Below are 288,358 nucleotides of genomic sequence, written 5' to 3' on the forward strand. Positions count from 1 at the left end.
GGATTCTAATGAAGCTATCAGCCATCTGTTAAATAAAGACACTAAGAAATTTGAGGACAAAAACATCAACCAAAAGGAACATTCTGTATTTGTGTGTAGTTGATGAGCACTGGCCAATTCCAGAATCATGAAGAACTTTACTAAAAGTTTGCTCTTCTTTCCCCTAGAAATGAAAACATTGCATTTCAAAGTACACACAAACAGTATCCAAAAGTAAGACAATTTTCAGCAAACGTTAATTTTGTGTTTCCTTTCAAAGTATTTATTCATTATAAGCAGAGGCATCTTATTCTAAACTTCAAACATGTGTCTGTGAATGTTCATAAGAATTTTTGTTGTATAAAATAGATGTGTTTTAATAATTATGAAAATCTAACCAAAATCATTTCATTCACACTGCTAAAATGCACCCACTCTGTTATATTCCGATATTGTCTTGTAGGCTGCATAAACCCTGAGATAAACATCTTTATCAGGGGCCTCTGACTCCAGGAACAAGCTCGGCCAAAATGAGGTGGGTGGGTGGGGGCTCACCCAAAGGGTGCTCTCTTCTTACAATAAAAGCCTTTTACAAACAGGATTTCGTGTGTTGAGAGAGGAGAAAAGAATCATTGTTCCTTTGTCAAGTCATCTTTCTCTGGGAGACCCTTTTGTCACCTACATGAAGAGCTTGTGCACGTTACAGTAAACACTCAAGCCACAAAAATACACTGAAACCACCAGAAATGAAGTCATCTGATCTGCTGAAATGTTTTCACCATCTGGGAAAATAACACCCAAGGGCCAAGACAGTTACTGAAGAAAATTTCTAAGTACGTTACCCAGGCCTGAGAGGCAACAGGTAGGTGGATTCTGTGCCAGTGAGAAAGTGTTATGATTGGCAAACCACGATGAAACTCTAAAATTGCAGTTTAATGGAAATGCTGGCTGTCATCCCCAAAGTACATTTCAAGGAATCACAAAACTTGAGAATTAAAGGCAGCTGCGTGGAAGTTTTCATCCATATTGAACCCAGAAGATTAGGTGGTAACACAAGAACTTTTGCAGGTGTCCCAGATCTTAATCCGGTGCCTCTGCCCCACAGAGCCCTTCATTCTTCAGGTCCTGATGGAACAGGGGTCATGTGACCAGCTCTTGGCCCAACTCGGAGATGGGGCAAAGCTGACAAGGGACAGGCATAGAATGGCCAGAAACCTCAGGGTCCAAGGGAACAGCCAGCCCCAGCATACTCCAGCGGAGGCGACACAAGGCTGAGATGCAAAGAGCAGGCTTATCCCCAGTCTCGTGAAAATGATAACACCCGGCCATTCCCAAGGAGAAGCCGAAGCCAACAGTTTTTCAGGTCCTGGGAGCCTCTGTAACTGTCTCCCGAATGTCTGGGGTTTGGCCTCACGGTACGAACACACTTTGCCCCAGGGCATTTTTCCCTTAATTTTTAGGCCCCAGTGTATTTTAAGGTAGATTGATCCCACATTGCTTCTGATTCATTTACACTGAATTCATCAGACTGTGTTTGGAAAGAGCAATCCGAGGTCCAAGAAGCCCTTTGAGGCTGCTTTTATGAGTCTCTCTGTGCCTTTTTTCTTAGAAGCAAGAAGCCACGTCTTGACATGGACCAATAAAACGTGAGCCCCAGAGACTCGGGTCTGCTTCCAAATGTGGCACCTCTGAAACCCACAGGCCCTCAAATCACCAAAACAAGGCTGTCCCTCCTCCTTTTTCAGAAGTCAAAGGAAACCTTACCCTTGTGCTGTGTGGAGCCTGAGTCAGTCCGTTGGAGCTGCTCGGCGCAGAGCTCCCATGAGCCTTCAGCGTTCCTAACTCCACACCCAGGTGTGACACCAGCCTCCCCACGCTGGGAAGCGGCCGGCTCAGGGCCAATTCTGCTCTTTGCTCTGCAGAGCTGGGCCTGCGCAATGCTGGCAAGTCTGGAGGAAATGTCCTTTCTCTTCTGAGCTCTGAAACTGGGGTATTCTGTTGTTGATTTGTTGCCAACAATAGTTATTGTCAACATCCCTTGAACCTGACCGAAGGGGCACAATGGAAAGTGGTTTGGAAGTGCTTTGTTTCAGAGAGAAAAAGCACAGCCAACAACAAAGTTAGGTGTGCAGCGTGGATGTGAGAGATGCTTCCTGAGTGGTGGAGCTGAACACGCTGTTTCCTCCACTGGGGAACTTGCCATTAACCCTAAGAATCCAGGGCACAGCTCCAAGCACGGGCAGAGCAGGTCTAATAATTATGTGCCCCGTGGTTGAATGGGAGCATCTGCAGCTTGTCCCATGGACTCAGCCTCAGACAAGTGTACACTCTGAAGCCTCCGGTCAATTCCTGGAATGGGACCCAGAGGCAGCCACTCGGCCTGTTCTCTCACCTGTGACTTGCACTGTTGACTCTCTTTGTCCCTGGGCTTCCAAGATTGAAGGGAAACCAGGCCCCTGATCAGGAAAAGGACAATGAACCTTGCAAGTAACTGAAGAGATGCATAGGGCGGGGTGGCCAGGGCTTGGGCCACAATTGTCTCTTTTTCTTTATACAGTGTGACCTCACTCCGGCTATTCAGTAGGGTTTTTCAAACCCCCCATGCCTGGGCCCTACCAAAGACCAGTCAGAATCTCTGGAGGGGAGGCCCAGAAAATCAAGTTCTTTTCCTTGAAAGCTCCACTAGTCATCCTACTATGCAGTCAGGGTTAAGGGCTATTGATTTAAAGTAACTTGAATACGTTCCTATTCTGGAAAAGTATATGGAAATAGTCCACATAACAGAGGGATAGCTCACTGTGTTCTAATGGATTAGGATTCAGGGGAGATGCTCCCCCTCCCTTCTCCCCTGCCATCTCTCTGTGTCCCCACCCACCCACACGCCCGCTGCCACCACTCACTGTCCCGTGCCTGAGTTTTCAATGATGATCTCGCTCTCCAGAGAGCTTTTGAAGCCAGGATACAACAAACTAAAGAGAACTAGAACCAATCCCAAATGCCGAATCATCTACCATGTCAAAATGAACCAAACACAAGATCTCTTCAAATATTTAATCAGTTTGGAGACCTCTGCCTTCCAACCCAGTTGGGTGAAAATTCTAAAGAAAGCATGATTAAGGGGTCCTCAAAGAAAACGTTGGGCTAAAATGGACAGGAGACTGGGTTTGGGAAGACAGAACATAACATGTGCCTTTTGAAGGAATTATTCTACCACTGATTAAAAAAATACTCAAAATGAACAAGAAAGGATTAAACAGTTATACAAATTTAAGGACAACTAAAACTTCTTTTATGGCTGAAAATACCAGACATGGCTTTGAAATAGACTTAGAAAACCCTTAGATCCTGCTGTGGTTTCATTCCTTAGCCTTCTCTGTACATGCAAGAAGCCAACTAGCTACACCCAGCATCCCCATGAGCTCTCTGGGCCTTGGCAAAGAAGCGATCAGCGAGAGATAGAAAGAAGGCATGGAGGAGGTGAGAGGAAGCTGTTCACAGTCTTTGGACGTGGACCCAGACCCCAGCAATCCTAATCTATTTTCTTTGAAAAATATGGAGATAAACCGAAGGCCTTGAAAAAACACCATCGATCTCAGGTCAGGGTGCCGATGATAATGCATTGCGATAGCTGCGCCGTAGGAACCGGGAGAAGCATGTCCTTCAGGGTGACGGGTCTACAATGATACAGGCGTGCTCGGGACTCAGGGCTGACTCCTCAGGAGACGTTCAGCAGGAAAGGCGTAACGTCTGTCTCGCTCTCGTTCTCCCTCTGGTTTCTTCTCTTCCCCTGTCCCTTGGTGCTGTAGAGAGGCAGTGTCGGAGGCTCCAGCCCGGGGCTCAGAACGGGTACTGAGACACGTATATCCGCAGTCGGATCACAGAGCTGCCTCTGAAGTTGATGACCGTGTTGACAGTGATCATTTCCAAGTCCAGCTGTATTTCCCGGGGCCCTTTGATGGGGCGTGTCATCACCAGGGTGGCACTGATGGGGCCCGTTTGCTGTGGACGGAACCGGAGATACTAGTTAGAGAAGGTCTGCCCCGCTTACGGAGCCAGGGTGAGTTTGACCTCAGAAGCTGTTGAATGATGGCAGGGAGGGTGGGGAAAGCTGTCCATCGGGAGATGGGGCCTCTCAGACAGTCACCAAAGCAGAAGGCCTGGTGGTCTGGCCACAGTCGGCCTCGGCAGCCCCAGTCGGGGCACTCCCCCTTGCCTGCTGCCAGCAAACTGGCATCCACCAGTCGGAAAGCCACACTCATGCTCCACCTGGCTTGTTCCTGCTGCCCCTTCAGGTCTCACCTGAAATACCCCCTCCTCAGAGGCGCTCCTCTGCTTTCCCCAGTCTAACTCAGGTCCCTGTGACCCTCTGCCAGGCACGCTCTACCTTGCCTGGGAAGGAAAAAACTCATTACCACGTGTCACTGTCCACTCTGTTTTCTTGGTCCACGTCTGACGTCTAGGTCCACACTAGATAATGAGCATGTAACAGCGAGGACCGGGGCCACCCCTGGACCCCCCAGGACCCAGCATGGTGCCTGGCATGCAGTAAGTGTTGGTGAATGTGCCCTGTATGAGAGGACGAATAACTGATGGAACCAACCACGTGACTCAGGGCTGTCACTTCGCTGCCCTGGGCCTCCTCTCTAAAGTAAAGGTTTGTACCAGATCAGTAGTTCCCAAGTGAACAGCTCTAAAGCATCTAGGACACTTTTTTTAAACTAACAATTCCAGGGGCCCAGTGCAGAGTCTTCTGCTTCAGTGGACTTTTAGTTGATGCCTGGGGAATGGGACTTTTTTACCAGCCTCCAGGTGGGTCCGAGTGCAGCCCCTGCTGGAACTCCAGGCTGGAATCTTGTCCTCACCTCCAGCTTCACTGCTCTGTGACCCTATCACTGTGGTCTTAATAACTTCATGTGAGCTTTTTTCTTCCACTGAATCTTTTTCTAAAACTTCCAAGGAGGTAAGGAGAGAGGACCAACTTCAGCTGAACTTCCACCATGTGGGAGATGCTCTTCTGGCCACTTTTATATCTATGTGCTTTTTTAGTCCCTGTAAAAACTCTGAAAGGCCTGACTACTCAATGTGTGGTCCCTGGACCAACAGCATCATCCTCACCAGGGAGCTTGTGAGAAATGCAGGATCTCAGCGCCGCCCCGCCCCCCACTGAGACCAACTGAGCCAGAATCTGTAGCTTAACACAATCCCCAGGTGATTTATGGGCACATTAACAATTGAGAAGCTCTCATCTAAAAGCACAGGACCCAGCCTGGGGACCCTAGCTGCCATTCTGCAGGTATGTCTCATTACATCCCCATTTTATAAACAAGTGAACTGAGGCTCAATGAAGTTAAGTCATTGCTTAGGGTCACTAGACCAGTCAGGGACAGAGACAAGATACTGCATTCCAGTGCTTCTGTCTGACTTCAAGCCCCAGGATTTTTTCACCACACAGCAACTATCAGAAAAAAACTGCTGTGAGTTTTACTTCTCCCTAGCACGCCCCTGAAGAAGAGATGCTCAGTGCAATGGCCAGATAATGGGCCCCTGGAAAGGAAATAGCATAAGGGAACAGGACATGCTGGACGATTGCTTCCTACAAGCTGCTGAGGCCAACATTGTACCCAGAAACTGAAAGCAACAAGCTCTGCAAGACCAAGAGGCGTGGCTCATTTAAAGCTACACCAGCGTCTTATCTGTCTCCACGAAGGGAGGTCTCCCCCAAGAGCTGCCACAGGCATGGCAAGGGTAGGGCAGGCAGATAGGTGCTGTCCAGGTACTGGGACCTCCCTGTCCTCTGGGCTATCGGCAGCCCAACAGCCACGTAATTTCCTCCTGGCACCGGCTCCCTCCATTCCTGTCAGCATCCACGCAATAGGTACCTTCTCACGCAGAGGCTCGCTCGGACTTCCTTGTCAACTCTTGGCAAAATCTCAGAGCCCTGGGCCAGGACTCCAGAGGGTATGGCCAAACAAGGAAATGCCCAGGGCATTTACACATACAAATATCTCACCAGCTTTCGCTGTTTGCATGAACAAAGGCCAAGGGTTGAGGACCCTGAGCTGTGGGTAGGCCTCTGGAGGGTGAGCTGCAGAGCCTGGGATGGGGACGGAACAGCTGGAAATGTCCCAGTTGTTCCTTTGGCCTGTCCCTATAAAAAGTCTCCAGAATGTGAGAGGATCGTTGCCTCTCCTGTTTGGAAGTAAGCTTAGAGGTTCAGCCAGTCCCATCTCCACGAGGGTCAGATCTGCAGCAGCCTGAGAAAGGCCTGCCCACGAGCACATGGAGGACTCAAGTGTCTGCCCAGAGAGCTGAGGACAGCCATCTTCAGTCCTCACTGGGCTTTTAGGGAAGAGCCAAGGTATTAATGAAATAGCCAACCCCCCTGCCCCCAAGAGGCCCTGGCCATTGATGGGCTTGCTGGTCATTGGTACAAAATGATGTTGGTGGCGATGGCAGTAGTGGTGGTGGTAGATATTGGCATTTGGCTATGATCCTACATACATCTCCCATTTAATCCTCATAATCCTACAAGTTAAGGAGGTTGAGTACACTACAGAAGGTCACGAAACTGGCACATGTCACTGTGAATGAAAAATATTGCCAGCCGTGTCAGTAAACTCAGGACCCAGACAAGCAGGCAGCCCGGGCTCTGCTGCCACCTCCAATGGTGCCGCCTGAGGGAACTCAGGATGGGAGAGAACAGGATTCTGGCCCTGAATAGCTAAGGTGCACATCAAAGGAATGGTTCTAATAAGCCCAGACCTTTGCACCTTCCCCTGCATAGGAAAGTCCTCAATTTCCTAATTTGAGGTATTTGGTTTTCTTTAATTAACTATAATCTTCTGATGTTCCTTCTACCTGGTCTTTGTGGCAAAACTCCTATATATCCCGGCTCCTCCCCTGCCACTTTGGAACGGTTTCTTAGAGTGATCTGAGAGGCTGCCTCCTGGGTTCAGGTCCTCAAAAAGCCCACCAAATAAAATCATAACTCTCAGCATTCAGGTTGTGCCTTTTTTAGTTGACAGTACTAGGAATGTCTGACTCCAAAAATCAAGCTTCTAGTCCCTAAGCTCAATGATAAGGTCTCAGCACCTCCGTTGCCTGACACTTGGGCTACTTGAGAATCACTACTTTGCACCGTCAGTGTTTGCCTGGTTGTTTGTCCCCACCTCTGTAGTGGGGGATCCTCAGAGGCAGAGGCTACATCCTGTTTGTTCCTAAACTCTCAGGGCCTGGCTCAGAGCCGCACATGTAGTGGTGCTGAATTAATGTCAGCAGAAGAGGGAACCAGTGCCTGAAGGCCTGCGGATGTGCCTGCGGAGGAGTAGGCTGCACATAGCTCAGCTGATGTGTGTCTTCTTGGCTCGGCTCCCACACACGCTCCAGTTTGTTTTGAGTCAGTCTGCGGGATGGTTTTGTGCGACACAGGGCAGGCAGGCAGGTCGCAGCAAATCAGCTTCCCTTGGCCCCACCACCTGATCCCTGTGTGTCACGGGGTGAACGCCCTTTGGCACAGTCTGAGCCCCGTGACGGTGCTCCTTCTTCCGGCCCTAATTGTGTCCCTAAGTCACCTGGCCAAAGCCAGTCACCAGGCCTCCATCCAGGGCTCAGTGTAAGACAGATTATCAATGGGGCTTGTCAAGGGGGTACATGCATGCGTATGTACCTGTGCGTTTGTGTGCACATGAGTGTGTGCCCACATGTCTGTGCCTGTGCCTGTGCATACGAGTGAGTGAATGTGCACTTGGTGGAAGTGGATGTGCACCCGTGTATACATACGGGGGTGTGTGTGTGTGGCTTGCCCCCCAAGTGCTTGTAATAAACGGTGAATTTCAGGGTGGGAGAGCCTGAGCGGCTATCAAGCCCCACCACCCACATGATGCTCCAGTTCCTTGGGCATCTCCAACTTCTCCAGCGCCCAGCAGTTTACAACCTCCTAACAGCAGTAGCAGCAGAAACGACACTATCCATACAATCATAACTGACACTGATTAAACACGTTCTATTATGACTAGATGTTCAGGTAGAATTTTCTTGCTATCTCAATTTCTGCTGAGACCCCAAAGCTAGAAGAGTAGGTGAAAATACCCTACATCCTAAAGAGAAATTCAAGAGTATACACAGATATCCGTGGCCGACTGCTTGGGTTCAAACCCTGCTCTGGTGCTTCCCAGCTGTGAGGTCTTGGGCAAGCCACTCAGCCTCTCTGTGCCTCAGTGCTCTCGTCTACAAAATCAGAACGGTCAAGCAGGCCCTAGAGCATGGGATCGTTGTGAAGATGAAAGGAGGGATATAAGGAAAACACTCGGCACACGCCCAGCACTGTATGGGGTTTGCTGCCGGAGCTGTCTGTGTAGTTCCTCTTGCTGTGACACAGAACTTCCACAGCCATTGTCCAAAGCCAGGTCTATTTGCTCTCACTCTGTCACCATCTCCAGCCTATATAAATATATTAAACACACTTACCAGCCCCCACATCAAGCAATGTGGTTCCCCTGACTTTAAGGATGCAGACAGCAGCACTGGACTCCCCCTGGAGAAATCTAGAGAAGAGAGCCCCAGAGATGCCTGCACCAAGGTGAGTAGAGGGAGCTGCTGGGGAGCTGACTGTCAGTGTGCTCAAGGCCCTAGGTAAGGTCTGCCTGCCAGGGTGAGGCAACGCCCCCCACACACAGACTTTCTTAGACAGAGTTTAGGGGTGGCAAGTAGCCAACTAGAGACCCTATCACCCACTCCGGAATGGTCAGGACAAAGTCCTCAGGGGAATCTCCAAAGAACCCACAAAGCATCCCATGAAAACGAGAGCACGTGGGTCTCTGCCCCAGAGAGAGCACTAAGGCCTGCTTACAATGGGGTATGACCCCGGCCCCCCTAACCAGTCCCCTTCCACCATCTGTACCCCAAAACCCGGCAGGAGGAGCCAGGGCAGCACTGTCAGTGGTGGAGGGCAGTACCGAGGCCAAGCATTCTTCCACCCTCCACCTCAGCTCCGAGCTGAGGCAGGGAGAAACTCTACACTGAGAGAGAAACAGAGAGGTTGAAGTTTCCATGTAAACCAGCACGGACTTGTGATATGGGAGAAGGAGACAATTCAATAATAACTGAAAGTACCTGCGAATCTGATGGGATGCACCTGAGATGTCACCCAGGTGTGTGCGGGTTCAAGACAGCAGGGTGAGAAAAAGAAAGTTATTGAATGTTTCATCCTGGCCAAATCCTGCCTGTTTGATCAAAACAGCCATTCTGTGCTCCAAGCACTGCACTATGTAGATGATCTCATCCAATCTTAATTACTATCATTATCCCCTCTTTACTGATGAGGAAACTGAGGCTCAGGGAGGTTAGGTAATGTGCCCGAGGTCAAACGGTTGGTAAGTTGCAGAGCGCAATTGAGGTAGGTCAGCCTGGCTCCCGCGTACACGTCAGAACGACTGTGCATGGCCTCTTGGGGTGGGTGCTGCAGCTTCGGACAGCTCAGAGTAGGAGCGCTCTGCCTCCTCCGGCAGGTTTCTATCTTCCTGGCCCCCCTGTCTGGTGGCTTCACAGGGCCCCTACACCCAGCCTGTGTTCTCTTCCCAGGCGCAGCCCTCGGGACCTATCAACAGGAACCACCTCCCCATCTGTGGTTTCGTTCAGCCATTCCCAAGGCATCCCCTCATCCCCTTGGTGTCCTGACACATCTGAATAAATACTGAAGAATCACAGCCCTTCTCAGTGTTCTCAGACAGAGTGCAAACCACAAACAGCTCGGTGTTGTGAGTTTCAGGGGTCCCCTAGTTGCAGTGACAATTCAGGCACTAGAGGAATCTCCCGGGAAGGGACCCTCCCTCCTATCCACTCCGCCTGTAGGAGAAAATCACCCTCCCCCACCACCTCGGGGTAGCTCTTCCAAGTCAGCCGCTGGGGGGAACATTTGGGTCTAGGAGATTTTAGTAGGTGGTGACCTGGGGAGTGCAATCTTGCCGAAACAAGGCCACTTCCTGCAGATCTTCTGTTCTGCTGGGGAAAAAACCTGAGGCAGGTGATATGTGTGATGGCATTTTAAAGCCCCAAGAGAGGCATCTTTGTGCTCTGGGACTGGAAGCAGCTGTGAGAGGCCAGATTAGAGGCTGCTGATGGGCGAGGCTTCCGCTCACAGGGGCAGCCAGCCCACAGAGGCTCACAGAAGTGGGTTCTGCTGGACGGCCACGGCTTATGGGTTTGGAGGAAGGACTAACAGAGAGGCAGCTCCATCTTTTCAACTTGCAGAAGTTCCTCCATCCTCCACTCATTCCACCTCCTTCCAAAGCCCTTGACCCTGCTACACTGCTGTGCAGACGTTGGGTTCACAGCTGTGTTATCACACATGACCCTGCTCGGTTGGGGTCTGGCTGAAAACATATTTATGAGGAAATAGGCATGATACCAGCCTAATCTTTTCTATTCCTGCTTCTGAGCCCTCTCTGTTTTCACAGTCCCAACCCCAGAGGCAAAGACTGGAAGATTCTGCCAGCGGCAGGGGAGAGGGCAGTCAGATGTGTGGTTCTTTCACAGGCCTGAGGGCAGTCTCCCAGAAAAGTGGGCAAACTTCTGAGTCTAGTGCCCCACAGTGACCCTGGAGGACCACAGGCTGTATTTGTGAGAAATGCAGGTTCCTAGGCTGAACCATGGCCCCCAGATGTATCAGGTCCTAATCCCTGGAACCTGTAAACACTATCTTATATGGAAAAGGATCTTGGCAGATGTGATTAAGTTAAGGATCATGACGTGGGGAGATTATCCTGGATTATCTGAGTGGGCCCTAAATCCAATCACAAGTGTCATTATAAGAGGTAGAGGGAGATTTGATACACACAGAAGAGGAAGAGGTAACGTGAAGCAGCGATCGGAGCGATGTGGTCACAAGTCAAGAAACGCTCACAGCCACCAGAAGCTGGGAGAGACAAGGAATGGATTCTCCCCTAGAGCCTCCAGAGGGAGCACAGCCCTCTGACACCTTGATTTCAGCTCAGTGAAAATCATTCCAGACTTCTGGCTTCCAGAATAAATTTCTGTTGTCTTAAGCCACTAGTTGATGGCAATTCGTTAGAGTAGCCACAGGAAACTGATACGCTATGCCTTAGCCACCATCTCCTGAAATAAATTCTCTAGAGAGGAAGCTCAGGGATTCCTTTTTTTGACTAGTGCCCAAATTCACACTGAAATGTAAAAAACATAGCTCTAAGTCAGTGGGCTCTAAAAACATGTGATCAAAGTTTGCAGGAAACGAAGTTCAGCGATAGAAATGGTCCGGAACTGCATGTATATAATTTATAAATAAGCAGGTATATTTTTCCTATATTTCCTATATATTTTTTCTATATTTTTTCCTAATATAGATAAGCCAGTGCTGTCTAATCAAACTTTCCACGATGATAGAAACACTCCATATCTAAGCTAACTCAACAGCCACATGTGGCTTCTGAGCACTTGAAATGTGGCTAGTGCAATGGAAGAACCTAAGTTTTTATTTTATTTTATTTTATTTTAATTAGTTTAGGTTTAAAGAGCCACATGACTCCTGCGTTGGCCAATGTAGGTGGAACCTGTTTCTGGGAAGAATGCCTTTAGGTTCACTGCCATGTAAGTGTCATGAGGGCAGGGGTTCGGGACTGTTCTTCACTGCTGTATTCAGTTTCTAGAAGTCCATAGTAGGCACTTGTAAAATACTTGTCAAATGAATGGACAGATCAATGGTTATGTGAATGCCTCTCCCACAGAACTGCAGAAAGAAAGAGATCAAAGACTGCATCTTGACCTAATTTCTCAGTGCACAGCTGAGGATCCAGGGGCTTACAGAGGAGCAGCAACTTTAGCAAGGCCACACAGCAAGTGAGAGGAAACAGGACACTGGAGTCCTGCCTCCCATCCATGCCCCTCTCCTCTTCACACCCACCCCCCAGAGCTGCACTCTGGCCCATTTCTAGAAGCATGTGCCAGGCTAGAAAGCAGAATGTGCTGTGAAAGACAGAGACCATCACACCCCACCCCCTCTTACCCGCATATAGAACTCTCTGCCCTCATTCCCAGACTTGATCTGGAAAATGTAATAAGCCCCAGGGTAGCGGGTCGTTGCTTGCATTTGGAAGATGTCAGCAGGAACAGAGCGTCCCGACACCACGTCCATATCCCGGTACAGGATCGTGAAAGGCTGGTCTCGGCAGCCAGGGTTCTCAGTGGGACACATACAGCGGCTGCGGGGAAGGGAAACTGGGTGAGAACGCGGTACACCCCTTCCAGAGGCTGCTTGTACCTACTTCCTCACTTCAGACACTGGAAAGGAGGCCACCCCATTTTTATTATCCAAATGCTGTAACTGTAGAGGCTCTCCCCTCCTGGCCCCTGTCTAAAAACTCTCCAGCTTGTGGGTGAGCTCTCTGTTTCCTACAGAGTGGCCTGTTCTGGCCAATCAGATATTCTTGCTACTAAACATAAACCTTAGATGTCTGGGTTCCAGAACACTGGGACATTCTCTAATGCATTTTACATCTTGTCACATGTGGACACGGCAAAATGTGCCCCATAGCCCCTCACTTCCCCAGCCATACGTACTCAGTAAGAAATTTAAAAAGTGAGAGATTACATTACATTGACAGGTCTTGAGTGGTCCTTTTACCTTTTCTAGATTGTACTTACCCCAGTCTGAGTCGAATATAATTTCACATTTTCTTTCTCTAAACAAGTACTCAGAACTCACAATGAGTAAAATATGACTTTAGGAAATGACATTAAGATGTTAAGACATTAATTGCAATGATAAGTAAGAATCTGATCTTAAATACTTCACCCTCTAATTGGAGAAATAAATCATTGATACAAATCTCTCTAATACAAAGCAGCTAATTTGAAACGCTAGTCTATATCATAATATAAAATTATTGACTCATTACTAAGGAGTGCGTGTTAGAGACACCGCTTGATTTACCCCTAACCTCCCTCCATCCCTCTAGGAGTCAGGGTGCACACCTAGTTGAGGATGAGGATAGTTGATCCATGTTTTGGTGCCCAGAACAGGAGGTAAGCCTTGCTGTGTTTCTGTCAGTCTCCCCTAACTTCCAATCTGTCTTCAGACTCTTATCATCCTACTTCTAAAATGTAGCCCAGTAGAAAACAAACTATGGTTACCAAAGGGGAAAGGGATGGAGGGGAGGGATACATCAGGAGCTTGAGGTTAACAGATACACACCACTTTATATGTAGCAGATAAACAGCAAGGACCTACTGTACAGCACAGGGAACTATATTCAATATCTCATAATAATCTATAATGGAAAAGAGTCTGAAAAAGAATATCTGTATATATGTATATGTATAATTGAATCACTTTACTGCACACCTGAAACTAATGCATTGTAAGTCAACTATATTTCAATCTAAAAAAAATTTTTTAAGTGAATAAACCTGATTCGCAGCTGAAAAAAAAATTTAATAAACTAAAATGTAGTCCAAATCCACCCACTCCTCACCATCTCCACTGTCACTGCACTGTCTCCCGGTCTCACCTGGACCTCTGTGATGGCCTGCTGTGAAGGAGTGGAGGGCTCTCCCACTCTAATCTATTACATTGCAGGCACGGTGCCCTTTGTCAAACATAAATCAGATTATATCTCTATCCTGTTTCAAGGTTCTACAGTGGCACCCATTGCAACTTGAATAAAATTTAAACACCCACTTTATCCTCTAAAACCTCACAGTCTGGTCTCTGTCAGTTTCTCTAACCTCGTCTCAGGTCACTGAAAACATCATTCACTAGGCTGCAGCTTCTTCCAGTCCCTGAAGACATCAAGGTCACTCCTGTCTCATAGTCTTTGCACATGCTGTTCCCTCTGCTCTTCCACCCTCTATTAACATTGACTCACCTTCCCATTCCAACCCAAATGTCATTTCCTCAGAGGGGCTTCTGGACCAGGTCCAGCCTACTCTTTCATTTGATAAATTTCTGTTCTTCCTCTTCCAAGCACCTATCACAATCTATGATCGTATATTCATTTGCGTGACAATTTGTTTAATGTCTCTCTCTTTCATTAGCATAAGAGCAAAAACCACAGCCCTTAGCACCGAGTCTGATATGTTAACAGGAGCTTGACTAACACTTAATAAATGAATGTATAAAAATATTTTTAACTTTTGTTTTTTAAGACTACATCAAAATAGCCAAATCAAAATGTCCCTGGTGCCCAAATGTCTACATTAAAATGTCACATGTCATGCAGAAAATAAGTGTTTCCTAAAAGAAGTTTGGAGGCAGGAGAAATGGCTCCCAGCTGAAAAGGATGACAAACAGCTGGGAGAGGTGACATCGGAGCTAAGATCGGAAAGAGGGGGCAGATCTGTCTATGTGGCAATGGCAGGAATACCTTCCACGTGGCCGAAAACATGTGCACGGAAACCTGGAGACTGGACATTTCGGGGCAGGGGTGACAGTGAGAGTAGGTCCTGTTCAGGCTGACAGGACTAAGGGGGCAGCTGAAGTGAGACTGGAATGGAGCCTGGAGGCAGGAGGTCTCCCAGGGTTTTCAGTTGCACAACAAGGACCTCACCGGTCACACCAGCTCAGTGCTGTGAGCTGAACCAGCTCAGGTGCCCGCACAGCCAAGGGCAGCCTGGAGAAACCCAGAGAGAACCAGGAATGGGAGCCAGTGAGAGCAGCCCGAAGCTCTGATTTGCCACAAAGGACCCTAGAACCAGAATTCAAAGAGCGCTGTTCTAAAGGGTTCCTAAAGGACCCGCCTGTCCTGGCTTCGTCCTCTTTTGCCAGTTTTTGATCAAAGCAGGAAGCACACTGGTAAGCCGTGAATTCTTGGACGCTGCATCCCTAGAGGACATGATGGATGTGCCCACTCATCCCTTTACCTCCAGCAAGAGGCTGGGCGCTGCTCAGGGCAGTAAACTGTGACTGGAAGAGGGCAGAAGACATACGTGCATGTGTGCAAGTGAGTGTGTGTGTCTATGCACACGTGTGTAGTAGGCAGTCCATCAGGTCTCTGATTACTGGCAGCAGGTTCTGTCCTCTTTACACCTCACTGGCAGCAGCCAGAGCCAGTCCCCTCACCCATGTTCCCAAGAAGACGCCATGACTTACTTATCACTGATGCGCAGATAAGGCTCCTCGCAGCGGATGGGGTCAATGCATTTGAAGCCCCCTTGCAAGTTGTAGCAAGTCTGCTGCAGGATGCACGTGTGGTTTCTGTGCTCACACTCGTTGATGTCTGAAATGCATGGTAGACAAGAGGCTGAAGCCAGGCAGCACTTCCAAGGTCATGACTCCAGGTAGATGGGTGAGGGTGGGGGTGGGGGCTGCCCGGATCTGTCTAGAGAGCTACTCTATCCAACATAGCAGCCACTAGGCACACATGGCCACTGAACACTTGAAACATGGCTAGTCTGAATTGGGATGTGCTGTCAGTGGAAAATACATACCAGTTTTAACAACTCATTACCAGAGAACGTAAAATTATCTCATCAATAATTTTTATATTGAGTACATATTGGAATGGTAATATTTGGGATATATTGAATTAAATAAAACATATTCTTAATTTTACCTGTTTCTTTTTACTATTTTAATGTGACCATTCGAAAATTTAAAATTATATATATGGCTCAAATTTTAGCTCACATTATATTTCGACTGCCAGGAGAATTCTTGCTTGGTGTTGGGGTGAGGCAGTTTCAAAGAACTGAAAATGGGTCTGTTACTCAGCTACCTGCCTCCTTCAGTTGCCCCAGTGGGTGCAGCATGGGCTGGAAATCATCTCCGGCAGCCAATCTGGAGAAGACCCACTCTTTCCAGCCAGGGGTCCCGACCCTCTGAGGCACACGGCAGTCAGAGGTGTGTGGTGTCCCCAGCACTCGCTCTCTGGGAGGTCACTAGAGAAAAGCATCCCAGGCTGCCCTCCAGGGGCCACGAGAAGATGCTCACGGACCAGGGTCAAGCCATAAGAAGTCCAGGTTGGTACTGGAGCAGTCCCCAGAGTGGCCGCACAGATCTGCCTGGGGAGACAGGACCGGCCACCTCTATCTGCAGAGTTCATTCCAGAAGGAGAGTAGCCTTGTCCTTTCTGAGGCCACAGGATGGACTGCAGGGCAGAAAGGCACCAGCCCAGGCATGGGAGTCATCAGTACCCACTCACGCCCTCCACTCTGCCTCCTTCCCCAGGTGAAGACATTCAGGAGCCCCCCTGAGACAGCCCCACCACACACCTCCCCCAACCAGGCTTCTCTGAGCAGCCTTACCCTGGCAGCTTCGGTTGTCATCCAGCAGGATGTAGCCAGCTGGGCAGGAACAGAAGTACGTGCCGGGCTGGTTCACACACTCATGTTGGCAGAGGAACTCGGAGAAGCTGCACTCGTCCATATCTGGGAGTGACAAGTTACACCTGCTGTTTATAGTCACAGATGACCTGGGGATGGGCACTTAGGGGCTCATCTATTACAGAGTCCAGGCTCTCCTGACACATGTGATAGCTTTACTGTCAAGAAGTTGCCAATTCATTTCTTGAACACTTCTGGTGACAGAGAGCTCACTGTCTACTGAGGAAGCCCATTGGCATTTGGACAGCTCTAATTGTTAGAAAAATTCTCTCCTCCATGGAGCTGAAATCTGTCTCCATCAAGCCTTCAATACCCTTTGCCTCTGGCTCAGCTACATTATCCACTCATCACTGGCTCATTCTGCCCTGTAGGTGAATCTACCCTCCACTTCTGGGAGTCAGATTTGATTGCCTGCTGGAGTTTTCTGGGGGCCAAGCTCTTCCCCTAGACCTAAAAAGCATTCACTGGCCTCGGTCTTCTGAAAGGACAACTTTCCCGGTGCTAACTTCCCTGTAATCTCCCCCAAGTTGAGAAACACTATTATTCCTAAAATCACAACTAAAAGGGACATATCCCAAAGGCCAGGGGGTATCAATTATATTAAAACTTCATTGTGAACCTCCTTGAAAGAGGAAACTCTGGAGTGGCATGGGGTGGCCTGCCTGCCTGCCTCTGGTGGTCCGTGGGACACAGGGACCTGGAGCTGGGCCCCTGCCAGTTGCAGAGGTGGGGACCTGAAGGGGGCGCCATTGAACAAGTAGGCTGTGGCTGTAGATGCAGAAGCAGGCGTTCCAGAACCGCCAACCTTTCATCACACACAGCGTTTGGCAACAGAGCCCCCATTTGAGCCTCATTCGATGAGCATGCCAAAGAAAACATGTTTTTCTTTCATTTGTTGTTTCCCGAAAACTTGCTTTCCATGGTTTTCCCATGTGACACGTTCTCGGAATGCTCTCTGGAATCACCAGAGAGCGTGTCAGCACAAACGAGGTTGCTTCTCTACCGTCTGATAATTCCGGGTCTTACGTGCCTGTGTTACGTGTCTCTCACATCCGAGAAAGAAAAATTCCTTCCCTTCTCTCCTAAGGGCTTTCAGGCGACAGGTTAGGAGCTAGCAGAACTGGGATGCGGATTAGAAAAGTTAAAGCATGCTCAGTGCGTCAGATCTGCCTCTGCCATACCCCCCTCCTGCTCCCCTGGGGGCCCCATAGAGTCTGGTCTCTGGCCCCAGCCATCCTAACAGAGGCAGAGTGTCCTGCTTATTTCTGTTATGCTTGTAGATTCCATTCATACCCTTAGTAGAGGCAGTGGTAAAACCTGTCATTTCCGGAAAGCTCATTACGTACCAAGCCCCGGGTGAAATGCTTTACACACCTCATCACATTTATTCCTCACCTCAGGCCATGAGGGAGGTGCTATTACTAGCCACACTTTCCGGAGGGAAAACTGAGGCTCACAGAGGTTAGGTAGCTCAGCCAAACCTACAGATAACGAGCAAGCATTAAAGCAGGGATTTGAACTCAGCCAACTGGCCTCTGGATCCTACACTCACCAACACAATGCCATAACATCTCCCTGAGTAAATCATGCTCAGGACTTAAAATTGATGGATCTGGGGAGTCCTGGGGTTGAGAAGCCCCCTGAGCAGGGCTGGCCCCAGTGCAGATGGAGAGGGTAGCACCCAGCTCCACCTAACAAACCCACTCAGTTTATCTTAGGGCCACAACCCCCAGACTTTACCAATGGCTGTGGCTCCATCCTTCACCTGAAATACACAGTCTGAGATATCAGCCCGGTTTCCAGCAGGGAACACACACGAGGCCCTTTTCACTCATCCATGTGAGAACCCACTACGGTTTACAGGATCAGCTCTCTTAGCAAATCTGTAAAAGACACGGCTAGGAAGGGTCTAGGGCTGCATGGAGGAGCCACACCAGCTGTAATAACACAGAGAAGGTAAAAGTTCCCAGGATAAGTGAGCAGCAGAGAAAGAGAGTAAGCAGGACAGGACAGACAACAAACTCCCCGCATTACACCGCTAGCGGCGCCAGCCCTCCAGCCCGCAGTGGACAGGGGTCACCCCGCGTCTTAGGATGGAGGGTGTCATGGTGAATGTGGACAAGAAGATAGCCATTTTGGTTAAAGTGAGTAAGCTGAAAATCCCTGCCAAACCACCAAGGATGTAAAATTCTTGAAAAGCCAAAAATTCCTTACACCGACGCTTAGAGAAAGTCAGTCAACACATAGAGACCCCCAAATCGTTCAATCCTTAGACCAATCTAGGAGGATGTTTGTTCACAAATGAGGAAACTGAGGCTCAGCAAGTGACCTGGACAGAGACAGGACAATACAGGAGACACAGATTTGAACTCAGCTCCGTCTGACTACAGAGTCACTCTCCCATGCCTCCTCCACAGACAGCCAATAACCATCTGTGGATGTGCAAACGATTCTCCAAAGACGAATAACCCCACCTCTTAATGATAAACTTTCCACCTCTTAGTTCCTTGGCCCAGATTCCCCAGGGAGTGCCATGGAGGGGAGGGGACTGAAATCTAGGAAGAAAGTAGCTTTTCATGCCTGAGGGTGTTTTGCGGCTATTTCTGGGACTGAGATTTAATTGGTCTGAGGTTCTCTGTAACTGTGCCTACTTGGGCTCTAGCTTTCCTGCCCCAAGGCAGAAGTGCTCATTTGTTTCAGAGAATTCTGTCCCTAGAACACTCCAGTCCTCAGCGAAGCTATCACACAAGTCCCATTCATGACCTGGGTCCGTTCCCGTTACAGTGAAGCCCGGGATTAGGAAACTTTCCATTCTGCAGGACAGGAAGATTTTCATGCCCTCGGGTATAGCCCACTTATTTTGAAAAATATGGCAAGGCATCATTAATTTGGACGGTGCTCCTTTACAATTGCTGATGATGCTAAAAGTGGATGGAATGGAGTTTACTCTAATTCAACAGTTACAAAAAACAGGGAAAGAAAGAAAAGGAAAAAATGAAGCAAAGAATGAGCTGTACATGGCTCTGAGCAGGGCGCTACAGGAATGAGTATGAGTAAGACGCTGTCTCTAGTCTCAAGGCGTTTACAAGAGTTTGCATGTTTCTAAGAAAATGATAATAGTGTCCACCAGCTAGCATGGGCAGAGAATCACAGATTCGTGGGCTTGGAATAAATTTATAAAAGGTCAACGGAGCCGTCTCTCTTCTCACAATAAGCTAATTCAGCATCCACTCATTCATTAGTTGATTTGAGAACTAATCAGTGCATGCGCACCGTGTGCAGGCCTCGAGCTAGGCACCGATGGCAGGGATTTTAGTAATTCACAGTGTTCTCACTTACATACCTGATCTCCTTCATTCAGTGCTCCCCATCCCAAACCTACCCCATGACATTTGCTTTTATTCCCGCCACGATTCCATTAGTACTATCTGCTCTACCCCCAGGACTTGAGTCAGTGCTGAGTGATGACAGACAACTCATACCAACAGGCCATGTCCTCGTCAACTCCATGTCAGACCCTAAAAGGCAGCTCCACTGGTTTTTGCATTAGGGGTCAAATGACAAGGGACGTGGGGCTACACTCCACCTTTTGGGAAGTGACTCATCTCTGTTTTGTGTGGCTGTGACCCCCACTGCACTGGAAAAAGTCCCAAACTGGAGATGTGTCTGGGACGTGAGAGGAAACACCTGCTAGGAAGGCCCCCACCCCGGTGCTCTGAGTACAGGGAGTGGTCTCCGACGCCAAGCCCATTACCGCTGCAGTGAACACCGTCATCCTCGAGCTCATATCCTGGGTCACAGCGGCAGATGAAAGAGCCATAGGTGTTGACGCAGGTTTGCACGCAGGGGTTCTCGGTTGCACATTCGTTCACATCTGTGGAAAACCAAAGCACGTCACTGTCCATTCCCGTGACGGGTCATGCGCACTAACTAGGCAGAAAAGTGCACCGGCAAAAAAATCTACCGCCCCTAGGGGACCAGGTGCACGGGTACCAGGGACCTCCATCTAGGACCCATCAGATCGAATTCAGATCCCACAGTGTTCACTGAAGAACCAGGGGCTCCAGCCATACGTCCCTTCAGGGGTTGCAAGTTGGGGAAGGTAGAAACAACATGTACACACATAAATATACGTGTACATGTACACATACACATGCACACATACACACCTCCCAGTAACTGCCCTCCAAGGCTCACCAACAGGAGTTTCTAGGCACATCTGCCCTTTCGCACCACCTACTGCATTCATCCCCAATGAGCTCTTCCCTCATCCCCACTGACTCTGAAGTTTCAGGTAAACAGATAAATCATCATGATAATTCTAATAACAACTCAAGTCATCATTGCCGTGGACTGAATTGTGTCTCCCTCCAAAAATACATATGTTGAAACCCTGACCCCAAAGTGTGATATTTGGAGATGGGGCTTTTAGGAGGTAATGAAGGCCAAATGAACTCATCTGGGTGGGGCCCCCATGATGGATAAGTGCCCTTATTAAAAAGAGACACCAGAGAGCTTACTCTTGCTCTTCCTGCCACGGGAGGACACAGGGAGAAGGCACCGTCTACAAGCCAGGAAGAGAGGCCTCACATGCACCCAACCCTGCGGCACCTTCACCTTGGACTTCTAGCCTCCAGAACCGTGAGAAAATGAAACTCTGCTGCTTAGCCACCCAGTCTATGATACTTTGGCATGGTGGCCGGAATAGACTAAGACAATTACACGTGAGTAATGTTACTGATTATTACAAAAGGAGTTCACACTCACTGAATCCTTACAACTCTCCTTAAGGACCATCAGCCCATGTTATAATAGTTCAGTAGGTTAAGGAGAGGACCACAAAGGGGCACAAGGAAACTTTAAGGAGTGATGGGATATTCACTATTTTGAGTTGGCAATGGTTTCATGGAGGTATACACATGCCAAAGTATATGAAATCATGTACCTTTAATTGTGCGGTTCATTTTACAACAATTATACATCCACAAAGATATTTCCCTTGGTTTTCAGGTTGAGAGATGTGCCCAAGTCCCCCAGCTAATAGGGGCACAGTTAAAACTGGGACATGAGTCAGGGGTCTTTCTAGGATACCCACAATTCTACACAGCTCATTAGAGGCAGGAAGGAAGGGAGGGAGCCCCTTTGGACAATGGCCCTGGCTGACCCATTTTACGCACCCCTTCTCCCACACTTCATACGGCAATGACCAAATTTCCAGCTGAGAGGATTTCTCTCACCTTCAAAAGTCCGGGTAAACCTCTTATGACTCTTAACAGAGATCTGAGTGTTTTCGGAGTTAACAGGTGAGCAGCCTGAGAAGTTTTTCTTAAACAAGAGGGCATTCCCATGCCCACACCGCTGCCGCTCCCTGGCACCTTTATAACCTCCAGAGGGAAAAAAACAGACAGCCAGGCAGGGAGGCTCCAGCGAGATGCCAGTCTCTCCTGGTGCCTAGTGGAAGTCTGGAGGCTATCCACCTAGGAGGCCAGGGAGGCCAGGAGAATGTCGTGGTGCAGGCCATGGAGAGCTGGTTCAAGCAGGACGGCCTGGATGAGTCTTAGGGCTGGAGCCTCGGCTTCCAGCCAGACGCTGGCCACTCCAAGATGAATGAGGTCAGATTGTGCTCTCTCGCAGCTTCCGCCCCCTGGGGCCCTGGCTGTCCTTTCCTGCCCCTCTGCGATCCACACGTGATCAGACACCCTCCTGAATCCCGTGGGAGCAGACCCCACCCCATCTTGACTTGCTGGACAGGAAGGCTGGACCCTTGGTTCTACACTCAACTCTGCCACCACTGAGCTGTGTGCCTTTGGCCAAGTTGCTTCACAGTCTTCCTCATCCGCCCTGCCTACCTCATGAGGCTAAGATTCGGGGCTCAGAGAATTCAAAGCGTGACAATGCTTTGAAGAGTGCAAAACACTCTCCCCCGCTTGAGATGTTAGGGTTACAAAAGCTCGCCGGAGCTCATCACATCCTGTGTTGCCGTGGGCCCTGCTGATGCAATATCCCAGTGACCGAGTGCCTGTGTCCAGGCTTGGGAGCTGGGCCTGCTGCTTTTTATCACACTGCTGGACCTGGCATTGCCAGGTGTGTTAACTGCTCCTTGTCAAAGGCCTGACCCTGAAGGACGATACATGGGCCTTTTGGCTCTGCTGTTCATGGCTGTGCCCCAGGAGGTGCTGGGAACACCAAGCCAGCCGCTGGGGGAAAACCTGGGCTGGCATCTCGAACCCGCAGGCCTGGCACAGAGAAGCCTGTATCTGCCTTAAGTCGCTTGTCCCAGCAGCAAGGGAGCCAGGCGCCCGCTCCCAGCTCCGTCAGCTCCCTCAGCCTCCCAGCCCAGCCTCTGCTCTCAGAAGAAAATGACCCCTCCTGGCCAGAGGAACACAGCCGAGACTTCTTGGCACAATCAGCAGAACCGGCTTTGGAAGAGAGACTTACAAAGAATCCAGGATCAAACTCTTTAACGCTGATGCCTTCCTGTTTACCCAATGATTTAGATACGATTAAACGAATGGAGACATAATATCCTCCAACCAGCTGGCCGGGAGCCTGCCCGCCAGACCCCGAGCAGGGTGACAAGGAAATGGATCCTGCAAAACCTGGTGGCAGGCTCCAAACAAAGACCTCATTCTGAGTCTCCGGCGCTGCCTCCACCCTGGATGAGGCAGCTGCCAGGGACTGGAGGCCCGGGCGACGGGCTCGGGGCGGGGAGTCGGGGGCCAGGCAGGACTTGCACTAATTCCTTGAGTCTTAAGTCCCCCCCATTCACTTCCTGAGCAGAAGAAACCTTCAGGTGGAAAGGGCAATAGGAGGCTTGTTTTTCTTACTGATCAGTCTGGGAGGCGATCACATGAACATCAGAAAACGCCTTTGTTTCCCTCTGTTACGGTGGGTGATGTCAGACTGGAGAGGGAATTACCACCACCCCCCCGGACTTTCTGCTAAGTAACAGGCCCTCCTAGCCCAGGCTGGAGGGAAACCTGTAACGAGAGGCATCAAAACTGCCCATGAAACCCCTGCACAGAGTGTTGGGGAATATTTTGCAATTCACCAAGAACCAGGAGACCTCTCGGATCTTCCCTCTTTGGGCCTCAGGAACTGGACTCAGGTTACGGGACATGCGAGAACATTTCTGATTAGCCAAGAAAGCTGACGGGGCTACTTCTGGACAGCAGAGGCACGGAGGGAACCATAAAATGGTAAGCTCCCAGCTGGTGGGTGACTGTGGCTCTAATGTCAGCAAACCCAGAGCACATTTTGATGGGTTTCACATAACCTCAGTTGGGATCTCAGGTTTCTGTAAGCAGTGGGAAGGGTGGGCAGTGACAATGAGGGAGAATACACTTTAACAACAGCATTTCCCACCCACATAAACTATCAGACTCTGAAGAAGACAGTATCTAGGGTTTCACATTGTGCTCAAGCTATCATTCACATTACATACCTTGGCAAGACCTTCCATCTTCATTGAGGGTAAAACCAGGGTTGCATGTACAGGAATAGGATCCAGGAACATTCGCACACAGCTGCTGGCAGTAGCCATAACGACATTCATCAATGTCTGGAAACAAGAGTTGCAAGCAAGGTGAGATATTTCTTCTCCATCACCGATGCCACCCCAGCATCATTATTACCCAGCTCTTCTGGAGCAGGATCTCAAAGGGAAGCAAAGAGGAACTAACACAAAGATAGTGCCTATAAAGTGTCAGGGATGGTGATACCCTCTGGATTCCAAGGCTCAATTTCCCTACGACCCTCCATGACCCATTTCCGTCCCACGAGAACTTGAACCTATCTGGAAAGTGGTAGAAGAAATTTCCGCTTAGAGGGAGATGTTGGTTAAGATGGCCTCTAAGATTTTATACAGTTCCAAGATTCAGCACTAAGATTTATCCAACATTAAGAGTCACTCTAAGATTCTACAGAAACGTTTCACTGCTTTGGGAAAAGACGAGTTAACATGCAGTGTAAGAGGAATCCATATCCTGGCTTAGATAGGCTGCTTGCAGTTCCATTAACAGTGAATATATCTGTGGTGTTGAGAAAACTACACAACTGCATGTAAATCAAGGAAGTTAGAAAGCTCCCTCACATCATATACAAAAATAAACTCAAAACGGCTTCAAGACTTAAACATATAGACAAGTTTGCTTAGAAGAAAACATAGGCAAAACATCCTCTGACATAAATCTTAGCAATGTTCTCCTGGGCAGTCTACCCAGGCAATAGAAATAAAAGCAAAAAAAGCAGATGGGACCTAATTAAACTTGTAAGCTTTTGCACAGGAAAGGAAACCCTAATCAAAACAAAAAGACAACCTACGGAATGGGAGAAAATATTTACAAAAGATGAGACTGACAAGGGCTTAATTTCCAGAATACAACTTAATAATTAAAAAAAAAACCAATCCAAAAATGGGCAGAAGACCTAAACAAGAAATTCTCCAGTGAAAACATACGTATGGCAATAGGTACATGAAGAAATGCTCAATATCACTAATAATCAGAGAAATGCAAATCAAAACTATAATGAGGTATTGTCTCACACTGGTCAGAATGGTCATTATTAAAAAATTCACAAACGTTAATACTGGAGAGGGTGTGGAGAAAAGGGAACCCTCCTACACTGTTGATGAGAATGTAGTTTGGTGCAGCTGTTATGGAAAACAGTATGGAAATTCCTCAAAAGACTAAAAATAGACTTACCATATGATCTGGCAATCCCACTCCTTGGCATATATCCAGAGGGAACTTTATACATGCACCTCAATGTTCATAGCAGCACTATTTACAATAGCCAAGACTTGGAAAAAACCTAAATGTCCATCGACAGATAACTGGATAAAGAAGTTGTGGTGTATTTATACAATGGAATGCTACTCAGCCATTAAAAATAATAAATTAATGCCATTTGCAGCAACCTGGATGGACCTGAAGACTGTCAGTACTAGGTAAAGAAAGCCAGAAAGAGAAAGAAAAATGCCATATGATATCACTTATATGTGGAATCTAGAAAAAGACAAATGACCTTATTTACAAAACAGAAAAAGATTCACAGAAAACATAGACTCACATAGAAAACAAACTTATGGTTACTGGGGGGAAGGGGGTGGGAAGGGATAAATTGGAAGTTTGAGATTTGCAAATATTAAGAGTCTCATGCTCTACTGACTGAGCTAGCTGGGCAACTGCCTGAGATTTGCAAATATTAACTACTATATATAAAATAAACAACAAGTTTCTACTGTATAGCACAGGGAACTATATTCAATATCTTGTAGTAACCTATAATGAAAAAGAGTATGAAAACAAATATATGTATGTATATGTATGACTGAACTATTACGCTGCACACCAGAAACTGATGTAACATTGCAAACTGACTATACTTCAATTAAAAAAAATGAACACGTCCAGCTGTCAGGAACGAGAGAGAGTGTAGGCTGGGACAAACTGGGTAGCACTACAGTCCGGAGACTGTGAATCCAGTAACACAAGGACACTGGAGTTCACCTTGGATCTCCTCCTTGGACAGAGTGGACATAAAACCCTGGATAAACACACCTCTTCCAAGCCATGGCTGGCCTTTCCTGAGCAAGCAGCTCTGTGGGTGAATGGTTCCTTTTAGCAGAGCCAGGCTGACATATACTAGTCAATGGGGAGTCTGATGTCACTGAGAAAGCATTTCCCCATACCCCAAGTTGATGGGCTGATGGGCTGGATAATTCACTCCTGCAGGTAGGATGTCTTGAATGAAGCCTCCAGGTGGGGGACCTGACTGTAGTTGTAACTGGTCCTTGTTTCATCCTCACCTCCCCTCAAATGTTCCCCACCCTAGTACCCCTTCCTTTGGAATCAGAGTCAACCCAGGGCTCCAGGGGTCAGCTCAGAACTTGCCTCTGTGCCTAGTTTCTACCACCTACTGCCAGAAGGGACACCACCTTCACCTCACCCATTGCCCCATTCTTCTGATGAGGGCTGTGTCCCATTTTATCTCTGAGTCATAGCTACTTCTAACTTGGCTCAGTCCACTGCCCGCTGAGTGCCATGCAGCTCCTGCTCAGAAAGCACATTGACTTGTGCAGCTCTGGTCCTGACCTCTTACGAGGGCACAGCTGGGCACATCACCAAGCCCAGGGAGGCAACAGCGGGGAAAGAGGGCAAGCTCTGCCTAGAAGCAGCTCGGGGGAAAGGCAGCCCCCACCCCCCGCCCCTGGTTTTCCTACAAATGCAATGCCTCAAAAAGTGCATAGGAGGGGTGATGGACAGCTGTGGAACTTACATTTTGAAAGAGAAAAAAAGAGTTTGGCCAGGGGACAGCATGAATTTAGCTAGAATTAGGAAAGGTCTTCACTTTGAATGTGAAGTGTAAGCGGGCTGTGCGTGCGGCATCCTGTGACGCAGCATCATGTGACGCCTTCGGGAGCACCCCTCCCACAGCCTCATGCTCTGCGGAAGAGAACAGTCCTCCCAGGTACAGGAATGTCCCAGTTACTGCCCCTGCTCAGGTGGTGAAGGGTCTCCTGGCCCTAAGGTCTCTGTTACCCCTTCTGTTTGTCCCGACCACCTGGTCTTCTCTAGCACCCCCTTGTGGTAGGAAAAAACTGGCCTGAGAAATAGACTGATTTTAGACCCAACTCACTCTAACTTTGTCCAACATGTTCTTCCTCTTTGAGTCTCAGTTTCCAACTCTATAAAAGTTGGATGACATAATACCTAACATCCCTTCCAGCTCTGAAATTCTACATATTGAGTTCCCATACAAATAACTCACTCACACTGATCTGCTTATGTTCAAGTCAGTGGCATCAAATTTTCCAGAATAGCTAAGGTTGGTTAAAATGCAAAGCAGTCGTCATATTCACAAATGTCCATGTGCAGCCAGCTCTTCGGTGCCTGGAAAGGAGAACCAAGCCAAGGCTGGCTTGTCAGACCCCAAGGATGCTTTGGACAGGGCTCTAGAGGACTCAGTCTCAATCAGGAAAGACTTGGAAAGAAGACCCTTTTTGTTTGTTTGTTTCCAGGATGTTGTTTGGATTTGTTTCTCAGTTCCTCCTGGACTGACTTCCAGGCCACAGAATAGTGTCTTAGAGAATTTAAACCAGTAGGGCTTTTCCAAGAAAACGGCATAGAAATCACACCCTAGAAAGAGAAATTGAAGTGACAGCTGGAGAGTGCTACGAATTCATGCACTTGGCTAAATCAAAAACTAGAGGGGAAGAAAGGAAAACAGCCTTCCAGTAAAAATAAACAGAGAGACCATATAGCATATGCCAACTACCAGGGACAAAATTCTCAATTGGTGATGACTGACTCCTTGAAAAAGACTACAGCTAGTGGGGAGGGCGTGCTGGTGTGGGCTAGGGTAGGGGTATTGGGAGCAGATGATGTCAGATCAGAATCCAGTGGTCCACGTTTGAGACTTCAGACATCTCTGTGACTAAGCAAATATTCCCTTCTCTTCGTGTGATTTCTAAGTAGGACAGAATAACCCTCATCCCTTATCATTTCTTGCCTTTGTTATAGACTGTCAGAAGGAAGAAAGAAGATTGAGGTAAAATTAAATGTGAATCCTTAAAAAATATATTCAAAAACTCTGATGATGACATGGCAGTGATGGTGAGGGCTGATTTTAAGGGGTGATGTTACCTGTAAATGCAATAGCCTTCTGCCTCCCCCACCACCAGAGAAAAGCCCGCTGCCCTTACGTCACCCAGCTCTGCCCGCACTTCACAATACTCAATGCAACCATTCACTTTCAAGAGTCTCTGTGCGCCGCAAAGAGCTGTTACCTAAGCACTGGCCTTCGAGAAGCCAGTAGCCATCGGTGCAGGAGCAGGTATACCCTCCTTCGGTGTTGATGCAAATCTGGGTAGGGTTGCACTGGTGGGAATCCGTTGCACATTCGTCCACATCTGTAACATAAACATATTCCAGAGAAAGTCACCTATATGTATTTAGAGCCCTGGAGCCACCAGAGATGCCAGCTGCTTGCTCACCTGGCTGGGTAGCCACTGATAATGTCCCTGGATTATATCCAAAGAGATGGAAGCACCTCCCTAACAGGTACCACCCAGAGATCCTGGCCTTTTTGAAGAGGGCAGAGCTAAGCTGCTCCCCAGAAATCCACAAAGGAAATGGCCAAAAAGAACATACAACCTTAAGCACTTTTCTGCCCTCTTACCTCATCCTTCTCTGAAAGCAGGTCTCCTTGATAAACAACCAACCTAATCTAGAAATGCATTTGGTATTAGGCTTATCCACTCGCATATTAAACACATCTGTTGTGTACCTACTGTGTACACAGAGCTGTGATAAACACCAAGGAGAGCATAACAGAAGAAAAAAATGTCCCTTACCAACGGAATCTTGTAGTCAAGTGACCTGATTGCATCCATGCACGAAAATCTTTCAGCTTAGGGCTCCTGCCCCTTCACGAAGCTTCCCCGAGCCCTCCGGCCACCCCTCCACTCCAGAGCTCCGGGGGCTGATCTCTGCTCACGTTGGGCTTCTCCACGCTGCTACATGCCCGTAACTGTCCGCCTGCTGGTGTGCAGGTCCTTGTGTCCCAGATGGTCCCTTCTTAACTGAGCTCTTCAGAGCAGAGCTGGACCCATTCTGCATTCGTGGCCACATTTCTCAAGACATCTGGTGTTCACAGCTCTCAAAATTGTTTCGGCTGAGACGAATCCCTCGTCCCTCTCTCCCCACACTGCACTTTAGGAAGGGCACGCAGATCTATAACAAGCTCTCACTTTTACCTCAAGGATGAGACTCTCTAAACCTTCAGCTATTCATTCACTCCGCAGGAGCTGACCCGGCCGGGCTCCACCTTCCCTGCTCATCACTCCCGCCCGCGCCGGTCTGCATCTCCACAGGGCTCCCTCATTTTGCCCCCTCGTTGCTGCAGTCAGGGTTTGCTCATCTACACCTTCTCCCTCCTCCCCAAAACAGACCATCAGGCCCTTGAAATAATATTAAAAGCTGTACTTCACTGAGCTTGAGCAGTGTGTCTGGCTCCTTTCATACGTTATCTCGTTTTTTTTTTCTCCCCGTGCAGTGGGTTCATGATCCCCACTTTACAGACGAGAAGACTGTGCAGAAGGAGCTAAGTGAAGAGCCAGGCCAGGGCCCTCTGGCTGCCTGCCGCCCAGCCCTCTCTGGGCAGGAGTGGCAGCCGTCACACTGCCTGGGCCCAGGCAGGTTGGAGAAGGAACCAGCAGACCAGGAAGAGGAGAGAGGCTGAGCTTTGGCTGCCTTTTCCTGCCCCACCTGGAAAACCGTCTGCCTCTTGACATCATAGATGGCAGACTGTGGTGGGACTGGGAGGCGGCCAGGGCCCCAGAGCATCTGCTCTGGCACAGGTGTGCACTCGGGAAGTGAGCACAGCTGACCCAGTGAAACATTCAGCCAGGTGAGCGATGGTCTCCTGAGTTCAATCCACCACCACTGCGTCCAGAGTCAACATCAACATCATTGGTCAGTTCCCACCCCAGCTCCAAAGGACCAGGTGTCTGGGCATCGCGCAGAAACCAGGCTCCAGCCCTCTAAACACAGACAGCCTCCAAGAACCTGCTTCCATGAGGGCGGCAGCCTCCTCTCCGCCCCAATGCCTTGACGATGGGCAGCCTTGGTTGCAAAGACCCAGCCCCGTTCTCAGCTGCAAGAGCTCCTGCCTTTGCTCTGGGCCTCCCTTCCAGCCCAGTTCTGTCCACCCAACAAAGCCTCCCAGGGGATCCAGTGAATAATACTTGGCCAGCATCCCGTCCTGCTCAAATCCATATCAAAGCCTATGATAATAAATAATGCCACTATTGGCCAGCACATTTACGGTTTTTTACATTTTTCCGGTGGGAAATGATGGATGGCAACTGTATCCTGGGAACGACGTTGCCTTAGGAATTTGTGCTCTTTTCCCTGCTTTGAGGGGAATGGAGGATGAGGGAGACTTCAGAGGAGCAGAGCTGTTAGAGACCCTTGGTGACAGCAAGTCCCCAAGTCTCTGTGTTTGTGTAACTGATGGTGTGCCCGCCGTGCCTGCGAAGCCCTAAAGAGAGGATCCAAATGTTGGCCAGTAGACAGGACTGGGCTCAGGAGGGCGAGAGGGGCCTCTGGGTGTATGCAGGTACACACACACGGGCACGTGCCAAATGTTCAAGTTCAGAAACAAAATCTCTAAAGTTTATTTTTTTGAAAAACACCACTTTCACTGAGTTAAAGAATTAACTCATTTGTACCACATTTCTGTTAATGTATGTTCAAAAAACTACTTGAATTGATGGATTGAATGATTGAATGGATTGAATGCATTGTCAGTTGATTGACATTGAATGGATGGATTGTCAATACAAACATATTTTGAGAACTCAGTAAGTCTGGAGTCTTGGAGGGGGATGTGTGTCCCATCCTTATACCCTCAAAGCACACTTGGTATAAGGCTGTGTCCATAGAAAATGTTCACTATTTGGTGAATGAGTGAATGAACACGGGGGCAACGAACATTAAGGCCTTTCAGGCCCCAGACGAGTTTTTTCCAGCCAACCTGTTGACAAGACCATTCTGGTGGATGGACTTTAAAACCCACCACCCCCACCGAAAACCCCCAACAGCTGACACACCTGGTGGAGCTGTAGCTGAAAGTGTTCACGCTGTGAGTTCCGCCCGGGGCTCAAAGACTCATCACACATTCCAGCTCACAGCTGAATTGCTTACATTAAATACCTTTGACTTAAATAACAGAAGGAAAAATACATTGAACCACTCCAAGGACATTCTCTGGCAAAGGGTCCTTTTCTGCATCAGTGGAAAAGTACAGGCTATGGCAACCTAAGTAAGTGTCATTATCCTCGTACGCAAACCATGCCTGGGACTCCTTTCCTTTTCTGTGTGATATTTAGGACGAGTCCCTTAAGAGAAAAGAATGCTGGGTTCACTCAATCATTTATGCACTCATTCACTTATTAATTTTTTGCATTCTACTGTGGCTCTGTGTATGTGTGTGTGCGTGCGCGCGCGCGCGCACACACATGTGTGGCCTCCCAGATCTCCAGCTCACTGGGAGAGCCTGCGTCAAGTGCAGCCCCTCCAGTTGTGTGTTTCCCAGAAGCAGACTTTCCCAAGAGTCCTTCTGCCGGCTCCCTGCATCCCGCCTGGGTAGCTGCCGGGGCCCCTAGAGGATCCCACCACAGCAGCCCTGGCTCCACCTGCCCAGCTGGAGGAACATCTACCCGCCGTCCAGACAACCAGCACCCCAGAAACTGGAGGAAAGCGCTCGCTGACTTCTCCAGATCCCAGCCCAACATGGCCCCTGCCCAGGATGAAATCATCTGTGTTGTGTTGAGCAACACAGCTCAGCTGCCTCATGCAGCTTTGTCTGAGCTGAAACCCCTCCCTTCAGACAACCCCAGCGTGGTCTCCAATGATGCCATTCTCAATCTGAAACAACCCCTCACTCAGGAAAAGTCCTCAGAGCAGGCCACCGCATCTCCTTGACACCCTCCCAGGAGGCAGAAGTAAGCTCCCAGCCTCGGGACAGTGACCCACACATCAGGGACACTCACGTAGGACATCATACTGATGGCTGGGTCCCACGTCCTCCGCAGCTGCGCTAAGGCAATAGGTGTGAAGAACAGCCTTCAAGTCCAGTCAAGACCTCACAGGAAGGCACCAGATGAAGGGCCTGGCCTTAAGGTATCAGAATACACCCACCCAGCAAACCAGGACAACAAAACCAACAGAATCTTCCAGGCCGATTCAAGGGACAGCATGGGAAAAAGTCACAGCCTACAAAGCTGCTGGAAATTTTAGCCTTTGGAGCAGGCGTCAGTGATGGAAGCACATGGTGATAGGCAGGGAGCCCCTCTCTCTTGTCAGATGGAGTTCTCACAGCATGTCCTGGGGACCATGCTGTCTGTTTATGCCATAATATGTCCTTCCTTGGGAGCGAGTTAGTTCTTAGAAAATAGCAAACAGCCCACTTTTCTGTCCCACGTAAAACTAATGTTTCCAGGTATAATTATAGTGTTAACTCACAGGTTATGCTATAAAAATCTCTACAGGCAGGTAGAATGGACAACTTACTGCTATAAATATGCATCAATATATTTGGATACAAATCATACGCACAGGTGTACGAGCTACTTATTGTATGTGAACGTACACATTACACACCCACATGCATTTACAGTTCTGCGCTTATTCCTAAAGGTTAAAGGGAAAATAGCTAAACTGTTTTCATAACACAAATCCTCACTGAAATACAATGTCCTTTAAAAACTGTAAAGCGAAGCAAAACAAAACAAAACCTAATGGTTTCCCCAGGCCCACAGGGAGAGCATTTCCTAGGTCACTTGGCCAGCTCCAAAGCTAAAGAGGAAAGAAGATCAAAGGGCTGAGATCTCCCCAGAAAAGGCTACTGGGTAAAAAAAAAAAAAAAAATGAAAACTTTGGGTGCAGGCAGAGCCGGGTGTGAATCCAGGCTCCTGCACTTAATAACTGAATATTACCAAGCAAGCTGATTAACCTCTTGGGTCATCAGGTGGCCTGCCAAACAGAGCTGCGGCAGCCTGCCTCCCCAGTCGCCATGAGAGTTCACACATCAGTGTGTTCACAGGCCCCATCGCCACTGCCTGGCACGTAGTAGGTGCCCGAGAAATTTTTGTTCCCTTCCCCGGTGAGATGCTGTTTCTAACAGCAAAGAAAGATCAGGACGCTTGGCTTCTGCCTGCTGCAGGCTTTGCTCTGGAATTCAGAAGACATCAAGTTGACACACCATGGGGGCTCAGTGGACTGGGAAACGTGGTTAGTTCTACAGTTCAGCCAGAGCCAGAGCTGGAGATTTCTCCCCTCAAAGCCCCAGACATGTGGCAGGAGACTGAGACAAGAGGTGAGAAAAGGCAGAGTCTGTTCCTTTGTGGGATCCCAGGCTCCACCTCTGCACTTCGGCACCTGGGGATGGATCTAGGATTCTGTCACTGTGGACGTCCGAAAGCTTCAGGCCGTGTGCGTCTGACTGAATCCCACAGTCAAGTACGATCAACCTTAACCCAGGGTACGATTCTTCCCTCTTGCTGTGTCTTCTCTTCTCCCAGACTGAGAAGGAGCAAGGGCTGCCTTGGTGAGCCTGTGTACACACCCTCAGCTGACTGTCTCGGTTCTTGTGTGAGAACAGCCATCAGCCAAAGGGAAACATTCTCACTGGGTGACACTGGGAGAAACTGGCCAAAAGTATTTGGAAGACTGCACCTTTCCAAAGGCCTCCACGAGTCCTTTTTTGGACACGGCCAAATCATTTCCTTGGTAGTAAATTTTTACCCAGTGAAACAACATGTTTTCCCAGCCCGACTTCGTTCCTTCCTCGCTCAAGCTAATGGGGCTTGATAAGGAAGAAGAAAATAACAATGGCGCATTCCAACGCCTCCAATTGAAGCCAGTTTCAGGCCTGCTGCTGGGCTGGATCCCTGCCATTTTTTCAGCGAGACAAGCTCCGCCAAGGCTGGAAGCTACACAGGACCGACTTCTCAAACACCTGCTTAATTAAAGATCTCAGCCTTGGAGAACTCGCTTGTTGAATTCCCGGGACATCTGCATTCCATGTGTCTTCTGGGTCCTGGGCACTCATGAGGAGCCAGACCTTTTTGTGTTTACAGCACTTTTCCCAGTGCCTGGTATCAAGCTTAGACTACAAAGCTCGCTCCTTTCTGTGCCTCTAATTAGGCACCAAATATGTGGTGCCTTTTCCAAACAACAAAAAGTCCTTTCCTCTTGCACGAAACCCACTGGAAGGCGGGTTCCCACCTCTCTATGGATTCTATTTTTCTAGCCATGAAGTGAGGGCTCAGAGGAGAGCTCTGAAGGCCCTTGCAGCTATGACCTTCTACAGAAAGAAACTATGCAGCTAATGGAGATCACATTGTTGGGTTCTTGGGTAATTATTTTCATCCAGAGGACTTGGTAAACATCAGCTGACTTCAGTTGCTTTCAAACTGGGCAGTGAATCGGCCAAGCCCATTTAACTTTTGACAATGTATGAATGGTCACTGCAGTTTTAGGGGTGGGGTGGGAGCGAGGCAGTTAAGATACGTATGTTCCTTCTTGAGCTTCATGCATCAAACTGTCCTGAGAGTAAGGGGACGAGGCTGCTTCTTGCCAGTCCAGACATGGTACTTTTTTTTTTTAAGGGCATGAAGCTTTAGCCATTATTGTGATTATAAACCAAACAAATGTAGAGCTCAAACTAGATTTCCATTTGCTAAAATTCTTACCATTTGTCCATCAACAGAGAAGGATTTTTGAAACTATACAGGTCAGTTGTTCCCAAACCTAGCTACGCAAAAGGATCACCAGACTAGAGCAGAAATCCTGGGGTGGAGGCTTGAAAAGCTGTTTAAAGTTACCTAAATGATTCCAGTCCAAACTCTAACTGGAACTGCTGTGCTGGACTAACAATTCTCAAATTTTAACGTGCATATGAATCAGTAGGGATCTTGCTGAAATGCAGGCTCTAATTTGGTCAGTTCTGCATTTCTAATAAGCTCCCAGGTGATGCCAGCGCTGCTGGCCCACGGACCACACTTTGGGAGGCGAGGTGCTAGATTATTGTGAGTGATGTTTGGTTCTGTATCCATGCAACCTGCTCAGAGTTTAAGAAGCTGTTCAAGAGAGTCTAGGAGAGAATTAAGTGTTCAAAAATCAAGCCAGCAACTCCTAACCAGACTCTTCTCTAAGATCAAATCTGTTGGTTACAATAGTATTGTGATTTTTAGAGTCTTATTCAAGAAGATCTCAGCATAGTCTAAACCAAACTGCTTGCTTTCCTGGCGTACAGACACAGCCATGACTGACTTCCACCTGCAGCGGTCCTGCCCAGGGCACTGGGTGCCTTCAGAAGCTTGTCTCCGCTTCAGTTTGCTGGTGGTGTTTTGATTTCCTGTGAGTTAACATAGTTCCCTAAATCTTAACTAAGTCCTTGGAAATACTGCCCCCCAAATGATGACAAAAAGTGCAGAAGATTCCAACTAGGAGAAAAGACAATGTCTTTCCTTTAATACAGACCATCCCCTTTTCATGAACACTGTCTATAAATACTGCGGCTCTTCAGTCCTGTGCTGGCCACCGCATCTCTCCACAGGCTCCGTCTCCTAGATCCCTCTGAGCCCGCTCCTCCCCCACATCCTCAACTCCACGCAACCCTCAGTGCCAAGGTCTGTGAGCTCCTTGTCCCCGACCCCCACACCCTCCTACGCCGATGCTGTCCCAGTTCACGGCATCACTGTTTTCCTTCCTCCAACACCCTACTCTCACACAATTCTACTGAAAGTCTTGCAGATTCTTTCTCTACATCCCTTATCCCCCACCCCACGCCACATGCCAAGGCCTCTTTGTCCTTTCTCTAAATGATTGTAATAATTCTGTACTAGTCTGCTGGCTTCCAGTCTCACCCCCGATAGCAAGCCAAACACAACCTCCAGAACCATCCAAGACACGAAAACAGTCGTGTGGGTCTGCTACTCAACACTGTGTAGCCCCTCCTGAGAAACCTCATAGCTTGCTTCTGACACCTCGGCCACAGAGATGTCACACCTACTTTTCTGCTCAGGCATGTGCTCAGCACATCGGGGTTTCTAGCATTTCAGGCCGTTTTACATCACTAGCCAGGAAGGGCTCTATCTCCTTCCACTACACGAGTTTCTTGAAAGCAAGAAGTGGGTCTTATTGACCTTTGTGTCCTAGGCACCTAACACAGGGCCTGGCAGGACGGACAGCACAGAAGTGAAGGCTTTTGGAAAAGAAGATACTTTGTTCTTGGACTTCTCTGAGGGCAAGGGGGAAAGTCAAGTATACCACAAGACAGGGGAGGAAGCGAGTTCAGCCATCCACCTCTTCGGCGGCCCGCATCTCATTCCATGGGGTGGAGGAGACCTGGCGGACAGTGCCAGCCCCCGCCGAGCCTCAGGTCCCAGCCTGTGGAGCCCGGGGCCTCCTCCCCACCCCAGTCTTCACCCAGGACTGATTTAAGAGTGTCCCCAACTTCCAGAGGCTTCGACACACCATGTGCTTGGCCTGATGGAGTGAGTTACGTTTCCTCTTTCCTACTAAAGTGCAGGACATCCCAGACGAAGAAGTTCACTCTCAACAGTCACAGAAGGGAGGGACATCAGAGGAGAGAAAAGATATACCCTTAACTGACCTGAAAACGGGCACCCACAGGACCTCTTTGGGCACAACCAGGAAATCCAATCCATTTTTCAGGCTCAGGACATAACCCTCAGCCTGGGGCCAGCTGTGAGAACACCCAGGTGTGCAAATTCATCCCGTCGTCAGCCCCAAACATTCCCTGCCAGGTCACAGGAGCAAGATGATGGATCTGCATGTGTTCTCTTCCCCATGCCTGGGCTCAGAACCTCCACTGCCCCTTCTGATTCCATCACTTGCTAACCAGGGGGCCCCTGGGTGTGGCATTGACCTGCATTTGCTTCCTTGTCTCTGAAGTGGGGCCACCAATGCCTGTCCTCCAAGAACTAGCCGGCATTGAACAGAAACAAGTGTGTGGAGGCAGTGCCGAGGGCTACAAGGACACATAACTGCCGGTGTCCCACGTCTGGGCGGTATGGGCAGGTCTTGACACTGGACAGTGACGCTGCCTTCACATACACCCGTTCCTGGAACCTTAGGACAAGGGACGGAAGTAACAGATGGCTCTTTCAACATAACAAGTTACAAGCACCAGGCCAGCAGGTGACTAAGGATATAGATATTTCATGCTGAGACCAACCCACTCTGCCTTCCTCCTCTCTGCTCCCCCACCCTCGGCCCTGCTCTGGTGCAAAGCCCCCTGCTCCCCAGTCTAGCAGACGACCCCAGCATATCAGAGAATAACTGCTGAGGCTACAACCAGGAGGAGGTGAAACCTCAGGGGATGCGGGAAGAAGGGAGGAGCATGTAGGGACCATGGGGGTAGCGAGAGGGTGTTGGAGAGAGAGAGAGCGAGTCTTAGGGATACTATCTCCCAGCTACAGGTCCTGAGAGTCTGGAAGTGAAGGCCCCACCCCAAATGGCACAGGGACTGAAACAGCCACACCTGCTCCCCATCACCCTTTGGACTTGGTTAGAGTTGGATTGTATCACTCAAACTTAAAATAAATATTTGAACTGATTAAACATTTTTCAGGATTGCATGTTTACCTAGCTGTTGGAGTAAGGGCTGTCCTCTTCCATCCACCCCTCTGTGGGCACCAGTGGACTCCTGGATTTCCATAGCTCAGAAGGCAGGGAGATGAAGGAGCAACATGTGGGGCCAACCAGCTAGCTGACCTACCAGACCCATCCAGCCCTCCCTCCTGCCATAAGGAGCACAGTGCCCAAGTCCCAGAGCCCACAACACAGCCAGTCAGGATTGCTTTATGCCTCACACTCCCTATGATCAGCACTGCTACAGGTTCTAGGGATTCAGAGATCAATCACACTTGATCACTTCCCTCTTCCCTCTGGCTAGGAAGCAGATGTGATGGTGAGAGCTGGAGCAGCTATCTTGGATCCAGAGGAGAGAGCCACACAGTGAGTTTGGCCAAGCCACTGTGCTAGCCCTGAACCACCTGCCTCTGAACTGTACCATGGGAGAGAATTTTAATTCTCTCCTATTTAAACTAGTATGTTGAAGGTCTCTTTGTTATAGGAGCTTAGCTTGCACCCTAATACGAATGAGTAGGAATTAGCCAAATGAAGTAGATTGGGAATGGCACATGCAAAGGCACTGAGGCATGAGAGGCACAGCATATTCAGTGAGCCAAGAGCAGTTAATACAAGCTTACATATGAGGGTGAGCATGATGAGTGCAGGGGAAGTGTAGGGGGTATGGGAGCCCATTTGTAAAACGGTCATGTGCCAAGCCAAAGATGCTGGAGGAGAAGGAGGAGAGTGGGAGTAGAAAGAACTGGAAAGGGGAAAAGAAAAGAAAAAAAATGAAGAGACAATGAGGAGGGGACAAGAGGAGAGAGCAGAAGAGTGAAAACACAGCCATTCTCTCCTGCATGTGGGAACTTGTATCAGTTCTCAGTTAAGCCCCATGAAAGTCTGAACCCCTTGCAGCTCTGCAAAAATTAGCATTAAGTTTCATGTTTCAATGAGCTCTCTGAGTTAGCTTCAATCAGAAAATTTTGACTTATATATTTTTTAAAGCCACAATAAGGCGAGACTTGAAAAAAATGTAGTCCCTGATTCTAAACGGTTGGGTCAAGAGTCTGCTCAATCGGGTTCTCAATAAATGCTGGGGTTTTTTAAAAATATCACATTTGATCTTTTTTTAATTGAAGTATAGTCAGTTTACAATGTTGTGTTAATTTCTAGTGTACAGCATAGTGATTCAGTTATACGTATATACATAATTCCTTTTCATATTCTTTTTCATCATAGGTTATTATAAGATATTGAATACAGTTTCCTGTGCTATACAGTAGGACCTTGTTGTTTATCTATTCTATATATAGTAGTTAGTATCTGCAAATCCCAAACTCCCAATTTATCCCCCTACCCTCCCCGTTCCCCCCTGGTAACCATAAGTTTATTTTCTATGTCTGTGAGTCTGTTTTTATTTTGTAAATAAATTCATTTGTCTTATTTGTTTAGATTCCACATATAAGTGATATCATATGGTTTTCTTATATCATATCACTTTTCTTTCTCTTTCTGGCTTACTTTACTTAGTACTGACAATCTCCAGGTCCATACATGTTGCTGCAATTAATAGATGCTTTTTTGATAAAAGTTAGTGGCAGTAGTGGAAGAAATGCTAATAAGAAACAATGAAAAACAAATGACCCATAAGCAAGAAGTTTATACTGTATAGCACAGGGAACTATATTTAATCTCTTGTAGTAACTTATGATGAGAAAAAATATAAAAATGAATATATGTATGTTCATGTATGACTGAAGCATTATGCTGTACATCAGAAACTGACACATTATAAACTGACTATACTTCAATAAAAATATATATATACAAAAAAATGGCCCAATGTAACTCACTGGGACCCCCATATCTCTCTGTGTCCCTCTGCCACACAGTTCCTAGAAGGAGTGTCTACAGTTGCTGCTCTGCCTCCTCACTGCCCACTCGCTCTTTGACCTGCCCCAATCAGACTTCCATTCCTCTGATTTGACTACAGCCTCTCTCATCAAGGTCATCACTGACTTCCACCATGTCAAATCCAATGGTTTGGTCTTTATCCTTCACTACTTCTCTGCAGCATTTGGCACAGTCAACCTCTCCCTTCTTATTTAAAGCCTTTCTTCACTAGACTTCTGCCATCCTACTCTCCCCTGGTTTGGGGTTTCCCCGAAGGTTGTCCTGGTAGTCAGTCTAGGTGGGTCAGGACACAACCCAAGCCTTTTTAAGTGAGCCCAGTCTGGTCTCATCCCTCACACCCTAGCTGACCCAGAGCCCTGCACAGAGGACACAAATCAATAAGCACTTGCTGAACTAAGAAGTATTGCCAATGGCAGAACTTCACAACCAGAAAGAATTTAGAAATCATCTTGTCTAATGTTTTTCTACCCTTGGCTCTTCATCTGTATCACCTGGGAAGCTCTAAAATATACTATACATGCCCACTCCAGACCAGTTAAGTCACAGCCCCTGGGAAGGGATGAGACAGATTTCAATGTGCAGCTTGATTAAGTACAGATCTAACCCAATGGTGTGCATTAGAATCTCCTTGGAGACTTGGTTTTTTTTATAATAATAAATATATATAATATTTTTTGATAATAATAAATATATATATATATAATATAATAATAAATGTAGCTCTTGATCAGGAGGTCTAGAGCGAGTCCAGGGATCAGCATTTTTATCAGGAATCCCAGCTGATGCCAGTACAGGTATTCCTACTCACAAAAACACTGGTCTATCCAACCGCAAGACCAAGTGACTCAAGGGCAAGAATCACATTGTATTTATCTTCAGAGTCCCCTTCTCCAAGCACAGTGCCTGGCACGGAATAGTCATTGAGAAACTAGTTGCTCACCTCAGTCCAGTTAGGATGGCTGCTGTAGGAAGGAAGGAAGGAAGGAAGGAGAAGAAAGAGAAAGAAAGAAAAAGAAAGAAAGAAAGGGAGAGAAAAAAGAAGGAAGGAAACAGGGGAAGGAAGGAAGAGAGGGAGGGGGGAGGAAGATGGGAAGAAAAGAAGAAGAAAATAACAAGTGTTGGCGAGACTGTGGAGACACTGGAACCCTTGTGCGCTGCGGGTGGGAATGTAAAATGGTGCGGCCTTTGGGGAAAGCAGTACAGCAGCTCCTCAAAAAAGTAAACATACAATTACCATATGAACCAGCAATTCCACTCCTGGGTGTGTATCGAAAAGAAAAAAAAAATCACTGTCTCTATGAGAGATCTGCACTTCCATGTTCGGTACAGCATTATTCACAATAGCCAAGAGGTGGAAGCAACCCTAACGTCCATCCATGGATGAATGAAAAAACAAAATGTGGTCTGTACATACAATGGCACATTATTCAGCATTAAAAAGGGAGGAACTTCTGAAGTGTGCCACAACATGAATGAACTTTGAGGACATTATGCTAAGTGAAATAAGTCAGCCAAAAAAAAACCAAAACCAAAAACAAAACAAATATTGATGATTTCGTTTATATGAAGTATCTAAAAGTAGTCAAATTCATGCACAACAGAAGGTAGAATGGTGGTTACCAGGGGCCGAGCGGGGGAAGCAAAAAGGGAGTTGCTGTTTAATCGTATAGAGTTTTAGATTTGCAAGATGAAAAAGTTCTGGAGATCTATTTCACAACAATGTGAATATACTTTACACTATTCGACTATACACTTAAAGATGGTTAAGATGATAAATTTCATGTAATGTGTTTTTACCACAATAAAGTTAATATCTGTAAATCAAAGCGTATTTCTTCATTGAATTCCATTCTCAGTTTTATAAATCACCGCAACCCAAATACATAATTGACCTATGATCTGAAATAAAATCCCAGAGAAGAAACATATGGCAGTGTCCTGTTCTCCTGAGGAGCTTAACTCTGCCCAAACTGCCCACATCTCCTCGGCAGCCCCCTTCTCCACGAAGGAATGAAGGCTTGAGTATCCCTAGGTGAGCGCAGAGAATCAGGAGGAAAAGAATGGAGAGGGAGAAAGATGAAGGCAGGGAGGGGTGGGGAGGGAAGCAGGAATGAGGAGGTCTGGACTATGCCATGGGGCATCTCAAACGTCTAGTGACTTGGTTCAAAGGGCAACACAGGTTGGTGGGAGACAGGCTTTGGAGTCAGACCTCTTTCAAATCCTGCCGCCCCCATTTTTTTAGCCGTGTGATTTTAAACAAATCCTGTTCTAGTTCTTTTGTTTGTTTGTTTGTAGCCCCTAAAAGCCTTGGCTTCCTCATTTGCAAAAGAGTTAGTGATAGTACAAAACTCAGGGGTGGAGTGAGGATCCCGCACAGCCTGAGGCAGAGATGCCCCTAGTCAAAGTTGATGGTTCCAGCTTCATGTCAGAAAAGGAGGAGGGGGAAGAAGGGGAAGAGAGGGATGGGAGAAGGAGGGGAGCCCACTTCTTAAAAGAACAGAAAAAAGAAGGGAGTGAAAGCCAGGTTCTAGTCCAGAACTTTCCACTAGCTCAATGGTGGCCCCAGGCAAGTCTTTCTCTGCCTGTTTCCTCCTCTGAAAAAACAAGATCTGAGATCTCCTCCATTTGGAAAGATTGGGTAATCTGAATCCTCTATGCTCCAGATGAGTTCCCCACTCTCATCACTCACTGTCTACACCTCTTACCTATGCAGGGCTAAGGAGGCCCTCTGGAGGACACAGGAGGGAAAGACACAGGCATGGCTGAAAGAAGTTCACAGTTTGCCTCTGCATACAAAATGAGGACTTGCTCTTGCAGAACAAACTATTACAATGTAGGGAGAAAACTTAGGGTAAGAGAGTGACCCGAATAGGGAAGGGCTTCTTACCTGATGCTCTTAGGAAACACAACTAAGCTATTGTTTACTTTCTGATCTGTCCCCTGTCAAGTGTCTATCACAAAATATAAACATTCTTACAATGTATGATCATTGTTACAGTATGTGAGCATTATTATATGTAAATGTTATAATATATGAATGTTGTTATAAGGTATAAACATTGCCATCTCTCTTGAGATTTACTCTGAAATAAAAATGTTCTCATATTTCCATCTGAACCTCTTTCAAGACCTGTTTAATATGCATCTTCAAAAGGCCCTTCTCAAGGGTTTACGGAAAGACAAAGAAGCTGATGATTAATTATTTTCTCCTTTGTATGCCAGTTTCACGACTTACTAGGTTCATATCAACTTTCCTATTTTTTAAATGGTGGTGTCATGCCTCATTACTTTCAAAGATTCAATGAGATGGGTTTCCTTTGGAGGAAATGCCACATTACGCATATTTTAGACACTACTACCATTGTAGAAAAATGTTTTTCTCCAGAGATAAGTTCAAAGCACTTATCTAACTTTATTACATTTAAGACTGGGTCTGGTGGTCTCACACTATCAGTTTTGCAAGCAACCTCTCACCCACTCACTCAGTGTCTGCTTCCCAGGCCAACAGAGGAAGGGTGTGAGCAGGATAGAAGACAATTTTGGCGGGCCATTATATTTCTAGTGCGCGTCTGTAAGGGTATTTTGGAATAAGATGTAGCTGGCAAGATTGGACAACTTGGCTGAGCAAAAAGAGATAATTCCTCTAACGCCTGGTCACTAGACATTCGTTCATCTGTCATTCATTAGATTGGCAAATATTTACCAAACAGCTTCCACATTCTTGGCATTATGCTAGGCATTGTGGATTCAAAGTGAATAAATCATGTTCGAAACAAATTTCACAGAATCAGTATCACACGAATCATATTCTGTGATGACAAAGCAATTAAGCAAAAATCAATAACCAAAAAGATAAACCCCGATAAATGTGTAAAAATTTTAAACTCATCACTAAATAAATCATGGACCATAAGAAGTAGTCACAATAAATCAGAAAGTTCTTAGAACTTAAAGGCAATGAAAATACCACATATCCAAATCTGTAAAACACAGAGGAAAATACATAGTCTTAAATATCAGGAAAGAAAAGTGGCTTAAAATTAATGAGCTAAGCATCCAGGTTAAGAAATTAGAAAAGGAACAAAGAAATCGAATTAAAAATTAGAAAGAATTTGAGGGAAGACAATAGAAAATAAAAGCAGCAATTAACGAAATAAAAAGCAAAAACTAAAAATAGAAAAAGATCAACAGAGCCAAAAATTGGTTCTTTGAAAATGATTAATAAAATAGATATGAATTTAGCCCATTTTTGAAAGAGCACAAAAACATTAGGGATGAGAAAACAGCAACAGAACCACAAATTCAGCAGAGATTTGAAAGATGGTACCAAGAATGCAATGAACAGGTTCTTGCAAATTAATCTGAAAATGCAAATGGACAAATTCTCAGGAAAACATAACTTCGCAAAACTGACTTTAGGAGTAAAAAGCCAGTCTCATAACTGCTCAAGAAATTATATCAATAGCTAAAAATCTACACACACACACACACACACACACACACCCCTAGATCCTAATGACCTTACAGATAAATACCAATAGACTTTCCATGTGTAGATCATTCTAGCCTTCCAGAGCATACCTCACTCTATCAAGCTAATACGTTGATACCAAACTCAGTAACACTAATTTTAAAGAAAAAATGTGACAGGTCATTTTAATGTGTAGACATTGATGAAAAAATCTGAAACAAAGTATGAGCCAAACAAACCCAGCAGTTTATTTTGAACAAATTATACTATATCATGATTAAGTCGGTTATTCTAGAAATGAATGAAAGGTGGTCTAATAAGAAAATCTATCATTGTAATTCCCTGATTTTCTTCCTTAGTCACGGCGTGGGGGTGTGTCCCTGGGCCATCATTCCAGTTCAAAGGCTTAGAAGCTATCTGCATATTGTAAGTGACAAATGGGACTTTTCTTCAATGGTAAAAGTTAATGACTCTAATGAAACATGTCTTAGGGAACATATGGCTATATATAGCTATGTATCTTATTTATTGAACACTTTTTAATATCACATGCTTTGTATACATTCTTCTAATTCTCGCAGGAAAAAACTTATGAGATAGGCATTACCCTCACTGTATAGACAAGAAAACCAAGGCCATTCCCAAGATTTATGATAAGGGGCCAGCAGATAAAGGATCAACAGCTCTGCATCTGTGAGTGGAGGCAATTGGAGAGCACAACCAGAGGTATCACCACATTAAAATAAAATGGGACCCGAACATATAGATGCTTCTACATACAGTATCCAAGACCTAAATGTCCATTGACAGTTGACTGGATAAAGAAGATGTGGTGTATATATACAATGGACTACTACTCAGTGATAAAAAAAAAGAATAAAATAATGCCATTTACAGCAATCTCTAGGTGAGCCTGGAGATCACCATTCTAAGTGAAGTAAACCAGAAAGAGAAAAATACCATATGATATCACTCGTATGTGGAATCTATAAAAAAGAAAGAAAGAAAAACAAAAGAAGACACTAATGAACTCATCTACAAAAGAAACAGACTCAAAGACATAGTAAACAATCTTACGGTTCCTGGGGAAAGGAGATGGGAAGGGATAAATTTGGGAGTTTGAGATTTGCAAATGTTGACCACTACATGTAAAAGTAAATAAAAAATAAATTTCGTGTGACTGGAACATTATGCTGTACACCAGAAATTGACACATTATAACTGACTGTACTTCAATTAAAAATAAACAAATCAAAACAAAAACAACAAAAAAGAAACATATAAGTGCTTGATGTGAGATGATGATGATGATGATGATGGTTATACATGGCACTAAATCTTCCATTCTTTGTTTTTTTATTTTTTGTTTTTCCCAAGGGCAGGATGAGAAAGACAGTAGCACAAATGACTCAAGCAAGACACTAAGCATTTCTTCAGGACTCAAAGCATTATAACAGCCTTATATTTCCTTAAAGAGGATTCATGGTGGTATCTTCCTGACAATTTTTAATGAAAGGGAGAGTTACTTGTCTTTGAGTGACAGTGTGGGCATCTACCTCCCTGAGGACAGATGGGCAGCATAAACTGTCAGTTCCGAGCCCCTTCCTTCTTTACTGGTGACCATCCCCCATCATCACGGAAGGATGAATGTATGATGCACACTGAGTCCGCTGGTGAACACACTCTCCATTATCTGTACTATTGGCTCAGAATAAAACATGGTCCTTCTGTTTCTTCTGTTTCTATGTGGACACCAGGATCCCAGGTATAGCTCTTGCCCACTCAAACTCCAGATGCCCTTCAAATGGTAACAGCAATCCAATTTCCCTTTGAGAAACCATCTTTCCTCACTTCCACCCACTATGGCTCCGCCTTGGACTTGTGGTGCGGGCTTGGCAGATCAAAGCCCCACGTGCTGCTGCTCACAGTGATAAGCTCAGGAATGGGCATGTGACCCAAACTAACAGAGCCCGACCACATCTTCTTGCCGGAGTTCTAAACTGGTAAGAGGAAAGCCTACGGCTGCCAGAGCCTACATCTTGAAAATGAAGAAGACTTCGTACTGGAGACAGAGATGGAGAGAGAAAAGAATGAAGCCCACATGACACCATCTGAATCCTTGAAGTCAGCCATGTCTGCAGCTAATTCCATTGATGGGATTTTCAGCCATGAGAAAATAAATTACGTGGGCACACACTTGTGTTTGTGTGCATGTACGTGTCTTGTTGTTATTGGATGTTTGGAGGTGTTTTAGGGGAGGGGTTGTTTTTTCGGGCTTTTTGTTTTGTTTCATTTTGCTTAAGCCACTCTGAGCTGGGTCTCTGTTACTTGCAACCACAAGAGTCCTGATAATTGACACACCAAATGTCATCAAACTGCCCTACAGCTTTATTGAACCACAGCGTCCTAATGTTGGCATTCACTTTATCCAAAGCTAGAGCACTGAGAGTAACAAGTGTTTCATTTTAAAAGCTAAATATTGAGACACCTCCTCTGTGAGCCTAGAAATCTCTGCAGAACACCTCAATGTAAAGTACCTTTTTTGTTTGGGGGCACACACACACAGAAAACTCGAGAAATGTGTAAGACACAATGGAGAGGGCAAAGGCCAAGGACTCAGGCATCCAAGCCCCTGCCAACCATCCCAAGAGCTGAATGACCGATCCCCAGGCACACCCACTTCCCAGGGAGCAGATGGGAAGCTTTGCTAGAAGAAAGTAAAGGTAGAAGAGGAGGGAACATGTTTCACAGCAAATCCTTAAACTGAGCCTTCTCTTGACAAGATGGGTGACCTGCCTTATCTGAGAGTACATTCTTCATCCTGCACACACTATTCTGGGACAAAATGATTTCAAGTTATTAGTACAGTTTTTCAAAATCTGCCGGCCAAAATTCAGCTGCTTCTGCACAGTCAGGCTTTCTGGGGTGTGTGGCTCTGGGTTTGTGGGAAGGACCCTCACTCTGCTGAAAGCACTCCTTCTGTCTCCAGCAGACCCAGACGTTCAGCCAAGAAACAAGAGGACAGAAGGTCACTGGACTGAGCGGGGAAGGGGGGCGTCTCCACAGAGCCGGGCCACAAGAATGTCATTATTCAAGAAATGATTGAAGAGTTCCTTCCAGACTGGCCAAAGGAGTCATTCTCTTTGAACTCGGGGGGTTTAAGAATGCTGAACACCCAGTTGGCAGATCCTTCCATTGACCCTTTGTGGTCAGACAAGGATAGAAGGGTGGAAGGAGCTTCTTTTTTTTATAAATCCAGGAGCTTGACATTGTCCACGAGTGCAAAGATGCTACGGAAAGGCATGTTGCTGTTTTATTAATAGCTGCATCTTCCTGTTTATCCAGCACTTATTACTCAATTTTCTTGGACAGCCAATCCATCAATGAGCCAACAAACATTATTGATCCTGCCCCAAATGCAAGACAGGAGTAGGGGATATGAGAGAGCTACAAAGATGCCTGACAGGAAGCGTCAATCAGTAGGGAGCATGGACGCATTTCTAATTCAGTCCCTAGCAGAGGTAGGAGCCAAATGTTTGGGGAGCACAAGGGGAGGTGGGGAGCAGAATCCAATGGGCTTGGGATGGGGCAGTAAAGATCTATGAAGGTCCCCTAGAGGAAATCACATGTGGGCTGGGTCACCAAGGATAAGAGCAAAGAACGGTGTTCCCAAGGGTCTGTGACATCACAAGGGTCCCCACTGGAGGAAAAGGACTGTGTCCCTTGTTGTGGGCTGAACTGTGCCCCCCCCCAAATTCACAGGTTGAAGTCAAATTGTGTCCCTCAAAATGTATATGTTGATGTTCTAACCCGCACTACCTCAGAATGCGACTGTATTCAGAGACAGGGTCTTTAAAGAAGTGATGAAGTGAAAATAATGTCATTCCGGTGGATCTAAATCCAGTGTGACTAGTGTCCTCATAAGACGGGGTATCTGGACACAGAGATACACACAGAAAGAAGATGACGTGAAGATGGCTTTCTGCAAGCCAAGGAGAGGAGCCTGGAGCAGACCCCTCCCTTGCGGCCCTCAGGAGGATCCAACTCTGCCAACACCGTGATCTTGGACTTCCAGCCTCCAGAACTGGGAGAAGATAAATGTCTGTTGTCCAAGAAGCCGCCTAGTCTGTGGTCCTTGTTACGGCCCACGCACACTGGCACTTCCTGTGTGCCTCCCCTGGCCTGAACACCGCCCACACTGGGGACTGTGCCCCAGCCTTGCCCTCCTCCCCCCTTGCCTGTCTGGCCTCAGGGTTCTCCCTCCATGTGCGTGGGGCTCGCTGGGCTGGGCTCTGGAACCCCCACGCTCTTGCTCATGGTCACTAGGCCGCGCTGGAATGCGACCCTGGCAGGCCTGCCCTCCTCGTGAGAGTGAAAAGCCAAGTCACTCTTTCTCCTGCTGTCATAATCACTTTCTATTTTATTAACTCTTTTCTGGCTTGTCTGTTACCGAAGTACCAGGATCTCCTGCCTCGTGTTTTTTGTGTGTGTTTGTTTGTTTCATCTTCAGAGGGAGATCATGCTAGCGGCCAAATTTATTCCATTTACAACACTTCATGAAGCTTGAGTGTGGAAAGAACAGAGTGCTATGACTTACGAAGAAGATGACGTTTGCCCCATCCCTGTAGCTGCGTTGGGGCGGAACTCCTGTGAACCCAGACTCTCGTTAAAGGAACTGAGGCCTGTGCAGTGAAAAGTGCTCGTGCACTTCAGAAAGACAGTTCCCTTTAAGGCCTTAACTCACCTGATCCTGCAAACACCAGCCTGACCAGGCCACTGTGGATATAAACATTAACATGGCCGCAGAATCAGAGATCCCCAATTTGTCAAGCTGCAATCCTGGACTGTTCATTCGTGAGCCCCACAGTGAGGGAGGGCCTAAACCAGTCCTCCCGCTTAGCCTCCTCCGTGAGGCCCACGGAGGGGAAGGGACTTGTTCAAGGTCACTTGGCTTCTGGTCTGGTGGTCACAGCACGACGTGGTTTCCGGGGATTAGGAATCCAGGGACTTCGGGCTTCATCCCACAATACTTATTCTAGGGCAGCCGTGCGGTGCTCTCCGCAAGAGCTGGCAACCCCTTTCCCTGGCACACACACAAACACACACACTCCATTTGCGTGGGTCCTCGAAGGAGCCCTGTCCCCAGCTGGAGGATGAAGTGTGGGCCGGCTTGGCCCCAGCCCACCCTCAGTACATCTCCCCACCCCCGGCCACGACACTATCCTGGAAGGATCTGTAATCACCTCAGGCCTCATCTTCAACTCCCCTTTGCCAGGGAAGATCAAATTAGACAGCTGAAACCCAATTCCAGTCTGGCAAAATCTCAACTTTGTTCTTCTGAAACCAAAGAGTAGGAGAGGCCTCAGACACTGGCGGGGGCTGAAAGTACCACTCTGGGACTCGGGGGACGTGTTCCACGCAAGCCCGGCATAAAATTCTAATTCACTTACCCAGACAGTTGCTGAGAGCTTTACAGCTGCGGCCCTGGGGCCGGGTTGCACAGTTCATTTGAACACAGTGCTCATGAGCCCAAGATCAAGGTTTCTTCCCTTTGTGCCAATCTGCTGGTCACAGAGCAGAACTCTGAGCCGTGGTCACAGCCCACACTCCCCCCTCTCCCGCCACCGTCGTTTGTCCCAAGGCCGAGGAGTGAGGCTGTGCGTGTGGGTTCTCCCCAACCTGCTGACAGGTGAGGTGAGTGTCAATGTGTAAGCAGAGCATGGAGACGGGGCAGACAGGGATCCGCGCTTGGCTGGATGCCCCATGGCTTGGTTGGATTTCTGACGACACCCCTTTAACCTAGACAACCCAATTCATTCCTCTAGGATCTTACAAAAATCATCTGTGAAATCTATATGCAATTTTAATAGTGACCCTCAGAACAACAAACTGGTGAAAGTAACATAAAAGGAAACACTGGTTCCCGGTGGGGAGAGGGAAGTGGGGAGGGGCAAGACAGGGCTAGAGGATTAAGAGGTACCAACTATTCTGTGTAAAATAAGCTACAAGGACATACTGTACAACACAGGGAATAGAGCCAATGATTTATAATAACTATAAATGACGTATAACTTTAAAAATTGTGTCGCTATGTTGTACACCTGTAACATACATATTATTGCATATCAACTATACTTCAATAAATATAAAAACAATAATGGGCCTTAGAAAAAGCTCAACTGTGAAAGTCAAAGAAAAAGGTAGAAAGGTAGCAGGCGAGAAGAAATTAGACCAACCACCAGGGTTTCTGTCAATGTTTGACCATCCTTCTTGGGTGCGGGGTGATTATAAAGCAAGGAGTCTCGACTCAGCCTTCAGGCAACACTTACTTGACAAATATTTATCAAGCAGCAATGAAGGACCAGGCACTAGGGATACAGCAGAAACAAAATAAGAGATGGGACAAAGAAATCAGTAAATACAGCCGAGATATGGAAGCAAACCAGGTGTCCATCAGTGAATGAATGGATAAAGAAAGTGTGGTATATACATACAAGGGAATATTATCCAGCCATAAGAAAAGGAAATCTTGCTATTTGTTACAACATGGATGGACCTTGGGGGCATTATGCTAAATGAAAAAAAGTCAAAGACAAATTCCTCAGATCTCAGTTATATGTGGAATCTTCTTTAAAAAAAAAAAAAAACAAGGTCATAGATACAGAGAACAGATTGCTGGTGGTCACCAGAGGCAGAATTCTGAGGGCAGACAAAATGGGTGAAGGTCAAAATGTTTTAAAATAAATATCCGGTTATAAAGTATATGTCATAGGGATGTCATATACCTCATGGTGACTATAGTTAATAATACTGTATTGAACGTTTGAAAGTTGTTGAGAGTAGATCTGAAAAGTTCCCATCACTTACCCCCCCAAAAATATCTTGTAACCACATATGGTGACAGTATGGTGACAAATGTTAACTAGACTTGTTGTGGTGATACAATATATACAAACATTGAATCATTATGCTGTATACCCAAAACTCATATAATGTTACATGTCGATTATGCCTTAATAAAAATAAATAACTAATTAATTAAACAGTAGTTATCAATCAGTGGGTCTCAGAGTGGGACTCACTTGAAAGCCCAGGCACCCCCCCCAGACCTACTGAATCAGAAACTCCAGGGGGTGGGACGGGGTGGGAGCCAGCAATCTGTCTTTGAAGTCCTCCCGATGATTTTATGCATGCTAAAGTTTGGGACAGAAAATAATGACAAGGACTGTGATGGAGAGTGACTGTGGGGTGACTCTGGACAGGGTGGTCAGGGATGGGCTCTTCAAGAAGGTGTCATCTACTGAGCTGAAGCCTAAAAGAGGAGAACAAGCCAGGGAGCGTTCCAAACTTGCAGGATTTGCAAGTGCAAAGGCCCTGAGGTAGGCCCTTTTTGAGGAAGACAAAGGAGGGATGTTGGGACAGTCACAGAGCCCTCCAAATATTCTCTAAACTGGGGAAACAACACTGAGCCTGCCTACTGGGCTATTTGAGAATTCAGTGAGCTAGTGGCTGTGAAAGCATTTGGAAAAGTGAGAGGCAGTATTCGAGTGGGAATCATTACAATTAAGGGAGTCACTTAAGGATGTAACCACAGGATCCAGCCTCCCACAGTGAGTAAGCATCAGAACACAGGGCAGCGTCTCCTGGTCCCTGGCCAACTCTGCTCTCTGGAGCTAAATGAGATTGAGATGGTCCTTTAAAAAGGGTCTCTTTGGGAGGTCTGAGGTGGGAGATTTCCCAGAAAGTTCTGATTGTAGAACTCTTACATTCTTACCCCATTGGTCACTAAAAAGATTCTTGGCTTCATAAAGAATTCGTGTTTTACTCCAGCTGCTTGCAAACTCTCCCCAGGTGTTATAAAGACAATGCCAGATTTCTTACAGAATCAGGCCATGTGCTATCAGCACAGTCAGAGCCAATTTCATCACCATCCACTTCTGCCCCTTTCCTGGAGGGACTCAAAAAAGGGCTCGTCTCTGCCTCGAGCTTAAAAGAAGGCTCCAACCAGGACTCTCTGAGAACATGAAGATGATATCAGAGGAGACCCAATAATTAGCCCCCAGAGTTTAGACAGACTGCAAAATCACTTCCTCAAATGAAAAGATACTTTCTCTAGAATCTACCTGCTTCCAGAAGCTACTCTTCTCCTAACTGTCACAAGCATTTTCATATCCTGAGTGGTCAGGGCTGGAGGGAGCTTTAGAGAGCCAGCCCCGCTTGTAGAGATGGGAGAATGGAGCCCAGCAAGAGAAGGGACGGGAACTACAGCCCCCCACCCAGCTTATGCAGTGATGAGATCAGACCAAGGACCCGATCCACTTGGCCCCTAAACCAGGAATCTTCTTCAAACAGATGTCAACACACCAACCCTCCACTTAAAAACTAGTGTTCACAGTACGAAGCCCAAGCTGTTGGCATGGAGTTCAAGGCCCCCACAGTCTAGTTCCTGCCAAGTTTCTTAGCCTCAGCTCTCACTCTGTGCCTGCCCCACCACCCCGATGGCCCTCACCAGTATTCCCCAAGGTGCCATGGAGTTTCTTGCCTCTATGTCTTTGCCCATGCTGTCCCTCCACCCAGAAAGCCCTTTGCCATCTCCCACATGAAAATCCTACTCAGTCTTCTAAAGACTGCTTAAAGGCCATCGTATCTGCTGCTAGAGCAGAATCCTAATTCCTGGTGGGCACTCCTGCAGCACCTGGCAATGTTTCTTTTACCACCTCTTCCCTCTGGTCTGTGTAAAGGCTCAGATGAGGTATGTACATCCACCCCTCCCAACCCCCACTCACATCTGCTCAGCTGTGAGATCCTGAGGGTGGGGACCGGGTCTTAGGCATCTTTAGAGCCCCTCCCAGCACTTGGCAGTGTCTGACACAGAGACATGCTCAGTGAATATCTGTTTAATCAAATAGATGCACAGATGTGTAACACCTGTCCCTGCAGAAGGATTCTGTCACCACTCGAGCCAGGACCAGCAGAGAGCCTCGTACCTGCTCTGGCTGATGTCCCATTCCACTGGGCTATAACAAGGTATGTGTTGGGTTCCAGACATCCTACCAATCTACCCCAACACCTGGCAAGAGAGGGTAAGCTCCCCAGGGCAGTGAGGGTGCCTGATTTATCTCTGGGTGCACAGCACAGACCCCAGCACAGAAATGATAAATGAATGAAGTCCATTCTTGATAATAAATGAACCTATGTGAGTAACTGTACCTGAGACATAATCAGGTTCTCCTGCTTATTTGAGTCTTGTACATACAATTGACCACAGGTAGCTTTTCTGCTTGTTCAACAAATATTTATCAGGCACTAAAAATACAACGGTGAACAAGACGGAAAGTTCCTGCTGGATCAAGAGATGTTAAGTAAACAAGCACAAATGTCTGTGTATCACAGTTGTGGAGCCTGGGCCAGAGGACACAGGACAGGACGCTGTGGTCGCTGCTAGGTTGGCCTGCCCTATCGCCTCCATCCCATAATGCTTCATTTTGGTCACAGTGGCTCCGGCTGAGATGGCCACCCCTCACCCAGCTCAGATGCAGAAAACAGATGACTTGTCTTTCTCCCCCATGGGAATGAAGCAGAGTCCAATTTTTTTGTGTCTTTGCATTATTTAATTTAATCTCCCTTAAATTATTATCCCCTGCTTCCCATGGGAACTGTTGAAGATGCCAATTTCGTACTGATTCCGGATGCAAAGTCTGTTCTCTCTGACCTCATTGATTCCTGGGGGATGTGTTAAGACCTGTGAAATATCTGGGGCTCATAAATCAACTCTGGCTGGGTTTCTGCAAATGTTTTAGTTTGAAGGAAAGTCAGTTCACACTGACAAGTCCCCCACGCCTCACCGCCTCCCAGCCCCGACCCGCCCGCCGTCCCCTGGAGCGTGTGGATGTCGGCTGCCTGGGGCAGGGCCCAGGGTTGGCTGTCCCCGTCTCCCCTCTGGCCTGGCTCTGACAAGCCCGAGGAGAACGAGAGGTCAGTCCTTAACATCCAGTCTGATGTCTGAGGCCCTCTGGAGGGAAGGAATCCTGTGAATGTCCTTTCCCTGCCAGCCCCCAAGGAGATGGCCGGGGGACCCTTCCCCAAGCACGCGTCTCCATTTCCAAGATAAACAGGAGCCTTTGGCTGGTTGTTGGGCTCCAGGGGATGTTAATGGCATGTCATACAATTGAATGGTGCCCCTTGGAGTTGTGCGAGGAGTTGGCCCCAGGGATCCAGTCCTACCGTGGCAGAGAAACAAACCCTGGTTCCAGGTGAAACAGCCTTCCACAGATCTCCTCTGTGGCCCAGCCCAAAGTGGAAAGGAAGCGGGAGGTCAGTCTCTATAAATTAATCTGAGCAAATGGTTCTTCAAGCATCTTTTCCCATCAGCCGCTCAGCTACAGTGTAAATTCAGTTTGATTCAATATCCATGAGTGCTGGTGGTGCAAGGAACCATGCTGGGTGTGGGCACACACACTGACCACGACCCTGGCCCACCAGGCACTCAAGAAACAAGGAGATGTGGTCATCGTGGTCCCCCTTGGCACCCAGCACAGTGAGGGCCAGTCAGGGTGTGCTTTGAGGGTGTGATGAAGGACCGAGTATGGAAGTGAGAGAAGGCCCCCCCTCACTTGCCTAGGTTTAACAGTGCCGGCACGCTCCTTCCATCCATCCATCATCCATCCATCCATCCACTCATTCATTCATTGACTAATGAACCACTTACTGAGAGCTGTCACTGCCAGATGCAGAGGATAAACAGCCGGTGCTGGTGCAGTAGCTGCATCCAAGGAATGCCCCCGACCACTGCCCCAATTCCCAACACTCACACCTGATGAGAGCATGGGCACCTGCGGCCCTCTGTCACACCCCTGGGGGCTGCCGGGAAGCCATGGCCTTTCTGTCTCCAAGCTGGAGACCAACCAGCCTGCTGGGGGAGGTCATCTGACAGGGGAGGTAGGGGTCTCTCTGATGACAGGTCTGCCCAGCCCACCAGCACTTCCCCAGTCACCGCCTGCCGGGGCAGCATGGTCTGGAGTCTGTTTTTCTGTCTATTTGTGTGTCCATGCATCCAGAGAGGCTGGCAGCCGAAGGAAGAGATTGGAGGTACCCACCCAGCTTCTGAGCACACCCAGAGCTAAGAGGGCCCCAGAGAATGGCTCAAAGCAGCCCCTCCAGCTGAGCGGGGGTCAGAGTGGAGCCAAGCAGAAGAGTCAGCATATGGTCACAAACTGTGAGGTGGTCCCTCACCTCTCTCCCCAAACCTCCTCTCCTGGGATAAGCAGCCAGTGAGCACCTGCCTTGTGTCTCACCCTGTGGCTGGGCAGGGTTTGGGAAGACGTGACAAGAAGAGCTGCTGCCCCTCCAGGGAGGGGGTGGCAGGACTGACAGTGGCACTCACTTAGCCGGGGACAGACAGGACGATCAGACACTCAGCATATCCTTTGCTAAAAACAGTTCCACAAGGTAAGTACTATTACCCCGTCTGGTAGATAAGCCACTCAAAGGGCTTAAGGCTCCAGGCCAGGCACCTGTGCAGGGATGGAGTTCAAACCCCAGTATGTCTGAATTCAGAGCCCCACTCATCCCACACATCACACTGCCACCCCCTGCTCCCTGGCCTAGTCACCCACCCCCTCGTGGCCTCCCTAACAGCAGACATGATAACTTGGGCCTATCAGATGATATTTACATGAGACTGTTGTTGGTAACATTAAATATGATTCCTAACTTAGTGTTTCATGGTGTATTCAGGCACTGGCACACATGCCGTTAACACTGTTACTTTGCATTCATATGGTATTTTTACTCCTTTATTTCATTTAGTCCATTTCTAATAGCACAAGGAGTCCCCAGATCACTCTGTTTCTTGCATCCTGCTGGGGTGGGAGCGGGAGACGCAGATGCCCTGCGGATACCATCCACACACGCAGTTAAGAGCTGTACAGAACTCCCACAGAAGCTGCCCGTGCAGGCAGAGAACCCACACGAGCTATTCTGCTCTGAGTTTACCAGTGGTGGACTCACCCTACTTCCATCAAAAGATTTTTGAGAAGAAATCAACAACTAAACTTGAAGACAAAAGAGGAGGTACAATCACCTTCCTACACATTTGGAAACACCGTGCCTCTTGGAGAAGCATTATGACATGCATCTCCCACTAATTTAGACACGTATGTCCAGTTTGCTAAATGGTCTGTTCAGCCCTGGCCCCAGGCAGGTAACTGCAACCTCCTGCCCTCCAGCAGGTGCTCTCTGGAGACCTGGACATCCATCCACCCAGGCCAGAACCATCCAAAGCAAAGCCGCTGCTGAAAGTCCACACTCCTCCATCCTCTTGCAACACGACTTGCTTTTCACACACAACTGACTAATTCCAGAGTGGAACATAATTCATTAAAAGAAACATGACCAGAACAAGGAACGTACGATGAGATCCAAGAAAAAGTTGCAGGTCGTTGCAACAATCGCCGTGCTAAGCAGTGGGGAACTGCCTACTACACACAAGGTCACCAAGGGCCGGGCATGCCCCACAGTGGGTTCCCACCCAGCGCCAAGGCCGGTCAGTGCCTGAGCCAACCCCACGGCCAGCTCTAGCTGTGGGTGGGATGGGCTTCCTCGTCAATGGGGAACTGACGTAGCGTTGGCAGAAGACGTCACTGTGCATGTGGGCTGGTTGAAACATACAAGAAGAGAAGGACCACGTCACGAGCGATCCAGGTGAGAACAAGTTAACAGAAAACCCAGACTGTCTGGACACAAACAGTATCTTCCCTGAGGACTGGGAGCCAAAGAAATCATCTGGTCCAGGAAGCGCATTTTGCAGACTGTTGAAGCCATGGTGGAGCCCTTCTCAGAGTAATGCTTTTAATTGCATAAATTAAATCCACAGGATTATGAAAGACACCAATTATATTGAAAGATGGTTATCAGAATATTTTTCAAATGAATGTGTGATATAGTAACATACATGCTTCTTCATCAGTGACAAGAATTATAAATGACAAGATTAAGCAGCAGGTCTGATATCTCCTACAATTTGAAAGTAATGGTAAGTGAGACTTTCAAAATAATGTTTTTTAAAAATGTCAAAAACTCCAAAATATGTCAGAATAACTGCCATAGCTGTAAGATGATGTATAAACATCTGTGTTCCTCCTGTTAATACTGCCACAGGAAAGAGTCCTATGGTTTATTGCCTATGTAATGGAAGATACTACTCATTTCATTAGAAGTTAGCGGGGAAGAAGATGAAAATCAATCCCCTGAATTGTATCCACAGACCCCATATCAAGATCCCTAATATCCTACCATCCCTTCTTCTTACAGAGAATAAGCCTTAGGCCAGAGAAGCCAAGGGACTTCCTTAACGTCACACAGCTGATCAACAGTCAGTCTGGGTTCAGAGTGCAGTTCTTACCGATGTCCTGTTTTTAAGCACTACAGCATGCTGCTTCAATTTAGGCTACAAAAACATTTCTTTTGGATTTTTTGTTTCTGTTTTTTAAACAAGAGTAATACATTCTTCTAACAAATTCAAACAATATGGGAAGTACATTTAAAAAATAAAGTTTCTACCTTTCTTGAAATGCAGGCCTAAGAGGAGACAGATGGACCAGAGCCTTACTGATCCGAGCGCGGTCCCTGGACCAGGAGCTTCTGCAAAAGGTGGAACCCCAGGCCCCATCCCAGCCCTACGGAGTCAGATCTGCATCTCCCCAGGTGACTCATGGGCGCTCTGTTTGGGAAGACCTGCTCTGGACTGCTTCCTCGAGACCCTTCTCTGCTGAGCTCTCCTTGGAAGCACGAGTAACCCCAACCCCTGCTGCTGAAAGTGCCAAGAATTAACCCTCAAACTTCTAAAGGGCCTGCACTATTAAGTCTAATTCCCAGACGAAAGAATAAACAATAACAGAACAACAGGACTGGAGGCTTGGAGGAGGAGAATTCATCGCGGAATGGTGAGATCTGGCACAACGAAAGCAACATTATCACCACTCACTCTTCTCACCCCTTATCACAGACCAGGCTCCATGCTAGACCAGTCACATGCACCGTCTCACTGAATTCTCACAAATATCCGACACTAATAGTCGATAGCATTATCCCTGTTTACAGACGGAAAAACTGAGGTTCAGAGAGGCCAAGCTGCTTGCTCACCATCCCAGCCAGTGACTGGGAAAGACTTGGATGGAGACGGGGCAACCTGAGTCGGGGGCTGCATGTGAACAGGCTTCCTGAGGCCCAGTGCACAAGGACAAGTGTGCAAACCCAGCGGTGGGGGCCCCGCCTCTGTCCCCGGCCTCCTCTTTCCCCCAGGCCTGCCTGGTCCCAATGCCTTCAGCAGCTAAAGAACTGAGTGATCTCAGCATCCTGTTTTCCCTTCTGGTCTCATCCTGAGGACTTGGTTTCAAACTTACACGAAAAATCAGCAGAAAGGCCTACAGGAGCCTGCCCCATCCTTGCCCTCTTGCCCTTGTCTGGGAACAAACGCCACATTGAGACAACGTCCCGTTGTTTTGTTTCACAATGAAATAAATCCAGGCTTTGCTGGCATCTCGAAACAGAATCTGACTAAAATCTCATAAAGCGCTGAACTCGGCAGAGCCTGGCAAGGTCCACCAGGTGGGTGGGTACCAAGCTTGGGTTTAGGTCATTTTAAAGGTTTTAAAGAATTAAGCCCTTGATACCTATTCAGACTCCGTGATGCTCCACAGGGTATCATCGCAAGACCCCAGAATCTTTCTCAGTTAACATTTACCATGTGATACTCTGTGCAGACACTAGGCAAGATATTTTCACATGTTACCTGTGAGGTAGGTATCATTATAACCATTTTACAGATGAGGAAGCTAAGGCCCGAGTCTTATAGCTAGGAATTTGCCGAACCAAGGCAAGAACCAAGGCCTGGCTGGCTTCCAAGTTCCAGTCCTCTCCACTCCAGGACACACAGCCCTCCCAGCTCTGCCTTCTCTTCGAACATCTCAGGAACCTAGGAGAGGCCAGTATTTCAGCTGCCTGTTCCATGTCTAATCTCCCTTCCTTGACGGTAAGCTCTGGAGAGAGCCTCACTGCTGTGCCGGGACTCCCTGGCCCCTCAGTGCTTAAGCCAGAGCCTGGTACCAAAGAGGTGCTCTATAAACAGTGATTGAATAAATATTGGCTGCCTTTCAGGAAAAATAACTCAAGAGAAAGCCTCAGGCCAACTCCATTCATCTTCCAAAAGGATCCACATGTGTTCCCCTCTGCCCGCTCAGGCGCTTTGATCAATGAGAAAAGCCTGGGCCAGAGGGAGAATGAAGGTAATGCTTGTAAGTCCACAAATGACCAGAGGATTGCTGCAGTCCCTGGGGCAGCGCAGCTCTAGGAAAAGGCTGCTTTCTCGGTTGCGAAACATTTCATGAACATTAGTTATTGGTGGAGTTCCTTGATTTGCCACTGAGCCAAGTTGATCAGCAAAGCCAGAACAAAGACTGTCCACCCAGAGGAGTGACAAGAGTTGAGCCCCAAAGGGGACAAACATGCATAAACAAGTGGCATCAATGTTCAGGGACCTCAGCCAAAGGTCCTGTTCTCAGAGGCAGTGTGATGATAGGAAAGTTCCTGAATGGGGAGGAGGATTGAACCCGGGTGCCCCAACCGCTCAGCTCAGCTCACTCCCTCCCTGAATGTTCAGCACAGACACTGTTAACCCCACACCATCCTGCCTTTCCTGCAGCAGCCTTTCCTCCTTGCCAATTAACCATGTCCATCTGGCTCTCCATCCCCTGAGAGGCTGCCCACCAGTTCTCTCAAGGGGCCAGGATCCGGGAGACACATTCTAAGCAGTCAGAGTCCCACCACTCTCGTGGAGGTTGCCCTGCTGCCGAGCAACCCCAAGGCAAGATTCCAGTCTTCTTGATAACGCAAAACTTTCTTGGCTCTTGGGCTATAATTCTTGGGTCACTACTCACTAAGTCTGCAAGTGTCCTGAGTGTTCCAGACTTAATCTGGGGCCTTGTGGACTCAAACCCGAGGCCAGACTTTGTTCCAGAAGGAGCAGAGTCTAGTCACCTCCCAAGTAGAACCCAAAACAAAGAGGGTAAGAAGGAAGCTGGGAGGCACAGGGGACCTGGCCGCTGTGGCTGGCCCTGCCTAGCTTGCAGGCACAGGGGACAAGGCAGGAATCTGCAGCCTCGAAAGTGAGTCCAAAACCCAGAGAGAGTGAGTAAGCCACAGTGAAATGTCCCCTTGCTTCTTGAAGGCAGACTTTCTTATAGTTTATGTGAAGAAACCAGGGCATGGAGAGGAAGAAGATGAGGGCACCACTATGGAAACAGTTCACCCCCAAATCCAATTGAACTGGATTAAATCTTTAGATCTAACTGTTACCAGTTTACAGAAAAATAGAGGGGATGAAGGAATATGTTAAATACCACCACAAGAACACAAGCAGCGAAATCCCAAATGTAGGAAATTCTACAGGACAAACAACTCAGCCTCTTCAACAAATAAGTGGCAAGAGAGATAAAGATGGAGAGAAAGTTACAAGACCTGTCAACCAAATGCCATTTATAGTCCTTGTTTGGATCCGATTCCAAAAAAACAATCGAACAAAAGGACATTTATGAAAGGATCAAGGAAATTTGAACACTACCTGGATATTTAATGATAAAAAGGAATTATTGTTGAGTTTTGTAGGTTTGATAATTACATTGTGGCTATTATTTTTAAAGATGATTTATCTCTTAGAGATATATTTGGAAGGATTTAGGGATAAAGTGATTTGATGCCTGAGATTTGTTTTAAATTAATCCACTGGGTCAGAGTAAAGAAAAAACAAAGAGTGGGTCTGTATTGACAGTTAAGAAGTTAGGTGATAAGCAGGTAAGTGCTTGTTGTGTTCGCTCTGCTTTTGTCCAAGTTCAAAGTTTCATAACACAAAAATTTTATTTACCACCCCCCCACAAAAAGCAAGAGAAGGCCCTAGTTTTTCACCATGGCTCCAGGACTGTCTCTGAGAGGCCTGAACAAAGCTTTACCTCTCTGAGCCCTAGTTTCCTCATCCAGAGCCTGAATGGCCCTCATTCGCTGTGTGACCTTCGACAAATTCTTAACCTCTCTGTGCTTCAGGTGAACAGGGCCAAGAGGAATAACAGTAGTCCTATTGCTTAGGGCTGTGATGAGGACTGAATGTGTTCATCCCTGTAAAGACTCTGGCACGCAGCACTACGTAAGTGTTGGTTATTATTACTACTGCTGCGGTTGGCACTGTTGTTGACTGTTTTCTAAGCTGAAGAAGAGGAGGAGGAGACCTCCTTGGAGATGTGTCCGCCTCTCCCTGAACTCCCAGTTCTCCCCAATCACACACCCTCTTCCGCTGCCTCTGCGCCTTGCTTTCCGTTGGCCTGTTCCCAGGCCCACCTCTCTCATCTGTGTCCCCATCCCCTCTCATGCCCCCTCCCCAGTGACGTCCCCTCTCACAATGCCCAGAAGGACCCGTGTAAACCAGGAAACGGCAGGGTGGGGTGGAGGGAGGTGAGAAAGAACCCAGGACTTGTGAATGCATAATGCTGAACTTTTTGGAAATGGACGGGCCGGGTGCCAGTCCTCGCTAGGGTTCCTAGATTGTATTCTTCTTACAAAAGGGCCATTATGAAGGCTCCGCATCTCCCGTGTGACAGGTGGGGCCATAACACTGCATGACGTCACAGGGGCAGGAGATGAATAGATTTCCCAGCCATATCCTTATTCTCAGGGGCACTGGGATCCTGAAAAGCGGGCTGTGGGAGGAAGGAGGACATTCAGAGAACCCTTCGGCAGTTCCCAGCCATTCCACCAAAGGGGCTCACGGGCTGCCCAAGACATCGGGTAGAGCATCGGATACCCCATGGCCACCGAGGCCCCCTCCCAAAGTCACGAGTGCCTCAATGTGCCATTACACCCCCTTCTTCACTTCAAGACGTGCACATGGTCACTCGGTTTATCCAGCCCCACAGGACACCCTGGAAGAGCAGCACCACTGCTCCCCCCAACACACACCTCTCTTTCTCTGCATTTCCTCTGCATTTCCTCTGGGATCACTTATTTTTCACCAACAGAGACGTCACATGGGTGAATTAGGAAAACACAGGCTGGTAGTCAGGAGAGCTGAACTCCGAGACTACTTCTGTCATTTCTTAACTTGGTGGAGTCCACATTCCCTTTTTTGTAAAATGAAGAGGCTGAAGTTAGAGCTTGTTGAAGCCCCTTCCAATTACAATGGTCTACTGTTGTGCTGGTGACAAGGAAGGGTGTTACTACCTTCTCCACCAGCGCGCCAGTCCGCGGCTTGCCTGGGCCCCACACTCTGTCCTCTGCACACTCATCTATGTCCAAAGTGACCGTCAACTGGCTCTCCTTGTCCCCCTCCCTCCTGCCCCTTCACACACACACACACCCCTCACCCCTTGAGACCACTAAGTATAAAGAAGTTCAGGTTAAGGTGTATGCAATTTTCCCTTTTAGCTCTGAAACACACTTGTTTGCATATTATTTCCATGTAGTCAGATGGAAGTGTACACGTCTTTGCATAAACCAAATAACCAACAGCCTCTCTCAGAGCTGCTGACAGCTCAAGACTTCAGAGCCCTAAAACAGGACCAACAAAAATCTCACTAAGTAGACTGATGGTCTCCCAAACTTTCAGGGGATAGGAAGGAAATATTAGAATTTCAATTCACATTTATTTTTATCACATCCTTTAAAATATTCTATTTCTTATGTATGCTTTACATTCCCTAAACCATATGAGTGTAACAGGATATATATGTAATTTACTAATATGCATATAATAAGGGTCCAAGTTCTAAACGATTTTACAGATGGGATGTATGATCAAAAATGTTTGGAACCATCATCACCCCCAGACCATCTCCCAGAGCTGGAGACAGTTGCAAGCTTTTGGTCCAACCACAGACAAAGGGACATGGGAGGATCCCAGGTAACCCTCCACCAAGACCACACTGGCCAACAGGGCAGCAGCACTCACTAGGGCACCTGTCACATCACCTGCCAACAGCCTTGGGACTGCATGGCCTATTGCGTCCCCTCTCTCCCTGAGGTCTACCCTTGCTATGAGCTCCCATCGGGGAGGCTCCTTTTGATCAAAAGAACACTGGTCCCCACCAAGGAACCCACTTTCTTTCCAGAATAGTTGACCTTGACCCTCAAGGCTTATTTTATTTCAGAAGCATACATTCCATTCAAGGGTAAGCCATGCTGAAGACCCTAGAAAGCTGGTTCTTTCTAGATCTTCTTTCCGAGATGCACTTACTAAGTTTGGCCAGACATATTTGCTATTGAAGAGAGAAAATATGAACTTCGTCTTTAAATAGATAGATGATACATACCATCCAAAGGTAGGTAGGTAGGTAGGTAGATAGGTAGATTGATTGATTGATTGATGAAAATAAAGAAAAAACAAATTGGCTTTCTAGAGAACTGTCAGTGAAACAGCAAGCTAAACTACTCCCTAGGTGGGAGGGTGCCCAGAGACACAGGCTGCTAAGAGTGAAAGAACCACGTAGAAAGTAAGTTGTTTCTTCACTGACATCCCACTTGGGGTGGACCCAATGGGTTGGGACGATGCCTTCACCAGAGCACAGTGGACAGGAAACCGAGGATGCTGGGCTACTCACCTACACACTGGTTGCTTTCATCCATTTGGTATCCAAAGCGGCATATGAGAGGCCTCGAAATTGTGGGGTAGTTTGGGGCTGACAGCGGTGGGGCAGCTGCTGGGTATGGACCTGAGTAGGGGTTCGAGTAGGGGTTGGAGTAGGGCCCGCGGTACACGGGGTTTGTTCGGGGGATGCACAGGTACCCGCCGTTTTGGTTAACACACATCATGTCTCCTCGGCAGGCCTCAGGGATGGTCCGGCACTCATCGATATCTGGAGGGGCCACAGAAAGGACAAGCGTTAGTGGCCTCCTGGCCACACTGTGCATATTTAAGCAGAGCTCTGTACCAAGAGCGTCCCCCAAAACCAGCATCTGCTCCCGAACACGAAGGGCAGTGCCCGGCTCTTTGAGAGCAGATACTTCCAAATATTGGCTAAATTGACTTAAACTGACAAATGCCACCCAGACATCAGCCATCAAATACTACAATCAATGACGTTTGGGCCGTAGTTATAAAAACCTGTACTGTCATGTGCACAATACTTTTCTCTAAATGAACCCATGTTGAAAACCCAAGTAAACATATTTTTGACATCTTACATGATATCAGCAAAAGAAAACACACTACCAATGATCAAAAATAGAAGGTAAGAGTAAAAATTAATACAGAACTATTACCATAAAGAGCGTTCATGGATGTATCACCTAAAAGCATCTCAGGTACTCTTGTGGGTCCGCACGATGCTCGGGGAGCACTGAGATGGCCCTAACGATTGTACCCACTTCTACTCCAAGTGACAGTGGGACAGGAAGAAAGAGTCCCTTGCAACCAGGAAGACAAGGCTCGGCCAAAAGCTGGTTACTTGTTAGGAAAGTGGAGACTTACTGGAGAGTCAGCTCACACCATGTGGACAAACAGGGAACGTTTCCAGCCAGAATGGTGCTGTGTGCTGTTGGGGGGGGGCGGAGCAGGGGGTAGGTTCTCTAGAAAATCAGCGGTGCAGGGCCAGGAACAGGGGAGGCGCCAGTGTGAGCAGCTGACCTGATCCCACACACTGGGGCCTGTCACCAGTGTTGGGATCTGCTCCCTATGGGACCAGAGGCTGGAGGAGAGAGGCCTGAATCCTGACAGTTCACCCTAGACATCTCGTCTGAGAGACTTGTGTCAACCCCTACCTCGGGAAAGGGAAATTTTGAGCCCCGTTCTCTGGCTGTAAGCCTGAAATCTTCGTTGAAACGGATGGGCCAGAAAAGAGGGCTGCCACCCCTCTCTGTGTCCCTTGGCACATGCTCACCTCCCTTTGCTTTAGGTCAAAGTGCAGGCCCAGAACTTCCAAGGCAAGGTCCTATTCCTCACCACCTATCATTCTTTCCAACCCTAAGCTCAGAGATTACAGATGATTTGGCCTAAATCAAATATAATTAAAAAGCTAAATATATCTCCAAGGTGGGAGCCTTCTTTCTTTATACCCTGTGCTCCATCCACAACCAACTATTCTATATTCTGAATGTGCTTTCAACCCCTGGTCTTTGCTTATGCTGTTTCTCCCACCTGGAATGCCATTTCTCAGGATCCTATTCATCCTTCAATGCCCAATTCAAAAGTGACCTCCGTGAAGGCTATCTTTACTGACCCCAGACATAAGACATCACTCTCTCGCCAACTTTTGCTGGACCGATTGCTCTCCCCTCATCTTGGCAATGACTATTCCACCCTGTACAGAGTTTGCTCCATCCAGGTCCACCTCTTCCACCAGATGGCACACTAGGAGACTAGCCCCTAAATGTCTGTCCTTGGAACCTGGGATCACATGGCAAAGGGGAATTAGGTAGCACTTGGAAAGGAATTAAAGTTGCTAATCAGAAGACCTTGAGATGGGGGGGATATCTGGGTGGGCCCAGTGTAATCACATAAACCCTTAAAAATGGAAGAAGAGGCAAAAGGGTTGGTCAGAGAGATGAGAGAACAGAAAAAGAAGAAAATTGGAAGAAAAAGAAGAGATTGGGAGCAGGTGAGGGACCAATCTGCTGTCTTTGAAGATGGAGGAGGGGCTGTGAGCCACAGAAGAAGGCAGCCTCTAGAAACTGAGAAAGGCCCTCAGCTGACAGCCAGCAAGGGAACAGGGTCCTCGGTCCTACAACCACGAGAAACTGAATTCTGTGGGAGTAGAAATCAGTGCAGCCACTATGGAAAACAGCGTGGAGGTTCTCCCCAAAATTAAAAATAGAACTACCATTATGATCCAGCAATTCCACTTTTGGGTCTCTATCCAAAGGAAATGAAAACAGAATCTTGAAGAGATTTCTGTTTTGCCATGTTAATTGCAGCTTTACTCACAATAGCCGAGATTGGAAAACAACCTAAGCGCCCACCCATGGATAAACATGTGGGAGATACATATATGTATGTATGTATATATATATGACATTATTATCATCATCATATGAATGTTATTCCACCATGAGAAAGAAAACTTGCCATTTGCAACAACATGGATGGACCTTGAGGGCATGACGCTAAATGAAATGTCAGACAGAGAAAGACAAATATTACATGAAATCACTTAAATGTGGAATCCAAAAAAGCCAAACTTATAGAAATAGAAAGTTGAATGGCAGTTACCAGGGGCTGGGGGGTGGGGGAAATGGGGAGATGTAAAGGGTACAAACTTCCAGCTAGAAGATGAAGAAGTTCTAAGGAACAATGCACTGCATGGCGATTATAATTAAGAACACTGTATCGTATAGTGGAAAATTGCTAAGAGAGTAAATCCTGAATGTTCTCACTACAAAACAGAAAAGGTAATTATGTGATGTGATGGAGGTGTTAGCTAAGCTGTGGTGGTAATCACATTGTACTATGTAAGTATATCAAGTCAACACATTGTATACCTTAAACTTATACAATGTTATATGTCAATTATATCTCAGTTAAAAAACAAAGAGACTGAATTCTGCCAACAACATGAATGAGCAAGAAAATGGATTCTTCCCTAGAGCCTCTAGAAAGCAGTGAAGTCCCACCAACACCTCGATGTTAGGCTGGTAGAACCTGTACGTGTGTGAGATCTTCAGTTTGTGTTGTTCAAGCCGCTGAAGTGTGTGCCAAGTTTGTATGGCGGCCCTAGGAAACTGATACGGATGGAGAGACCCCTGAGGATGGGAATCAATTCTCACTCATCTTTGCCCCATCGCAGGGCTTACTCAGTGCTGGGCATAAGGAGGTGATCAATGGAGATGTGTCACTGATTTCAACTACTCCACGCCACTGTTTTCTCCCGTCAGCAAGGCTGACACAGATTTGACAATATTGAACAACGGCTGAGAGAGACATGGCCCTGCAGTCGGGCTGTCACTGCACCCCCACCCAGCAAAGGATCCTCGGGGACCTCCTACCTAAGCACTGTCCTGATGAGCGGTCCAGGTCAAAGCCGTTAGTGCATTGTTGCTGCAGGAGAGGAGAGAGAGACAGAGGAGAGGTCATTTCACTTACTTACTTTTCTTTTTTTTTGAACTATGGAAGTATTGTAACTGCATCACAGAAAGTGCAGGAAATAGAGTAAACAAACAAGGCATCCCTGATACCAACACTTGTGTTACAACCCTTATTTATCCATTTTGGGGGTATTTTCTTACAATGATCTTACACTTAGCATTACTTTTTAAGCTCCTGCATCATTGCTTCAAAACACCCATTTTAAGAGGATGGTTATTTGGGCTTTTTCCTGAGCTAGTTTTTTTGGGGGGGGGGCTGACAATTAGATTTATTTATTCATTGGTATTTTTTATTTAACGGAGGTACAGGGGATCGAACCCAGGACCTCGTGTGTGCTAAGCATACACTCTACCACTGAGCTATACCCTCCCCTGCTCTAGTTTTGAAGAGCAATGATAATCCCATCTGATCTACGAGATGAGGCCTGTCCTATCCTCATCCCTTATCTGGGAGAGGATATGAGTAATGTGAAGAACAACCACTCTTTCTTTGGAGGCTACTTAACCTCACCTTCTCAAAGGCCAGCATAAGTTCTTTGTCTCCTGTGAAATCCTCTACCTGATTCTGAGGTCTGTGTATACAATAAATCTACACAGTGATGCACTCAGTTTTCTAAGAAAAGTAGAATTGGGGAAATTCTTCCATTTCACCCTCAGGAAGACAATGCCACAAAGATGCTCCCAGAGATAGCCAGATCACAACGGTCCCTGGGGGTTGTAGGCTTCATGTATGACTTGAGTTACAACTTCCTGCATTTAGAAAAATCCCATAAGGTCGACAATCACCCCTGGAGCTGACATTTTATAGGAATAAGTAAAGAGGAGTATTTTTGCCTGTGGGGGCCCATCCCTGGCTTCCCCTACAGCTTCAGTGGTTCAGCTTCCCTGAGCTATGGCTGGGTTTGTGGAGAAAACAGATTTAGCCTGAAATCCTAGGGGTGGGCTCAGGCATCTTAGGGCCTTGGGGCAAAAGAAATGGAGCAGATGAGCCAGAAGTCTGTGCCACAAAGTTCAGGAGACTCAGGCTGCAGCCCTGGCTCACTGACTAAGTGTAGTTGTGGGTTCAAGTCCACTGCCCGGCTTCAAATTCTCGGTTTAGCCCCTGCTCACTGCACAAATTTTCTCTGCCTCAGTTTCCTCACCTGTAGAATGGGGATAATCGTACTTCCTTCTGACTGGTTGTAAGGACTAAACTGTTAATGCAGGTAAGGTGCCTCTAGTGCAGTAAACACTACAGTGTAACCCTGGCCCTCTCTGGGCCTAGATGTCTTCAGTTGTCACCACAGAGCTGGACTAGAGGATGCCAAGTTCCCTCCACGTTCCAAAAAAGGCTTTGTTACTCTTTCCAAGATCCTTTCCACTTCCAATAAAATGTATTTCAAAATTCTTAATATGAAAGGAAAAACTTTCCCCTATTTGCCCACGGCCCCTCGGCCCTGCTCAAAGGTGCAGTTTCTTTTCTGAGCTGGAGACGTAGAGAAGCTGCCCTGAGCTTCTCCAGGGGGATCTGCCCACACTTCTCAGGGCAGACACAAAGGTCATGTTATACAGTGGGGGATGCTGCTGGCCTCTCCCACACAGCCCCCTGCAGCCTGAGCTCCCCTTCACATTCCTCCCAGGGGTTCTCATCCCGAGGTGGGTCCTTGTGGGTTGGGAGCTGAATCGCCCCAGACTGCATGTCAGCCTTCCTCTGCCCACCTCTGCCAGCAGGGGTGCGTGTCTGTGGACCACGTGGGCCACAGGCACCATCACCCGGAAACACTAGACCATGTCTGACTTTTTAACACTTACAATAAATCAAGACCGCCTACACAAATAAGGTGGCATGATCTGATTATAAGAGTCTTGGATTGGGAATCAGGACACAGAGGTCCCAGCCCTGCCACTTATAAACTGCATCACCTGGGGCAAGCCTCAACTTCTCTGAGCCCCAGCTCTCATCTCTATGCAATGAAGAGCTCAGTTTAGGTAAACGACACAATTCTAGGGTTCTAAAATGTGTAGCTGGACACCCTCACCCTGGTTTTTAACACTTTTTCTGATACAAATCTTACCTGTGCATCCCCAGGACTCGGAAGACAGAGTGCCAGAATGGTAACGGTGAGTATCCTGTGGAGAGCAAGAAGCCGAGGTAAGTGCCCAGGATGCTTCCAGGATCCAGGTCTGGGGTAGACAAGCACCTCATGCTGTCTGTGTGTTTACAATGGTGACTTCACCTTGTGCTTAAATTGGCAGGGGGTGGGGGCTGGTGCGGGGCGGCGTGCTCCAGAGAGGCTGGGGGGGCGGGGGTGGGAACTTCAGATGCCCCAGTCATCCCAAACAGAACCTCACCTCTTCCACTGGTTTCACATGTTGGGATAATGTGTTAGGTGGCATTTTTTAAATAAAGGGTTTTGTTTCAAAGAGCAAATCTAACACCCACCACCGTGATACAAACAATGCATCCACCAGCTGCTTGGCCCTGACTCCTGACACAGGGTGAATTGCCTGTTTTTTTTCTTTTTTCTTTTTTTTATTTATGGCTTTTTCTTTTTTTTAATTTTTAAAAAAATGTGGGGGACAGCTAATTAGATTTATTTATTTTTGATGGAGGTACGAGGGATTGAATCCAGAACCTTGTGCACGCTAAGCACGCGCTCTACCACTGAGCTCTACCCTCCACCCCTTTGCCTGAGTTTTGAGCGTCTTTACTCTGAAATGATTACAGCAAAGGAGCGGTCACGTCCTCAAATGATGAGAGAAAGGAAAGTAAAAACGTGAGGCACATGAGTTCCACAGAACAGAGGTGTCACGGGACCACGTGGACTCCCAGGCACGCCTCCCACAGGCCCTGCTGGAGAGAAGACACGAGGACCTGGGCAGCCTGGAGAAGAAGGGGCACCGTGGACCCTTGGGAGGAGGCGTCAAGAAACGGCATTTCTTCACAAGCCACCAGCCCCCTGTCCTGCAATTTCTCCCCTTCGTCACTCATGAGCGTCTATCCAACAAAACCGTGGTCACTGATAAGCTTTAAAACTACAAGGTCCACACCACCTCACATCCACCAGGATGGCTGCAACCAAAAAACAGAAAAAAACTGCTGGGGAGGATGTGGAGAGACTGGGACCCTTGTGCGTTGCTGGTGTGAATACAAGTTGGTGCAGCCACTATGGAAAACAGTCTGGAGGATTCCTCAGAAATTTAAAAATAGACCTACCGCATGATCCAGTGATCCCACTGCTGGATATATACACAAGAGAACTGAAAACAGCACAATATTGTAAAATGATTAAAAATCAATAAAAAATGTTAAAAAAAAAGAATTGAAAACAGGGTCTCAAAGAGATATTTGTACACCTATGTTCACAGCAGCATTATTCACAAAAGCCAAAAGATGGAAGCAACAAGTGTCCATCAACAGATGAACAGATAAACAATGTGTTATACACATATGATGGAATATTATTCAGCCTTAAAAAGGAAAGAAATTCTGACAAGTGCTACAACATGGATGAGGACATTATGCTAAATGAAATAAGCCAGGCACAAAAAGACAAATACTATTTAATTTCACTTATATGAGGGATTGAGAGCAATCAAAATTACAGAGACAGAAAGAAGAATGGTGGTTGTCAGGGGCTGGGGGGGAGGAGGAAACAGTTGTTGTTTATGGCTATAGAGTTTCAGTTTTACAAGATGGAAAGAGGTCTGGACGTGGGTGGCACAGCAATGTGAATGCATTTAATATGACTCAACTGTATACTTAAAAATGATTAAGATAGTTTTTAAAAATCTATGTAAACACAGAATGTTAGGTGGTGCTATTATTATTGAATTCAATAGAGATTTATCTGAGCAACTACTATTTGCAGGCATGGACTCTCGACAGGCAGAAAATCTATAAAACTATGAGCCAGTCGCTGCCCTGGAGAGCTGGCTGGATTGTTATATGAACTGATAATGTCTACACACTTTGGTTAGGATGCTAACAGACATGCCCACTGAGTGCCAAGAAAGCCAGGCTGGGGGTAGGGAATGGAAGGTCAAGGAAGGCTTCCTGGAGGAGGTGATCTCAAAGGCTTTGTCAGTAAAGCAGTGGACCTGGGACCTGGTTGGATTCAATGGCCTGTTACTGTCAACTTACACCTTCATTTTATAATCCCTCCCTTCATAAAAAGAGTGTTCAGTAGATTACAGAACCCCATACATGACACAAGGCTCATATGAATCAGTAATGTTGGGTACCTAGAGGGCCCCGGAATTAAGGTGACATCCAGAGGAAACAGGACCCTGATATGGTGTTAGGACATGAAGCCCACTTCCTTCCTCTAGTCCTCAATCCAAATAATAAAGACCCTGAGAGCCCACAAGTTTTCATTTCATCTGAGTGCCTGTGTGAGCCAGGTTCCAGAATGCTGGAGACAGCTCTGACCTTATAAAGTGCAGAGCCAAATCCCAGGGCTTTTTGATATTTGCAACGGCCAGATTTATATCTGGAAGGAATGAAAGAACAATAACAAATTTATTTTCCAGGCTGTATATTATGAATTTCAATGTTTTCCTGTTTCTTCACATGAAGTTTCCTTTCGGTTGGTTATAAAACCCTGTCTCGTTTATGTTGGAGACAGAACATGCTGACTGAATGCAGTGGACTTCAAGAGCTGGGGGAAAAGGCATGCTAACCCCCTGCCTCCCCCTACCCCCGACTCCCCTATTCCCTTTGGCTACAGGGCAGTCCCAGGACAGGTCTCCTCTGAGAGCTCCAGCCTCAAGCCCAGCCTCTTGGAAAAGCCACAGCTGGGTCCCAGGGGCCAAGCAAGCTCCAGACTAATTGAGACAGTTTTCCAAAAATGAAATAATATCCAAGCATTGCTGCTCTCACAGTGTCACAAACAGTTGTACCTTGTGAAAAACTCTAGAAAACTCCAAAATAAATCAACTATTGGAACACTGGGGATCCTTTGATGCTCATAACAGGTCCCCGGAACTTTTGAAGGCAGGTAGGTCCACCTACGTGTGCACCATACTCGGCTGTAAAGACCAACCAAATCTCAGAGAAGTGCTGGTCCCCAATCCAGTATGACAGGATTACAGCTTCGTTTTCAGAACACACACACACACACACACAATCTGTCTAAAGCAGCTACGTTTCCAAGAATTCGTGGATAAAGACTGTGCAGATGTAATCTAGATAAAGTTCAAGATTTAAGGATCACTTGACTAGAATTGCAATTTCCTTAAAGAATAGCAAAATGTTTGCTTACACGCATTTCTGTCTGCAGTCCCCACTTTTCATTGGCTCGAGACTTCTGGGTCGCATGCCCGTTCCGAATCCCACACAGACATAGAGCAAATCTAGCCCCGGGATGTGCAGCTAGCCCGTTCGCTCGTCCAACAGCCGATGCAGCAAAATAACTACTAGTGAACTCGTAACTGAGCTCCTCAATTAAAAAAAATATATACGTTTAAAAAATTTTTAAACGGCGCACAAATTTGGCTGCCCTTTCGGAAAAGAAAGAGGAGCACCACGCTCTGAGAGTTTTGCCGACCTCTCTCGGATGCTGGCTTCCGAAATGGTATTAGAAAATACCCACTCCCAAAAGAAGGCTTCGAGATGGAAATTACAGAGGCGCAGCTTTTTGTAATTAACAATATCATTGCATCACCAGCTAATGCCTTTTCCAATATCCTGACACAGCCTGAAACCCGGCCATAGCCATTTTCCACCCATCAAGTTTTCAGAAAGGTTTCCAGACCCTGGAGGGAAAAAGTCCGGAGCAGAGGACGTACCTTTTGAATCCTGGCATGTCCAAGACGCGGGGACAGGAGAAGCCGGGGAAAGAGGAAAGAGCTCTCAGCGCGGGACCCTCGGAGCAAGCAGTTCCTGAACTTCGGCCTCCTCTGGGCCTGCGGGGCTCGCCGAGATTTTTATTCCACAGGGGATGAGCGAGTCGTGGAGAGGACAAGGGGAGAGCCTGGGTCCTCCGAGCCACTGGAGAGCCTACAGAGAAAGCACCTGGTTTTGCTTAGCCCTCTTCAGTAATTCAGCATTAAACCAATTGGAGGAGGAATGTTAAAAATGAACACTTCATTTTCTAAGTATGTTAAACAATGCAAATGGGGCCTCAGTCTGGACACAGCTGGTTCAGATTACAGCGCTCACCAACTGGCTAGACTCCTCACAACAATCTTGGGGCGTCTGCCAGGACCAAGTGCTCAGCGCTGGGAGGAGAGCCCTTTCCCGGGCGGCGGAGCAGCCGCACTTGGGCTCCCAGCATCTCTACTGGAGGCGATTGGCGGGCAAGTGCAGGAGGGTGGGGTGCGGGGGAGCTGGGAGGGCCAGTTGACCCTTTACTTCCCACCCAGGGAGGACATCCTGGGGCCGGGCCGTCCTGGCTGAGGCGGGGGCGGGGACGCAGCCCCCAGCACTTCGCTGTGGCATTGGGACACCCGTGGATGTTACTCTTCTCTGGAAGAGGAGTAACTTGAACTCATGACAAACAGCGACAGGGACTAGAGTCCTATGATTTATTGGGAAACCAGAACCAAGGAAGCAGAGGCTTGGGGTGGGCCACAGGAGACTTATGATTTTCCAGAAAAAGGGGTGGGGAGCAGGAGTGGGTGGGAGAGAGGAGGATGGAAACTGGCTGACCCTAATTCAAGATAGCGGCTTGTGCAATGCAGACCTTTAAGAGGACACTCTCCCCACACCACCCTCATCCCCTGACTCTTGGGGGCATGTTCTTGATTTAATTAAAAAGTGTCCATGTATCGAATCAACACATTGTGTACACCTGAAACTTATGCAATGTTATATGTCAGGTATAGCTCAATAAAGCTGGAAGAACATTTTTAATTTTAAAGTGTCCCTTGGCTTGAAAAGTGATTTTAACAAGTTGCAAGGTGATTTGAAAAGACAAAAGGGCAGTCAGGGAAAGCAGAATGATGGATGATGATGATGATAATTAATAATAATAGTAATAATAATAATAATACTATGCTATGTCCTTTATATTCATTATATTGGTTGTTTCAAACTATGTCTGTTTCTTTCTTTTTTTCCTTTTTTAGTTTCATTACATCCCTTTTTATCAAATGAAATCTTACCAAAGATACTATTTTTTAAGAGATGAAAAGGGTTGGCAGTAGTCCAAGCCCCTCCTTCCCCACCTGCCTCTTCCCTTGGGCCCCTCAACACAGTCCTACCTACAGCCCGAAAAGCACTGATGGGGTCCTTTCTCCTCATCATAATTCTGTGCAGCAGTAAGAATTATTATCTGCATTGTATTGGAGGGGGTTAAGAGAGGTTAGGTAACTTCCCCTAGGTCACACAGCTATTCATTGATACAGCTGAGACTTCAAGTCCACATATTTAGCCTTCTCAAAGGGCATTTTTTGGGGTAAGTAAATGGAATCCTACTCATAAAAATACACTCAACACGAATGGCAGAATGTTGGTAGTTATTGAAGCTGAATGTCCTTATACTATTCTATTTACTTTGTATGTATTGGACATTTCCCACAATAAAGTATTTAAAAAATACATTATATGTTCCAGGTTGTTCACTGCTCCCATTGCTTGAAATAGCAAAAAAGAGTATAAAGAACCTTATCATCCATCAATCAGGCATCAATAGGGTTAAATAAAGTAAGGGACTTCCAAAAATAGACTATTGGGCAACAAATTTTAAAAACCCAGACACATAAGAGTACATACTGAATGACTCCTTCGCTACAGAATTCAAAATGAGGTAGTGACTGGGAGGGGGTACCAGGGGCCTTCTGCGTGCTGGTAATATTCTAATTATTTATCTGGATGCTGGTTCCACAGGGATGTGTACACTTAGGATTTGTGAAGTCTTACGTACATTACATTTTTTTTAAAGGAGTGAAGCAGCTTCTTATGCACTGATATCGAAAGATTTCCAATCAATTTTGCAGTCAAAATGGTAGGATATTGGTAATTTCATATAGGTCAAACTAATATATTAATAAGTGTAAAAACAGGTTTTAGAACTGTGTGTAAAGCATGCCACCATTTCAGAAAAATGTATATACACAACTTCTTGGTTGTCTATGTATAGAAAAGACCTCTCCTTGTCTCCCTAGGAAGCAAAAGTGGGTAGCTGATGGGGGGAGAGTTATTAGAGGAGAATTAGCTCTTCCCTGCTCACCTTTTGCTATAATTTGAATTGTGGAGCATGTACTATCATTGGAACCAGTCAAAATATGAGGTTAATTTAATTTTATTCAATAATATACTCTATTTACATAGAGCTCTATGGTGGGGTGGGAAGAGTTTTTAATGACTTCATCCATTACCTCACTCATACTATCAACTTTTCTGAAGGATAAGGAAGGAGAGGAAATCAATATGACTGCTCTGTACATGAGCAAATGGTGATTCTTGAAAACAAAACTGTCCAGAGACCCATCTTGAACCAGAGAGTGTTTCCACCTTAACACCATAGGGTTGGAAGAGGGGGAAGAATGAACATGCCCATAAAGGTCTGAGTCCTGATTTTCCTCACCTGTTGGGTGACCTTAGACAAGTCACTTAACTTCTAGGCATCTCGGTTTCCTCATCTGCAAAAGTGGAGATACTGTTTCTCTCTCAGGGTGGTTGTGGACATCAAATAACAGTGAGTTATCCTCATGATTGTCACTGTGTCTAAATTGCCACCTTTTACACACTCTTCTCCAAAATATCTTTAGTAACTAGTAAATCATCCATTTCTGTGGACAAAACAGCCTCATTCAATCCCCGTTGAGTAGCTTGAATTGTTAGAAAGTTCTGTCTTACGTTGAATCCAAATCCACTTCCCTACATGTATGTAGCTATTTTCTGCGAGTTCTAATTCCCTCTCTGTAGCCATGGGCCATTCTTCTTCTACCAAGCCGGCTTCTGTGAGGACAGTTCCACTCTCTGCCCAGGCTGGTATCTTCTTCCCAAGGCTGAAGACACCTCAGTTCTTTCCACAGATCTCCTGTGTCACCTGAGCCTGCCACAGCCCATCTGTCTCCTCCTCCCTGGCTGCAGCACCTCTTGGTTGGCACTGAAATTGCGCCAACAAAGACAACCCTTGGTCCACAGACTACTTAACACCACCTCCTCCATCCTGCATTTTGGTTGCTAATTCTTTTCTTTCTTTCCTTTTTTCTTTTTTTAAGTTTACCTCTGAAATTTATTACGTTCATCATTATAAATGCCTTCATTACAGCATTCTTGTAAACAAAACAATGAATGTGAAAGCATTTTGGTAAACCATAAAACATGATTCTTGTTTTAAAGCTGTAAGATATTATATTGCAAATACGTATAATGTAGTAATTCAGTTGCACCCTTAACAACTGCTTTTTTTTTTTGAGAATCGTATTTATTCCACTCAAGTCAGAAAAACCCTCCAAAACACTATGTTAGAGAAATTATGCAGTCATAGACAGTACAAAAGGAGCTTGATTAGGGAAAAAAAAAAACGAACCTTCATTAGCCTGATTACATCCTTTCACCACTTCCTAAAGTGGCTTTTTAAAGGGAGATCAGGTTTTGGTTGTGTCCCTAGTAAATTTTTGTCCGTTGTTCAAGATCTTTTTCAACGTGAATCCTCCTGTCTAAAGTATTAAGCACCACTCCCAGCTTTGACCACTACAGATGTGTTCACTACAACTTCGGTGACTTTATCAGAGTTCACAATAGAAAATTCACCAGGACAGACGCTGGAGGGAGGCCCTCTGTCCAGGCTGACACTGAGAGGCCTCTTTTATCAACACATTGGGGCCACCGCTGACTCTGATTCGGGGGTGCCATCAGCTCCTCTCTCTCAGCTTGCGTTTCCCCAGGTTGTCCACAAAGACTGGATGGGAGACTTTGCCACAGGTCCTGCTAACATCAAAATGCACGCTTTTATTGCATCTCCTGATCAGCAATTCTGTTTTAAAAAAAGAAAATGAGATGTGTTGAGCATGGGCTGCCAAGTGAGTCTGGCTGGTTTCTCATCACGTCCTTTCCTAAGTGGGGTTTTTTGTTGTTGTTGCAAAATATGGATCCCAGCCTCTGCCCAGCCTCCCATTTTTAGAATCAAATACAATCACAACTACAGAACAACTTCGCAAAATGTAAACAGTAGTGTGAATGTAAGAGGTTATCATCTGCTGAATGGGACTTTCCTGGCTCCGATGAAGCTCAGTTTGGCCATGGGTGAGAAGAGACATGGGCTATGTTTGTTTTGTTTTGTTTTAAGATAATGCTTCAAATGGAGGGGGGTGGATTCACAAAATTATTCATTTGATGATAGGTTTTGGCTATTAATATTAAATTGTTTATTTTTTCACTGTCCAAAATTAATTCCATGGCAATGCCTTTCTAGGAGTGAATGCAGAACAGGGAAAAGGACATTATTAAATGTCTATGGTTGTGCTGGACTCTATGCACACCCTCTCCTTTGACCCCTTGACCGCTACAGTAACTCTGTCAAATAGGAAGCTCTCCATTTTGCAGATAAAGAAACAGACCCAGAGAGATCAGAACCACATGGTCCAAATTCAAGCCCAGATCAAGCCTCCTTGGTTCCAGGGCCCTCATTCCCTCTGGCTGACAGAGCCGTGCTTTCCCTGACTTACTGTTTACACGGCTGGTTCCCTCCTGTCCTGCCAGCTCCCCCGGGAACACTCCAGAACTCTACGGGCCCTTCCATCATTACCTTCTCTTTCTATTTTCTTAGCACTAATAAAGATTTTTGCTTTTTTTTTTTTTTCTTGGTTTTAAATGGAGGTGCTGGGGATTGAACTCAGGATCTCGTGCATGCTAACTAAGCATATGCTCTACCACTGAGATTATACCCTCCCCCTACTTCTTATATTATCCAAACTTGGCCCAAAACAATCTGAAAACTAAAGTGACAGCCAGCGCCTAAGTACAGTATTGGGCAGCGGCTCCACAGGTCTTCCCTCCCTGGAGAGGTGGGGCACTGTTGTCCTGATGGTCCCAGTGGCCTCCGTCCGCTCTCCTCCTCCTTATATCAGGCTTCTCAGTGAGGAGTGTCAGCCACCTTCTCAGCACTGAGTCCTGCCTTAACCCTCTGAAATCTCGCCCTGTCCCCACCATTCACTCAAGATGGTGCGCCCTAAATTTCCTTGTGACCTCATGGCCAGATATAGGACTTTCACTCCACCCTTTCTGTGCCTTTGTCTCTGTGAAGGGTTTGACCATTGAAAGCTCATCTTCTCTCTCATGCCCATGACTCTGAGTTACCCTGGTTTCCCACTGTGACTCTGACTGCATTTTCTCCAGCCCCTCTTTTTTTTGCTTTTCCTTCCTAACCAGAATCCCCCAAACTTAGATCCAGGCTCTCTACTCTTCCTCACTACCGTCTTGTCCTGGAAATAGTCACTGGTCCCAAAGCCATTACGGGACACAGTTCCCAAAAACGTCAGCATTACGCAGATGACACTCAAATAAATACCTCTCACCATCCCTGACTTCTCTCTTGCTCTGCAGACCCAAACATTCAACACCTTACAGGGTATTTCCCCCAACCCATTTCTTCTCCTGCCTTATCAGGCACCAAGGCAAGGTAATTAGTTCTTTCCCAGTCAACTAATACAAATATTAAAATGATTCCACCCCAGTGGGGGTTGTTGGTGTGAGGTTTTGAAGGATGGTGGTTTGTGGTTTCTTTTTTTTAACAGGAATAGCTCAACAGTTATGTTTGATGATGAAATGACACATGTTCTCCCACCACACTCTGTAGGTTGGTGGCCCAGGGCTTGCTAGTGTGGCAGCTCCATCCTTAGGGTACCAGAGCTTCAGGCTCCTGTCATGTTTTTGCTTGGCAGCCTCTAGAGTGTTGACCTTCCTCTACATTGTCCAAAATGGCACACCACAATCACACCCACATTTCAGGAAGCAGGATAGAAATTCACGGCCACATCTAGCTGCAAGGGGCATTGGGAGATGTAGTCTATGTTCTGAGACATTATGAACCTACTTGCCCAAAAATATGGAGTTCTCTTACCATGACAGCAGGAGGCTGGATGTCAGAAAACAAGCAGCAACCTCCGTTAGAAGCCCTTCGAAGCGTCAACTGTTTCTCTACTTTCTTCTCCTATCTCTATTTCCATGGTGAAGATATTTCTCCATTGCCATTTCTGTTGCAATTTTTTTCCTCAGTTTGCCTTTTAATCTTGTTTATTACATTTTTGGAAACACCAACATTTTGCACTTTTATGTATTTAGATGACTTAATCCCACTCTGCATGGTTTCTTGTCCTCGCTGTCATGCTAAGTTAAACCTATAGTGACCTTTAAAAATACTGGTTTCTCTGGAGAAGCCTGACAAAGACAGGACCCTAAGCAAGTTTTTAACCTTGCTGAGCTTCAGGTTTTCAGCTATAAAGTGGGAGCAAAAATCTATCAATAGTAAGTAGGTAGTATTCATAAAGCACCTAGCAGGTGCCAAGGCACAGTAGGCTCTCAACAAAGGTGAGGTCCCTCACTCTCTCTCTCTCTGTACCACAAGGCACTGATGGGTCAATAGTGAAAGTAGGTGCACATAAGCCAAGGGAGGGCGTAGGATGTGCCCCCACCAGCCTTGGGAATGTTAAAAAAGGACATTGCCTGGAGGAGAGCACCGAGTCCTGACTCTTATAAATCATTTACTGTGACCCCTGAATTTTACAAATGTGAAAACTAAGGCCCAGAGAGATGAATTTACTCAAGATCCCAATTAGAGGCAGAGCAAGGATTGGAACCCAGGTTTTTGAACTTCTGCTCCAAGATGTCTTCCTCTACTACGTGTGGTCTCTACCTGTACTGCCATGTAACCCACTGGTTCGAGGATGCCAGGAGTTTTTGCACATACTTGGAATTCTCAGGAAATTCAGCAAATCATGAAAACACCTGGGCTTTTCTTATGAATTGTTTTAACTGACTGAGGTTTTAACATAAAACCAAGCGTGAAATATGGGATCTTGACTATAAACAGATTTTGAGCAAACATACTCTTTGCCATGGAGCCCCAGAGCCCTCAAGAAAACATCTACTAAAATAAAATAAAATAAATAATAATAATTAAAAAAGAAAGCAGCTACTAGCATTCTTCTAATTTACCATCTCTGTTTCTTGTCTGTCTTCTGACACTTAGTGGATTGAGGTTTGGGGCAAACTTAGTATTTTTAATATAACTTTACAATAGTATGATGTTCAAATTTTCTCACTTCCTATTTACAATCCACACGAAACAAGTGGCTCCCAGATTCTTGAATTGAAAATCAACCCCTTCAAACATCGGAGAGACAACAGTATGCTGCCGACTTTTAATTCTGCCAATAACAATGTAAAAATATGTACAGCTATCATATGTCATCCTGCTGCACAAGCGAATGGGCTTCCAACACCAAACAGGAGTAGGAGAGACGGTAAGCTTCTCTAGGTGTCAGGTGGGATGTCAGATTTCAGCAGCACTCCCGGAGAGTTCAAGGACAGGAGAGGCATTCATTATTAGATCATCTCTGTTGTCCTACAAAAAGGAACAGGGTTGGCTCCTCATTTATTACAGTTGTAAGACATGCCGTGTGAAAATGCTTTCAAACTGAAAAAGGGAAGTGAGTGGGCACAAGATGAAACAAGAGTAGAAGATCAGTCCTGAGTTGACAACCGTTGAAGCTGCCAGTGGGTATGTGGGTTCGCTGCGCTGCTCTGTCCTTTGGTGTCTATGTTCGAAATTTTCATTAATAAAAAGTTTAGAAAATTCTTTAGAAAATACGGCATAATGTTTAGATTTGATAAAGCTGGGTACTAAGCATGCAAGTACTTATTCTGTATCCTTTGAACGGACTCTCCTTTAGTTTTTGCATTTGTAATCGCCGCTTCGAAGTTTCGAGGGGCCACATCCAATCCTGAGGACCACGGCGGCTTCTCCTGACCGCTTTTCCCCTGAGTATGGGTCACACTTTCTTCTTTGCTTTACTCATCACTGGGGGTTGAGATCTGGACAAGTTAGATTCTATTTGTAGCAACTATTAATTGTGATACATTTTTCTGATCTTTAAAAACTTGACTGGGTCGGGGAGGGTGTAGCTCAAGCGGTAGAGCACATGCTTAGCATGCACAAGGTTCTGGGTTCAATCCCTGGCATCGCCTCCAAAAATAAATAAGTAAACTTAATTACCTCCCCCTGTGAAAAAAAAAATTAAAAAAATTTTTTTTAAATAAAAGTAAAAATAAATAACAACTTGGCTGGACTTAACCTGAGGCATCCGCCTCCCCACAGGGAAGTTCACGGCTACGATGTTCTTATTTTTATCTGATTTCCTCAAGCTTCCTGGAGCAGAGGCTGTGCTGGTTAAACTCCTCAAGCCATTGCTCCTCCCATCTGCATCAGTGCATCCGTGCGTGGATTGAGAAGCACTCGAAGGCCAGTCTGACATGGCTGTCTCAGTTTCCCATTACCAGGGCCTCTCCGTGGCTGTCTGAGTTCTAAGGTCTCCCCACCCGATCTCTGCGGGTGGGCCCCTTGCCCTGTCTGAGGTGGCGACCTCAGGCTAGTGACCCTGGGTTTTCGCCAGGTTTCCTTCCTGGTCACCACTGATAAGTGACCAAGTCATGGTTTGTTGCAGCCTCCACCCCCTCCATCCTTGAGCCACCCCTCAGGCCACAATGCTACTGGTTTTCGTGATGACTTGGTGCTGGAAAAACTGGGAGGCTCGGGGGTGGAGGAGCCCCAGGCAGGAAGGAAAGGATACAGATGTCCATGGTTCTTACCCAAAGCTCTAGCAGTTTTTCAAAATTCTACGACTTTCAATTTCTTGTCAGCCTCTGGTCAATTACCAGAGCCCCAACGTGGTTGTTTTCGTCTTTTGCAGGGAGGACTGGCTGACCTCTTCACGTCACTATAACCAGATGTCCCTCCTAACATCCCTATTGTCTATTCTTAAATGTTTAAGATATTTCACACACACACACACATTAAAGGATGACAGCAGGGGGACAGTTACTTTTCAGCAAGTAAAACTCATGCCTAAAGGGAAAAAAATCAAGGTGAAAAGACTTTTAAAAAATGGAAGTATTCATTTCTCAAGTAGCAAGTCTGTGGAGAATTGATTTTTTACCATCATCAATATTTTTCAACGCAGCAGCTACAGCTGGCAAGTGCAGTCCTGGAGGGAACAACATGTTTTGAACGCCTTTGTCATAGTAAGTTTGCATGAGGCCTGGCAAATGCCTTGGAGCGATGACTTTGAAATGATTCCAAAAATTTTCAAAGACTCCACATTCCATATAAGTTTTCAAAAATAAAAAAATTACCTCATTAGTCTACAACTTGTAACTTTATCACCACCATCCCCTTTTTATTCAGGGAGCATGACTGAAAATTCCTTCTACAGAGGATTAACGTGCTAACTCCCAGATAACACCATGGTTCTTTAAATACACCTAAATGGAAAGGACTGCGTAGGAAATCTGAGTGAATTTATATGGCTTTCTTTCCATTTCTTTTCTTTAAATGAAATCATGGTTCCCTTGACCATCTGGGGTGGACTTTGCCCTTTGGGCACTTGGATGCATTTTGAATACACACCCACTTTCTATGGGTCCAGAAGGGCTCGGGATTGAGTCACCATTATGGGAGGAAAACTTCTTACAATACAATGTCCTTCAACACCTAAAATATCTTATATTTTATAAAGTACAATAATGTATCCTCCATGTTTAACAGTCCAACTCTATTTAGGAAACAACTTTACCAAACTCTTAGATACATCAAGTTGACAAATATTTTCAATCACTGAGATTTAATTTGTGAGGGTCAAACAGTTCACTGAAGTCTAAGGCTGTTGGAGGTGAAAAGGAGAATATGCTTGCAAAAAAAGTCACAGCTGAAAATTATCAGTCGAAGTATCATTATAGTGCAAATTATTAATTTCTTAACCCAAGAAGAGTTAAGAGACTGATACACAGTAATAGCCGAGGCAGAAAACCAACTAAGGGTTCAAATATTTGCCTTAAGTCATCCTTTTATTAACATTCTTGAATTGTTATCTCCAAAACAAATATTGTTGTAATTATAATGGATTAATAACTTACTGGATATATTAAATTATAATAACAACACTCTATTAAACACTCAGATATATCATCTATTCACATGACCTAAATCCCAAGGACAGGAAAACGAGGTTCAGGTTAATAATTTGTATTCCCCTAGAACTGGTTAGGGCAAGAACTGTTTGACTTTAAGCTGACATTTAATTTGCTAGCTTACTTCCTTCTAGAGTGCTCAAATGTTACTTCCTTTGATGTGCTTAACAACCACTCCCCCTCCTCCCATCTGTCTGCCAGGCCCAAGTCCAGGCCCTCAAGCACTTGGCACGTGCCTACGAGCACTGCTCTGGTAATCTGGACTTGCGTTCTGTCTCTCACATTTGACTGTATCATTCAAGCCTCAGCCCCCCACCTCCCTCATTTGTGGTAGATAAAGCTCCTTGCCAACATCACAGAAGAAACTTCCCAATTTCTCTCCACCAAGATGCACCTGCTCTCTGCAGCGACCCCTCTTCCATCATTGGAAGGGCCCAGTAGGGGTCCTTCCAATCCCTGCATCTGTGTCTGGATTCTATCAGCTCCCCCTTCTCAGGAACTCTTCTCTCTCCGCTCTTCAGCCTCCCCATCTAAACATGTCCTTCCCACAGCATTCACACATGCTTAAGTCTCCCAGCTTAGAACAACTCTCCCTCGACCCCACCTTCCTTTCCTATTAGTATCCTCTTTCTCCTTCACGATTTGATTTCTCAGAAGAGTTGCCTACAAACACTATCAACACTTGCTCAGCACCTACTCAACCTACTTAATGTGGCATTTGCTCCCCTAATGCCACCAACACTATTTTGTTTCATCTTTTTTTGGGAGGGAGCAGGTAATTAGGCTTATTTATCATTATTTTTAGTGGCGGTACTAGGGGTTGAACCCAGGACCTCATGCATGCTAAGCATGCACTCTACTATTAAGCTGTACTCTCCTCACCTCCACCAACACTTCTCTAAGTCAAAGCCAACAATTTGCTGGTCCAGTTCTTAAGCCAATGTTTTCTCCTTAAAACTGATCTCATCAGAGTAGCAGCACTTCAGGCTTTTGACCTCTCCTGACCTTCTTGAAACAAAACTTGGTTTCAGTAACACTCCCACCCCTGCCATTACCCACTTCTTGGCAGTAATTATCGTAACTTCTAACATCTGTATAGAACTACAGACTTTGTAAAGCATTTCCACAAGTAGTACATTTATTCATTTAATAAATGTAATAAATGGGTCTTTTGATCCTTACAGCCCCCGTAAGTTTAGTAGATGGTTGTTATTTCAGAGACAAGAAAAATCAGTCCCAAAGTCAAAGCAGTTTTGTTAAAGATCACACAGAAAGGGTCAAAATCTGTACTCCAATTCATCTCTCAACTTTAAACCCCATGTTCCTTCCAATACAACATGAACAGTTAAAATATTCAAGTTCCTCATTTAAGAAAAATGAGTATGTAACTGATTATTTTGCAGAAAGACCAAGAGTCCAACAATGTATATACTGTCACCTCTGAAAGGGGAAAAAAGGTCTGGCTAAAACCCATCAGATCCTTCCATACACAATCTTGAGCGTCCATTAAATTGTTCATACTTAACATTTCCAAGGCTCACACAGTATACTAACAGCAGACATCCGGTGAACACTTGAAGATATTAGCTTCAGTAGTTCATCAACTGCTGCTATAAACAACATGTGTAAGTCATTTCTCCCCCTTTTAAAGAAAAAGTCAGCAGCTGTTTGCTGAAAAAGTTTTTTTTTATTGTGGATGAAGACATTGCCAACTTACATATATCATTTTTATTTGGAGTATTTTTCTGTCTTGCAGCACTCCTGAGAAACTCAGAAATGCATCGACTTTGCTCTATAAAACACAACTCAATACTAAGGTTGAGTTGTAAATTTCCCACAAGATAATTCTCTAAAAATCAAAAGACAACTTATCAGTTTTAAGTAGAGAAACCTTAATAAGTTAAAAAGTAAAGAATGGCAAATAATCACAAATGCCAGAGCACTAAAAGTACCATTACTTTTTCCATAGGAATATATAAAATGAATGTTATACTTACTTGATATTTACAAAATTAAAGATAAAATTTTGTTGATGGAAGATGTTTTAAATTATTTGATATGTGAAAAATACCATTAGCTTTAAAAATCAAATTCAAATGCTTTAGGTCTGACACAGAACAGCATTTTATCAATAATTGTTATTACTCTCTTTCCCCTGAGGACATGTTCTACCTACTGATTAGAAATGTATTTGGACTTTTTCCCCCTTTCAATTATCCATTAAAAGGTTAAAATAAACTGGAGGCTTTATTTGGGGGGATATTTACTATCTTAATTGGCTGGTTTTAAGAAAGTCACTCCTTTCTCCCCATGTTTTTGTTTTTGAGTTTTGTTTTTGTTTTTTCTCTTAACTCAATAATGGCCGGAACTAAAACTCAAACAACTGTGAGATACAGGATAATACCAAAATCAAATCCAAAGACAATGAATTTTTCTACTACAGCATAACAGTTGAAAGCCATTAGGAATGTTGTGAAAAACTGGCAGCAATGGCAACATTCAACCACAAATTTTAGTAAGTTTATAGAGGAGTAAACAGTAGAATTACTGTAGTGAAAATATTGCAGTAAAATGACTGTTAGCAATGTCCTACTGCTAACGTTAAGAATTATGCTTCATCACTGCATGGTTACCAAGAAGATGCCTTGAGCAGATGGTTCATCTCTGACACACTTAGTTTTAGAAAAGTAGATGAGTTCCGTCTGGTTTAGATCAACAAACACTTAGTATGCAGACCAGTGAGCTATAGTTTCAATGATGATACAATTGAAACATTAGGTACCACAGCGTTAGGACAAGGTCACATACTTTTTAAAAATAGCAGCTGTGGAAGGTCGTGTTGGGATGTTTCGACGTGCAATCTACCCATAACAGCTTTCAAACTTATGTTAAACTATGGGGGGGGGGGACAATTTTGAGCAGGGTGGGAAAAACCTACAATGCCATAAATGGCATTTAAAATATGATGACATGCTACTTAAATACCCACCATGCATCTCCTTTTCAGATTAAAAGAGGACATCTTTTTGCATCTATAGTTCTTCAAAATGAAGGATCATGTGTCTTTTTTTTTAATTAGAAAATTTTATTTCAGATGCTCCACACTGAAATGAATCTTCAATGGCAAGCAGCAAATAATTTAGGATGGTCAGTAAAATTATCTTTGAAAGGACCTTATAAAACCTAAGAGTAGTAACTTCACAGAGAAATAATAATGGGCAAAACAGATGGGAGGCAGTTTGACAGTTCTAATACAGAACTTGTATGATGTCTTCCTTTAAAGTATACGAAGTAAAGGATGGCAATATAAATAAATTAGCTAAGGAGACAGGTGATGTTCTGAAGCAGCAATGTCTCAGTTACTAGATTTTTCGGGAAAACAAGTTTTATCCATCAACACATAAAGACTTTCAATCCTCTAAATACAGTACTAAGTATACAGTTAGTCACAGCAAAATTTACAAATAACGAAATTCAGCTGTGGCCAGAGCCAGGCCTATTTACATATTTGGATTAGTATCATTGTCATCTTTCCTTATTATACAGATGTTTCTATTTTAAAGGCATATCGAAATTTACAAAATTTGCAAGAAATGTCTTGAAATGTACAACTTCAACAACTAATACAAACATGAACATCCTGAAATAAATTCCAAGTTAGGATTTTTCTGAGGGGATTATAAAAATTAAAGAAATATCCCGTGACCATTAAGTTTCAAACACCTGGTGCTGGTGTTGCTGAAGTGATTACTGAAATCACTTCACCAGCCTCAGCGACCATGGGGGTGAAAACGGACAATTCCTGCATGGCTGTACCTCTCATTTCAACACCTTAGAGGCAGGAGGGGTCGTGTCTAGTGTTATGGCTAATTATAGTTACGGAAATGCAGATGTACAATTTAACACTTAGATGAAAGTTGTGTGTAGGTGTGTGGAAACATTTAGTTTTAAGATGGTATCTTTAAAGAGATACCTTAGCTCTTAAAACTAAATCATATATTCACAGTATGTACTGAAGAGTAAAAAGGAACAAGCTACCGATACACTGAGCAACTTGGAAGGATCTCAAAGGAATTATACTGAGAAAAGCCAATCACAAAAGATTACATACTTGTGATTCCATTGAATGGCACTCTTGAATGGTCACAATTATAGAGGAGGCACGTAGTGAGTGGTCGCCAGAGGGAGGTGACCATGACGGTGAAGCACGAGGGCTCCCCGACAAGACTGCTCTGTATCTGTACTATGGTGGCCACACGAATCTACACGTGATGAAACAGCACAGAACCAAATACACACACATCCCATCTCAGGACACCTGTGAACTCCCAGGGACACCCCTGTTCTTGGCCTGTCTATACCAAGTCCTCTAAAGATGACTATACATGCTTTAGATCAATTTTTTGCACTACGCAGGTAAGCCACTGCTACTATTTTCTTCTTTCCTTTTACTTTTTTGTAAATCTGTTGATTATCTCTAAAGGATAAAACACATCTCTAGCTTAAATGAGCTTGAAAAATGAGCTTGAAAAGAAAATAAAGAGCTGATATATATATAGCTACCAGTATTCTCATCTTTTTATTTTTCTTATTTTTGTAAATTAATATTAAAAGATAGAATGTTTCTAGCTTAAATTAGGTCAGATCAGACAGGAAAGAAGAGTAGATAATATAGCACACACTTCCTCCTGTGACACCTGCAATTTCTAAAAGCATTAAGAATATTTTTATTAAAGTGAGAGAAAGTACAACTGCAAACAAATACATGACTTTTCCCAAAAGGCCACTTTGTGATAAAGTACATACACATAGTGTTCAGGGTTCCTTTTTAAAGTGCTATGTAAGTCATCTCTGGCTTGAGAATCATCTATTGCTTTAAAATGTCTTTTAACACAGCTCCAGCGCTGTTGTCAGGTAACACTGGCAAAGGTGTAAATGTGGGCAGTACATCTGAAATGGGCTTCAGAAGAAGATGCCCAGGCCCGCCAGGTCCAAGTCCAGCTGGGTTGATAAGAGGCACGGCCGCAGAGCGGGGAGCCAGGAACGGGTTCACATCTGTTCTTCTACCAGACCTGGATTCCATTGTCTCTACATGACAAAACATGAATTATTTAGTCTCCCGTACGTTATTTAGTCAATGCTATACATGTGTTTTAGGTTCCCAGATTTGGCCCCCAAATAAATTTAATTCACATGTTGCTCGGTTTTGGATCTGGTAAGCAGTGTCTATGAGACACAGAAGGCAAAGAGGACAAGGCAGTAAGAGGAAGGAATGGGAGAGCAAAGGGGGGAGGAGTTTGTGTGTGCAGAGCTAATACTTTATCAAACACACGAGTATTGCTGTTTTACACTCAAATTCCAGTTATACAAGTGACAAACATCACTCAGTGTAACAACAGCTTTTTCAAAGGTGTTTTCTATGTTACCAGGCAAGCTCTATCTAACCACCTGGAAGGTGAGAGGACTTGACCTGTTCTGCCCAAATGATGATAATGGCCATGAAAAAACATGGCACCCATATCACAATAATAACAATCAGATGTGATATGAATTTACCAACAGAAAAACAATTTATGCCTTACATAACCTGATCATCTTTTAGACATTCAAATGTTTGAAAACCATTCTTGATTAGATTATTTCTCTATAAAATCAGGCTGAACAATTAGCTTTTATTGAAACAGGTGTTTGGCTATGCCCTAATGCTTTAATGGATATAACTCTGCTTTATTACGTAAGACCTCTAACAATTTCATTGATAAGAGACAAGCAACACCTCAAAGGCACCCACTTCAAGTGGAAAACTCAAATAAAAGAGATCTGTAAAACAAAGGAAGCACTGAGACAAATTCATCAAATATACTTATCATTGTGCACCCTGGGTGCCCTAGCTGTGCTTTCCTATGAATGACAACTTTCCAAACCCTGAAAGAGCTCCTGGTGCTACTTAGTAAGCTCTGGCTTTTGTCTCTGATCAGCATAAATCAAGCTTGGCACATGATCTGTTAATTGCAGTGGGGGGTGGGTAGGAAAGAAGAGAAGAGGGAAGAAGGCGAAGGGATGGAGACGGAGGAAGGAGGGGAAAAGCGGGGAGACTCTGCGATAATAAATTTCGGAATCTGTTTCAAGATGCTAAAACTCAGTGTAACAAGAAAAAAGTGTTTATAGTATAGTCTACACACGTTAAAGTTCAGATGTTTCTAAGACTAAATTTAGCAGTCAATGTGGAGTAAAGGGAACCCTCCTACACAGCTGGTGGGAATGCAGTTTGGTGCAGCCACTGTGGAAAACAGTATGGAGATTCCTCAAAAGACTAGGAATAGACTTACCATATGACCCAGGAATCCTGCTCCTGGGTATATATATCCAGAAGGAACCCTACTTCAAAAAGACACCTGCACCCCAATGTTCATAGCAGCACTAATTACAACAGCCAAGACATGGAAACAGCCTAAATGTCTATCAACAGATGGCTGATAAAGAAGATGAGGTATATTTATACAATGGAATACTATTCGGTCATAAAAACTGACAACATCATGCCATTTGCAGCAACATGGATGTTCCTGGAGAATGTCATTCTAAGTGAAGTAAGCCAGAAAGAGAAAGAAAAATACCATATGAGATCGCTCATATGTGGAATCTAAAACAAAACAGAAATACAAAGCAGAAACAGACTCACAGACATAGAATACAAACTTGTGGTTACCAAGGGGGCAGGGGGTGGGAAGGGACAGACTAGGATTTCAAAATGTAGAACAGATAAACAAGACTACACTGTATAACACAGGAAAATGTATACAAGATCTTGTGGTAGCTCACAGTGAAAAAAAAATGTGACAATGAATGTATGTTCATGTATAACTGAAAAATTGTGCTCTACACTGGAATTTGACACAACATTATAAAATGACTATAACTCAATAGAAAATTAAAAATAAAGAAATATTACTTGAAATATGTTAAAAATAAATAAATAAATAAACAGATAAACAAACAAATAAATAAATAAATAAATAAATTTAGCAGCTTAAGTCTTTCATCTAAACAGATATTACCACTTTCTCTTTCTATAAAAGTTCAAGAAAACAGAGAAATACTCATCCAAATAAGGACTAAGGAAGTTCTTAAAATTTAGAATATAAATTATTTAATATTTTCCCAAATTTAAGTATTTGGCATGTGACATAAACTTGAGAGTATATAATAGATACCTTTACAGCCCAACTAGCAAGATGTTAGTCTGTACTAAAATGGATTATACTTCAATTTCAACTCAAGAACTTTTACCGCATGCCAATATAAGGGATATGATAGAACAAATAAGACCCTTACAATCTAGCAGGATAGAAAACTACGTCTACATATTATAGAACCACCAAACCATTTGCTTCCAGGCAGACCTTTCAACATATAAGAACACTTCACGATGGCCCTGGATGTCCAAGCCAGTTTACTAAACTGCTCTTACAATTTTTAAAGTAAGTATTATTCTTTTCAATAATTATTATTAACATACCAACCTTGGTAACTGAGTGTAATACTTAGATTTTCACAGGGGAAAAAAACCTTTAACTATAAACTACAATTCTAACTCTGATTAGCAAAAAGCACCATTAGTGAGAAAGGAAAACAGGTGAACAAAAGCAAAGGTTTACCAGTTCACCACCACTTTCAAGAATAATTCAAGGTGGCTTATGCAGAGAGAGAATAATTATTCCAATAAACAAAGGGAAAATATTTCATATTGTTTAAATTAATCTAAGCTAATTAAACATCAGATTGCTACAAGACTATATGGAGCCAAAACCTACTGTCTTAGTGGAATTTTGGAATTAGTCATTCCACATTTTTAAAAACACTCAAAATTTAGTTAATATCACTATAAAACATAATCATAAATTAAGTGATTTTTTAAATTGTGAAAAAAAAATAAGTATCTGAGTTTACCTTTAAAACTTTCTGGTCCACTTGTATCTAGCCTTCTCCTTCCTGGCGAATCTAGAGGCTGCATATCATGAACAGAAAGCTTGGGTGGTGGAATAGATGGATGAGATTCTGTTTCCAGAAATTTAACAAAGAGTTCTGAAAAAGACTAAGAAAAAATATTTTGGATATATTAGCCAGATATTAAAATAATATTCACTACAACCAAGAAAACATACCAGCTATCCTAATTAAATATTAAAAACTAGCCATGCTATGCCATTTGAATTTGTTCTTTATAAATAAGCTTTATGAACAATTAAAAGTGATAACGCTTTTAGTTACTTAAGTATCAATTAGAAACTTTAACAATTTAATAATCTTTGATGACAACACTCATTATAAACCTCATAATCAGAATTAGCCATCTGATAACACTTAGATTTCTCGCCATCAAGACACTTAAGACATCAAGTCTTAAATCATTTCAGTAACTCTTTACACAGACATGAAAAATTATACTGACAGAAAACAAGTATTAAACAGTCATATTTCTCTAAAGTAACACCCAATCAATGAGTAGAGAAAAGCTCACCAGTAATATTATCCGATTAAAATAATGTAGTGTAGACTTTTCCTTTAAATTAAATTTTATGCCATCCAGTTTAAAATAGTTTCACCTATAACAGTTTTATCTTTATCTAAACCTTAAAAATGTTAATAAATCAACTCTTACACTATTAAGCAGAGATTGCTGATTTGGTCTCAAAGGTGTATTGGGGACACTTTTTGATCCTCCTCCAAGCCACCCAGTCATCCACCTGGTAACACCACCCTGATCTTCTTTAAGCAACTGAAAGATTATTTTAAAACAGAAAAATATTATCAATACAAGAAAAGGAAAAAGAACCATTTTTACAAGATTTCAGATGACAGCAAACCATGCTTTTCAAGTTTAGTTCCTAGTGAACACTTCCTACTGACAGAAGCTACAAACATACTGAAATGTCATCCCGAGCACTACCTCCAATAGAGCTGAGGGTTGTCGTGTCTCAAAATTAAGTTCTGCATTCTGATATGAGCACTGGCTTACAAGTTACAAAACATTTAAACTAGTATTATACAAATTGCACAAATCTACCTCTTCTTTGTAGTATAAAATGACTCCACTTCTACACTGTTGACAAAACTGTATTCAGGAAAAGTTATATAGTAAAAGAAAACAATCTTATATGATGCCAGTATTTTAGTTATAAATGTATTCAGAATGACATTCACTGTTTCGTTACCTGCTCCATTTCCTCCTTTTTGATACCTAGGATGCTTCCCATTAACCTTAACACTTCATGACGCTGATTTTTTGGTGTGTGGAAGTGTCCAATGAAGAGGTTTCTCATTAGGACTCTATGAAAAAGAAGGCATAACAGCTCAAAGTAACTCAACAACTATCTCAATATTTAGTGTGCCCAAACAGTAAACACCACATATGCTTAAACAATACTTCATTATTAAAAATAATAAACAATATTTTAAAGTAGCTTTAAAAAATCTTGATAAGTTTAATCAAGAATATTGCAAACAACTCAAAATGTGTACCTTTAAAAATATCACTTATCAGCCACCCACTTTCTTCAACTGAATAATCAAGGCGATATCTCAATCAGTAATTCTCAGTGCCTGTCTGGGTTGATGTCTACACTGCAGATTTTTCCCTCCCCACTTTAAACAGTGATGATGGTTCTTGCACTTAATGGTCATGCTTATATTTCTCCATTCATTCACATTTGTTAAAAATTTGCTAATATCTAAACCTTTAAAATGTTAATGATATTAATACATAGATACCCAGGTTTCAGACCTAATACATCTGAGCAAGAAGATACGTTTATTTAAGGACAGTAAAGAGAGCAAAAAAGAATGGTAAGAATAAACTTTGTATTTTCTAAGTACTTCATATTGTGGTGATGTTTTTTAACTCTTCTACGTGGTTTTTAGAAAGAGAATTTGAGCTGGAAAAATCTATTTAAAAACCAAGAGAAGACAAGTTATTCTACTGACCCCTCAATAAAACCACCTACAGCTCATCATTATATAAGAAAAAGAAAAGGTTTTTTAAAAACTTAATCACATATAAACATGTACATATTACCATAAAAGTAATCCCTATAAAATACATAAAAGCTACAAGGCAGAGCATACTTGTCCACTTTTCCTTCTGTGCTGTTCACTAAGTTCATCAGTTTCTTTTGTACATCATCCAGCATTTCTTGTCGGAGCTCATCTGTTTTAAAATAAGTGAATTAAGATAGTCATTAACTGATTAAGATAGCCTGGATGAATATATAACAATAATGAGATTTATGACATCTTTACTGTGAATTCTGATAAATGCACTTATTCTAATTAGGAATATTCAATTATACCCATCTCTTCTTTGGTTTAGGGAACCAGGCTCTCTGGTATAGAAATTACCTAGAAGTCAGAGTATGCATTAATTCACACTGTTTACCCTGAATAAAATAATCAGTTTTTTAATAGAAAATTTAAAAACCAGAAGTTTTCATTCTCTTCAGTAACTTTATAGCAAATAAGAGATTTTCACCACTGCTTCCTTGCATGAAATGTTTCCAGAGTCATTCTGTAATGGAAAAAAATGGATAGGACAATTTTAGATTTTCCTTTTTCCATTTTCCTGGCTGGACTCTTTTTTGTTGAGCTGACTAAGAAGAGCAGCTAACACAACTGAGACCATGGCTCAGGATGCAGCTGTTAGGGCAAAATATTCTGGGGTAAATAAACTGCAAAAAACAATTCATATCACTGGTTCCAACATACTACACAAGATACTACAGCTTATGACTGATTCAGAAAGATGTTTGGACTATTTTACTTTTAAATTCTTATTTATTTAAAAAGGAAGCAAAATCTGTAAAATCTTGGCAAAATCACTGGAATTTGAACAGTATTAAAATCAAGTCTAGAATTACAACAGGAGAGACTCTGTTCATAAATTCAACCATGCCACGGGGCCATCAATTCCTAGAATAAGGAACTCTCAGCAAATCCATGAAGTTTACACCTGTTACCTCAGAAATGCATAGTATGAGCCCAAGGAGATATTAACATCAACCTAGATTACAAGTTTCATTCTGAAAGAAATGAAGAGGAGAAAGCTGTGCAGCAGAGCTCTACTTTTCAAATCAAGAAACACATCCAAACACTAGACTCTGACCTCTTGCCACAAACCTACTCTTTGAGTTATGCAGTATTTTCCTAGTAGTAGCAGGATACAACTCTCTTTACCCAATAGATGACTTGCAAATATTTTCTCCCACTCTGTGGATTGTCATTTCACCTCCTTGACAGTATCCTTTGAAGCACAGAAGTTTTTAATTTTGATGAAGTCCAATTTACTTTTTCTTTTGTTGCTTGCTTTTATTGTCATATCCGAGAAGTCACTGCTTAACTCAACATCACAAAGACTTATCCCTATGTTTTCTTCTACGAGTTTTACAGTTTTAACTCTAAAATGTAGGTCTATGATCCACTTTGAGTTACTTTTTGTGCATGGTGTGAGGTAGGGGTCCAATTTTGTTCTTGTGTATGTGGATATCCAGTTGTCCCAGAATCATGTGTTGAAAAAACTGTTCTTTTGAAATCCTTGTTGAAAACCAATTGACCATAAATGTATGGTTTGTTTCTGGACTCTCAATTCCCACTGTAAGACTTCTGCAAATGTTTTTCCTTCTGCCTGGAAAGCTCTTTTCCATCGGCACTGCCTATTAACTCCTCTTCACCCTTCACATCTCAGTTCCCAGATACCTTCCTCAAAGTTTTCTCTGAAACCTTACAGATTAGGTCAGGTCCATCTGCTTTATGTTTTCACTCTGTCGTGTACAATGCTTAAAATTCTGATTTACATTACTAAATGCATATACAAAATGTCCAGTTCAACTGTTTGTAATGGCTTGTGGTTCTTCCAAACTGCAAAAACCTAAACTGCAAAATGTAATAGACTAACTTTCACCAAAACAGAGATGGTTGTCATAACCATATTATAAAAAGCAAGGTTTGTGTTTGGAAAATCTACTACAAATGTTTCCTTTCCTGTCTTTCCAGTGAGGAATTTAAGCTTGGACATTAAGAGAGACAGACAGACAAAGAGAGAGAGACAGACAGACAGACAGACAGAGAGAACAAGACTATTATTAAAGTCTGAGTCAGTAAAAGACATTTTAAATTCTTAATGGGCACATATATACTATAAACCATGGTGCCAATCGGAGCTTTTCTAGTACTATATTCTAAATTAAGTAGAAATTATAGAACTCTCAAATATTCAGAGGAAGAACAGCAAGTAAGTTAACTCTTGTTGATGTTCTGATTTAACCAGCCCAAATGAACTAAGGTAAGAGCCAGAGTAAGGATGGGCACAGTCTTCTCTTTCATACTCCTCCACTTCTCCCCAAGGCTACAGAACGGTAGCAGAGGAAGAGGCCAAACTTACCATACCTACACCTTCCTTTTCTCTGAGTTTCCCTTCTCCTATCTACTTTCTTTAAAATTAATGATTTTTATATTGACTACATGTCAAAATAATATTCTAGATATACTGTGTTATATATTATTAAAATTAAATTCACCTGTATCGTTTTACTTTTTAAATGTGGCTACTAAAAATTTTTAAATTATACATGTGGCTTAGATTATATTTTTATTGGACAAGACTGCTCTGGAGCATAACTAGGATATAACCACTACACTATACGGTCTCTTATTAAAAAAAGAAAAGAAAGGTAAAACTGAATGATAAATAGACATCTCAGATAAAATTCATAGAGCTGATTCCGATAAAAATAATTTCAGTAAAATAAATTAGAAAAATTTAAACTTTGCTTTATTAAAAATGATAAAAAAGTCTTAACAAAATTCAAGTAGAAAATATTTTTGATTAAAATTCATTAATATTGGTATAATTTTTATTAAAATCTTTCTGTTCTGAAAGGTATGATCAAAACATTCTTAAGGCCAAAATAACAGGGCAAGAATGTCTGAAACTCATTATCAGAATACAAGTTAGTCCTGAGCTAATGTGAAAGAGAACTGACGATCTGCATATCCTTGCAGGCATGCAGAGGGCTGTTTCAAATTCAAGTAACAGTTTACATAGATTCTGATATCTGAGTCTAGGGGAAAAAAACCCTCAGAATCTGGGGGAAGAGGTTGGAAGGATGGTATTTAGGAAAGACAGGAAAGTAGCAAAAGGTTTGGAAAAGAAAAGAAAGTCAAGTACTGACTTCAAAGGTCCCTATAGACTTCTCTTTTTCCCCAGGCACCTCTGTTCTCCTCCTATCAAAGCTTCTGAATATTTCTCCACAAAAATTGAACACTAATTCAAACCACAATTTGAAATCAGAATTGTATTTATATGGGCAGGCAAAATACAGTTATTCAAAAATGAGTTTTAGCCAAATACAATATCCCTGCGAAATAACTTAAAAACATGCCAAAATAAGTCTTTGGAAGTTGGAGGAGGGGGAAAGGACGGGGGGTACACTCTAAAGTTGAGCAATAAAACAACTGAGACTGGTCTAGTTTAGAAGAGTTACTCTGAATATATGACATCCTAAGACCATATCAGAGTTTCTTCTCTATAATACCTAAAGAGGGTGACATAGTCTTCATCACTTGATTTAAAATCAAAACTAAACATAAAATGAAAGTGACTACAAGAAATCAGCACATCGTAATTTTACATTTTATTTGCGATTAGTAACACTGCACTGTTAACACTGACTTCAGAGCACATCATAAAATTAAGTCACACTCTTTACAAAGTCATTGGCTATTTCATGACTAAGCTCCTTTGGACAAGACTCAAGTTTATTTAACAGTCACCTGACTGAGAAGAGAAAGGTGGTTGGAGCAGGACTAGAGACTCAGAAGACCTACATGTGAATTATGGTCCTGTTGCAAGATCCGGATATGAATCATGGTCCTGTCACCGGCGCCAGACTTCGTTGCCTACTTTGTAAAATGAGCATGCTTATCTCCAAGGATTTTGAGAGAATCTACTAAGTGATTACATGTGACTTTTCTAAACCATAAAGTGCTATATAAAGCATTAGTACTTATTCATTTGATTTCTTAAAATATCATCTTTCAACCTAGCTCTAACCAACATCAATAATATGTATCACTTTGGTTAACATTAACATTGACAATTTTTCCTCCATTTTGCCTTGTCATCTTTACAAACTAAGGCAAAGAAGTCAATAGAAGGAAAAAAAGACTGTTAGAAATATGATTTTATTCATAGATATGTCAGTAAATAAACTGGGTCCAGTGTCTTACTAGGACTGGCTATGTAAAAAATAAATTTAAATCTGATATATTGAATCAAATATAAGGAAATTTAGCCTCATTAAATATAATCAAAGCAAAAGCTAGAAAATAGATGGTCTTTTTATTACAGAATTTCAAAGTATACAAGATCACTTTCACTATAACACCAAATATTTTTAAAGATCCCTTGTATTTATTTAATTTGAAGTTAGAACATATTAGTAGCTGTTTTGTCTTTTATTTCAATTCCTTTCTATCACTTCAACAGAATTTTAAGGTCTAGAGTACATGGTCAATGTTTTATTGTTCTGTAATTATAATTAGTAATTGCTGAGTGGAAAAGTAATGTTTGAAACTCCACTTCCTAGCAATGAACTCACAGAAAAGAATTTTATTAATACAATATAACCTCATTCATTTGAATTTCACTTAGATTAGAATCAGCAATTAAACTGAAATAGCAATGTTGAAGCCTACTGGATTACTTGTACTGTTAAATTAGAGTTACTATGTGCATTTGAATGAGATTTTATGTAAATATTCTTAATGTAACCAGATCAAATTTATTTTCCTTCTCCACCCTTCTCCTTCAATCCTTTAATATGAATTCAGATCATTTTAATGCACCTTCCATATCAAAATATCAAAACAAAGTTTTTTTTAAAAGACTGGACACTGTGAATCAAGTTATATATTTAATTTTTAAAGGTTCACACAGACTTGCCATATCCCAAATGAAAGGACCACATTAGCACTGGTGAACAGTAAGGTCATTATAATGATTTTGCCACTTACTGAATATCATCATCCTTATATATCCGTATGTAGTAATATACAGTAATGACAAATGGTTTTCTAGGCTGCAGACTAAACCTCAACCCATTTCTAAAAGCTTGCTGTTGCAAATCAGCAAGGACTAAATCTGGCCCAAAGAAATGTTTTGTTCAGCCCACACAGGGTTTTTAGAAAAACTTAAATTAGGTGTCACATTTAAAAATCGGAATATTTCACACTTAAGAGTCTACATTTTTGGTGTCTCTTGAAAGATCTGAATGTTTAGCAACACTGGACCCACATTCCGGCATGGCAACAGTTGAGTGAAGCTGAGAATTCACTGCCCCGTATAAGAAGCTCTCCAATTCACTACAGTCTCTACTTAATCCCATTTGCTCTTTTATATTATAATTTGGACTCCAGTTTACAATTCGTGTTTGTGATCCATACTTGTAGTTTCATTTCTTAACAGAGCAGCTCACTTCCACCTCTGCCTTCTCAGCAGTCTTGACAGACACATCAATACCGCACATCTGCGCATGCTTGAGCGCATGCACGCACACACCATTAGTCCACCATATCTTCAGCCAAATTATGGCACATACTTTCATATAAATTCCTCCCTCTGTCTGGAATGTACTTCCCCATCTGCCTGCCGGCTTAGTTATACCTATTCACCATTCAAGTGAGGCAAATATACCCTTCACCAGCCTTTTCTACTCCCCACCCCTCATACTGCCATCATGAAGTGGAATAGACTGCTGCTTCCTTCTGAAATAATCCGTTGCATGCATGTGACTACATGTGGTCTTCCTCCCTTCCTGCTTGACTATACACCTCCTGAAGGTGGAACTTTGTCCATCTCTATATTTCTAGTGCCTATTTTAGTGCTTGGCACACAGCAGAATTATATTTTTTAATTATTTTTTTATAATTAATAAAAATAAAAAATAATTATATTTTTTAAAAAAAGAAAGAATGATTTTTTTCCCTGGGAAGGAAGACTGAGAACAGAATACAGGACAAAAAGAATAAACGATTTACATTATGAATTACTCATCCATATGAGGGAAAATACACAAAACACATTAAGTCAAAACATTCTCTTCTCTACATAATTTACTTCTCCTTAGAAGAATTCATAAAACACATATTTAAAAATATAACCATTAAGTTGAAGAGGGCTTAATTATTCACCTAACTGGCATAAGCTTTTTTCTGAACTAAAATTTTGACACTTTCTAATATACCCAGATGTTTATATCATCACAAATAACTTTTTAACTATTTATGGCAATTTAGAAAACTGCATCTGGTATTTCTTATGTTTCCTCTAGAATCACCACTTCTGCCAAAAACATCTATAAAGAAATCCCTCAAAAGGTTTGGGTAACAAAGCGTCTGGGAATGTATTTGGCCTATGTTCAACAGGACATTATATGTTTTCTTATATAAATCATGTCCTGGAAAACGGAATGTCTTTATTTAAAATAAAAACTCTACCATCCAGCACCTAAAGGTAGTTCCATGAAAAACACTTTAAACTTCTTTTATATTTGTAGCTTTAAAACATGTTTTTATGCTTCATATTACAGTTGGTTTACTGGGGCTCATTTTATACATTCTTCTAGATTTTCTTAAAAAAAAAAAAACCACTCTAAGGAAATTTTCCATTCTCATTCTCAACTCATAGAAGACTTTTTTAAAAAGCTGTCACCAAACCTTCCAAAAAAAAAAAAAATCAGTTATGGGGCCCTTTAAGATATGGGTATAAACTGCCACAAAGACCAAAAAATTTCCCCAATGCTGGAATCTAAACTTGTATTGTTTAAGAACTCTTTTGTGCTTCCTATTTCAATTTTTATCCAATCATTTTCATTTAAGCAGGGATTTAATTCAAGGATGATGGTACAGACCAATAAGGAAAAGAAGAAAAGATTAAATTTGTTAAATTTGGCCATGAATAGCAAGATAACACACCTTTTAATGGTTCAGCTATAGTCTAGGTTTCCTTAGGTGTGTATTTTCCCATGAATGACAATTCTGTAGAAATTCTGAACTCTGGTCAACTCAGAATAGTTAATGAAAGATACTGTCCTATCTGCTTCATAGAGGACTAATGTCTTAGGTTTGAAAAAAAATCAATAAAATACAGGATGGCATGTGAAATAAGTATTTGGAACTATACTGAAAAAGAACATTTCTAGGTAAAATACTAAAAGAATAATTTCTAATAGGAAGGAAAGCAATGATTCTACCAGCCAACATTATCTATTAAAACATAGCACCTATAGGATCTTTCTGTTTCTTTTTGTTACTTTCCCATGGTGTGTGGGGCAGGGGCTGGTGGGAAAAGATGACGAAGAACTTATATTTTGGGGGTAAATCCTACTACTAGTTTAGAGCTCTGTCTGCTCAAGTTTCTTTCCTCTATGGAATGCCCCTGATCCTTAATGGGATTCTTGGGGAATTAAATACGTACTGTCTTATGACCACAGCTGAGCATCACTGTCTTAAATTATGAACCTATGGTGTATGTTATGCTCTGTGTTACTTCCTTAACTAAATGAACTTGAAAAAAGGCACCCTATCTAGTATCCCACACAGCATCTAACATGAAGCAAAGAAGTTCGTTCTCATTAAGTATTTAATACCTGATAAGACATCTTCATATTTTCCATACAAAGCCTGTCAATACTCAGAACTCACAACCACAATTGCATGTACACAGCACAATTATGTAACCTAAGAATGACTGAAATCATCAACAGTCTACTGTTTACTAGTGGTGCTACATGCAATAGCTCCCTTTTCTTATGTTTGACCAAACTGAATCATCTCATCTCTGGTAGCAATGACATAATCAAGCATTTCGAATAAAATACCACTTTTAAAAATGAGTTTCCTAATATTGTTTAAATGTTGAAACTGCATATCAACTAATCATTAGTCTACACATGCCTGGAAATAAAACAATACTTCGCATCTACAATTCAAGTCTCTATATACTTCCTTGCAACAAAAACCAATCTGTCTTTTTCAAAACTTGTTTCTCCTGGCAAATATTTTTGCTGTCTGGCCAAGTTTTGTGTTAAAAATAAAGTACAGTATTACAACATCAATCAACATTTAAAGTACTTAATGATCTATGAAAGAAAATATACAGTGATTCTTTTTAAACAACCAAGCCAATCAAAGTTTTATTTATATTATCAAATCAAGAGTGCAGCTTTGAGAAAATAAAATCACATTTGTGTTTAGAGATATAAAAGCAATATTAAGCACTTAGGTAATAAAAGAAAACAGACTGTTAAAAAGAGCGTAAGTGGTAAGAATGACTTAAAGACATAACAGAACTAACTGTCCTTTTACCCACCCCCTTCCTGTCTGTGCAACACTGGCCTCTTGCCTGTCTTTTCAAATACCAGTTGTATAAGCATAATTAAGAGTTCTTTCTGTGGCTAATATTGACTTCACAAAGTAAGTCCAAAGTTCCTATGTATTTGCAATGAATATTACTTGTAACTTTTTACATGAATAGGGGCTGGGGCCACCTAAGCTTCGTCATTTACAATCAAAGCCTGAAAATATTCTACTACTGGGGCTTTATTTAATTTGGGAGGGGTGGTTCTTTTTTTTAAAAGCATTTTTGGGGGTAATTAGGTTTATTTACTTATTTATTTGGTTTTTTAAATGGAGAATTGAACCCAGGACCTCGTGCATGCTAAGCACACACTCTACCTCTAAGCTATACCCTCCCCTCTATTACTGGGGATTTAAATGGGTGCTTGAATGAGTTACTAATTGTGCAGAGACTGATAATATTTAGCAACTACAATAAGTCAAAGAATTTTTTATGATACCATCATCTACTAGGAATGATTCAGGTAATTGTCTAAAAGGGGGTGTGAACTTAAATATTACAGTAGCGTGACATATAGCACTGAATTGTCACAGACCAATGAATTGGTTCAGAATACTACCTTTTTACCTCCAGTTGTCTAGCCCTACTCTAAGGTATCAATTAATTCTTTGGTTAATTCCCTGGGTGACCAGTGTGTCTCCTCTGGGTTGCCCAAATGTCTTCCAGATAATGCTGTAGTTATAATGGCCTTCAACTTAACTAGACTGTTTTCCCAATAAATACTGCCTCCAGGTAAGGGCAATCCCTTCAACATTTAGGGTACAATATAGAGGATACTGCCCTATCTTCAAAGGAGATGGAAATATGAGAACAAAATACAAGTCAGACTATAAATAACCATTTTTTCTGACAGGAGGAAAGACAGTAACATGGAAAGATCATGAGCTTTGGTCAAGGGTAAAAGACTTTCAAATCCCAGTTTCTTTAACTTATAAAATGGAACCAATACTACCTACTTCAGAGTTTCTGGTGAAGAGTAACTGAAATGTGAGAAGACTAAACAACACAGTAAATGTTACACAAAGTGTCCACGATACCCAACATGTAACTGCTTCTTTGATGCCCATTTCCAGCGTCTCTACGAGATGGAGTTCCAAAGCTGGCCAAGTCCCACAAAGTAAATAGAGGACTTTCAGTTGCACAGTAACCTGCCTCAGAATCAAGTCGTCTCGAGGATACTGCCTCACATGATCTATCTAATTATTATTTTTTATTCCTTTAAGTTGAGTGACTTTGGCTTGTCCTTTGGTATCCACACCTCAGTGATTTGTCTTCTTGCCTCCGCAACATCCAACTCACTGTCTCTGTCTGACGGTGCCTGTGCTGTCCTATCTCCTACTTTTGCCTGTTTCTAATTCTACTTCATGTTAGGTGGTACTTCTTAACTTAATTACGCCTTGGTGCTACTGTGCCTAACCCAGACACCTAAAGTTGGTACATTTCTAGGTCCCATTATCACTTTTCTGATAATCTTCAGTCATTACCTACTACATGCAGCCCTAGAATAGCTTCAACTTCCTGGGGACTGTTAAATCAGAGATAAAACGAGGACTTGCCATCTCTGTCCACAGGTAGTGTCAACAAAGCACTGCAAACCACCTGATTATATGAGGCCCAACTGATAACCCAAAGCACAGGACTCACCCTGGGGAACTGACAGGACTCATGAGATACCTTACAAGCATCAAAAAAGTACATGATGAGTGCCTGCATTAAAGTACTATCCATAATCATACAAACTAGTTATACCTAGATATTCATTCCACAGAAAGTTACTCTTTCACCTGAGAATGCTGCTCTAACACATCAGACAGCTTTAAGTAGAATGAACACAGACTGAACAGGGAGAAATCATGCCCTAACAAGTCGAGTCAGTCCAGTCACTCACCTTGATGGTCAAAAGGGTGACAGCCAACACAACTGAACTGCTTGAATATCCAGGAAAGCTAACTGGACAGCCAGGGCCAACTTATGACTCTGGTATCACTAGGACCATATTCAAGTAGAAGCAAACTGGTCATGGGAGATGGAAATGGAAGCCACACACAAACAGAAGTTGGTCTCACTCAACTGTATCAACGCATGGGGGAAAATCACATTTGATTCAATACTAGTGTTGTAGGGGAAAAAAAGAAAAGGAAAAAAACCTACTTTGTTTTTTAAGTTCCTCAATTTGTTCTTCCTTTAAATCTAACTGTTCTGTCAGTCTTGATGCTGAATCCAGCGCAGCATTTGCTTCATCCAAACGCTCCTAAGGAAGAAAAGTTCATTAAAAAGCAGCATGCAAAAAACTATTTCACAAACTATAGGGCTGGAAGACACCTTAGAGCCAATCAACCACTTTTAGCTAACAAAGCTGTACTTCTGTGACCTTGAGCAAGTTCACACAACTAATAAGTATCAAAAATAGAATTCACACTTCACAACACAATGACATCTCTTTTAGAGGAACTAGATAAAAAAAGAGGATGCTATTAAAAAACAACATGGTGGCAAAAGTAAAAAAGTGACAATAATAAGAGAATCAAAACTATTAAAAAAGATACAAAAAGTCAAGAGATACAGCAACAAATGTTTCTGAAGTTTTGCAAGTCTGATGGGTATGAAGTGATGCTTCATTATTACTTTAATTTGTATTTCCCTAGCTACATACTAGTGAACTTGAGCATCTTTTCATGTTTACAGGACAGCTGAATTTGCTCTTCTGTGAAAACCTTTGCATATCTTGCCTATTTTTCTATTGAGCTTTCTCTTACCAGTTAGTTTGTATGAGCACCTTATAGAGTAGATAAGAACCTTTTGCCATTAGTGCTAAAATATTATTTGCCAGATCTATCGTTTGTCAATTTATGGTACAAGACCTTTTGCCATGTAAAAATGTTTAAGTTGCTTACAGTCAAGTAAGTTCTACTTCGCTCTCACAGCTTCTTCAGTTTTAGTCTTGGTTAGGCTCCTCCTTGCCCCTTGACTTTACATGTGGTCTTCTAGATTTTCTTGTAAGATATTCACCTTGCTTAATGTTTACATCTTTAAAATAGTATTTCTCAATGGGAGTGCTTTCAGTATTCCTGGCCTCTGCCCATAAATGCCAGAAGACCCACTCAGTCACTGTAACAGCCAAAAAAATATCCCCAGATTTCCCAGTGCCACGCCCAGTTGAGAATCTTTGCTTTAATACAGCTGGAATTTACTTTTGTATGTAGTGTAAGACAGGGGTCCAATTACTTTTTCTTCCATACAGACAGCCAGTTGTGCCAACATTGTTTATTAGATAATTTATCCCTTTTCCTGTTACACTGAAATTAGTTTAGGCTTTAGTTTTAAATTCTCAAATATAACCTGGGCTCCATTTTTGGATTCTCCTTCCTCTCCACTAATCTAGTCAAAATGGTACTGATTTATGGCTCTATTTTGATATTTAGTAGGCAAGTCCCTCCTGACTGTTGTTCTTTCACACAATTTTCTCGGCTATTCTAGAGTATTCACCCACGTAAATGTCAGGGCAAGTTTCATCTCCTTGAATCAGAGTGTCACAGCTTTTTTGATAGGATACAGTCTCCAGTTATTTAATCAAACATAATGTAGATGTTCCTATGAAGGTATTTTGCAAATGTAATCAATGTCCCTAATCAACTGAATTCAAGGAAGGCGCATTATCCTGGATAATCGGGGGGGGGGGGAGGGTGCCTGACTGAACCAGCTGAAACTCTTTGAAATCAGGGCTGAGGTCCAACTAAAAAAGAGCAGAAATTCCACCTGTGGACAGCAACTTCAGCTCATGTCCACAGAGTCCATCCTGCTTATGATTTTCTTTCCTGATGACTTGCGGACAATAGCTTTGGCCCAAGCCTATGAGTTCCAGCCTGCTTGTGATGTGATCTTCCCATTTTGACTGCCAGCCCCATGAATTTCAGACTTGCTTAGCCAGACCCCACAATCATGTTGCTAATTCCTTATAATAAACCTCCTAGGTGTGTGCCTATATATATTACATATATCAATGTGTATTTGTATGTATATATGTGTGTACATATATACACACACTACTGATTCTGCTTCTCAGGTTGAACCTTCTCTGATACACAGGGGAACTGAAACAAAAAAATTTAAATAAAATCTAACATTCAAAATACAAAACTAAATTTAGTGTAAAGGAAATTTAAATAAACTTTCAAATGACTTGGTTAACCTCACAGAATTTACATTTAAGAAATTATTAAAGCTCAAAACTACACTAAGATTTTTTTGAAAATTAATATTTGGATTTTATTATTCTTTCTACCATTGTTTGGTTTTTATTTAATTAATTTTAGCTTTTATCTTTACTAATTCCCTTAGTTTTTATGATTTATTTTGTTATTTTTCTAAATATATGTTAAATATATTTTAAATTTTAAAAAATAAAGCTAGTTTAAAAAGATCTGGACTTCTAACAGTATGACAGACTAGATATTCTGGAGTGACAGGTAACATTTAAAAGGTCGGATAAAATGCCTTTTTAATGTGTTAATGACCAGAAAGCATAAGTGGTGAAAAACATATTAAAAGATGCTTGGAACTGATTTACAAAACAGAAACAGACTCACAGACATAAAAAACAAACTTATGGTTACCACAGAGGGAAGGGGATGGGAAGGTATAAATTGGGAGTTCGAGATTTGCAGATACTAACTAATATATATAAAATAGATAAACAACAAGTTTATACTGTATAGCACAGGGAACCATATTCAATGTCTTGTAGCAACCTATGGTGAAGAAGAATATGAGAATGAATGTATGTTCCTATGTGACTTAAGTATTGTGCTGAACACCAGAAATTGACACAACATTGTAAACTGACTATACTTCAATAAAAATATATTTAAAAAAATAATAAAACAAACAAAAAAGGATGCTTAACCTCATCAGTAGAAATGCAAATTAAAACAATAAGAAGAAAGCCCTTCCCACCAACCACACTAGCAAAAACTTTAAAAAATCTGATAACGCCAGTGTTGCCAAGGATGTATGTAGAACAAGCCAACTCTTATGTACCACTGGAAGGAGAAAATCAGCACAATTGCCCTAGAAAACAATCTGCCACCAAATCTAATCAAGTTGAAATTGACCGTATACATCCTATGACTCAGCAATTCCAGTCAGTATACACACCTGAAAGAAACTCCTGTATGTGTGCTCCAGGAGACAGAAACAAGGAAGTTCATAACCACATTGTTTGTACAGCAGATAACGGAAATGTCCTTCATCAGTAAAATGGTAAATAAATTATATATTCATGCAATGAATATAGCCGTGAAAATAATGAACCTTCTAACACAGAACTACAAAGTAACATGGCTGAAACTCATGAACATAATACTAAGCAAAAAAAAGCAAGTCTCACAAGAATTATTCAGTTTACACACAGTTCAGCATCCCATTTAGATCTCGTTTAAAAATATGCAACAGTAAACAATCTATTGTAATGAAATGCAAATCTATGTATAAAACCATAAAGAAAAACAAGGGGGTAATAAACATGAAATTTTGGAAGTGCTCATCTATGAGGTGTAGGGAGGAGTGGAGATGCGGAGGGGTGTGCAAGGAACTTCAAAGGATGACATTCTATTTCTTCTACTGGGTGGTGAGTACGTGGGTATTTGCTGTATTGCTATTCTTATGTTTTACACGTATTATCTAAATACTGTTTCTAAGCCACTCAATATGTAGAATTTTAAAAATTCCAAAACATTTAAAAGAAACATATCTTCACTTATTTGGAATATTAGTATGTACAAACAGCACACTCACCACCAATGACAGGCAAATCAATTTTATTATTTTCCGCCAGCCATCACCAGAGTCTACTTATAACTCAGAAAAGTTTATCCTAAATCTAGAAGAAAGTCACCTTGGTGTCACATCTCTTCACAAGGGTTCATTTATTTATTTCTTATATATAATTTTTATATGTATGAAATACAGCATAAAATAAAGAGAAAAATATTTTAAAGAATTACACTGCAAAAGGAAAAAGATCTAATCAGATAACATACATTATTTTAATCCATGTAAAATAAAGTACCCAGTATGTTTTGTTGAAAAGAGAAAAATTATAAAGTTAAAATTACGCATTTTTTTTTAGTGATATCTAAAATACCTACCTATGCTAAAAATTTAAATGTCCTATCATCTCATATTCGCTGCATCCATTCCAAACTATCAGTCACATGAGGGAAATCCTGAGTATCTTGTTCACTATTGTGCCCCAGCAACAACTTTTACTAAATTAGTTGTTTAGGGGATTATTTCCAAGACAAAAATTCTACAACTGTTTTGTGAATAATAAAATTTACAAGAGTAAATTATTTCAACTAACCTGTAATGACACCAGTTTTCCTTCCAGATTTTCTGCCTTTTTCTTCCATTCAGCAATGAGCTGTTTGTGCTTTTCTAGTTCAGCAGAATACTTGGTTTTTTCCTCTGAAGAGGAAAATAGAAGTTACGTTAGTATTTTGTAATTGTGTGATAAAATCAGAATTTTAAACCACTTGAAATTTTAATAATTCAACAAAAATAGTCCAAATGTCTCAGCAAGAAAATTATATATGCCTTAGTGATGGTGTTAACTGGAATTAAAGTAATGAGATCAGTTTCCTCTGCTTAAATCCTTCTCCATCTTGTCCACCTTACAAACTTTCCCTCCCTTCAGAACTCTGTACTCAAAACACTTCGTCTTTAGCAAAGCCTTCTCTACAGCCTCAGTACTATGTTTCTTTGTACACGTGGCCACTCTGGTATTATACAGAGTAGACCTAGATAATTCTTATATTTAAAATTCAAAGTTTCAACCACATGAGTAACCCTGATATGTACATATGTACAAACTTAAACTTCTGCTTAGGAACAAAACTATAACCACTGTTACGTCGTTGCCTCATACCCTCTAATCACCCGTCCCCCACTAGCAATTCATTCACTGCCAATAATTACTGATTGTATGAATAGACAAATGGATGGGTGAGTGATCTAAAGGGGGTAAACCTGAGGATGGGAGGTAGATGTGGAAAAGCATATTTTGGTTATCAGGGTACAACTGTTCTGGTCACTGCTACTGTGTGTCTAAAAAAGTAGTTTCCACTGGAATTAGAACATACAGTTACCTTAAAGTGTAGAAGAACAGCTAAGAACAAGTTAATCAATATTTCAAAGGACAGTAATTACTGACGATTAACTCTTCCAAGTGGATTTAACCTCCAACCAACATCTTAAAACCTAACCATCTTTTCTACATATGTGCCTCTCTCTTCCTGTGTATCCCTTTTATCACGTGATTCTCCTTACTACATTACCTTCATACTTCCCTCAACCCTCAGCTTACCTGGTCACAATATGATACTGAAACAAAGTTCAAATAATCACCATATATTTTATGTTCTCTACTTTAACAGTAACGGGAGTCTAATTTGTTGATGCTACTTATCTTTTCCCCCTACAAGTGGGTAATCTCTCAAAGATTTCCCCACGCCTAATCTAAAATAGCACTCAAGCCCAAATTCCCAACAGTTGATCCTTGAATAATACGGGTTTGAACTGCACAGGTCCACCATACACAGTTTTTTTTCAATAAATATATTGGAAAAATTTTTGGAGATTTGTGACAATTTGAAAAAGCAGATGAACCACATAGCCTAGAAATATCAAAAAAGAAATTAGAAAAAGGTTATATCATAAATGCATAAAATATATGTAGATACTAGTCTATCTTTACATGGGCATAAGGTGAGTGATAATTAATATAAATTTAATAATGTGTTAGTTTTCTTACTGTTTTATAATATTGCTTCCAAAGAATTAATTACCATATGGTATGCCTCTCTTGTAATTGGAAAAATTGTGTATCAGCCTAGTAAGTGGTTTTATAAAAACATGTAACCATGTTTCCAATACTATATTATGAGTATGACTGTAATACTGTATAGCATAAAAATTTTATAACAATTCATTCATTAGTGTAAAGGCTAGGCTACAGAAAGGAACTGTACTGATTATACTAGGCTATCATAAAACAATCATATTGCTGCTTCTTCATTATCAATGCATGAATCATTATACCTATAAATAAATATGAATTTCTTTTTCACACTACCTGTTCATTTTTGATGTCCAGTACTAGTAACATGTATAACAGCTACAGTATTTTGTATTATATAACACAATACTGATGCAGGCACTAACAGACAATTTATCTTCTAAACAGACAACATAAACTCATGGTATCAATACAGTACAGTAAATGTATCTTCTCTTCCTTATGGTTCTCTTAACATTTTCTTTTCTCTAGCTTACTGTATTGTAAGAATACAGTACACAGTACCTATAATATACAAAAAAATGTGTTAACTATTTATGTTATTAGTAAGGCTTCTGGTCAACAGTAGGCTATAAAGAATTGAGTTTGGGGAGACTCAAAAGTTATACACGGATTTTTGACTGCGTGGGGGGTCAGCATCCCTATCCCACGCATTTTGTTCCAGGGTCAACTGCACAGTAACTTTTCTTCACTGAAAGACTAGCCATCCAACTGACCTTGCTGGAAATGCTCCAGGACCATCTGCAGGTTGGAGAGTGACAGAGCATACTGCTTTACTTGTTCCCGAGACACAGACAGCTGCAGTGAGGTTTCATCCCTTTGCTTGGTTACCACATTCAACTGTTCCTGCAATGACTCTACCTGTAAACTGGCTTGATGGCTTTAAACAAAAAGAACAGAAGTCAAACTGTGTCTATTTAGATACTTTAACAAGATGAAATACCTTCCCTACATTTTATTGCACTAAGTGCAAGTTAGATTTCAAAGTATTTAAATACTTCAATAAGATGAAACCACCTCCTATGTCCTTTTTTCAATTGTGGTAAAATATACATAACATCTACCATTTTCACCATTTTTAAGTGTACAGTTCAGTGGTACTAAGTACATTCAAACTGCTGTACAACCATCATGGCCATCCATCTCTAGAACTTATTCCATCTTCCCTAGCCAAAACTCCACACCCATTAAACAGTAACTCCTCTTTTCTTAGCAACCACCACTCTACTTTCTTTATTAAACTGATGGTCTCTACATTTTACTGCATTAAATTCGTTAGATTTCAAAGAAATTTGAAGAGTTCATCTGATCTTTGCTTTCCCTGGCTTTTTGTTAATTCAATCATCCTTCCCGTGAAAGTGAGTTTGAATAAATGGCAGTCATTTTAAAGACAGAATTGGCCTAAACAAGAAATGTTAGCATAAGAAAAATTTACAAACAGCCTGCAACCTCTGTGTTTCCAGGCTAAAACTCTACAATGCAATTTATCAGAAAATTGTTACATTGGAAGGGACCTTGGAAGTCATTCTGTCCAGCTTCCTACCTAGCAAGAAGTGCATTCTAAGGACTCTATTCCCCTTGCCTTTGACACTTGCAATTCTGGTAAACTTACAACTTTCCAAAGGCTACCCTACTGATTTACTTCTCTGATTACTAGTTAATTATCTTTTACTGCCATCTTTCTTTCTGCCTAAAAACAACAACCCTTACACCTGCCCCAAATAATAAATCAGACATCCCTAAGAGATTTATAGAGTCCAGTCTTATATCATTGATATACTTCTTTAAGGTATAATTATTACATACGAAATACTGCAATAGCCTTTTCTGGTTTTTTAATATCCAGTTCAATTCTTATTCAGACCAGCCCATTAAAGCTCATTAAGAGCTGCTCACTTTGAAGAAACTTTACCCAATAGCACCCTCTTGTGGAAAGAGCAGTAAACTGATAACCAGACGACTGAACTCTGCCCTATGTGCCTTGGACTCAACTTTGCTGGCTAGTAAATCACTCAAAGGGTAATTGTAAGGATGAAATGAGCTGTGATGTCATTCAAAAAGTTAATAAATACGTGATGGTACTATTGTTAAAGGCTCAAAACACCATAATCTGGTTTGTAGATTTAAGCTACTTATACAACAAATATTTACTGAACATCTATGAAACTATCTGTAAGAATATACACTATGGGAAGGGTACGAATAAGTTGTGTCATTCCTAACCACTGCCCCCACACCGGCTCCAGTAACCTTACATTTCACTGGGTGAGAGAAAGTGTAAGACGAGTCAACAATTACCCATACCCAAAAGCAAAATACAAGTACCCTATCAAAGACTCAAAGTATTACGCAGGTCCAAAGGGGAAAACATGATACTAGGGTTTGATTTTAGATTTGAGCATTAGGGTGCTAAACAAAGCATTCTTTATGAAGGAAACGCTATTTGAAGAACAGTCAGTAGTAATAGAAAAACTAACCTAGGGATCAGGCCCACTCTTTAGGAAGAAAGAATATGAAACAAAAAAGTATAAGAAAAAAAAAGGAAAACAGTAGCTCTATCTGAAGAACTAAGTAACAGTTTTGGTTGGATGTAGATGATACTGAGAAATAAGGCTAAGGTGGTAGATATCCTGGGACAAATTCATCCACAACTACCCTGGTTTTGAAGAAAGGAGTAACAAGATCACAGCCCTACCTAATGAAGGTCATTCTGAAAGTTAATTTAAATGGTAAATGAAAGGAGGCAGAGACTAGAAACTGTTTTAATTAGAGAAAATAAGGGCCTGAAAATTGAAAGGACAGATGATCAATTTTATAGACTGCAGATGTTTTGATATTTCTGCCAATGTGAAACACATACACAAATGTTCACTCACTCTTTTAATTCTCATTTTAAACAGGTTTTTCTCCTGAGTCTGAATAACATATCCTGCAAAGGAGGGTGAGGTGTTCACCCTCAGAAGTGTTAACTCTCCTGGCCTATAATCTTTGCAGACAGAGATAATATCTACTATCTCCTTATATTTCCCTCAGCATCACCCATAGTAAAAAGATAAATAAAAAGACACACACAACTAATGGGAATGGAAACGGACAAAATTTTTCTGGAAAATTAGTAAGCAGTACATCTCAAAATTTTAAAGAAACCCTTTTGAACCAGAATTTCCAATTCTAAATATTTACACTAAGGAAATAATCTATCACCAACACAACAATACCTATTTGGGGTTATAATGACAGCACTCTTAGTAATTCTGAAAAGTTGAAACGCCCTAAATGCCCCAAAATAAATGACTGGATTAGAGAAATTATGGCAAATCCAAACAATGGTATACTATGTAGCCATAAATGACATTGCAGAAACATATGGCTTAACATGTACTGACATTCATTAAGTGATAGATGCAGGTTATAAAATAGTATAAATATAAATTCTGCTTTCAAAAAATATATAATATATATATACACATATACAGAAGCATACAAAGGCACAAAAAAAGATTATCTCTGAGCACATGAGACTGTGGCTTTTTGTTCTTTTTGGTTTATGTGATTTTCCTAAAGTGGAAAATATAATGCTTTTGTAATAAGGAAAAAATTTTTTATTGAGAGAAATAAGATTTAAAAATATATAAACAGGGACTTGGTCACTCAAAAGTTCTAATAAGCCAGGAGTTAACACATACTGACCTAGGTCTTTACCTTGCTACCTCAACTCTCTTCTTTCTAATACCCAAACTTTGTTCAACCTTAGATCACCTGACTTTAAAAAAAAAAAATCACATAAATTAAATTAGTTCCCGGGAAACCTGACAAAGCTAATTAAATTGTTCAGAATTTAAGCCTAGTCTCCTAAAATGATCAGAAGCAATTATCCAGGGCAATGGTTAAGATTCAGGAAAACCTCAGTTTGAATGCCAGATCTGGGTAAGGGCTACAGATCTGAGTGTAAAACCTACATGTCCACCTGTGTGCCTGACCTTGGGAAGGTTACTAAACCTTTTTACCCTTAGTTTCTTAGTCTGTAAAACAGAGATAATGAATTTCGTGAGAATAAAATGAGGTAACGTATGAAAAATTCTTACTGAGTCTGACACTCAAGAAGTGTTCATCAGTTAATGTTAATACTAAGAAAAATGAAAAAGTTACCTTGCATTTTCCATTGCATTAGAGGATGAAACTAGCTTTTCCTCCAATACAGTGACTTTCTTTCTTAGTTTAGCCTCTCTATCTTCTGCAGCCAAAGCTTCACGGGTATAAGAATCTTCTGATTCTAAAAGATGGTTACGCAATCTCTCTAGCTCCTGGTTTAAGCGTAATTCTTTGTCACGTAAATGTTGAACCTAGGCAAAGGACATTTCTTTCATTTTCCTTCTGTAAAACGCTCCCTTTTTTCCCCGCCAACAAGGCACTTTGTTATCAAATCTTTTCCCCATTACTGGAGTGTATTAATTAATTTCTCATATTGCAAGATGTATTTATGCTAGGAAAAAAGTCTTCTGAAATCATCTTTAATATTCATTTGGAAGGTTTACTTTGTAAGATCTTATTCCCTGTGGCTATAATGGAAAATGGAATTGTACAAAGTACTACAATTTTTGAGATACGCCACTTTTTCAGTAAATCTCATTTTTTTCATATTTTATGGGTAGGAAATTTTCCTTATACCCAAGATATGTTATCTTTTTTTTTCTCTTGAAGTATAATTTAGTTTTAGGTGTACAACATAATGATTAGATCATGGTTTTCGCTTTTGAAAACTGAAATAAAATGCACCTTGGGAGATCAAAATCCTACTACAGCATATCAGAGGAAGAGTAAGAAAAACCACCTAAGAGAAGTTCATTTTAATTGATAATCTTTATAGTTTTCTCAACAGTTATTAAGCTTAGTGTTTGAATCAGTGTTTCTTTAAAGCAAAAGTATACCTCATTCTGTAGAGCAGTGTTCTCCATTTGTTTCTGTTTCAGGGCCAACATGACTTGATCTCTCTCCTGCTGAAACGTAACTGTCTTCTCCTGCATAGACTTAACCGCATTTAAAAGCTGATTTAATTCTCCAGTCTTGCCCTTTTAGAAAAAATAACTAGCTTTAAAGGAAAATACATTTTAAAAAAGACATTTCTTCATCAATTAATTAAAAATACAGTTAACTATGTCAAGGTCATCAAAAACAAGGAATGTCTGAGAAACCGTCACAGTCTAAAGGAGCCTAAGGACACATGATGATGAAATACATATGATGTGTGCTTCCCTAGACAGGATCCTGGAACAAGAAAAGGACATTTGCTAAAAAATTAAGAAAATTCAAAAAAAGTAAGAACTTTAGTTAATAGTAATGTATCAATATTGGTTCATTAGTTGTTGCAAATGTACCACAGTAATGCAAAGATGCTAAAAATAAGGGAAATTGAATTTGAGGTATATGGGAATTCTCCACTATCTCTGCAACTTTTCTAACAATATAAAACTATTCTTTAAAAGTTTATTTCAAAGGTTTTAAAAAGAACTCAAAGGACACAATCTCTTCAAATTTACCCTATAAAATAAAGCATTCACAAACCCCAAATTAGCCACAAAGAGTGTGTGTGCTGTGTGTGTGTATGTGTATGTGTTTATCCATTCATCAGGCACATGCAACTGTTGTTAAGAGAAATAACAGTGTCAAGTTACTGGCAGAGAAGAGAAAGGGAAGTCACTCTACATGTACAGCCTATTTTAAAAGAACATTTTGGCAACAATTTAACAAAAGCAACTCTGGAATGATATCTTGCTGGGCTGTGGCAAACTTTTATTCCTGAATGCATTCCATACAAGTACAATTATTCCTGAATGCATTCCATACAAGTGCAATGCATTAAAGACAGCAGGAAAAAGGATAACCCTTCACTGCAAAAGTAGGGCCATGAATTTAAGATGATAGCTGGAATTCTAAAAAAGCACAAAAAAGCATCAGGCTGTTTCCAGCCAACTCTTTTTTCTGTTTGAAATATGCATATCATCTGAATCTATTTATAGATTGGTATTATTTTTACATTTTTATGTAAACTTTCCATTTTTTAAAATATCTAACACTTCCCCAGGAAAAATCATTGAAACCAAAACATAAAACCATCTGTTTATCTCAACAAGCCCTCCCAGAAAAAGAGGCTATTTATTTTCCAAATCGCTTTTCAGTTAAAAATCTTTTCGTATTAGAGAAAGAACAAATGCTTGAAAATTAAAGAGTTGAGGATCTCCTATTGAGAATACCTCTTTCTCCCTAAAGAAAAATGTTATTTATTATATTTAAAATATAATAAAGGTACTCTTCAATTATACAGAAATTAATCAGTTTACACTAATTACCCTCAAGTAATACAATACTTAAGAACAACTTAACTAACCTAGGAAACTTCTTGAAAAGTAGGTAAGCCTTAATTAAATCTACACACTTTAGATCTATACATGTCAATGAAACAGAATTAAACTGTACAAGATGCTAAAACTACAAAAGGAAAAAACATATAAAAAGAATACTTCATTATTTTGCATTCCTCTATTATAGTCTTACAGGCCCTGAGAGACTACACCCAATTTTGGTTAGTGAGCAATAGAAAGCAGCCCCTCTCTAAGAGTCTCTTTCATACCAAGCACAGACCAGGACCCTAAGATGCTAAAAAGCTGTTCCTGAAAGGAGGTGCACACCTCAGCACATTAGTGTACCTGTTTAATCAGATGACAAAAAGGGGAAACGGGGTGAGAATTTTCTTATCAAGTGAAAACTACACCAAGCATTTCCAAACTTTAATCCAAGACTCTTAAAAGAGAACTTAAATGGAAAAAGAAGTTAAATCATTTTGTACCTTGTGCATGGCAGCATGTGAACACTCAACAAGCACTTGTGACTATTCCATCGTTCTGCCTCATTTCTTTTACAAGTTTCTACTACTCAAAGTACAGAAAGCAGAGTAAAAAGAGGCCAAAGGTTTGATCATAGTATGATGTATTAGGTCTTCAATACATTCTTATTAAAATCAGTATCAACTGCATGTAAAAATGTAAATCTATCAAAAACTACTGACATTTTAACTGCTATAACCTTCCATTTTATGGCTGAATAAACAAACCAATAAGGTGAAAACACACCCAAAGTCACACCAGTGACAGAACAGAAATTGGAATATTTACTAAGCCTACTCTGAAAAGTACTAATCACGGCTAACACTTTTTCAGATATCACGATGTGACTAACTGATGCATAAAAATCAATTTAATGGGTCTTTTTTAAATAGAGCATCATATGTAGCAAGGATAATTTTTGATTTCTGAAACTTCTGTCAGTTTTTTACACACACACACCCGCACAAGTACTTACTGTATCACAAAGTAAAACATATTTCTTACTTCAGATGGTTGTCAAAGAGGTAGCATTATTTCACAGAGCTCCCCTTCACATTTAAGAATCTCTAACATGTTAACCATTACTAGTAGCTACTGAAGTAGGCCTAAAACTAATCTAGCACTAAAAATACTTGGAAATATCTAGTAATTTGAGAAAGAAACTTTCAGATGCCTCTCAGGAAAATTTATTTAGAATGAATCATAAAACCTCAAAATATTTCTAGGTAAATAAATCCATATTCCCCTTCAAAGATAACATCAATAAAGCAGCACACTAAAATATCTCCTCTCCCCTCAACCTCCCTCTGCAACACTGCCCAGAACATACCTGCTCTTTTTCTTTCAGTAGTTGCTCACAAGCAAGAGCCTTCTCCTTCAACGAATGGCACTCAAACTCTTTTTCTCGCAGCATCATAGACAACTTCATATTAGTCTCCTGCAATGCTTGATACTCTGTTTCCTTTTCCCTGGAAGTTTCCACTATTTTTTCATTTTCCTCTTTCAGTTTACAAATGTCCATTTCTAAAATTAGTGTTCTCTCCTTTAGGTTTGTTACTGCCTGCCTCAAAAGTTCATTTTCACTCACCTTGTTTGTGATACTTTCATTTAAAGAAAGTAACTGATCACTTTTGGCTTTGATTAAGAGGTCTTTTTCCTTTAGTGACTTTTGTAAAACATCTTGTCTCTCCTTCAGTTGCTTAATTTCTGAATCGGTTTGTTCATGTTCTTGTCTTTCTAGCTCTGAGTTAGCAGCAATCGAATCAGACAATCTGTGATTATTTTCCTGGAGAGTTCTAATTGTCGCATCTTTTTCCTGCAGTGATTTTCTTAGCTCTTCTATTTCTTGTTTAGAAAACTCACTCGATACATCAGACTTAACAGCTCTAGGAGGCTCTGCTGACTGGGAAGTAAGTGACGATCCAGAGGAGAGCTGAGGTGAAATAATATCGAGTTTTCCTAGAAGAAGGTCTTTGGTATTGCAAAGCTGCCCTATGCTGTGCTGAACTTGTGCTAGTTCTTGACCAAAATTTTTGAGTTTGGTTTCATTCTGCTCGTAGCTTTGGATCAGGCCAGTATAGTCCACTTGTAATTTAGAGTTATTATCACTGTCGACCAAAACTTGTGCCTGAAGCTGGTGCAGCTCTTCCTGGAGCTGAGCTGACTCGTGCTGCATGTTCTGCACCGTCGTCATCACCTGCTGCTTCCACTCTTCCATCTTCTTTACCTGCTGTTTCAACTTATCGCGTTCCTGCAGAAGCTCCTCAAACTGATTACTGTTAACACTTCCAACCTCATTACCGGTGTTGGATGTTTGCAAGACTGCCAATAAGGTCTGACATTTCTGACTTAATGCATCTATTTCAATGTCTTTTTCTCGAATAATACGTGACAAATTCTGAACTGTTTCTCTAAACATATCTTGACCACTACTTTCGAATCTAGTGGACAATGTTTTATTTTCGTCCTGCAGCTTATTGAGAGCTGCTTCTTTGGCAGCAACTATATCCATCATCTTATGATACTCTGTTTTCAGATGGCTGTTTTCCCTAGTCTTCTCACTCAGCACGGCTAACACTTGTTCCCGTTCCATAGCATAGGCCTGCAGCTGCTGCTGAAGGTAAACAACATCCTGGGGGTAGGAAGCTGAAGAGATTCTCGCGTGAAGAGCCTGAATCTCCACATCTTTCTGTTGGATAATCTGAGTTAGTTTACCCACCTCATCTTTGGACAGCTGGTCAATCTGTTTCGTTAAAGATATATTCTTTTCATTTAGAAGTTTAATCTCCAATTCTCGTTCTTTTATTCCTTTTACTAATCTTTCCGTTTCAGCTTTTGATAAATCGTGCTTTTCACTCCCATTTTCTATATTAAGGCCCTGAACTTTTGTTTCTTGAAAAATAACGGAATTCTCTGTTTGAACATCTTGTCTTTCTTCACGCAACTGAGTTTTGATTTGTTCGATTGTTTTTTGCAAAGTCTTAATTTCCTCATCTTTCTCTAAGAAGAGCTGGGTGTGTGTGACACTCATCTGTTCATGCTGGTATTTAATCTCATCCATTTCCTTCTTCTGCTCCTGTAAAGACTGAAGCAGCTGTATTTTACTCTGGTTTTGATCTTCAATTATCTTCTGATGATGTTTTATTTCCTCTTCAAGATTGTCCTTTATAACATTCAGCTGGGATACCTCAGACTCCAGTTCTGTAATACTATCAATAGGTTTGGGCTCAGCCATAGGTGCTGCGCGACTCTGCTGTTCCCTGAGTCGTTCCAGCTCTTCTTTCAGATGATTGTTTTCTTCTTTCATCGATCCAAGGTTTCTGTCTTTTTCCTCTATGGTTTGCCTCAAAATTTCATTTTTCCTTAAGACCTGAGTCAATTTATCTAACTCATCCTGAAGCTCTGAGCCCCTCTCTTTAAGTTTTTTAATACAAATTTCTTTCTCACTTACAAGTTGGGTCAATTGCTTCTGCTCTTCTAAACTAGATGACAAAACTTTCTTAGTTTCTTTGTGATCAGTATCCATCTGCTTAATATTCTTTCTGAGTTCTGCTATTTCGAAGTCTTTCTCTTGATTGAGTTTAATTAAACGCTCATGTTCCAGCTGTAAAGCAGAGGTGCTCAAATTACGTGCCTCTGACAGTTCTTTGATGGTTTGCTCATACTTGCTTGCTTCTTCCAAACGCCTCTTTTCAGCCCAGCACAATTCTGCTTCTAACTGTCCTTTCTCCAGTTTTAGAGCCTTCACAATAGCATCTTTATCCAGAGAAATCTGACTGTTACCGGCAGTAGATTCTTCCAACTGATGTCTTACATCTTCACAAGCTAAATTCAACTTTTCGTTTTCTGTTTTGAGCTCAAAAATAGCTTTCTTTAAATTTTCATTGAGCTGTTCCAATTCTGAAAGGTTTTGCTTTAAGTTTCTGATTTCAGCTTCCCTTTCTTTAAGTAAGTCATCTTTAAAATTACTGTTAGAGTCTTGATGAAGAGATTGAGTTAACTCTTCCCTGACTCTAGAAAGCTCCTCCTCCTTTTGCTTAATATGTTCCTGGAGTTCAAAGTTCTCCTTCTGGATGTTTAAATTCTGTGTGTGTGATTTATTTAGCTGATCTACTAAATTGTCTACTTTATCTTCAAGCTTCTGCTTGGTTAAATGTAAATCATTTAGGACCAGCTCACTTTGAATTAATTTTTCTTTCTGCATGTCTAACTCTTTAGTCATGTTCATTTTATCATCTTCCAGTTGATGAACTCTCTTTTTTTCATCGTTTAAATCTTTTTTCAGCTTACTAATGGCATTATCTCCCTCATTTTGTTGTCTTGATAGTTGATCTTTGATCAAAATCATGTGCTGGAAGAAAAATTAATTTGCATGGTCACTTTAACACATTCTCTCATTTTAGTACCTAAAGAAAATTTTATAAAATGCCACACATAACAGAAGAATAATCCTCAGACATTTCTAATCCTTCATAAAACTTCTTTAAAATGTCCCACAAAATTATTTACTAATTATCATACAGCAAATCTATCATTTTAGAGATTAGAACTTAGAAGCAAAGAAAGTAAAAGATATGTGTTGTTTATTTTCAATTCTTAAACATGGGACCAGGGAGACAACAAAGTGTAGCCCATAGGCCAAATCATGCCTGCCACCTGTTTTTGTAAATAGTTTTACTGGAACAGAGCCATGCTTACTTGTCTATACAGGACAACAGCAGAGCTGAGTAGCTGCAACTGAGACTACATGGCCTGCACAGCCAAAAATACTTACTATCTAATACTTTATAAAAAAAGTTTGCCCACCTCTATGACTAAAGCATTAACTAAAATATTAATTAGATCACAAAAATTAAATGACAGTTTTGATTATTAATCCAGTGTTCAGTCTACTGAGTAACACATGCTGCCATACTGTCTTTAATATATTTTAAAATATAATTTAATATATTGTTACCTTTGTAGCCTCTTGGTTCTGTTTATCCAATTCTTCTAACTCTGCTATTAGCACTTCCTTTTCAGTAGTGCTCTGATTTAGTTCTTGTTCCTTTGTTTCCAAATTAAGTCTTAAATTATGTAATTCTGAATCCAAGTCTATGTCTCTCGTAGCCTTACTTTTAATTACTTCGTACTCATCATTCAATTTTGAAAGTGATACTTGGAGTTCTTCCTTAAATGATAAAAGGGAAAAAAACAACACGTACTGTCAACTGGAAGAAGAAACACCAAAAGATTAAAAATATACATATATAAAACTTGGGAATCTATTTTTGGAAGGTCCATGTTGGAAACATTATTGAATAATACCTCAGCAATAATACATAAAATTCAAAAAGCCACAGCCTTCATTCAGCTACAATTTTTTTGCAGGTTCAAGAAAAACATTTCTATAACCCTAGACAAGACGCAACAACTACAAGTTCATTTTCTAGCTCCAACTTCTTTATAAAAAAACTTTCCCATTTGAGAGCCTTTCCAACCCCACTCCCACTGCTGCCCTCCACCTCCTTCCCTTCTACAAAACACACTTCTCAAAACACCCCAAGTCTCCCAGCTCTCCTCACTTCCATTCCCTAACTCATCACTAACAGCCACAGACAAAAAGGCAAAAATCAACACTCAATGACTCTAAAGTTTGTCTTCTCTACCAAAACAGACATATAGACCAATGGAACAGAATAGAGAGCCCAGAAATGAACCCACAAACTTTTGGTCAACTCATCTTTGACAAAGGAGGCAAGAATATACAATGGAATAAAGACAGTCTCTTCAGTAAATGGTGTTGGGAAAACTGGACAGCAGCATGTAAAACAATGAAGCTAGAACACACCCTTACACCATATACAAAAATCAACTCAAAATGGATTAAAGACTTAAACATAAGACAAGATACAATAAACCTCCTAGAGGAAAACATAGGCAAAACATTATCTGACATACATTTCAAAAATTTTCTCCTAGAAGAAATAAAAGCAAGAATAAACCAATGGGACCTAATGAAACTTACAAGCTTCTGCAGAGCAAAGGAAACCAGAGATAAAACAAGAAGAAAACCTACGGAATGGGAGAAAATTTTTGCAAGTGAAACCGACAAAGGCTTGATCTCCAAAATATATAAGCAGCTCATACGACTCAATAAGAAAAAAATAAACAACCCAATCCAAAAATGGGCAGAAGACCTAAACAAGCAATTCGCCAAGGAAGACATACAAATGATCAAAAAACACATGAAAAAATGTTCAATATCACTAATTATCAGAGAAATGCAAATCAAAACTACAATGAGGTATCACCTCACACCAGTCAGAATGGCCGTCATTCAAAAATCCAAAAATGACAAATGCTGGAGAGGCTGTGGAGAAAGGGGAACCCTCCTACACTGCTGGTGGGAATGCAGTTTGGTGCAGCCACTATGGAAAACAGTGTGGAGATTCCTCAAAAGACTAGGAATAGACTTACCATATGACCCAGGAATCCCACTCCTGGGCTTGTACCCAGAAGGAAATCTACTTCAGGATGACACCTGCACCCCAATGTTCATAGCAGCACTATTTACAATAGCCAAAACATGGAAACAACCTAAATGTCCATCAACAAGTGACTGGATAAAGAAGATGTGGTATATTTATACAATGGAATACTACTCAGCCATAAAAAACGACAACATAATGCCATTTGCAGCAACATGGATGCTCCTAGAGAATGTCATTCTAAGTGAAGTAAGCCAGAAAGAGAAAGCAAAATACCATATGAGATCGCTCATATGTGGAATCTAAAAAACAAAAACAAACAAACAAACAAAAACAAAGCATAAATACAGGACAGAAATGGACTCATGGACAGAGAATACAGACTTGTGGTTACGGGGGGGGCGGGGTAGAGGGTGGGAAGGGATAGACTGGGATTTCAAAATTGTAGAACACATAAACAAGATTACACTGTATAGCACAGGGAAATATACACAAAATGTTATGATAAATCACAGAGAAAAAAATGTGACAATGAGTGTGTATATGTCCATGTATGACTGAAAAATTGTACTGAACACTGGAATTTGACACAACACTGTAAAATGATTATGAATCAATAAAAATGTAAAAAAAAAATAAAGTTTGTCTTCTCTAACTAGAAAATAAAAGGCTTCTTTTCCCTCATAAAAATAATTTCCCTTATTACTGGCTTCTGTCAGAACATGAAACCTTTTCTTGACCCAAGAAAGAACGCTCCTTTCCTTCCTTTACCTTGCAACCTGAGTGCAGACTAGGTTCCCCTCTCTCAAACCTAACGTTCCTAAAGATATAGCTACAGGTGATTTTTAAAGACATTTTATGTTCTGTTGTATTTGTATTTAATGCTCTTCCTCCAAAATCCCAGAAGTGGGACAGTTCTCTATGCTTCATTCAACATTATGGAATCCACTTTAAAGTAAGAGCCTCAAATTTCTACAGTCTAATATATACCTTACAAAAGAGACCAGTAAAACTACATCAGATCATCTGCCTTACAGCCCTTATTCTTCCAATTCAAAAGCTGATTCTGAACTACAACTGAAAGATAGAAACAGCATTCTCTTATGCCTTTCTAGAGTTATCTATTCAATTAAGAGAACCACAAAATTTTTTGTCATGCGGCTCTTAAGAACAGATGTGATGTGTCTGCTATGGGTCTACTCACTGCTTAAGAACAGATCCAGCAAGAGTGGCAATGGACTACCTCACGTCAAAAGAAAGGAGAAACAGCTCTCAGGAAGAGCTACAGAATCCAAAAATATCATGAGAAAGTTACAGGCCCTATCAGATATGTGCAGAGATTTGCAAACTACAAAATACACCTACGCCAGCTAGAGAAAGGAATAACCAAATAAGCAGAATGCAAAGGAAGCAGAGAAGAACAGCAAATACATAGAACACAGTAATAAAAAAATGACTAGAAGACATTACCGGCATTTTGGGAACAGAAAGAGTAGGGGCAAGGAACCTACATGCAGAGGACCGTGTACGCTACTAAGAATTCCCTCACCTAAATGCTAATAATGCCCCTTTGAGAAACACTGCTTACAAACTAATGTGGAAGGATGTCAAAAGTATGTTAAGGTATGTACAAACAGTATAAATAGTATGCTAATATTTGCAGTTAAAAAAAGCTATTTTTACATATGATTATATATGCATAAATACAGCCTAGAAGGATATACAAGCAACTGGTAAGAAAGAATGCCTGTGGGGAACAGGCCAACCAACAGAAGTGTGAAGGATACTCCATTTATACTGTCTGAAGGTTTTTAGGATGTATTACTGAATACATACATCAGTAAATATGTGTTACTTTTTTAAAAATTACGTTTTAAATTGAGTTGAGACACTAGCCTGTAATAATAATAAATAATACCAGCCTATAACTGCTCTGAATTTAAGCTTCTGCCTTAGCCAAGGACTTACCCCCACCCCAAGTGATACAAACAAAAAAAATCTCTCCCCATTCCCAACACTGCATTATGAAATCTGATTCTCTTCTTGCTACCAATATACATATATCTACCGCGAGAATGCTCCTCTTTACCCCTCGCCACTAAGAAAGTCCCGTCCAGCTCACTAGACACGTTCTGGGGCACATAAGCAGCACACAGTTACTGTAAGACACCACTTCAGGCTCCAGACCCACCTGCTGCTGTCAGGACTTCATCTGAAATCAAATCAGAGCCTTTACCCATCTTTTCTGCTTATATCTGGAAGCCTACTGGCTTATCTCTAAACATACACACTGGTCAGTCTCTCATACTCTGAACCTTGCCCAAGTACTTCAACCTGGCCTGACCAGCAGCCAAGAGATCAGCTTTATCCTCAGGGCTCCCAACAACTAAATACTCCATCTTTTGATATAAACTGGCCCTTAGATGTGATCTGTAATTTTAATTCTGCCCCCATTTTTACTGCACCCACCTTTTCTTGATTCAATAATGAATTCTCTTTTTCTAAAACTTGGACATGCATTTTAAGTTTCATATTGTCTTCACCAAGACCGGTATCCTATAAAAATGTTAAAACAGTGTGTTCTTAAATAATAAGAAATTTCAAGTTTACAAAAAAGCAGGCAAGCTATACAATTGTGCATTTCTACTCAGCACTTCTTTAATGATATATAAAAATTATAAGCATACAACATTGGGCCATCTAAAGCCAGTCATTTTACAGACATTCTTATAGAGGATTACTTTATTATGTATGAAAAAATATATAAACACATTTACAAAATAACTTGTAATCATTAAAAAAGGAAATAACTCCTTGAATCCCTTAAGGGAATTGAAAATGCATTCCTCAGTTTGGTAGAGAATCTGCTTCCACTGTCTCTATAAACATAACATTTGTCAAATTAATCTTGAAAGAGATATACTTCCATTTTTCAATTATGCAACTTTTTAAATTATGTCAATTTATGACACAAAAAGTTTCTGTTATTAATCAGCAAACCATAAAATCACTAAGATGAACGTTCCTAGGATAAGTTCACATGAATTTATAAAAACACAAAATAAGTAATTATAAATAATCAAAATACTTTTTCTTGGTTTACCCAAGACAAAAGCATTCTCTCTTAAAATGAGTTTACCTGGTTTAAATTACTCAGTCTCTTTATTTCATTTTCAGCATCTGTAAAAACAACAATGAATCTGACATTAAAATTCTTTAAAATAACTTATCTCCAGAAATGAAATCCAATTAAAATAAAATGTTATTTACAATTAGCAAGCCCTAACAGTGAAATGTATTTTTGCTATTTTGTATTTCTATTTTGACTATACTAAAGAAATCAGTCAGTAACTATGTTAAAATCCAGTTCTATGGGATGGTATAAGAAAGCATTTAATTGTATTCTGGATGAGTCGTAAATCATTGCCTTGCTAAAAACATCAACAACTACATTTCAAAATGAGCTGATTAGTCTGCGTAGCAGGAAACAGTATAAGGACTAAGATGGAGGGGGAAAACAATGTATATTTATACCACAATAACAAAATAATATCTCAAGTATCTAAAGTGAGTTTGACTATTAATAAAAAGACCATTCAATCTGGTATTACAGATAGATCCATAAACAGAAGTGGTTCTAGAAGAACACAAAGTCAAAATACCATGAGTTCAACAGAAGTAATTCATTCAGTGTTCATACAGGAAATATTGAGCATTTACTACGAGGTTAGTTGCTACATAAGATGGAAAAATTTAGTCCATGCTTGTCTCAAGGAGCTTACAATTCAGAGGGGAAGATAAACACATGGTTTTAGTACAGCGTGATACAGGGAGTACAGGTGCTACTGGAACAAAAAGGGCAAACACCTAACCCAGACTTGAGGGAGAGAAGGGGCAATAGGGGTCAGCGGGGCCAGGGAAATCACAGCGCTAGGTACCTCCTGATGGATGCAACGCTGGTACTGAATCTTAATACACTAAGAGTTAGTGAAACACTCCATACAGAAAAAGCAACAGATGCAAAGGCCACACAGCTTAGAGACAACAGTGCTGGCTTAAGGACCTATACAAAAAGTTCAACATGGTAAAGCTCAGAGGTTAGGAGAATGGAAAGAGTTGAAACTGAAGAGGTAGACAGGAGATCAGATCATGAAAGACATCCAATGTCCAACTAAGATGTTTAGACTGAATCCTAAAGTTCACAGGGAGCCACAAAGTACTAAAATCAGGAGAGTGACCTGATTTACATTTCTGAAAAATCATTCTAGCTGCAGAAAGAAAACATACTGCCTGAACAAGGAATCATGGAGACCAGAGAATAACAGGTAACACTTTCATAATGCTTACTACGGGCACTGTTCTAAAGAGAACTTTGCAGCTAGTAACTCATACAATCCTACCACTACAACCACGAATGAGATAGTATTATCCCAACCATGGAAATGAAAAAAACCAACACATAGAGATGTTAATTAACCTGCCTAAGGTCAGTTAGTGATGGAGCTGGATTCCAACCCAGTCATGTTCTTAACCCTTAAGCTATTCTGCTCTATTAAGAGACTACTGCAGTTACACAGGCAAAAAGATACTATGATTGGCTGAAGTTATTCAGTGACCGTGGAAATGGGGGAAAAAAGGAAGGACTATGGCAGTAGGCTTGTTTTTAAAGCAAATAAACTCATAGGGATCACCCAATATATTAAGTAAATAAATGTATTTTCAAAAGAGCAGAGCCTCTTTGAAGGCAAATGAGAAAGGAGTCCAGAACCTCACCACACAGCCATCCCTTTGCCTTCATGGCAGCTCCCAAGAGTGAGGCACCTGAGAAACCCTAGAGCTCCTATGGGATACAATCCTGAAATATTACTGACCCAGAGAGAAGTCAAGGAAAGAGAACCTACAGGACTTGCAAGGTAACAACTTCAAGTTTTCTGAAGACTGGCAAATATTATCAATCACCAAGGTAGGGAAAGGAAGAGGGGGAAAAGGACAGGGTCACTCTACTTTGAACTTAACTTTAATTTGAATGTATACAGAGTTTGCCATCCAAGCCAGGAGCTCTGATAAACAACTAAGTAAGGAAGAATACAGAAGGGGAGGCAGGACGGGGTCGCAAGTATACAAGGGCTAGGAACCTCCAGAGCAGGAATGAATGAGTTCATAAAGTGAGAGTTCCTACTGTGAGAAGAGGACTGAGGGAAAAACAAGATGCATCTTTCCAGTGGAGAGCTCCGACTATATTTTCCTGGTGTAAATGAATACTGGTGTTTGGCCTATTTCATTCAGCAGTTACTTTTTATAACCAGAAACACTGTATGGTAACTAAATATAACCATGGTAAGTGATGGAAGACCTATGGCTTTACCATTCTAGATATGGATAATTTTGAAAGGTAATAGAGAATTTTGAAGACGGTAGGCTGCATTCTCTAACTGCAAATCTGGGCCTTATGAGTTATAGGAATTACGTGATAATCTCCTCCCAACAAATGTCTACATAAACACTTCTCAGAAATCTAGTTAGCCTCCGAAGTCAATGAGTTCCACATAAATACTTAAAAGGATGAGGAAGGGAGGCTGAGAGAGACCTAGCCAACACTTACCCCTTTTTAGTAGAAACTTCCTATTTGTCATCTATTAATTATGGCACTGAATCCAAAGAACACAATTCTATTCAAATTCCACACAGTCATTTCCATTAATACTCTATTTCCATAAAGTGTTCAATTATCCAAGTGTTTGTTTCTAAAAACAACTAGCATGAAATGAAACACCAATTAGAAATAAGTTTCAAACATTTTATACCAGATAGCGCTTGCTGCAGTCTGAACACTTCTTCTTGTTCTGATGTGCTCTGTGGAAAACCTCTTTCCTTTCCTGTCACAGCATCACTCTGCTTCACAGCATAAGGCTGCAATTCGCTACATTCCAGTTTCAACCTTTCACACTCTTCAAGTATTTGTTTGTTTTCCACATTTAGTCTTTCTTGTTCCTTTGTCAAAACATCTCTGTCATTTTCTGCAGAAGATAATTTTTCATTTATGTCTTTTACTTTATCTTCAAGTTCTGAGATTTTTTTTGTAGACTCTACTTTTTCAGTTTGTAGAACTTGAATAGTCTGTTGCATCTCATGGATTTTAGAGTGATCAGTTACTGTAATCCCAGAGCCACCTAGTACATAAAGATAAAATAAAGCACACATCAAATGTTGAGTAAAGAAACAGCCTGCTACTACAACTAAAAGATTTAATAGGCTTCAGAACTTGGAAGGCTTAAAAAGAAAAATTACAACAACAGTGAGGTAATAGTTTTCCTATTAGAATGGCCAAAATTCGAATACTAACACCACCAAATGCTGCTAAGGATGTAGAGCAACAAGAACTCTCATTCACTGCAGGTAGAACTGCAAAACGTTATAGACGTTTGAGAGGAGTTTACTAATTTCTAACAAAACTAAGAAATATGATACTCTTATCATGTGATCATAATCCCTTCAGCAATCATACCCCCTGGTATTTAACCAGGAGTTGAAAACTTATATCCACACAAAAACCTGAACAAAGATATTAATAGCAGCTTTATTCGTATTTGCCAAAACTTGGAAACAACCAAATGCCCTTCAGAAGATGAATGGATAAAAAAAACTGCGGCACACCCAAACAATGGAATATTATTCAGTGCTAAAAAGAAATGAGCTATCAAGCCATAAAAAAAATGCAGGAAATGTACACCTGAAATTTACATAATACTGTACATCAACCATACCTCAGTAAAAAATAAATTTAAAAAAATGTAGGAAACTTAAATGCACATTACTAAGTGAAAGTAGTCCATCAGAAAAGGCTATATACTATATGGCTCCAACTATATGACAATTTTGGAAAAGACAAAACAATGAAGACAATAAAAAAGATCACTGGTTATGAGGGTGGGATGGGGGAAAGAACAGGCAGAGCACAGAGGATTTTTAGGGCAATGAAAATACACTGTATGATATTATAACAATATTATACATTTGTCCAAATCCATAGTTAAGAATAAAGCTGCTGTAAACATCAAATGTAAACCCTAAGATAAATATGGACTTTGGGTGATTATGATGTGTCTATGTAGGTTTATCCTTGTTAAAAAAAATGTACTATTCTGATGAGTGACATAGATAGTGGGGGAGGTTATGCATGTAGGGGGATGGGGTATAAGGGAGATCTTTGTACCTCTTGATTTTATTATAAATTTAAATCTGCTCTAAAAAAATTAAGTCTTTTTAAAAAAGTTAAATTACTATAATAAACAAAGCACTTTCAAAAGTTAAGAAAACATATTTGAGTCAAATACTAAAAAGTCTAAATATCTGAATTTGAAAGAAAGTCAAAACACACCAAACAATGTAAAGAAATCTGTACTGTAACTATTTATCACAAAGGCAAAAGAACTTTTCCATTTTTGCAGAATCTTGACATCAGTGGTGTCATTGCAAACTTCTGGCAGATGAGCAGACCTAGTCATCTACTCATTCTTTAGAACTTACTCCAAGTTTGTATCAGCTAGGCTTGTCATTTAAACTAATGAAACGTTAAACTAATGAAATTAATAACCTTGCTGTAACAGATTTTCCAGTTCTTCAATTCGTTCCTCATAGTCACTTAGTTCTTCTCGATGCCGACGAGCTATTTCTGTCAATTTCTGTTGATGTGCATTCTGCAATACTGACATTTCATGTTGATGGTCATCAATTTCCTGACTTCGGTTCTGTTTAAGCTCCTTAAAAAATAAAAACAAAGTTAACCACATTTATAATAATATCTAAACTCGTTGTCGTCTGAAAGTCCATATTATTAAAAATAATTCTCTGAAATTGGTTAAGGCCCCAAATTTGGACAATTCTAGAAGACTCCACCTTTTCTTTTCTTGGGCCTTAAAAACAATTTTTCTACTTTTAATGAGGGAACACTGGCAAGAAATAACTGAAATAAAAAGCAAGCAAAAATACCTTTTTTTCCACTAGTATCTGTGACCATGAACTCCTGTTGATGACATATTCCTCCAATATCAGTGTCAACTTTCTGGCCAACCTGTTCCCGTTGTCCTATTATGTCCATCTTCTTGTTCAGCCTTTCCTTTTCCCAGTCTTTTTTTTTTTTTTAAAGTATAGTCAATTTACAATGTTATATTAATTTCTGGTGTACAGCACAGTCATTCAGTTGTACAAATATTTCTTTTCATATTCTTTTTCATTACAGGCTATTACAAGGTATTGAAAGAGTTCCCTGTGCTATACAGTAGGACTTTGTTGTTTATCTATTTTATATATGGTAGTTACTATCTGCAAATCTCAAACTCCCAATTTATGCCCCTCCACTGCAGTCTTGATGGGATTGCCAAACTGTCAACCAAAGTGCCTTGCTACCCAAGTTGAGACCATTACCTCTTTCCTAGGAACCTGGACCTTAAGCTGAGTATCTCAAAGAGGGAAAACTGGTTGAAGCATTCTAACAGTCACACCCTCAAGAGTCTCTTCACTGTGTCCCACTAACTAGATTTCTGATGTTGGTCCAACTCCTACCCTCCTCAGGCCAAAATGCTCAATTCTTCCTTCATTCCTGTGGATAGACTACCTTGGCTCCTTCCAATAAATTCTCTTATGCTTTACTTAGCCAAAGACGGTTTTTGTTACTTGTAGCCAAGAATGCTAATCTATAATTTAGTTTCTATTTCCTGAGAAGGCAAATGAAGTTATTTTTTAGTCCTATGCACTTACATATGTGCCAGTACTTGACAAGGAACTTTATATTTAAACCTCAAAACAACCCTACAGGAGAGCTATTATGATGATATCTACTTTATGATGATAAAACAGAAACTTGTAAAGGTTAAGTAACTTGCCCAAAGCAGCAGAGCTGATAAATAATACAGCCAGGATTCAAACCCAGGTCTGACCAAGGAACCCATCCACACTAGAATTATAATAATAAAACCAAAATCTAAAAACAATCTGTACGTGACAATAATCTACATACTAAAAACAATTGACTGTCATAAGTATGTGTAACTGAGTCTTTTCTTGAAGGAAATAACTGACACAAACTAGCAAAATTCTATCATAAAGGAAAAATAATTATTTACAATAAATACTACTAACATTGTGTTCTATCCAGTATCTTTTAACCCTAACCCTTGAAATTTTGGCAACCCTGGAATTTTATTTTAAAAAAGAGTGTTTTACAAGATACAATAGAAAACAGAGACTTATGAAACATAAACTAACAAATAAGCATTCAAAACCAGATGATTTTGGAAAGAGAGATATTCTTATATACTTGTCATAAAGAATAGAGAAGATATAAAAGAGCAAAACAAAACAAATATTATATTCTATAAAATACTTTTATAAAAGACTTTTATTAATTCAGACTTATACTTTTAATTAGCAAATTTTAGATATATAACACCCATAGTTTACATCTATAACAAATCCACCTTACCTTAATGATATTTTGTAGTTTGCAGATTTCACTTTGCTCAGGGTTATCTGATCCTTGTGCTTTAGAAGTCTAGATCAGAAAAACAGAATTAGAAAATAATCATGCTGATTTTCTTATAAAAGATAATTAAAATATATTTTTCAAAAAATAGGGTGCATTTGTACAAGGAATACAGCCAATATTTTATAACTCTAAACAGAATGTAAATTTACAAAAATATTGTATCATTATGTTGTACACCTGAAACTAATATAAATCAACTATACTTCAATAAAAAATATATTTTAAAAACATAAATAAGAAAAAAATGGGAGGTATTTTCCAAATTCTTATTGAAGAATGCCAAGCACCTTTTAAAGAATCTACTATTCTTTAAATACTGAATAACACACAATAAATGTCTCTTAAGAGTTTGTTAACTAATTGGGGAAGACAATACTTTTATAAAATAAGAAGGAAAACACCATAGAATATTTTTCTTGGCTTAACAAAATGTAAATTTGATGATAATCAAGCAGTTTCCTATAAGATAATTTCCAAAATGTAAAGTTACCCAATACTAATGCTAATATTAATATTACTAGTATTAATATATTGGCTTTTGGATTATTTTCTTCTCATTCAAAGCTGTATGTTGATCATCTATTAACATTTAGTATAGCATCTTAAGGAACCAAAAGCTGCTCTGTGGATAAAAGAAGGAACACATCCAACAACACATAAAAAAGATTGTACACTATGATAAAGTTGGATTCATACCAGGGATACAAGGATGGTTCAACATATGCATATCAATGCAATATACCACATCAACAAAAGAAATGACAAAAAATCACATGATCAACTAAACAAATGCAGAAAAAGCATTTGATAAAATTCAACACCCATTTATAAGAACTCTCACAAGCGTGTACAGAGGGAACATATTTCTATATAATAAAAGCTCTTATGACAAACCCACAGCCAATATAATACTCAATGGTGAAAAGATCAAAGCCTTCCTGCTAAAATCTGGAACAAAGATGCCCACTCTCACCACTTCTATTCAACACAGTATTGGAAATCCTAGCCATAGCAATCAGATAAGAAAAAGAAATGAGTCCAAATTAGAAGAGTAGAGGTAAAATTGTCACTATATGCGGATGGCATGATGCTATATATAGAAAACCCCAAAGGCTCCACACAAAAACTATTAGAGCTGATAAAAGAATTTGGCAAGATAGCAGAATACAAGATTAACATACAGAAATCAGTTGCATTTCTCTACACTAACAATGAAATACTAGAAAAGTAAAAAAAAAAATCCCTTTTAAAATCACACACACACACAAAAAAGCAAAAAACCCACAACAACCTAGGAATAAACCTGACAAAGGAGTGAAAGATTTTTAGGTAGAGAACTACAAAACACTGATTAAGGAAATTAGAGATGACTTAAAGAAATGAAACAATATCCCATGCTCTTGGATTAGAATTAACAATGTTAAGATGACCATGCTACCCAAAGCAATCTACAGATTTAATGTGATCCCTATCAAATTACCCAGGACATTTTTCACAGAACTAGAACAAATAATCCTAAAATTTATGTGGAATCACAAGAGACCCAGAATCATCAAAGCAATCCTGAGGAAAAAGAACAAAGCTGGAGGAATAACCCTCCCACATTTCAAACAATACTACAAATCAAAACAGTGAGGTACTGGCACAAAAACAGACACATGGATCAATGGAACAAAATAAAGAGCCCAGAAATAAGCCCACAGACTTATGGTCAATCTTTGACAAAGGAGGCAAGAATATACAATGGAGAAAAGACAGTCTCTTCAGCAAGTGGTGTTGGTAAAGCTGAACAGCCACATGTAAATCAATGAAGTTAGAACATTCCCTCATACAAAATAAACTCAAAATGGCTTAAAGACTTAAACAGAAGACAAGACAGAATAAACCTCCTAGAGGAAAACATAGGCAAAACATTCTCTGACATAAATCTTAGTAATGTTCTCCTAGGACAGTCTACCCAAGCAATAGAAATAAAAGCAAAATTAAATAAATGGGACCTAATTAAACTTATAAGCTTTTGCACAGTAAATGAAACTATAAACAAAACAAAAAGACAACCAACAGAATAGGAAAAAATATTTGCAAACAATGCAACTGACAAGGGCTTAATCTCCAGAATATACAAACAGCTCATACAACTTAATAATGACAACAAAAAGCCCTATCAAAAAATGGGCAAAAGACCTAAACAAGCAACTCTCCGATGAAGACATATAAATGGCCAACAGGCACATGAAAACATGCTCAATATCACTAGTTATCAGAGAAATGCAAATCAAAACTATAATGAGGTATCACCTCACACCAGTCAGAATGGCCATCATTAAAAAGTCCACAAACAATTAATGCTGGAGGTGTGGAGAAAAAGCAAACTCTCCTACACTGTTGGTGGGAATGTAGTTTGGTGCAGCCATTATGGAAAACAGCATGGAGATTCCTCAAAAAGCTAACAATAAATTTACTACATAATCCAGCAATCCCAGTCATAGGTATATATCTGGAGGGAACTCCAATTTGAAAAGATATATGCACCCCAATGTTCACAGCAGCACTATTTACAATGGCCAAGACATGGAAACAACCTAAATGTCCATCAACAGATGACTGGATGAAGAAGTTGTAGTATGTACACACACACACACACACACACACACACACACACACACACACACACACACACAAATGGAATACTACTCAGCCATAAAAAAGAAATTAATGCCATTTGCAGCAACATGGATGGACCTAGAGATAGTCATTCTAAGTGAAGTAAGTCAGAAAGAGAAAGAAAAATACCATATGATGTTACTTGTATCTGGAATCTTTAAAAAAAAGACACAAATGAACTTATTTACAAAACAGAAACAGATTCACAAAGAAAACAAACTTATGGTTATGGGGGGAGGGGTTATATTGAGAGATTGAGATTTGCAGATACTAGCTATATAAAATAGGTAAATAACAAGTTTATACTGTATAGCACAGGGAACTAGATTTAACATCTTACAATAACCTATAATGAGACAGAATATGAAAATGAATGTATGTATGTATATGTATGACTAAAACTTTATGCTGTACACCAGAAATTGACACAACATTGTAAACTGACTGTACTTCAATTTTTAAAAAGTTACAAAAAAATAGCAATAAAAAAAGACCACAGTATATTGGAAAGAACACAAGATCTGGAGTTGAAAGATGTATATTTGAAGCATAATTTAATCACCGTGACAGTGGGTGTATTAAACTTTTACTTTGCTTATCTGCAAAACAGAGGTACTAAACACCCCAAAGTTATTAAAGATAATATATTGGGTTAGTATATATGGAAACACCTTGTAAAGTATGACACAAGTCCCTTGAAAGGTCCCGGTTATGCCTTTTTCACCATTATATCCCAGTACAGGCCTGTTAGTAGGCATTCAAGATATGCTGAAGTAAATATATCAAAAATCTACCTTTTCCACATGAAATCTTACTTAAGCAATGTTTCTTAAAATATGTTCATCAGATCATCAGAAACACCTGGGTATTTATTTGTTTGAACGCATTTTCCAACACCCTAAAATCAGTTACAAAATACTAATCTCTAATCTCTGAATGTAGGACAGGGGACCTACAGTATTATCACGTTCCTAGGTTATTCTCATACATACAAAGTTTAAGAACTACTAACTTTTTAGGGATAAGATGGACAAACAGATCATCTTCTTTAAGGTTTATTGTGGGTATTGGGAATGTCTAGCAACTTGGGAAAAAAGATCATTTTAATTCGGTGGATTTCTTGTTTACACAACTAAATTACACTCACAAAAAGATAGAAATAATCTCTTCACTTTTACATTTTCTTTTTCTCCACACTGATGGAATAAAATTCACTTGCACAATGTTCCAGTTTATTTCAGGACCTCATATGTACTGGCAACCTCAGTATAACATAAAATCTAACATATAAGATAAAAAGGGGATCTCTGGAAGAAAGTTTACAGCCCAAAATAGGAAGGACTTAATTTCCAATGCATGAAAAACAACACAAAATAGTTTGTTTTATAATACTAGTTACCAGATTTTTCATTTTACATATAACTAATGAAAACAAGAACCTCAGACAACATCCAAGCAAACAGTTTCAAATCTGGTGCCTTGGATTCCCCAGAGAAGCCTCAGGGACTCCAGTGGAAAAGGTGCTGGTTCAACCACAGCAACTTCATTTTTGTCTCCTTTAAGCCCTGGGCTTGTAACTCTTAATTTTATTTTAAAACATGGTTCTCTTGCTTTAAATTTTTTTTGAAAATTTCTCCCAAGTATTTTGGAAGGGAAAAGTGAGGCTGAGAGGGAAAGATGACCTAACTAAAATCACTTGGAAAGTCACTGGCAGAATTAGAACACAAGTTTTTGATTTCCAAGTCCAGGGTTCTTTCTGATACAAAAGTTCAACACATAGCACTAGTATTTTCACTCACTCATAGTTCTCAAAAACTCATGAAAATTTTACCTACCTGAGCAATATGCCTCCAATGGCCAACTTCAGACTCCAGTCTTGAAACTTCATTTGATAATCTGTTTATTTCTCTTTGTGATGAAATTACATCACCAAAGTCCATGTCATCATCATGAAGAGCTGAAGCATGATGACTTAAACCGTAACCGAAAGAAGACGATGCAGTGGTTGGCGGTACACCACCAACCCCTGAAGTCCCGGATGGAGCTGCTGACTGCAGCTTCAGCAACTGATCCTGCAGCGCAATCTGTCTTGCTTTAAGATGGCTGATTTCTACCTATATTTGTAGTCCATATTTTAGAGAAGGTACTTTAAAATAACCATACTTTTTATAGATTCATAATGTTAAAAGTTCTAATAATTTAAGATTACCCAACAATGGTACTCTATCAACTGAATCCAAGCCATCTATAGCATCTCAACATAACATCTTTATTTCAAAAGCAAACATTATCACCATAATCAAAGCACAATGTTTCAATTAGTATGAGGATCAGAATTTCACTCATATGTTAACTAAAGCAATGAAATTCTCAGTTAAGAATCAGTTTACCATCTTCTACATATTAGACACTATGGGCAATTTCTTAGGGTTCTGTGTGTGGCTATCAAGGCTCAAGAAACAAGAAAACAAAAGTTGCATCAGTCTATGTTGGAGAGTTTCTTGGAACATCTGTTGGAAGAGCCTTATGTAACTGATTATGGCTGGATTTAGGCTTAAAATGCACCGTGAATCAGGAATAACTTTGCACTGGTCTGTACAACACAGCTGGAAGAAAGCTTTATTAATCCAATCTTCACAGTAAACCTGTGATTATTAGCTCATTAGTCTTAGAAGGAAATTATGCATTGAAAAAGGCCTTGGCAAACAGAGGCCAGTGAAAATCTGACTCTATTCAGGGAGACAACAGTATAAATACGTGAAACCCCAAGCAGAATTTTGACTGAAGGCTGGCAATACGAAGTCAACACCCAAAAGAAGTTATGAACACAGGACTTACTACAACCGTTGTAAATCCATTTCCGATTACTCAAAATATAAAAGTGAGTTACCTAGAGAAAACTGAAATAAGCATTCTATAAAATGCTCAAACTAGTCCAGCAGATAACTGCCACAACTGAGGAAAATGTGATACTGAGGAGACAGCCAACAAGTAATGGTATTTCTACCAGAATAATGTCAAGCAATTAGACAAACAAAAACCAAATACAATTATGTCAACTCTCATAATAAACAGGTTTTTTTTCATACCAGAGCCCCTTCTCTAATGGAAATTTATAGCAATATATAAATTTCATTTTCCCTTAATTTGATATGAGGCAAATTATATCTTTGGGACATATGAACACCACAATGAGGGCAGCATACAGATTCAGAAAATAGCAGATCTAAAGTATATACATATATTATTTCATTCTAGTAAAAAGTACTGAAATGAACAATTTTTTTCAAATGTAGCTATAATACAAAGAAAGTTGTCATTATACCACAGACATTTATATCAAGCTGTAGAGTTAAAAAGTGCAAGTTCTGATAACAAAGAGGTATTCCTAAACTTGAATTCTTAATTTGCTCCCTAATGTCAATAGTTAAGTAGAAAATAAAGTGCCAAAATTTTCCACAGCGGTTTTTTCAACTAGGATGTAAGCATCAGAATCAGCTTTTGGGATTTTTGAAAAACACCAGTACCAGGGCTCCTTCCCAGTACACTAAATCAGAATCTTCTGGAGGACCTAACAATGTGTATTTTCTATGATTCAGTTTTAAACCCCTGGGTGGGAGCTGCTACTCTACTGGAGTATCTGTTAAGTCAGTGCTGCTCAACATATGGTCTGTGGACAAATGCCATGAATGTCTGCTACTAGTCCATGATACATAAGTGCAGAAACTGAAACAGTATTGCTTAAAGACTTTGAAAGCAATGTGACAGAGTAACTTTGTATATGTCGAACCTTTTTAAAAAGAGGGGCGGAGGTCTTTAAACTTTAATTTGAACTTGTAACTCTACTTTTTTATATTCATTTTATTTTTTTATTGTATTTATGGAATCAACTCCAAACAGATTGCAAATTTAAGTTCTTTAAATGTTTATATTTATCTTTAATGTGGTTTACTTTTATTTTTCACCTTAGTACATTACTAAAAGAACTAGAAATCAAGGCATCTAAATTTTAAAAACCCAAATATAAAGTTATGGTAGAAATGAGCATTTAATTCAACAAACTGAATACCCAAATGATCTGGATAATTAAACAAGAAATGGCTCAATTCAATAGAAGCATTTAATGAATTTCACTTATGTCCTAAACACTAAAGAGAATTCAACAGAATGAAACATAGGGACATAACCTATATTTTAAGGATTCACAGTAGCACTGATTAAATTATATATTACCATCATTGCTAAGGAAAGATAACTTATTTCCAAAATTACCATTTCTATCAAACTAAAGGGGAAAACATTACAGAACAGCATAAACCAATTATAAAATAAATACTTAATATTGTTTTTCCATGGAATACCAATAAGCATTAATAAGCATATATTAACACTTGTAGTTTAAAATTTTTTTAAAAAGAAATGTTATTAGCGAGCACACTGATTTAAAAGTTTTAGATAAACAGAGGAGAAATTGGTTTCATAAGATCAAAAATTATAAACAATAGATGGCTGAAGATATTTTATACAAAGACTTTTCTTCTTTTGGAGCTTAAACTCTAGAAAGGTTAGTTTATGTAACATAAACTTAAAAGCTTAGAGTTCTTGTTAAAGTAGTAATAGCACACTGAGTTAGGAATTATTAACTTCAAGACCCTTTCAATATTTTTATGGATCTAAATAGAGCTTGATTTATATTATAACTCATAGAAACTTTCCTAAATACATTACCATGAAATAAATGTGAAGTAGCTGTAATATAACCTTTACCTCTTTCTGTTGTAGTTGATTTCGGTAACTCATAGACTGCTGCTTGATTTGAAGCTCTGATGCTTCATGCTTCTCTTCCAGATCAGTACAAACTTTTTTGAGTCTCTCATTCTAGAAGCAAAGAAAAAAGTGTTTTCAACAAAAAGATAAAAACATGTTAGTAATAGTATGTGCATGGCATTAATGAAAAACATATATCACACAAAAAAAGATTAATATAGCAGGTCTCAGAATTTTGGTCTTCAAAACACACTTTCAATTAAAGTCACAAGAGCAATTAGCATGTTTATAGAGATTGTGCATAATTCTGAACCAAGGTTAAAAAAACCTCACTCAGTTTGATTTTCTGCTAAGAAAAAGTCACTGATCAGTATTCCCTCCATCTTTGTACCCTCAGTGTTCACTGCCTACTGTGCTCTATACAGGAGGCAATCAATGTCTGGTAAATGAATGACCTAGATTACATGTTTGAAAATTTCTGTTTTCTATCTAAACATAAAAGTTTTTTAAAGAAATCTTTTTTAAAAGACTTATGGTTGAGGGGGAGGGTACAGCTCATTGATAGCATGCATGCTTAGCATGCACAAGGTCCTGGGTTCAATCCCTAGTGCATCTATGAAGAATAATAAATAAATAAACCTAATTTCCCCCAAAAAAGACTTACGGCTGAAGTATAGGTAGGAGGCCAAAGCCTCACATTACTTGTCTGACTGAACCCCAGGATCCTGAGTGAGGCAACTCGGAAAATTTCATTTTGAAAACCACTACTGGAACTCAGTTTACAAAATTACAATTAGAAGCACACAAAATATTCTAAGTATAATTCAATGAATTTAGACATTACAGTCTTTTGTTTTAAGGTGTTGGAAAATGACAAAAAATGACTTAAATTTTATGTACCTAAATATTAAATTATCTTAACCTAGTATCATTCTTTGACATTTGAATGAATAAGGATATAATGGAGCAATAGAAATAGACACTAAAAGTTCCTGCAAAAAGGAATTTACAAGTTCTTACAGATAATAATTAACTAAGAATTCTATTAATGTATCTGCAAACAATGATTTAACAGGATAAGGAGACTGATGGTGGGAAAGAAAGCTCCCACTAGAAAGTGAAGACTGTTTTTACTTTGGGGATGTCATCTGGTTTCTTCTTAGAGTCTAGGAGGAATTTCTTACATCAACAGATGTGAAAAGTATGATCCACGGAGATTATATGAATTCTCAGAGAAAATCAATGGTGTAAAATAAAGTTAAAGGAAAAATTACACCACACAAATCTTAGTTTGGGAGTTTACGTCCAGAAATCTAATAGACCTTGGTTATCTTGGAGAAATATTAATAAGAAACAGGATCAATGATAACACAACTAATTATCCTCTAATCTACTGGCTGTTTTTGCATGATTTTCTTTGAGCTGTTAACATGAAACATCACACACAACTGAAAGAACAGAATAAACTAAAGTCATAAAATCCACTCTAGGTTTTTTCACATAAAAATACTTAACGCTATTTGTTTAACTCTGATTAAGCAGAACTGGAAAACTTTCAATTTGGCCAATAACTAATTTGGCTGTCTCTCCTGATCTCCCTAGCCACATGAGAGTCAGAAAGGTTGATAAAGCATACGAAGGACAGATTTCCTTCATGTGGCTGACCCAAAACATACCAGGAGTTGTCCATGGCCATATTATCTATTACATGAAATATGAAGCAGAGGGGGCCGGTCTGAAAGGAAAAAAGAATAAACACATACAAAGAACAGAGAGGAATAAAAATGAGAGAGACAGATTCCTGACGGTGTCCAGTTCTGTTTGCAGCCCTTTCTCAAAGACTGGCTAAAATTGGAATCCATGAGATACTCATATCCTTGAATTACTCCATCCTGCTTAACCCTTATTATATCATTAAGTTCTACCAGAACAATTTTAGCTTGTGAGTTTCTTTTTTGAGCAGTCCTAACTATCTGTAAGGACTGATATTTATAACATTTATTCTTTCTTAGTGGTCTTCCAACAAAGACAAAATACGCTTATTTTTTAATAGATTAATATTCATTCTATTTTGCAATTATCGTCAGAGTACATTGGGTCCTTTTATCAATCTAACAACAATCATGAGGTCATAATGATCTTGTTTTTTCTGTATCTTGAAACATTTTGCTAGTTTATCATCCTAAGAATTAATCATTATTCATCAATTATTTACAACTATGTTAAAAAAGACTTAAGAAAAAGGGAGACTCAAAGAATCACCTACAAGAATGATGCAACAGTGAAATAACCAGTTTTCTGACCCAAAGTATTGCATCATCTTTTAAAAAGAAAACAGCAATCTGAAGATAGCATCTCTGTAGTGTTACTTTTTGGGGTTTTTTTTTTGTGGGGGAGGGTGTTGATTTCATTGAACACAGTCGAAAATTCAGAATTTTCACTTTTCAACAAAGTAAAGAAAATTGACAGAGGGAAATATTTCACAGCTGTTAGGTAAGTAAGAAGATAAACGCAAAGAGACAGAAAACAGCTCTAACAGTTATGGTGAAAATGAATGTAGAAGCAAAATCTTAGTCAAGTCTTTATACAGCAATATCCTAGAATTTCTCAGACTCAAGAACTGACGAATGAACAATATATTTCCAAGAACAAAAAGGAAATACAGTGTTCTTATCAAGCTAGTCATTCAATAAAAAAGATTTTATCTCACAGTATTTTGTGATGAGAACCTGAACCACCCCATCCTACTTTGCTAAATGAATATGTAACAGTTTTATTTCATTATATTTGATATTTATACACCAACATTTACTTGATACAGTTCTTACATGGATAAACGCTGAAAAGGCAGAGGTGTATACATATGTGACGGAGAGGAAACAGATGACATCAAAATAAAAAAAAATTAGTGGATTGATTACTAATTGGTATTTATAAATCTAAGAATAAAAAGATTTTGTAATTATGGATCAAAGACAACAGCCATGTCCTTAACAAAATCATGAGCTGTCCAAGTTTTCCAAAGTATTGGTTTTAATGACACCAGTCAAAAGAAGAACCAGGGGAGGGTATAGCTCAGTGGAGAACACATGCTTAGCATATAGGAAGTCATGGGTTCAATCCCCTTAGCCTCCATCAAATAAACAAAGAACAAAAATAAAAAATAATTCACCTAATTACCTCCCCCTCCAAAAAACAAACAAAAAAAATTTAAAAAAAAGAACCAGAATAATAAGGTAAAATCTATTAGAGATGTAATTGAAACCTGAAATCAGTACTTACAAGATACATTCCAGTTGATGAAAAGAGTTAATAAGCAGTTCACTGCATTCAAAGAGCACTGCCTATTTTGAGTACATTTTCAAAAGCAGAAACATATGAAATAAAAACGTGAATCTGCTATATATAAGTTCTCATTAAATTTCTAGCAGTTTTTCACTATCACTTTATTCTTCTATAAATTATTTATAAAATTATAGACTTAATATAAAAAAATTAAGAGTTCATTGGATCTATATGGTAAATGTGAAGACTATTTTTCTTGGCACAGAGGGTTAAATTAGTTTAGGTTGGCTGCTATTACTTGCAACTGAAGAGCCCTAATTCAGTCAATTTCAAATATTAACATCTGTAAGCAAATCTAATTTCCTCTAGAAAACATACTGTCCTCTGTCTATACTAAAACTTTCAAAATAGAATTTTTTATTCTAATTTCCTAATGGCTTCAAACATATGTTCACCTCTTATTACACAGTCACATGAGCGTTACCTTCATGAAGTGCTTGTATGCTGATATATGGCATCATGTGTAGTCAAAACCACCTTAGAAAACAAAGCCCTTGGGAAGTCCAATAGTCTGTTTTCTTCTAGTATTTGAATAGCTCATGGTATTCTGAATAAGCACCAAACAAGGAAGTTGGCTTTCATTTGAGCATGTCAAAAATAAATATTTTTGAATCCTAGACTCATATTTGCCACATTCCAAGGATAACAATGAGAGACTCATCAACAGAGGGACAGAAGTTTTCTATCTCCTCTCTCAAGCTCAATACAGAGCAGTCATTCATTAAGCAGGTTAGCCCCATTTATTTTCCCTTCTCAAATGTATACTGCTGAATTTAGCTATATTAACGCCACTACACACATCTCTGCCATTTAATTTTTCTGGGTAGGCCTGTACTAATGAGTGCTTTCCCAAGGATTTCTTTAGGGACTATAAGAACAATTTCCTATCTCAGCCTTACAAAGAAAGAAGCTATTAAGTTCATCTGTCACTAAAACACTTACTAATTAGGTAATTACAGCTAAGGTCTCTACCAAATCACCATCTTGTATTGCAGCAAAATACTGCTGTAGTCCCCCTTGAGAGGTCCTCTTCTTTCAAATTCCACAATCTCACCTTGATAATCTAGACCACAGTTCAATAATGCTTGTCGTCAGGAAATACTTACTCATACTTAAATTCCATTTTCTCCTTTTATGTGCTTAGCAAAGGAAAACATGCTTACCACAGTCCTCTAAGAATACTGTTTGCCAAAATCCTGTTAAGTGTTCCTTCACTGTTCGTATCCAAAGGCTAAATAGTTGGGTGTCTTTAGTACTTTACAATAGATCCCACTCTGAAACCTTTCATTTTCTTTACGGCTTTCCTTTGAACCCTTTCCAAGCTATCCTTATCCCTACTGAGTACAATGTCCAGAGCTAGTCACCACGAGGCACTGACTAATAATGAAAAAAAAGGTAAAATTAATTTGCTATTCCTATATTCTTAATTTCTTTGTACACAAATACCACACTTTTCTCATGTTAGGGGGTCAAAAAGCTCTAGAGTAAACAGAATTGCATTCTTCACATTATACTTAAATAAACGTACTACTGCAACTTAGCACACTGTTAAAACATAGTGAATCCTTGATAAACTGTTGCCACTATTATTTCTGTATTTGACAGTTTTCCTTTCTCTAGCCTTCAGAAGCAAACGTGGAAATACTAAATAGCCAAGTGCAGAAACATGTAAATATATTCTTCATCAAAGGAAGATGACAGGGCTTAAAAAACAAACTAAAAGAAAGAGAAAAAGGGGTAAGAAGTGCATTAAAGACAGAGAGCTGAAATAAAGTATGAGTAACTTCCATGGCTTCAAAAAAGAAAAATCTAAATCTTAGTTTTCTTACCTCTGATCTTAAGATTGTATGAATGGCTTCAACTTCCTTTCTCCTAGCATTAGGTAATTCTGCCACAAAAGAAACAGCATATACTGAATACATGATCAACACCATGTGAAGTAATAAACAGACATTTTAAGGAAAATATATTTCACTGAGCTTTAAACAGAATAGTATGCTGATCTGAGAACAAATTCAGAAGGCAAACATCACTTGATTGTTACCACAACTTCTACTGTCACAAATGTTTATTGTCAAGTAAGTCAGTCTTTGCGTATCTTCTCTACCCTAGGACATCTACCTTTACCCCTTGGAAGTGTTCAGTAAAATTTTGTTATGGAAAATTAATTTTTCTCTGGTGCCTTAGCACAATTTTTGATTAAACTCATGAACCTGGAGCTTATGGAGACTTCCTAACTTCTTCTTAAGCAACTGGGATTTAAGACCTTACTTCTTTTTCTGCCCACAATCAAAAAAAAAATGACCTATAAACAAAAAATAAAAATGCATCAATAGAACACTTATTTCAAGTAACATGGCCACAAGTTATTTAAAATGGGAATTAGCTCAGTTATTGTCATTTAAAAGGAGAGTCAGAGCCCAGCAGTGCCAAAATGAAACAGTTGATGCTAGATAATCATTATCCACAGAGTTAGAGATCTTTTCTAAGTATTAGTATTTTTCATTACTCACAGTTCTTTAAAATTATAAAAATAACTTCTCTGAATTATAGTTTAAATCAAAAGAAAATGCAAGTGGCATCAAATAAATACTAGTGACAAACCCACTCTTCTTGTTTTGAAAACCACCAGGTAGGGTTGCTTATGTGATTGTTTATACATCTTGCTTGAAACTCTGGCAGGACTGTCTAACTGCTACTTAGATGAGAACAAATTATAATCTAATCTGTTTAGGAAGATCATTGTTAGAAGCAGCAATTGCTTCAAAGAGGGATTAAAAAAAAAAGGTACATGAAGATCTCTCTCCCTTACCACTTCCTCCTCCAAAATCCTGGCCTTTTTAAGAATAAAGGGGGAATGTTATGCAGACCAAAAAAGTCTTCCTCAATGAGGGAAAACAAAAATATTTATTTAAGCTTACTATTTGCTAGGCACAGTGTAGGCATTTTACATTCATGATTTCATTTAATTTTCCCAACCTCATGAAGTATTGTTATCCCTATTTAAGATAGGAAAGCTCTGCTTTTTAAAAGTTAAGTATATAATAATTTGCCAAAGATTCCAAAACTTGTAACATATAGATGTGGAATTTCAATCCATGTCTAATTCAAAAGCCCAACTTCCTAAATTAGTATAACATTTGGTAGAATAGCAACTTTCCGAAGTTGTAAATATGGATGATTTTTAAGTTGTATCAACAGTGCTATTTTGGAACTATTATCTTGTTCACTATTGGCACAGGGTAGACACTCAATAAACACTTGTTGAACGAGTAAATGAACTGTACTCTGACCCTATTTTTAAGTGATTTACAAAATCAATAAATTAAGTGTCAAGCAAGGCCTATTTTAATACAAAGGGAAAACAATAAAAGCATATAGCAACATCGCAGATTTTAATCATTCAGCAAAATTTTTACTGAGCATCTACCATGTACCAAAAAAGATGTCACATACTAGAAATAAAAGGATAAATAAAATAGAGTTGTCAGAGAGAGAGATCTACAAAGTTCTGTCAGACACAATCAACTCAATCTGCCATGGAGTGAGAATGGTTTCACCAAGTACCTGACAGGTGAGCAGAGTTGTACCAGAAAAACTGTTTTCCAGGCAAAGGAGGGTAGAGGGGGAAGTAGAAAAGGAAGTGCTTTCCACGCGAAGGCTTGGAGTTGTGCAGGTACCTCATGAAGTTCCCTGTGAAGAAGCTCTAGGTGCAAGCATGCTTGGGTATGTGAATGTGCACATGTGTGGCTACTGGGAGAGAAGAGGAGGGAATAAGAGGCAAGACTGGAAGAGGAAGGCTGAATCCTAATAGGATAGGTTTCTGGTCTTCCAAAATTAAGAGGTTTGGATTTTATCCTTAAGTAACAGAGTTGAGAGATTTTAAAGCACATTTGTCTTTTAAAAAGCAACTGGTAACAAACAGAAAATGGAGTGGAATAGAGAGAACCAAGTGACAGAATGCAGAAGAGAAATAGTGCATGGAAGAGAAAAATGGGGATCTGAACTAAGGAAGTAGGAAAAATAAAGGAATGGACAAATACAAGTAACTATTCAGGCACAAGATGAACAGCTTGGTGACAAAGTGGAAGAAGGAGATGAAAAAGAAAAAGGCAAAACAAAGATGACAAGATTTAAGTTTAGGAGAGTGGACTGATGGTGAAACCATTAAAATGAGAATACAGGAGCACATCTGGTGGGGAAGAACAAAATGAATCCACCTTAAGCCTGCAGGACAGCCAAACTGGAGGTAGGGGGTGCATATTTTCTGGCTTAGGATCAAAAGAACAGTCAAGTGTTTTCCCCTATCTAGGATACAAGAAGAGACTAGTCATTTCCAATGTTATCCAGCCCTTCTCTGCTTCTGACTGCCCTCAAGATCACAGGACCCTTTCCTGAACACAAGCAGAATCCTTTAACTCCCATTCCCAACCTTTCCCACCTGACGTACCTCCCACCCTAGGGGTACCCCAAGCAGTTAAATGGATTTCAGCAACTCCCCAACTTTCCTCCCTTCTAAATAGACCCCACAGAAATTCTCAATAAAAATACTATTTTAAAAAATCGAACTATGTTTCTCTGTTTTACCCTAATAAACCAGAATGTTAATTTATTTATAACAAACAAAACCGCCAAAGAAACTGCTCTTATACAAAAGACCACCCCATTATTTCTCTGGAGGCAGACTCAGACTGAAATTAAAGAACTCTTTTGAACTAAATACGACTTGCTCAAAGAAGCATCAAGAAATCAAAATAGTAATTAACTTAATCATCGATTACCATGTAACTCTAGGTCACTATTCATTAGTGAAATAAAATGACGACTTCAAAAATGAGTGAAGGTTGCTAAGGATACCCAAAGAATAGGGCATCTTCTTTGTTCTACTATAGAAACATGCTCCCGGGACGGGGAGGGGGAGTGGGCAATAACACAAAAGTATACTTTCAGCTGGAAGGGTGTAATGTGACACCAGAATTAACAAAAATATAAAATAACTAATAGGAAAAACATACTCATGTTTCACTAATAATACATTCAAGTGAGAAAGGGTAAGAGTCACAAAATATTTTAATTATGAGTTACTTCAATTGTTACAAAAATCGAAGAAAACAAACAAAAAAGTGACTGTGTCATACACAAATTAACTTTTTAAACTGTGCCAGTATAAAGAAAATCAAAATCAGTTCCGCCCCCAAGTTAAGGGCAAAGTAAGCGGTGGGCGTGGATGAACTAAACAAAAATAAACTCTACTTGACATAGGAGCAGTTTCACTTTGCTCTGAGCTATCCACAGTACTCAAAGAGAAAAAACCAGAACTCTGCCCCACAAACCCTGTGGACTCTCATCCGAGAAAATTGGTTAAGAGGCAAAAAGTAAAGAAAGGTAAAGAAAAAAGGGCAGAGTGACAGCCCTCTGGACCTGTCCGCGTCTCATGACGGATGGACTTGGGGACCAAATGGACGCTCCCAGGGTCCCAGCAAACCCCTCCCTCCCATCGCCCCAGCCTGTACCTTCCACTTCCTCCGTGCCCTCCATCAGCATATCCTTCGTAAAGTTCGAAATTTGGCCAGAGAGGGAAGCCAGGCTGCCCCCGACTTGACCCAAAGACTGGCCCAAGCCGGAGCCGAGGCTCCCAAACCAGGACGACATCGCTGCGGGTCAGAGAACGACCTAGTTCGCTCTGAGAAAAGCGTCCAGCGTCGTCTGACGATCCCGCCAAAAGTCCTGAAACCCCTGCCCCCGCAGGACTGGGTCAAATCTCAGCACTCAAGATTCGATAACACAATGGGAGGTTCCTAGGCAACGCCGGCTTCGGGGGGCTCCCACCAACTGCCGGGTTCTGCCTAGAAACGGAGCGGCCTGGCCTGGCACTTCACCAGGGGCCCGCCTCCAGTGACGCGGTCACCCTCGCGGGGCCTCCGCTCATTCCCACGACTTCCCACCGTCCGGTTTAGGCCACTTCTTCCTCTGCTTTAGTGACTTTCCCCAGTTCCGTGTGTAACTCCTGCCAACTCGACTCCTGCCGCCATGACACCCACTACGAACGCGGCATGGGATCATAGAGAGGCGGCGCGCTGGCGTAGAAGGGCCCTGCGGAGCCGGCTGGACGTGTCCCTGGCGCAAGGGAGCATGGGATCGCGGAGGACCGCGAGAGGCCGGCCGGAGCCGCTGCATCCAGCCCAGGCCAAGGTCATCTTCTACGTGGCCCTCCAGCTTTGGCCGCAGGTGGAATAGCGACCGGAACCTAGGGGACGTGGCGTTCTCGGCCGGCTGCAGCTGGGTTTCAGGCGGAGCCGACCCTCGGTGGATGCCCCCCGAAGCCGGGAACCCCGTGGATTCTTACCCTGTTGGTGAAACCTGAGTGTCTTAATTCTGATACACCCGCGAAGGCAGCAGTGCGAGGAGACTTGGCCGAGACCCTGCGCCGGACAGGAAGTAGATTTTACCTAACTTCTCACACGTAACTGTATCGATTATTCTACACCCTCTCACGAGCTATGCTGTGCCCGACATACGGTAGGAACTAAGGACACACAGAAAGGATGGGTTGCAAATAAAAATATGCAGGCAGCAAACACTTATATTGATTACCTTCATAGTGGAAATTTTCTCTGCTGGCTTTCCAGTTCACGGCTGAAATCTTGCCTTACTTTATATACGAAGAGCTTAATTCATAAAACCAATTTAACCTATGAATTAAAAACACAGACCATCTTTTTTCAAAGTAACTCTTTAGAGGACAGCATGGCCACTTAAAATAGAACAAATGCTCTTCTAATATAAACTCTTCTAGGCTGTTGCTGGCACCGGCCGTGAGTGCCTACCCCTCCCAAATCCTCAGTTACACAAGTTGATGCATACACCTGTGCCCTGACTTGCTTTCCTCCCCGAAGGGAAAAAAAGGTCACGTGACTTACACGCATTTGCTGCAGTGGTACGTGGACACACCTTACCTGGCCAGAGACTCCCACATTTTTGGCTTTGAGAAGAACAGGATATGTCTACAGGTCTTTTAAGCATAACGCTAAATATACTTTGATTTTAATTCATAGCAGGGGCCGCCACAGATTTATTTGTGAATGGAACATTGGGAATGTCTCCAGTATTTGAAATCTGATGGCACTAAGCAATAGTAGCCCTCCCTGAAATCGGAATGCTTTTAGAATAAAATTTATATGTCATTCTGGAAGTGTTTATTAAATGTTTTCCATGAATTTATTTGAAAGGCGTCATTGCCGAGGGGTTAGATGTGCAGACTCTGGTACCTGACTGCCTAGATCTTTCATTTATTAGCAGTATGACTTTGGGTAGGTTATTTAACCTCTTAGTGTACCAGTTTCTCATTTGTAAAATGGAGAATGATAATAATAGTAACTACTGGGTAGGGTTGTTTGGAGGATTAAATAAGGTAGTATTTTTAAGTACTTGAAACAATGCCTGGTACATGGTGAATTCTATTTAAGGGTTTGTAAATTTTTAAAATTGTGACATAAAGGTGAACTACAACTTATTAATGTGTCTATCATTATTCTGGATACTGGGGACACAGCAGGAGAAAAAAAACACAAATTCCTTGGTCTCATGGAGCTTGCATTCTACTGGGAAGGAATAGATGAGAAATAAAATGTAATAAATATAAGACAGGTGGTGATGACTGCTGAGGGAAAAGTATAAAACAGGGTAAGAATGATATGGAAAGGATGTGAGGAGAGAGGCTCTTGTAACATTGTAGAGGGTGGTCAGGCAAGGCCTCAGCAGTAAGGGAATATTGAACAGAAACTTGAGGGAAGTAAGAGAGTGAGACATGTGGATATCTGGGAAAGAGGAGTCCAGGCAAAAGAAACAGCTGATGCAAAGGTCCTGAGGCAGATGAATCTTTGGCAGGTTATAAGATTAGCAAAAAGGCAAGGATGGCTGGAGCAGAGTGAGCTGTGGAAGGGTGGTAAGCAATGAAGACCAAGGAGTAAGACAGGTCATGTTGGGCCTGGTAAGCCAGTGTAAGAACTCTAGCTTTTACTCAGAGTAGGATGAGGAATTGCTTTGAGAAAAGGAATCACATGAATTTAGGACCTAATTGGGTTCCTGGATGACAGTGAAAAGTTTAGGATAAATCAAGCCCATGTTTCCTTCAGGCATGAATTCTCTGGAGTGCCATTTCTATAAATTCATGTCATGCCATAAAGATACTGCAATAATGAAGAAAACAAACACAAATGTATGCCTTTACATCATGTATTAAATAATTAACATAAAAGCTATGTCCTAAAATCCTCCTTATGGGGGACTGTTTTCAATGGGATGAACTATGGTCCAAGAGACTTAAAGTATGATTCTGATAAATAGCATGCTGTGATGTTTGGGACGTGCTTCAGAACAGGGTAAATGAAACAAGAACTGTCAGTTGCTAACTGTTGACCCTGGGTGAGGGGTACGTAGGGATTCATTGTAGTCTTACTTTTGCATATATTTGAAATTTTTTATAATAAAGAGTTAAAAGATATACAAGTTTGACGAAGTCTGGACTAAAGACGCTTCCTCCTTTTCCTGCCCCAAACCCCTGTAGCTAATAAGGGTTTCATCATCACTTAAATGAGCAACAAAACCAACCCAGCAATATCAAACATATCACATCAAACAGAGCCCATGACCTAAGTGGTTCCACGTGGTAGGGTGTAGGCTGCCCAGCTGAAATTCTGAACCTAGGATTTTTGTAACCTCAACAGACAGGATAAAAAAAAAAAAAAGACTAACAACAACAACAAAAAAATGCTATCAACTTCAAACTGGTTTCCATTTCTCAGGAGGCAGCATCATCAATACTTTTCTAGGGAAAACCATCCAAATGGGTTTTTTTGTTCTGAAGAAAACATCCAAATGGGCTTATTTATGCAAATGTAAAGCAGAAACCCATCTTTAAAAGTAAATTAGACTGATCTTTCCCCCTGAATTTCTAAATATTATGCTTATAATTGCTATTTTCTCATTCATTTTAGACATTACCTACCTACTCCCTATTACAGAAAAAAATTGAGTGTATTATCTTATATTACCACATGCCTCTGTTTCCCTTTTTTCTGAGCTCCCAATATAGTGATAACATAATTATTGGTAAAATCATTAATTAATGTTTACCTTATATGAATTTTATTGTTGTTAATTGCTGAGCCATGTGGTGTACTAAGATCACATTTCTTTTATTTTTTCAACTCCCTGTTCTTCCTGAAGTTAACAAATTACATCTTTTAGATTTGCCCAATTTTCTGTTATTACAGGATCACTAATCCTTCTAAAATTTGCCAACAGAATTGTAAAACACGTTTCTGATAAAGTTTTCAAGAAGGCATTAAGCATTTTATTGTTTGCCTAGACCCCTTTCTGCCCAGAGCCCTGTGTTTCCCTGCCTCTCTCCTCTGACTTATTCTCTGGACCTTGTTTTTCTTTCTGGAAGCTTGTAGAATCTTCTCTTTATCTTTGATGCTCTGAAATTAATAATGATGTGCCTTGCGGTGGGATTGTTTGTTACTTTATTCATTATGCTGGGCATTCAGCAAAGCCTTTCAAAAACTATGTCTTTTAGTTCTGCAGATGATTTAGAGTATTTTTTTTTAATTGATGAATGTCTCCGCTCTAGGGAATCAGCTGTTTTTCAGAGACTTTAATCAATCCTCCTGATTTTAGTCCACATCTCACCCCCACCTTCCAAGGTGGTTGTTGCCCCATTTCCTGTGTACTGTTGGACATACTTCCTTTTCATACTTAGTATGCAGCTTCCTCAGTTCTGCTAATTCCTGTATCAATTTTCCATCTTCCAAAGAAAAGTTCACATCCCTCTTCTACTATTGCCTCAACTGGCAGTGACTGCTAATTGTCCTCCAAAGTCTCTTCTCCCCTTCGTGTATAGTAATTGAACCTTCACTTTTTACCTGGACACATAGTTTAGCAGAAGATGCCAGTGCCCATCCTGATAGCACCATCCTTTTACCATTTTCTTGCACACCTGTTCTTGGAGTGCTTTTGCTCCCAAAAGCCAACACCTGTTTCTGGGCAGAAGGCTGCCAGAGCGCACATTGCCTAAGCAGAGAGCTGAAACACAATCTTTTTCAGTAGTGTTTTCGAGTGACACAATACCCCTGCCCAGTGTGGGACATTTCTAAGATGTGACCATACTGCCTCTGGATCTGTCTGCAGGACTGAGGCTTTGTTTACTGTTATACTCTTGCTTGGCTTCCTTTTCTTATCTCACTTTCCCACTTCCCTACACCTCTTTTATTTCTTCCTGGGAGCACCTTTTTAAAAAAGTAGTTTTCCCTTATCTCAGGGTCTGCCTGTAGGGTGCCTAAGAGTGAGAACCACATTGTAGCTAGGAGTGGCCATGTGATTCAGTTCTGGCCCGTGTTATGTAAGTGGAAGTCTTGTCTGCAACTTCAAGGAGGAAACCTTAAAGAAAGGGCACATGGCCTTTCCCCACCCTCCTCTCATTTTCTGATTGCTAGAATGCAGATGTAATCATGGGCACCACAGCAGCTGTCATAGTTTCATGAGTTGACGTTAGCAATGGAAGCCATGTATGTAAAGCAACAATACAAAAAGCAGGTTCCTGACACTGTGTGATGCCCTATCAGCCCTGTTTGGTAATCTGCATTTCCTGAAGATGAGAGAGAAAAAAACTTGTAGCATATAAAGTCACTGTTATATTGGGTTTTTCTGTGATGGCAAATCTCATCCAATGAACGCATCTCTTCTGGTCTCTCTGTATTTGTGAGTTTATATATATATTTTTGCTTTCATTTTGCTGGGATTTTGGAAGGGAGTAAATACAGTTATCAAGCCTCTGTAATTGTTTTGTGATACAATATACATAACAAAATTTACCATTTTAACCATTTTTAAATATAGAGTTCAGTGGCATTAAGTATATTTACACTGTTGTGCAACCATCACCACCATCCATCTCCAGAACTTTTTTCATCTTCCTAAACTGAAACTCTGTATCCCTTAAACGATAACTCATCATTCCCTGCTTTACCTAGCCCCTGGCAACCACCATGCTATTTCTTGTCTCTATGGATTTGACTAGTCTCAGTACCTCATACATGTGGAATCATACTGTAATCTTCTGTACTTAACCGGAAGGCCCTAGAAGACGTTTGAAATGATTGTTCAAAGAAGCTAAGTCTGCTTTGGGCCTGAGAAGGTTTTCAAGGTTGGAGACAGAGCTGCTCCTGTGCAGAACGGAAATAGAACTTTTAGAGAAAATGTATCTTATTTGGAGAAGGCATGAAAGCAAAGGAGATGGCATAGGTTCTGCTCCCTCCTGGCCTCTGGCATTGGGTTTGAGCCATTTTTGAGGGGTGAATGCCAGAACCCATCTGAACTATTTTCTGAGTGACTCAGCAGGACTCTGGGCACAAGCAGAGCTGCTTGGGGCCCGTGTAACAACGTGTGGCTTAGGGCTGCGATGGGGCCATTCCACTCACCTTAGCTTGGAACCAGTGACCCAGCTGGTGCTCCAAGGATTAGACATGATTGAGCTTGGTACTTTTGCATCTTATTTTCTAACAGATTGTTGCTGGCATACAAACAAGCTATTGGCTTTTGTTGCTTACTGACTTCCCTTATTAGTTCCAGTAGCTTTCCAGTGAATTTCCTTGTGTTGTCTAGGCATACAGTCATATAATTTGGCATCTTCCTTTCTGATATTTACACTTTATTATTCCCTATGATAACATGTTGCCAGTAACAAAGGTTCACTTACAGGAAATTTCAGCAGCTTTGGGAAGGCTGGCCTCAAAAGCAGCAAGGTCAAAGGCCAAGTGAACAGGTCAGATGTTATGACATATGTTCATGTGTGATATGATGGTGTCCTGGACTAGAAGTGGCTGAGATAGACAGAAGGGGGCCACTCAGAAGTTAATCACTACAACTGATGATGTGGATTGACAAGCAAAATATGATGCCGAGTTTTCAAAACTGAATTGTAGTTGTGTGACAGTGATGGGAAAAATGCATAAATATAACAGGAAGGAAAATAAAATGCATAAATGGGAAGTGGGAGCCTTGCCTAAAAAACACCTTTAGAGTTAAAAATTTATTACCAAGCACAAGTTCTTGGGCCCAATGCACAGTGAGGCCTAACAAACTGAAACATGGGAGTTTGGAGCCAAGGTTTATTGAAGGGCCAAGCAAGGAGAACAGGTGATTCATGCCCAAACCACCCCCTCCCCCAAAGGGTTTCAGCTGAACATTTTTAAAGGCCAGCTGAGGGAGGGGAGTCCCAGGGTATGTGATCAGCTGTGCACAATTCTCTGATTGGTTGATCGTGATCAGTCCTTGGGAGCCAGAAAGTCTAGGGGCCACATGCTCATGATCATCAGGAAGTTAATTTCTTCCATTTGGTGGTGGTTTTTAGCATCTTAAAAACTCAGGAAGTGTGCATGAGATACTATTATCTGGGCATTTAAGAGAGGACCTACAGCAGAGGATATGGGGGAGGGGTCTAACCCCAGAAGTCCCCGCAGTCCTGCTTGATTACAAATTCAGCCAGTTTTCGGGGGTTGTTTAAGTTGGACAGTGGCATGGGACGCTTCTTGGTGGAATATGTAGTTGATGGGCCTTTTAAAAGATTTTTTTTTAAGACTTTTAATATTCTAGAAGAGAGGGTATTCTAGAAAGTGGGCCAAGTTGCTTAGTGTAATAAAGTATAAATACAATCCAAACTTATCTTTATAAAACCATACATAGCATTTTGCCTACATCCCAATACCAGCTTTTGTTCATTACTTTCTAGCCTCTCCAGCCTTCTGTGTTCCTCAGAGACAGGCAGCCCCCCCTCCCCACGTCAGAGCCATCATGCTTGCTGTTTCCTCAGGCAGGTATAGTGGCCCCACACCTTTGCATGGCTGCCTCATTTTTCAGGTGTCTGAAAGTCACCTGTGCAGAGGCCTTCCTTGAACCCCAATCGAAGCAGCCCTCCCTCCCAGTCACATGCTATCACATCATCCTGTTTGTCTTCCCATCTCACAGAATAAGCATAGCACTTAACATGTCATGAAGTCATGTTCAGTAATTTAAACGTTTCTTCTGCCTAATGGCCACCCAGAACGCAAGCAGGGCAGAGAATCTTATTCACAGTTCTGTTCCAAGAACCCAGAACATGCCAGGCACGTGGTGAGTGCACGTCTTGATGAGTAAGTTAATGATACAGGGATTGTTTCTCTCCAGCAGCCTACGAGACCAAGGGTGGTTGGGGTTCCTGACCCAAGAACTGGAACGATCTTGAGAGAGAACAGGACACAGCACAGGGTGGTAGTCCCATTGAAAAAGAAAGTCCTCACAGCAAGGGGTGGCAGTGAACTTTAGGGGCAGGGATATCACAGGGGCAAAAGGACAAGGGGAGTGTTGGAGTGCCTGGGGGTGGGACAGAACCTGGCATCTCTGAAGACCTGTAAGGAGGCCTGCTAGTCTGCACACAGCGTGGAAAGGGAAAATGTTGAGTACAGGCTGAAGAGGTCAGCTGGACCCAGATGACCTATAAAATAAAAAATCAGCATTGGCAATACAGGAAATGGTTAAAAGGATCCTAAAACAGGCACATCTTCAAAATAAGGACAACCCCAAGTTTCCCTAACTTCTATATAGTTTTTAGCTGACACATAACATGGACCTTCAAATCAACATGGATTTCATAGGACCCACAGCTGAGTGTTAATGAGATCAGCCATCTAGTGGCATCCAAATTCAATGGATTGGTCCTTCTCAGGTGCATGTAATAAATTTGAAATTATTTCAAAATTTGTGCCCAACCCTAATTAAAGCTAAAATGGATATACAACCCTCACTATAAAACACAAGGATTCTGTAAGTCTTAACCTGTCCACGTGGATTCAAGTTGTTCCTGGTGTCCAGAGTTAAATGAAATGAGGAAAAATAACATTCTTATGAATTTGTTACTAATGTACTTTGGACCTCAGGGTTAGGGTTAAAAAACAATTGGACCAACATTTAAAAATCAGATTTCAAATAAAAATATGGAATTCTTTGCCTCTTTTAGAAAAGATTAGAGGATCCAGTAATCATGGACCCATAGGCAGCAGTTGGTTGGAACAGAGTATCAGTGCCCCCCCCCCCAGCTTCATTTATCACCATGGTCCATAAAAACACTTCTCAAATTCGCTCTGCATGTCAATCCCCGGGGATCCTGTTTAAAATGCTCGTTCTGATTCAGGTGGGAGTGTGGCCTGCATTTCTGAAAAGCTCTTGATGGTGCAGATGCTCCAGCCATACCTTGACTAGCAAGGCTACGAATCAACAATAAACACAAACAAAAACCGAATAAAAAAGCAAACATTATCTTTATTTAATAATCTTTGATATTTAAAATACAACTCATTCAACATCCACATTAACAATTGAACCCTCAGTGTTCAACAGTGCTTTGGAAGCCCGGCTTTTCTAAGGACCAGACAGGAAGGCCTGTGTGTGTAAGGGCAAAACAGCTCAGAGGGAGGACACACACAGAAGGGCTGCAGAGTTGGGTCCTGAGCAAATGGCACTGCCACAGTGCACTTGTGTCACAGCCAAAAGAATATTTTTTGTTTCAGATGTTTTTTGTACTTGAATTTCAAAGTTTTATACAGAACAGTAATTTTTATAAAGTTATTCCTAGGAGTCCAGTGTTAAGAAATTAATCATATTCAAATGTACACTTTCCTCTTCAAAAAAAAAGCATAAAAGAATCCTGGAAACATTCACTTTTGAACTATGCAGGAGACAACTGAAGCACTTTTTAAATCAATCAGGGATTTTCACATATATTTCACTAATGCATCCCATTCCTTGTATATGTATCCACAGTTTTAAAATATTTATTGATACACTATTATTAATTAAACATGCCAATTACTGTAAATTTAGGGGTGGTTACTAGCACTAAATCTTATAATGCCAGACCATTTTGGAAAAAAATTAAAATAGCATAAATTTTCTTCAAATTAAAAAAAAAAATTCAAGCATTAACCGTGTCAATAATCTTCTCATCATGAAAGCAAAATGGAACAAAAATATTTTTATGTATAAGACTTTAAAAAAACAATACAAGTCAGTTCATTTCTTCAGCAAAAGATGCTGGTTATGAAGGGACGAGAAATGGAGCAAAGTTTTTATTCTGAAAGTATGCAAAATTATTTACACTGCTGAGATGATTTGCTAATCCAATCTGACTTTTCTTAATTAAGATCACATCTGTAACATCTCCATACTTGTTGGGACCCAGAAACAACAAACAATTCACTTTGAAAGTAGTGGCTATTGGCCTCTCCAACTGCAAATAAAGTTTTTAATAGGAAGTCATCAATATTAATTATTGAATCTTCAATTTAAAACATCAAGATTTTTTCCAATCTAAGCTATTTCAATTATTTTCATATTTTGGTTATGCACTGAGAATCAAGCTTTTTTGAACAGGTCCAGTGGGCCAATTTTAGACATTTAGTAAATCTTGGCACTAGCATGACATTATTTTTAAATGGTATCAAACATGCAGACATTAAAGATGTGACTTTGGCTCTTACTGGCATAAAATTTCCTTTATTCGACTTAATATTAAGTGAAATAACGTAGACTATGGGTAGTTTTTGCCTATAATGATCTTCAACTAGTTTTGAGTTTTTCCTCATTAACTTTGGCATGAATAAAGTCTTAATTAAGAAAAATTGTTTTAAAGAAAAAAAAGCACCTCCATAAACATTCTGTGAATTGTAAATTATTTGGCCAAGATCTTAGAGATGAAATAGTTTACCTGCAGCAACCTTTTCAAACAATTTACATTACTGAAATATTTGTATTTTTTTTGTTATAGTCAGTTTACACTGTTGTGTATCTGTATGTTAATTACTGTAAAAATGTATATTGATGGTTTAGATCAGATATTAACTACTCTATTTTTAAAACATAAATAACTATTAAATCCATGACATCTATAAATATGAAAGTGTTATTTCCAAAGCTTGTTTAAACTTTAACACCAGCATTGCCACTGTACATATTTTACCCTGGCAATATGAATTATACATTAGAAAAATGATACCAATAGTTTAAATATTAAACATTAAGGTGTTCCCAATTGGTAAAACAGAATGGAAATCTTTATATAAATAAAGTTCTTAGCAGGGCAGTTATTGTGAATTTCACTGTTCCTGACTTGCAGGTGGTTTACACTAAATAGCAGTTCCTGACATGTGAACTACAGCTTTGTGTAACTTTCAATTTTTCTTACTGTGGTTATGAGCTTTGGCATCTTTTCATACTGGCCAATCAATTAAGAAATGGAATCTAAGCATGTGATTAAGTTTAAGCCAATGCATACAAGATGGCAGTTCACTAGTGATTCTGAATCTGCCTGTCAAACAGCAGCTTCACAACAAACTAAACACATTCAAATGTATCCAGTGTGTGCTCAGCTCTACTTAAAAAAAAATCCCTAACAAAGGAAGGTCAACATGCCGTATTTCCTTAAGTGCTTTAGCAAGGGTGTGTAATGTAAGAACTTTATAAACTCTAATGAATGTTAAAACTTTTAAACGCGTATTTGTTTTCTCATTTTTATATTAGAAAGCTCATCAATTCAAATGCACAGAAAGTTTAACGTAATTTTTCAGTGGGAAAAGGTAAAGGCCAAATATCCACAGAAAATATGACCAGCACACTGGGATAATTACAAAAGTTCAGTCTTACAATATTTTGGTTTCTAAATCTTAGGGATTTGTACCAAACCCCAACATCCCTTGCAGTTCTAAAGTTTTACAATTTTTCTGAAACATTTTCTGCTGTCAAAAGAAAACTTAAGTTTTAAAATAAAACTGTTTAATTGTACATAAGGGAAACTTCAGAAAACTTACTTGGCACAAAATGACCAAAAAAAAGAAAAAGCTATTTCATAATCATAAATAAAGACATTTTCTCATCTCTTTTCAGTTATCAATAAGTTCCACATCAAAAAATTTTCCCTGATAAAATGTGTGTAGCCATACACGAGGGTATGGCAATATACCATACTTTAATTTTCTAAGTTGTCAGCTGAAATTTCTTCTTAAATTTTAGCTTATGACAAATCAGCATTCAGCAGGGCTTCAAAAGGGGATGGAGCATGAGGGAAGGGGAGTAGGTGACAGAATCTAAAAGGCCCATTTCAGAGGGCATAGTTAATTTTCACCAAAATCATCCCATTGTATTGACCCAGCAAGAAACTCTGTGTGTATCTCAATTAAAGAATGTTTATCAAAACTAAAGACTTTCTTATTTACAGACTCATTAACTACTGTTACTTCTGTAATTCTATGGTATTTAAACATGATGCAAGTGTCAAATCACAATATAAATTTAAATGTCATTTTGTTGGTAAATTACTTTCATGTTCTAGATCATCTAGACCTCTGGCAAGCTATACCTACTAAAACATGTACAGCAGAAGGAGACCTCTACATTCCATGACTCAACTGTAAACAAAACCGGTATCTCCAGTCACAAGAGAGAAAATAAAATCAAACTGCTAATAAAATTGAAGGCCAAGGTTTATCATACATTCATGGTGGGCACTGTATGTTATTTTACAAAAGAAAGAAACTTGCTTGCACACTATGCTTCTCCTATTTTTCTCAACTGGAGAAGAAAAGGAAATAACAAGGTGCAGGAAAGAGGGTTACAACAAACCTGTAAAGTTCTGACGTAACTGGGAAGACATTTACAAAACATCTGGGAAAGGACGTGCTCATACACTAACAAAATTCTCATTTATTCTCAAATACTTGTGCAGAGCTGCTTTCAGAGTTTAGGAATGCATCAGAATCATGAAATAATGAGCCCCTTTTACAGTGTTTAAGAAACAAAACCTCAAGAAAGATTACCATCTTTCAAAAGAATTGTCAAAAGTAAAGAAAACCACGGAGCGGAGAAATTGTGATCAGAGAAAACAACGTGAGAAAACAATGAAGTGCACGATACACAGTCGGAGGGAAAACAGGTTATCCTTCCGGAACTATTACTGTTACCAACACAGAAGAGACATTGTCCCAAATGGTCAATTTGGTTAATGAGAAGTAAAAGCAACTCTTAGAAGATGAAAGTGAGCCAAATTCCCTACGAGAAAGGAAGGAAAAGAAAACAAATTGTGTGGGAACAGTTCTGTGGCAAGAGCTAATTGTAATTAGTTGGTCTGCAAAAAGATCCAAGAAAAATGCCCTAATTTTAGACATGTTAGATATTGCACACTCAAAAAAGAAAAAGGAACATTTAGAAAACTATTTTAAATGTCTTTAATTGCTGAATGCCTCTTTGGCTAGTGTTTGGATCATTATTTAGTCCTACAACTAATGCATTTTTCTAACATCTCATCTTTTTGTTTGCAAACCACCTAAGTCTTACTTCCTCTGTTGAAAACTGTTCTCTTTGACACATTACCAAAGTGGACCCTATACTGTAACGACACAGGATAATATTGGAAAGTATGAATAACTAAATGATTTGTAAAAGGTATTATTTTTTTCCTTCTGTTTTGAAATTATTTCTAACAGTTTCTAACGACATGGTTACAGCTGCCTGAAGCATGTCTTCTTCGCTCATAGTATCACCTGTTGGGAAAAAAAACATGTATTTCTTAGAAATTTCCAGGAAATTTTCAAAGTCATCAAAACGTAAGCTCTTAGAAAATGTCTGTTTGACCACTACAGTTGCCTTTGTTGACTTAAAAAATTTACACACAGTAAAATCCACTCTTTTACAGTTCTGTAAGTTTTGACAAATACATACGAGTGGTATAACCACCATCCCCGCCCAGATACAGAACATTCCACTGACGAAAAAAACTCTCTTATGCTGCCTCTTTGTAGTCAATCCCAAGCCCTGAAGTCTAGGCAGCCACTGACATGTTCTCTGCCCTGCAGTGCTGCCTTTTCCTGCATGTCAGCACACGTGGAATCATGCAGTATGTATGCAGCCTTTGAGCATCGCTTCTTTCACCTAGCATAATGCATTTGCATTGTTTCCAACAAAAGCATTATACTAAGGAAAAGAAAATTTAACCCTATCTATAATTTGTTACTTTAAAAAAGTTTGTTTTGAGAAATAATTATTTATCCACAGGAAGGTGCAAAGATAGGTCAGAGAGGTCCTGTGTACACTTTGGCTAAATTTCACCCAATAATTAAATCTTACATAACTAGAGCTCAAACCTAAACCTGAATATTGACATTGGCACAATGTTGTGCATAGTTCTATGGTATTTTGTCATATGTATAGATTTGTGTAACCATCACCACTGCCATCGGGACAGAGAACTGTTAGGGTACCACCAGGATCCTGCCTGCCATCCCTTTTCATTCACATGCACTTCTCTTTCCCACCACCTTCCCTAACTACAGGCAACCACAAATCTGTTTTCCATCTCTATAAATTTGTCACTTCTAGAGTGTTACACACATAGAATCATATAGTATGAGATCTCTTGAGATTTTTTTTTTGCACTCAGCATGCCCTTGAGATGCATCCAAGTTGTTGCATGTATCCACAGTTGGTTTCTTTCTTTTTTAGCCATTTTTTAAAAAATTGAAGCATAATTTACAATGTTGTGTTAATTTAAGGTGTATAGCAAAATCAGTCATATATATATGTATATATATACTTTTTCAGATTCTTTTCCGTTGTAGGTTATTATAAGATACTGAATATAGTTCCCTGTGCTATACAGTAGGTCCCTGTTGTTGATCTATTTTATATATAGTAGTGTGTATCTGTTAATTCCAAACTCCTAATTTATCCCTCCTCTGTCTTTCCCCTTTGGTAACCAAAAATTTGCTTTCTATGTCTGTGAGTCTTTGTTTTGTAAATAAGTTCATTTGCATCATTTTTTAAGATTCTACATATAAATGGTATCATATGATATTTGTCTTTGACTTACTTCACTTACTATGATAATGTCTAGGTCCATCCATGTTGCTGCAAATGGCATTATTTCATTCTTTTTTATGGCTGAGTAATATTCCATCACACACACACACACACACACACACACACACACACACACACACACTTCTTTATCCATTTATCTGCTGATGGACACTTGAATTGCTTCTGTGTCTTGGCTATTGTAAATAGTGCTGCTGTGAACACTGGAGTGCATGTATCATTTGGATTTAGAGTTTTCTCTGGATATATGCCCAGAAGTGGGATTGCAGGATCATATGAAATTATCTTAAATGTAAATGGACTAAATGCTCCAACCAAAAGACATAAACTGGTTGCATGGATACAAAAACAGAACCTGTATATATGCTGCAAAAGACTAACCTCAGATCTAACTAGAGACTGAAAGTGAGGGCATGGACAAAGGTATTCCATGCAAACAGAAATCAAAAGAACACCAGAGTAGCAATACTTCTATCAGGCAAAACTTCAAAACAAGGACTGTTACAAGAGACAAAGAAGGACACTACATAATGATCAAAGGATCAATCCAAGAAGATAATATAACAATTGTAAATATACATGCACCCAACATAGGAGCATCTCTTTTTAATCCTGAGTAGTATCCATGGTATGGATGTACTGCAGCTTGTTAAACCATTCACCTACTGTAGGACATTTTTTTCTTCCAAGTTTTTGATCATAACAAATACAGTTGCTATGAGCATTTGTGTAGATTTTTGTGTGATCGAAGTTTTCACCTCTCCGGGATTGTCCAGGAACATAACTGCCAGTTATATGGTCAGTGTATGTTCAGTTCTTATAGAAATTATCAAATTATTTTCCAGAGTGGCTGTACCAGTTCAAATGAAAATTAGAACTCTTACCTCCCTCTACTTTCTCCTGTTTATTAATATAATTGCCTTAAGCATTTCCTATATTTTATACTAAAAACCAAGTTAATGTTTTAATTCTTGTTTCAATCATCAAATGAATTTATAAAACTGAAAAGGAGAGGAAAGTCCATTGTATTTGCTGATATTTTTATTCTTTCTACTGTACTTTTTTCCTTCCTGACGTTTCAAAATTACTTCCTTTATCATTTCTGTTTAGAGAACTTCCTTTAGCCATTATTTTCCCCTTCATTACTGAAAAAAATTTTCATTAACTACAGCATTCTAGGTTTAGACTTTTCTTTCAGCACATGAAAATGTTGTGCCACTTTCTTCTGACTTCCAGGATTTCAGATGAGAAATCTGCTGTCATGCAAACTGCTGTAGGCAAGGTGTTTCTTAGACGGTTTTACTCACCAGCTGAAGGACAGCATTTAAGCAGTTTCCAATTTTTCACAATTACGAACAAAGCTGCTGTAAGCATTTACATATGAGTTTTTGTGTGAACCAATATTTTCTCTTCTCTTGGTTACATACCTAGGAGTGGAACTACTGGATCGCATGGTTAAGTGTACATCTAAGTTTGTAAGACAATACTAAACTGTTTTCCAAAGTTGCTGTGCCATTTTACATTCCTATTAACGACGTATGAGAGTCCCAGTTGCTCTGATTCTTGACCACATTTGGTATTGCCAATTTAATTTTGTTATTAAGCCATTCTTATAGGTGTGTAATGATATCTCATTGAGGTTTTAATCTGCATTTCCCTAATGACTAGTGATGTTGAGCATATTTTCATGTGCTATTTGTCATCCATATATTTTATTCGGTGAAGTGTCTGTTCAAATTCTTTGCCCATTTTTTTGAGTTGTTTCATTTCAGTTTTGAGAGTTCTCTGCATATTCTGTTTACAAGTCCTTTGTCATACATAATTTCTTTTTTACTCAACTTCTACTACCAATAACTGGCCAAAATTGAGGACCTATTAAACTAAAGCCTGATAAGTAACTCTAGACTTTCTGTTGTAATTTAGATTATATTCAGGTGTTTTTAGTTTTCCAAGAGGTAAAATGTATTTATTCTCGACCTACTAATATTCATTATCTCTGAGGAACTTTTGGAGAATGCACTGTGAAGTTGCAAGTATTGTTTATAATTTTAAAGCAAAAGATTCACTGAGTGCTTTAAGGACACTTAAGTACATTTGGAGTCAGCCTGCTTCTTAATCCAAGGAAATATAGCAGATTACAAACTCATTCAAGGGTTTTAATACAATTAAAGATTAGAGGAGAAAAAAGCAGATAAAGCCAAAATCACGTAGAGTCTGTGTGTCAAACCCAGCATGCAGGTAACAAATGTGATGTATGGTTGGCGAGGCATACCTAGATCACTGCCAAGTGCTCCTGAACTTGTGGTCGGCTTTTCACACGGCTGTGTAAGCTGTCCTGGTGGCTCTTGCCGCCGCTGCTGCTGCTGCTGCTGCTGCTGCTGTTGCTGCTGCTGCTGCTGCTGCCTGAAACATTCAAGAGTGAATGTATGTTTAAGAAACAAAACCTAAAGAAATTTGCCATGAGAAAAACTATCCATGTGGAAAGTAAATGGTTCTACAAAACAAGAGTCACTGGCATGAATACCACCAAAGAAGGCAAGAGCAATCAGACTGTTACAAATAACTGAAAAGCATCACAGTGCTGATCCTAGGAAGCCTAGATACAAAATTGAATTTATCAGACAAATAAATTGATAGGTATTTTCACCATGAAATAACACATTGTACAAAAGGAGTCACTGGTAGCTATTATCATGCAAATGTGTTGGTTTACAGATCTTTAATATGGTTAAAAAATCGCTGCAAATAAGCACCTTTGAGAATACAAAGCATCTCAAATTACCATACGAGTTAACAAGATCTTTCCAGGGCTGGCTCTTTCCTGTCATTCAGATCTGGGCTTCCACCTCTCCTCAGAGATACCTTTCCTGACCACCCCACCTAAAGCAGCCACCTGGCGTTCTCTCTCATCGCTCCTTTTTAATTTTCAGCATAAACTTATCATCATCTGATATTCTTCTGTCTGTCTCCCTCGTTAGAGTGTAAACTAACAAGAGCACAAAGCTTATCCTGTTTTGTTTCCCTGGTACCTAAAATTGTACCTGTCACCAAATACTTGATGAATGAAAGAAATGAAAACAACTATTTAACCTGCATTAACAAAGTAATTAATATCTGTTGCATTAAAACAAGTTCTCTGTGAATTTTTACTCAAAAGGAAAATCAAATTCAAAAAAACCCTCATTTTAAAACATTTAAACATGATGGTTAGGATGTAAGTATGTAGGAGAATGTCCTTGTACTTAGAAGATATACCCTGAAGTGTTGACAGATGAAATGGGAAACTGTGTCTGCAAGTTATTCTCAAGTGGTTAAGAAATGTCAACAATTGGGGAATCTGAGTAGAGGGTTTAGGAGCTCTGTGAACTATTTCTGCTTTTATGTAAATTTAAAATTATTTCATATATATCCATATGTAATATGCTAAAAATTTAAAAAACAAACCTTATAAAACAGCTGACAATCTAAGTGAGAAGCCATAGCTTTCAAAAAATGCGTAAAAGGATTTTTAAAGGAAGCAGAATTTTAAAATAACCAGTAACACGGTTAATAGGATAGCACGTTTTTTTCTAGGGTCCCTCTTAACCTTGTGTTTTAAATAGGAGAAACAAAGCGAATTCATCTGATGGGACTTGCAGTTTCTCCCTGTTGGCCTTTGAGCCAGCACACTGACATGTACACGGACTAATGACTCTGGGGTACACAGCTGACGATGGACATGTGGGCAGTGGGCTCCCACAAGCATACCGATTCTGGAACATGGCACAAGACAGGTCATGAGGTATGAAGAATTCCTGACCCACCCTCTCCATGCCCTCTCCCTCCTCCACTCAAGAAGGTATGTCAGCATGCAAGGCAGTGATGGGTGAGACAGCGACCTTAGAGGGATAGCCTTTTTTCTACATTAAATTTATGGAAAGTGAGAAGTACATCAACTGCCAACTTTGACATCTTTCACATGTGATGACACTGTACAACGGAACATGTTCAAATAGCAAATCAGCATCCATTCCCACTGTGCCTTCCAATATGCCTTTAGAATTATAGAGGCTAGAAAGCTAAAAACTACATGTCATAGATTGCTTTACAGCTGGGATTCTGGTTACCAATTAAACACTTGCATGGGATTTAAAAGGCAGAAATGAGGCACAGCCATTTTGCTGCTTGGTTGTTCTCTGCGGGCAAGTAAAGCCATGGAGATGCCAGTTCCAGAATCCTGCTTCCTGGCAGTTGCCACGGGGGCCAGACTCCATGTTCCCATGTTGAGACAACTGTGGTGGCAGCTTCCCGATCCTACGATCACAGCTGAAGCACTGTGTTCTTAAACTCAATATCCTGACTCCCCATCACCCAAGTGGGGCAGGACTGCAGCTCTTCCACAAGTTGGTCTGTGTTATTCTGGAGGCCTGGCCTCCAGCTCTTCCTACAATTGTGTAAGCCCTTAATTTCTGTATTAAATACTTTTCTGCTTAAAACACCTCTAAGTAGTTTCTGCTTCTTAAACTGGACCCTGATAAACTATGCCACGCCACAGCTCAAGTACTAGACAATCAAAGGCTATGAAAACATTTGTTTCCCTCCTTGGTGGGAAACACCTTTTTAGTGACAGAAAGAAAGAATCTGCATCATTTCAGAGCTAGACCTAGAGAAGACATTAATAATGCTAACACCTATCTGTGGACTATTTCACAGTTTCACTCATTGCCTCATTTGATGCTCATAACGTGAGTTATTAAGGTTTTACAGTGACATAGCTGATACGGTAAAGGTTTGCTCGGGGTTTTATGACAGGTACAATGGATGCGGAGATTACCACTAGGAAAGAAATATCATGGCTATGAAAATATTAGTTAACAACTCTCATTTATAAACTATGAACTTGTAACAGGTAGACTTTCAACAGTATTTTTTTATGCTTTATGCATCAAACTGTGACTACCACATTAAATGTGAAGCTTCAAATATTCTACAGGAAAAAAAACCCTATAATTTTCACTGAATAACAAATCAGCACCAGAGTCAGTCTGGAAAGGGTCAGGGGGAAGAAACAGCTTAATGACCTTAGAGCCAAGTTCCCCCAAACAGAAGCTATTGAAACAAGGACCCATCTAGGCTTCGTAATCCGGAATTCTAGTAAAAGGCAAAAATCAGCTTCTCAGCTCCTTCACTAATGAGTCCTACAAGACTCTGAATGCTAGCCAGTGCTAAAAACAAACCCCAAGAAGTCGGCACTGCTCCCTTCTCAGCAACATGTGACTGTGTAAAATATTCTCTAGTTCAACTCAAGTTCCCACCAGTATTTTCAAGGTCAAACCAGGAAGCAGAGGATAGAAGGCTGAGGCTGAAAACCACTACTGTACACCCTCCTCCCCAAGCAGCGACCCTCCAATCAGGAAGGATTTAACATTTAACATTAACCATCTAAAAAAGGGTGCAAGGTCGAAAAAACGCCTGCATTAGTCACAGCTAGCACTGTGCTTGTTGTAACGCACTCTGTCATTATGGAATGCTACTGCATTATCCTCTGTACTATAAAAAGTTTAATATATTGGAAGTTCCATATTTTTAATCCAAAAGACCCCAAAAAATTTTTAATAAAAGAAGGATTTGTTTTTATACTTTGAAGATGTTTTCCTTTTCTTAGATGTATTTGTGAATTTTATACTTTCTCTATAAAGTATGTCTTGTTTGGACCATTTTATCTGGAAAAAATTGAAGTCTAAAAAAAAGCATGGTAGAAGTATCACTTGGAAATTGTTCTGGAGAGCAGTTTAGAAGTCTGTACCAAGGACTTAAAAATGTTCACGTTGTTTAATGTGATAATTTGAAATCTTCAGAATAATGAGAAAAAATGATAGATAATTTGAGGCATAAATTCATTACAAGAATTGTTCACTGCACCATTAATTATAATAGCAAATATCAAAAGGTTCATACATAAATTGATATATACATTCATTTTATGAAATAGAATATAGCCAATGACAAAGAATATTTACTATCATAGGGAAATGAGTACAACTAACATTCAATATATGTGTGTCTGTGTGACTGGAAGAGAATGTGCCAAAACACTTAACATTAGTTCTTAAAGGTAGGATTATGTTTTCTATTAATTTAGATGTATCTTAAAAAAAACTTTCCAAAATATTATTTTTATCTAATTAAACATTTTGAAGTTATTTTTAACACTAGAAAGTTGATATTATAGAATTACCATTAAAATTATCATAATTATTACCACTCTTGTATGATAAGAGCGTTTGGCTATATTAAAAAATATACACTGAAATGAATACAAATGAAATGATACGATGATTTAGATTTGTTACTAAATAATCTCACCTTGGGGGAAGGAGAGTAGAAAGCATGGGAGATAGAGGCATTAAAAAAACAAGACTGGGGTGGAGGGTAGAGCTCAGTGGCAGTGGGAGTGCTCAGCGTGCACAAGGTCCTGGGTTCAATCCCCAGTGCCTCCATTAAGGGGAAAAAGGAAAAAAAAAAAACCAAAAACCAAGATTGGCTATGTGCTGGTATTTGTTAAATCTAAGTAGCAGATAAATAGGGGTTCCTTATACTGGTTTCTCTACTTCTATATAAATTTGAAGTTTATTGTAATTAAAAAGTTTAAAGATTAATTTTAAAATTTAAAATGGGGTGAAAAGCACTAAAAGCACTATTTTTGAGATTTTATGCATAATCAAGTCCATTAATCTATCACTGAATAAAGACTAGAAATATCTCACATTAAGAGGATGTCAGTTGATCAGAACTTTCCTTCATAAACTTCTGAGTTGTGACTTTAAAAAAAACAGAAAACAAGGTAAATATTATCTTCTTTATACTATCAAATGTAAAAGGCTCCAACATATTAGATACTACTAAAGCACTACCAATTATGATGTGTAAGAGTCTTCTCAACTGCAGAGATGCTGAAATGTGAAAATACATGCATTCAGAATTGATGAAATAGAGTAAACAATAGGCCAGACTCAGCTACGGGCCTTCGTGTTCTGGTCTGGAATCAGAGGATCTCAGTATCTTTCATAGATCTTGTAATTTTAAGATGAAATTTTATCATTAAAGAAAGAAAAAAGGATGAAGACTTGTGAATGATAGTTACTGGAAAGGATGATATTTTATTGGTGAAGTTTCTATCTCGAGAGTACTTATAAAGCTGGGCAGAGTCAGGTTTTGGGAGCTGATGATACAGATTTACAGTTCCTCTCATGTCCCGGATGCTGACGGGCCTGCAGCACCCCAACTGTGGCGGTGAGAGGATCACTGAACCAACACCTCCTTTTGGGAGGGTGTTCCCCTATAACAAATCCTTTTTCCTTCCAATTGACAAAAGGACTTTGCAGGATTGGTCAGGTAACCAAGGAGAACACTCAAAGGATCATTAAGCTTTAGTCTTACCTTCACCCAGTTCCATTTTCCTTTTGATGACTGAAATTTTACAGGGTCTCCTTCACCCTATTTCATGTAAATTTAATAAGTATTAGGGCAAAGTTTTCCCCTAAACCTGTATTTGATTTCAATTTATTAGTTATAAATTTAAAAAAAATACATTCAAATGCTCACAGTCTCAGGCAGTAACCAGTCTTTTAAAAAAGGAGAGAATTCTAAATAAAATAGTTTAAGTCAAAGTTGTATCTTTACAAATAGACGAAATAGCCAAAGTATATATTAAATATATAATTTTAATATTATACCAACTACTTTACTTTTCAAAGTAGGCTTCTCTTCTCTTCCGTAGCTCTTCTGAAGTAAGATGTGTACCTGACGTCTGTGGAATATCTTGAGATACAATTCTGGAAGTACCTGAAAACAAAATAAAACAGAACAAAAAACTTTATTTATCAATCCAAGCAATGATATGCTTATACTCATGTGAAGAAGCTTTTGAAAAGTTCTCTTCTCAAGAATATTATACCACTATTCTGTAAATGTAAGAAAGGATCTGAAAGTCTCAAGGAAAACCTGAATAAGGCAGTTCAATATAACCTGCAGCCAAAGCTGTTACCCATCTGTGATGTAGCGGGTGTGACGATGTAAGCCCAACAACCAGCTTGGGAGGAGAAATCATTAACACCACGCTTGCATGCTCTCTTTAACTTATTAGAAATGAATTTACACTTTTAAAGGCATAGAATTCCTAAGCAACTTAAAGTGGATAAAACAAACCCATTCTCTGTATTCCTCTATCCTCAAACATTTGGGTACAACAACAACTTAAGTCTGTTTCCATGTTCTCACTTAATAATTGCACCAATCAGAGATGCTGCACAAACTGTGAAATAAAGAGTGAAGTACACAAAAATGTCTAAAATTATAAAGGCTTGTGTGTCTGTCCGTTACTGGGCTAATCTGGCAGGGTCCTACTAATCATATGGTGTACTCAAAGGTGTGCCAGGAGACATGAGCAGTTCAAGTTAAAACATAGCATTAAAATGGATAAGCTTCATATTAACATGTTGATTGCCACATCACCCACATCTGGGTGACAGTTTTGTTTCCTCAGGGGCACCCAATCCACAGTGGGTGATCACTGGATTAATGGAACCTCGATTTTATTTAGAAATTTAAGGAATTTAATTGAGTAATTTCATTAGAAAACAGAAGGCAAATTCATGGGTTTTTTTTCTGAAAAGCATCGCAAATTCATGTTAATCATATTAATTAGATAAAAACAAAACTACAAAAAAAAACCAACCTTCACACTTTCAAGTATGCCCCTTTGAACAACAACCCAGACATTCCCCGCTGCCTGGATTCCCTGGGGGATGCGTCTTCACTGTCCTCAGCTGATGGGCTTACATCACTAAAAAACTGTATCCACCAAGGTGGGCTTCAGCTGTGTAAGTTGCACAGCCAACAAGGGTTAGAGTTTTGTAAAATCAATTTATATGCTCTGTCCAGGCCTTCCTCCATGTCCGCCAGCATTCATTTTTAAAATAGCTGGTCTGGGTAAGGGCCCACAGACCTCACAATGATTAATCTCAGTTTACTGTTGTGCTAGCACAGGATTATAACCAAATAGAATAACCAGACATAAAAATATAACTAGTCCTAATATAACACATGTTGTAAAAAGTTATTTGTATTAAAAGAAATCTGAAAAACAGTAACTGACTGTTACATAGCTATTGCTTCCTCAGTGATTATCAAAGAATTCCTACAAATGGCACATGAACTTCCAGAAGAACTAAGAAAGATCTGAATAAATTCTTCAACAACAGAATGGCTATACCTTGCATACTGAGCTGAATAGCCCTGCGGAGATCTGCTTCTTCATCTTCCATGTCAATTTCTTGGCGACTTAATGCCAGAGCCCTCTGCAAATCCTCTTCATCTTCGTCTAACATTCCTGACCCATCATTTGCTTCTAAGACTCGTTCTAGATCTGTTTTCTGGACCCTGAAAAATGGAAGCACTAATAGTATCTGCAGACTAGTCTTCTATTTTAGATATAACATAAAGACATTTATAAACCAAAGATTTTATGTCAGTCAAAACTTACACATTTTCTGGCAGATAAGGCCTAATAATATAAAGGTTGTATTGTGATGTGAATCGAAGTTAATATATTTAAGCAATTCAAAGAATTTACCCAAGTTTAAACCAATAAAGTTCACTAAAACATAAACATCTGGGGAGCGAGGGTATAGCTCAAGCAGTAGAGTACCTGCTTAGCATGCACAAGGTCCTGGGTTCAATTTCCAGGACCTCCTCTAAGAATAAATATACAGACAAACCTAATTACCTCCCCTGCCTAGAAAACAAAACAAAACAAAACATAAACATCTAAAACAAAAATCACCAACAATAAAAGGACCACACCTTCAATGTAAGCATGAAAATATAACGCTTGTAATGAAATACTGTTGTATATTCCATACTGCAGGCTCAATTTTACCTCTGTTCTTTCAGTTGTGCTAGTTCTTCGCCAATAAGTTTTGGTCGATGCATCTGTTGGACCCTGATCATCTGTAGGAGTTGGTCAGCTTCACAATCCGGTAGATCACCCTTAACAACAAATATAGAATAACCTAAAAAAAAAGGGCAAAAATAAATTAAAATAGCTAGTAAGTAATTCAAATTGATTAAAACTGATAGCAGACAGAGACAGCACACTATAGTGGGAAAAATATAAACTGAGGCATCAGGAAGAACTGCGTTCAAATAATGATTCTTACACTCACTTGTGGGGTGATCTAGGATGAATTACTTAAAGTCTCTGAGTCTCACTTTCTTCACCTGTAAAATGTGAATAGCCATCTATCTCACAGGGTGACTATGAGAAATAAGTGAAATAGTATCTGTAAAGGGCCCTATTGAAACAGTGCTTGACCAAGTAGGCTACTGACTAAATGATAACAGAGTGGCAAAGAAAGGAGCCAGAGCAAGGAATTTGGAATCAGATGCCTGGGTTTTAATCTCCTGGCTCTTTCACTTTCTGGCTGCATGGCCTCTGGTAAATCACTTTACCCGTCTAAGTCTTGGATTCTTCAACTGTCAATCAGGTTATACTGTACCTTCCTCAGAAAGCTGTCTGAGGACACAATCAGACAATGTGTGTAATAATGTGTAATATGGGGAAAATGAGTCACCTGTGGAAATAGCTGCCAGCAACACACACACACACACACACACACACACACACACCCCTCCTAACTGAAAACAGGGGCTTGAAACCCAATATCCCAAATCTAGTCAAGGTGTTGAAGATGTGGTTCATGTTTTGAAAGAATTACACCGGTCCAGTGTAATTTTTTATAGACATGATTCCAGAAAGCCTGGGTTGCCTCAGCTGAATACTCCACACAACAGCTCAATAACGGTGGGCTATACCTAAGTCATTCTCATCAATTTATGTTTTTCTACCATAAAATTTTCCTCAACTTTGGGTCTTGTTATGGATATCCTTTGTAAGCATTAACAGATAGTGATGCAAATGAACAAAGATCAAAAGGACTAGTAACAGAAAAACTCAAAACAGTAAAGCATAATATACTTAACATTTTTTTCCCATAAGGACAAGTGCTCAGAGTTCAGACAGCTTAATATGTTTTATGGCAGTAAAACTGTTTCCAGATTCTAGAATAAATTATGTCAGCTCACCATGGTATTCCATGAAGAGCAGAAACTGTCTTCCTGAGATGACACCGCAAGGATCTTGGGTTTTATTCAAGACAAGATTTCATTCCGCCTTGAGATTTCACTCTAAGTGTGCAAGGAGCCCCTGAAGGGTTGGAGAGCGAAGGTGTGCCCCAGTATGTATTACATTTTTAAAAGAGCACTCCAGGCTGCTTCATAAACGTAAGACAAAGGAACCAGAGTGCAAGAAGAGTGGTTCTCACTACAATGGAAACCTGAGGGATAGCATGTACGGGGAGGGGAAAAAACCAGTCTCTAGTACATGTTCAGCTTGAAATGCTTTCTGGACTTGCAAGTGGAGATGTCAAAGTTAAAAGTTTGGTGTTTGGGGTAGATGCCTAGGCAGAAGATAAAAGCTTTAGGAATTATTGGCATAAAGATTTTACTTAGAGACAATATTTAAAATAATGGGACAGCACATAGTGCAGTAGTCCAAGAACTGATCTCTCAGTCACTTCATTAGTTAGAGACTGAAAAGAGTTTTAACATCCACAAAAGGAATCTGAAAGCAGCAGCAAATGAGGTATGAGGAAAACCAGAGCATAGTGGCCTGGAAGCCTAGTGTAGACAGTATTTCAATTAGGGAGGTCACAGTTAGGAACAAAAGTTTTAGGCATAAAAGGAGATACAAGCATATAAAATCAAAGAAGTTAAAATACTGTGATCCAACAGGTGAACGGGAGACAACTACATGACAACCAATCCAGCAGTAATAAGCACACCAGTGCCCAGACTGATCTCTAACTATCATTACTATAGGGAAGGAAATATACAAGATAGGCCTGAAAATTCTTATTACATGAGAAAGAAGGGCTTCAAAAAGCTACTGCGGTCATTTCAGAAGCCTGAGAGTCAAGTTCAAAAGGTTCCCACTAGTCCAAGGTGGGTCAACTGGAGTATCAATACAAATAATAATTACAATGGACAAATAAATGAACTATGTTTTAATGGGTTAGTTTACAGTGACACTTCAGAAACAACCAACCAATTGGTTACCTTTGGAGGAAGGATACTATAAAACCAACTCATTTTAAAAACTGTTAAAAGGAAAGAAATATTTATTCTGCTTTTTCTATATGAACCATACTTCAGGATAATCAAATAATTGGTTAAGAAAAGTCTATTTGTATAGAAGTCCTCCAGCTAATAAATGAAGGAATGATGGGAATCCAGTATCACCATTTTGCCATCTTTAATGAAATAATGAACTAGGCACTGATCATCAATAGCTACCCAAATCACAGAAAGAGAGCCAAGTGCCACACCATCTGTGAAGAGTCTTCCATCCTCCCGAAATCAACCTGCATCTGATCAAGCCTCTAGATCTAAGGACCAGTCTACTGGGTATCCAGGGTTCAGAGGGAAAAAGAAATGCAACAAGCAAAATCCAGAATGTGGATGATCCATTTTCTTCAAAACAATAAATCAAGGGAAAAATAAAGTGGAGAAGAAAACTACAGCTATATTTAAGAGACATATCAATCCAATAAAATCAATGAACCATATTTCAACCTGGTTTAACTGTAAAAAAAAAAAAAACAACAACAACAAAAACCCAGAAGAATCAATCAAGGAGACTGAACACTGGCTGGCAAGTTGATGTTATTAAAGCGATGTGATTAAATTTTTATGTGTGATTATAGTATTGTGGCTATATATAGGGTCTTTGTTTTTAAAGATTTTACTTTAAAAAATCTACAAAGAAAATGATAAGATGCTTAATATTTTCTCAAGATACACTGGAAAAGGAAGTGGGCAGGGTACAGGAAAAACAGCCATGAGATATTTGCTAGAGCTGAGTGAAGGGTACATGAGGGTCCATCACAGTATCTTTTATACTTGTTTATAAGAAACAAAAACTTGTTTAATAAGAAAGTTATGTTTTGTTCTGTTTAAAGGAGGGTATAATCAACTATATCATCAAATAAGATGAGGTCAAAGACTGACTGAGAATTGAACACTGGCACTGGCAAATATGGAGGTCACTGGTAATGCTGAGAAAAGGGTTTTTCAGTGACATGTTGATTATGACAGTGTAACCGGAATAAGTTCATGAATAGAAGACAACACACTAGAAATGATTCTAAGGAGAAAATAAAAATGACAGACAGCTAAAGTTTCCTGGCATTAAAAGAAGCCTTTTCTTTTTAATCAATGGAGAGAAAAAGCACTTACTTCTCTGCTGACAGGAGTAATACAGGAAAAGAGAGGGGAAACTGATCGCACAGGAGAGTGGAGAGACAAAAGCAGCAACAAAGGAGTAGGTGAGACGAGCTGGAACCTAGCCCCAAAGTGGAGGGGTTGGTTTTGGTTAGGAGCAAGGGACAACAGGCTCAACGCACAGGTAGAGATATAAGTAAGGTGACAGATCTGCTGATGGAAAAAGGAAGAAGTTTCTTTTAATTGCTTCTGTTTTCTTAATAGAATATAAAGGAAGGCCATAAGCCGGCAGTCAGGAGCAGGCAGGGGAGTGGTTAGAGGTTTGAAGGGAGAAGTTGTGAAGTCATCATCTTGGACAGTGGTACGTGAATATAACAAGAGAACTTATTAGGGGTGTCAAGTAGCACTAAAGACTCATTTGAAATTTGCTATCATAAATTTAGAGCAAAAGCAGTCATACATCTTTAGCCATGTTCAGCTGCTCTGATGGAGGACTGGACAAGCCCAAGATTTAGTTTCAACTGGAGTTGGGATTTTGTCATAAAAGTATAATGGAAGGAGAGAGGGAGAATGGAGTTAAGAAATGCAACAGAGTGATTACAGTAATGATGGATTACAGAAAATAAGCAGGCTAATACAGGAATTAAGGATATAAGGGTAATGCTTAGGCCTTGTGGTAGGGTTTAAAAAATTGCTGGAATGGAAAAAATAGAAAATAATATGGTATAAAGACAGAAGGCAATAATCAAAGAGTAGGGTGCTTATAAATGGAATTTGAAGGTGGTATAACGGCAAGGCAAGAGTGAAGACAATGATCTTTGAAAGTAAGAAGCAAGAGATTGAACTGGATTGATTTTTGACACGGAAATCACCAAGAATGATGAAAGGATTTGAAGCAGAGAAATGACAGCAAGTCAGATTCTAAAATCTTCAGTGGGAAAGGAGGAAGATGACAGATGACTGCAAAACAGCAGGCGGTAGAGTTTAATCTAGCGGTATGTATTTCAAGGGAGCTGGAGTTTTTAGGGAAGAAGTGTGGCCTAGAAGGGGCAAGAAGAATACCTACCCCTCCCCTTGGCTCTGTGGTACATGGGAGACAAAAGAGCCACTACTTAGAGGGGCTGCAAAGGAAGCAGCATCCTCAAGGGAGGGCCAGGTGTCAGCGAGAACCCTAACTCAGCAGCATCATCCAAATCACAGCCTGAAGTTCCCATAAAGTAAAACATAAAGACTACTTCCCTGCCACTGCCACAGAAACAGTATTGTTACACTCAAGTCTAATGAGATAGTTTTATTTAGCTGCTTCAAAGGATAACTTAAGATGTCCAGTCTTTACTTACCTTCCTGTTGTAACTGAGCCAAGAAAAGTGCAAGGTATGTGTCTGATATTAATTCTGGACCCGTCAAGAGAGAATTCAAGTTGAACCACTGGAAAAAAAAAATTTGTCAATATTTAAGTTAGTGCACATTGTAAGTAATAAAGAAGCTTCATATGTTAAGAATAGATACCACCCATCTAAACTTAGAAAGACTGTCTAAACACTGAAAACATGTCAAATTGAGATTTTAAAAAATTATATGATTTTTAAAAACTGAAATAGAATGTTGCAGATTTATCACTATTAAATGCTTTCAAAGTTTGCTTTATTCCGTAAATTATAAACTCTCCACCCAAGGAAAAGAAACTGGTAGCCAGTACTTTACAGTATCTTTATTGATAGCTATAATTAAATCTTTTCCAAAGCATCAGTCCAACAAAACCTAATCTAATCACACTATATTGATGTGGAAGAAAAATGACAACTACCTGGTTTTCCCCACTGCTGATAATTTTGGTCAAAAGATTTCAATTGTGAGAAAGCCAGACATTCCAGGAAGAGAATCTGTAACTGCCAACTTATTTTAAAAAGTTCACTAAACCACTATCACATGTACATCATTTGGTCACTACTTCACTGGAGTCCTAATCTAACTCACAAATAAAAAAGTTTCAGAAGTTGTTGTCAGCCTCATGACCAACTACGTTTCCTGGATTTTGACAGACATAATAATACTTTTCTCAGTCATCTTTTTCATTACACAGGCACCTCAGACTAAAGACTCTATGGTGAAAAATACAATTTTAAACAAAAATATAAATTGGAACGAAGGATAATAAGCCACAATTTGACATATCCTGTATTTATCAAAGATAATTAAAAATGTATAGATTCAATTTTAAAGAATATTTTAAAAAACTCTCAATAACGTAACTTTACATACAAATCAATATAAAGGAACTTCTGGAATCTAAGTCTGCAGATCTTAAAAAAAATCCAGCGATTACTTCATGCAGCAAAAGTGAAGACTACTTGATCATAATTTTTCTTAAAGATATAACTAAAACCCACAGGTTAAATAACCTTGGCAGTGTCCTGCTCTGGTTTTTCTCTATAGTTGACTCTCACTTGGGCCAATCTCTATCGCACCATACTGCCTGTCTTGCTGTTTGCTCCTCAGGAGGGATCTTAAGAAATAACCATTTAAGATGAAGCTGCTTCTAGGCAGCAGACTTAAAAGACAATGGCAGGGTTTTTTGTTTTGAACTACCTTTTATTGATTTAATTCAATGCACTCTTTCTGGATTTTCTTTTCTTTTTTTTTGTTTTGTATTATTTTATTTTTAAAAACAGCTTTATTAAGGTATAATTGAAATGCAGTAAACTGCACATACTGAAAGCGTACAATTTGAAAAGGTTTAACATAAATAAATACCCATGAAGCCATCACCACAACCATGAGAGTACACATATTCATCACTGCCAAGTTTCCCATGCCCCTTGCCATCCTCCTCTTTCACTGCTCCTTGCCCTCCTCATCCCTGGGGCAACAGCACTGGTCAATGTGCCTTCAGGCACTAAAGCTTAGTTTGCGTTTTCTATACTTTCATATAAATGGAATGATGCAGTATGTATTATTTTGTGTCTAGCTTCTTTCATTTGGCATAATTACTCTGAAATTCATCCATGTCACTGTATGTATCAATTAGCCATTTCTTTTTATTACATTAGCCTGTTTTCAATAATACTCTTTCTCAGAGTCAAAATTCTAAGAAAAAGGACTTTAACTGTTTCAAAAATGGTGGCGTGTATACAAATACCACTTTTAAAAGATAACATTTTAGATACATTTTTTTGATTTTAAGGCTTGTTCAAGACACATTCCTCTTTTTTTTTTTTTTTTGGTGGGGGGAGATAATTAGGTTTTTATTTATTTTTTAATGGAAGTACTGGGGACTGAACCCAGGACTTCGTGCATGCTAAGCACGTTCTCTACCCCTGAGCTACACCCTCCACCCACCACGTTCTTTTTTTTTTTAATAGAAATGATTTATGTAGATATATTACATGGCATTTTGGAATGAATAACTTTGCTATGTTAAAGCACACATGGTTGAAAACTTTTATTCAAGCTGGGACACTATTTCAGGCTTTGTGACACTGCTGTGCTTAATACAAATCTATGAAAATAGTAGTTAACTGACAGAACATCTTTGTCACATAAAAACTCAAAAGTAACCATGGATGTACTGCCTTAAATAGAGAATTTTACTTATGTCCTATCTATCTAGGTTGACACCATGCCACATACACACATTATTGGTGAGTTTCTTCATCTTTAAGGCACCAGTCCCTTACACTTTAGTTGCAAAAGGGGTGCAGAATGAGAAAAAAGGCAGAGAAGGAGCAGAACCATTACCTGTTTTCCTAATTTTCTAACCGTAAACCAGTGTTCTTTATAATTGCATATAAATGATCTTTCATTTCTAGAAAAAGGAAAAAATAAACATACAATATTAAGTTGAAATATTTCACATTCATTTAGTTTGTCTACTGGCAAATATCATACAAAACGTGATAATTTAGGATTATGTGTACAGTTTCAAGTATCACTGATTAAAAAAAAAAAGTGTGGATCTCAGTGTAGGTCACTGATGCCAGAACAACGGCACCACACCCCGCCTGAGAGTCAGCTCTGTGCCGCCAGACACCGCAGTGTCAGGAAGGCTCAGCGGGCAGATGCTCACGGGCAGGCCCCAAAGGTGCACTAGCAAGACCTGAGGGAATGAAGCAGGGAACATCAAAACAAAAGCATGCAAGATTTAGTTTTCTTCTTAAGAAAGCATAACTTGAAAAATCAGATATAGGAAAAGAAACGTAGGAAAAACAAAACACAATCTTACATAGGATCGATCCTCAGCCTCTGATACTCTGGACTGTTAAACAGGATTAGTTCTAAACCCCAAACTTTCAAGGCATTGCTTATAACCTGTTAAAAAAAATTGCAACTTTAAAAAATTCCAAATGTAAGTAGTGTAACCATGTTGGTTGTGTAAACAATTGTACCTCATATATAAATTTCCCCAGAAGGCTGTGGTTTTAAAAAAGTGTGTGTGTGTGTGTGCGCACACACGTATGCAGATGTATCACTAAACTCATAAATAACACACAAATAAAGCATTAAAAGAGTGCTTTTACACGAAGTTTCTGGAATGGAACTCATACAATTCCTAGATAAAACTGCCTCAAAAATCCAGATATATATTCTATCCAGTAAGTGCTAGTCTGAAAATCAGGCCACTGTATTGTACACATGTGATGGTTTAGCTACTACAGGTCCTGCTTCAGGAAAGTTCTATTTGACCCACTACCTGGTATATCAGTAACAGGGATAATTTTATGTCTATTAAAACGAGTTCCTTCTGGGAATTTAAACTGAAGCTTTCATAAACATTAAACTTCTATTATCATGGGTTCATAATTTGTACGAAAAAAACCCAAAAGGCAAACCAGATTATTTCAAACTGAGAAAAAATGGGAAATTTCTGAAAATTCACTATCTACCCTCTAAGGTAGCCAACAAAGCAGCAAGTGAACCAGGTGCAAGCACAGACAAAAAGTGCACTTGGCCTGGTGGATAAATGAGAACGGACGCCAAGGGCAGCACTAAACAAACAGGAAACAGCGAGCGCTGGGCCCTCTGGCAGCCGTTACCTGCACAGCCCGCAACGTGGCACTGGCTGGAAATGCTGGTGACTGAGGAGCCCAGCAGAATGCAAACAGATATTTGCAGGAATAGGTCCCTCAAGAGAAGTTCTAAAAAACTCCGGATACACCTCAGAGGTGTCAGAAATGGAACGAAAGACCCACAAGTAAGACCGAAGATCAATTTCACAAGTACATAAATATTCACCCATTGAATTCAAGGAGAGCGATAAGCTTAAAAAAAGGAAAAAGGCAAAGCCATCGACCATAATAAAGGAATCCAATCCTGGGAGGCTGATTTAAATGTAGGGCTTTTTTAAAGGAGGTTATTTAATTTGCATTTGGACGCTAATAATCATAAGTCCAATAAGTCATCGTGTTGTTTCAAGCTTCAAAAAAGCCCTAAAGATTCTACCATCCTAATTTTCATGTTTATCTATATAAAAATCTAGTAGTCTGGAGCACAATCTCATTCTTAGACACAATCAATTGGAGGAACTTCTGAAGGTCATTACACTGACTAAGAAAGGCTGTGAAGATACTCACATCAAGCCCGCCCTGAGCTTAAACAATGCCTGGGACGTAAACAACACTTAGTATATGCCTGTGATTACTTACTTGAATAGAGAAAAAACCACTGTCATCCATATTTCCAGAAGGCTGCTGTTGAATTTGGATAGGTAGTTGGGACAGGGGTAGAAGATGGAGAGAGAAGAATAAAATGTCATTAGTGTGCATTATTTAAAATCACATCTTGTGCATTCCCATCTACAAAGTCAAGAGCCGAGTTATAATTAACAAGTCAGATCTGCATAAGAAGAATGGTTCATCCTTTTCTAAACAGTACACAGACTTCAAATAAAAGAAAAAAAATCATTTAGTGAGTTTAAAATCAGTACCTGTAAAAATGTGCGATAGTCTTCGCTAGTAACTCCTCCTTCTGCCATTCTCATCCTCTCTTCTTCATCGAGCTGATGTGCAATTGAAGATAATTCCACAGGGCTAAAGTATTCTCCTTGCAATAGGTTATTCAAGCAATGCTGAGCACAAAGTGAGCCTTCTTGCTAATATTCCCAAAAGAAAAAATTCAATTTTGTGATTTGTTAAACAGATTTGTACAGTATCTTCCCCTAAAGAGGAATTTAATCATTAACTTCTTAACACAGTCAATCTAACATTTAAGCTTCAGACAAGCATGATTAACATAGATATACACATTTTCATTTATTACCATTTATAATTCTACCATTATTGAAACTACAACTATTCAGCCATATGATCAAAAACTTGAGAATGATTTATTTCAAACATATCATCTATCAAATACACCAAATCTCGTATTTTACTAAAAACTACTCTATAATAAACATTTAGGCTCCCTCACTTTCAGTGCCTAAAATAAATACATTTTTGGAGATTCTATGCTGAAAGGAAATTTAACCCCTAGAACATTTGTTCTTTTAACAAGATAATCTCTACTCTATCTAAATGCTTGTTCATAGAATTTCAAATCCATAAACAGGTGAAGAATCTCAAGAACTAAGTAAGAAAAATTCTGTTTGATGTTTATGAAGACATGTAGCTACAGAGGCGGGGTGCTCTTCAAGGAACTCCACAGAAAATGTACACAGCGTGGTGCAATGAGCAAAACTGTCCAAAACCCACCCCTGGAGCTCATTTCTGGACAAGCCAGCAAGGGGGCTGCATCCAAGCTCAGCTCTCCAGGGGACTGTTGGCTTCTTGTTATGGGGGTGGGGAGAATATGACCTCCCCTCAGCTCAGGGTCTTTGGGTCTCGGCTGCTGGCTTTCTCACACAACTGGCACCAAAATCTAAATCCAGGCTGCCTGGAACTAAGCAGCCTGCTTATTAGCTGCTTCCCCTCAACAAGGCTGCTTTCGTTCTCCCTGCAGGAAGGGAGACATGTGGGTGGATGCGATCCCTCCCTGTGAACCCAGCCCCAGGTTTGTCTCTCTGTGGGATGATGGCAGACAGCAGAGCATCTTCTGTTACCCCAGCCATCTAAATTCTCCATTTCCCCAGTAAAGTCTGCTCCTTAACCGAACCTGTCTGATATCCTGCAATTTGCCCCAAGTTATGTCACACACAGATCTGAGTAACACCTTGCAAGACATGTATTTTTCCTGATGAATTAAATTTCTAGGAACAAAGTTCAGCCACTGCAAAAGATATAGGACATATGTATGTAATGGAATAGGAAGGCAGCCCTGAGACAGTCTGAGTGTGAGACGGGGCTGAGACAAGTTTACCTCCCTGTTTTGGTATGGAATATGGAGTGAGCAGCTCGAAGCTAACGAAGACACTATCTATCCCTCAAGTCACAGCCACGATGGTGAGAGAGGACTTCTCTCCACCTTTCTCCTTCTACTGTATTCCTATTGCTAGAAAGCAACTTCTCCTGAATAATAAAATGCAAACTGGAGGGAATACACAGATGCCCTACTTATATTCTATTGAAAAGGGGATAGCCAGATGGATAAAAGGCACAAAAAAGTGCTCAGCATCATTAACCATCACAGAAACAATGTTACTACTACACACTCTCCAGAATGGCTAATGGCTAACATGCTGGAGAGGATTACAGACATCAAAACTATTACATACTACTGGTGGAAATGTAAATTAGTATAACCACTTTGGAAAACTATTTGGAATATCTACTAAAGCTTAACAGATACCTACCCCATGACTTTGCAATTTCACCCCTAGATGCATAACGTAAACAACAGAAATGCGAACATATGTTCATCCAAAAACATGTGTAAGAATGTTCACAGAAACACTATTTATATTGCCCCCAAACTGGAAACTACCCAAATATCCATCACAGTAGAATAGATAAATTGTTACATTCACAAAAGAATACTACATAACAAGGACAAGGAGTTAACTACAGCTACCTGCAACAATACAGGTGAACATTATTAACGTTAAATAAGAGACAGACTCAGAAGAGCACACGTTGTATGATTCTTTTTTACAAAACCTCAAAAACAGGCAACTAATTAATCGACGCTGTTAGAATTCAGGACAGTGGTTACCCTCGCAGGGTGGAGGGAGAGTCAGTATGATGTAAGAGGACATAGAGGGCTTATAGGATGCAGGTAAATGTTCCGTGACTTGATCTAAGTATTATTTACACACTTGTGTTCACTTCGTGAGAATTCATTGATCTGTACTCTTATGATCTGTGTGCCCCTACATTTGCTATCCTTAATAAAAAATTTTAACAACAAAAAAGTTTCTACTAACATACAGCTATTTCTCATGATGAGCTAGCTAACAGCGTAACCAGATTAGATTTTCTGAGAGCAGTCCTAATGTAAATCTTTTATCTGCTGTCAAGCTACATGCGTCAGCTTGGGGCTCTCACACTATGGTCACCATATATAATATTATTATATATAATATTACATAGAGAAATAGTGAATCCAAATATTTGATTTAAAAATTCTTTCTATAAAAAAGTAGCATTAAAATACCAAAAAAAAAGCACTTGAAACCAAACCTTGTCTACGTAAAACTGTATTGCTCTAGGATATATCAAGTAGTTTTGTACTTCTAGTATGACTTAATGGAAGGAAAGAACAAATTGTTCAGTCCAAATTTAAAGTCAAATCACTTTTTAAAGTCACAAGATTAATCCAATTCTACAAGGACCAAAAAAATTGTAACATGGCCCCACTGAAGATTACACTTTTCCAGGCCTGCCCCCTCCCTGCCAACCAAACTACCCCAACCATCTCCTCTTTCTCCTCAAGCTTTATCCCAAGATAGTAATTCATTTTGCTACAAAGTTCAATGGTAATCAAATTCCATGTTTTCAAGCCCAGATATTGTGCTTGAAAGCCCAGATATTGTGACCACAAAGGGTAACTGCAACCAAATCATTCCCTCACTGTCGCCAAAGTCTTCCAGACTAACCAGAAACTAGTTCAAATTCCCAGAGACACTACTGCCTACAACAGAAACCAGGCATAAACCCAAAAGGTGCACTCAGAAGTGGCCTAACTGGGGCCACACAATCAACCCAGCAGCACTTTTTCATCTCATCTGAGTAATAATAAGGCCAAACGTCTTGTTATGAGGTTTGGCAAACACAAGCATCTGAATAACAACAACGGCCAGCTCTTCTCCAGCACCATGTGCCAGGTAGCATTCAAAGCACTCATGACTCTGAGATGGACACTTTATTATCCTCGAAGACAGGGGAGGAAACTGGAGCACAGAGATTATAAGTAACTTGCCCAAGATAGTTAACGGCAGAGCTGGAATTCAAACCCAGGTAGAGGTTTCAAGTCTGTACTATCACCACTTCCTCAAGTCACTTATTTGGAACTTGGTGTTTCCTAAACCTCAAATATCTTAAAGATGGCTAAGGACCAGAAATCTCTCAAGCATACACACACACACACACACACACACACACACACACACACACACACACAGTATGTCATATTGTCAGCATCTTCCAAGTATTTTCATTAATTTTAAATATAATCCCAATAAGTTTGGTTATCACCCTCAGTTTATATCACATAAAAGTACCAATTCAGATGGCACAGTAACCTCACCAAGAGCAGTCAGCAATAGAAACAGAAATAACAGAAAGCAGGCACCAGGAAACAACAACAAAACAAACTCCAACAGTTGGTAACCAGCTGGCATTAGGGTTTAAGTTAGGGATTGGCAAACTCTAGCCCTTTGGCTATGGTTATAGGTGCTTTCCGTACTCTTGAAATACATCTGAAGAACTTTATAGTAAGAGCCTTCATTTGCTAAGTACCCATTAGTTGATGGTAAGGGTAAGTGTGTCCCTGAAGCATCTTTAGTCTAATTTATGCTGATAATTCAGAGTGACTTCTTTCAGGCAAGTAGACTCTCATTAGTCTAGCGCCCAGCTTCTTTTGATCCCATGGTTTAGTAGTTACTTTCATGGAAATCTATCCAAACCAGCTAACAATCAAAATTGTTAAAAATACATACACACTGTATAATTCTCAAGAAGTGATGTGTAAAAATTTTAAGTCTTCAATGTTGAAACATCTGGTCCTACACCAAAGCTTTCGAGAATTAGTAATAAAAATATGTCCATGCAGGGTTCTCTTCATCCAATCTCCCTAGCCAAGCAACTAAATTTCTCTTGTCCAAGATTCATACATCATGTCAGTCAAAAGATTAGTCATAACCATATACCACTGAGTCCTTCCTTGCCCACACCTAAAAACTGGTCTATTCTAGTGCCAAAACTTTCTAAAATGTTTTCTATAAAGGAAAGCATTCTGTAACAATTTGTTTTGATTTATACTGCACTTCTTTTGTCTTTGATTGCGTGTGAGAATTTTTAAATGGATAAATGATCATTTACAAGTATTTAACAAAACAAAACCCCATGTTTCCTAATAAATAACAGCCTCACCAGCAACCCTTTCCAAACATGAAACTATTATGAAATAAGATACGTGCCAAAGTTGTTCTGAGAAAGGCTTCACTCACACCCAAATGGTTTGATAATTGGATGCGAGAAAAGACGAGTTTCTCCACATGCCACAAATGAATGGTCACGCAAGAATCAAAGCAAAACTGGCTAGGCGGACAGCAATAAATTTTTTCAGGCCACCCTTAATATCTAGTAAGAAAGCTGACTTCTTAATCCAGAAAGATGCGACTATCAAAAGAAATGAAGCCCAAACATCTCATAACAAAAACTCTTATGACGACTTCCCCATTCACGGACGCATGGGGTTTCCTGCTTCACTTCCCTGACTGTCAGGCCCTCCATGGAACAAGCCAAGGTCCCTGCCCTCGAGAGCTCACGGACCCAGTGCAGGACATGAACATAACCCCAGAGATCTAAGTGTACGAGAGATTCCAATATAGAATTGAGGAGCCCAGAGAAGGAAAAGTTAATTCTTCCAAGGGGCAGGGCTGGGAGAGTGGGTGGAGTTGGGAAGCGGAGAGGGAGGTGTCCAAGAGGTGACTAGCTAGAACCTAGAGAGAATGGGGAGAGGGACTGGAGAAGAAATCCCACGGAAAGTGGAGGGGAAGTGCAGAAGCCACCCCCTCTCTCGTTCCCCGAGGCGCCCCTGGCCCTGCCCTTATTCCCTCCCGGCTCCCCAGACATCCCGGGCCCCGGGCTCCTCGGGCACCGGCCGTAGGGGCGGAGGGCGCGACGGGGGCATCAGTGGAGCTCCCCTCCGGATGAAGCTCCTCCGGCTCGGCGAAATCGGGATGAGAGCGTCCCGGGCCCCACCCAGCTCCCCCGGAGGCAGCAATACCGCGCCCCACGCCCGCCGCCGCGCCGCAGACAGCTCCCCACCGAACGCGGACACTCACTTTCTCGTGGAAGATGGACTCCATGTTTATTTGTCTGGAGCCAACGGCCCCCGCGCCGAACCACCCCCCACCAGCTCCGCCCCCCGACCCCACCCCTCCGCCCACCCTGCCCCGCCCCTCCTCGGGCCGCCCCTGCCCACGAGCCTCACGCAGACCAATCACCCCCGAGAATGCGAGTCACGTGGAGGGAAGAGCGCGTGAACGCTGGGGCGGTAAACTTGTGGTCACGTGATCTTGGTAGCGCGTCCTCCTATCTGTGGTTATCCAGCAGGCTTGGAGGATGCTGCAGCGCCGCCTGCCGTGTGGAGGATCATCTCCTCTTCCCATCCATTGCTGTGGATTCCTAGGCTTCTAGGGGTCTGGATAAGGACCATCCGGGTTCTATGTTCTTGTTTTCCGTTTTACCTTGTACTTTCTATCATATTTGCATACAGTTATTTAATATCTCTCTCCTCCTCCCTCGCAGAAACTCTAAGCGCTTGTGTAAAAATGAGAGTTAGTATTTATATAGGGTTTACCGTCGGGTGGGCACTCTTATAAGTGCTTTGCATATATTAACGAATTTAATACAGCAACCTTTGATATAGGGGGTATTATCTCTATTTTACACGTGAGGAAACTAAGGCATGGAGAGATTAAGAACAGCACAACCAGTAAGTCCAGACACCTTGTTACTAGTGTTAAGTGGTCTGGCCCTGAAGTGAGGGAAGGTAAAAAGTCCAGTAGTGGTCGTGGGAAGTCGGAGGGGGAGGATAGGAGCAGATCTTGCACCTTGAAACCAGGTTGAGAAAGGTGTGCTTTTTAAAGGCAGTGGAGAGCTATGTGGAGTTTTTAAGAGAAGAGACATGATGAGATTTGCATTTTAGAATGATCGCTATGGCTGTAGAAGAGAGTCATTGCAATCAAAGGACTCTTGGGAGAGATGATGGTGTTTGGACTAGGGTGGTGACTTTGAGATGGAGAGAGAAGATCATTTTGAGCGATAATTAGCAAGTAGGGAGACTCAACAGAACACGGTGAAAGAGTGGGGAGTGAAAGAGACAGAAGTGTTAGGGAGGACTTCTGGGTTTCTTCCCTGGGCAGCTACTGTGGCAGGAGAGATATTCACTGAGATAGGAAACAACTAAAGGAGAACATTTGGGGAAGAGAAGATAAAGAGTCTACGTTTTATAGATGTTCATTGAATCTGAAATATCTAAGAGACATTCAAGTACTTATGTTGAGTAATGTGTGTATATCTATACATATGTATAAATGGTTTGGCTGTAGAATGGGGAGTTGTTGGCATAAAAAAGGGAACTGAAACCACAGGAGTGAAAATAATTATTTGCGGAAGAAGAAGGGAATGAAAAGAGGATCTAGCCAAGCCCTGAGGGTAAAGAAGGAATAGCCAAGGAGAAGGGAGGGAAAGCAGGAGGGGGTAATGTTATGGAAGCCCTGGGAAGAAAATGTTTCAAGGAGCAGTCAATGTCTGTTGCTGCCCAGAGACCCAGCAACATGAGGACTTAGGAGAGCTCACTAAATTGTGTTGCCATGGAGACTATTGGTGAGCTCAGTGAGTGCAGGTCCAGAGGAACAGAAGGGGCAGAGGGAGGTAAGGAAATGAGACTGCCCATAAGGACCAGGTGCTCAAGGGAGGATTCCCTTACCAGTTATTGAATGTCTCTGCATGTCCCATCCATAGTCTGTACTGAGACAGTCCGTGGTCTTAAGAAATTGTGGCCTAAGTAGGGAAACAGAATACAGTCTCATAAAGTGAAAAAAATACTGTTTTTCTGCGTATTTTCTGATTTTTCTTTTTAAAGAAAGCATATGTCTGTGTAGAGAAACGTGTATTTATTTTTTCATGTATGTGCATTACATGAAAGAATATACAGGAAACACAGAGGTTTCGTGTTTGAGTGGGGAGGGAACTAGGCAAATGGGAGAAAAGGGTGAGAGACTTTTCACTGTTTACAAGTTGAGTCTTGATTTTTGAGCTGATTAATGTATTACTTTTTCTGAAAAAAAAAATGTGATTGTATCCATGCCCTAGGGCTGCTGTAGCAGCCACAACTTACCACAAACTTGGTGATTTGAACCAACAGAAATCTATTCTTCATTGTTTTGGGGCCAGATGTCTGAACTCAAGGTATTAGTAGGGCTGTGCTCTCTCCAGAGGCTCTAGTGGAGAATCCTTTTTTGCTTCTTTCAGTTTCTGGTGGCTCCTGGTGTTCCTTGGCTTGTGGCAGCCCAACTCCAACTTCTGCCTCTGTCTTTACCTGGCCTGCCTTCTGTGTCTCTCTGTGTTCTCTCCTCTTGTAAACACCAGCCATTGGGTTTACATCCCACCCTAATCCAGGGTGATTTCATGTAGAGATCCTGAACTAAATATATTGGCGAATACTATTTCCAGACAAGGTCTTTTTTAGTCTTCTGGATGGATTTGAATTTTTGAGGGTCATGATTCAACTCTCTACAGTGATTAATTGCTTACTAGGATGTAAACGACCCAAAATGACCTTATAGTTTTGTTCACTGTTAAATCCTTGGCATGTAGAACGGTGCCCAGCAATATTTAGTGATGTTGAATTAATACTAATTGTTTCATTAGGCCTTCCTGACCTATTGAGCATGTGATTAATAGTGAGCATCATGAAAGAAAAGATAGATGCCTGGGAGCCAAAATGCAAGTTTTGGTTTTGGCTTTGCCACTGAAGCCATGTGTGATTTAGGTATTAGATTTGTTGTGGTTCCTATTCCGATAACTCCATTCGATATTTGGGACATCCTAAACTTTAACTTCATAAGATAACTCTACTGTTCATCAAAACTCAATGACCATACTTTCCAGGAAGTGTTCCCTGCTCTTCAACTAATTTAGGAGTCCCTGTCCTTCTTCTGAGCTCCTGTATGTGCCTTTGTCATACATGGTAGCTTTTGCACAATATCATAAAAGTTGATTTAACCATACGTCTTCGCCAATACCCTTTAAATGTCTTGATGCCTGGGTCCATATCTTATTTGACTTTGTCTGTCTTGTAGCTGATGTCTTTTGAATGAAGTAAGAACACTAGTATCTGGGAATTATTCTTGATTCTTTTGTCCCCATTCTTCCACCTCACCCCTTGTTCCAATCAGTTCTCAAATGCTGTGTGTTTAAGTCCTCTCTCTCCCCCTTGTCTGTGTTGCCACTGCTTAGTTCACACCCTCTTGGTCTCTTCTGTAGCCCAATCTGAGGATCTCTGAATTGGTCATCTGATTCCAGTTTCAGTACGTTCAGCTCATAGTGCTGTCAGTGATCTTTGGAAAATGCAAACCTCACCAGTTTTTCCTTCACTTAACAAATGGAATGTTACTATGTATCAGGCACTGGGACTAGAATCAGGAGAGAGACAGTCTCACTTTCATGGAGCTTATATTGGAAGGGATCTTTAAATAATTACACAAATATTACTCTACTTAGAATCCTTCAGTGGCTTCCCATTGCTGGCTTAAAAAGCTCTTTGTGATCTGGACCAACCTGTTCAGCTTTATCTTCTGGAATTCCTTCCACTCTAGTCACACCAGCTTCACTTGACTTCCGGAAATTCCTTAGGAAGTCTTTTTTGTGCCACCACAACGCTTACATACCTTTAATAAAACACTTATTATCCCATACTGGATTTACCACTTTATATGGTATTGGACTATCCGCTTTTGAGGGTCAGAGGAGCGTTACTCTTTATATCAAGGGTCGGTGCAAAGCAGTGAATAAAACCATGAATTTTTTTGGTACAGACAAGTATTACAATAGTTCAGTAGGAAAGAGATTACTGAGCCAATCGAGGAAGAGTAGACCAAATAGATGCCATTTCCAGTAGATTTGTCATCTTGGACAGCTCAACTTTCTCTCAATCTACTTCATTGGAATTTTATCTTAACAAGTAAGATTGCACAAAGTCATATCTGTATTCTTGAACATCGTTTCTTTTAAATTTACACGAGCATTGATTTTGTAACCCAAAACCAAATATTTCAACAGAATGTCAAATGTTTGACATTTTAAAATTTATGTGTCAGCTTAAAAGTTCTGAAAAGGATTAGTGTTAAAGGAGTATCATTTCACTGTAATTTTGCTTCTCCTAAATTCAGTTTCACCTAAAACAAAATTTGTTTTCCAATAAGAGCTAGTTGAATGTAACAGATTACATTAAGTATATACCCAGGAAACCATCAGCACGATCAAGAAAATGAACATACTATACCCAAGTTTCCTTCCCTTCCATGCTACACCCCACTCCAGGGCAGCCACTGATCTGCTTCGTTACTATAGATTAGTTTGCAGTTTCTAACATTTTATATAAATTGAATCACAGTGTATGCTTTTTGTCCGGCTTCTTTCATTCAGGATTATTAATCTGAAATTCATCTGATATATTCTTTTTATTGCTGAGTAGTATTCTATTATATGGATTTGACACAATTTATCAATTCATTGGTTGATGGACATTTGGGTTATCTCTAATTTTTGGCTATTAACAAATAGAGCTGCTGTGAACATTCACGTAAGTCAATGCGTGGCTATGTGCTTTGTTTGCAGTAAATACCTCAGAATGGAATAGCTGAGTCATATGGTAGGTATATATTTAACTGGAAACTGCTCAACTGATTTCCAAAGCAGTACAAATTCTGGCAGCTACATTTTCCATTCCTGCCAGCAGTGTTTGTTCCCGTTGCTCTACGCCCTTGCCAACACTTGGTAAAATCAGTCTTCTTAATTTTAACTATTCTCGTATGTCTGTAGTGGTTTTAATTTGCATTTGATTTGAGCATCTTTTATGTGCTTATGTGCCATTCTCAAATCTTTTTTTTTGGTGAAGTGTCTTTTGCTTTTTGAAAATTGGGTTGTCTTCTTATTGGTAAGCTATCAATTCTTTATATATTCTAGGTATAAGTTCTTTGTTGTGTATATCTCACAAATATTTCTAGTCTGTGGCCTGCATTTTCATTTTGTTAAGTGTTTTCTGAAGAGCAAAAGTTTTTAATTTTGATAAAGTACAATTTCTTGGTTTTTAAAGCTGGTTCATGCTTTATATGCAGTATTTAAGACATCTTAGCTAAACCTAAGGTCACTAAAATTTTTAGCTATTGACGATTACCAAATAAAATCCTAGCATCATTCTTTCAAAGTGCCTTTGAAGCACATGGTTTGAAAAAAACTTTCTGAAAAATTAGGCTATGATTCAGTAATTATTTTTAAATTACTAAGTGTGACTATTAGTTGAAATGTGAAAGATTACTGCAGCACAAAAAGAATCACACTTCAAATTCTTCAAATTAAATAATGAATGTGTTTTTATTTCTCCCATAATTTAAAAAATGTGAACATCTTGTAATTCAGCCATAGCCTTTACTTCCAGGTGACTTCTTCACGGGGCCTCAATTCCCTATGTGGAAAGAAAGGAAGGAAAGGCAAAAGTGTAAATAAAACTTTTATGAGAGGATAAAAAGGAAAAGTCAGAAGAATGTGAATTCAATATTTTATGTATTAAATTGACCCATTTAAAAGTGTTTATTAGATTCAACATATTCATTCTATTTTCTCATGATTTTGAACTTTTACCACCTCTTCAATTTTATTCTTCCAGATTAAAAACCTGTAATTTCTTACTCTGTCTTTTTATGAGAGTTCATTTAATGTTCTCTAGACTCTTTCCAGCTCATTTTATCTTTCTTGAACTCTGAATGTGAACCTCCTCTACACGACTGTGGCTGCTACTCCGTTCTGGGGTCCTTGAACTTCCTCCTCCCTAGCTGCAAAGCCAGAGGTAGACATGCTGTCTTGCACTCTAATTCTGATGCCAGATGAGCCATCTCCAGAGACACAACGGGACCAGACAGCTGCCATTGCTATTGGACCACTCAACCACCATGTCTAAAGCCTTTAAGCAGAGTTGCTGAGAATACAGCACCCAGCCACAATTAGTGCCTCTGATTTCAGCCACATCATGGCCTAAGATAGTATATGATAATATAGTTAAAGCCGTATATAGAGAAGGCTTTAGTGAGGTGGTTTAAAACTTTCTACATTAAAGTGTACCCTGAATTTAAAAAAAAAAAAAGAAAGAAAGAAAAAGACTTTTCAAAGATCTGAAATAGCCTGTTCATAAACTGAAGACTTGTTTACATTCCAAAAGTAATCGCACAGCTTTATCCAAGGATTAGACAGCAAACAAAATGACAAAATATCACTTAAATCTAAATGCTCAGGGGGAAAAACTACCCCTTCTGTTTATTTTTGGCACAAATGATACTAAGAATATTTCCAAAAGCTGATTAACTGTTGGTTTAAAAAAAAATAAAAACTAACCTTTTGAATAAGAGACTCTCGTTCCGGAAGGCAGTTAGCTTTTCATCATTCTTTTTGTCTAGATACCATCCAAAGACAAATCCCATAGGGACAAGTATATGTACCCAGTGGTCACGCACAACCTGAAGTAAGCTCATCATGAATGCTATAAAAAAAATCAGAAATATAACTGCCTTTGAAATATCTTTTAAATAGCATCTGAAACAGGAAGATAGCTCTGAATAGAGGGGACAGATGTTAAAAGTATAATAAGCCTCTTTAAATTTGTTTGGCATTAGAATGTAGTATTCTACTTAAAATCTACTTGATGAAGATTATATAGGTGACAATGATTAGTATAAAAATTACACAGCACCAAAGTCAATTTATTACTTTCTATTTGTAGCTCCACCAGTGATCCTATATAACACAGAAATGGAGAGAGTATTAAAAAATTCTACTTGCAAAAGCTGAGTATATGCACCCTCTTAATATTGATTTAGGACTTTTACATGTGTAAAATAATTTTAGAACCTCTCACAATGCCAAAACAAACATAATAATACAATTTTTTTCAGAAGCAGAATTCTTTAGATAAAGCTAAATGATTGAAAATTATTTTCACAAAACTAATTCTTTAAAGTGAAAAGAAGAGAAATTTAAAAATTCATACTGAATAATGTCACAGTAGATCGGAATATCAATTAAATGACTCTATAAAAGATACGGAGAGAAGGGAACTTACTATTATAGAGTGATTACTAGGTACCAGAGTCATCATATAGTCTGACATATAACATAAAATATTATTATTCTTATTTTACAGATAAGAAAACAATTTAACCCAAATAGGCATTACGTGTAGACCTGGAATTCAAACTCAGGTTCACTCCAAAGCTCTAGCTCCTTCAATTATACTGAAATGCCTCTTGTAGAGAATCCCCCTCAAATTGATATTTATGGTACTTAAGACTTTTTAAGTTCTAAGAGTTTCCAAAAGGAAGAAGAGGGGGACTTCTTCACAGAAGAACTGTAAGTCATGGAAAATGAATTTGCACTAATTCAATAAAAACACAGTTGAATCGTCAATTTTCTGTAAAAAATTGTACCTAAAGATGAAATCAAAATAAATCTGTATGCACATGAATCTATAATGAATAAATCATATATAATGGCTGAGAAGACCTGACAACATCTAGAGAGAGAATGCATTACTGCTAACAAAAGTGCTTCTGGGGTTATGCAGACTAGATTCCTGCCTCTCCTAGGACCCTCGCTCACACACATTCTAATTATTTCTCTCTCAAACTTTACTCACTAGATAAAGGCACTGGGTTAGGAAGTGGACATGAAGTTAAAAGTCACACAATTATTACATACTGTCTTTCACAGAGTGTAATATTACATACAACAGATTCCAGTCTGAATTATCACTGATCTACAAAATTATGATGCAAGTAAATGAGATGTTTGAAATAACTCCCCAACTGATTTGCCGCAACTAGTTCTTGGACATTTAAATGTAAATGTAACCAATCTTAACTTACTCCTAGAAGATGGTGGTTCTCTTAGCATTGTGCCTTCCCTCAGCAACATTATTTGCACTTAGATCCTTAAGCACTATTTGATAAACACTTAGGTACTTTTTGTGATTCTGAACAAGTGCCCACCAAGTCAGCCCCTTTATAAACCTGAACCAGTCAAGTATGGGAATAATAATGCATGCCTTAATCAAATAATGTAAACTTGAAAGCACTGAACTACAAAATACTAGACAATATAGGTCCCTGGAGAAGTCCAGGGGTCATCTATTCTCCCACCTGTCCTTATTAGGTCCATCAAATTTCTTAAGAGGTGTCAAGTCTAACACTCACTATAACTAACTGTTAGATAATTGTATTTAACCAACAAAAGGAACTTGCTGACTCTCAGCCCAATACTTTTTAAATAAGCCCATGGCCACCTGTGGGCTATCCACCATTACTGTTGGCACTCCTCAAACAGGGTCAGAAGCCAATTTTGTCTGGCTTTACTCTGAACAGAAGAGACGAGCCAAGCCCCTGAGGGTCTTGTTGCATAGAGGCTTTCACAGAGACTCTACAGGTAAAGACAGCAGGACTGATAAATAAAAGGATTCTGTATGTTCAGAATCCACAGTTGGATTCAACCACCATGATGGAAGCCTGATTCCATCCCTGAGAGGGAAATGGCAAATCTTAGTCCCAGAGGCATTTCATATCACAATTGTACAATCTACTGTTTAATGGACATTTGTCCTGTATACGTCACTGCAAGATGACCAGGGAGGACACAGATTTATGGACATGAGTGAGCTAGAATGATTTCTTAGAGAATGGAAGTCTAGGCTTGGATAAAGAGTGACATCTACACAGGTGCCCTCAATGGCACTGCACATATTATTAGTGTCCTCTTTATGTGAAGCCTCTCAAGAAAAATTTTGCCTTTACTTCAGAAAGCCTGAAAAAAGCCAAATTGGTTTTTATCTTATAGACTTGGGAAATAGAGTAACTGATCATGTACCCTTTGATAACAAAATGATCCAACATTTTGTCCCTACCTTTAGAAAGAGCTGATTCTTACACCACTGTCTGGCATGGTTCTTACTAATTTTCATAATCACCAATTCATGTAATCCTCACACTTCTATCCTGTATAAACTAATACAATGTCCTCGATGCAGTAAGAGTATTTTTTTTTCAAATAAGTAAATTTAGGGACAATCAACTTTCCTAAGGTCACAAACGCTGTAAACGGCAGAACTGGGATTAATACCCAGGCAGTCTGGCTCCTTGGTCCAAGCTCTTTATTTGTGCTTTACAGTCTCTTACAGGAAGTATAAAGGTCAACACTTATATTAACCTTCGTCTTAGCTTTATCTCATTTTTCCTAATAAGGGCATAACTAGGAGATATTATGGGTTTGGTTCCAGACTACCAAATAAATAAGGAGGTACAGTGAGACACAAGAATTTTTTGGTTTCCCAGTGCATTTAAAAGTTGTGTGCAATAGCATTATGTCTAAAAACACAATGTATCCACCTTAATGAAAAAACACCTTATTGTTAAAAGATGCTAGCCATCATCTGACAACCAAAGGTTGCCAGACACCTTCAATTTACAAACAACGCATTATCTACAAAGCACAATAAAATGAGGTATGCCTGTAATACCTTTTCCTCAACCCAATTTTTTCGCTTAGCTTCTAAAAAGAAAACTGTATATAGTGTGTATTTTTCTTACGTCCCTCCGAAATCACGTTGGAAAAATACAGATGATTCGACATCAAAAAAAAATTCCACTAATTAGTCCCTACAGCAATTTATATGTATTGATCAAAAAGTGTCGACTTAACCTATTAAAAACAGTACTAGATGCATGGAGAAACTGAACTCCTTGCGGTCTGGAACCCTGTCTTAATGACATAAACACCCTGGAAATCAAGCACAAATGAATATTATCTTTTTCAAATTACGTCTTCAAAGTGCATGTTTTCTGAAATGGTCGACTCAAGAGGGTTTGAAAATTAGAAGAGAGCAAGGTTAGCTTCCAGTCTTGAGTAAGGAGGAAGACAGAGCCCCTTCCCCACTGCAGCCTAGGAGCCGTGATTCCGGCCGGCTTCCGGCCGGTCCCGTAACATCTAAAGGTGTTTTCCAGTTATGACAGCCTCAGAGTACCCTCTGCCAAAGGAGCCAGGCGGGAAACATGAGTCCAGCGGCAAGCAACCCCGACTCCCTCTCCTTCCCCGTCTCCTTCGCTCGGAAGCTTGGGGAAGCCGCGCCGCTCCAGCGCCGGGGGGCCCAGACCCCCCACTCGGACCCCCCACCCCACCCCCATGTACCCGTTGCTACCGAGGGCCTTCCCAGAGGTGCACCCTCCCCGCCTGCACAAAGGCAGCTCTCGCCGCCTCGGCCGCCGCGAACCCCGGACCCACCTGCGGCCTCGGAGGTAACAACGACCCCAAGAGCAAGGGCAGCGGCGAGCCCAGCCAGCGGCGCCGGCGGAAGCTGCGGCCTCGGGACCCACCATTCGCTGCGCCCGCTCGAAGAGAGGGGTGGCTCCGGGAAAGCCTACCTCTTCGTCCTTTCACTGCTTGACTCCTTCCTGTTTATTTTAGCTTCAACACATTATAAATTCTTTAAAAATAAAACTTCGGCCCCAGGTGACGAGACTTGGTGTAAGCGACACCTCCTTCCTCCAGCTTTGTCCCTCCAACCCCCGAATATGGTATCACCCTGGGTCTCCCCGCCTTAGCGGGTCGCCTCCAGTTTCAAGATGGCGGCGGCCACTGAGGGGATTCTGCTGGCTGATCGTCACGGGCGCCGCTGAGCCAACATCAGCTTTCCTCGCTCTTGAATCTGGATTCGTCTAGGGGCTGGGAAGGGCAGTGGACGGCGTTTGGGGAGGACTGACGAGGCAAGTGGGGGTGGAAAAAAGCAGTGCTCCTTTGGAGGGGGGGAGGGGGCGTCCTCGGAGCCAGAGGAAAGCCTGGCTCCGACTCCGACCGGGTCTCCGCCGGGGACGTGCTCCTGGGCTTTCGGTTGCGACTGTCCTGGTCGTTCCTGGCGGAAGTGCTCAGCGAGGGAAAGAGAGTGACTTCTCCGTGGGCCGAAAGCTCCTGGTCTTTTATGGCAGCCCCTACGATTCACTCCCATGCTCTCCTTCCCTCCTTTTCGCTCTTTCCTCCGCCTGTTCAGTCTCTCGGAGCTGGAGGAGTTAATCCGACGCCAGCCTTGGCTCCTTAGCCTTGTGACTACCTTGTTTTCAGCGTCCTCGCTCGGGGTCTTCCCGTCGTCCCGGGCTGAGAGACCACGAGGCTACAGGGCACAAAGTAGGGGTCCTTTTTAGTTAATCCACTCCAAAGACCTTTAAGACGTTACCAAACTTTATTAAAACCGTCGCCCCCCTCCCCCGTAGCGTCGCCTTTGAGCGCTTCCAGCATCATCGCTCTGTTTACACGCTGAGTGAACAGGTCAGAATAATTTTAACTCCGGCAAGCCTGGCTTCCTGTGACCAGGCAACCTGCGTTATCAATTGCTCATGCTCTGAGTTTTTATTTTACAACCCCTTTGATCCTGTTACGAAACCAGTGCTCTCCCGGAACTGACCAAGAGGAGACTTTTCTCACTTGACCCCCAGGGCTAACCCAGGCTCCTTCCTTTTCCCTTAGACTGTGCATGGTTCCCCTTAGTTGTCATCAACGTGCACGATCGCTAGTGAGAGAGCAAGTAACTGTGATAGATGATTTAAGGTGAAATGGTGTCGGTTAAAAATCACTGCCCAGAAAGAATTTATGACACGATGAGACTTCGTTCCTTTCAGTACACATTTATGTTGCTTTGAGCGCTGTGCTTGGTATTGGAAATTGAGAGATTTCGCTTTTGCTCTTCCCCTATACATTTAACTTCCATTCAACATATATTCTTTGTGCCCACTTGTGCTGGATGAAAATAAATAACATTGCCTGGAGATACCAACATAGCTTTTTAAAGGGGTAAATATTTGAGCTGGGAAGCTGATGAGGTCATCGGGATGCAGTACAGGGATACAGAGAGTTTGGAGAAGTTTTGGCTTACGTTGGAAGAGCAGGAGGATTAATGTGCTTGGTCGTGCAGCACAGGGGTGGTTGGTGAAGTAAGAGGGAGATTGAGATAAACTTGTGAAGGACTTTGATTTCCAACAAAGGTATTTAGATTATATTTAGTGTTTAACAGGAAGCTGATGACTACTTTGCACAAGGAAGGGGCATGAGGATATTTAGTTTTCAGGATTGTCTCTCTGATAGCTGTATGGAGGATCAGCTTGGAACTAGATGAGAGGAAATTGCAATCATTCAGGTAAGGTAATGAGTGCCTCCACTGAGGAAGAATAGTAAAGGATGTCAGATATTTCTGAAATGTCAAATAGAATTCAACTGGTGGCAGCCAATTTGGTGGGAAGAGGGTGATAAAGAATTTTTAGTCTGGGAGACTAAGTGCTTGGTGATACTATTAAAATTAAGTCTAAGACATGTACATAAAACTAGAATGGTGCCAACCTGCACTTTAGGAGTGGCAAAGCACAATGCTCCACAGTCCAAAGCCTTGATTTTAGAGTCTAGATCTAGACTATTAGCTACATGTAACTGTTGAGCACTTGCAATTGTGGTTAGTTCAATTTGAGATGTGCTGTGAATATAAAATACACACTGAATTTTGAAGACTTAGTACCCCAAACCCCCCCAGTAATTTCTTAATAATAATTACATGTTGAAGTGATAATATTTTTGATATAGTGGGTTAAATAAAATTAATTTCACCTGTAAAACTTCATCGTGGCTATGAAAAAAGTTTTAATTACATTTGTGGCTTGCACGATATTTCTGTTGGACAGAGCTGTTCTGGTCTAGACTAATGACGGAAGGATCAGTGAGGAGGTGGAATTTGAGTGGGGCCTTAAGATGACGGTCAGCAGTGATGTCTGCGCACCTTGCTGGCACTCTGCGTTGCCAGCGAAGGCATTCAGGTTTTGTTCTTTTAAATAGTAAGAAGCCTTCAGAGATTTCTGAGCAAGGGATCATAGGTGCAGGGGTGTTTTGGAATATTAATCTGGCAGTAAGGTTTAGGTTGAGGTGAAGGGAGGAAAGACTGGAGACAAAGAAACAGAAACCCAAATGTAAGGTAATGAGGCCCTGTATTAAGGTACTTTCTGTAGGAATGGAAAGGGAATAACAAATGTACAAGGCATTCCAGGGTGAAATAATCAGGAGTTGGTAACAGTCTATTCAGGAGGTAAAGGAAGGAATCAAACTTGTGGAGTTTCAAGCCTTGGTTACTTGGGTAACAACTAATGAATTCATGTTATAGAGTTATTAAGTACATTTGAGGCTAAAGAAATTCAGTCTCAAAATAGAACCAGCAAAGCTGAAAGGAGGAAGTGGGCTGCTAAATTCTCTTCTTTTTTATCTCTACTTTCTCTGTCTTTTTTATCTGATCAATCATAGACACCTGCTAACTTTTCTAAAATACAGTATTACCTATATTACGTCATCTCACTTGATAAGTGATCTTACAATGTCTGTTGCCTGTTCTCTGTTCAAACTAGGCCCATAGTTTCCAAGACCTTTCATTAACTGGCCCTTTTTTATCCATTAGGACTTTTCTTTCATGTTTTGCTTATGTGAAAATGCCAGGCTAGTTTTGTCACTGGTACTCTGTTTTTGTTTTATGCCTTTGACCATGTTATTCCCCATTTTGAATACCTTTCTCTTTGTCTCTTTGGTCCATGACCGACCTTGACAAATAATTTAAGATCCCACTTCTTTTTATGATTCTCAGTAACAAGCTAATGTCAGTTTTTAAAATCTTATTTCCTAAACTGCATGTTTCAGCCCCTGATTATTACTACTTTATTATTTACTTTTGTCTTTTATTGTCTAATCCCTCTTTGTTTTATGTAAGCTTAAGCTTCCTAAAATTATGACAAGTTTCTCTTTGAAAAAAGGACCATATATTCGCTTGCTGCTGCTGCTGCTGCTGCTGCTGCTGCTCATGGTGTTCATCTTAGGGCAAGACAGAAGTTAAACAGCATAATTAAAAACAGAAGTAAATCATTATTCACAGTCACGAGACTCTTATTTCTTTATTTTTTAGATTGTAAAGAACTCCTTTGAATTCATGGTGTTTCATCCTATATATAACTGAGATATCAGTAAGTAAAAGCTGTCTAATAAAGACACAGCTTTATTATATTATAAGCAATTGTAATAAAAATATCTTTTCATCTATGTATATCTGGGTCTGTCTGCAAAAAGTTTTAACATGAACTCATTCATTTCTATCTGTAAGACACTTTGTGTTTTCATTTCATAATCAAAGAAAGTGGGAGTAAGGTAGATTTGAGCAGGAAAAGAGTTGCTCTTAGGCCAGTAATAAAATTATGATACAGGGAGCTTTTTGGCAGAGAGAATTTTAAGTCCTTTCCAAATTTCATTTATGAACATTTTAAATCAAATAGAGAATTAGTATCCTTGTACTTCTCCTATTTTACAAATAGGAACACACTAAAGTCAATATATTTTTAACTTATCTGTTTCAACAGCCAATTATTAAACAACCACTATATGTAAGACATGTCCTAATACAGTAAGGATACAAAAATAGATCAAACCCCATCCTGCACTCAGCTCTCCCAAGCAAGAGGAAGTGCATGTAAATAGGTATCTATTAATGGTGTGATGACAGCACTAAGATCATTTAATACTAGCCACCCTCATTTATTCATTTAATAAGCATGTACTGTGATCAAAATAGACACTCTGCTTTCATGGAGTCGTTATTCTGGTGTGGGGGTTAAGAGGAGAGAAGGGGAGGGACAAAGTGATTAAAATAAGCAGCAAGTATAGAATGAGCACTAAGAATTTTAAGGAAAAGAAAAGGAAAATACACATCATAGGAGGTAACTGAGCTGGGGATGGACTTCAGGGTGGTCAGAAAACGTCTCTGAGAAAATAAACTTGAGGCAAGGAAAATACACAAACTAGTTAGAGATCTTGGTGACAGTGGAGATAGAAGTAAGTATTTGAGGTTATCTTTGAGAAATGTAATGGAGGTAAAAAAAATGTGGGACTTACTGATGGATTGGATGTAGGAAACAAATAAAAGAAGGAATCAAGGATGATGCCGTCAGAGACCAGATGCTATTTAAAGCTGTGGGACTGGATAAGATTACCTAGAGAGAAAAGGAGAAAAAGAAAGTCCCGCTACAAAGCACTGCCACATTTAGAGGCTGAAGAGAGAAAGAGTAATTAACCAAGGTGAGTGAGGAATGATCAGTTGGAGGTATCAGGAAAGCCAGGAGAGGGTAGACAGACCCTCTGCCAGAGACGGTGTTCCCAGGAGGATGGAGCAGTTAATTTTGTTGAATGCTGCTACAGTTTCCAGTAAGTTGAGGCCACAGAAATGTCCACTGGCTTAAGTTGTATAGGTTTGTCAGTGACCTTGATGAAAGCTCTTCTAGTGACATGGTGGGGAAAGACATCAGATTTGGTAGTGTGAGTGTGAGGTGAGAAAGTGGAGACACAATTGTGGGCAAATATTCTGAGGAGTTTTGCTGTGAAAGGGGAGTATAGAAATGATGAAGCAGTGGCCGGAGATTGTAGGATTCAGAGAGAGTTCTTTTAAGTTGGGAATTCTAGAGTATCTTTGTATGCTAATAGGATTGGTACATCAGTGATACATTGATGCTGCAGTGGAAGAAGGGAGTGACTGAAGAAGTTAAGTTCTACGGAAGTAAATGACAGTGGGATTCAGAGCACACGCAGGGGCTTGGCCTTGGATGAGAGCTGGGCTGTTTGTTCCCTTTGATGGACACAATCATGTACATGCAGATAGGTTAATAGATGCAGTATTGGAGAATGAGGAGTTAGTGTTTGATTATTTTTATTTTCTAACTAAAGAATAAGGTGAGATGATCACATGAGAATAGGATGGAGGGAGAGGTACATAATGCTTGAGCAGAGAAGAGGAGATGTGAAGTGATAGTCTTAGAGATGGAAAGTCTCTGAGGTCAGGGAGTTCAAGAGAAAAGAAGGCCTCTTGAGAAGGCTGCAGGAGAAACAGTATTCTTTGAGAAGAGCCAGGTTTCTGTGAAGATTAGCAGGTGAGGAGAAGCTTCAGAGAAGAGATTAAAGTTACAGGAGAGTATAATAGTTCCAGGGGATTTGGGAGGGAGAAGAGTTAGTGGATTGGGTCCAACTAGAAGATGTACACATCAGTGATTATGGACAGCCTAGGAGTCTTGGATCTTTGGCTGTGACCAGGGTAAACAAGGATGGGAGATGTGGTGGGCTAACCCCCTGACAGGCTTTAGGAAAGGTGGGCAATTTGCCTTAGTTTGTTGATATAACCTTGGACGGATGGTGAGGGATCATCAGGTATGCAGGAAAGGCTAATTTATTTTATGGGGCTAAGATCTGAAATGTTGCTGTAGATATGTACTTTTGTTAATGTTTTTAAATAACATCTGCTTAATAGCACACAATTCTGGGTCCTAAATCCCAATAGATACGTTGATGTTGTATCTTCTTGAAATATGTGGTTGGCATCCCAATATACATTCCATCAAATATATGGTGGGCACTTACTATATAGTATGTCAGCTTCTCTTTTAGGAATTGCAAACATAAAATACTACCTGTTTTTTTACTTACTCACATTCCAGTGCAAGGGTTCTTAACATTAAACTCCTTGAAAAGTATATGGATTTCTATGTGTATATGGGCCTTTTTGTTTTCTTTTAAAGATTGGGAGGAGAAGGAAAGGTCCATAGCTTTTTATCAGATTCTCCAGGGGGAAATTCCCTTTATATAAGGACCACTAGTCTAATTGGAGAGAAAGACACATAAACTAATAACGATAATGCAGTGAAATCACTACCATCACAGAGCAAAATAAAGGAGAAACAAGTTCACCTTGAAGGATAAGTTCACTAATTTAATATACCTTCATTTATTGAGGAACTTGGTATCTCCATTCTAGGTAATTTATGTATTATTTGAAATCTTCCAACATCCTTTTTATGTATATATTAATACTCATGTTTCATTAACTAGGATACAGAAGTGAGGAAGAGTTTAACTTTCCAGAACCATACAGGAGTTTCAAACATGAGTGATTCCAAAGTCTGCTACTTTTCATTAAATCACATTGGGGATCCACTGAAGGACTCTTTGTTAACAATAGTGTGTAAGATTATATTTTAACTTTATATAATTATAATTACAATTATAACTTTATTATACTTAACAGTGATGGAAATAGGTCTTTAAAATAACTGTGCTTTTATGTTTAATTATATTTTTATTTCTTTTGAAAGAAACTTTTGGATTGTTGTGATTGGACCAAAAAAAATGACATCTATTATCAAATTAACTACCCTTTCTGGGGTCCAAGAAGAGTCTGCTCTTTGCTATCTTCTCCAAGTCGATGAATTTAGATTTTTATTGGACTGTGGCTGGGATGAGCACTTTTCTATGGATATTATAGATTCTCTGAGAAAGTAAGTTACTGTTAATACTTCTACCCTTTTAATAAATCAACTTCTCTTTTCTTCACTACGATACCATTTTTATGTTACACAGTGTTTGCTTTTTTACTCTTAGTTTATAGTAAACAGTTTCATTCTACATATGCCAAAGAGCCAAATAATGACTGTTTTTATTGGTATAGTTTTTATTGACTTATAAGCTGTGTTTATTGAAATTCAGCAAAATCTTAAGTTGTTAGTTGGCCAGTGGATCTCTGTAGAAATTTTTGCACCCTACTTTTAGAAAAGAGCAAGATTAAGTTTATAAGAATTTGAAGACAGGAAAAACCTCCCATGTAAAAGTTCTACAGTCACATAACATTAGCTTATTTTCTGTTTCTTTTGATGTGAGACATTTGAGAATGTGTGCTTTGAATTAAGACCATCAGATTCAGAAGGATACTAATCCATCAAAGAAAAATTTAGTTATGTTTGCAGTATTATGGTAATTATGGAAGGAACGAGGACTTAAACATTTAAAAAACTTAGAACTTGTAGCAAAAATTTTTTTCTTACTAATTTCTTTTGTCAATGAGAACGTATCTTTCATTGATTAAAATTTTACTATAATGAATGTACTATCAGTCACCATACTAAAAGCTGAGACAAAAATCTATAAGAAATATGTGGCCTTTTAAATATCCTTTCCTTAACAAGTTCTTGAACTTAAATTAATAGTATACAAGATAACCTTTTCAAATTAGCTTATGTGTGGTGTCTACTTTTCTTTTTTACCTTAAAAAAAATGTGTCTAGACACCACATATTTATGTGCAACTCACATCATAATTTTTGATATCTATGCAGGACAGGGTAGTAATAATTGAAATTCATAGGTAACATAATTTTAGCTCTTAGTTTTGCTCTTTTACCCCAGCATAGTCTTTAATTCAGAATTCTGAGAGGAATCACAACTGGCAAATTAATTTTGAATATCCTGCCTTTACCCTTGAGAACAAGATTTGGGAAATAGTCATTCTGACTGTGTTCTAGGCATGTTCACCAGATCGATGCAGTGCTGTTGTCTCACCCCGATCCCCTCCACCTGGGGGCCCTCCCATATGCTGTCGGAAAGTTGGGTCTGAACTGTGCTATCTATGCAACCATTCCTGTTTATAAAATGGGACAGATGTTCATGTATGACCTTTATCAGGTAATTTAAGCAATTAAAAACATTTTCTAACACTCCTGCAGTGACCATTTTTAACCATTTATTTGTATTTTTCTTTTAGTCCCGACACAATACAGAAGACTTTACACTCTTTACACTAGATGATGTGGATGCAGCCTTTGATAAAATACAGCAGTTAAAATTCTCTCAGATTGTGAATTTGAAAGGTAAAAAATGTTTCCAGTAGTAAATAATCAGACTAATGAGGTTTAACTTACTGAAAACTACAAGGGGAATTGCTAGTAAAAATTACAAGCACTATAGTCTGAAGAATAAAAAATTAGCATTTTTTTTACAGGGAACTGTGAACTTCCCCCAGGCCATTTGAATTTTAAAATATTCCAGACCAAATTCTAACAGAATGTAATAGCTTAGGCCTTTTGACATTAATTTGGGAAAGACTTGTTGAGTGTTTACGGTGCACAAAAGTAATGTGGCCAGTTCCTCCTCCTTGGAGCTCACAGTTAGGTTGAGGAGATGAAGTAGCCCGGAGGACGGAGTGTAGTGATTGAGGTAAATGACGTGCTGTCGCAGCACAGAGTAGAGTGTGACTGAATTCTGGAATCGAACATCAAAAATTTTATCATTTAATTAGGTCAGGAAGTCATATATTAAGTATATGTTTATCAGATATAGAGAGAATTATATTAAAAGGTTTTCATAAATATGAACCCATAAATATGAAAAAGTGGTGCAGCAATGGACGATGAAGACTTAGCCAAGCAGTAACAGTGGTCTCAACAGCTTTGCTTGTACTAAATTTCTCTATAGGGTAAATTCTTTACCGTAAGGAGGTTTGAATTGTTGTCAACTTCGAGGCTAGTGAAGGTGGAAACCCCTTGAGAATTGTGTGCAGAATATAAATATTAAAATTTATTATTCCTGCTAAATTATTTAATATTAATGGCAGTCTCTAGCCTTCTATTTATCTGCACAAATATGTCTGCAGGAATACTAATAAAATGACAAGTGTTTGTCTCCATGAGGGAAGGCGGTAGTTGGGAGACAGGAGGCAGAGACTTGCATTTCACTATATGCCTTTTTACTTTTGAACTTTGTATCATTGCATATGTTAACCTATGAAAAAATGGCTTACAAATAAATTACCTTTTTTGAGGGTTGTAAATAGAATTCTGAGTTTTGTCATTGTCTTGCTGACATAGGTAAAGGACATGGCTTGTCTATCACACCTCTGCCGGCTGGTCATATGATAGGTGGAACAATATGGAAAATAGTCAAAGATGGAGAAGAAGAAATTGTTTATGCAGTTGACTTCAACCACAAGAGGGAGATGTAGGTATAGCAAGACAAAAGCTAGTGGAAATGCAGTTGGTATTATTTCATTCTTTGGGGGAAAAATTAGAAACAAAGTTATTTTTTTAACCAGAAATCTAGAGCAATTTAACAACACCAAATGGTGAATGTTTTCAAAATTAGTTAATTATTTGCCTTGTAAGGGGAAAAGTTTGATATGAGATAAAAGACACTGTTTTTGAAATTTACATGCAAGTATCCACTCTATAAAACAGATATCTCTCTGGAGATGTTGCAAAAGAGATTAAGTTTTGTACATCAAACTATATTTTATATGCTCTTGACCTGCTATTTAAAGAAACTTTTCAGGTAGGATTTTTGTTTTGTTTTGCTTTGTTTTTTGTTAAAGTCAATAACTACCACCATCTAATAGTACTACTTAAAGTCAGGCTTCCTATAGAAGGGGACACAGTAGTCTAATTTTAAATACTTCATTTTGTACTTACAGCATTACTTTAAAATTGAAATTACTTTTGTAATTTCTGTACATTAAGTTCATAGCTATTTTATATTACAATAGTCTCAAGATCTTTTGTATCTTATATTAAGAAAAATTTGAGATTAATAAATTGAATTTTAGGCTCTTATAATCACAGGTTAATGAGGAAAGCGTGGGTATTTGAGTAAATGGCATTCAAAGTTTTTGGGAAAAACTTATGTCTTTTTTACCACATAATAAAATTAATTTCAGGTGGGTTAGAATTAAATAGAAAATGAAACAATGTTGGCAAGTCTAATCTCTTATTTAGGAAAGACTTGGTAAGGAGAAAGGCAGTAGACCAAGTTACAAAGGAAAGCCCTGATAGATTTGATTACATATAGGTTCAAAATGTCTGAAACAATAAACTAAATTAAAAGACCTATGAGGGGAGGGAAGTAGCTCAGTGGTAGAGCGTGTGCTTAGCATGCACCCTGTCCTGGGTTCAATTCCCAGTACCTCGATCAAAAACAAACAAACAAAAACCTATGAACTAGGGAAACTCTTCGCAGCAAGTTGACTAAAGGCTTATTTCTAAGACTAGGTCTTAATCAATCAAAAAGATACTAGTCACAACATGAACAAAAGCTATAAAGTCAAAAGAGAAAATTTAAGTGATAATGATTTTTAAAATTAAATCCCATTAAAATTGTTTTTAAATGGAAACATTTCATGAGTTGGTCAGTCTTTCTGGTTGAATCTTTCTAGAAAAGAGAGAGCTTTCTGAAAAAGGTTAAACCTTTCTGGACCGCCATTTAGCAATATCGTTTATTCCAGTAAATACGTTTCTAGGAATGTGTCCTAAAGAAACAATTAGAAATGCAACTGAAGCTTTTTATAAAAGTGTGCTTTGAGAGATTATTTTTAATGGCAAGAAAAGAAACCTAAATATCAATAAAGGGAAATGACCAAATAAATATTGTACAGACACAACAGAAAGTGTTTATAATTGTTAAAAATTAAATTTAGAAAATGATTTTAATGTCAGGGGAGAAAACCTGGTTACAGAACTGAGTATATAGGCACATACATGGGATATCACCCTTGTGAAATACATACACATACATATGCATAGAAAAATTTATTATGTACTTAGAAGGATGTACACCAAAATATTATATCGATTTTCTTTGAGTGATGGTACTCTGGAAGATGTTAATTTTCCTTCTTGAATTTACCAGATTTTCTTATCAATATCGACTTTTATAGTCAGAAAAGGAAAAAAACCTTATAAAAGAAATTGTGTATTTTTTAGGTGAGATAGGCTGTTGTTTATTTGAAGTGATGTAAAACATTCCTTTTCCTCTACTTTGTTTTTTTTTTTTTCCCTCTTCCTCTGCTTTGTTATAGCCACTTAAATGGATGTTCCCTGGAAATGCTAAGCAGACCTTCCCTACTTATCACAGATTCGTTTAATGCTACGTATGTGCAGCCCAGGAGAAAACAAAGAGACGAGCAACTTCTGAGTATGTGTTACACGCGGTCCTTTCTCCAGAGCTGTGGACGTGCATGGCAGTAGGAATTACTGTTTAGCCTGTTCTTTCTGACACGTTTCTTGTTATAAGAGATTGACCTACTCTAGCATTTTTGAAAAAATATAAAGTGACTATGTCAATATGTTTACAAAAGATGCTTTAGTTGGTTTGAATTTAACTTTTGTGGGATAGGTATGAAGATAGGCTCACTCCTGCCATTCAGCATGTAGTAGCTCTCCCTGGCACTCACTGGTACGTGTCTAGGGAACACCAAAACATATAAAGATCTCATATAAATCTACTAGAGAAACGTTTACGCTGTAAAAGAAAAATGAACAAAGGAGATAAGTGAGAGTGCAGATACTCCTCTGATCTTGCTGTTGGGTGTTTTACACTCTAATCTGTATCTAGTCTTGATTCTAAGGAGATGCCTCTGGGCCATCCCTAGCTGCTGCTGCTTTGGCTTGAGCCCTTTTACTTTACATTCTTTTCTTATAAGCTGCATGGGAATTCAACAGGGAAAGCTGGATTCCATTTTTAACGTGCTTGAAACCACTGCCTTCATATATCTACTTAAAAAATATGACTTGTATACCATGTTACTCTGACTTTAAGAAGGTTTTCAATTCTTGGATTTTGTTGTTGTTATTTGTTTTTGCTGGAGTTTGATTTTACTAAATATTTTCAAGCAGACTTTTATCTAGAAAGTCTTGTTGGGAGATGGAATATTATATTTTATTCTACAGGCACACGTACATACAAAATATATGTATATTAATATAAAGTATAAATGTGTATGTATATAAATTTGGGAATTATATTTTATAACAAAGTTCATTGGGGTAGGCAGGTGAGAACAGAGTGACCTGGAAACCCCAGGCTGATTGCATTTGGCCTGTTCATCCAGTTTTCTCAGTGTGTGCATATGTCATTTATGTGTACTCTGGGTGAAAAGGGTTGGAAGCCACCAATTTATAATTTTTCAGTGAAAACAAAAATGAGAGTTAATGGTATTGTTTTTCAACTCCTATGAAGTTATACTCACAGAATAAAAAGTAGTTGTAATAAGCTAAATGAAGTTCTTTTATTTTGTATCTGGCATAGTAATTGCTTATTTTTAAATTATAGTCTTTATAGTAAAAACATGGAGCTAAAGTTATCTTTAATTTTGTAGCAAAGTATTGTTACGATCTATATGGATTTTACGTTCTTGTTTTCTAGCAAATGTCCTGGAAACACTTCGAGGTGATGGAAATGTATTAATAGCAGTGGACACTGCAGGCAGGGTTTTAGAACTTGCTCAGCTCCTTGATCAAATCTGGAGAACTAAAGACGCAGGACTGGGTGTTTATTCATTGGCACTCCTCAATAACGTCAGTTATAATGTGGTGGAGTTTTCTAAGTCCCAGGTTTGTTTTCATGTTACCATTTTTTTTAATTTAAATTTATTTATTTTGGAGGGGGTCATTAGGTCTAGTTATTATTAGTTTTTCTTTTTTTTTTTTTTAACGGAGGTCCTGAGGATTGAACCCACGACCTTGTGCATGCTAAGCATGTGCTCTACCACTTGAGCTATACCCTCCCCACCATGTTACCATTTTTAATAAAGAAGTTTGCTGCAAGAGGTTGGGCTTATGGAAAACAATGTTTTAATTGCCCTTTGGATTTTCTTTTTCTGTTGAGGAGGAGGATGATGATAATAATAATAAAAACTAAAAATCAACCACTTACTGTTCTTTGTGCTTTACATGTATTATTTAATTTAATCTTTATGTGTCCTATGAAGTAGGTTCTGTTTTTTCCCCATTTTACAGATAGGGCAAGTTGCTTCTCTAATGCTTAGTATCATAATCTGTAAAGTGGGGGCAAAAAATAGAACCTACTTTATGGGATATACATGTTAGAATCCATTTTTTTCTTCCTTTTGAATAAGTTCTTTCTCTTGATATAGCAATATCTGGGGTAAGATATTTAGCACTTATACACTGCCTTCTGAATAAGATTTAAAGTGACTTATACATAATGGATAAGGATACATAATGCAAAATTAGATTTTTAGGGGTGAACATTGGTCTGGAAGGATCTGATGGGGAATAAAAACAGACAATAAGCTTCTTGTCAAAGTGGCACAAATTTAAGCAATCATTAATGGAAAAAAGACTTTAAACAAGATGAAACTTGAACTTGTTGACTGTTGTAGAATACATTGAAGTTGCAATATAGTATTTTTCTAATTTTTTTCTATTTTACATGCATTTTATTATATTCTCATTTCTTGAGTGTCATACATGGTATATTATAAGAACTTTCTAATTATTGTCACCTTTTTCCCCCATATTAGGTGGAGTGGATGAGTGATAAATTGATGAGATGTTTTGAAGACAAAAGAAATAATCCATTTCAGTTTCGCCATCTATCTCTATGTCATGGTCTTTCTGACTTGGCTCGAGTACCTAGCCCTAAAGTGGTACTTGCCAGCCAACCTGACCTGGAATGTGGATTTTCACGGGATCTCTTTATTCAGTGGTGTCAGGACCCTAAAAACTCAATCATTCTGACTTACAGAACTACTCCTGGGACTTTAGCACGTTTCCTAATTGATAATCCTTCTGAAAAAATTACAGAAATAGAGGTAAGTGCTTGTATGTGATCTTTGTCTTAAAATTGCTTGAGGAGGTACATTATGCATGATGCTTATGACAATCAGTGACCAAAAAAACCCAAAACCCTTCTGTGGTACCCTCTGGAACTATACTCAGAAAGTGTACATATGCACCATATTCTCAATCACCCTTTGAAAGTTCATTTCACAGTCTTTCCCTAAATGAAATCTGGCTGTTTCCTAATGATACTCTTTTTCCTGTAGCCTTCTTCAGTAGATGGTCTTCCTAAACTTGTTCTTTTGAGTCTTCTTCATCTCAGGGAGCAGCAGCACTTTCCAGATATTTACTCAAGCCCCAAATTTAGAAATTTTAAAAATGTTCATTGAAGTGTAATGTACACTGAAAAGCGTGCATGTTATAAATGTATAGCGTGGTGAATTTTCACAAATTGAACACACCTGTCTAGCTCACACCCAGATCAAGAAATAGAATATTACCAATACTCCAGATGCTCCCTTCCTGATCCTCCCTATCCTTCCAAGGATAACCACTATCCTGACTTCTAAAGGACAGATTAGTAACTTCAGTTCCTTTTTCTCACCACCCGTGTCCAGTCCAGCAGTGAGTCCTACTGACTTGACCTCCAGATAGATCCTAAATCTCCTTCTCTCCAGCCCCACTACCATTGTCCTAGCCCATGCTAAGTGGTCTTGCCTGGACTGGGCAGGAGTTTCCTAACTGGCTTCACTGTTTGTACTTATATACTCCCTAGTCCCTTCTTCTCATAGTGGCCAAAGATCCCCGCCCCCTCTCTCTTTCTCTCTCTCTCTCTCTGTCTGTCCCTCCTTTTATTGTGGTAAAACACACATAACATGAAATTTACCATCTTGACCAGTTTTAAGGGTACAGCGCAGTAGTAGTAGTGTACAGCAGGTCTCTAGAACTGTTCATCTGGCAAAACTGACCCTCTGTGCCCATTTTACAGTTCCCAAAGGCATCTTTTAAAAATTCATCATTTCGTGTCACTCCCTTGCTTAAACCCTCCAATGGCTTCCTCTTCCTCTTTGAATAAAATCCATACTCCTTACCTGGGCTTGCAAGACCCCGCATGATGTGATCTCCACCCACTTTTCTGACCATATCTCATTGCTCATTTTCTGTGCTCTACACTGTATCATGATCTTGTTCTGTGATGTTCCTTCCCATCTTTGCTCATGGCCACACCTTGTCATTCAAGTCTCAGTTTAAAGGTCACCTCCTCAGGTAGGCCTTCTCTGACTACCAGTCTAAAATAACTATTCAGTTAGTTGCTAGCCCAGCACATTACTTTATTTGTCCTAACATTCATTACTATCTGATACTTTCCTTGTTTGTTGTCTTCCGTTTCCTACTACCAACTAGAAGATAAGTTCCATGAGAAGGGGATCCTGTTTTTTTATGTCTCTGGCATCCAGAACCTGAGTACTTGATACACCAAAGGTCCTGCTAAATGTGTTGGCTGAATTCATGAATGACCAAATGAGTGAATATGTAGTAAACCAAATTTCTGATCACATTAGATAGGAGTTTACTATGTATGATTTTTTTTCATCTACATTTATCAGTCTCTAGAGTCAAGTCTCACTCATTTAAAAGTAGAAAATGAATAAGGATTAATAAATTGAAGTAGATTTGATTAGGAAAAGTAATAGCTTAGAGGTAATACAGTGAAGGACTAAGAAGAAAAATATCTTAGGGTTGATTATTCTGTTTTTGAATATTGCCATTAATTTTAGATATCTGGAAAAATAAGATACACAGAAAAATTTATTATAGCAGCAAGCGTAAATTAAATCACAGGGTAAGTGTTCTGTTAAAATTTATTTGTGGTTAAGACAGATATCTGTGCGAGTTGCTAACAGTGTATTCTAAAGGAAAATAATGACACTTTTCTAAGTTGAACTTACTTCCAAGGAAGCTACCAGGCAAATGAGGGATGCCAGATGTAACATGTAAGTCACTCCTTCATCCTGTACAGTAGAAGCACTTGATTTTGGTTTAATTTTTTTGTTAAGTTTTATGTCATAATAATTTCAAAGTTAACAGAAAAATTATAAAAATAGTATACCTAGATTTCCCAGTTGTCAACATTTTACTGGATTTGCCTTATGACTTCTTTATATACACGCAGGCACAAAATTAGATATTTTTTTCTAAACTACTTGAAAGTAAGCTGCAGATACACCATCATTACCTCTAAACACAGCAGTGTGTGTTACCTAAAAGCAAGGACACTCTCCTGCGAAACCACAGTATTTCCACTGAGACAAGGAAGTAAGCCCTGATATGCTGCCGTGTCATCCACTGACCCCACTTGACTTTCAGTGATTTCTCCAACAATGTCCTTTGTAATTACGCTTCCTTTTTTTGTTCAAGATCCCATCCAGGATTGCACGTTACGTTTAGTTTTCATGACTGTTGACATTTTTGAAGCATGTATGATCTAGATTTTTTTTTTCTATTCACATACAAATATCTGTATAATTTCTTTAAAAAAGGAATGGGACCAAATTACTCACGTATTTTTGAAAAATGAAAGTAAATACAGATTTACCTTATGCAATATGTGGTATATTGTAAACATTCAAATGTTTTTGAATAAATGAATTCTTTTTAGTAATTTGTAAATAATACATTATATACATGTACTGTGATTAAAAATCCAGTGGTTCCCCAAAGTATGATGCAAGGACCCTGGGGGGATACTGGAGACCCTTTCATGGAGTTTACAAACTATTTTTCATAATAGTATGAAGATGTTATTTGCCTTTTACTGTGCCTGCATTTATACTGACGAGTGAAGGCAATGATGGGTAAAGTGCTGGTGCCTTCACGTAAATCACAGTGGCAGCAAACTGTGCTAGTTAATCACTGCATTTTTCATCACCACACATTTGTAGTTTAAACAAAAGTCAGTTTCACTTAAGAATGTCCTTGATGAAGCAGTAAAAGTTATTAATTTTATTAAATCCTTTTAGTAAAAAGTTTTTTTAATAATCTGGGTGACAAGATGGAAAGTATACAGAAGCACCTGTGTTGTGGACTAAAGTATGATGTTTGGAAGAAAACTACCTGTGTAAATTTTTGAATTGTGAGTTAAGTTAGCCACTTTTTTCTTGGAATACCAGTTTTACTTGAACTAATGACAGGGTTATTCAGATTGGGATATTTGATAAATATTTTCTCAAAAATGAATAATTGAGCTTGTAACTCTAAGGAAAACAATCGACATCATTTGTTGCCTAAATCTGATAAAACTGAAACTTTCAAGTGAAAATTAGAATTTTGGAAAACTTATGCCCATCACTGTGAGATTGACAACTTAAACTTAAAAGACTTTTCTAATGCGATTGTTGATGATATTTGCAAATGTGATTTTTTTTAAGTATTGTCAACATTTGTAAGATATGTGTAACTTAGTGAACCAGTATTTTCCAAATTACTAATGCATGAAGTTGCAAAATAAAGCAAAATGAAAGATCCAGTCAAAGTGTAAGATAAATCAGTAACTTTTCATATAAGAGTACAGAAGCTGTCTGGTATGGTACAGATTCCGCATTACAACTAACCTTTAAGAAACCACCACTTTTTGAGTTTTAATGTAATATCAAAAAAGAATATTCACGAAAAGGCTATTTAGTTTTTTCTTTTCCAACTAGTGATCCTTGTGAGGCTGGATTTTCTTCATATACTTTAACCAAAAGAATATATTGCAAGAGATTGAATGTAGAAGCAGATGTGAGAATCCAGCTATCTTCGATTGAGCTAGATACTAAAGAGACTTGTAAAAATGAAAGATAATGCCATAATTCTTAATAATTTTTTTTACTTTGGAAACTATAATTATCATCTTTTGTAAAAAATGATGTTAATGTTAACATGTAATGAATGGTTTTATTATTTTTTAATGAACAGATAAATATTTTTTAAATTTCTGTTTTTAAAAAATTTTTAATTGAAGTATAGTTGATTTACAATGTTAGTTTCAGGTGTATTAAATTTGTTTTAATTTCTGATATTAAAATATTAATTTGAATTTATTCAAATATTAATAATTTTACTATTTATTAAAGGTGAACATTTAATAAATGTAACCTACAAAAAACAAAAATTCTTTAGGGTTCTCTGTCATTTTTAATAGTCTAAAAGAGATCAGAAAGTTTGAGAACTGACTGATTACTGACTTAATCATTCCATGTTGATGGATTTTGAGGTTGTGTCCAGTTTTTCACTACAGACATTGCTGTCATGTACTTTTTTTTCCCTTGTGTTTGTGTGATCATTTCCGTAGGATCAATTCCTAGAAGTAGAAACACTGTGTTAAACAACAAGCACATGTTTAGCTTTAGAAGTTGACAACTTGCTTTCTAACATAGTTATGCTAATTTTTTCATAGCTAAGGTACCCTTTCCCCATTAGTAATTAGCACTGCCAATCTCATAAATTAAAAGGTGGTATTACATTTAAAAATTTCAACAATCATTAATAAGTTATTTTTCTTATTTTATACATTGTATATTATTTTGTCCGTTTTTGGTGTGTTGGTCATCTTTGTCTTAATTGATTTGGAAGAGCTCTTAGGAAAAAGTAGCTTCTGATAGTCAAATGGTGCTGCAAATTATTTCCTCATTTTCTTTTCATTTTCATGCGATTTAAAATGTCAGAGTTTTTTTTTTTCCTGTCACCGTATTTATTCACCTTTTCTTTTGGGGTTTTTTTATGTCATGTGTAGGCCTCACTGACACCAAATTATAAAAATGCTTTTCTGTATTTTCTTTTCCTGATGGTTGATTTTTAACCAGTTTGATTCAAATTAAATCTATCCTAGAAATGTGACAGCTCAATTTTAGTACTGATCTAAATAGGATCTGTAATTGCACATAATGGAAACTTGAATAATTTCAGAGGAAAATTCAGTTTAAAGATGATGAATCAATTTAGAGATGTGATGTATCTCACACCACGCTGCCTTAACCCCCAATACTGATGTTTTCCTTTCATCTGCCATTTTTCTTCAGTTGAGGAAACGTGTGAAGCTTGAAGGAAAAGAACTTGAAGAATACTTGGAAAAAGAGAAACTAAAAAAAGAAGCTGCTAAAAAACTTGAGCAGTCAAAAGAGTGAGTTGTTTTCAGACAGATTAGAAGTTTCTATATATAAGTAATTTGACAACTTATTTCTAGACAAAAAGTTTAATTGAAAATATTTAAATTTTCTTTAGAGTTTATCTATAACTTTTGTTACATCGTTCAAAAGGTGCTACCAGAAATTGACACGACATTGTAAACTGACAATATACTTCAATTAAAAAGAGAGAGGAAAAAAAGATGCTAGAATGCTAAATTCTTTCAAAGCTAATGTTAATACGTATTTATTAACTGGCAGTTAATGCTATATTTTACAAAATATCACTCTGATGTTATTATCATTGAATTAATATTGAATGTTAATCTAATAATAATTTTATAAATATTAATTAAAAATCTCTTGGGGACTTTATGACCTTTATCTTTTACAAAATCTTCTTAGGGCAGACATAGATTCCAGTGATGAAAGTGACGTTGAGGAAGACATTGACCAGCCATCCGCTCATAAGACTAAGCATGACCTGATGATGAAAGGTGAAGGCAGTCGTAAAGGAAGTTTCTTCAAACAGGCTAAAAAGTCTTATCCTATGTTTCCTGCCCCAGAAGAAAGAATTAAATGGGATGAATATGGCGAAATTATCAAGTATGTGAGCAAAGCAAGTTTTTCTTTCTTGCAGATTGGAGGTATTAACTGTGTCAGCATTTGAACTCAGTGAATTTGGTCTTTTTGGCCATCATGCACTTTGTCAATTTCTGAGTACCTCAGCTTGAAAGACACAGAAAACCTGGAACTTGAAATGTAAAAACAGGAAGGTTAAGGAACGTCTAGAGAGTTAATATTAAAAGAAAACTGGTAGTTTTATTACTTAGGTACGTGAAAGGTTTAAAAAAATGACCAAGACCTCACCCCCCACTTAAAAAGAGAAGTAAGGGACATGTGTTGGAGAAAGACATACTATAGGAAGAACTTTAAATTTTTTTATGGAGGTACTGGGAATTGAACTCAGGACCTTGTGCATGCTAACCATGCACTCTACCACTGAGCTATACCCACCCCCAAGAAAGAACTTTTGATGGCTAGCATTATGTTAAGTTTGGGGAATGGGTCATGTCTCAAATAGTGTTGCACACATGTTTTGATTATAAGAGGAATAAGGGATAGCATGAGTGGAACCATGGAAAATCTACAAAATCTACACCCACTATTAGAAAAGCAACTGAAATCACATGTTCTAAGCACAAATTTGGAAACACTACTCTCCTGTATAAAGATCCGATAAATGTCAACTGCCTTAGCACAATGCACGATGTCTTTCACTATCTGGCTTCTCCCTGCTTTTGTTTCTCTGTATTTCTGTTACAGCAGAATGCGTTCTCTACTCTGGTGGTACCCGCCTTGCCTCAGTTTCCTTCTGCTCGGTTTTTTCATGTCATGCCTTTACACGTGTTTTTCCTTCAGCCTTGTTCCGCCTTCCCATCCCAGGAGCTCAGGCTGCTGAATCTGGCCTCACAAACTACTGGAAAACTCTCCTGTTACTTTCTTGCCACCCCAACACAGTTAGGGTGTTGTACTTTCTTTGTACTCCTAAGATGCTGTGTTGAGCATACAGAGGGCTTAGATTGTCCTTGGGTTTAATTAGGAAAAGTCTACTGTCTGCTTGGCCCTCTAAAATAGTAGAGAGGAAAACTAACAATCTAAACAGTATTGGTGAGTTTCCTTACCATTTCAGTTAGTGGCCAGTCTGTTTAGCATATGGACAGTGCTCTTTAGCTTCAATTTCCTTATCAAAAAAATGGGGTAAGAATTAGATGAGGTTGCGGTTTTAAGGCACTTAGTATAGAACCTGACTCGTAAATGCACTTTGAGTGGTTGCAACTAGTATTGTTGTGTGGATAACAGTTGGAGGTATTGGACTCCAGGGGCTAGAAGCTGCCATAGCTAAAGTCTAGGTGTTGGGTGACAGAGGCCTGGGTTCTCAGAAAGGAGTGTGAGGGGACTTAGGGGTGGGCCATGACAAATACAGAGGTTAGAGAGAATGTTAAAAAAAAAAAAAGTTTGCTTTTTAATTCTAACATAGAACTCTCTCTGATACTAGAAAACAGATGTGATAGTAGTTTGTTGAAATAAAGATGAAGGCTTTTGACAGCAGGAGCTGTGTGCAGTGAGAGCTAAAGGCGAGGCTGGTGTTAAAGACTCCAGAAGACCAGCTGAAGCTCTCATTTGGAATGTGCATCAGAGACAAATGCTTTCTAATAAAATATTGGTAACCAAAGTGGGGAAAAAAAGCTGAAAGCTTTCGAGGGAGCTAATGATTTTGTATTTCGGTCTTCTCTGTAATGTGCATAATTGGAGAGTCATCTGCTTTCATTGGGCAGAGAAGGAATAACAGGGGTCGTAAGGAAACCAAAGAAGATCTGAGATTTATAAAGACTGAGAGTTGATAAGAGAAACTGCGGAAACTGAGAAGAAGAATTGAAAAATGCAGGGCCAGGTTGCAGTTGTACTTATGAGAGCTATTAAGATCGTCTGATGACCTGAATAGGGCCTTTTCACTAGCCTACATGGTGTGTTTTAAAGTGTACTCCTTAAAGAAAAAAAAATGTTGGGAAAAGGTATAGCTCAAATGGTAGAGTGCATGCTTAGCATGCATGAGGTCCTGGGTTCAATCCCCAGTATGTCCTCTAGAAAAATAAATAAATCAATAAACCTAATTACCACCCCCCCCAAATTTTAAAAAAAAAGTGTACTCCTTGTTGGTTATGAACAATATAATATATACAGTCATCTGATAATTAATATTGTGAAGTTGCATTGGCTTTGTATCAAGTATATATTTGAATCTTGAGATATGTGAGGAGTCTAAAGATTATGCCATTTACTAGTTAGTTATATATGTGAAATAATATTAGCTTGCTTGTTACTACTTCTAATTAGAGACTTACTGTTTAGACCAGAGGATTTCTTAGTGCCAGAACTTCAGGCTACTGAAGAAGAAAAAAGCAAATTAGAGTCTGGCCTGACAAATGGAGATGAACCTATGGATCAGGATTTATCTGACGTTCCTACTAAGTGTATTTCTACAACAGAATCTATTGAAATAAAGTAAGTGCTTTTGTTGCATTTTGAAAGTAGATTACTAGGTAAAATTTTAAGCACTTGAATTACATAATTTACGTTGTTTCAAAAATGAGATTTCTGAGTATCCTCTAGTAAGTTTGTGCTTTAAAACTTTAATATATGTTCCTTCCTGTGGAGTATGGTGGTATTTTCCCTTTGTTAATGGTATTTGAATGCCAGAATGAATTGGTGGTAAGGAAGGAGGTTAAACTTTAAATTGTGCATTTATATGAAGAAATATTCTTTCTGGTCTTTTTAGTAGCAGGTGAGCTTGTGCAAATCACAAGTTTAATTTTTCTAAGTGCCTGTTTTATAAAATAAACTCCTTGACTTAAACATCTCTAGTGCATTAAACTCTTAAAAATACCTCTGTGAACCTTTTCTTTCCCTTTCTGTTTAGAGGAGTTAACACCAGTAAATGATCATTTCAGAATACTCTTTTTTCAGTCATCAGAAAGCAAAGTGGATATTTGTGTAGTGATACCATTTAGTATACATCCTTGGGTAGAGCTGAGAGCTCAGTAATGCATATTACCATTATAACACATGGGTATTCCCCAGACCTCATGTTACATATTGATACATTTCTCTACTGGTGATAAAAGCCCTTAAAAATCTAATTTTAGAATTAACCTACCAGGAAAGTAAGCTTGAATAATTGTCTAATTACAGAGCCAGGGTTACTTACATAGACTATGAAGGGCGCTCTGATGGGGATTCCATTAAAAAAATCATCAATCAGATGAAACCACGACAGTTGATCATTGTCCATGGGCCACCAGAGGCCAGTCAAGATCTCGCAGAGTGCTGCCGTGCGTTTGGTGGGAAAGATATTAAGGTGTACATGCCAAAGCTACACGAAACGGTCGATGCCACTAGTGAAACTCACATCTACCAGGTAAATATGCCAGCAGTTGAGCCACATAGAAATAAGTACTTTTTGTTGCAGGTTAGGACAGTTACATGAGGAATGTGGTGGTGAGTGAGACAGACATGGTCCCTTGTCCTGGCAGATCCTACAGGCTGTGGGGCATATAACAAGGAAGTAGCATTTATCACACTGTTATACCTCTGCCAGAGGAAGTACAGGATGCTATGAGAGTATAAAGAGGGAGGGTCCAGCCCAGATGTGGAGGTTTAGAAAAGGTGGAAGTGACAGAGGAAGTGACAACTAGGCTGAACCCTAACGGATGTTTAGATGGGTTGTTGCGGTGGTATAAAGAGCGGTAAAGAGAGGGAGAAAAAGTGTTCCAGGCAGAGGGAGTAACATTTGTGAAAGTACAGAGGTCAGGGGAATGGTGAGTGTTCAAGAATTCAGAAGTTTTCTAAAAATTCACAGATGCTAAGGTTCTATTCCTAATTGAAAAAAAATCTGGAGACAGGTACAGAAAGCTGGAATATCACGGAGGAGAGATTGATAAACTCCTATCTGATCGTGGGAGGTGGTGTCAGTTAAGGCAGCAGTGATGTCTATATTGGTCTGGAAAAAAATGTATTGAATTCCCCAGGGAGAAAAGTCGTTCTGGGCAGAACAAGAGGAAGCAGCATTCCAAGAACAAGGAGGTGTGGAACTGCATGGTATATTGAGGAAATCATAAGCAAGTCAGTTCTCCTGAAGTGGCATCAAGCACTAGAGGATGAGCCTTATCAGTGGTTCTCAACCTCAGCCACACATCTGGAGAGCTCTGGGGGAGTCAGGAGGACTCAGTGTTCTGGCCTGAGTCTCATCGGTAGTATTGGAATCACTGGTGGTGGGACTCTGGCATTAATATTGAAAAAAAGATTTCTGTATGATCCCAATGTGCAGTCAAGGTTAAGAACCTTTATTTAGAAAAGTAAATAGGGGTCCTAATGATCTTACAGGTCATTACGGATTATGGGGAAGATCAGATGAGTGAAAGATTTCCAAATTGTAATACAGAGTACTAGTGTTAGAAAATGGTAATAATATGTTATATTTAGTTGATAATTTATACTCTGTGGGCTTTATTTTTCTCCTCCCCTTTGCGTCATATCTAGGTGAGATTAAAAGATTCTCTTGTCAGCTCCCTTCAGTTTTGCAAGGCAAAAGATGCGGAATTAGCTTGGATAGACGGTGTCTTAGACATGAGGGTTTCCAAAGTGGACACAGGAGTTATTTTAGAAGAAGGAGAACTCAAGGATGATGGAGAAGACTCAGAAATGCAAGTGGACGCTCCTTCAGATTCTAGCGTTATAGCGCAGCAGAAGGCCATGAAAAGCCTGTTTGGAGACGATGAGAAAGAAACCGGCGAAGAAAGTGAGATCATTCCTACATTGGAACCCTTACCTCCCCATGAGGTGAGAAAGCATGTGCTGCTTCTCTCTCTCCCTTCGTTTGCCGTCCTTTGAATTTTCTTTTTATGTTTTTAACCATTTAAATTGTCATATATAGGCTTGTTTTGGAGTTTTAAAATAGATGACTCAAGATCTGCTTCTGTGTGCATGCATGTGTGTCCTCTATGGCTAGGGGATGCTAACAATGTTAAGGAAGCCCTTAGCAAATCTTCTTATAAGATACGTAATTGTTTCATGATCTGTTTTTCCAGTATGGACCTTTAAATATTAAGTTTGATTGTTATGCGGGTCACCTACCTGCTTCTAATCAGGAGTTTTATAGTTTTCTAAGAATGTCATACTCTTGCACTCCATTTTTGTATGTTGTCAGTTCCATTCAAATCACTTTTGGTTTTGATATAGTTAGAAATCTTATTAAGTATAGGCATAATTCTAGTCTAGTATTTTATTTACATGTTCTCAAGAGATACCTGGTTAACTAGCAGAGCTTTCAGGTAATTAACGCACAACAATATTAAAACTATAATATGAGAGTCTTACATGACTGTCAGGTAATGTCTTCAGCCTTTCTATGCAGTAAAGAATGGAGAGACAGCCTTTGTCATTGGATTCCCTTCTAGTACAACTCCTGAAATTGGGGGCAGGAATCAGAATCTTTCTTCTCTCTGTGCTAAAGCTGGCACTCTTCCAAGCAGTTTCAAAGTAGCAGCACTAGGTTGAACTGCTTGCCTTTCTGATTGTCAAACCCATGGCATCCACTGCATTCACTGTGAGGGAGGAAGGAAAGTGGAAGTGGGATCAGGGGAGAATTAGCCTCTGAACTTAGACAAAGGACCAGGATCCGGAAAATGACTTTTTGGTTCAGTTCTGCCTACTGGCACTCTAGTTGACCCCTTTAGGCAAGTGGGTGAGTGCAGAGCATAACATTATCAAACGTCTTTCTGTTATTAGAAGGCATGACTAATAAAATTGATTGTGAAACATTCAGAAAATGTGAAGGGCTTTGTAATGTTAAATAATGAGGTAAAAATCAGAATAACAAGTTGGATTGTGATTTACAGTCTTGAAATGATCTGTCAAAGGACTTCAGGGAATAATAGAAAATATCTTAGAGTTCATGTGTTATTTCTCTTTATTCGGTATAACTGTGTGTCTGGTGTTTTATTTGAGTTTATTCTTTCCCTTTAACCTCACCTAAGGTTCCTGGACATCAGTCAGTTTTTATGAACGAACCAAGATTATCCGACTTCAAACAAGTTCTTTTACGAGAGGGGATTCAAGCTGAATTTGTAGGAGGTGTACTCGTTTGCAACAATCAAGTAGCAGTTCGTAGAGTAAGTGTGTTTTTAATAAGGACTGGATTGAACAAATGCTTCTAATGTTTTGTTATTTTGAGTTCTAATTCTTGATTGAATTAATTTTACAAACTGAAAATCAGTCATTTATATTCATAATGATGACCTTGAAGTCTTTTAAAAGTGACTCAAAGACGTGATGTATAATTTTATTGTAAATTTTTATTTGAATCCTCTGACATCTATGTGTCTACATAAAATTCATGACTTGAATATTATACCCATATTCCGTGAATCAGAGCAGTCCATTCCCTGACCAATCATAAAGTAATCTAGTTAATACATTTTGGTTATTATATCTGCATATTAATGGGTAGAAAATGTACTAAAGAACTTTTTTTTTTTAACTTGGTTTCTAGACGGAAACTGGACGCATTGGATTAGAAGGCTGCCTTTGTCAAGATTTTTATAGGATAAGAGACCTTTTATATGAACAGTATGCCATTGTGTAAAGGACATGATGTCAAGAAGTATCTGTTTGACCTTTCTAAGAAAAAAGGATTCTTATTCTAAGCTTTTGCTTTTTTGTTTTGTAACATACAGAAAGAATCTGCCGGAAAAACTTAACATGCATTAGATTTTTAAAAATGTAAATAGAAACCATTTTGCTAATGCTCAAATGACTGTGCTGCCTTCTGGCTTTCAGAGTCTTAGAGATCCTCACACGTGCGCAGGCCCGGGAGTTGCAGGTAATTGGCTTCCTTTGCAGACCCCTTGTTCCAGAAGGGCTTCTTACTTGAATAAAACAATGCAACTTAGCAAACCAGTTCATGGCCTTAGAGAAACACGTCTGCATGAACTCCTGCAAACTGTTTCTTACATTTTCTGGAATGAAAAGTAAGAATTTATTTAGAAAAGATGTGCTATAAAAACTGGTAAAGCAGTTTTTTTTGAGGTCTGTCTATTAAAAGCAAAACAAAGAGTATGTGCTCTTTTGAATTCCTGTGTGCGTTGTCTTCTCATGGAACATGCTGACTCCGTGCCCACATTTAGCAGGGATCACTCTCGTGTGAGGTAGCTCACCTTTGGTTCAGAAATCAGTTTTCACGTCCCCCCATTTCTTGTTTTATGAGGATTTTGTTGTTGCTGTTGTTGTTGAGTTTGAACTATAATGCCATCGTTTGTATATACATAATTAAAAAAAACTTCCTGGATGTGTTCTGGTCTTAAGGGCTCTGCGTACATTTTAGACACATCTTAACTATCAGCTAGGTGACTGTTTTGGAGGCTGTTTAGTGCTCTGTTTTTAGGGAAACAGATGTTGAACCTCACATTTTTAAACAGTAACAGTATAATTAACAGGTGTCAATTTTTTCATCTCTTAGGCTTGCCCTCTCCTGTGGTTGCCCAAGCAGTGGTTGGGTTTTATACACATTACTACAGAAATAATACTGAAGTTGGATAAGGCGTCCTTTCTATGTTCACGTCTTTCTTGGGACTAGCAGCCCTGATATAGTGTAAACCATTTGTGTTTAAGAGTAAAAATAATATGTGCAATTTTCCTTGATCTTAAAAATGAAAATCGTTTCACCCTCTTGTAATTCTGTTGGTGCTTTTTTAGAATGTAGCATAACCACGACAGACCTGGATGTTTATTCCTAACTATTTCAGCCCTCCTCTTTACACTTAGTGTTTTTACAAGGATCAGTCTTCTTGTTTGACTCATGTGGAACTATGTATAGCACAACACAATGGTATCGGACAAGATTTAATATTTCATTCTATTTCAAATGCTTACAAAGCTTTTACTGTGGATTACAGTGCTAATGCAAAGTTTACAGCCTCCTGGTACTGAAAACCAGATACACGAAACAGTTATAGATGAAGATAAATAGTGTGTTTGTAGAGCTTTGAAAAAATTTCACTTAAACTCTTATTACTAAATAGAGGACACCTAGAATCCTATTTATATTCCAGGGAGAAGAAAGTCTGCATTTGTTTCATGGCTTAAAGCATCTGGTTATACATATTACATTGCAGCACTGATATTGAAAAATTGTTTCTTGCCTAGCCTTTTTATTGTCCTATGAACAGGAATTAAATTTTAAAGTACTGGCTGAAGATGGCTGTGCTAACTAATGTCATTTCAGGAGCAGTATTTTTACCTGTTTGTAGATGGCGATGTTACTAATATTTCTGAAATGAAGGTATTTGTTTAGTCTCAGTAACTTAAGAAAAATATTAGTTTTAAAAAGGAATCTGAGATAAAGCATGAACTCAGAAAGACTTTCAGATCTTTATTGTTTAGAAGCAAAATAAACACAATGGACCGTTAACTGATATCTATAAATGATTTGGTTAAAAAGAAATTTTAGTGTAGTATTTGTAGCGGTGGGATTATAAATGTCAAATATTGCAAAGTTTCCATATTTTCATGAACCAGTAGGTGGCCTGAAACAGAAGTGAGGAAATCAGTTTTCTGAGCAGGGCTCTAAGGAGGACCTTTGCCTTTTTAAAAAAAATTTCAGATAACGATTCACATACTATAAAATCCACAATTTTAAAGTATATAATTCATTGGTTTTTAGTGTCTTTAGAGTTGTGCAGCCATTGCCACCATCTTATTCTAGAACATTTCATCACCCCCAAAAAGAAACTCCATACCCATTAGCAGTCACTCCCCATTCTCCCTTCTCCCCAGCCCTGGGCAACCATTAACCTGCTTTCTGTCTCTAGGAATATACCTATTCTGGATGTTTCATAAAGATGGAGTCAGACAATATGTGGCCTTATGTGTCTGATTTCTTTCACTTAGCATAACGTTTTCAGGATTCATCAATGTTGGTAGCATGTATCAGTATCTTTTGATGGCTGAATAATATTCCATTATGTGGATAGACCACGTTTTGTTTATCCATTCATCAGTTGACAGACATGGTTTGTTTCCACTTTTTGGCTATAATGAATAATGCTGCTATGAATATTTGTGTACAAGTCTTTTGTATGGGCGTTGTTTTCAATTTGGGGTCGGGGTGCAGGTATATTACCTAAGAGTAGAATTGCTCGATCATATGGCAACCCTGTGTAACCTTTTGAAAACTTGCCAGACTATTTTCCAAGGTAGCTGCACCATTTTCCATTCCTTCCAGCAGTGTATTAGGATTCCAGTTTCTCCATGTACTTGGCAGTAGTTGTTACCATCTTTTTTTATTTTACCCATTTTAGTGTGTATGAAGGGGTATCTTACTGTGGTTTTGACTTGCATTTCTCTAATGATAGATGATTTTGAGTGTTTTTTCTGTACTTATTGACTGTATATCTTCAATATACGTATCAGGAGAAATGTCTTCAGAAACTTCAGTATTTTTAATTGGGTTATTTATCTTTTTATTGTTGAGTTATAAGAGTTTTTCATACATTCTGGATACCAAATCCTTATCAGATATATGATTTGCAAATATTTTTCCCACTCTAGTTGTTTTTTTCACTATCTTGATAGTGTCCTTTGAAACACAAGGTTTTAATTTTGATGAAGTCTGATTTATCTATTTTAGTCCTTGGTTCCATGTGGTATTGGTATCATATCTTGGAAACCCATTGCTTCATCCAGTGTCACAAAAATTTATACCTATCTTTTTGAAGAGTTTTATAGTTAAATATAGTTCTTACATTTGTCTTTGATCCCTTTTGAGTTAATTTTTGTACGTGATGTGAGGTAGGAGTCCAGTTTCATTCTTTTGCACGTGGATATCCAGTAGCCCCAGCATCATTTGTTGAAAAGACTGTTTCCTCATCAAATTTTCTTGCTCCCTTTGTTGAAAATCAATTGCCCATGAATGTATGACTTTGTTCTTGGATTCTCTGTTCTATTTCACTGATCTATACATCTGTCCTCATGCTGGTACCACATTGTCTTGAATACTGTAATGGTGTATTAAGTTTTGAAATTGGCGAGTGTACATCCTCCAACTTTGTTCCCTTTCAAAATCATTTAGGCTATTCTGATCCCCTAGTGTTTCCATATGAATTTTAGAACCAGCTTACCAATTTCTGCAGACAAAGCCCACTCACTTTTAATGGGGGAAAAAAAGTAGTTGAAATTTACAGCTTAACATCTTAGAATGTTATGGCAGAGGGGGATTGGAGAACTCACCTAGTTCAACACATTTTAGTATTGAATGAGTGGGCGTATGGAAGAGAAGGGATTTGCTTGAGAGCCAGATAGCTGGTCAGAGACAGAGTTGGAACCTAGCCTTCATAGAGTGCATTCATTTAATGCTAAATGAATGAATCTAGAATCCTGATAGAATCCACTGATTCAGTACTAAAGTAAGTGTGTTTAACTAGCTGAGTTCTGCAGTTGCTCTCAGGCATAACATTGTGAGATTTCAAGCTGTAAATTTCAGCTACTTCTTTTTCCTGCACGGCTCTGCTGCTTCCTTAGTTACAGTCACTTTGCTTAGGAATAATATGTCCAGTTTATCTGCTCTGAGAACAGTATCCAGCAACTGTTCCTTAGGGACAAGAGCCTGCTGAGAGACTGGCTCCATTCTAGATGATGCCAGTGAAGCTGGGGGGAGAAAGGGTAATTGTCACCTTCTGTATTTTGTCTTTGGTTTTAAATTTCTAGAGTTCTGTCACGAAGTTATTGTCCTTTAAATATTGATGAACTCATTACCACTTAAGTCAAAGGGTGGAAATAGTAGTTAGTAATTCAGTGATTGAGATGTCGATTGTTGGTTTGTTTCGGTGGTGGTTGTTCCCTGCCACCCCAAGCCCTTCTTTATTCGGCCATTCCAGTGGATAGAGAAGTGAAGATGCAGTGGGAATTAGATAAGGAACATTCAGATCTGCCTCCCTGGGCAGGGGGCAAGGAAAGGTGTTACCCTTCTTCTTTTGTGTTCCTCTTACCCTAACCACCTTTGTTGTGTTTATGAGAAAATACCGAAAATTGCCAAAATAAATTTAAAACCCTAGGACTTTGCTGGAAGTGAGGGTATCTTTGCTCTCTCCTGTTCACCCTCCACCCCACCCCCACATGCCTACACAGCTCTATTTTTTTTTTTTTGGTGCTTTTTCATTCATTATTCAAGCCCATTTCATTTCAGTTCTTGAAGTCAGAATGTGATTTCAAGGAGCAAAACGAAAGTTAAGGGAGTTTTAAATCTCTCTTCAGTGTAGTTGAAGAGAACCAAAAGTGTGTGTCCTTCTTTTGTGAAATTGTTAATAGATTCCATGGGTCCTACCCAGACTTTTGACACTGAGTGATAATTTCAAGTGGAGAATACACAAAGGATTCGTAAGGACGTACTACATACATCACTTTCTGAAGTTTTTTCATTCTAATGTTCAATATCCATATTCATATCCATTATCATATGTGTTTTCTTCTTTCCCCTTGATACAATTGTTACATCTTTTAAAAGACACTACTAATTGTACATTTAAAACTAGTGAAGTTCTTCAAACAAATCTCTGTGGGAAGCTGTTTTTATTCTAAGGATGCTGCTACTGTCCTTGTTTTAAGTATTTTTGGAGCTCTCATTTCAGATTTGTTTACCAAGCTTATGGGAAATATAAATTATTTTAGAAATACACTGTGGTCTTGGCTTAACATGACATTACCACATGATTCTAAATGACCAAATAAGTAAATAAAAATAAGATGATAAAACTCTTTATGGACAGACATTTGCTGTCATAGGAGATTTTTTATATTAAAAGAAGTATTAAATACCAAACTATGATTAAAAGTAATTGAAATCACGAAGATACTCTAATTCATCACCCACAGATCATGGTTCAGATTAAATTTCATATTTAAATATCAGAGGATGTAGGTCTCTAATGAGATTGTATAAAATCAATCAGTTGTAAGAAAAACAAATGACTAAACGTGTAGGATTCAAATTCTCAAGGTTTTTCAGTATCTCCCATATGTGACTTTTTTCAGGAGACAAACTATTGTAGGAAGAAGGAAGTGGGTTTAATAAGATTCAGAACATTGTGTGTGTTAAAGCTATTAAGCAGAATTTTATATCTACATTATTCCCCATTAAGAAAAGCTTCTTTCACATTTATTCCAACTATTCTTTTGAATAGTTTTACCTGAGATAATGAAACCATTAAGCAGAAATTTTTCTGGTATAAAAACCAGTGTAATAAATTTCTAATAGCTAAAAGACCACTTGTGTGTGTCTTATATTTTAACTTCTTGTTTTGAAATAATTTTAAACTGACAGAAAAGTTAACGAGAATAGTTAAGTTCCTACATATCCTTCCTCTAGTTTCTCGTTACTAACATTTTGCAATATTTACCTTATTATTCTATCTATGTACACATTTTAGTATTTGAACTGTTGATACTAAGTTTCAGTTACGGTGTCCTATTGGCCCTAGACATTTCAGTGAGGTTTTTTTTGTTTGTTTGTTTGTTTTGTTTTTTTTTAAACAAGGACTCTCCTGGGTAACTTCCATCAAAGTCAGGAAATCAGTATTGATAAAATTCTACCAAATCCACAAACCCCATTCACATGTTACCAGTTCCTCCAAAGTGTCCTTATAATAATCTTTTGCTTTTGGTCTAGGATTCAGGACAGGATGACGCATGCATTTAGTTATGTTTTCCCTCCAGCCTTCCTCAAACTGGAGCACTTCTTCCGTTTTTTTTTTTTTTTTTTTAATTTTTTTTATGACCTTAACATTTTTGAAGAGTACTGGCCAATTACTTTGTAAATGGCCTTTCCTTTGGGTTTGTCTGATGTTTCCTCATGATTAGGTTCAGCTTTTTGACAGGAACACCAGAGAAGTGATGCTGTGTTCTCTGCATTACATTAGGAGACACATAGTGTCAGTTTCTCCCATTACCGGTGACTTTAATTTTTAACAATTGATTATGCCTGTAAGATTTCTCCACTGTCAAGTTAATAATATTTTGTACTTACTCATTAATGATAATAAGAAATTTGTGGGGAGCTACTTTGAGACTAAATCTCGTGTTTTATTAATGTTTATCCTCTAGTTTTGGCATCTGTTGATGATTCTTATCTGAATCAGTTATTGCCAAATGGGGATTTTCTAATTACACTGTGGCATTTATAGTTTCTTGGCATTCTGGCATAAGCAGTTTCTCTTCTCCCCCTTTTGTGTGTTCATTATTTACGTCACGTGGAACATGGATTTTGTTTTACAATCTACAAAGTATCATGGTTCATTTTGATGCTATAGCTGTCCTAGATTTGGCTGGTGGGAAGCACTTTCAAGCTGGCTTCTGTGTTCTTTTGATATGCTCTCAGGTTCTTTTTCTTTTTTAATTGTGGTAAAAAAAAATCATATCTTAACCATTTTTAAGTGTAAATTTCAGAAGTGTTAAGTATAGTCCCGTTGTGTAACAGATCCCAACCCTTTTCGTCTTGCAGCATTGAAACTCTATACCCACTACACACTCCTGCCTCCTCCCAGCCCTCAGCAATCACCTTCCTACTTTCTGTTTTTATAATTTTGAGTGCTTTAGATATTTAGTGAGCAGAATCATACAGTATTTATCCTTTTGTGACTGACTTAGTTCACTCAGCATAATGTCCTCAGGGTCCATCCACGTGGTAGCCTGTGACAGGATTTCTTTCCTGTTAAAGGTGGCACAGTAGTCCGTCGTGTGGCCATACCACTTCATCTAGTCACTTGTTGGATATTTGGGTTGTCTCCAGCACTTGGGGTTGTGAGTCATGCTGCAGTGAGCATGGCTGTGCAAATATCTTTTTGAGATCCTGCTTTCAAGTCTTTTAGATATCTATCCAGTGATGTTGCTGGGTCATGTGGTAATTCTATTTTTAGTTTTTGGAAGAACTTCCATACTGATTTTCATAAGGGCTGCACATCCCTGTGGTTCTTTGAGCACTTCCTTACTTTTCAGTCACCACCAAGCATCGTTCCAGTCTCCCTCTTGTATTTTCACTACCCCAGTTCTGGGATTGGTCATTTCTCCAGAGTCCTGGTTCACTTTGGTGGAGAATGTTGCTTAGAACCAAGATCTGGGTGCTAGGCTGCACTCACTGGTACGGTGCTGGCAGGTCCTCTCAGCATGCGGTGAGGGTGTGTCTCCATCTGTGCTTGCTTCCTCATCCGTCCATCCATCTAGAAGTCCTGCAAGCTCACACTGATCTACAGTTCCACTTGGACTCCACAGGGTTTATTCTAGTCTTCCCTCTTTTCATATTTGTACCTCCTTTACCCTATAGTAAACACAGGGCTCCCATAATCTTCAGTATATTCGCTTATTTGTCCACTCCCCTGTGATACACCAATTTTTTGATCATGGGGCTGACTCCTTTGCTTGAAGCCCCCTGCACATGGCTGCTGTGAGGATGGCATTTCCTCCCATTCCTCGCCGCATGGCAGCTCCTGCCAAACGAACCCCATAGCAGGTATTTTAAAGAAGGCACCTTTGGCTCAGATGGCAGTGCCACAACAGATGTTCCTTTCCAGTTTTCGTGGTGGTCGAGCAATAAGCACGTGACATGAGTACGGATTCTGACAGCATCTATTTTGAATGGGACTTTATAATTTGGGGGTATTCGTTGTGGTTATATTGCTACAATATTTTCCTCATTATTTTCTGCTCAATAGTTAAGCCAAAGTAATGGTCACTGTGGCCTTGGGTTACTAGGGGAGAGTATGGAAAGGAAGGAGGTGGAAACCCAGTCTCACAGGAGTAATGGGTTTGGCAGGAAGACACCACACAGTGGCGATCACAATCCCAAATGCTCTCTAAGCAAAACATTCTAGCAGTTAGAGATCTTAAGTTCTGTGTTAATACTATTTTATAACTGTCCTTGCAAAACACTTTGCCTGTCAGTTCATCATTTGGATCATCCGCCCCCTTAACTCTTAAGCTTTAGGAGTGTCAGGACCAAGTTCACTACATTGAGTGCTGACGTGTTCTTCTATCAGTCAGTCAGTTATTCTTCAATCTTAACAATTTGGAGTGGGAGGAATAATATCGTGCCCCTGGACAAATGATTCCTTAGTAGGCTCAAGATGGAGTCCAGTTATGTAACAAATGTAGGAACCTGTGTAATAATTATTAGAACTTAATCCTACCTGTGGGAAAGTGGAGTCTATGGCCATAACTATTTCCATTTTAGAAATTTGGTTTATCTAATGGGAATAATTGCTCACGTGCTTTTCTACTAACAAATAACTGAGCCCCTAGCAGAGTAGCCGACACTGAGTATTTTCTATGAACCAAATACTGTGCCAAGCACCTTACATGCATTGTTTCATTTAATCATAATGATCGTGGGCAGAATGGACACTGTTATTACCCCATTTTACAGATTTGGAAACTGAAACTTCCCGTCTGTTGTTGGTCTTCCAGTTCTTACACGTAGTAGGCATTACAGTGTGTACTGGTTTTGATATATCATTGGAGGTCTTTAGTTTTGAGCACCACATTGTGTGGATGGGGCCAGCTACTTTGAATCTTTGAGTATATGGGGATGGTCATGGGACCATTCCTAGGGCTGCATGAGGATCAAATGATATGAACCATGCAAAGCACATGGAGTGTGTGGCACATGATAAACACCTCAATACACGTTAAGAATTATTTATTGCCACTTTCGTATCTGTCACTTCATTCAATCTTTATTACAACCCTAAAGGCTAGGGATAACCTCCATTTTTACAAATAAAGGAACTGGCTCTGGGGGGGTCTCAGTGGCTTATTCAAAGTCACATAGCTGATCAATATTGAATCGAGTCCTTTCACCACTTGAACTGTAAAAAGTGCTCTAATATTTATCCTTTAACTTCTAGACAAGGATCCTTTGAAGTAACTTCTGGTCTATTACTCACAGTTTACTCTAAATAACAGTGGAATTTACATCATACGACCTAATGTAAATCAAAGACAGTTTTGTCTTTAGACACTTTCTAAGACAATTTATATGCAGCAGACTTTCTGGTTTGGTCCAAGTGATAATGCGTTAATCTAAAGGTACTGAATCTTTTCCTGCCTTTACTGCTGATTTTATGCTGTTCCCCGTAGAATTACAGAAAACAGTCTTCCGTTGGTCAAAATGAGGAAATCCACAGGCTGCCTGAGAAGCCTGGAACGTATGTATCCCGGAATGCTCATATATTGATTCTAAAAAGCCATCAAACACTTTCCCACAAAATCTTTACGGAAAAGAGGGAGAGATGGGGGTTGGATTAGGATTTAGTCAAGTGGGTTTCTCACCCTTCCAAAGTTATTTCTAAAGGCTGCTCACAGATTCACAGGTGCTTGTCTGAATCGCAGGCTCTGTCCTCTCCTTACATGACGCTTTTATACATTTCCTGGTTGAGGGTATTGGTGGCAGGTTAAGACAACTTGCAAATGACCTGGCACTGGAAGAAGGAACTTCTGTGTGAGAAGACAACATTGGTACCTAAAGGGATCCTGACAGGTTTGGACAACGGGTGAAATCTGAGAAGATGGAATTTCACCTGTCTTTCTAAACCGAGGGTACAAATATATAATGGAGAGAAGAGGCCTAGCCTAGAATTCTAGGTTTATAAAGCAGCATTTCATTGGACTGTTAGCTGAGCATAAAGATAGCTGCCCCAAAAGCTAATGACTTGGGGCCATTACTCTTTGACTCATGGACTCTGTAATTAACTAATAGATTGTTTAAAATAAAGATAGCGATGGGCCTCCTACTTCATTCTACTGGTAAGACCTGCTTAGTTCAGTAAACATTTTTCTCCCTCCTCCCCCCACCCCTCTTTTGTACTTTCCCCTCTAATAAGTAATGAATGCACATTATAGGACATTTAGAGGGTGTAGGAAAGCATAAAGAAAACAGGAAAAAGCCCTGTACTAAATGTAGTCCTTTTCTCATTCTGGCCCATTTCCATTTTTTGCAATGAAATGTTTATGTAATATGTATACAATTTTGCATTGTGTCTTTAGAGAAAAATTTCCCATGTTTAGAAACATCTTTTAATGGCTGCAAATACTCCATCATATGGTTGTATCATTATTTACTTAGCTTTTCCCAGTTTTTGGATGGTTTCCAATTTCTCTCTATAATCTGCAATGCAGACAGATTCATTCATAAAGTCATGCATCATGGTGATGATATAAATACTAGCGCATAATTGCAAACAGCCTAAGTGCCACTTTTTAAGGACGTTAATATCTTGAGTTAGGTCCAAAGGAGAGTAACCAGCTTGTTGAATGACCTGGAAACCACAGCAAATAGGAACTAAAGACATAGGTGGGAGTGTGCAGTAGGGCTCCTTTTTGGAAAAGAGGGTCTCTGACAAAGAAGTGAGCTAAGAATCACTAAAAGCATCCAAGAAGCTATCAGGTAAGTTGCAGTGTTCTTTAGTTTCCCAAGGTGACCTGGCTTTATGTACACAGCGTGCAGTAAACCCTCTTTCTTTGAAGAAGAGGAGTAGAGTGTTCTGCATTCAACAACTAAACGAGAGTACAGTCACATACCCACCACCGACCCCCAAACATAACTGTTCTGAGAATTTGCTTCCAGTGCCAGCATCTTCTATGTGAATTATCAATGTTTATCTTCCCTTCTCTTGCTCTTTTTTGTTTTGTTTTGTTTTTTAAAGGTTTCTCTCTGAAAACTTAAGAGACCACGTTTGACCCTGACCATCCTGGGGGAGCCAGAACATTTTTTAAGAGATTTTTTTTTTTTTACAACTGTCACTCTCTTGATTACCTTATTGCTAGTAATTATTAAAAATGTTTCACAGTGGGGGAAAAAAAAGCAGAGCTCTTGTGCAGCTGCACAAAACTTACCTACAGACATCAGCCTCCAGCAGCCATTCCAAGAAGCACCAACTTCCGTCTTGTATGAATCCTTCATTCCATGGCTTTGGTTTCCTGAAAAGTGAGGTCAGTGTAAGCATATTTAGCTCCCAAGTGCTCAGAAAGAACTAACGCCTTTTGGCAGTCCTGTGGAAATTGATGAAGGACAACAGAAATAAATGATAAGCTACAACAACAGAGTATGTTATACCTTACTACACTAGGGAGGGAAAGGATCTGTTCCCATTTAGTCGCTGACCCAGAATGAAGAGGACTGTTACTGAACACTTAACTCTGTAACACACACTTGCTCTGCATTCTTTTTATTTAATCTTTGCAGCAGCCTGCCCAGATCTAATAAGTTATCCCCACAGTACAGATGAGGAAGTGAAGACTGAGGCTAAGAATTTCCCAGGTTTCAATCACCAGTAAGTAACAACCGGAGCCAGAATATGAATCCAGATTTTCTGAGTATTCTGAAGCCCACCCTCTTAGGATAGATTAAAGACTTCAGAAGACTGGCTACAATTGTAGCCCTATCCCAATATGGCAACAAATAGATACTCAGGAAAGAGGAAGGAAACAATTGTATAGATTGAAAGGATATGGAGATACTCATGAAACAAGGCAAGGGTATGTCCTGTCTTGCAGAGAAGGAAACCTCCGTGTGTCTCTGTCCGTTGGGTTAAAACTCAAGGATCTGTTTATCCCTAGAACTTCAACTTTCCTCGCCCCAGTTCAAAATAGAAACAGTGTTCATCTTACTTAAAGCTGACGTTTAATCGGGAACCACGTGATGTTTCCCCTGTTGGAAATGTTCCCACAGCGTGCTGCAGGCTCACCTGTCCCACTTTTGGAGCACTTTTCTGCTGCTGGTAGGGCTGCTCCAGACAGATTTAACATTTTGAGATGCCCTCCTTTGAAATAAAGTCGGGAAAGGACTAGTGTCAAATGTAAATTCAGGAACTAAGGAAAACCTATGAACTCAGGAAGCAGAAATGCACGAAATGATTAGTGGGTCATTGGAGCTGTTAATTTTGATTTCTGTTCTAATTCCCTTTCTGGCTGTGAAGGCACCAATAGCTAAGGAAGATAGGGAGCCTGATATTTGGCTTTTTTATACCTTAGACACTGGGCTAAGAACTTCATTACTGCATTTTTTTGGCAATAGCAAACCTGATTAACACTGAACATCTATGAATAGGGAGAGGTTGAGTTGATAATGGTGTATCCACACTGTGGAATATTTAGCACCTATTCTAAAAAATAATTTTGTTTGATAGATGGATATTACATACTGATCTGGAAAGATGTTCATTAAAATGACAAAAAATAAGTTGCAGAGTAATATATAATAAGGTATGACTACATTTTTGTAAAACTATATGTGCAAATGGCTGAAGGAAGATTTTAACCCAGGTCTGCATCAAAGATGAAATATTTCCCAGTTTTAAGCTTATGAATTTTACTAATTCTTTTCTTTTGCCTCACCGGGTGCTTAATCTAAAAGGACATTGTTATGGATGTCACATGAAAATTCACACCTCCCCTTTATGCTTGTGTACAAAGGAGCTGCAGAGAGGCAGTAGGGGAGGTAATGAGGAGACAGGGGACAGGGGAAAAAGCAGGAAGGTAGAAAAGGCTGTGCAGAAGTGTTCCCCCCAGAGCATCACTGCCCGTGGCTTTCATTGCCCTCCCCATTCACTCTTGCAGTGAATGGACCCCTGTCCATCTATGCCCATCTCATTTCCAATATATGATTCATTGTCCTTTAAAGATGGTAAAGTGCGGACAAGTTCTGACATCACATGTGGTTTCAGGTGGCATGTTTAAGAACATGTACACTTGGTTTGGCATGAGTATTCTGGGTCTTGTCCCCAGCTTGGCCACCCAAAATGGAGGACGAGCATGAGGAGTGAGAACAAATGAGAGTCTCCGTGTAGAATGAATGCTGACTGGAGATTTGGAAAGCTTGGTACTGCCCCTTTCTATGGGACCCTGGCCAAGTCTCTGATCCTCTTTGATCCTCAGTTTATTTATCTGTAAAATGGACCTGGAGTGGGATTAGTCTGGATAATGTATAAGACCCTGCCTGCATTATGATTCCATTGTCCAAGTCAAACATACTGCGGTGCTTGGGGCATGGCACCTATTCTTTAGATCCAGGGGACTGTGGGGAAGAGGTAATAAAAGCAAGACCTGGCAAATGAAGCCTTTCTGGGTCCCCACAGCTCTCATTCTCCACAAAGCCCTCCCCGTCCTCATTACCATTATAACCCACTGGGTAGAAAACAAATATCATATTAATTCTGCCCACTGGTCTCAACAAAGGGGGAGACTGCTCACATAATTTCAGTACTTCCAGCCAACATTCCTTTGTTGGACAGATTTACTATAGATCTCTTCTAACCTGAACTGCGGAAAAATCCTTCTGGTACAAGTGGTTGTCCCCTGGAGGTGTCTTCACATTGAAAGCACATTTTGTTTATAATAAATTGGTCTTATAGTAATTTTCCATGGTGGTAAACCTAAAGGCTTCCACTTAACAGCTAATCTTAAAAAGGGTAATTAGTTGGAGTTATTAAAAACTCACCATCTAACAGATTTTTGAAAACTCATGCAGCGCCTTGGAAAATATTAATTCCCCTTTCTTTTGCAAAATAACCTAAGCAAATGAAATATTCCTTAGAAATAAGAGAAGTCCTATAAAGAGCGATGGAGGTGATTAAATTTTTAATGCTCTGGATATTCTAACTCCCTATTCTCAGCCTAAACTAGGGGATAGAATCGAAAGAAGACATATTAAAATTTGAGGGAAATGAAATATATTTAATTCATCTATGTCTATCAACAGAAAAAATGAGTATGTCAAAGAATGGAAGGAGAAATGTAGAAGAGGGGCTTTTTATTGTGAGGAACTAGGCTAAGAAAGAACATGATTTGCAGAAATTATTTTCTAAAAAAAAATGTACTGTAAAGCAATTGAAAGATGGTTTGATTAGAAAAATAACCCTAAGACCAATTCATATCCAATGTAAGGCTTATGGAATTGATCCTGTTCACTCTGGAGCAATCTGTGGCTTCTGGAATAATCTGTGATCAGAAAATTTAGACATAGAAATGAATAAAGCCCATCATTATGCTTTCTCTTAGTCTATCGAATTTTAGCCCTCAAAACACCTCTATAGTGGGGCTAGGGCAAGTCAGAATCGTTTACTGGAAGCTGACTATATGCAGGGTGCCGGGCTAGTCACTCTGGGGAGAAAAGAAATAAGGTGTTGTCCCTGGCATGGGATAGTTCTGTGTTTAAGAACACAGGCACAGCTGTCTCTTAAGTAGATCAGAACAGTATTGATTGGATAAGACACCCAAGAGCAGAGTGATGGAGAGAAAGAAGGAAGTGGGGGAACCCTACTGACCACCTTCTACTGGCTGGGGAGCAGGGGTGGGGCAGGGCCAACCTCAGGAAGGAGTGGAGGCTGGGGTATGGAGGGCTTCCCCTTTGCCTCCCGGCAAATCTGAGGGATGAGCATGAAGAAGACTGACCACCGTTGACTTAGTCTGAACCTGAGAATGTATTCTTCCTAAGTGACAGGTGTTGCTTTATTGGGGTGGTGGCAGGAGCTTAGCTAACAATGTGAGGCATAGTAGGATGGATATAAGATGGTATTTTGGAAGTAAGCGTGAGTTTAGAGCCAAATAGCTGATGGATTGAGTTCTGGTATCAGCCACTTTAAGGCATGCCAATGGATTCGTCTCCACCAATGTGCAAAGAGGCTGTGGGATCTGGAGTCTGAGGTCTAGCTACGGGACCCAGGACATTGCCTCTGTACTTCAGTTTTCTCAACTGAATAATGAGACTGGTGAATGTAATAGCCTTCTGTGGTTTTTGTCTACCCAGCAACCATGCCCCCTTCTGCTAGTGATAGCACCTGGTTTGCCTTTGAGAGACTCATCCTCTCCTGGGTCTCATGTCACCTGACTAGAAGGGGAACGACCACAACCCCAGAAGCATGTGACGCAGGGCAGAGCCACGTGATTGGTTCAGGGTGGGGAATGTGACTCAGGCCAGGCCAGAGAGGCCCAGCCCCAGACTTCCATCGAAACAGTGGTGGGGCAGGACCTTGCTTTCCACTGGCCTGCTAAACTGGTAGGATCTAATCCTGGGGGTGGTCATCTTTACTTCTTGGAAGATAACCTTCTTGGAAGAATTAGGCCAACACGGAAGAAAGCTAAAGTTGGAAAGAGAGGAAGTTGGGGGGAACAGAGAGAGAGAGAAAGAGGATATTTTTTGAGATCCTCTGAGTTCACCCCTTGAACTTCTTACATGAACCTATGAATTCTCTTTTTTGGCTTGTTCATTTGTTTAAGCTGTTTTTTCTGAAAACTTGCAATAGAAGGTTTCTGACTAAGGAGAGCCCACCCCATAGGACCAAACAATTGTGAGAGCCACACAAATGTTTGTTCTCACTTTTCTCTAAACCTAAATCTTCTCTGATCTCCAAATTGGAGATAATACTTGCCCTGCTTACCTTGAAGTGTTGTTGTGGGGGTCAAATAGGATAGATAGATAAACCCTTTGAAATTCAAAACACTACACAACTGTACCACCAAATAATTTTTAGTCAATTCTTCTCTCAAATCAAGATTCTTTGGGAGAATTCTGAGTAGAAATATTTCTAAATCAGAGATTTTCCTTTTTTTTTAATTTTTCAAAATATGACACCAAATTCCTTTAAAATATTTCTTTTTGTTTCTTGTCATCAAGAGAAGCACTAACCAGGCCCAGTGGAGGGGAAAGCAATTGAGTTTGGATGTTGAAAATGTCCTTAATGACAGGGAAAATGATGAATTATTGGAAAGAGGTAGGGTGTAGCTTGGATTAGAACTTGCTATTGCTTCATCTGGAAAATTCTTTAGACATTGAATCCCAGGAGATAGATTGTCATTGGTTACATCTATGAGGGCAGGGAACAGGCAGGGCATGGGGAGCTTGGGCCTCCAAGGGGGGCCACTACCCTTTCCCCTCCATCCCCACTGCACCCCACTCTGTACTTCTCCCTCCATCTCTGAAGGACTGTGGGGAGAGCTGGGCCTTCTACATCACAACTAGGACATTTATTCTTTAGAATTAATCTCTGAGGGAAAAAGGGCAATGCTAGTTGAATTCACCTCTCCATTTCCTCCAACAAGGTTTTCTGTAGACCCTGCAAAGCGAAGGAGGAGCCCAACCTCATGCTTTCAATGACAGTGTTAAGGGGCTCACCTGGCCCTTGTGTGTCACGAATGTTTCAATGACTGCTCTTCAAGTCACCATCTAGGAAACAAATGTGCATCCATCCAAACATGGAGCCATCATCCTGAAATTGCAGGTAAATGCCGACTAAAACAGAAAACTCCCAGCTCATTCATTCTGTTCCTACTATGCCCATATATGCCCATTTCGTATATGCAGTTCTAAGTATATAGCAATTTCCCATTTTCCCAGTGAAAATACTTAAAACATCCTCAAACAAAACCAGCCAGCTGACCAACCAGCCAAACAAACAAAAGCCGATATTTTTGGCCAACTTGAATGTATAAACTCAGAGAAATAAAATAGTCCAGTATTTATAAGAGTCAATTTTTTTCAATGTCCATATCTAAAAGTCACAGATTACAATAAAAGGATATATTAATTGAGAAATTAGCTTTTCTTCCACTCTCATGTTTCATGGAGGAATTTCATCCAAGCTCTGCTGGAGGTTCATTGTCGTCTGTATCTTTGTTCTCGTTTGAGTCTTCAGACAGTTTACGACCTCAGTCCATGTTGGTAGAGATGCAACTTCTTTGGAAACTGTGTAGGATGCTGTCATTGGAAGCACAGGGAACAAGTCCCGCTGTGGGCACACCACACTGTAAGCACTGTATATGTGGACCTCTACATTGTAAGTACTAAATGCATTGCCTTTTTTTCCCTTAAAGTAACACATTTATTACCTTAGTGTTCTGGAGTTCAGAAATCTGACAGGGTCTCAGCAGTCAAGGTGTCAGCGGGGCTGCGTTACTTCTGAGGCTTAATGGGGGAAAATCTGTTTTGTTGCCGTTTGCAGCTTTTAGAGCTGCTGCCTTCCTAGGCCCGTGGTCTGCAGCTACGTGGCATCACTTCAACCTGTTCTGCTGTCACATCTCCTCTGACCTCCTGCCTGTCTCTAATAAGGCACCTTGTGATGACATTGGGCCCACCTGGATAATCCAGTGCAATCTCCCCATCCCAGGATCTTTAATGACACCTGCAATTGTTACGGAAATGACAGGCCAGCCAAGAAACAAGCACCACTCGGAGGGTTGGAGTACTCAGATTTATTATGCCGGCGGGCTCAGAGGGGCTTCTGCTCCGAAGCTCTGAGCGCCTCCAAGACGTGCACATGAGGTTTTATAGGGTTAATTACAAGTATGGGCTATTAGCCAATAAGGCTCAAACAACAAAAACCAAGGAATCAGTACATTGGAGCTTATCAATTTGGAACAGATCACGTTACTGACACTTGTTGAGCTTGGATTTACGAGTTAGCTTGTTAGCCCAGTAAACTGACACTAAACTTTAGATTTACAAGTTAGCCCAGCAGAACTTATATCAGTAAACCGACACTTACCACACTTAGATTTGTGACTTAGCTTGTTAGCCCAGCTGGGCTTTTCCTTCACACAATGTCCCTTCTGCCATGTAAGGTACGATATTCATAGGTTCCGGGAATTAGGATGTGGACAGCTCGGGGCCATTGTTCTGCCTGCACAGAGGGTGTGTAGGGGCTGCAGGACCTCAGCGGAGGCTCTCTGGTTGAACTCACCTCCAGCGCAATGTTGAGTTGGGTGTGAAAACCCAGGAGAGGGGAAGGGAGGCGTCCCGGATGCCTGAGCCTGGTGGGGACCTGGCAGGTGCCCGGCCCTGCTAAATGCATTGCTTTTTACTGGTCTTTAAAAGGCCTTAAAAAAAAAAAACAAAACCTCATACAATTGTAAGGCCCTTCCCCTTAGAGCTAAATAAATCTGTGTTAAGTGTCTGTCTCCTTTTTTATTGTTTCTATCAGGTCATTATCAGCATCTTTAGAAGCATCCCTAATTAGCACTGACTGATTTTTTTTTTCAGACTGATGTATCTTCTCAAAACAGTGTTTTAATGTTTAATATAAGAGAGCATCCTGTCACATGCTAGATTTTGTAAAGAACTGGATATAAGGCAACTCCCTCTTTTTGGATAATTTTGGGGGGAACCCTGACGTATATGGTTTAATCACCAGGAGGACTTGGCATTATATTTACCTGCTAGTCATGAATCCAACAGCTGCTATGTGATACGTGAAGAGGTCACTGATGATTATTTGTATGCTGAAAACAGAGTATTAACGTGCTCCCATAACCCCACCTACGAGAGAACCAATCCTTTGCTATGGGGACAGCTTCTGGGCCTCGGGGTTGGTGTGTTAATGATGATGTGCGATAGAACTGAGGAATTTTTAAGGAGGAAGAAAATGTAGATTGAGTTATTTACAAAGGGGCAGAACTCTGCACGCAAGATAGAAAAAAGGGTTTATCCTGAAATGAGAGGAATTGAAGGAAAAGAGAAAGGCGACTGTGGGCTAGGCTCTTCCTGCCCAGCCCTCCCTCCCTCCTTCCCTCTGCCTCTCTCTCTCTCTTTCTCTTTTCCTTCCTTCCTTCCTCCCCTTCCTTCCTCCCCTTCCTTCCTTCCTCTCCTTCCTTCCTTCCTTCCATCCTCTCTCTCTCCAATCCACCCCCTTGTTTGGGGAATTCATAGGGGAGTTGAAGGGGAGGGAGGAAGAGAGATTGAACTTGAAGCCAGAAAGCAGTTTCAGGGCAGCTGCTGGGTGATGCTGTAAGAGATGCACCTTGAATCACACAGGACAAGCAAGAGCGATGTTGAGTCCCTTTTTTGGCATTTTTCAAGAGACTAGACTAAATCAAGATTTACATTGCTTTCAGTTCATTTGGGGGTTTCTTTTGAGGAAAAAGAGATGGGCCCACTCAGCAGCCCGAGTTTGTGTATTTTTACTTGTAATATTAGGAAATTAAATTTACAGAGTGCTTCATAATTTTCAAAGTGTGTTGTTATCAAACATCTACCTCCTAGAGACCTGCCTCAGAAATGGTTTCCTTTTCTGTTAATGGGGCTTGGGGCAGGGACCACCCAGGTGATGAGTAGGAGGCTTGAGACGTGGGGGTCTCCCTCCTCCTTCTCCACTCCCCTCCCTGCCCTCCCAGCATCCCTTCCTCACCTCGCCTGCTGCATGCGGGCAGGTCTCACTGTGACCCTCAGAGTCCCTGCAGTGGGAGCATGAGGAAGGGACACAAGGCAAAGTTCAATCCCATAAACGGTCTGTGGCTGATCTGTGTGGGTCTGTCTCTGCAACGCTGCCCCCCCCTTCCTCCCCTTCCACAACCTCTCAGGCAGGTGCATCACATAGTGGAAAACATGTAGAATTTGTTGTCAAAACGGGCCTTGAAAACCCACTCGTCCTCATTTTCCGTGTGACCTTGTGTGTGTAACCCACACCAAGGTCCTGTTTTTCTAATCTATAAAATGGGGCTTATATCATATTTCATTGATTTCAAGAAGCACATTTTCCCACATTTTAATACTTCTGCTATTGGGATGAGTCTTAAAGTTCTTTGCATGTCAAAGTTTCACTGGCAGCGTTTCCTCCTTTTCTTTAGAGGTTTGTAAAAGAAGGGTGTGTCTTAGAGTTGATGAAAAATGGTGTATTTATCTCTGTGGGCTATTGTGTGGGCTGGAAGTCACGTGCCTGTGACAGAAAAGGGATTCATCTGATATTTCGTCAACCAGGAAGGGCGTGTCCTGGGAATCAGTGAAGGCTGTGATCTGCCTGAAGTCAGTCTGAAGCAGTGGAAGCAGCCTGAGGAACTGAGTTCCTCACAAACTCTTCCCCAAACTTCTATGTCCCTACCTTGTGCAGGATTTGGAGTCTATCAATGCGAGTGTCCCGTAGGGAGCTGGCACCCACCCCTGAGGATTCAGTCATCTTGAGGGAAAGTTCTGCTGGGGGTGGGAGGAGGGTCCTGGAGGGAGTCCAGGCCTGTGTGTGGCTCGGGAAGGGTCGGAGAGGCACCCCTGCCCCACAGCCCCGGCCCTGCTGGAGACCTGGGGGAGCCCGGTGGCCCGGGTTCCAGGCAGCAAGCAGCCGGGCTGTGAGCCTGGCACCTGGCAGAGTGGCAGGGGGCGCTGGGGAGCCTGGGGGTTTCTGACTGGATGAGCTGGGGGAGTCCGAGGCTCAGAACTTCTGCCCTTCAAAGGGGTGGCAGAGGCTGGTCTCAGTCAAACAGCACCCACCTCAGTGACGCGTGGCCAAGGCGTGTTCTGGCTTCAGAGCCATTCTGGCCACTATGAGGCCACCTGGGGAATGTCAGCCCAGAGGCTCTGAAGCAAGACTACAGGGCTAGCCTCAGACATTGCCGTGCCTCGGTTTCCCCACCTGTCAGTTGGGGAATTAATACATCCACTTTATATTACTGTGAGGATTAAACGAGGTTATAGCTGCAAAACACAGAAAACACTGTCTGAGGAGCAGGGGCTCCATTAGGCTACTAGTCACACTCTTTAAGGTGTAGGAATAATTCTGATTTTCTGCATTTAATTCAGATTACATAACTTACCCTCAGAAGCAAATTTAGTTATATCATTTCCACGTCCTTGGGAGGGAAGCCCTCTCATTGTCCCATATATTATCCACATCTGTTTCATTCATTTGCTCTTCACTTATTCATTCATTCAACACTGAATTCTAACCATCTCCCTGTTGGTGACAATTTGACCTCTTTCTCTGCTGCTTTTGCCTTGAGACCAGAGAGGAGCAATCAGTCCCCCACTGGTCTCCCCCTCAGCTGCCTCCCTTCCAGTTTGAATGGTTTCTCCAACATCGGAGGTAGGCGGGTGTGCCAGGTCACTGGCCCAGCACTGTCGTCTTCCAGGTGAGGAGACAGAGGCTCAGAAAGGCATAGGGGCTCACCTGGTCCCAGGCGCCACTCAGGTGTCCTCATTCCCAGCCACCTGCCCATCCTCTGCAGAACCAGTACAGCCGGTCAGAGGGCCTGGGAGGGGAGGCGGGGGCAGGGCAAAGTACCCCCCCCAGATCAGAAGGGTGCTCCCTCAAGGGGCTGCTCTGGCTCCTAACGGACCCTTCCCCTTCAGCACTCACCCTCAGCTAAAGGTGGCACTAGCCCATTACAGATGGCACCTGGAGATGAGCCACCGGTTGGAAGTTTGTCCTAATCCTGCTCTCTCCTGCTCTAATTCCCTGCAAATAATCTTCCCAGGCTGGCCTTAGCCTACTTACCCGGGGCTGGAAAGCACATGAGGTAAGCCACTCGGCTTAACGTCAGAATCCGCAGCATGTCCCTAGCACACAGCGCCCTCCCGTTTCACGGGCCGGGAAGCTGAGGCCTGCTAGGCTGAGCGGCCTTGAGGTCTGACACTGCGCCCCTGAACCTGGCCGTGGGAAGCGGAGGCCCACGCTGAGGCCTTCATTATCCACGAGGCCTGCTCCTGTGCCCCTGAGCCTGCCTGCCCTCTGCCCCGGGGACTGAGCTAACGGGGGAGTGAGCCACCCTCACTGCAGGCCCTGAGGGGAATGTCTGCTTCATGCCCTGAAGTGACGGGTGAAGCCATCCAGCTCATCACTGCCACCTAAGGCCTGTCTGTGAACAAACATTGTGGCGCCTGCGTCAGCCTGTGGGCTCGTGGGCAGGCGGCTGGACCACCTGCAGTGGAAGAGCTGACTCAACCAGAGGCCTGGGAAGATGTCCAGTCATTCAACACACACTGATAAAGCACCTACTATGTGCCAGGCACTCTTGCAAGATGCTCCCAAATGTTGGTTCTCACAGCCACCCTAGGAAATGGTTCATTGGTCCTGATTCCTCAGTTTACTGATGGGGAAGTTGGGGCACAGGGACAAGGCCACACAGTGGGAAGGTTGGCAGAGCTGGAATTTGAACCCACATCATCTGGCTCCAAAGCCCTCACGTTCTTACCCCCCCCCCCACTGTACAGGCACTGTTGACTGTCACGCCACACTCAGCCCTCAGAGATGGCTGAGATGGAAACGGCTTATCCCCTCAAAGGTGCCAACTGTAATAGTAACACTTGCAGTACAAGGCACAGAGGTGGGGTGCCCAAAGCAAAGGACTTACAAGGCTTCCAGGACTCCAGAGAAAGAGGGATATCATTTAATGCATTGATTTAATTAGTTTCAATATTTTTTTGTTTTGCTTTATTTGCTGGCTTGCCTATCATCTGTCTCCATATTAGAAAGTAAATTTCATAAGAGCAGGAACTTTGTCTTGTCACCTCTGTGTCCCCAGCACTTATCATGGCCCCTGATATGTAGTAGGTACTCAATATAAATTTACTGTTTAATCAGCGTGGTAAATTAAAGATGGCCATAAATTCCTTGCTTATTTTCTCATTGAAAAGGGGGTCTATGTCTCCTTGCTTTGAATCCAGGTCAGCCTTAATGACTTTCTCAACCAATAGAATATGGCAGAGTGATGACCTGGGACTCAGTCATAAGAAGCTTCACAGATTCCACGTGGGGTTTGTGAACTCCTACTCCTGGGATACTCCTTCTCAGAACCTGGTTTTCTTGCTGCGAGAAGTCCAAGGCACGTGAGGAGGCCACGGGCAGGTGCCCCAGTCAACAGCCCCAGCTGAGCTGCCAGCTGACAGGCAGCATCAACTGTAGGCCACAGAGGCGAGCCAATTTGGACATCCAGCCCAGGTGAGCATTCAGAGAACCACAGCTCCAGCCAACAAATGAATGATTGCAGCTATATGAGAGGCTTTGTGTGAGAACCGCCCAGCTGAGCACAATCCATCCAAGAACCATGAGAGATGCAGGGGGCGGGGTTCTGATGTGGGATGAGAGGGGAGGTGACAGTACGCCTATGACCATGATACAACAGAATGCATGTTCTAGTCTCATTTGCATAACAGCATGGATATTATATATCTCATACCTATGAGGATGCCTAAAGAGGGGGCCTGAGAGATAATTACCAGGTTGTTAATGGTGATTATCTCAAAACGGTGACATCCAGGTGACCTTTACTCTTTACATTTTAATAAATTGTTCATGTTCTTTATAGTGAGTATGTTATTTATATAATTACATATAAAAAGCAAGGTTATTGAGGGTGGAGTGGGAGAAAAATAATAAATTAACCTCAGGGTTTTTCTACAACACAGTAGATAGCCTTAAAGATTATCATGGCTTTTTTTTTTTTCTAGTGATAGAATTAAATGGACTTAAGTTTTCATCACCAGGTTTTTATTCAGACGCTGGCTCAGGCGAGGTTAAGGAACTTGCCCAATGTTGCAAGGCTAATATATCAGTAAGGGTTCCTATGTGCAACAGAAACCAACACTAGCTGATTTAGGCAGAAAAGAAATTTATTAAAAGGTCATTGGGCACCTATTCATGATAAAAACTCTCAGCGAACTAGGAATAAATGGGACCTTCTTCACCTTAACAAAGAGCATCTACAAAAAACCTACAGCTAGCATTGTATTTAATGGTGAGAGTCTGGACACTTTCTCCCCAAAACTGGGGAAAAGTCAAGAATGTCTGCTCTCATCACTCCTAGTAACATCCTAGTCAGCACAATAAAGCCAGGAAAAGAAGTAAAAGGCATAAGGATAAGGAAGAAATAAAACTGTAGACAGTATGGTTGTCTACATAGAAAAGCCCAAAGAATTTATACAGACACTGTTATATCTAGCAAGTGAGTTGAGCAAGAAAGCAGGCTACAAGGTCAATATATTACAGTTTATTTATGTATTTAATTGAATCTTTGTATGCTAGCAATGCACAAATGGAAATGAAAATTAATTTTTAAACATGTACCATTTACAGTAGCAGCAAAAACAAAACATGTAAGATTTCTAAGCTGAAAACTAAAAAATATCGATGGGAGAAATCAAAGAAGACTTAGATAAATGAGATACACTGTGTTCCCCATCAAAAGACTCAATATTGTCAAGATGCCAATTCTCCCTAAATTGATCTCCAGGTTCGACGCAATCCCAATCAAAATGCCAGCAGGCTTCGTTGGAGACAATGACAAGCTGATTCTAATATTTGTATGGAAAGGCAAAGGACTTAACTTGGCCAAAACAATTTTGATGAAGAAGAGCAATACTCTAGGACTGATACTACCTGGTTTCTAGACTCACCATAGTAATCAATATAGTGTGGTATCGGTGAGAGGATGGACACATAGATCAACAGCACAGAAAACAACCCAGATATAGACCCATACATGAATCAATTGATTTTTGATATGGGTGCCATAGCAATTTAATGGAAAAAGGATTGTCTTTTCAACAAATGGTGCTATTGGACATCTATAGGCAAAAACAAAACAAAACCCCAAACCTCCTCAGCCCCATACCATATAGAAAAAAATCATTTGAAATGGGTTATAGACCTAAATGTAAAAGCTAACCTAAAACTACTAGAAGAAAACAGAGGAAAGTCTTTGATACTTTGGGTTAGGCAAATACTGCTTAAGACACAAAAGAAAATAGTAATAAAATAAACTTTATCCAAGTTAAAAAACTCATGCTCTTCGAAAGACACTTATGAAAATAAAAAGACAAGCCACAGCCTGGAAGGAAATATTTGCAAAACACAAATCTGATAAAGGACTGGTAACAGAATAGATTAAAAACTCTCAAAATTCAATAATTAAAAGAAAAACCAATAAGAAATAAGCAAGATATTTGAACAGACATGTCACCAAAGAAGATATATGAATGACAAATAATCACGTGAAAACACACTCAACAGTACTTATAAATAGGCAAATGAAAATTAAAACCATAGCAAGATACCGCCATACACCTATTGAAGTGGCTCAATTTAAAAAACCTGACAATATCAAATGCTAGTGAGGATGTGGCGCAGCTAGAACTCTCACACATTGCCAGTGGAAGCTGGTGGAAATGCCAACCGGTACTGCCACTTTGGAAAATAGTTTGGCAGTCTGTTATAAAATGATACATGTATTTACCATATGACTCAGTAATTCAACCCCTTTGTATTTACCCAAAGGAATGAAGATGTATGTCCACACAAAAACCTATATGTGAAAGGTTATATAGCAGCTTTACTCATAATCACCCCAAACAGCAAACAACCCAAATGTCCATCAACTGGTGAATCGATGAACAAATTCTGATGCATTTGTAAAGTAGAATATGACTCAGCAGTAAAAAAGATCAAACTACTTTTACATGGGGCAACATGGATGACTCTCAAAAGAATCATGCTAAGTAAAAGAAGCCAGACTCAAAGGCAGCACACTGTATGATTCCACGTATATGACATTCTGGAAAAGGCCAAACAACAGGGAAAGAAATCAGGTCAGTCATTGCCAGGGTCTGAAGGTGGGGGAGGGGAATGGACACATGCAAACTTTTTGGCATAAAGGAAATATTCTTTATCTTGACTGTGGGGGTGGTTATGCAACTGTATATACTTTGGCCAAAACTCACAGAACTGCACACTTAAAAAGGTGAATATCACTGCATATGAAATATACCCCAATAAAAATGGCCAACTAGCACATGAGAAGGTGCTCAGCATCACTAATCATCAGGGAAATGCAAATCAAAGCCACAGTGAGATACCACCTCACACCTGTTAGGTTGTCTGTTATCAAAAAGACAAGACAACAAATGCTGGAAAGGATGTGGGGAAAAGGGAACCCTTGTGCACTGTTGGTGGGGATGTAAATTGGTACAACCACTGTGGAAAACAGTATGAGCGTCTTCAAAACTTAAAAATAGAACTTCCATACAATCCAGCAACCTACTTCTGGGCATATGTCTGAAGGAAATGAAATTACTATCTCCAAGTGATTCCTGCACTCCTATGTTCACTGCAACATTATTCACAATAACCAAGACATGGAAACAACCTAAGTGTCCATCAATGGATGACCTGATAAAGATGTGCATATATGTGTGTGTGTGTGTGTGTGTATGTATGCGTGTGTATGTGTATATATATACATATATATATATACACACACACACGTACATACAGTGGTATATTATTCAACCATAAAAAAGGAAATTCTGCCATTTTTAACAACATAGATGGACCTTGATGGCATTTTTCTAAGTGAAATAAGTCAGAGAAAAACAAATACTATATAATCTCATTTATATGTGGAATTTAAAAACATCAACCCATAGAAACAGAGAGTAGAATGGTGGTTCCCAGGGGCAGAGGGGTGGGGGAAACTTGGAGCTGTTGGTCAAAGGGTACAAATTTCCAGGTGTAAGATGAATTAAGTTCTGGGAATCTAACGTACAGCACGGTGAGTATGTTAACAAAACTGTACTGTGTACTTCAAAGTTGCTATGAGAGTAAAACTTCCATATTCGCACCATAACAACAACAAAATGGTAATTAAGTGAGGTGAAGGGTTAACTAATCTTTTTGTGATGAACGTTTTGCAATATATACACATATTAAATCATCACACTGTACATTTAAAACTTACACAATGATGGATGTCAATTATATCTTGATAAAGCTGGGAAAAGTACACCCCAATAAATCTGAGAAAAGGGGGGTCATTGGGAGGGCCAGAAAACCTAGTTTTGAGACTACACGGCCATGAAAAATGCCCAGTCATACTGGACTCTGGCCGTGGCCAGTGAGTGCTACTGAGTGGGTGTCCAGTCAGGAAAACAGAAAATGCCTCAGGTTTTCAAGCAGAGAAGCAATCCACGGGCTGAACTGATGGGCCTGGGCCCTGGGCCGGTGCTTCAGCAGCAAGGGAGGCAGGGACTGCGCATGTTTGGCATTTTCAGCTTCTGTAGTGGGAGGCAGCCTCCAGCTTTTCAGGTGGGAGATTCACCGTAAAATAAAGGGGTTCAGATGCTAGAGGCCAAAAGGAATAGCAAGAGCCCACTATAGCTAGTAAATTCGAAAGCTGGGTTTCGAGCTCTGCGCAACCAGGGCCAAGTTCTTCATCACAACATGGCAGGTCTGGAGGTGGTGCCCAAATGCTGCTCCCAGGACCCAGAACCTCTCAGTCTGGAATGGGTTGATAATATGGGACTCACACCACATTCTCTCCACCAGGAGACTCTGGGCATCCCCATGGCTTCATCGGCACCTCTCTGCCCTGCCCACACTGAAATCCCCTTTGGGCCCTTCCGCACCTTGTGTGTCTTCAGCGGGGAATGTCTTTTTTTGGCTTAGAAGCAGCCAGATCCCCAGAGAACAGGAGGAAGGGCAGGAGGGACAACCCTCCCTGAGCCCACAGACGGGGAGGCTGGAGCTTTGGGCAGCACCAGTGCCAGGACGGAACAGAAAGGAGGAGAGGGAGGTCAGGGTGGGTGGAGGAGGAAGATTGGAGGTCAAGTTGAGGATCTGTCCACTTGCCTCGTTCCCAGAGAAGGTCCACGCCGCGCAGGGGCTCACCTACCTCCGGTCTCAGCCTCTGTTGATCCTCCCATGCTGCTCAGTCTTCTTCCCCCTTCCAGCGATAACTGGGTCTCTTTCTACCTACTTCTTACCAGCTAACCCTCAGCACATCCTGGATCTCAGCCTCCAAGCACCAACACACCTGAAAACACTACCTGCAGGGCATTGTTTTCAAACAGGGACTAACACAGCTGAGAGAAAGGTATGGCTCCCTAATTCAAAATCAGCCACGCCTGGGAGGGCACCTTGGGAAAGGGAAACACATGCATAGCAGAGAGGAAAGAGAAGCACGGTGCAGAGAGGCTCTTGGATGCACAGCCACCTGCCAACCGTTCTCCACCCCTGCTTCCTCTCCTCTCGCAAAGAGGCTGAAATGGCCAGACATGTACCTCCCCACCCTGTTTTGCAACAAGAGTAGGGCATATGCTCCAATCCCGGCCCACGGGGCCTATAAAAGCAGGAGTTTATTAATGTCTTCTGAGTAAGGTAGTTTCCCTACTGAAAGGAGATGCATGAGTGGGGATGCTCTTCTTCTCCAGCCAGATATCACATCTGCATGTGATGTTGGAACTGTGGCAGCCACCTTGTGACCGTAAGGATGAGCCTGGGACCAAGCTATTATGCTGAGGAAGGCTGAACAGAAAGATGAAAAAGGATCTGGGTCCATGATGATATTGCTGAGAACCAACCCTGGGCCTTCCCTCATGTCAGTGAATTATGTGAGATAATGAAGCCCCTGTTGTTTAATGCTCTTGTAGTGGGAGTTTGCCCGGTACAGCTGAAAGTACTCCTATGGCCACAGAAATAAACCAGCATTTGCCAAACCCCCCATTGTGTACAACTGTGTTAGGAGCTTTCTATAAGGTGATTACTACTTTATCCCCATCCTACATTTGAGGAAACTGAGGCTTAGAGAGGTTAAATAACCTGCACAAAGTCACACACTAAGTGTCAGAGGCAGGATTTTAAGCTACTGTGACTTTAAAAACAAATTACTGAGTGCTTACTACATGTCAGGTGTTCTCTAGGGGCTGGGGAGGCAGTACAAAGGAGACGGACAAATCCGCGCTTTCACGGAGATTCCATTTCAGTAGGGGAGGTGGGCCTTTAAAAAGTGAACAAATAAGCAAGGTAATTTTAGATTCGTGATAATCGCTAAAAAGGACATCAACAGGGTGATACGGTGGAACGTGATTCAGCTTCTCGTGTGTGTTGGAGGGGGAGGGAACATCTGAGATGGGTGATTGGGGAGGGCTTTGTAGAGGAGCCACTAAACGTTGACAGACAGGAAGGAGCTGCCATCGCTATGTGAAGACCCAGGGAAGGGCTTTCCAAACTGAGGGAACAATATGTGCAAAGTCCTTGAGGCAGCAAAGAGCTGGGGACATTTGAGGAGCTGAAAGCAAGCCACTGTGACTTGAGCTCAGTAAGGAATGGAGGAGGCTGAGTTTGGAGAGAGCAGAAGTCAGTCCCTATAGGGTCTTGTAGGGCCTTGTAGAAAGCCTGGATATTATTCTGATTGAGATATGGAGTCATTGAAAGGTTTTAAAGCAAGGGACAACATTATCTGCTTTACATTTTTGATGGGTCTCTCTGCATGCTGTGTGGTGGGAATTGGATATAAAGGGTAAGAGTGGAGGCAGCAAGACCAGTTGGAAGGCCATTGGTGTGGCCTTCGAGAGAGGTCATGGTGGCTTGGAACTGGAGAGTGGCCTAGAGAGGTGTGAACAGATTCCAACCATGTTCCCAAGGCACAAGCAACAGGACTTACCAATGGATTGTGTGCAGGATATGGAAGAGGAATGAATCAAAGTTAACCTCAGGGCTCGGGCTTGGGCAACTGGCTGGATGGTGATGCCTCAAGGGAGAGGAAGAGGTCTGGGGAAAACTCAGGAGCTCTGTTCTGGAGTCTAGAGTTGGTGTTCTTTCCATCCTACCCCATCGCCTCCCTAAAGTTAATCAAATACTCACTTTACACTAGGAGTTATTACTTCCCTGTGGGCAAATCTGAGTGGTGAGTAATGTGAGGTGGTACTGGGAGGCAGGAAAGGACTCCAGGATACAACCAAGGCTCTAAGACAGCATTTTCTTATCACCCCCAACCCCAAGTGCCTATAAAGTACAAGTTCCACTATTTGTTTATTGGGATCATTTAATTAGCACCATGTCTTAGAGAGCACACCCCAAGTGGCAGATCCTGAGACAAGGATGTGAGGGCATGTAGTTTAATTGGGAGGTAATCTCCGCAAGCACTGGTAGGAGAGTGAGGATGTGGGAGAAGGAGGAGGAGGAGCCAAATGGGGTTTGTAATGGGCAGGTTACCACCGTGGGCAATGGGAGTGTGGTCTTGCTGGCGACCTCTGAAAGAGTATAGAACATGCATCAGAACTGCTCCCCTCAAGGGACAAACAGCTGGGTCGTTTATCCCCCAAATCCCATCCACTGACCAAGGGTTGCTCCCAGGGGCATCAGCTCTCAGTACCTCTGTCTTTGCCTCACGCTGACCCTCAGAGAAAGCCCTTGGGTGGAGAACCACAGGTGCTTGTAGGAGGGAACCGTCTTCATGCACTAGAAGAGGAAGCCCCGGGGCAAAGGGGGAGGGGGCACCAACAGCTCTGCCACTGCTGTGCCAGCAAAATGTTTCCACTTCGACTAACCCTTTAGAGTGAGTCTCAAAACCACTAGACAATAGCACCCAAAGTGCAGTCAGTGAATCAGTGCCACAAACCGTTATCATTCGCAGCAAAGAATTTGTATATCAACCCACTGCCTCCTTCATCGAGAGTCTTGCTATAAAAGAGTCAGCTGATCTAGACCATGTGCCTAGTGATGAAAACTGATTTAGCTTCTGGTACAGGCTCCTTGCTTATTACAGACCAGTAACAATTCACAGACCAGCACTGCGCTCGATCGACTGTGAGATCCCTCAGGACAGATGCTGTGAAATGTTCATCTCTGTATCCCTAGGGCCTGGCACATCATCTAGGGCAAAGGAGGCACTGGTGGATCTGTAATGTGTGACATTTTATAGATGAAGAAATAGGGACACAGTGAGGTGGCCTCCCAGTTCTGCTGCTTGACCTCTACGCCTCACACTGCCCCCTGGCCTGACAGGTCCATCTGCGATGAGCTCTCTTCTAGGAGAGCGACACCAGTTAGAATCAAGTCCAGTGTCATTATCCACCTTTAAGAATTGTGTATTGGGCTGCGTCTATCCCTAGGGACCATTCATGTGGCCAAAGCTCTTCCCCAGCCATGCTTCTGCTTGACCAGCCTGCTTTCTGTTCCTAGGACACTAGAGAAGAGTGAGGAAGTCATATCTTGGGTGTCTTGTCCCACCCATGGAAGGCACCAAAAATACCTCCCCCCACCTGTGCTAAACTAATCCACCAAGTTTCTAATTCCTTTCAATAAAGCTTGAGATGAGACAAGACAAGTCCAGAACCCATCATTCCAATCCCCTCTGGGCACATTTGCTGCCTTCAGGGCTTCTACACAGAACCCACCTCCATCAGCAGCCCCCTTGCTTTTATTAAGCGGCAGATACAACCCACCTGCAAAAGCCAGGTTATTTTGTATGCAGAGATTTTTTTTTTCTTTTTGGCTTATTTCTAGCTACATTTCCAGATCCCTGAGGGAAAGTGGCAAGACAACCTCTGGTCAATTCCATAATCATTATTCCTGACAGATAATGCACAGAAAGCTGCTCACACCTCCACAGACACACTCTTGTCACATTCTGGTTAAGCGAGTTTTGAAGGGGAGATTCTGCTAAGTTCGTGCTGAACTGAAAAAGGTTGACTCAGAAGTTGATCAGAGAGCTGGAAGGAAGCCGGCCCGAGTGGTTGCCAAGGGCCCCGTGCAGAAGTGCTGAATGTGTAAACCGTATCATTGTTTAAAAATGAGCCAACCCAGAAACTCTGACTTCAAAGAGCTCAGCCTCAAACAGCAGCAGGAAGTAGTCAGGAGAGGCTCCCCTGTGATCATGCCACACAGAAGGGGTTCGCTCGCCCTCATTGTCATTCCAGTTGCAGGAAACAGCAGAGATCCTGCTGGATCTGGATGCCTGGCGCTCCGGGATGGCAATGCCGGGGTGCAGAGGCCAGAGGGCTTGGGCAGCCGTGAGCCAGAGGCCAGGTAAGGGAGAGAAAGCATAGGCAAGGAATGTGGATGAAGACTGTTTGCCTGCCTAGACTGTGCTTGACAACACTGTAGACACACAGTAAATATTTGTTGAATGAATGAATGAATGAATGAATGAATACCGCATGCAAGGAACTGTCCTAGGATCTATCCATGAACCAAATCAGTCAAACATTCCCTGTGGAATCTCCATTTTAAAGACAGGGGTAACAGACAACAAACATACCAAATACAGATACCACAGAGTGTCCTAGAAGGAGTTTTGTGCCTGAAAATTAAAGAGAGGGCCAAGGGGCTTGGAAGTGCTGGGGGTGGGTGGGTGTTGGAATTGCAAGTAGGATGGCCAGGGCAGGCTCCCCCTTTCCATGTCATCACTGAGCAAAGGCTTGAAAAGAGATAAGAGAACTAGTCATGTAGGTATTTGGGAAAGAGAGCTCCAGGTTAAAGAAAAAAAGCTCGTGCATTGGAAACTTCCATCCACACAAAAACCTGCACACAGAGGTTTATGCAGCCTTCTTTGTAACTGCCAAAACTTAGAAGCAACCAAGATGTCCTTTAGTAGGCGAATGGATGAATAAACTGTAGTACATCTGGACAATGGAATATTATTCAGTACAAAAAACGAGCTCTCAAGCCATGAAAAAACCTGGAGGATCCTTCAGTGCATACTGCTAAGTGAAAGAAGCCAGTCTGCAAGGGCTACTTACTGAAGGATCCTCACTGTCTGACAGCCTGGAAAAGACAAAACTATGGAGGCAGTAAGATCACAGGTTGCCAGCACTGGGGGGAGGAAGGGATGACTAAGCGGAGCACAGAGAGTTTTTAGCGCAAGAGAACTACTCTGAACGGTACCATAACGAGGGGCAGATGTCACCGCACGTTTGTCCAAACCCATAGAATGTACAGCACCAAGAATGAAACCCAATGCCAACTACGGACTTTGGGGGATAAAGACGCACCAGTGTAGGTTTATCAACTGTAACACATATGCCACCCTGGCCAGGGGGTGTTGAGAGTGGGGAGGCTGTGCCTGCTGGGGGGAGGAGGCACATGGAAGATCTCGAAACCTTCCACTCAATTTTGCTGTGGACCTAAAACTGCTCGAAAAATGAAGTATTAATTTTAAAAATGCAAAATAAAAATAAAAAGCCTGTGCCAAGCTGTGCATGGACCCGGGGAGTCGGAGGCACAGCGAGCTGGCCAGCGTGGCTGCGTGGACAGAGCGTGGGGAGACGGGCCGAGGGACGAGACAGCGAGTGTCAGCCAAGGTTGTGGTAAGAAGCAGATGGTCTGCTCACGTTGGATGATTGGAGGAGAGTTTAATTAAAGGATAATTTGCAGAGTAGACAGGATTCCGGGGCACCCAAGGGATAGTTCAGTACCCCCAGGTGCCAATATTAGCCCTGGAACTGAAGGGGTAGGAAGAGAAGTTACTGGAACCTGGGGAGAGAGGAGACGGCTGCGTGTAGGCTGAGTGATGCTAGCAGCCATGCAGAGCCCTGCCCGGAGGCAGCTGAGGGAATAAGAACCCCTGCTCTCCTCTCCCCTCTCCCTCAGCCCCCTGCCCAGGGCTCCTATTGTTCAAACTCAACGGGCAACCAGAGAACCCACTGCAGGTTGGCCTCAGGGGCCTAGAGCAGGGTGGAGCAGGGTGGAGAGTGGAAATACAGGGACCAACCACTGAAGCCCAGCACAGAGCAGACTCTGTGGGGCCCTGGGGGCCACCTAACAACTGTGGCTTTTCCTGTAAGCAAGATAGGACCCACTGGGGCTGCTGGACAGAGGAGTGCCATGATCTGCCACTTGTCACGAATGACTGGATGAATGTTGTAAATAAGCACCAGGTGCTGACCTCAGTGCCGACATCAGTGACTGCGAGCCGAAGGAAGAGCGCGAGCCCTTAGGGTCAGCAGAGAGGGAGATGCCAGAGGTCAATAAAGATGGTTTGTACATTAGGAAGGAGATAGGACAGGACTGGAGGTTGGGAGGGTGCACAGTACGAAGCACCTCCAGGCCCAGGCAGCCCAGATCTGCCAGGGCTGCTTTATCCTCTTTGCCCCTGAGAGAAGAGTTCCAGATCCGTGGCTCCCTCTGAGATTCCACTCTCAGCCTGGTGGGCGGGCCTAGACCCCTGTACTGCCCCGGAGACACCAGGCTTGTGGGTGTGGTCCTCTATCCATCCTGCTGGCTTTTATCAAGTCACAAGTGCCGGCCGGAATTTGACAGTATGTTGCCTTTTGTTTACTGTTAATGGGCTGAATTGTGTCCCCCCAAATATATGTTGAAGTCCTAACCCCTAAAACCTCAGAATGTGACCTTATTTGGATATAGGATGGTTGCAGAGGTAATCAAGTTAAGATGAGGTGGAGCGGGAGGCCCTGAGTCCAGGATGACTAGTGTCCTTATAAGAGGAGGAAGATGATGTGGAGACAGACACACAAGGAGAGAGCCATGTGACCACAGAGGCAGAGATGGGGCTGATGCTGTTGGGACACCAAGGAACACCAGGGATCAACGGCCACCACCGGAACCTAGGGTCAGGCCGGAAGGATTCGCCCTCAGAACCATTAGAGGGAGCCAGGCCCTGCCAACACCCCAGTGTCAGTCATCCAGCCTCCAGAGTTGTGAGAGAATCAATTTCTGTTAAGTCACCCAGTTGGTGGTTCTTTGTCAGGGTGGCCCTAGCGAACGAATGCCCCCACTCTCCCAGTTCGAAAGCCCACGTAAGTGTTTTCAGGCTGCCATGCTGTGCAGGATACACATGCTGGCATCTGGATTGCGGTTCTCTTCCTGGGTGACTATGATAATTTCACAGCCAGACTGACCAGGAAAAAGGGACCCTTTGCTTGGCCAGCCCTGGTCTCCCTCTCCTTGCTAGAGACAACCTTGCTGTCTGGCCAGGTGATGACTGTGAGATGAGGATGGAGAAGTTCCCTGAAATGCACTGGGCCTCAGCTGGGGGGTGTGGTAAAGGGGGCTCCGGCCCACAGAGCCTGGCGTGGAGCCAGCATTCATCACTTCACGAGTGAACTTTTTAGGACTTTTAAATTAGTCGGTGGAGTTGGTTGAATGGTGGTCTCCAAAAAGTTATGTCCTGGGAGCCTGTGCCTGTGACTTTGTTCAGGAAAAGGGTCTTTGTAGGTGTAATTAAGTGAAGGATCCTGTGAAGACAGGTTAACCATCCTGGGTTAACCACATGGACTCTACACTTAATGACACACGTACTTATAGAAACAGGAGAGGAGACACAGACGCACAGAGGAGGTGGTGTGAAGACGGAGGCAGAGATTGGAGGGAGGAGGCCACGAGCCAGGGAAGACCAGGAAAGCCAGGAATAAAGCTCCCCTAGAGCCAGAGGGAGGCTGGCCCTGCCGACCCCCTGAGATCAGACTTCTGGTTTCTAGAACCATGAGATTATAAATTCCTGTTGTGTCCGGTGCCCAGTTTGTGGCACTGTGTTGTGGCAATCACAGGAAACAAATACAGCCAATAACCTTAACTAAAGGAAATGCCAACTCTGATGGTGACAGAAGCCACCAAACAACTAAAGAAAGCCTCTGGGCGGCATTGAGCCATTGGCCAGACTCAGGAGGGTTCGGGGTGAGTCAGATCTGCTGAACCCAGAAAGGGAACTCGGACAGAGAAGTTATCCACCAGGGCTGGGTGTTTGTGTTTCTTTGGGTCTGGCTCTCGGTTTGTCCATCCTAATTTTGTTATTTGTCCAACACAAGTTAATGTCCCTGATGAAAACTTGTCCAGTTTAATGACAGGGTCTCTGTTGAGACAAATGGTCTAGTTATGGGCCCATCTTGGGGGACGTTCTCTTTACAGACAGTCCTTTACCTTCCTGGGATCCTGTTGGCAGTGGTACCATCCCCACCAGCCACCAGAAGGGTGGCTTACTTCAGAGTTTCCTGGACAGCTGGCTCGGCGGGGGTGGCCGGGAGCTGCTTCCTCACCTCCTGCCCAGCGGCTCTTCCTGGAGACACCATCTGGCTTCTAAGATGAAGCTTCACTTGGAAGGAGATGGTTCAGACCAAGGCCAGGACTTCTGCCCCTGGTTCCTTTCCATTTCTGTTTGTTAAGAAAGGTGGTGATGAACGTGAACCTAAGCAAAGAATGTTGGTGTTTACCCAGGCACCACGGGGGCTGTAGTCGCCAACCACGTGGAAACCAGAGACACAAATCTGCTGAAGAAGCAGCCACATCCACTGCAAAAGGTAGTGATTGTTTTTAGGAAGTGATGCCTAAAGTGCCCAAAGTGACTTCATATGCACAGCTCCAGAAACATACATTTACACATCACTCTGTGAACCGTGACTTTTCATTCCTATCAAATGATTGCTCTTTAAAATTAATCTTGCTCATTTTGGGAGGCAAAGAACTTGAGTAAACATTTCTTCAAAGAAGATATATAAACGGCCAAGAACATGAAAAGATGCTCAGTGTCACTAACCATCAGAGAAATGGAAATCAACATCCCAATGAGATACCACTTCACACCCATTAGGATGGCTATTTCCAAAAGACAGAACATAACAAGTGTTGGTGAGGATGAGAGGAAAATGGATGTCTTCTGTATTGCTGATGGGAATGTAAAATGGTGTAGCCTCAATGTAAAATGATATGCCAGTGCCTCAAAATATTCAATATAGGACTACCATTTGATCCAGCAATTCCACTTCTAGGTATAAACCCCAAACAGCTGAAATCAGGGACTCGACAGATATTTGAACATCCATGTTCATAGCAGCATTATTCACAATAAGCCAAAAGGTGGAAACAATCCAAATGTCCATCAACAGAAGAATGGATAAACAAAATGTGATAGATATATACAATGGAATATCATCCAGCTTACAAAAAGAAGGACGTTATAATGCATGCTATAACATAGAAGAACCTTGTGGGTATTAAGCTAAGTGAAATTAACCAGGCAGAGAAAGAGAAAGATTGAATGATTCTACTTACTTGAGGTTCTAGAATAGTTAAGTTCATAGAGAAAGAAAATAGAATAGTAGTTACAAGAAGCTGGAGGAAGAGAGAAATGAGAGTTATTATTTAAGAGGTACAGAGTTTTAGTTTGGGATGATAACTTTTCCCTTAAAATATAAGTATATTCTTAAAAATGGTTAAAATGGTAAATTTTATGTTATATATATTTTATCACAATAAAAAGTTAATCTTTCTAATTTTTTATTACAAATTTCCTTGCACAGGTACAAAGAGAAATGATAGGTGTTAATGTGTGAGCTCCATTGGCAAAGAATAAGTTTGCAAACAGTTAAATGATGCCAATGTGGTTTCAACGTCATCTCGTGTGTTAAGTACATCAGTTAACTCCAATGAGGGATTTGATTTTTTTCAACCAATTCATGGATTTAAAATAAAGCTTAAAAAGTTAATTCTGTCAAAGGTAAAACATCCAAAATTAATGTAAACACTTGTAAATTTAGTTAAAATATCCAACAGTGAAGATAACATTGCTTCTGTGGTCTCAGTACAAATACATATTTTGGTGAATCACAGTTTCATGATAAAAATGATGTCTTTACTAAATTAGCAACGACCTTGGAATGAGTTGTGATGTACATGTAATTTCTAATTCATTCAAAACTAGGTGTGATTGCCACCAACTGAAATAAAGGCTGCAGTAGTTAAACATTGCAAATATTTTTATGCATACTCAGAGAAACTGTGGTAATCCTGAGGCAGCATTAAAAATACTTTAGCATTATGGGACACACTTTCTCTTTTTGCTGGTGTGTCATTTAATCAGATATTAGAGATGCTTGAGCTTTGGCAGAATGACTTTGCACGTCAGCCCAAGAGTTTTACCAAGCTTTTTCTTTTTTGAAAGGGAGTCTCAACATTTTTGTCAAAAACTGGTTGGAAATATTTAATCAAAGTACTCAAGGAATGGAACACTAAAATAAAACTTCAGCTTTTAAGGCTTTTTAGCAAGTTGCAATAATTGAAGACAAAGCTTGCGCATAGGAAGGAATGAAAAAGGAAAAGAGGAACTGAAAAAATTCAGGGATGTGCTTTGGGAAACCTCAACGTGAGACGCTTTGGATGGAGCTTCTCTTTTTAAATGTACAAATTTATATTCTGTACCAGATGGAATAAAATTAAGAAAAGCCTACGATCTAAGTCTGACAAAACATTCAAAAGAGTCATAAAAAGAGATCTATCATTCGATGCCTTTTTATCTTATAATGATACTTACCAAAGAAAAGTAATCTGAAAGGAGGCAAAAAGACAACATGTGCAAATATTTCAGCCGAAATATTCTTCATTTTGATGTGAAATAAATTAGAAGTGAGACTATCCCTCATTTAGCAAAACTTCCTTTGAGCTCACAGGGTACCCCAGCACCTGTAAAGAATTTTTTTTCTCAGCTAAAAATATCATGGTCTGTAGAGGAGGATTTGGAAGATCTCAGCAATTTCAAAAATGTATTGACAACTCAATGCAACTTTGAAGACAACTTCAGGCAATATTATAAAAATAATCTAAAAATGGTGACCGTAAATTGAAAAATAAGACAAAACATATTTTTCAGAAGAGTACTTGTGATGAAGTTTTAAAATCAGCTATAGACACAAAATGGATTAAAATACTTGACTGTGCACCCAAAGTAATTATTCTTCTAATTTTTTTAATGTTCACATAATTACTATATATACTTTTAAAATTTTGTTCAGACACATACAGATCTATGTTATTTTTATTTTCGAACTTTTATTTTGAAAGATGGTCTTTGAATAGAACTCTTTTATAGGTCTGCCAATATAATAAAACCAATTTGTTGATCAATATATAAATATAATTAATGTAGTTTTAAATTACTTTTAGGATCCCCCAACCTCCTGGGAGAGAGACCAGTCTGAGAGTTTAAAATCCTGCTCAGAAGACTATTTGAAAAGGCCACGGGATGCCACAGTGACCATGTGGAGCGAGTGGGCCACAGGAAAAGAACAGAATGCATTGCCCACATCAGGGTGTCAGCAATTGCAGTGCCTCAGCAGGAGGATCCAGAGAAATGCCTGTGCAAGAAAAGTGTGTAATACAATCAGACTCAGAGACTGGAAGCCATTTCCTGTAGTACCAGTCAAATAGCAAATCCTCTGCCTGCTACTCCTGCTTTCCCTCCCCCTATCCCAACCCACAGGGACCAGAAACCAGAAACTGGAGTTAGCCAACCAGGGAGGAGGAAGGGAGAGAAGAAGGACCACAGCCGGTCTTCCCCAAGGGAGGTGGTGATGCTGGAGCAGGAGGTGCCATAGCAGGAGGTGGGGAGAGGTCTTACCTCTGAGACAAGACTTGGCTGTTGATTGGACTGGAGAGTTGAATTTCTGAATGGAGACAATGGTTGCAAAGAATATTACTGTGGGGCTTTCCAAAATCAAAGAGCAAGCAAAAATAGAGGGGCTGATGCAGAATGAAACACTGATGTTACAATGTGGATGGATCACAAACCAAAGAAGCCAGACACAAGGGTCACATGTTGTATGATTCCATTTATATGAAGCACCCAGTATAGGTAAACTCATAGAGACTGAAAGTGAACAGACTAGGGGAGTGGAATGGGGAGTGACTGTGAATGGGTGCAGGGTTTCCTTTTGGGCTGAGGAAGATGTCTTGGAACTTGATAGAGATGGTGGTTGCACAACATTGTGAATGTACTGTATGTCACAGATTTGTATACTTTAAATGGTTAATAGCTAATTTTCTGTTCTGTGAATTTTATCTTAATTGAAAAAAAAATCAAGGGACTGCCCCAAATGTTCATCCAGGGACGGAAGAAAGATGCCCCCTATTGAGACCATTTAAAGGCCAGTGCCAGGCAACAATCAAGTTTTTATGAGGATGGTATCACACTCATTCTGTTGTAACGCATAATGCTCAGTCGGGCTAGTATGCGTCAAACTATATCAATTACACTCTCTGGGGGATTTAAAGAATTTTCAAGGGCAAATTTGAACTCTACTGGAATTTCACCTACTGTGCTGACTTCAGAACTTCAGCTCCACATACTCTGAGCAGCAGTAAAGCATTAGACAGGTGAAGAAAAGACAGAGAGAAACAGCCTGAATTGTCTCCCTGGGAGCTGAATCATATTATTAGGAGAGTCCCTGGCTGAGGTGAAGTTCTACAAAATTCTGCTGCCACAGACTCTGAGCCACTCTGGACCCAGAACCAGACATCACCCGCTGTTATTCTGAAGTCCAGCTCTTCGGCATGTCGTCAGTTCCCCTGACTCTGGATTCTGACCACAAATCTCCCAATTCTTGAGACAGGTTCTGTCCATAGCAACCAAAGAGGCTGGACAGCTTGAAGTCCAAGAATCCTGCTAACTCATAAAAAGGCTTTTACCCCAGAAGAACAGTGACTGCCAGCTGGCAGGAATCCTGGATGTCGGCTCTGGCTATTGTGTGCCCAAGGGGAGGTAGGTAGACTATTCAAAAACCTGGCAGGGCGCTTAAGCTTTGAACTTATAAATGAGTATTAAAATTGGAAATTATTCAACCAGAGAAATAGGGAAGTAATTAAGATCCAAACTACATTATTAAGTCAAGTGAGCAGATCAACTCGACCTCTCCATGCCTCAGTCTTCTCCTTTGCAAAATGGGAATCCTTTTGATTTAACCAGATGGCTGTGAGAATAAAATGATACATACATATATCAAAATGCTTTGAAAAGTACAAGGTATAAAACAAAACATAAGGGTTCTACCCAAGCTGTTTACATAGGAACTTAGCCAAAAACACGCCTGAAACCGAGGGCTTTCGATATTTAGGAATGAAGTAGGCCAGTGGGTGGGTCTGTGGCCAGACCATGCTATCTCATGCAGCATTGGCAGATCTGTTTGGGCTGTGTATAGACACCCTGTTCTGATTTGTCATTTATTAGAAAGAGAAAACTGGCCAGAAGGGATAAATCCAATGAAAAAACTTAATCATCTACCTCTCATTGTTAATTGCCTTTGTTTTTCAGGATTGGTAGATCCTAGATCATAAAAATAATACAAAGATTTCAGAGTTTAAAATTGGGAGCATGAATTAGTGCAAAGAACAAATTCCGAGTGCTTCTTCTTTGTTTACGTAGTTGGGAAGACAAAGGACTTACATTTAAGTTGGCTTATTTGGAATTGAGAGAGTTTTATCTGAATGTTCCATTCTCTACCATCTACAATGACATTCAGTTCAACTCAGTAGATGTTTGCTGAGTTTCCATTTGGCTCCCAAGCTGGGGATACTGGGGTGAATGAGACAAGTTTCCTCTCCCTTAGTTTGCACCTTGGCTCTTGGGGATCAGCCCCAGCCTTAGCCCTGGGTTTGAAACAGATGAGTGGCCGAATCTGCAGACATCACATCCATTATGCTTCAAAGTGTACGCTGGCCAGGGATTTCCACGGAATTAGCAGCAGCACCGGTGGACACCCTGGTTCGAAACCATTCCATTGAATAGCCATAAAACCCTCTAGTCCCTTAAGGATACCCTGAATCAAGAGTCTGATATTTAAACTGACAGCCATTCGTCACGTTTGAAGAGCAGACATCTGAAATTAGAATGCCCAAAGGTCAAGAAAGCAGAAGATGATATTTGGTGTGTTTTTAAGAAACTGCATTCATCTGCATGGTGGTTGAAGGGTTTTTTTTTTTTAAATAAAACTTTCACTAAAACCCCAAACCAATTTTCAGCCCGAGTCCTCCCCATGATTTTGCTCCAAATACTGAACAGATGGGTACAGAGTTGAGTTTTCCTGAATCTAAGCCCTAGCAGTGTTGCCCAGCTCAGAAGTGCATATAAGCAGGACTCACCCCAAAGTACAAGAATACTGATTCTAAATGAGTTTTATCCTTCCAAGGATCACAAAATACTTGCCCTGAACTGCCTGCAAATGCAGAGTTCTTCAGGTGCTTCCAGTCTCTCTTCTGCAGATGCAAGAGCAGCCGAATCCACAAATTCTTATCAGGAGTTTGTTTCCCAAACAGGTATGGAAGCACAGGCTTTCTGGAAAGAGGCAGAGGATTCAATTTTGACATTTGGGGAAGGAAAGGAGGAATCACTGAGAGGCTTAGAATTTCAAAGCTGGATGTCTCCTTAGGTTTGGTCCAATGACGGCTCTTCATTTTCCATCTCCAGGAATTTTTCTCTTTCCCAAACTAAATCTTTACTCACCAAACAGTCATTTTCCATTCTCCCATCCTTACATCACCCACCATTCTACTTTCTGTCTCCATGATTTTGATTACTCCAGGAACCCCATATAAGTGGAGTCATACAATATTTGTCCTTTTACAACTGCTTAATTGACTTATCATAATGCTCTTGAGGTTCACCTGTGTGGTACGTGTGGCAGGATTTCCTTCCTTTTTAAGACTGCATAATATTCCATTGTATGTGTGTGCCACATTTTGTTTATCCATCAATGAACATTTGGGTTATTTCCACTTTTTGGCAAATACTGCTATGAACATTTGTGTTAAATGTCTGTTTGAGTCCCTGCTTTCAATTCTTTTGGGTCTGTACCCAGAACTGGATTTGCTGGATCATATGGTAATTCTGTATTTACTTTTTTTTGAGGGACTTCCCTAATGTTTTCCAAACTGGCTGCACCATTTTCTATTCCTTTTAGTGGTGTACAAAGGCACCAATTTTTCCACATCCTCGCCAACACATTATTTTCTGTTTTTTTTTTGATTATAGACATCCTAATGGGTGTGAGGTGATATCTCACTGTAGTTTTGATTTGTATTTCCCTAATGATTAGTGATGCTGAACATCTTTTCCTGTGCTTATTGACTATCTGCATATCTTCTTTGGAGAAATGTCTTTTCAAGTCCTTTTCCCACTTTTAAATTGGGTTTTGTTGCTGAGTTGACACCTCTTTTTATACATATGATCAAATGAGTCACAGAAAGGCTGCACTTATCCAAAGACACTCAGCAGAGCCAGAATCAGAATTTAAGGGGCCGAGTACCCCACCAGAGCTTTGTCCCACTTCATTCCTTACAGAGGAGGAAACTGAGGCATAGAGGTGAAGAGACTCATCTCTACTACTTAGGTCTATAGCCTTTAGGGCACAGTCTACCAATAACAGGATCCATTTGCTGCATCTTGCTGAGTGATTGGAGCCTAGTTTCTCAACCCTGGTGCTAAGATCTGAATGTTATCTCTCTTTCCCAAATCCCTGTGTTGAAGCCCCAAACCCCAATGTGACTGCATTTGGAGATAGGGCCTTTAAGGAGGTATTTAAGGTAAAATAAGGTCATATGGATGGGCCTCAAACCAATAGGATTAGTGTCCTTATAAGAAGAGGAAGAGGCACCAGAGCTCAATCTTTTTCTTTCTGTGTGCGCAGAGGAAAGACCATATGAGGCACAGCAAGAAGGTGGCTGTCTGCAAGCCAGGAAGTGAGGCCTCACTGGAAACCAGCCCTACCAGTACCTTGTTCTGGACTTCAGCCTCCAGGGTTGTGAGAAGATGCATTTCTGTTGTTTAAGCCATGCCTGTGGTATCCTATTATGGTAGCCTGAGCTAGCTAATACACCTGGATTCTGAAAGTTACCAGATGGAAAAGCACCCAGAGAGAAGAGCCAGGGTGGAGCCGGGTAGCCAGGTTGGCCAGCTGGGTCTCACAATGGGTGTGGCCACATTAAACTTCTCTGAAATCTTACAGGATTCAATTTAATGTCCAAATGATCTCCTCCTGGCAGGACAAAATTTCCTGATGTTGAAAATAAAAAGCTTTAACAAAGCCTACTAAAATAATCCTGAAGGCTTCCTGAATATGAAACAGCTCTCACCAAAAAGTACTCTGATGATTTAAAAGTCCCAGACACATGCATATTAGATTTCCCTCAAAGTGCGCATGGTTTCACCACTGGCATTGAACTTCTCTTCTTATGTTCTCTTCCCTTGGTTCCTTGGTTTGGGTGGTTTTTTTCAGCTGCTTCTGATGTCTGTGTCAATCTTTCCCTTCATGTCCACCAGATTAACTGCCAGATCTCTTCAAAGCTCCTTATTTCTGTAAGATTTTGTGATTCTTCAGATGGTCTTGGCCATAAGGCAAATAGGACCAAAAGCCAATGGGAAGAGGCAGAAGCTTAGAGCAGTTGTGGGTGGGGCATTTGTGGGGTGAGGGGAGCATGCTCGTCATCAACCTGGGTCCTAAGGATGGGCCCAGGGGAGGGAGCTGGGATGCCAAGGGGGAGGCAGAACTCTAACCAAGTCATAGGAATGGGCTCAACACCATAGGAGTCGCCCAGCATGGTGCATTAGCCTGGTGTCTGCAGACAATCTTCTAAGCCACTGACCTCCTCCTTTCTGTCCCTCATCCTGTACTCCATTGTCTCAGTTTCTAGCCCACCCTTCCTGTCCTCACTTCGCCTCACCCATCCAGTCTCTGTGTTTTATGCTACATAATATTTCATCACACTTTCCTGGCTTCATCTGCTCACTGGAGACTCTTCAGGATAATGTCACAGTCTTGGGACTTCTTTCAGGGCAAGGGTGTGATCCCAACATGAGTCGAGGCTGGCTGAGACCCAGCTGTCTCAGCTTCCCAGAGGGAACTCTGGCACAAACCCCAGAGGCTTTGAAGATTTTGCTTGTTGTCAGGGACTGAGTCGGGTGGGAGTTCTAGATGGGAGGTCTAAGAACATGGGAAGTTGGAATTTACACAAGGAGTTAAGATTCAAAACTTAGTGCTCGCTCTGTTATAGTTCCTCCCAAACTCTATCTAATGTGTATCTGAATCTTCAACATGCAGATTCTGATGTACTAGGTTGGGGCGTGGCATTTTGCATTTCTAACAAACTCCCAGGTGATATGGACACTGTTACTCAGGCCCTTTGAATATCAAGGCTCCACTCTGTCATATTAAGGGAGGAATACCTGTGCTGGAATTTCAGCTACCATGGAAGGCTGGAATTTTTTGAGTATCATGGGTCTCTAGTCACACCTGGTGGGTACCACCTCCTCCCTTGCATTTCATTGGGCTTGGATCTGTAGCTCAGAGTTTCTCAAGCTTGAACGTGCTTTAGAATCACCTAGAATTCTTAAAACACCATTAGCTGGGTTCCAGTCTCAGACTTCTTGATTCAGTAGGTCTGTGGTGGGGCCCCAGAATTTGCATTTCTAATATGTTTCCAGGTGATGCTGATGGTGCAGGTCTGGGGACCAGACTCTGGAACAACTGTTGCTGAGTAACTGAAACCTGGGTGCCACAACCTTCTACAGTAGAAGATCTGGTGGTTTGGGTTTGAATCTGAATCTACCCCTTATAAACCTGATATGGGATAAGTCACTCTTTTTCTCTGAGATCAAGTGTTCTCATCTACAAGCAGTGATTATTCACCTCACTGCATAGGGTTGCTGAGCAGATGAGAGAGAGCGTTTGCAAGTGCTTTACACGTTCATTAAGAATGGATTCCCAGTCTGCATCCAGCTGCTGTCACAATTAAAAAGTTGTTTCAATGGTTTAAAGACCTAAATATAAGACATGACACCATAAAACTCCTAGAAAAGAATGTAGGCAAAGCATAAATTATAGCAGTATTTTCTTAGATTGGTCTCAAAGGCAAAAGAAATAAAAGCAAAAATAAACAAATGAGACCTACTCCCACTTAAAAGCTTTTGCACAACAACGGAAACCATCAACAAAACGAAAAGACAACCTATAGAATGGGAAAAAATATTTGCAAACAATGTGATGGATAAGAGGTTAATATCCAAAATATACAAATAGCTCACATAACTCAGTATCAAAAAAAACCAAAACAACCCAATCAAAAAATGGGCAGAGGACCTAAATAGACATTTCTCCAAAGAAGACATACAGATGGCCAAAAGGCAAATGAAAACATGCTCAACATTGCAAATTATTAGAGAAATGCAAATTAAAACCACAATGAGGTATCACCTCACACCAGTGAGAATGGCTATCATCAAAAAGTCTACAAATAATAAATGTTGGAGAGGATGAGGAGAAAAGGGAACCCTCCTACACTGTTGATGGGAACATAACTTGGTGCAGCCGCTATGGAAAAAAGTATGGAATTTCCTTTAAAAAACTAAAAACTAGAGCTACCATATGATCCAGCAATCCCACTTCCGAATATATCCCCAAAAGATGAAAACTCTAATTTGAAAAGATACCCAATGTTCAAAGCAGCACTATTTACAATAGCCAAGACATGGAAACAACCCATACCCATTGTGTGTGTGTGTATATATATATATATACACACACACACAATGGAATATACACTATATATATACATATATACACAATGGAATATTACTCAGCCATAAAAAGAATGAAATAATACCATTTGTAGCAATATGGATGGACCTAGAGAATATCATACTAAGTGAAGTAAGTCAGACAAAGATAAATATCATCTATCACTTATATGTGGAATGTAAAATATAATACAAATGAATTTATACACAAAACAGAAACAAGACTCACAGATGTAGAAAATAAGCTATGGTTACCAAAGGGGAAAAGGAAACGGAAGGGATAAATTAGGAATATGTTTTAGTTGTTTGACTTCCCCTTTTCATGGAATTGAGTAAATTAACCAAACAAATCAGTGTATTTTTCCCCTGGTAACAAGGGTAGAAGTATTAGGAGAGATAAACCACCTTCATAGTTTTTGAGGGATATGTTTTGCCCCTTGGGCTTCTAATTTTACTTTTTTTTAATTCTAAGGGATCTGTTTCATCTCTAACTAGAAGCAAAGTTACTATCTCTAACTTGAGCAAGAAAATGGGTGTGTTGCTTAGGGTTTATCCTGGTTTATCCTGGTTACTAATGACTGAGACTTGAAATAATATCAGCCCATATGAGCTGGAGGATTGCTTTTTCTCTCGCCTCAAGTCTGAAGGTCGGTAATACAGGGCTGGTATGAGAGTTTCACAAACTCTTCAGGGACTTAGGCTCCTTCTTTTTTTCTCTCCACCATCCTCAGTGCGGATTTCCACCCTCAAGTTCACTTTGTCGCTCCAATATGGTCACTGTAGCTCCAGCCATCACATCAGCACTCCAGGTCTAAAAAAGGAGAAAGAAGGGATTAAAAAGTGCGTTTCTCAAATGAGTTAAAGCCTTTAAAGCTAGTACATTTACACCCCCAGTAAACTTTATGTTTTGTTTCTAAGGAAGAAGGGAGGATGGGTATTCGCATCTATGCTTTGTTGGGATTTGGGGTAGCTCATGGAACTGAAGATCAGAGACCTGAATGTCTCAGGAACCCACAGGAAGTCTTTTTAGGGAGCTGTTGTGGTTCTGCTGTGTTTAGCTCTGCTGCCTTCACCCAAGATTCAAATTCCCGGGGGAAGGAGAGTCCAAATTTCAGTTTATCTTAGCTGCTTATTGGGTGATCAGGGAAGGAACAACCTCCACAGTTGAGTCACCACCAATTATAAGGCGTCGGGTGGGATCCTTGCCCAAAAGAAGGGATTCTGGGCAGAAAAAAAGCCACACCTGTCTCCCAGACTTCATTTGTTGTCCCTTTTCGTTCTCTCTTCCAGCCCTAGACTCTCCTTAGCAGAGAGAAAGTACAGTAGGATGTGGAGTGGAAAGAACGGGGTTTTTGAGATCAGCACCCTTGAATTTACTCACAGCTGTGCTGTTTACCAGTTGTATGTTGTGGGACCCAGATAAACTTGATTTGGCTGAGCCTCAGTTCCCTCCACTGTTGTGAAGGGGGTAATCTTAATACTGTAAAGTTGGTGGTGAGGATTAACATATGAATAATGGGATTGTCACAGTCTCGTTAGTCCTGAGTATGAATAGGGTCACTTTGACAGTGGTGACCTAAGTTTCACTGATTTTTGATGACCCCTGCGTCCCCTGACCCCTGCTTCAGTTATTTATGAAGGCATTTAGGGATGTCCTACATATGTGCTTACCGAGAAGGCAGACCTTCCCATGCGTTGGTGCTGCCCGACCAGGCACTTGACCTTTCTCCTTCACTCAGCCCTGGGGGCCTTTATCAAAGCAGAGTTCTTCTCCCTTTTTTTGACGTCACTCTCAGTGGGAGGGATCCCAATTTAGCATGCCTTAGGCGCCCAAGTCTCAGAGTTTTCCTGCCGCCTCCTTCTCTGAGACTTGGACATGCAGCCATGGGGCTTCCTGGCTGGGTTCCTAAGGCTGCAATTGCTTGTTGCATATACAGAAATCCATCTTCTCCTTTCTCCTTTGGAAGTAAACTCTGATTTCAGCTGGGAACCTTGCCACCTGGAGTAAAAGGCAAGACTCTTTGGATTCCCTTGGAACTCAATATGTCCACGTGACTAAGTTCTGGCCAACAAGATGGAAGCAGAGGTGCTGTGTGTAAGGAAGGCTGCTTAGGGAACTTTCTCATTTGTAAGTGTGTCCTTTTTTGCCCTCTTCCCTCTTTCTTCTAGTCCGTAGCCTGCGTTGTGATGACTGGAGCTCCAACAGCCATTTTGGATCCTGAGGTGAGCTTGTGGATGGAAGCTATGTCCTTAAACAGTGGAGCAGAAAGATTGAAGCCTATGTCCCTAATGATACTGTGGAATCTCCATTAGTTCTGGACCTCTTTTGCATCAAAGAAAATAAAACTTCAATCGTGTTTAAGCTAGTTATTTTGAGGGTTTTCTTTTTTTTTTAAGTGCTATAGTCAGCTGAAATTAATAATGGGTGGTACCACACCCACACTAGGTAATTTCCCTTTTCCCTTGGGAAGCATTTTCGCTAGGAGATCTCTCAGTCCTTATGCAGATAGATTTCAGATGGGGTCTTCCCCCTGGTACTCCAGACATGTCCAGGCTCACCCAAACCCTACCTCGTATCAAACTGGGTCCCTCATAACCTATGCAAACTGCTTGGAACAGAAACTTCATCATGTATTTCAATTAAAAAAATAAAAAGAAACATCATCACATTCTAGCTATTCTTATAGTACATGGTCTGGCACAGTTCTGAGCACACAGGGCTCAGTAAAAATTAGTCAGCATTCTCTCCATCCTTTATAGGTGTAGTGGTCAACTGACTGTAATGTATGGGGCTGAGCCATCCATGGTGAGGAAATTCTACGTAAGCAGCTATGAAACAATTTGCCCCCAGAGGTCCCTTTTCCCTATCTACCCTTGCTTCTTTTTTAGGACGTTGCAGACCAAATCCTGAGCTCAGATGGGCTCCCACCATCAATCGATAACACTTCCTGCCTAGCCGTTGTGCGGAGGGGTCCCAAAGGGAAAAGATGGCATCCCTACCCTTGGAGGCATCTCTACCCATTGGGGGCTAATAACGCCAAATAATTTGGGTTGAGATTGGCACTCAGGAACACCATGCCAGCTCCAACCATCTGCTGCAACAATCCATCATGGTCCTCTGAGGTCTGACTGGTCCCAAATAGCCCCTAGGTTTCCCGGGTTACCTTCTCCCCCCCAACCCCGCCCACCTCTTGCTGACCTGAATCCAGGCCACTGTGGTTGCAAAGGTCCTCATTATTATAGAGTCGTGGGTGGTTGACTGGCTTTTGTTGTTTTGATGTTTTTTGATTTAAAGCAGGAAGTCAGATCTTGGCCAGTTCTAGAAATTCAGCTTGTTAAATGAATTGAACTAAGAAAAAGAGAAATAGGAAAAAAATGCCTAAATAAATGGAATGAACAGGCCAAGTCAAGAGATGGCTTCTTTCCATGTCTCTGCAAAATGTGGGAAGTGTGCTTCTCCTGGCCTGGGATTATGAGGCTGGAGCTGCCACCCTTCCTGCTCAGCCACCTTCCTCTCTCTCTCTCGCCCAGGCCAGGCTGAGGAGTCTGGTCTTTATTTTCCACCAGAGACACCCCAGGAGTCCAGGGGTCAGGCCCAGCCAGGTGGCCCAGCGTGTGCCAGGCTGGTCAGGGTGGGCCACCCTCCTTCCTTCCTGGAGTCTCAAGTTAAGGCCTGGGATGGCCTTTGCTCTGCAGAGGCCTTGAGACAGCAGAAGATGGAGGCTGAGGTGTGGACAGCGAGGCCCAGAGGAGGCTCAGGAAAGTGCTCCAAGCCAGCACTCCTAAGGAAAAATGCTCCTGAGGGTGGGGGCTGTCTTTCCCTTCACAAGGTCCTCGCTTAAATGTGGAGTCCCCTTCTGCAGTTCAAAGGAAGCAGACTCAGTTCCCCACATCCTATAAGGCCAGGTGCCTTCCTCCGAGTGTGTGGGAAGGAGGCTGAGGCCCTGATAGAGAAGGTTTTCCCATCAGTAACCCAAATGCAAAGCTGGTCCAGGAAAACTTTATGGAGTAAATCCACCCCCACCCCTTGGAAAATTCTAGCAAATTATTATATCCTGTGCTATGTAAACACTTTCTATAAAAGCAAAAATTTAATGGTACTTTGGGAGAGGGGGCCTTGGGGGGTATTACACCATAGCCCAGGGGAGCTTAGAGGTTTCCTTTATTACACCTAGTCCTCATCCAGCAAGACTTATTTTTTATATAGTTGTATCTAGCTCTCCATTCAAATGATCAGTAGAAATCCAGTTACAAATGACGATATCTCTTTGAAATGGTGATGGTGACAGAATCTTGAAAGTTTCCAGCATGCAAGGGATGGTAAATGGAATGGAAAATATTCTTTATTACCAATTTATAATACATAAACTGTCACTGACAGTCTATTTAATTTGTATATTAGTAATCTATTGCTATATAACACATTACCTCCAAATATAGCAGCTTAAAACAACATTTATTATCTCATAGTTTCTGTGGATTAGAAATCAGGAGTGGCTTAGCTCAGGGCTCCTGGCTCAAGATCTCATGGTAGGTTGCCGTCAAACTGTTGGCAGGGGCTGTAGTCTCATCTGAAGCCTTGCCTGAGGTGGAAGATCTGCTTCCAAGCTCATGGCCATGACTGTTGGCAGTCCTTGGTCCCCTCAGCATGTGGGCCTCTCCTCAGTGCTGCCTTGTGACATGACAATAGCCTTCCCAGAGCGAGTAATCAGAGACAGAGACCCAAGACAAAAACCACAGTCTTTTTATAACCTAATCTTACAAGTACTGTCTCATTAATTCTGCCATATTTTATTTGTTAGAAGCAAGTCACTCAATCCTGCCCACGCTCAAGGGAAGGGGATGAAACAAGGATGTGTAAACAAGGAGGCGGTGATCACTGGGGACCACCTTAAAGGCTGAATTCCATAGTTTCTGCCTTTTTTCCTTAAGCATCACAAATACTTCAGGGATTTCTGTGGCTTAATCATTATCTTTGTGTCCCTACTGTTTTTTTTTTTTTCTTTAAGGTTAGATGTTCCTCAACCACAAACTCTCCTGTAAGAGAGTTTTCAGGAATCTAAGTCTTGGCATTAGAGATGGAATTCTATCTTGTGGTTACAAGGTCTTTATCTTCTGTGGTTTGGGGATAAATGTTCCACAAAGTGGATTTTCCAGACAACTGAGGGCTTTTCCCTTTAAGCACCCAAGTTCTTTCCATACTGAACAGAAGACCCGTGTGATTCTGGAATATAATTCCTGAGACCACTGAGAACACTTAGATTACAAAAGGAAAGATATGTATGTATAACTGGATTTCTTAGGAATAATAATTTCATGATGTCACCTTTCTCATCTCACATTTCCACACATTAAGTTAAATAAATATCTTTGTAAGTTTTGCTAAAATCTCTCTCACTTGATGAATAACTGTTGTGCAGTTTGAAGCAATTGCTAAAATAGCTTTGAGAATCATTTTTTCTTGTTTCTGGAGGACTTATGTTCTAACTATGAGCCTCCATTGAGTCAAATACTTCATTCTTTTTTAAAAAATAAGTATTATCTTTTATTCTAAGCCAAACTGTTGTTCAAGTACATAGGCAACCAAGAATTCCTATGTGTTCAAATGGCAGAATCTATTAGAGGATAAACTTAGAGCCCTGCCACTACTCTGCCAACCCTGAGATGGCTAGAGAGCCTCAACAGAAGAACAGGCAGAGAGCACTGGATTTATATTGCTGTAGACCAAGACAAAACACAAGCACTAACTACGATGGAGGAATGGATCCTAAATGATCTACAACTGATATAACCGACAAAAATTCAGAGGCAAAGGGGGAAGAAAGATGTATATGGTTTAAACACATTGTAGATAAATGAGACTCTTCATTCTCGAGGTTACTCTAAACATCTATTTCCTGCAGAAGAAACACCAATTTCTTTGTCATCCTCGCTTTCTCTTCACTTCTGTTACAGCTCTAAAAGTCCATTTTCTTTGTGCTCTTTTCCACGGCTCGGCTCTTTGAGGCAGAGGGGCACAGTGGTCTGGAGGGGGGGCTCTGGAGCTATTACAGTCTTGGTTCCACCACGTACTGGATGTATGACTTTAAGTGAATCACTTGATCTCTCTGGCTTCAGTTTCTTCATCTGTAAAATGGAACTTATTATGTTCTTACTCATAGGGCTATTGGGAGGGTTAAATGGAACAGTCCACATAAAGTTCTTAAGAAAGTGCCAAGAACATAGTAGGTGCTCAATAAATGTTAGAGTGTTGGTCACTGGTCATGGGAATAACAGTCAATGACAAGGCTGCGCTGAGGGCAGGTGCTGGCGATTGACAGGTGTACTCACTGGCATCCGGGTGTCCACATTCTTGTCCCACGTAAAGGCAGATCACTGCACATCTGACCTTCAGGGTTGCTTGTGAGTAGAGTAGACACCAAGGGTCTGCTCTACTGGTCCTTCCAGCTGCTGCAAAGAGAGAGCCAGGAGCCTGGAGTGATCTTTCTCTTGAGATTCAGATCCCTCATCAGGAACCAGGGCTGGCACGCAGATGCGTCCTCCCACGTCTCAGAAGTGTGTACCTGGGGCCCTTGAACAAAATGGCCCAGACACTAGCGTGTTCCAAATGCAAATGTTTGCATTTCATGGTTCTGCCTCCTTTCTCACCGCCAGCTGCTGCTGTTGGCACTGCCAGGGTGCCTGCTTCTAGCAGCTCTCTTACCTCCATGGGCTGGGAAACTTGGGAGTGAACCTTGTTAGAACCCTCTGTAAAGACAAGGCTTTGAGTGAGGGTCCAAAGGCTGTGCCACGAGCAATGCTTGGAGTCCTGGTGTGGTACCGCGGCAGAAAAAGCAGGTGAGGAGCGGATGTCGTCTCAGGTCTCCAAATTTTTGAAGTTTTATTTTAAAAATAATCACACAGTAAAATTATCACACAGTAAAGATTATCACACAGTAAAATAGGCTCTTTTTCCTTTTATTTAAATTGAACACATGTATAAATTTATGTGATCATCCCCCCAAGTAGGATACAGAATAGTTCTGTGACCCCAAAAGACTCCCTTTACAGCCAGGCTCTCTCCGACCCAAAAGCCCTGGCAACCCCTGAGGTGCTCTGCATGACTGCAATTTTTTTGTCCTTCCCAGAGCATCATGGAGATGGAATCATACTGTGTGTAATTCTGAGACTGGCTTCTCTCACTCAGCATAATGTCTTTGGGATCCATCCAAGTCGTCATCTATCAACAGCTCATTTCTTTTTATTGCTGAGTAAATAGTCTATTGCATTGTTTATTCACCTGGTGAGGGACACCTGGGTTTTCCCAAATTTTGGCTATCACCAAACTGCTGTAACATTAGTTTACAGGTGTTTGTGTAAATAAAAGTTTTCATTTCTCTAAGGTAAATATCCAAGAATGAGACTGCTGAGTTACATGGCAAGTATATATTTCACTTAATAAGAAATCACTAAACTGTTTTCAAAAATGACTCTCCCATTTTGCATTCCCACTAGAAATGTTCCAGTTATTTGTTCTGCCTCCTTGTCAGCACTTGGTATTGTCTGTCTTTTTTTATTACAGTCATTCCAGTGGATGTGAATTGGTATTTCACAGTGCTTTTGATTTGCATTTTCCTAATGGCTAATGATGTTGACCATCTTTTATGTGCTTATCTGCCATTCTCACATCTTCTTTGGGGATGTGTCTTTTCAAGTCCTTTTGTCATTTTTTTTAAAGTGAGTTGTTGGTTTTTTTTTTATTGTTGAGTTTTAAAAGATCTTTATGTATATTGGATACAAGTCCTTTGTCAGATCTGAGACAAGCCTTAAACAAATTACTTAAGCACCTGAGTCTTCCCTTTTATTAAATGGGAATAATGTGGTTTTCTCTGCCCACTTCTCAATGTTGCTCTGAAGATCAAATGTTAAAGGCAAGAGAAACATTGGAAATTGGGAAGGAACGACCACTGCTGTTTGGATTAACCAGGTTCTTGAGTGAATGGTCTGTGACCAACAGGTGTTTATTTACATAATATTATGCTCCTTTCAAGCAAGTACTTGACAGATAAAAGGTTCAAGAGGAAGCAGAATTGTGTGGAGAAATGGCTTCTGCTGACAGCCACGCCTTTTTGTCCAGCCACAGCTGGAAAACAATTTCTACCCCAAGAACCTAGAAAGCTTGACCAGGAAGGTGCTAGAGGTCAGATGTTGGCTGAGGAACTCCTCTGCACACGGTCTTTAGACAGCAGCTCTCTTTGGCACGGGCAGAGCCTAGCGCTCCTCTTGGGAGAGGGTCACACGTCACAACTGAGGGTGAAAGAGAGACGCGCTAGAGAGGGTGTGCCTCATCCCCAAGGGAAAGGAGGACTATTGGACATCCTCCAGTTCCCATGGCTTTGCTGGGTCCCTTGTGAATGAGTCAGTCTTGAGGGTGGAGAAGAGGAGGCTGCAGTGGCAGAATACGTAGGATCCACGTCCTAGACATGCTCGCCTGTAGACTAGTGATGCTCAAGCTGCGTCCTACTGGTGCTTGCTTGCACTCTAGTAGCGCTTACTAGTACCCAAGAGGTGCTCACCCACACCCTAGCCGTGCTTATCTATATCCTGGTAGCGCTTACCTGCCTTACAAAGCAGGTACAGTGGTGGGCTCCCCATTGTCCACCTCACCCCTCCCAACGAGCACAGGAGAACTTCAGTTTGAAGAATTAACTTCAGCTCATGGGGTGACCCCAGGTTATTTGAGAATAATGCCATTTACCTTGCTACTGACTGGTTGTGGAACGCACATGACTTGATTCTGCCAGTGAGACACCAGAAGCGGTTTGCTGGGAAATGTTCTGCCTTTTGTGGAGGGATGAGAATCCAGATCCATTCTCTCTCACCCTGTCTATCTGTCTGTTTGTCTGTCTCTTTGTCTCCGCCTTCCCCTCCCCCCCCTTTGCTGGGACCACAGGGGCCCAGGCTTGGAAGGAGTCCAGTGCTGAGATGGGATGAGCAGAGACCTGGAAAGGACCTGAGTCTTTAGTTCCATCCCTGAAGCCCACCCGGCCTGGATATCTTCATCTCTGTCATCTCTGCAGTTTAATTCTGTTTGAGTTCAGTCCCCTCTTATTTGCAGTCCAAACATAGTAGCTATTATAAGCTGTCCCCTCACCAAGCTCAGGAGCCCGCCTTAGTTCATGAGTTAGATTTCAGAGATACAGAGTGGCTCTGGGGCTGAGGACAAAGGAATAAGACAGAAAAGACAATGACCTCTTCCCTCCTCATTGCTGTAACATCAAAGCAGTGTCATGGACCAACATTCATTCTTTACTGTTTTAACATGGAAACATTTAAAATCTCCTAAACCTTATTAACTTGGGTTAAAGGGAGGGGAGAGTCTGAATTACAGCATCTGTACAAAGGAAGGCACTTAGTTTTATTCTGCTTTGAAGTGCACAGTAACTGGACCAACATTGGGTGGAGGTCCTGCTGGTCTGCTTTAGGGAAGACACAATTAACATATTGTTGCTATGCCAACACTAATAATTTCTTTGGGGAGTCTTTTCTTCATATATACAGTGGCTGAGTCAGTAGTGTAAACGAGGGAACAGAGGCAGTGGAGGAGGATTTAACCTATTTCGGGGAACAGGCTGCTGTCAAGGCGCAGCGGCCACAGGCAGAACAACACGGTACTAACGATGCATTCATTAAAGCCGGCTCGGCCACGCCAACCCTGGCGCTGCCCAAGTGCTCACAGGTTTTAAATCTGAGAAGTCCCGACGGACGATGCTCCAGGGCACGAGCACTGGAGGCGTGCATGCACCTGGACTCACACGGTCACGGGCAGTGACAAAGCCTCGCACACCAGACACTATGGGAGAAACTTGCCTGGGCCCTGTGAACTCTCAGGTCTCTCATCGTGGGGAAAGTGGCTGCATTTGCGCTTTTTTAGTAACCGCTGGTTGGTTACCAAGGCAGCGTGGGTGTGCATGTGTGCGTGGAGGGGAGGGTGGAGATTCAGCGTCAGTTGGCAAGAGCATCACTTGATTTGTGGGGATTTCTCACAAGCCCTCAGAACCCTGAGAGAACTGCTAGCCCTTGGTTCTGACCCCAGCCCAGCTTTCCTCATTGGCCTCCCGGACTGTTGCCCCAAATCTCTAAGACAGGAGCAAATCAGGCTAATGTTTTCTTTAGCAGATAGAGACTCACTTGTTTTGAGAAAAGCAACAATGTAATTTTGGTGCGTATTTTGGACGCAAGTTGGGGGAAGTCCCCTTCGACTAAACAGGAAATGACCGTAGAGGAGACAGGATCCCTCAGCAGGTGCCAGGTACTGAGCAACCTGACAGCCAGCCCTCCCTCCTTCTTTCTTCATCACGTGTGACTGGAGCACCTGCCGCACGTCCGGCCCCCTGCAGTGCGGACACGGAGATGAGAGAAAAGCAGAACCTGCCGTAAGGGGCTCACAGCATAAGGCAAGACACGAGCACGCACATGCACACACGCAGCTCTAACGTGTGTTGAGATGTACAAGGAGAACAGAGGAGCATTCGTGCTGGAATTCGAAGTTCAAGGAGGCGTCCCAAGTACAGGAGGTAGAGCAGACAGAACGTGCAGAGGCAGGGCGGTGGGAGTGCAGGTGGTTTGTCTGGGGACCAGGGATGCCCTCAGCCTGGCCGTGTGCTGCGGGGTGAAGCGCACGGACTCTGCGGGTGGGTTACCGGGATGCGCACTGCAGGACCATAGGGACTTTATCCCCCGTCTTTAAGTCTGTCTATTGTCTGGACAAGGGTAATAATCCTACTTGCAGAGGGTTGCTGTGATTAAATGAGGTGATGCAGGGGAAGTGCTTAGAGCCAGCCGAGCAGAGCACCCAGGAAGCGCATCACCCATTCAAGGAATTTCATAGGCACCACTGTCAGAGGAGTTTGGGCGTTAGCCATTTCTGAAGCCAGTACTCCCCAATTCTTTCTCAAGGAGCTTTGGTCCTGCCAGGGATGTGAAAGTCTTGGCCATGGAAGTTATATACTATTTTTTAAAAAGTGAGGTTCCGCAAGACATTATGTTGAATTGAAACTATCAATATAAATTCATAATCTTGAAAAGAAATGTTTCCAGCTTTGTCACTACCAAGGGTAAACTCCTTGCAGCCAGGTTTTGGTTTTTATTGTTCTCCCCTAACCAAATCAGGACTCCTTAGAAGGCAGCTGATTCCATTTCGGGAGAGTGGTGGTGGTGGTGGAAATAATCAGGATGGAAAGTTCTGGATCATCTGATTGCTGCCAGAAAGGAAGGATGCTTTCAAGGATGCCAAGGGCATCCCGAAGGTGCTCATGCGGACAAGTTTGACGATTTGACCATCTACTAATGTGGTTAATTGGAGCAAACTCATGAAAATCCATGAATATATAATGATATGCAAATGAGAAGTTAGTCTAACGTTGGGTTAATTGAATATTTGAGGTGGATCTAGGGTATAGTACTTACTTTTTATTCTAAAATTACGGGATTGTTAATATATGTGAGTATTTCATTCTCTAAGATGTGTGACTGGTTATAATGTTTATGGATGCGTATGTGAGCCTGAAGTTCACGCCTGGCCCCCCTCCTCCTCTGCTCTGCATCTCACAGGGACTGTCCCTACGGGCTGTATTTCCCAGGCTTCTGGCTGGAGTTGGCCACTTGGAAGGGAGGCTGGAGAGAGGGAGGAAAGGAGAAACCAGGCTGTTTGTCCCCGTGTTCTCTGTCTTCTGCAGTCTCCAGCACCGGCTGCATCGTCTCCCATGGCTCCAGCTGCTGTCTTGTTGGAGCCACCGTGGTGCTGGCTTCTTTAGGGGTCCCCAGCCCAGCGGGTCTCCACTAGCACCTCTCCTTTGTCCCACCAGCCCAAAGGTGCTAGCAGTTTCCTCAAGTTGCTAATCTTGCTGTCCCCTGTTCGGCTTCTCAGCTGTATAACCAGTTCCCTGCAATGAATCCCCTTCATGTAAATTACTGAAATGACCTCTGTTTTCCACATTAGTATCTGATAGAAAATGTCATTGTCTCTATCTGCATAAGCAGGAAAGAATAAACACCAGGAACTGCACGTAAACCAAATAATCCCAGAATAAACAGACACAGTGGCAAGGGCGGGAAGGGCCAGTGAGCACTGTGGCCACATCGAATCCAGGCAAGACGACTTGAAGCTGAGAGGCAGCAAAGAAGCAAGGAGGGAGAGGGTTCCACAGGACGTCCCAGTGGCAAATTCGTCACATGTCCTGAGGAGAGGAACTTACTTTGCACATTCAATCCCTCATCAAGTAGGAGATGAAATTTTTAGATGGTTTTATATGAATTATAATAAAATGCATATAAGAGCATACATAAGCTTCCAATAATATTGTCAGACCAGGTCAATACATCCTAACAAGACAATGGGTTAGATGCCATCAGCCAAGAGACATTTAAAGGTACAATCAGTTTTGGGAAAGACACCGAGAGTGGTGGGTGCCTTTGGTGTTCTGTCTGTCTCCTCTTGGTAGACATTATACCCTCACCTGTCACTTGACAGCTTCAGATCATGAGCCCTACAACTCTTTGGCAGTTGGCAGTCTCTGACCGCTGGAACCAGCTTAGCCCATGTGGGCAGCCTGGCTGTGTCCACCTCAACCAATATCTGATGAGAAAGTGTTCCAGCACCCCTGCCTCCCATGTGGGGTAACAGAGGCATAATATACACCATCTTAACATGAGATCTACCCTCTTGACAAATTTTGACATTAACAATACATGTTGGTAATTACAGGTACCCTATTAAACAGCACATCTCTAGAACTTACTCATCTTGCATAACTGAAACTTTAAAGCCATACATTATCTGGTCATTTGTCGTTTGTCATTTGTCATTTGTTAAACTTAAGAGGTTGACTCTGCACACTACTCTTAACAAAAACCAGGCTTCATTCAGATTTTAATCAGTTTTTCTAATGTCCTCTTTCTGGTCCAGAATCCCACGTTGCATTTAATTCAACTCCTTAGTCTCCTCTGATCTGTGATGGTTTCTCGGTCTTCCCTTATTTTGCATGAGCTTGACAGTTCTGAGGAGTACTCGCTGACGTTCTGTAGAATGTCCCTTGGTTTGGGTTTGTCTGATACTTTTCTCACAGTTAGACAAGAGTGATGGGTTTGGGGGAAGCATATCTCACTCATAAAGTGCTCTTCTCATGACATCATCCCAGGGAAGACACCAAGTTTAAAAACTCCTAAACATCTGTTTAAAAAAAAAAAACACCCAAATCCCAGATGCTTAAAGTCATCAGAAGTAAAATTATTTTATTTTAAAAGGGGCACAGCCTGGGGTTTGGAGATTTGTGTTTGAGTCACTTTACATTGTACATCCAGGTCCTACGTCCCAGCCAAGAATCAATTAACCAATTGCCCAATTCTGTGTCCTCAGCTTGTCTGAGGAGCTGTCCTCTGTCTTTTGGCTCTGGTGAGACTAATAACTTCTCAGGATGGAGTGAAATATTACTGAAACCCTAGGATGATATTAAAGGTGCAATAAAGCATAAATAAACATAGCAACAACCCTGGGAAGGTAACATATCAAATGCAGAAGGATGAATTAAGGCCATGGTGTGTGTGTTTTAGAGTGAATCTATGTAGATACAGTAATAAGCTATGTAACCATTGTGTTTCTGAATGTTTTGTCTGCTATTTGAGGTATTTGAAGTATTCAGAAGAATTAAATGCATTATTTGTAATTGTATTTCAAATTGTTTAAGAACATATCATTCATCATATTTATAATTGAGAAAAATTGGTTTTCTGAGTTCTCTTAATTAGATCCATTAAGGAAAGTCTGCACAATTGTGGGGGCTTCTTTTACACCAAAGAGAAGCCCCTTGGATGCTAAATTATCTACCAGTGGGTTACAATGGGACTAACAGTACCTCCCCACCTCCATCTTAAAAGCTGCTAGCTTTTCAGGCCGCTGAAATACTGAGCATCTCAAGATGCTTTAGACATTTTCACATCTTTCATCTCATTTTATCTTCATAAGAATCTGAAGTTATTATCTTCATCTGACAAATGAGAAAACTAAATGTGTAATTTAGGATTCATTTGACTGTGAGAAAGAGAATACTGGACCAAAAATGACTTAGCAATAAGTTTCTTATCTTCTTGAAGAGGTACAGGGCTGGTTAATTCAGGGGCTCTGAAACACCAGGTCCCAGCTTCTCTGTGATTCTCTTCACTACCCCTCATGGTCACAAGGTGGCTGCAGCAGTTCTAGGCACCCACAGTGTCCCCATGGAAAGCAGGCTCCCCTATGGGGCTTGCCTATGAGGGAGAAATTCCTCTTCCAACCGTGCCTTGCTGACTTCTCCTCAATGGGCAAGGCTGAGTCCTGTATTCAGGTCTGAGCCAATCACCAACAGAGGGTTGGAGTTATAGGACTGACTTGGACCAGTCGACCTTTATCCCCTGGGGCTGGGAGGGTGAATACGCAGCCAAACCTGCAGGGAAAACTGGCACGGGCAGCCCTGGCTGTGAGGAGGAGAAGGGAGGGCACGGCTTGCCTTGGCTCACCCAGCCAAGCCAGGACTGGAATCTTAGGTTCCAACTTACACTTTGGTATTTCGCATTAGATGTCTCTGAGTCCTTGGAATGAGATGGCCGCTTTAACTGGTCTTAACTTGGAAGGAGCCCTCAGGGTCTTCTGGGCCCGTCTCCCTCTGACCAGCCGGCGTAGATGGGTTTCAACTTCTCAGATAGAGTTTGTCCTGCTTCTTCCCAAAGACTGTCCCAGCTCCTGAGGCTCCCAGGTCCACGTAGTGCCCACCTTTACCAAACAGATGGGAACGCTGGGCTAGCGCGGGAGAAGGGGCTCGTGGTCACCACGTGAGGGCACTGGGATCAGGGCCTTCGACTCCTGATTCTTGATACGTCGCCCTTTCTACTACACGTGGCTGTCCTGCAGGTGGATACTAATACAAGTGAGCGTGTATGGGAGGCACTCTAGAGCAGCATTCAAAAGCATGGACTGTGGAGCTACACTGCTGGTTTGTAGCCTTGGGCAAGTTATATCATCTTTCTCTTCCTCCATTTCCTCATCTGAAAAATGGGTATAAAAACTGGACTGCTTCCTCACGTCGTTGTGAGGAGTAAATGAGTACGTGGAAAGGTTTGGTACACCTAGTAAGCTTTTTAATTATATTCTCTTTCTCTCTTTTTATTGAAATATAGCTGACTTACAATGTTACGTTAGTTTCTGGTGTACAGTGTAGTGATTCAGACATATATATATATCTGAATATATATATATTCTTTTCCACTATAGGTTATTACAAGATACTGAATATAGTTCCCTATATTATATTCTAGTTACACTAGAAACTTGCTTATGTATTTTATATATAGAAGTTTGTATCTGTTAATCCCAAACTCCTAATTTATCCCTTCCCTCCTCATAAAAAAGTATGAAATGATACCATTTGCAGCAAAAGGGATGAACCTAGAATTATCATACTAAGAGGAGTAAGTCAGACAAATACAAATATCATATGATATCACTTACATGCAGAATCTAAAAAGATGATACAAATGAACTTACTTACAAAACAGAAACAGACTCACAGACGTAGGAAACAAGCTTACGGTTTCCTTTTCAATGATTTCTGTGCTCCTACCATGTGCCCAGCCCTATGCTCTATATTCTGCATCCATCTAGTCTTTAGGAAGCCTCCATGATAAGCAGACTTGTTTCACGGATGAGGAAATTGAAACACGGACATGTCAGGAGACTAACACAGGGTCCCAAGGCTGAGGCCACGCTGAGTATCAGACCACGTCTGGCTGGCTCCAGAGCCTGAGCTCTGAACTGCCTCATATTCTGATTCCTTCCCCTCGGTGCTTGGTCTCTTGGGTTCTCTACTGCAGATGAAGGAACTGAGGCCAGCACAGTCAGGTGACCCTAGCTCACGGTCACCTAGCTAGTCAATGAAACAGAAACGAGGATACGGGGACCCTTTCACCAGCCCATCCTTCCCTTGCTGGGACAGAGGCTCCTGAGGTTCCAACAGCAAGATTTGTTTTGGCTACTCTGACTATCAAGTAGTTCTTCCTCGTGTCAGACCCTAATCTTTCCTGCTTTAATTTATGCTCATCTTCTTTGGCTGAATCCCTTAAGAGGCATTTTTCTATTTGAGTTGTTAGCTTATGAGTCAGTGAGCCTTCCCATCTGCCCCTCAGCCCTGCCCTGTTCGCTACCCCCGTGTCACTGCAGCACCTCTCCCTGAGGATGTGCCCAAGGCCTTCCTGTGCCACCTTTAGGGACAAGGGGACCAGGGGTCTCTAGGGAGTGTCCACTCCTGCCTGGGTCTCTGCTCAGCTTCACCGGGATTCTGTTCATCCCCAGGCCTGGCAATGAAGCATCTCCTTTCTGATATCTTATTTCCTTGTACTTCTCCAGACTCTCCACCTTCCTGGGGGGTCCTGTGACTATTTTATGTGAACAGGAGTGGGAGAGATTGTCCTCTAGACCTGTGCTGTCCACCACTAGTCACACATGCCTATTTGAATTGATTGAAAGTCAATAAAATTAAAAATCCCGTTCCTTCGCTGCACCAGCTGCATTTCAAATGCCTGATAGCCACACGTAGCCAGCGGCGTCTGTACTGGACAGTGTGGATATGGAACATCGCCACCACTGCAGGAAGTTCTACTGGACGGCAATAGAGCTGTGGTTTTCAAGCTTAGAACCATCTGGAGGACTTGTTAAAACACCTGATGTCGGGCCTCACTCCCAGGGTTTCTGCCTCAGTAGATCTGGGCGGATAGGGGATTTTCATCTCTGACAGTTTCCCAGGTGATGTTACAGCAGCTCATCCAGGGCCCCCAGTTGGAGAACACGGCTGTTCTCCCACCACTGAGAGAGCCTGCTTGGCAGACCCTGTGAACTGGTCCTGAGCAGATGGTGGGAAAGATGACAGGTGGGTGTACCTTCCTCAGCTGGGCTTCGAGAAGGAGCCTGAGACCAGCTTTCTAAAAAGCGAGCATTGTTGGGCCAGTGGGGTGTGCTCCTGAATTTGCCCCCCTAGACACCCCCAGCTCAACAGAATAATCCTGCCCCCTGTGGACTGCCTGGGCTTCATTTCTGTAAGTTCTGAGAAGGACCACTTCAGCTCCAACCCTCATCACTGTCCTTCTCCAATAATGAATGCACAACGCGGAGCCACTCCAGTGTCATCTAAGGTACCAGCCCTGGGTTGCAGTTTTCTTTTCACCTTGAGCTTTCCAGGACCCACAGGAACCTGGTACCCTTCTGTCGGAGAGGTTGTGCAGGGTACAGGAAAGCACTGGATTTGGAGTTGAAAGATTTGGATTCAAGTCCCTGTATCACCCTGGGCATTGCCCTTCAGAGTTCAGAAATGGGGTGATATGGTCCTATTACTTACTTTATGCTCAAGTGGTATGAGATGCAAATTTGTTGGCAAGTCACAGAGTACTGTCCAAACCTCAGGTCCCGTAGCTTGGTGAGTAACTCTTAGAGCACAGGCTCTTCCTGATTGGAGTTCTTTATATTCACACCTCTCAACAGCCTGAGGGCTCCTCGAGGCAGGGCTCTGTCTTAGTCATCTATTATTCTTTGAGCCCCCTAGTGCTTGACTTGAGGTTCAGCAAATAGTCATAGCAATAATGATTATTATACTAAGATATACAGCATGTATTATGTCAGGCACTGGTCTAATATATTAATTCATTTAATCCTTCCTGCTTCCCCACAAGAGATTTCACGTCATATATGCCAAGTATCTATTGAAGCATCTAGGGCAGCTGTTCTCCAACTTTAACATGAGCAGGAATCACTGGGGGCTCTTGATCTTGTTAAAGAACAATCCTGGTTCAGAAGCACTGGGGTGGGGCCCGGGTGTGTTTTGCATTTCCCACAGGCTCCCAGCTGCCAGGTGATGCTGTCAGTCCACCGACCACACGGTGGGGTCAAAGACCTAGATCATTTAACAAGTCATCAAATAGAAGACATCCTGTCCCTCACGGGGTGGATGCAGGGACAGAAAACACTCAGAAAAAAATTAACTCATGTCTTACTTTGGCGGTGAGAGGATTACAGGTCGCCAGGACAGACAT

The 288,358-nt window shown here is 41.0% G+C and overlaps 4 protein-coding genes and 1 long non-coding RNA gene across 13 annotated transcripts; 1 reads left to right on the forward strand and 4 right to left on the reverse strand.

The window, feature by feature from the left end:
• Positions 1–3,016: 3,016 nt before the first annotated feature.
• FBLN5 (fibulin 5) lies at positions 3,017–73,280 on the reverse strand. 2 transcript variants are annotated; one of them, XM_006208201.3, is made up of 11 exons: positions 72,754–73,280; positions 69,039–69,093; positions 66,886–66,937; positions 63,507–63,761; positions 28,103–28,225; positions 23,756–23,872; positions 20,066–20,185; positions 16,234–16,356; positions 15,080–15,206; positions 11,996–12,191; positions 3,017–3,978 (listed from the first exon to the last, which is right to left on the reverse strand). In XM_006208201.3, the coding sequence occupies exons 1-11, from the start codon at positions 72,768–72,770 to the stop codon at positions 3,817–3,819; spliced, it is 1,347 nt and encodes a 448-aa protein (XP_006208263.1). In that variant the 5' UTR covers positions 72,771–73,280; the 3' UTR covers positions 3,017–3,816. The 2 variants fall into 2 exon arrangements, with proteins under 2 accessions (XP_006208263.1, XP_015098116.1); XM_015242630.3 differs by lacking the exon at positions 72,754–73,280 and adding an exon at positions 72,228–72,575.
• Positions 73,281–84,768: 11,488 nt separating this feature from the next.
• TRIP11 (thyroid hormone receptor interactor 11) lies at positions 84,769–148,637 on the reverse strand. 2 transcript variants are annotated; one of them, XM_072963616.1, is made up of 21 exons: positions 148,109–148,637; positions 144,425–144,483; positions 139,251–139,361; positions 136,319–136,597; positions 131,757–131,825; positions 129,870–130,035; positions 128,080–128,445; positions 125,415–125,455; positions 124,745–124,831; positions 120,763–120,975; positions 117,136–120,156; positions 114,354–114,452; positions 113,575–113,768; positions 110,142–110,305; positions 107,932–108,035; positions 103,722–103,821; positions 93,227–93,308; positions 92,317–92,431; positions 91,764–91,880; positions 91,052–91,196; positions 84,769–88,189 (listed from the first exon to the last, which is right to left on the reverse strand). In XM_072963616.1, exons 1-21 carry the CDS (start codon positions 148,245–148,247, stop codon positions 87,969–87,971), a joined length of 5,892 nt encoding a protein of 1,963 aa, XP_072819717.1. In that variant the 5' UTR covers positions 148,248–148,637; the 3' UTR covers positions 84,769–87,968. The 2 variants fall into 2 exon arrangements, with proteins under 2 accessions (XP_072819717.1, XP_006208264.2); XM_006208202.4 differs by having other exon boundaries at positions 114,354–114,494.
• Positions 148,638–156,930: 8,293 nt separating this feature from the next.
• On the reverse strand, positions 156,931–187,327 carry ATXN3 (ataxin 3). 5 transcript variants are annotated; one of them, XM_006208203.4, is made up of 11 exons: positions 187,255–187,327; positions 181,798–181,962; positions 181,517–181,561; positions 180,097–180,182; positions 179,613–179,679; positions 177,215–177,302; positions 172,474–172,606; positions 171,808–171,974; positions 170,282–170,378; positions 164,827–164,957; positions 156,931–161,221 (listed from the first exon to the last, which is right to left on the reverse strand). In XM_006208203.4, the coding sequence occupies exons 1-11, from the start codon at positions 187,276–187,278 to the stop codon at positions 161,127–161,129; spliced, it is 1,098 nt and encodes a 365-aa protein (XP_006208265.2). In that variant the 5' UTR covers positions 187,279–187,327; the 3' UTR covers positions 156,931–161,126. The 5 variants fall into 5 exon arrangements, with proteins under 5 accessions (XP_006208265.2, XP_072819718.1, XP_072819719.1 ...); XM_072963617.1 differs by having other exon boundaries at positions 164,827–164,950; positions 170,281–170,378; XM_072963618.1 differs by lacking the exon at positions 156,931–161,221 and adding an exon at positions 169,301–169,354 and having other exon boundaries at positions 164,902–164,957.
• A 10,100-nt stretch (positions 187,328–197,427) lies between these two features.
• On the forward strand, positions 197,428–224,524 carry CPSF2 (cleavage and polyadenylation specific factor 2). Of its 3 annotated transcripts, none has more exons than XM_072963621.1 (17): positions 197,517–197,997; positions 201,213–201,270; positions 204,173–204,305; positions 204,436–204,618; positions 205,638–205,797; positions 205,877–205,982; positions 206,979–207,108; positions 208,958–209,073; positions 210,304–210,491; positions 211,424–211,714; positions 216,743–216,843; positions 217,253–217,453; positions 219,761–219,913; positions 220,601–220,826; positions 221,948–222,247; positions 223,444–223,578; positions 223,959–224,524. In XM_072963621.1, the coding sequence occupies exons 4-17, from the start codon at positions 204,470–204,472 to the stop codon at positions 224,049–224,051; spliced, it is 2,349 nt and encodes a 782-aa protein (XP_072819722.1). In that variant the 5' UTR covers positions 197,517–197,997; positions 201,213–201,270; positions 204,173–204,305; positions 204,436–204,469; the 3' UTR covers positions 224,052–224,524. The 3 variants fall into 3 exon arrangements, with proteins under 3 accessions (XP_006208274.1, XP_072819722.1, XP_072819723.1); XM_072963622.1 differs by having other exon boundaries at positions 204,173–204,301; XM_006208212.4 differs by lacking the exon at positions 204,173–204,305 and having other exon boundaries at positions 197,428–197,997.
• A 41,322-nt stretch (positions 224,525–265,846) lies between these two features.
• On the reverse strand, positions 265,847–274,873 carry LOC140697180 (uncharacterized). Its single transcript, XR_012074027.1, has 4 exons — positions 274,697–274,873; positions 273,468–273,617; positions 270,903–271,079; positions 265,847–266,032 (listed from the first exon to the last, which is right to left on the reverse strand). It is a non-coding gene; the product is annotated as an uncharacterized lncRNA (long non-coding RNA).
• Positions 274,874–288,358: the final 13,485 nt, after the last annotated feature.

The sequence above is a fragment of the Vicugna pacos genome, chromosome 6, assembly GCF_048564905.1.
Source record: "Vicugna pacos chromosome 6, VicPac4, whole genome shotgun sequence".
In the NCBI taxonomy this organism is placed as follows: domain Eukaryota; kingdom Metazoa; phylum Chordata; class Mammalia; order Artiodactyla; family Camelidae; genus Vicugna; species Vicugna pacos.

Excerpts from the sequence above, each read along its gene's own strand:
- FBLN5 (XM_015242630.3), bottom strand. The coding sequence starts at position 72,283 with ATGCGACCCAGAAGTCTCGAGCCAATGAAAAGTGGGGACTGCAGACAG. Across the intron at positions 69,094-72,227 it reads GACTGCAGACAGAAATGCGT|GATACTCACCGTTACCATTC; the intron begins GTAAGCAAACAT and ends TGCTCTCCACAG. Across the intron at positions 16,357-20,065 it reads TGACGGTGTTCACTGCAGCG|ATATGGACGAGTGCAGCTTC; the intron begins GTAATGGGCTTG and ends TGTCACTCCCAG.
- ATXN3 (XM_006208203.4), bottom strand. The coding sequence starts at position 187,278 with ATGGAGTCCATCTTCCACGAGAAA. Across the intron at positions 181,562-181,797 it reads ACTATCGCACATTTTTACAG|CAGCCTTCTGGAAATATGGA; the intron begins GTACTGATTTTA and ends CAAATTCAACAG. Across the intron at positions 172,607-177,214 it reads GGCTCAGTTACAACAGGAAG|GTTATTCTATATTTGTTGTT; the intron begins GTAAGTAAAGAC and ends CTTTTTTTTTAG.
- CPSF2 (XM_006208212.4), top strand. The coding sequence starts at position 204,470 with ATGACATCTATTATCAAATTAACTACCCTTTCTGGGGTCCAAGAAGAG. Across the intron at positions 205,983-206,978 it reads TCAGATTGTGAATTTGAAAG|GTAAAGGACATGGCTTGTCT; the intron begins GTAAAAAATGTT and ends TTGCTGACATAG. Across the intron at positions 222,248-223,443 it reads AACCCTTACCTCCCCATGAG|GTTCCTGGACATCAGTCAGT; the intron begins GTGAGAAAGCAT and ends ACCTCACCTAAG.
- TRIP11 (XM_006208202.4), bottom strand. The coding sequence starts at position 148,247 with ATGTCGTCCTGGTTTGGGAGCCTCGGCTCCGGCTTGGGCCAGTCTTTG. Across the intron at positions 125,456-128,079 it reads ACTGCAGCAAGCGCTATCTG|ATGCTGAAAATGAAATAAAG; the intron begins GTATAAAATGTT and ends TTGTTTTTACAG. Across the intron at positions 110,306-113,574 it reads AATGCAATGGAAAATGCAAG|CCATCAAGCCAGTTTACAGG; the intron begins GTAACTTTTTCA and ends TTTTGTTTAAAG.